At 43.8% G+C, this 288,358-nt stretch overlaps 2 protein-coding genes and 1 non-coding gene across 20 annotated transcripts in view; 1 reads left to right on the forward strand and 2 right to left on the reverse strand.

Annotated features, from left to right (window-relative positions):
• The first annotated feature begins 13,132 nt into the window (after positions 1–13,132).
• On the forward strand, positions 13,133–190,487 carry KANSL1 (KAT8 regulatory NSL complex subunit 1). 4 transcript variants are annotated; one of them, XM_032870930.1, is made up of 16 exons: positions 13,133–13,207; positions 14,798–14,935; positions 58,164–59,535; positions 134,403–134,544; positions 141,953–142,057; positions 157,081–157,193; positions 157,919–158,114; positions 175,695–175,866; positions 181,947–182,129; positions 182,616–182,804; positions 183,160–183,308; positions 187,054–187,175; positions 187,762–187,819; positions 188,071–188,183; positions 189,005–189,257; positions 189,569–190,487. In XM_032870930.1, the coding sequence occupies exons 3-16, from the start codon at positions 58,247–58,249 to the stop codon at positions 189,794–189,796; spliced, it is 3,312 nt and encodes a 1,103-aa protein (XP_032726821.1). In that variant the 5' UTR covers positions 13,133–13,207; positions 14,798–14,935; positions 58,164–58,246; the 3' UTR covers positions 189,797–190,487. The 4 variants fall into 4 exon arrangements, with proteins under 4 accessions (XP_032726821.1, XP_032726823.1, XP_032726822.1 ...); XM_032870932.1 differs by lacking the exon at positions 13,133–13,207 and adding an exon at positions 13,640–13,754; XM_032870931.1 differs by lacking the exon at positions 13,133–13,207 and adding an exon at positions 13,988–14,008.
• LOC116875520 lies at positions 64,757–64,863 on the reverse strand. The gene has a single exon (XR_004384204.1). It is a non-coding gene; the product is annotated as a U6 spliceosomal RNA (small nuclear RNA).
• Positions 190,488–196,231: 5,744 nt separating the features above from the next.
• MAPT (microtubule associated protein tau) overlaps positions 196,232–288,358 on the reverse strand; it is a 93,219-nt gene continuing 1,092 nt past the window's right edge. For 2 of the 15 annotated variants that reach the window (XM_032870937.1, XM_032870939.1), the window contains exons 2-13: positions 237,365–237,493; positions 233,232–233,318; positions 230,684–230,770; positions 226,855–226,920; positions 219,445–219,500; positions 216,628–216,825; positions 215,445–215,577; positions 212,239–212,504; positions 204,581–204,673; positions 201,176–201,257; positions 199,703–199,815; positions 196,232–196,705 (exon numbers count right to left, since the gene is read on the reverse strand). In XM_032870937.1, coding sequence (XP_032726828.1) covers positions 196,490–196,705; positions 199,703–199,815; positions 201,176–201,257; positions 204,581–204,673; positions 212,239–212,504; positions 215,445–215,577; positions 216,628–216,825; positions 219,445–219,500; positions 226,855–226,920; positions 230,684–230,770; positions 233,232–233,318; positions 237,365–237,476 — 1,509 coding nt within the window. In that variant the 5' untranslated portion in view covers positions 237,477–237,493 and the 3' untranslated portion in view covers positions 196,232–196,489. Of the gene's footprint in view, positions 196,706–199,702; positions 199,816–201,175; positions 201,258–204,580; positions 204,674–212,238; positions 212,511–215,444; positions 215,578–216,627; positions 216,826–219,444; positions 219,501–222,129; positions 223,363–226,854; positions 226,921–230,683; positions 230,771–233,231; positions 233,319–237,364; positions 237,494–256,800; positions 256,823–262,531; positions 262,821–288,358 lie in introns of those variants that run through there. The other 13 variants (XM_032870949.1, XM_032870938.1, XM_032870940.1 and 10 more) reach the window with 13 other exon arrangements.

Below are 288,358 nucleotides of genomic sequence, written 5' to 3' on the forward strand. Positions count from 1 at the left end.
CTAAAATACGTATATGTATATGCATATATACATCTTATGTATACACATGTATGTATCATATGTATATTTGTAGGTAAGTGTGTGTATTTGTGTATATACAAGCATATATTTTCAATTCTCTCCTCTGAAAGGCCAAAAAGCAAAGACATCCTAGTAGCAATGAGCACACTTAGTGTCCCTATCTTGGTCTCATAATTTTCCCCACTAAAAGAACCATGGCTCAGAGAAATGGCTGATTCTAGGGTTAGGACAGGGAAAGTACACATTTTGCTATACCAGAAAGTAAGAAAGAGCTAAAAAATAAAACAAAACCACCCTCCCCCCCAAAAAAGAGGAAGTTCTATCACAAGGATGCAGGAGCCAACCTGAAAGGTCTCCCACTGGCCAAACCTGAGACATTTGATCCCCAGGTAAGTATAATAATGAATTATAAGCCATTTGGAGAAAAATAAGGATTCATGAACTCATGCTAATAATTAAGAAAGAGGGAAGGAAGGAAGGATGGGTGCACACATGCACGACATCTCTCAAATAATTCTTTTTTTCTTTTTTTAAAAGATTGATTTATTTGAAAGAGAGAGAGAGTGTGTGTATGAACAGGGGAGGGAGAGAATCTCAAACAGACACCCCACTGAGCCCAGAGCCCAACTCAGGACTCAATCCCATGACCCTGACATCATGACTAGAGCTGAAATCAAGAATTGGACACTGAACCAATCAAGACACCCAGATGCCCAAATAAATAAATAAATACATCTTTAAAAGAAAGGAAGGAAGAAAAGAAGGAAGGGAGGGAGGGAGGGGGAGTGGGAGGGTGGGAGGACGGAAGGAAGAAAGAAAAAGTGAAGGAGAGAAGAAAAGGAGGGTGTTCAGACTACAATAATAGGAACACCATAGACCAGATGGCTCAGACAAAATTCTCACAGTTCTAGAGCTGTGAAGTTCAAGATCAAGGTGCCAGAAGATTCAGTGTCTGATGAGGCTCTGTTTTCTGGTTCATACATGGTGGTCATCTAGATATATCCTCACATGGCTGAAGGAGTGAGGGAGCTCACTGGGACCTCTTTTATAATGGCACTAATCCCATTCATGAGGGCGCCACCCTCCTGATCTAATTGCTTCTCAGGGCCCCAACTCCTAAAACCATCACATTGGAGATTAGGATTTCAACATACGAATTTGGGAAGGACATATTCATTCAATCTTTTGCATTCTTTCTCTGGCCCCCAAAATTTATGTCCTGTTGACATCCTTCCTAACAGCGCAAATGTCTTATTTTGTTCCCATATCAACTCAAAAGTCTAAAATTCCAAGTCTCCTCTAAATATCATCTAAGTCAGATATGGAGGGTACGATCTATCCTAAAGCAAATACCTCTCCCGTTGTAAACCTGTGAAACCACACAAGGGGTGTGCTTCCACCAAAATGCAGAGAGAAGACAGGCATAGACTAGACATACTCACTCTAAGAGGGAGAAATAGGAAGAAAAGCAAAGAATGAATGGTCCCAAGCAAGTCCAGAACCAAATGGGGCAAATTTCCTTAGACATTAGGTTTGAGGATAATCTATGCAGCTCAATGCTCTGCCTTCCTGACCCACTGGTGACAATGTCATCCCCACAGCCTGATAAACGTAGAGGGAGTGCTAGACTCACCCTGTAATAATGATATTAATGATTGAATGAGGCAAGAATCATCGACGGAAGATGAAGCTAGAGGGGAATTTTGAAGACAAGCACTGTATTTGCATGGTTTTAAATTGTCTCCTCCACATAGTTTATTAATTACAAAGGAGAAAGAAGAATCAACAGTGGAGAAATCAGATAGCTCCTCAACTGGAGAGTCAAAACCACATCCAGTGAAGGGTAGCTAGATAATGTGTGCCCCCAGGTAGAACATCCTGAAAGAGACACATTACCTATACAGTATTCTAACCGAGGATGCATAACCTTCATTTAAACAAAGGAAACGGGGTGCCTGGGTGGCTCAATGGGTTAAAGCCTCTGCCTTCGGCTCAGGTCATGATCCCAGGGTCCTGGGATCTAGCCCCATGTCGGGCTGTCTGCTCAGCAGGGAGCCTGCTTCCTTCCTCTCTCTCTCTCTCTGCGCCTGCCTCCCTTGCCTACTTGTGATCTCTGTCAAATAAATAAATAAATAAAATCTTAAAAAAAATAAATAAAGGAAACATTGGACAAATACAGAATAAAGAACATGCTATTTTAAAAAACAAAACCTTTTTTGAAAGAACCTCTATACTGTTTTCCAGACTGGCTACACTAGTTTGCCTTCCCACCAAAAGTGCAAAAGAATTCCCTTTCTCCACATCCTCCCCAACATCTGTTGTTTCTTGTATTGGTTAAAAAACAGAACAGAATAAAGCATCAGGGGTGGGGGAAGACATCCTTCAAGAATGCTAATGTCATAAAAGATGTCTGTGGAAGTGTTCCAAATTAAAAGTGATTAAAGACATGACAACAGCAGAAGTGGTCCATAAATACAGAGAAGAGATTGGGGGTTGCCAGAGGGGAGGGGAACTGGAGAATGGGCAAAATGGGTGAAGGGAAGTGGGAGGTACAGGCTTGTCGTAGGAGAATGGGTCACAAGAATAAGAGGTACAGGAAAGGGGATATAGTCGATAGTATTTTAAAAAACAACAACAACACGTATGACAACTAAATGCAATATCTGATCCTAGACTGGATCCTGTCCTGGAGGGAAAAAAATCTTCTAAAGGACATCATGAGGTCAAATGACAAATTTAGAATATCTACGGTAGGAGTGCCTGGCTGGCTCATTCAAAGAGTGTGCAACTCTTGATCTCAGAATCGCGAGTTTGAGCCCCATGTTGGGTATAGGGATAAGTTAAATAAGATTTTTTTAAAAAAGAATATGTATGGTACAATATGGTATTATAAACTGTTGTTATGTAAGAGAATATCCCTATTTTTAGGAAATAGACCCTGATGTATTGAGGCATTAAAGGGCCATGATATTTATAATTTATTTATAATTTACATATTTAAAATTTTAAATATTTATAATTTACCTGAAATTCTCAGAAAAAGAATATATACATATATATGTACACACATATATAAATATGTATATAGACAGATATAACTATTATACATATTAACAATGGTGAATCTGGGTAAAGAGTGTTTTTTGTAATATATATATATATATATATATTTTTTTTTTCCCTTAAGTAGGCTCCATACCCAATATGGGTCTTGAACTCACTACCCTGAGATAAAGAGTCACAGGCTTTGCTGACTAAGCCAGCCAGTCACCCGTGTACTATTTGTGTTTTTACAGCTCTTTTTTTTTTTTTTAAGATTTCATTTATTTATTTGAGAGAGAGAGAGTACAAGCAGGTGGAACGGGAGAAGAAGACTCCCTGCTGAGCAGGGAACTTGTCTGGGGCCAGTCCCAGGATCCCCGAGATCGTCACCCAAGCAGAGGCTCAACAGGAGCCCAAGAGCCCCAAGTTATGTTTCTTTTTAAAAAAATTTTTTACTTTATTTTTTTATTTACTTTATTCTTTTTTTTTAAGATTTTATTTATCTGAGAGAAAGAGTGAGTGAGAGAGAGAGAGAGTACACAAGCAGGGGGAGAAAGAGAGAGAGAAGCAGGCTCCCCACCAAGCAAGGAGCCTGACATGGGGCTCGATCCCATGACCCTGGGATCATGACCTGGTATAAGACAGATGCTTAACTGACTGAGCCACCCAGGCGCCCCTACTTTTTTATTCTTATCAAAGATATACATTTGTATAGTTTAAATAGTGAGAAAAATTCAAAATTGCCTGTTCCTCAGAAGGAATCACTTTCATCTCTTTTGCCGGTTTCTCTGATTATTTCTCTCAATTCTCCAATTACAGCAACTGACTTTTCAGTGTCAGGAGTTACCTATTGACTGCCTGTGAAGGAAAAGGCAGGTTTATGTTTCCTCCTTTGCTTCCCCCTGAGCACATAAACTTCCCACTCTCCCTTCAATATAGTCAAAATTGTGGTTGGAATACTATTCAAAGTTTAGAATTTCATAACTTTTTAAACCCTGTTCACAACTGAGGCTTAGACAACCCATAATTTCCTTCCCTGTACAATTTTGTTTTCCCTAGAATTGGTTGCCTCACTTCTCATTTTAATCTTTTAAATATGTATCATTAATTCAACTCCAAACTCTACCACTTGTCCAAATCTCCTCCCAAAATGGTTGACTATTTCAGTGATCCCATCAATTTCATCTTGAAGTATCTTCTGTGGCTTTCTGAGCTGTTTCGGTCTGGTCTGGTTGCACTCTGTTTGTCAATAGCTGTCCCCATAAGATCTCTCTTTACCTCCCAGAGATTCCCTTTACTCTTTTTTTATGATGGTTCTCTTGTTTCCCGAACCCAATACCTTCCACGTTCTTCATTTATACCCAGATTTTGTGAAGCTTTTTTATTAAGGAATGTTCTTGGGATCAACATCGATAGAAGAGAAGCAAAGGAAGCAGGATTGAACAGAGGGAGAGGTTGAGCTAACCGTGAAGTCTCAGTGAAGGTTTCAGCTAACTCTGGGCAGTTCCGAAGCTGGATATTTTAGGAGCATTAACTCAAGGTTAAACCCAAGACCCTTAGATTCAGGATGTCAAAGGGTAGGCAATAAGGGAAGTTACTGAAGACCTATGCTTGTTTAGTGCAGTATTTCCATATTCGCTCAACGAGTTAAACAGGGAGCAAGTTAATAGAGAGGCACGTGGCTGAAAGGGACACATAATCTTATCTGAAGAGCTAGCCCAGGGGGTGCCTGGGTGGCTCAGTTATTGAGCATCTGCTTTCAGCTCAGGCCATGATCCCAGTGTCCTGGGATCAAGCCCCACATTGGGCTCCCTGGTTGGTGGGAGGCCTGCTTCTCTCTCTTCCCCTCCTCCTGCTTGTGTTCCCTCTCTCGCTGTGTCTCTCTGTCAAATAAATAAATAAAATCTCTAACAAAAAATAAAGGTGGGAGAAGATGAAGAAGAGCCAGGCCTTCTCTACCTCAGCTGCTGAGGACTCCCAACCAATGTGGAAGTCTCTTGGAGCAGAATTTTCTTCCTCTAATCTGCACGAGAAGACGGAACCCACCTAACAATTTTATCTGGATGTTGCAGCCTACAGACACTCAATTCGACACTTGCCCTGAGAGATAATGGGAGACCTCTCGCCTCAATACAGACTCCGTGGAGGTCAGGTGTCTATACTAAACATTCACTGGGGGACCTGTGGGGCTTCAGCCGCCAGAGTCTTCACACAGATGCTTAAGAGTAATTCCGCAGGCTTTCTGACAAATACAAACATCTTGTTTACTCAATTTCCAAGTAAAAACACATTTTCCACCTTTTAGAAACTTTTCTCAAAAATATATTAAAAACAGGTTTTACAAAATTAGGCTTATGACATTTTTTAAGAAAACTGTGTTTTGGGGTGCCTGGGTGGCTCAGTGGGTTAAGCCTCTGCCTTCGGTTCAGGTCATGATCCCAGGGTCCTGGGATGGAGCCCCACATCAGGCTCTCTGCTCAGCAGGGAGCCTGCTTCCCCCCTCCTCCAATGCCTGCTCTCTGCCTACTTGTGATCTCTGTCAAATAAAAAAAAAAATAAAGAAAGAAAACCGTGTTTACACTTTGACAAAATGGGGTAGAAACAACTCAAAGCAAGTTCACTCTTAGGGGGAGGATAAGATATATTTTAAAAATATTTGTAACTGTCATACTAGGTAGCCCTTTAGAATCGTTCTGAGTTGGGGCAAGGGGACAAGCCTTCCTACCCCCCACCGCCCGCCATGTTGAGCAGCCCCTGGATGCAGGCTGTCCCAACAACAGAAAGTGACCTTCAATGAAGCAACTTTCAATAAGGGCTTTGAATCCCTTCTTCAAATAATATTTTAAATGCACAAAAGAAAAGCACATACACTCAACGAATTTGGACTAGAAGGAAATTTCCTCAATTCAGTAAAGGGTATCTATGAAAATCCCACAGCTGACAGCATACTCAATGGTGAAAGACTAAAACTTTTTCTCCTAAGACCAGGAACAGCACAAGCTGCCCACTCTCGCCACTACTGTTCAACACCGTACTGCAGTTTCTGGTCAGGGCAATCAGCAGGAGAAAGAAAGAAAAGGTATCCAAAGTGGGAAGAATGAAGCCAAATTATTTTCATTTGCAGGCAATGTGATCTTGTACATCAAAAAATCTCCAAACTGGGGTTCCTGAGTGGCTCAGTCAGTTAAGCGTATGGCTCTTGATTTTAGCTCAGGTCATGATCTCAGGGTTCTGGGATCGACCCTGAGTTGGGCTCTGTGCTCAGCAGGGAGCCTGCTTCTCCCTCTCCTTCTCAGTCGATTGAGTCTTGATTTCTGCTCAGGTCAGGATCTCCAGGTGATGGGATGGAGCCCTGGGGAGGCTCACTCTGTGCTTCCCTAAGATCTGCACCCATGGCCACTGGGACCTCCGTTCCCCTGATTCTCAACAGCGAGTAGTGTAATCACTTGGTAAGGATGGTATTTGGTGTTCCTGCTCCCTACACTCCCTCTGGCCCAGAACCTGGAAAGGTGAGGCACCAAACAATCCAGCACCAAACAAACCAATCTGGGACTAACACAAGCTCCTTAACCTCGCCTGCTCTGCCTGGTCACAAAGATTTTCTCTTAGTGGCTCTGTAAAGTACCATATAGGTTTCTTTGTATGGAAACTTAAAAAAAAAAAAAAAAAAAAAAGGACGGAAAGTCCAAGTTTACTTTAGATAGGGTTGTTTAGAATTTAAATTCCTGTTCTGGCTTTGGAATGTCACATTAGATACCTATGTGTATCCCTTTACAATTTTTAAGAAATATTTCGGCCAGCAATTATTTACTTAGTTGTGCTTCTGTGCCTGGCAGTGCACTGTACAAAATAAAATATAGAAGACAGTTAGAATGTTTAACTTGATTTTTTTTTAATAAGTGACACTTTGACATGTTCAAAAGCTTAAAGAGAGAAAAATTCTTCCCTTACCTCATCTTCCAGTGGCTTGTTTTCCTCTCCTTGGAAGCAACCAGTGTTCTTTGTGTACTTTTCCAGGAACCTGTTTTAAGAGTATACAAGTATATGTGTAGATACGTGTTTTTCCTCTCCTTCCTTCCACAAAAAGAATCATGTCATAAATGTTGTTTGATATGTTTTTTGTTTTCTCACTTAATATATTTCAGAAATAATTCTCTAGCAGGGCACATGGGTAGGACTCACCCCCGCTTTTTTTTTTTTGAATGGCTGGATACTATTCCGTTGTATATTTGCTAATAGAAATACAGCAATAATCATAACATTTAATACTTAGGTAGTAGCTAAACACTATTCTAATTGTCTTTAATTAGCATGTTTAATCCTCTCAAGAATACTGTAAGATAGATATGATTATTAAACCTTCCCATTTTGCAGAGAGGAAAACACAGTCACCCAGCATTTAAATAACTTGCCCAGGGGCACCTGGGTGGCTCAGTAGTTTAAGCATCTGCCTTCGGATCAGGTCACCATCCCAGTTTCTTGGGATGGAGACCCACATCAGACTCCCTGCTCTGTAGGGAGCCTGCTTCTCCCTCTCTCTGCAGCTCCCCCTGCTTGTGCTCTCTATCTTTGTCAAATAAATAAATAAACTCTTAAAAAAAAAAGTTAAGTAACTTGCCCAATGCCACAAAAAATCTATTTTTAAAGATTTTATTTATTTGACACACAAAGAGAGTGAGATAGCACAAGCATGGGGAGTGGCAGAGGGAGAGGGAGAGAAGCAGGCTCCCTGCTTAGTGGGGGGCTCCCTGATGTGGGGCTGGATCCCAGGACCCTTGAATTGTGACCTGAGCCACATTGGTACCCCCAATGTCACAAAATCAGTAAGCAATGACAGGAACAGCTACCTAATTTGAGGAACCCAATGCAAAATGAAAATGTGGACCCCTTTATTCAAAAAGCAGGAAAGAGATACCATTAAAGGTACTAAAATGTATAAAGTCTTGTTTTCTTTCATCGTCTCTGTCTTGACTGACGGTGTTTTTCATTTGAGATGTCATCTAAGTAAAGAACAATTAAGAATTTAAATCATTAGTATGAATTTTACCATCTGTCTTTATATTGTGCGATGCCATTTTTAAAGACATTTAATTCCTCTGTTGAACCACTGACATTATATAATTTGTATTCTGTAGTTTGTACTTGCACATGTATTTTGTTCTTACCAGGACTGTGGGGACTCTGGATAAAGTAACTCAAACATTTTGATTTCTCTTTTTGATACACGCATATCCTACCAACACTTCACTTTCCACTTACTGATGAGGAAGGAAGGACTGAAAGGGTAAGGCACTCTGGGTTGACTTGTCTGCCCTTTCCTTCTGTGTCATCATTTTTAACATGAGAATGGGCTCATAGGGAGAAGTAACATGAGTAAGAAAAGATAGGATACGGGTCCTTGGTTTTCCGTGTTTCTTAGACTATGTCTTCTTTCTGGGTTTGAAGCAAGTTCTAGTTTGAATGGAAAGCATGGCTTCTCAGGGCTTATTCAGTCATCCATGTAACAGGCGTATCTTGCACTCACTTGTGTCACGGGCCCTCCAGAATTCTGTGTTCATGGGGTATCACTGATGCTATTCGTGAATGGGGTGGCAAGGAACGGTGACACCTCGCTGTGCTCTTGTCCTCCGCTCATGCATTTGCTTCATGCTGCATCAGACTTCACATACAAAAACCAAGTCCAAAAGTAAAATTGTTAAGAGTTTCAAAATGGCAACAGTGGAGTGTGTGTGTGTGTGTGTGTTGGGGGGGTCGTTCTGAACGTGGGACCCTGTATGCTTGCACATGTAACATGCAAATGAAGCCTGCTCGCCGTGGTGACTGAGCAGGGTTCAAATCATAATTTATTTAACCAGTCCTATAATGATGGGCACTTAACTTTTATTTTCCTCGTCCTTGGTTATTAGAATAACCGATATAAACCGAAATAAACCGATAACTGTGTTTATATAGATTGTCTAAAAATTTGAAAGTAGGGAAAAAAATTGTTGTACTTTTTTCATTTTATTTAAGGTGCTCAGATCTAATCGGAAGTATGTTCTCTGGTTGAGAGTCAAGCCTTCTTCCTCATGAACCACTTCATGATGAGAATGAAATAAACAGCCCCATGTCTCCAGACTTTTCAGAGACTATGTCAGTAAATTAAGTTCTCGAGCATAAAACAGTGCCTGTTATATAGTAGGTACTCAATAACTATCTGGGGAATAAATGAATATGTGTCCAGAGATAGGATTGCCGAATTAAAGGGTATTTGCATTAATAATTTTGATGGCTATTGCCTAATTGCCCTCTGTAAATTTTGGAACAACTTTTATTTTCTCCAGTGATGTATGAAAATAGCTATTTTCTCCTCCACTGCCGACACAAATTATTAGCAAATGTTTATCTTCATGACCAGCTAGATGAACACAGTGGAGCCTTAAATGCATGTTTTTTAAAAAAATTGAACATCTTTAGTTTAAGAGCTTTTATTTACTATTTTCTGCTTTATGACATTTCTGTCAAATTCTTTGTCGATTTTTCTAAAGAGATGTTGTTCTAAAAAATATTATCATTGTGAAATGTAACATTCACACAGAAGAATATATAAAACTTTCTTGGTGCATTCTGACAAATAGTTATAGAGCAAATACTTGTGTACCCATTACCTGATCAAAAAGTAGAACATTGTCAGCCCCTGAGAACAACCCCCACTCCCAATTAAACAAAACTCCTTCTGCCCCCTACTGGCTCTCCTGACTTTTATTGTGCTCACTTCCTTTACGTTAGAATTTTACCACCTGCGTATGCATTCCTCAATAACACGGTTTAGTTTTGCCTGCTTCTGAACTTTATATAAATGGAATCAGACTATATATATATATATATTTGTATTTTTACGTGTATTCAATATTACCTTTGTAAGAATTTATTCGTGTTGTTGAATATAACCATTGCTTATCAGTTTTCATTGTACAAAAATAACCACATTTTAACAATTTTATGCTTGGTAGACATTTGGAATGTTTCTAGTCTGGGGCACTGAGGAGTAATGCTGCTATGAATAGCCTTGTACAGCAATTCTAACCCTTAAAATTCTGCATTTCCTTATAACATATATCTAGTAGAGGGATTGCTGGAATAGAGTATGCATATCTTAAATTTTCTTAGATTTTATCAGTCTTCCAAAGTGGCGTGCTAGTTTACATTCTCACTAGCAGTGTACCAGGATTGTTGGTCTTTACTGATTGGTAGAATTATGGAAATTAGCCCTTTTGTAATATGAGTAGCTAAAATATTTTTCTGAAGTTAAAATCTGCTTAAAGAGGCACTGATGTTTTTTCCCACTAGAGGAACAAAAATATAGCTGTTGGAAGTGGAGTCTTCTAATTTTGAGGCATTAAAGGAAAAACAAGTGTTCTGGGTTAACCCCTTTTGCTTTTCATTTGCTATTATATATGTCATTAATACAATAATCATACCACCAGTTTTCACGGAATAACCTGGATTACATGATGCCAAATATAATAATAATAATAACAATAATAATAATAATAGTAGTAGTAGTTAAAAATTGAGTGTTTAGGGGTGCCTGGGTCTCGGTGGGTTAAGCCTCTGCCTTCAGCTTAGGTCATGATCTCAGGGTCCTGGGATCGAGCCCCGCATCGGGCTCTCTGCTCAGCATGGAGCCTGCTTCCCCCCTCTCTCTCTGTCTGTCTCTCTGCCTACTTGTGATCTCTCTCTCTGTCAAATAAATAAATAAAATCTTTTTAAAAAATTGAGTGTTTAGCCAAGTCAGGTATTATTTTACATCCATTATATGTATTGACTAATTTAAATCCCTAGGAAATAAGTACTATTTTTCCCCCATTTTGCAGATACATGAAATAAGGAGCTGAATTGAAGATGTTTTCTAGGGCTGGTTTAAACAAAATCAATTCAGAGAAAACATTTTTTTCATAGCAGATACAGTTTTTTTTTCAGATTAAAAAAAAGATTTTATTTATTTATTTATTTATTTATTTATTTATTTTAGAGTGAGAGAGAAAGAGAGTGTGCGAGTGCATGAGAAGGGTCGGGGGTGGGAGTGGGGCATCAGGAAGGACCTCAAGCAGACACCTTGCTGAGCGTGGAACCTGATGTGGCTGGATCCTGAGTTCATGACCTCATATGAAGGGAAACGTTTCATCGACTGGGCCACCCAGGTGCCCTAGGGTATAGTTTTTTAAACCTGTGATCCACAGATTAGGAAATTCATGAACTTAGATCAGGAAAAGTAATGTGCCTTTATTTGTGCTAAGGTGTAATGAAAATTAGCATTATCATCAGTTCCAAGTGGAGAAATAAACCAAGTAGTATTAGCATTAACTGTGATCTTGTCACTAATAGAAATCACGGATATTTTCCCATTATATGAAAGTTGTTGCAAGTATCTTGAAATATTATTTATGCTCATCTACTGCCTCAAAATTATGGCGATTAGGCCTGCCTTTGGATCTTATTATTCAATACATTAATGTAAAACACATATATTACTATATCACACTTATAAAATATTTTGAAAATTGTGTTTTGATATAATTGGTTTCCTTTAATTTGTAGGTATGTTTCTTTTTTTTCCAACAATTTTTTTTTTTAGATTTTATTTGTTTATTTGACACAGAGAGATCACAAGTAGGCAGAGAGGCAGGCAGAGAGAGAGGAGGAAGCAGACTCCTTGCAGAGCAGAGAGCCCAATGTGGGGCTCCATCGTAGGACCCTGGAATTATGACCTGAGCGGAAGGCAGAGGCTTTAACCCACTGAGCCACCCAGGCGCCCCGTAGGTATGTTTCTTAATGCATTTAAAATATTCTGAGAAGGGGTCCATATGCTTCACCAGAATGCCAAGTGTCCATGGAAAACCTTAAGAACTCTGCCTTACCAGTATTTTCTTGGCTTGCTTTCTTCTTGAATGAGGCTAAAGAGGGTTCCTGGGGGGAACTTCAAGGACTGTGAGGCTCTCATGGTTTTATTAGTCTATTTTTTCCAGGTATCCTCCCTCCCTTAATTTTCATGCCTCTTCAATATGTATTGCTTTTCTTACACTACTTACCATGTTTCTATTTCTTTCATTGACTCTGACTGTGGTTGTGTTTGTACACTTCTATGGGGAGTTTATTCTTTAGCATGTCATAGACCACCATATTGCATAGAGAAGTGGAAATCTCCTCTAGTCCAGATTGCCCACTCTTTCCCCAATTCCATAACCTCGGCTGCCTCTGGGACACATCCACTTGCTTTTATCCCTGATATCTGCAAGGAACAAATTAAAAATTGAGATTCCTCCCCACATCTGCATTTTGTCCCAATTTGCCTGGATGATCTTCTTGTCTGTTTCCCTGGTTTTGTGGCCTTGTAATGATTTAAAAGTATAAATCAATTAATTTAAAAAAAACTGGAATCTTTGAGAATGGTACAAAATTCAAAAGATACAAAAGGATGTGCAGGGGAACGCAAGTATTCCTCCCCTCTGTTCTCCTAGGCACTCAGTTCCCCTCCCAGGAGGAAACCACTGTTACTAGCTCTTAGAGTAATTTTTGATTCTTTCTTATTTTTGGCTTTATCTCAAGTCCTTCCCTGTCGGTAAGATGAGTGCTCTTTCCTCTCCAGGCCCTCATGATCATGTATGTTTGACTTTATATATAAGTATGGGTATGTGTATATTTTATGTACATACATAAAATCTCCCCCAGTGGCCTTCCGGCCTAGAGTTTTCATCACGTCGCTTCCTGGATGAGGAACCTACAGGGGTGAGGGGCCGGGGTTGGGGGTGATGGAGAAGAGGATCTACAGGGCACTTAGGTAGGGGGCCTTTGAGTGGTAGATTGGTGGGAAGCTCTGACGGGGTTCCTCTTTCTATTCCTTCCGCCTGGGGCCCCCTTCCCTTCGTCTTGTCCAAATGCCTCTCGTTTCCAAGAGCCAGAGACAGAGACAGCGAGATACACAGAGACTGAGACGCCGAGGCACCAGCATCCTTCTGCCCCCCCCTCTGTCCCGCCCCAGAGCTCTGACGGACGTCCTCTGTTAACCAATGGCACTCAGGATATGCCCCGGAAGGACCAATGGGAGACAGAGGAGGGCGGAAGGTTCCCCGCCCCCACTTCTAGGCTTGGTTGAGCCGTGCAGGTAGGTCCGGGTCCGGGGGAGCCGCCGTTGGCACTGGTGCCCGGGGGGGGTGGGGGCAAGAGTCGGTAGGGATGATGGTGGGGAAGGGGAGGCGGCCCCGACTGCGGGAGCCTGAGGGGGTGGCCCGGCGGGTAGGCTGGGGGCCGAAGGGCCCGGGGAGCGGGCGCCGCCGAGGGCCCTGGAAGCGGCTGGGCTGGGGGAGCGGGGACGCGTGTGTGGGGCACCGGGACCCCCGCCCGGCGCCCACCAGAAGGCCTGGGCCCAGGGCTGCGGGCCGAGGGGCCGGGGGGCCTGGCTGCCCGGGGGCGGGCCGGGGCCGGGCCCGGGGCCGGGGGCGCCGAGCAGAGCCCGGGGCGCCAGGCCGAGCAGAGGTGGGACGGACCGACGCGGGGAGGAAGGGAAGCTGCATCCCGCGGGCCGCCCCTCCTGAAGCAAGCCGGGGCAACGGCCGCAGGCTCCCTGCCCTGAGCCCACTCCCCCACTCGCCCCCGTCCTAACAATGGGGATGGGGCAGAGGGAGTCGCCCCACAGCAGGAAGGAGCGGGGGGTAGGTTTGGGACTAGGGTCCAAGGCGGGGGGAGGGGTGGGAACTCGGGCTCTCCCCTTTCTCTTTTCTCCTTGGCTTTTGCGGTGGGCATCATGGAGGGGATATTAAACCTCCTGAGACTTAGGTCAAGAGTCAAACTCCTCCCCCCTTGAACCCCCAATCCCCCCAAAAATCCGATGAGCGGTAAGGAAAGTGATGCCAAGTCTTCGAAGCAGAAGTGACAAGCGCATAGCAAGAACAAATCCACTCCAGAGGTTTTTATTTTTTAATTTTTCTTAAAAACGAGGGCATTGTAGTCTTTGGTTTTTCAAATTTTATTTTACGGGGCGGGGGGGGTGGTGCTGTTATTTTTGTCTCTACTCGGGCAAGCCTCCATTTTAAGCGAAGCAGTAACTGGTTAAGCTGGAATTTTCATTCTGGCCTAGGACTTGAACAAGGATCCTACAGGAGGTCATTTAATCGATCCTCCTTCCTCCACGCAAACATACCTCCCTCCCAAACTCAAAATTAAGTTGTTTGGTCTGCTTTTAAATATCTTTGGGAAAGGTCGGTCTTTTATTTGCTTGTAGGGTATCAAACAAGAATAGATTCTCTTTTTCATGTAGAATGGATTCTGAAACTTAAATTTAATAAAATTTAGGACAATCAGAATGATCAGAGAGTTTTTTATTAAGTAAAATTAAATGTGGCAAGGGTCTTTTTAGATGGTCAATTAACAGATCAGTTTCAATAGTATTTTTGAAGTACCCTGAACAGTCATTTATTTTTTTTGTTTGGGATTTTGGTTTTCTGATGATTTGATAAGCAATTTTATATTATCTAAAACATGTGTTAGACATTTAATCCACATTTTATGTAAAGTATGTTTCTACATATATATGGAGATATGCATAGACACATTTGCCCTTTTCTAAGGGGACTGTGATCTGTACCTCTTTTTAGGATGGTGATGCAAATAGTACTTTGAATTTCTGTCCCAGTAGCTTAAACTATTTGGTTATCCTTGATTAGCTTTTAGTCTAATTGAAAGTCTTCTCTTTCAGATACCTTCTTGGGACCAGAAATTTTCCTACCTGCTCATACTTGGTGACTGAGGGATTACTAAGATTCCCTTATTGCTCATTTCTGAGTATTGTCTGAACTCTTCTGACACTATGAATGCTACTTGGATGCCTCTCAAGGTAGGATGTATTATTTTTAAAATTCAAGTTCTCATTTTATTTATTTATTTTTTCCTTTGGAATTGAGAATATTTGAGTCCTTGAATTTGCAGTTCTTCAACCCTCTTACCTGACACTCCTTTCCCCTCCAAAAGTACTATTCTGTTTGCTTCCAGGACTGATTGGTTACTCCTTACTTTGTATTGCTCCTGTTCTTGATTATTGGTGTTAACGTATTAGTGAAGTTCTTCAATTAACTTCCATTACAATGATGTGTTTACTTTTTAACTTTAAATGATGAGAACCCACATAGTTATAAAATTCTGTTTCAGTCTCAGTAGGATGGATTGGCAATCAGACATCCAGGTCCACTTTTTAAGCAGGTGCTTAAAGTCATAGGTACTAGGGTGTGCCCCACTCTTGCAAATCTGTAGCTGATTCATGTGTTACAAAAGATGTGTCATTAACCATTTGTTTACTTGAGACTTCCTATAGTAGATCAGAACATTCTAAAACCTGTTGGTTTCTGGGTACAACTCTGTCGGGAGAGTCCTCCTGCTGCCCCCTAGTCCTTTGCACTTGAATTTACACTGTTTTTCTCAACAGGTAGCATTTTGTGCCGCGTTTCATCTCACAGGATAAACTTTTTGGGCAGTGTGGACAGCTGATCTTTAGATGAAAAAGCTTCATTGATATGATGGTTCTCGTGTCTGTTGTTTCCTTCCAGTTTCTTGTACAGATGTGGCCAGAGGACTTTCCGTTAGGACTAAACAGATGGTAAAGCTTTACTGGGAGGGCACAGGTTGCCTTCCTTTGGAGCTAGAGACTAGTGTAGTTAAGACTGTTGTGAGGTAGTCTGTCCAGTGGAATTCCAAGTTAGCGCAATGAATAAATCCGAGAATAAACGCAGTCTGGGTAACTTAAATATAGGACTGTGGGAAATCTTCAGGTAAATGTAGACTGAATTCTCATCTTCATTTATGTTTCAGCTGCTGTTGTTGGATAAGGAGTGCTTATATCAGTATAAAGGAATCCAAAGTGACACAGTTTCTAGCCATTCTCCTTGTAGAGTTGGAGGGGTTGCATGGGGAATCCAGCCAGAAGTCCTGAACCCATAAGAATTGAAGGACCTTGTTTAAAAGTATCTGTCTTTGGTACCAGGTGTTTTTTTATTTTTTATTTTTCATTTTCATTTATTTATTTATTTATTTATTTTTAAAAGATTTTATTTATTTATTTGACAGAAAGATAGAGAGCACAAGTAGGCATAGCAGCAGGCAGAGGGAGAGGGAGAAGCAGGCTCTCTGCTGAGCAGGGAGCCCAATGTGGGACTCGATCACAGGACCCTGGGATTATGACCTGAGCTGAAGGCAGGCGCTTAACTGACTGAGCCACCCAGGCGCCCTGGTACCAGGTGCTTAATCCCAGGATCCGGTGGCCCCTCTTATCTTTAAGAAGTAGGCAAGGGGGTACGAATGGGTACGAGTTCTCTAGAAACCTGAGGAAATTGAGACCAATATATCAGATACTATTTTTTAGTCACCTTAGTTTTAACAAATGTATTAGGTACAAAGAGCCGTGCTATTTAACATGTATCTGATGTTTAAGATTTTAACTCTAGATCTCTGAATCTGGGATGTTACGATAGGGTTCCACAGTAACCCTGAAGTTGTATGAAAGGCCTCTGGCTTGGCAGGAAAGCAGAATGGAAGTCAGTGTTCCATACGATGCGTTACCTACTTAAGAATTTAGTTATGTGGCTGCCTTAATTTTGTGTTCCCTACCAATCCTTTGATCAGTGGGAGACCTCTTCTGAGTCTAAACAAATTTTTTATTTGCTGACATTTTCCTATTCCTTTTATTACCTTAAAAAAAACCAAAACAATAACCTTGAAACTTGTGTTGGAGACCTTTTGGGAGGAAAAGGGCACCTTTTGGGAGGAAGAGGATAGCATTGAATAAAAAGGATGGAAAATTAAAAGGGAGAGAGAACTTTATTCTCTTTTTTATTGTGAATATCCTTAAAATGTTTCTTAGATGTATTTTCAGATTACAGGTGCTTATTTTTAAATTTAAAAAAAGGTTAATTAAAATGTATATTTTGGAGCCAAAGTGCTCATTTTTTATAGCTCTTATTGTTTGTTTCTCATTTTCTTGTTCAGAATGAACTCTAGTTCTGTCAGGCTTTACTTACATGTTAGACCGGAGTATGTGCTTGTTTCTGTGTGTAAAGAAAATAGCGCCAGCATGCGCCCTTTTCGCAAACCAAAGTACCAAAGCAAAGATAATTAACTCCAAACAAATACTCCAAACAAAATAACTCCAAACAAATACTCCTCAATTTAAGACACTCTTATCAATTACGAATTCCCTTGGAGATTACTTACCCATCTTCTGTATGTCAGGGATCTACAGCTTTGTCATTGCTAGCCATGACTAAGCACTGTGGATAACGTTTGATGTCCCTAGGTTCAGTTGTCAGGGTTGAGGCATGGGTGAGATGGAAGAGGAACAGGGAGGAGGAGGAGAAATGGACATCCTGGAGACAAAAGTGAAGAGAAGTTGAGGTAGCAGAGAAGGGATACATGGGCTTTGGGACGTGCTATGGCACCACTGTCGCTTCTCTCAGGTAGCTTTACAAATTGCTGGTTGCCTTGTGTGTTGGACTGAACTATGATGGAAGGAGAGTAAAAAAGTATTCTTGACAAAAGGACAGAATTACAATATAATTCAATGTGATATGGAAAGTTCTCCAAGATACGTAGTTAGGTGATAAAATAAAAGGAAGATATAGAATAGTGTATGTGGTATGTTACCCTTTATGTTTTGGGGGGGTGGCGGAAAGGAATAAAGAAAATTCGTATTGGCTTGGTGAATATGCATTTTAAAAAACACTTGAGAAGAATAAACAAAATGATACATTATATGTTTATAAAAATTTTTTAAAAATTAAAAAATATATGTATTAAAACCAATGCATGATTGCCTTGAAAATGGAAATGTAAGTAGAAACAACCCTCATGTGCTCCACTTTCTCCCTTGCAATAAATATGTGACATCAGTTAATTTGATATAAACACATATATGGTAAAAAAAAATAAAATGGTGACATTGGTCACCTGTTAAGTCTAGGAACTAGATGGGTCGAGGATAGGGTGGGAAGGAGTCTTCTCTCTGTACTATATTATTTTATACTGTGTGACATTTGTATCAGAATTTAAAAATTTAACACAAAATTTTAAAAAACCCTTAAAAAACAGTATTTCGGTCCTTAACATCTCTTCTCCAGTGTCTGGAAGTCCGAGAAATAGCCAGGGCTGCCACTGAAGAGAGCAGAGAGCTCTTGAACAGTGGCTGAAGGGATACTGTCACCTAGGATACACGTTCTCCTGAGATCTTAAAGAATTTTGAACTTATAGATGTGGATTTCTAGGATTGAATTAGGAGGTCAGGCATTTAAAATTTTTACTTGCTCTTTAAGTTTTAGTAAAAAGATTTTCATTGTTTACTCTCTCATGTTGGCAGTTAGATACACTCATGTTCTTCATTGTGTGATCTTGGGCAATTTCTTAATCTCTCTGAGATTCAGAGTTCTCCTTTGTATTGGAAAGAATACTAACATTTACTTCACAGGATTGTTGCGTATATTATAGCTGTAAGGGACATCGTTTCTGGCTTAGTGAACTACTATAGTTATTACAGTCATTGCCATTAATAATAGTTCCTTATAGCCTGGTGGTTAAGAGTGAGGGCTCTGGCTGACCTTGGGCAAATTCCTTGACCTCTTAGAACTTTGGTGTCCTCATATATAAAAAGGGCATGATTCTAGTATCTAGATCCCTGGGTGGACTTCGGAAGAACTAAATGAGTTTGTTGCTGCAAAATGCTTCGACTGACACTTCATATGTGCTCAGTAAACACGGGTTGCTAATTCTCTTTGTGACATCTGTTTGCCAGGGCTTCCATAACAAAGTGCCACAGAGTGAGTGGCTTACACAACAGAAATGGTTGTGTCACAGTCCTGGAGGCTAGAAGTCTGAGGGCAGGGACATGCTTCCTCTGAAGGTGCTAGTAGGGCAGGAACTGCTTAGTCCTCTCTTCCAGCTTCTGGTAGTTCCTGTGGCCCATGGCCACATGACTTCAGTCTTTAATATAGAGTTCACCCTGTGTGCATGTCTTTGTGTTTAAAATTTCTCCTTTTTAAAAAGGACAACAGCCATACTGGATTAGGACCCACCCCAGTGACCTCATTTTAACTTGATTACTTCTGTAAAGACCGTTTTTTGCTCTACTGGGCATTAGGAGTCCAAATCTTTTGGGGGATACAGTTCAACCCATAACAACATCCAGTAGCCTTGTTGCTCAACATGGGGACCCTCAACACCTGTATGTAGGAAATGAAAATTTTGGTGCAAATTAGTAACATGATTTAAAGAAGTAGATTAGTTCTTTAGGCTTCTAATGGGTTTATCTTTTTTTTTTTAAGGTTTTATTTATTTATTTACTTGACACAGGGTGAGAGAGAGTGAGAGAGAGTGAGTGCGTACGCACAAGCAGGGGGAGCAGCAAGCAGAGGCAGGGGGAGAAGCAACCAAGCAGGGAACCCGATGCGGGGCTCAATCCCAGGACCCTGGGATCATGACCTGAGCCGAAGGCGGATGCTTCACTGACTGAGCTGCCCAGGGACCCCTGGATTTATCTTTATTATGGATAGATTTTTGTTGCCATTGAAATTTTAGATTTATATAAAATCAAAACTTTACAAGGTTAAATTCTTTTTTTTTTTTTTTTTAAGGTATTTGTAAAATTCCAAATTGAAAAATTAAGGTCAGGACTATAGTCTTGTTCTCTATGTCTCATCCTTTGTGGAAATTGGTAGAACTTCGGGATTTCTTTAATCTGTAAGAATAATGCTCAAGGTGTCTGTTTCTAGGGGTTTGGGAGCTAAGGCTACCCAATGAGGAATTAACACCCCCCTTCCCTGTGTGTTTTCTATGCAATCAGATGCCATATTTGAAGAAGCAGGCATGGTTATCCTCTAACAATTTGCTTTCAAATTGTCGTTTCCGGGGTAGACAGTATGGGTCACCCCCAGAAATAGGAAGACCTTGAGGAAGTTCCTCCTGTGGCCTAAGTTGGTCAGCTCTCTGCTTCCATTCCCTTCCTGTGTGCCATTAGGGTAAAGTTCAAACTTTTTTTAACATAGTGTATCTACTCCTGATGATCCAGCTGCTGCTGACCTTTCTGTTTTGTTTTTACGCCTTACCTTTCACCACTGGCCTACGTGTACCTTTGAGAGTTTCCTTGTCCTGAAACTTCTAGTGTTAAGACTTAAACAGTTAGTATTTAGGTGAAAGTTTTTATAAAGGTATTACATGCTTCTCTGCCCCCTTAAAGCATCCTGCACAAAATTCTTATCTTTTAATAAGAATCCAAAATTATTGAAGATCCTCACTATGCCCAGTAATTACTGTACTGGGCCGAACTATAATGTGCCTTTGGAGACCATAAAATATATTCTATGAACGGACTAGTATGTATGTGTTCTATACTCTTGGCTTATTCTTTTTTTTTTTTTTTTAAATTTTATTTATCTATTTTAAGTAATCTCTACACCCAATGTGGGGTTCAAACTTAGGACCCTGAGATCAGGAGCCACATGCTCGTCTGAGCCAGTGAGGTGCCCCACTCTTGGGTTATTCTTAATATTCTTTTGTCTGTTATCATCTACTTGCATGATCTCCTACCTTAGTGTCATGAAGTTTCTGTCTTCGTTCCAGGCTCCAGCAGCTCTCCCCTCTGTAATGCTTTCTTTCTGGAGTAGGCTAGGATACCAGCAAACTAAGCTTATATAAATTATTTGCCACGGAAAAGTAAATAGATCTTTAGTGATGACTCCTGGAGGGACTTTTCTATGGATAAAATACATGAAGGGTGACAATTTTCTAGCAGTCTGATACAAAATGATATGATTTTGTTTGTGTGCATTTTATGGAGAGGAAGGGTCCGTTGCTTTCATCAGATTTTTACCATGGTCTGGGACTGTTTTTAGATAAATACGTGTTATGAAATTGCTTTGTGAGTTGTCACCAGAGGTCTGTTCCTAAATTCCTTCTCCTAGCTCCCTACCCTGACATGCAGGAGTTCACAGTGTTGGGTCATTGTTTGGACTGTGGGAGGAAGGGCCATTCAGCTAGGCCAGAGAGTGCTGACCAGGCCAAGGCAGAGCACCAGAGGTAGGGGCTGGCTGGGGAGAGAAGTCAGGTAGAGGGTAGAAGAGCAGCACTGGGCTTTGTTGACTGGTTTGCTCCAGAGGATAAAGGGAGTGGCCATAGTAATTCTGGAAGCTCCAAAAATATATGCAGGTACTTGATTTGAAGAAATTGAGAAAAAAAAATTTTTTTTAAGATTGTATTTATTTATTTGACAGAGAGAGAGAGCACAAGTAGGCAGAGTAGCAGGTGGAGGGAGAGGGAGAAGCATGCTCTTTGCCGGGCAGGGAGGCTGATGCGGGGCTTGATCCCTGGACCCTGAGATCCTGACCCAAGCCCAAGGCAGCTGCTTAACCGACTGAGCCACCCAGATGCCCTGAGAAAAATATTTTTTTTTTTAATTTTTATTTATTTGTCAGAGAGAGAGAGAGAGAGAGCACAAGCAGGCAGAGGCAGAGAGAGAAGCAGGCTCCCTGTTGAGCAAGGAACCCGATGTGGGACCTTTACGTTGCTTCTTAGAAACGAAGTGAACTTTGGTGTCCTCATAGGACCCAGGACCCTGGGATCATGACCTGAGCTGAAGGCAGTGGCTTAACCAACTGAGGCACCCAGGCTTCCTGAGAAAAATATTTTTTAAAAAATTATCTTTTTATTCTGAACAGTCTAGTGATTTAAGTTTCTGCTAGATTTTTTTTTCTTTAAAAATCATCTTATAAAATGTTTGCAACCTGGATCATAAATTGTGAGACAGCCAGATGAGAGTGAAAACAGGGATAAAGGAATCAAATAAAAAATTTAATTAACATTATGATTCTAAAAGCATCTTACTGTGGGGACTGCTTCGGAAGTGAAACAGCTGCCTTGCTTATAAAGGTAATTGCCCTTCCCCCAGGGACTTTGCCTCTTGGGTCAGAGAGCACACAAAGCCTGTCAGGAAAGAAGACCTCTTGGGCACATCCCTATGTCTGTCTTGCCTCTTCCCATGTGAGGCAGCCCCCCCTGGCCTCTTGAGCTATTTTCTTCCTCCTTGTAGGGACCTCTGGCTGTCAGTTTTCTCTTTTCCCAACCAGTTTTCCACCTCCTGTTCCCTGTTGGCTCTTGTGCTTCAGCTTATAAATACACTGAAGTCTCTTTCACTTTTTAAGAACACAGAATCCCTACATTACAACCACCTGTTGGTCCTCTGGTAGCTTCTACCTATGTGTATCCTTACAGATTCATCCCTGTTGCCACATTCAGAAGATCCCTTTTTGCCCACATCTTCTGAGCCCTTCTCATAGTGTTTAGCACTGTGGACCGTTCCCCCGGGTGTGGTGGCTTTGGTCTCTCCTAGCCTCTTGTCTTCGTTTCTAAGAAGCAACGTAAAGGGTGCTAATAGAGCATAGACTCCAGATCCAGAATCCTAGATTGACATTTCAGCCCTGCCACCTACTGTGTGCTGTTGGGAAAATAATTTAACATCTCTATGGCTCAGTTACTGCCTCTAAAAAATGGGGAAAAGGACTCTTGTGAGGAGGAAATGAGCTAATATGTGAAAAGTTTATGGAAAAGTGTTTGGCACAGTCAGGTACAAACAATGGGAGTGCAGACTCTTTCTGTCAGCATTGTCCCATCTGGCTGCTCTTTGTGTTTTCTCTGCAGACTTTTTTCCGTTTTATATCACTGTTTGCTGTACCTTGGCCCTCTCACCTCTCAACCTCTGCATTTCCTGGAGCAGGGTGGGGGGCATCTTACAGAAGTTTGTGTCTCAGTCTCCATCCATATACTGATGATTTGCATCTATGTTTTTTCCAGCTCCCCGTCGTCTTAGCATCTCTGATCCCATGCATACTGTTGCCTCCTGGACATCTCCACTTGGTTGTCCCAAGCTCGTTTCAAAATGACGTAATCAGCTATTCCCCCAAGTCCAGCCTCTTCCCATCTTCCTGTCCCTGTGAGTGGTCCATTCACCCACCCAGTCACTCAAGTCAGGATTCCTTCTTCTGGCCCAGTGGTCACCATGTTCTTGAGATCCTAACTCGTAATGTTTCCTTAGTTAACCTCTACTTCTCTCTCCCGAGTTCAGACCTTTGCCACCTGTTGCCCACATGAGGTCCGTCACCTTCTGATCTTCTCCTTGTCTGCTTTCTGTCTTGCAAGTTGCTGCCATAGTGATCTTTGTAAAAATGTCGGGGTAGAATTCAAATGCTCTTGAATTCTTGAATGCAAAAGTATCCAGGCCTGGGTGATCTGGCTGGCCCCTGCCAGACCTTCTCTCTCCTTCCCGAGCACCCTGCCCTCGATGGCGCTGACCTGCTTGCAGTTGCTGCTGTGCGCCTGATTGCTTCTTGCTTCTTTGCCCCTGGGCCTTCACACGAGTGCTTGCTTCTGTTTAAAATGGCATCCGCCCCTAGATCTTTAATAACAGGGATGATAAGAGTAATAGCAGTAGTAGCTGACACCGAGAGCGTGCCGTGTACTCACTGTCTTTCGGTGTGTGTGCTCGCACCTGGCACTTCTGTATGGGGATTGCAGCTTTGCTTCTCCCCCAGCTAGTCTCCAAGTCCTTTGAGAGTGGCGGTCCGTGTCTTGTCTTTTTTATCATCACTTGCCATGTGATGGCACTGAGTGAATGTGCGTTGAATGAGTGTTTTTTTTTAAAAGATTTTATTTATTTATTTGACAGAGACAGAGATCACAAGTAGTCAGTGAGGCAGGCAGAGAGAGAGGAAGGGAAGGAAGCAGGCTCCCCGCTGAGCAGAGAGCCTAGTGCTCTGGACCTGGTCCAGGACCCAGGACCCTGGGATCATGACCTCAGCGTAAGGCAAAGGCTTCCACCCACTGAGCCACCAGGCGCCCCTGAACGAGTGGTCTAAGGACTACATTGCTCAGTCTGTGGAGTAGTCTTCAGGAGGGTGTGAGTGGAAAAGCTGAGTTAGTTATAACTACTCACCAGTCCTGGCCTTCCCCTTTGGAACTGTAGGATCCAACCTCTTCAGTGTGAGCAGCTGTGTAGCTTGGAATAAGGATTACAAGGAAGTTGTTGGTTTTTATAAATTCCCATTGAATGATGAAGGGCATGGGTGTTCTCGTTTTCTTAGTTTTGCTTTTGAAGAAGAAGCCAATTTGCTGACAACCCAGTATCACCTGGTAATTAGAATGTTTTCCCATTATTAGAATAAAGCATAGGGAAATGAATAGTATTTAGCTTATGATGTTCCAACCAGGTAGTAAACTGATTATAATTTTTGAATGCTTTACTGGTGATCAGATGTCCGTCCCTTCCTTTCTCATCACTGTTCTATTGGGTTTAGGCACATACTGTATTACCTTTTATCGTTGTATATACATTGTGTTTTTAGCAACAATCCCGAATATGGACAAGCTTATACAGTTGACTCTTGAACAATGCAGGGGTTAGGAGTGCCAACCCTGTGCACTTGAAAATCTATGTTTAACTTTTGACTCCCCACAACTTAGCTGCTGATAGCCTACTGTTAACCAGAAGCCTTACTGATAACATGAACAGTTGATTAACATGTATTTTCTATGTTACATGTATTTCAAAATGTATGCTTACAATAAGGTAAAATAGAGAAGAGAAAATGTTATTAAGAAAATCATAAAGGGGGGCACCTGGGTGGCTCAGGGGGTTAAAACCTCTGCCTTCGGCTCAGGTCATGATCCCAGGGTCCTAGGATTGAGTCCCATATTGGGCTCTTTGCTCAGCGGGGAGCCTGCTTCCCCGTCTCTCTCTGCCTGCCTCTCTGCCTACTCGTGATTGCTGTCTGTCAAATAAATAAATAAAATCTTTGAAAAAAAATAAATCTTTAAAAAAAATAAGGAAGATAAAATACATTTACAGGACTGTACTGTATAGATGCTGTCAGTTTATACTGTCTCTATAAAATGAATCATGTGTCTATCAATATCTACATCAGTATTGTCTTTTATGATACAGATTGCTGTAGATGTTATATATATTACTAACACTAGATATCAGAAGTGAAAAGATGGGCACCTGGATGGCTCAGTTGGTTAAGCAGTTGCCTTTGGGTCAGGTCATGATCCTGGAGTCCCAGGATTGAGTCCCACACGGGCTCCCTGCTCAGTGGGAAGCCTGCTTCTCCCTCTGACTGCACCCCTCTCATGCGCGCGCTCTCTCTCTCTCTCTCTCTCTCTCTCCCATTCTTGCTCTTTCTCTCAAATAAATAAATAAAATCTTAAAAAAAAATGTGAAAAGATAATGTATAGTCTGTGTTTGTATATATAAGTTTTAATAAATTTTAATATTTATAAATTTGTATATATTATGTGGTAGTGATAAAATAAACTAGTATCTATGTAACATTTTTTGCATCATGATTTCCCTAACATTTTCTTAATTTTTTGGATATTTATAGACTATATGGTTCATCTGCCAGTTTTTTCAATTGTTGCAAATCTTCAAAAGTTTTTCCAATATACTTATTGAAGAAAATCTTTGTGTAAGTGGCTTAGCGCACTTCAAACCCTTGTTCAAGAGGGTCAAATGTAATTGTAGAGTGTGGTTTATTTTTATCTAGGTCTTAATCAGATAGTAACTTTTGGCCAGCAGGGGGAGCTGAAGCCACTGATAAGTGATTACGTCTCAACAGGTTTTCGTATGACTCTACATCTAAAACTAATGATGTACTTACTAAATGTTGGCCAATTGAATTTGAATAAAAAAAAATTTAAAAGAAAGAAAAGTAAAGAAAAGCCTTACTGACAGAGAACTAATCAGAGTTTTCAAGGAAGAAATAAAATTGCCAAGAAGCATATGAGGAACATTTTTATTTTGCTAAGTAATCAGGAATGCAGATTAAAACAATATACTCTTTTATAAAATGTTCTAATTTTTTGAGTAAACTCTACCCCAATGTTGGGTTCGAACTCATGACCCCAAGACCAAGAGTCATAAGTACTACCAACTGATCCAGCCACGTGCCCCTAGATAGTATTTTTATTTTAACCTGTTAAATTGGCAGTTGAATTGTGCTGTCAAAGGTAGTAAGGGGGCAGTTTCCATAATTACTAGCTGAAGTGTACATTTGGCCCAGTTTTTCTGGATCGTGTTCTGGCAACTTACATTGAAAAACCTAAAGATGCCCTTTAACTTAGTTTTTTTCCACTTCTAGGAATATACCTAAGGGGAGAAAAATAGAGATCTATAGAAAGATTTGTGAACAAGGATATTTGTCATAGCATTATCTGTACTAGTGAGAATTCAGAATAAACTTAAATGAGCAGTGAGATTAATGGATACATTATGGGGTGCCTGGCTGGCTCGGTCAGTAGAGTATTAGATTCTTGATCTTGGGGTTGTAAGTTTGAGCCCTATGTTGGGTGTAGAGATCATATATCTTAAAAAAAATAGGAACATTATGGCATTATTTAAGGATGGATGATTATACAGCCATAAAATAGTATTTTTGAGGAACTTTTAATGTCTTAGAATGTTGACTCTTTGATAAATGAAAAATTCAGGATATAGAGCTATATAAGGATTCTAAATGTATAAAAGATAAAAAAATAAAAACACAAATACATAAATAAAAGAATGAAAGGAACTATAGCAACAAACCTCACTGAGCCTATTACACAAGGGTCATCAGCCAGTTCTGTCCCCAAGGGATGTTTTGATGTGAGCCTTTGTTACCTTATAAGCTGTTAACCCCAGAAATTTAGGGCCCCACCTAAGATATCATTTCTATCCTGTAGGACCCCAGAATGCACTTAATATACATAAATTTATGCACTCCTTCAGTATTCTTCACCCTAAACACCTTTTGGTGATAACACATTCCACACATTTCTTTTTTTTAATACTTAATAATTTATTTTTTATTATGTTCAGTTAGCCAGCATATAGTACATCATTAGTTTTTTATGTAGTGTTCAGTGATTCATTAGTTGCATTTAACCCCCAGTGCTCATCACCACACATGGCCTCCTTAATACCCATCACTCCCTGCTTTTTTTTTTTTTTTAAGATTTTTAATTTATTTGAGAGAGAGAGAAAGAGAGGAAGAGAGGGATCACGATTAGGGGGGAAGCGTAGAGGGAGAAGCAGACACCCCGCTGAGCAAGGAGCCCGATGTGGGATAGGGTTAGGGTTAGGGTTAGGGTCATGACCTGAGCTAAAGGCAGACTTTTAACCGACTGAGCCATCCGGGCACCCACCCTCCTCTCTTTTGTAACCCTCAGTTTGTTTCCCAGAGTCCAGAGTCTCTTGTGGTTTGTCTCCCTCTCTGATTTCTTCCCATTCAGTTTTTCCCTCCTTTTCCCTGTGGTCCTTCGTGCTATTCCTTATGTTCCACATAAGAGTGAAACCATTTGATAATTGTCTTTCTCTGCTTGACTTCCTTCACTTAGCATTATCCCCTCCATGTCGATCCAGTTCCATCCATCCAGTTCCATCCATGTCGATGCAAATGGTGGGTATCCATCCTTTCTGATGGCTGAGTAATATTCCATTATACATATGAACCACATCTTCTTTATCCATTCATCTGTTGAAGGACATCTCGGCTCCTTCCATCATTTGGCTATTGTGGACATTGCTGCTATGAACATTGGGGTGCCACACATTTCTTTTTTTCTGTTGTGGGAAAAAAGACTACCTTTTCAAGTTTAAAAGCTTGATATATTGTACCAAGCTGGGGTGAATAAATTAGCATTTTTGTCATATTGATATATTTTCTGATTTTGATCATAGTGCTCGTTAACTTTCTCAGTTGAAGATGATGATTTTAAATTGTAGTCTCCTGTGAACCTCCTTCAGCCTCTTAGTCATTCCATTTACATTTCTTTGGATCCTTGTCAGCATTTCTTTGCCTTTCTGGATTTATGGTAACCAGTCAGAACCACATTTCAGAATTAGCTAAATCGTGATTTGTTAGAAGGATAGGAAAATATGTTCTATTTATAGTCTTTTTTTCCTTGTTGTTGTCAATAGAATTTCCAACTACCCTCCATCCCCCGCCTTTGCACAGAACATCACAGTCTCTTTAGAGGAACATTCTATAATTACTCAAAAATTAATTTTTTTTTTTTTAAACTGGAAGCCATGAATTCTTTAGGTACAACTTGGGTTTTTTCCTGTAGGTGCTCTACTTTCCATTTGTCCGAGCTGTGATACCTGCCATTTTCCTGTCTGGGTATCTTGGCTTTCTCTGGCTCACTGGGCTCTTAGAGCTAATTCAGGGTAAGAATCACCTTCTTAGTTAGGTTTGATGGTTAGAAAGCTTGACCTTATGTTGAGTTGAAATATGCCTCCCTGTAGTTTCCACTGCTACACAGGAACTGCCTAGAGCAACTCTAGTTTCTCTTTTGTTGGACAGATCTTTTAGGTATTTAGACAACTTTCATGCGTGCCAAAGTATTCTTTAAGCTGAAAATGAATCCCTACTTTTTGCAAAGGCTTCTCATTTGATACACTTAAGAATCCTTTCCACCTCTCAGTTCTCTAATTTTTCCAGCTCTGTATTATTTCATTATCAGGAAGCTCATCCCTCCACCTGCAAAATGGGGAATTTTCTCTATGTCTTTTAATATAATTTATTCAAAATGTTAAGTGTAGCATTTCCAAAATGTTACCTAATATCCGTCTTGTGCTTATACTTCTTCATTTGGGGAAGTGTCTCAGCACCCATTATAATTTTCCATCTAACTTACAACCCATCTTTGGTAAATATTCTCAATTTTGTGGTCACTTAGGGTTTGTTTTTTTTTTTTTTTAAATAAACTTTTACTTAGAATCTTGTCAAGACTTTTATAAAAGCCCACGTAAATCATATTCACATACTTACTTACTTCTTAGAGAATTTGGGTAGACTGGTATGGTGTGATTTCCTCTTTTAGAAGCCATGATGTCTTTTCCTCAGAAGGTTATTCATGCTGATATGTCTTCTGATCCAATCTTCTATTAGAGATTTGCCAGTTTGGCTGATTTAAAGCTTATAGCCAGAGCCCTTCTCTTGAGTACATGGGAGTTATAATGACGGCATGTTTCTGTTCATTTTTGTTGAACAAATATTTATTGAGTGCCTAACTATGCCAGGCTTTGAGCAAGGGGCTGGATAAATGTTGATGACAGAAACAGATCCGGATTCCATCCTTCTGGGGCTTGATAGGAGGTCACCCCTCTCATATGACAGTGAGTTAAGTTCTGCCCTGCAGTTTTATAATTTTATACTCAACCTTGTTTTAAAATGCAGAGAATACTTTGGGATTCCGTGACTACCTAACATCTGATATATTAGTTAGGAAGCATCTGGTTTTTTTAAATGATGAATTTGACTGACTGTCAGTGATTTATATGCTTTGATTTAGAAATAGGTTTTTCTTCCTCATGTTTTCCTCAGTAAATATTGAAGCAAATTAAAGTTATCAGCTATTAGCTATCTTGCTTTTTTTTTTTTAAGATTTTATTTATTTATTTGACAGGCAGAGATCACAAGTAGGCAGAGAGGCAGGCAGAGAGAGAGGGGGAAGCAGGCTCCCTGCTGAGCAGAGAGCCTGATTCGGGGCTGGATCCCAGGTCCCTGAGATCATGACCTGAGCTGAAGGCAGAGGCTTAACCCACTGAGCCACCCAGGCACCCCAGCTATCTTGCTTTTATCACTGTTTATACCCTATTTATAAAGTGACCCATCTGGTATTTATTTGGCATATTTTTTAAATATATATTTAAACCACCTCTTTGTGGCTTTGCATTTTCTTGCAACGTTTTCTTGTTTGTTTTTGTTCTTTGTTTTTAAAGATTTATAGCATGGGGGGGTTGGCAGAGGGAGAGGGAGAGATGGTCCCAAGCAGACTCTGCATCAGCATGGAGTCTGAATTGGAACTTGATCTCATGACCCTGAGATCACCACACTACTGGAAACCAAGAATGGGCCCTCAACTGACTGCACCACTCTCAGGCGCCCCTCTTACAAGGCTTTATTTGTTGTTTTGCCTACGTATTTCTTAGTGCTCCTGATCAGCTACAATTTATGGTCTTTTACTGCTTTTCCTCATTTTTGTTTTTCTATTTTGAGTAAAGCTTTCCCCTTCTTCCACCTGCCCCTTCTCTCCCCTCTTCCATCCTCATGCTAGTTAGCAATTTAAAATGTAAACTTTTAAAAAAATTTGGGTTGAGCTCCTGATTTTTTTTTAATCTCTCACGCTCAGTACAATATTACAAAGTCCACCTCTATGTTTTGTATTACTCACTTGCTTTTTAAGCAATTTTAATTATATCTAACTAAAGTCTGTATTTTTTTTTCTAAAATTAGGTAACCATATAATACATTTTTTTTTTGATAAGCACATTTTTTATGAATGTGTTTAGAATAGAGGGGGCTGGGCAGAAAGGAGAGGAGTCAGGAAGGTGAAGGTATCCATATAAATATTTTTATTTTTCTCTTACTCTCACTTGGTTAAGTGTGTTTTGTATTTCTGTTACCTATGGATTATGTATGTCAGTTTCTGATTATGATTTAGAACCAAGTTCTGTAATATGTGTATGTTGTAGGTTTAATCTTTTTTAAAAATTTTATTAAGAGAGAGCAAGAGAGAAAGCACAAGTGAGGGGAGGGGCAGAGGAAGAAGCAGACTCCCCACTAAGTAGGGAGCCCAACAGGGGACTTGGGACTCCATCCCAGAACCCTGGGATCATGATGTGATCATGACCTGAGGTTAACGCAGATGCTTAACCGACTGAGCCACCCAGGTGCCCCCGTTCCAATAATTAGTGAGAAAGCATAATTGTAATTACTTAAAATTTATCATTTCCCTCCCAAAGAAGTTTTGTGTCAGTAAACACATAGATTGTTGAACCCCACATTACTGTTATTGTTGTAGTTTTTGGGTTTCTGAATCATTGAACATTAGAGTTGAAAAGAAATCTTGATTTAAACTAGTCAGGCTCGCTGGTTTTCTACATGAAGAAACAGAGTGGTGCGGCCAAAAAGTCACATTTGCCCAAAGTCACACAGCTACCAAGTACCGGAGTTAAAACTTCAGCATTAATTTTATCAGTCTGATGAGTAGTGGGGATAGACTTATACACACATTTATATGGAATCATATGGAAGCAAAAAAGAATTGTTGATTGATGGGGGAAAAACAAATGATTAATCTAGCTTGGAATTGAGTTGACTGATGAGCATACTTCTCTGTTCAGCCCATACTCTTCCTCTCAGATCCTGTAGCTGTGGATCAGGGTATCATCTTTACACTCTGAATAGTGCTGGGGAGGACAGAGCCACATTTTTTCTCTGAACTACCCATTTATAGAAGCCTTGTCAACCATCTGTTATAAAATTCTTATAAAAACTTTAGGGCAGAGTATAATATCGTTGCTTTTCTTTAAGCTTTTAAAATAGTAATACTTTCCAATCCTGTCTCATTCAAGATAACCTTTGCAGTAATAGGATTTTGTGTTCCTTAAACTCTTCCCTCACTGATGTTTTAATTTGTATCTACCTATAGATAACTGTTTGTATTGCTGACATGTTAGTTTTTCCTCATTTCATTCTCATATAGAGTTAATTAGAGTAAGGTGAGTTTGATGGGAACCTCATTTTTTGCTTATGTATATTGGTGGTAATGAGTTTTCAAGTGTTACATGAAGGCAAATTAGTGCTCTGAGGTTACCTCTGAGGGGAAATAAAAGAGTTATGGCTTGCCTTTTTTTGAGATTTTTGCAAGTGGCTGAACATTTTTTCTTTTCTTGAAATTGTTTAGAAATTAGGTATTATTTTGGCTCCATCCATTTTTTTTTTTTGCAGCTTTATTGAAATACATTTCACATATAAAATTTACCCATTTAAATGCACAGCTGTTTTCTTTTAATGTATTGACACGGTTGTGCATCTGTCACCAAAACCTAATTTTAGAACATTTTCAACACCCCAAAAAGAAACCCTGTATCTATTAGCAGTCACCCCTTATTCCCTTTTGTTCCCCAGTCCCTTTCAATCACTAATCTACTTTCTGTGTCTATAATTTGCCTATGCTGGACATTCACATAAATAAAATCATACAATATGTGCTCTTTTGTGACTGGCTTCTTTCATTTAGCATGTTTTCAGAATTCATCTATGTTGTAGCATAGATCAGTACTTTATTCCTTTTTAAGGTCAAATAATATTCCACTGTATGAATGTGCCCCATTTTGCTTATCTGTTAATCAATTGGTGGACCTTTGGGTTGTTACTATCTTTTGGCTATTATGCGTAATGCTGCTATAAACATTCTTGTGTAAGTTTTTGTTTGGACACCTCTTTTTAGTTCTTTTGAATATATACCTAGGGGTAGAATTACTAAGTTGTATGGTAAATCTATTTAACTTTTTGACAAACCACCAAACTGTTTTCCAAGGTAGGTACATTTTACATTCATACCCGCAACATATGAGAGTTCAGTCTCTCCACATCCTTGTCAATACTTCTAACCGTCCATCATTTTGATTATAACCATGAGGGTAGTTGTGAAGTGGTGTCTCACTCTGGCTTTGCTTTCATTTTCCTGATGACTAATGATGATGAGATGTTTTCATGTGCTCGTTAGCTATTTGTATATCTCTGGAGAAGATTCTTCTGTCAAAACTTCTGCCCATTTTTTAAACTGGATTGTCTTTTTATTGTCGAGTTATAAGAGTTCTTTATATATTCTGGAAAGAAGTCCTTTGTCACATAGGATTTTCAAATATTTTCTCCCACTCTGTAAGTTATGTTTTCACTTTCTTGATGGAGTCCTTTATTTATTTTTTACAAAGATTTATTTATTTATTTTTAGAGAGAGAGTGTGTAAGTGAGCATGAGCGGGTAGAGGGGCAGAGGGAAGGGGAAGAGAGAGAATCCTGAGTAGGCTCTGGGCTTAGCAGGAGTTTGATCTCACGGGGCTTGATCTCACAACCCTGAGATCATGACCTGAAATTAACAGTTGGACACTTAACTGACCGAGCCACCCAGGTGCCCCTTGATGGGGTACTTTAATGCACAAAATTTATAATTTTCATGAAGTCCAAGCTACATATTTTTTCTTGTCACTTGTACTTTGGTGCTATATCTAAAAACCATTGCCTAACCCAGTATAATGAAGGTTTTACTCTGTTTTCTTCTAAGAATTTTATGATTTTAGCTCTTACATTTTGGTCTATGATTCATTTTGGTTAATTTTTGTGTAAGGGGTGAGATAAGGGTCCAACTTCATTTTACTGCATGTGAACATTCAGTTGTCCTCATACTGTTTACTGAAAAGACTTATCCCCGTACCCCCTCTTGAAATATTCATTTGACTGTAGGGCTCCTAGTTGGCTCAGTTGGTTAAGCATCTGCCTTAGGTTCAGTTCATTCTGGCTTTCTGCTCAATATTTAGCTGGTTAAATATTAACTTGGGAGCATGTTTTTTATATATATATATTTGTTATATATTCTTATTATATCTATACTGGCAATGTGAGTTTTGCCCCCTCCCCTACACAGAAAGTTTTTTTTCTTTTTTATATCACAGAACATATGATTTCACTTAGTAGTTTAAAAAAATTTTTTTTTATTTCTGTTCTGCTAGTTCAAGTTCATTTGGGACAAGTTTTCCTAGATAAATTTGTCTAAATTTGATTGTGGAAATTAATTTGGAATATGGCTGAAAAATAATGAATATTATATTCTTTTTGTCTAATTCAGAAATGAGAAAAGGTTGTTGTTAAGGAAATTATATATAATTTCTTAGTAAATGAGTGACAGAGATAAGACAGGGACTTTAGCATTTCCTGAATTCTAGTCATGTTCAGTAGTTTTATGGTCTCATTTATAATATTGTATCCATGACAATTTTTACATGAGATTTTTGCAAGTTTCATTATTTGTATAGAGGGATTATGTTCAGGATTTTGGGGGATTGCATAATTATCTATAAATAATCTAAAGCAGTATTTTCCCAACTTTTCCTTTAAAATACGCTCAGTCTGGGGTTGTCCAGAGCAACTTGTTACAAAAAGGACATTTTTCTGAAGACTCCTCTATCTTGAAAAAAATGAGAATTTTGCATTTTTCTCTGTAATCTATTTGTGTTTATTTTTAACAAAGTGTAGGCGATTTTACTACAGTCTTTGATTGAATTGACACTCCAGAAAGGTGCCTCTTCTGATGATTTGTTGGCTTCAATTACTCCCTAGTTCATAGCTCTGTGCTCCAGAGTGTGCATGAAAACTCGGTGCAAGAATCCAGGAATTAGTGAATTACAAAGGAATGTTTCTTTCCGAGAATGGTGTGCTTCTACACTGGAGGGAAACAGGTGTGCTGTGTCCAAAATCCCTGGGTTTGCTTTGCCATCAGAGTGAGATTTTAGAAGTTGCACCTTAACTTTGGACTCAGCAACTGACTTCATTTTTTTTTTTTTTAATGACATTTGCATTGTCCACCTGTTGCCTCCTTTTCTCTTTGAACATTTTTTTTTATCTCTGACTCTCTTTATAGGGCCCTCTACAGGTTCTTTGCTCATGGCTGCCTTGAAGTTATTTTGCCTGTTTACCTTTATGTTTCATTTGGAAAAGAAGCCAGGTGGTTTCTTGGCAGATACTGGGCAAATTCTGACATTCAACTTAATTATCTGAAACAGTGTTTCGGTCCTAGACAGATTGCTTCATTTGACTTTGCCTCTTATGCAAAATCAGTATATTGGAGCACTGTCTCTGTTAATGTTTGGTCATTTAACTTTTTTGGTAAATTCTAATTATTTGACAATTCTTTAATGTTCTATACTAAAATTTAAAGCAGAATTAATTAAAATCCACCTTTATAATCAGTGTCTTTTTTTGTTTAACAACTTGAGAAACTTTATTAAAATAGTCCTATAAAGTCCTTGTTAAACTGCATGCATCAGAAGTCAGTGCTTGTACGCTTTTCCACAGTGCTTCTCCACAGAGGAGAAAACCATCGATCTTGGATGTTAGATCCTAATGTAGCTGATGGCCAGAAAGAACCTGACCTGTTTCTTTAAGTGGTATAGTTCTATTCAGTTGAATTTTAGTGCTGTCTTCTGAATTATCCCCAAATAGAGTACTTCTTGATTTAGGAGTGCTTTCAAAGTTAACCTGTAACTTTAGTTATTGTTCTTATTACTAACACAGTTAACTAGTCTTTCTTCTCAAAGAGTTACTGAATCACTTCTATGGTGAAATGGTAAGGTTAACGACTTTATGTAAATTTGGAAGCCTATCTCTAGTATGAAGAAAATTATCTTGTTTTTAGGTGGGATTGAAACTAAGGAATGCCATGCATTCTTATAATACTTTGCCATTTACAAAAGTTTTTTACATGCCTTAAGTTGTTCAATCTTACTGAAAGTTTGCTACTGGACTGAGTACATAAGAATATATATTTGGAATCAGTTGAGACCTCCATTTAATGAAAAAAAAATACTGATTTTTGAGCCTTTACAGTCATTGTAGTCACTGTGAGGATTTTCTTTTACTTACATTTGGCTAAGTCTTGATACTTGTGAAACTGTGAAATAGGTAGTATTGTTTGGGTTTAATACCTTTTATCACTCTTGTTAGTTCTTGTCAAGTGAGTAGCCTGTTATTGTTGAGGGGATGTAACTCTGGAAGGCAGGTGATGCAAGGGGGAAAGTGAGAATTGGAGACTGACCTCTGATCCCAGCGTGTCCTGCTGTAGGGTTTAGGGTAGAATCCTAACTGTTCTCTCTTGGCCTCCCCTCATTTTTGCACTAATAAAATTTGGAGGTTTAACTGGATGACCTTCCATGTTCCTTCTATGTCCAAAATTCTGTGATTTAAATTTCTTACCTTTGGCTCAGTTCATTCTGGCTTTCTACTTAATATTTAGCTGGTTAAATATTAACATGAAAGCATATACCAATTTCAGTTTTAAAGATGTTTCTTTCATGATATAATGTAATGTCTTAAATAGATTGATGCATTCATTTCTGTGATATCTGGAACAGGGTCTTGAGCTTAATAGGTACTCACTAAATTTTTGTTGAGTAAATGCATCTTTACTTTTTTATGTGACTTTGGATTTAAAATGTAAATAATCTTTTTCAGAATTAGAATATGTTTATAGGGAGCTCAAAGTATTTTTATGGGTAGTGTTATCTGAGTTTATGAATGAAAACATTGTTTGCTGGAGTGGATAGGGATTTGAATTTTGAATTAGGGAAGAGGTGCTCACCTTATCTCATATTTTAATTCTGAATTATGGAACTTTGGAAAATAGCTTTAATAGATTTATGAAGTAGGCACTACTATCTCCTTTTTACAGAGCAGAAACTGGGGCTTATAGGTTAAATACTTTGCCCAGAGTAACGCAGCTGGGCAAATTAAAGGAGGGCTGATAATTAAAGGAGGCAGATAATATCTAGGGCTACCCCTGCATCCTATACTCTTAGCTACCACACTATACCTTTTATTCATTTTTTTCAGCCAATTCTTACAAAGTATCACCTTTTGCAAGGCTCTGAACTAGGTCCCTGGGATGTAATGATGCAATGATAAATAACAGAAACTGGGACCTTGTTTGTTTGAAACTAAATGGTTTAGGATGTTCTCTCCTGAGATAGATAGATAGATAGGTAGATAGATATTTAAATTTTAGAGAGAGGGGGCTTGTGAGCACAAGTGGGAGGGGCAAAGGGAAATGGCAAGAGAATCTCAAGCAGACTCTGCCCTGAGCCAGAGGCAGGGTTTGATCCCACAACCTTGAGATCAGGATCTTAGCTGTAACCAAGAGTCAGACGCTTAACCAACTGTACTACCCAGGCACCCCCTGAGTTAATATATAGATATATATATTTTTTTCTTTTTAAAGATTTTTAATTTATTTATTTGACAGAGAGAGATCATAAGTAGACGGAGAGGCAGGCAGAGAGAGAGAGAAAGAGAGAGAGAGAGAAGCAGACTCCCCGCTGAGCAGAGAGCCCGATGCGGGACTCGATCCCAGGACCCTGAGATCATGACCTGAGCCGAAGGCAGCGGCTCAACCCACTGAGCCACCCAGGTGCCCCTAATATATAGATAATATTTTTAAGTGAAACAGAATAATCAAAACAAAATAATCCCTTGTCTTTTTGAGATTAGGTTGGACATACGAAGTACTGAATTTGTGATAGAACATTCTGCTTAAGAATATCTGGCTTGTTAAAAGATATATGGTGGGGAAAAAAAAGAGATATGGTGGGAAAGTTATTAGAGAATATCTTCTTGGAATATGTTTATTGTATCGGTGAGAGTTATAAATCTGAACCATAGTTCCTGCCTTTTAGCGCTTTTAGGCCAGCTTCAGAAGTAAGATTGATACATGAAAACAGTCTCAAAGGGATTACAGAAAGCACTTAATCAAGATCAGGGTAATATAGTGCCAGTTATCTATATTACTATTAAGTATGTAAATGATAATGGTGGTCTGGTGAAACATATCTTAAAGGAGAAATAAGTGGCAGTATATTGGGGAGAGGAATGAACAGGAATGATTGTGAGGAGGGATGGTTCTTTTTTTCTAGGCGGAAAGAACATATAGATTAAAGACGTGGATGGGTACAGAGTTTTATATAGAAGGGAAGGACTTTGCTGAAGAATAAGGTTTTATATAATATGAATAATCAAAGAAATACAGATATTCTAAAATATGAGAAATGAGAATTTTTTTTTTACTTTCAGATATAGAAAATCTAACTCAAATTGGCTGAAACATTAAAGAAATACTTGTTCTTACATTGTTCTTAGGTAGCTGGAAGTCCAAAAGTCTTGCAGATGTATTATTTGATGTAATGGTTTCATGTTGTCACCAAGGACACAGGTTCCTGCCAGCTCTCCATTCTGCCCCCTTTGATGATGTTGGGTTAGGCTTGCTGTAGCGGGACTGTAGCATTTTGAGGTGTCATGTTTAGCACTGTCTGAAGAAGAGGGAACTGTTTCTTCCTCACTTTGTCTTTAGGAATGAAGCTTTTCTCACAGTTCTCTCTTGCAGGCCTTCCAATGGGCTTCTGCTCATGTCTCATTGGCCAGGATTGGGTTTCATGCCCATTCCTGACCAATCATTGGCAGAGAGGATGGGGGTTAAATTGATCCATTAGGATAAAGTGGGTATTTGAGAGTGAACCACAATGACTACTCGAAGAGTGATTTGAACAGTAGGGTGTGTATGAGTGTGTGTGTGTGTATTTGTTCAGCCTTGACATCCACTGTGTTTCTGGGGTAAATTCTAAGAAAATGTATTTCTCAAGATTTTTGCATCTGTAGTGAGTGGCTCACCTTTGAATGTCCTTATTTGTAAAAATTGGTGCCTCAGCAAAAAGACATCTGGTTTGAGATAAGAATGTAAAACATGTTGACTGATTTAAATGCCATAAACACTGTGAACTCCCGAGTCTTGGGTTAAGCAATGAGAGAATGAGAAAGTTGGAATTTATTTACCTCCAGATGCACTTTTTTTTTTAAATTTTTAAAAAAGATTGTATTTATTAGAGAGAGAGGGTAAGCATGAGCTGGAAAGAAAGGGAGCTGAGCAGGGAGCCCAAAGCAGGGCTCATTCCAGGACCCTGGGATCATGACCCAAGCCAAAGGCAGATGCTTAACTGGCTGAGCCACCAGATGCCCCCAAAATGCATGTTTTAAAATGAGCATTTCTAACTTCTGATCCACTGAAAAAAAATGTATTTTATAATCTTGGTTATTTGGGGGCCTAATTTGGCAGTTGAGTTTTAAGAGTTGGCAGTCTACTTACTAATCAGTAGTAAAATTAATTATTTTGTGGGTGGGTGTCTTTGAACGTAATGTTTTTAGGTATACACTGCAAGGGGCTTTGCCTTATTTGGTGTTTTTCATTCTGCTCATTTAGATTTCAGAATCCTTAGATTAGGGCTCTAGTTCGCCATCTATTGGTCTGTGTTTAACACCCTTCTGCTATATTTTGTGGAATTACTATTTATGTGAAGGTACATATATACATTTTTTTAATCAACTAAATTTTCTTTCCCAGGATTATAAAAAGCCAAGTCTAGCATCTCTTTTGGATGTGTATACAACTATGTACACATATATTAGTTTATTCTTTATCTAACTTGTGACTTCATTCTTAGCTGCTTGCTTTTGATATTTGAGAACCATGACTGTGATTGATAGTGTGATTTTTAAGAGTACAAATGGAAGCTGATGGAAATATAGGTGTAGATGCTAGGTGCTGATGAGTTATTGTAACTTTGTGGAGGACTAAGACTGAGGGTGGGTTGTTTTTTTTTTTTTTTTGACTAGCGGAAGTGACGCATACCACCGGATATTGGTTCTGGTAAGCCACAGAACAGTATAGAGCATTTCTCATCTTCCTTTTTCGCAGTACAGCATGCCTTTCTATCTTGCTGCATTTGATGATTTAACTGTTGGAATCCTTTTGTTGTTGAGCCACTTAAATTCTGACGAATCCCAGAGTTCCTTTTTAAAATCTCAAAGCACTGAATTAATCTTTTGGCAACTTTTTCTTTGGTTTTAAAGGATAGTGGAATTATACTTTATGTTATTCTTCGCATTATATTGCATAATTTTTTTGATTTAGAAAAGGTTCCATTATTTTAAGGCCCTGTTTTGGGAGAGGAATAAAATACTGTGCTGACAAAGTGGTCATGAGAAATGATCAAGTGCCACTACTTTAAAACAACTCTGGTAGGAAAGTGGGAAGTTTTGTTGTGAGATTTGGATTTCTCTGTAGAGTTCTTTGTTAAACTTTTAGCATAGCAGTGAACTTCCTTTTGGTGGCGACAGGAAGCATAAATACTCATTGTGTAATGCCATTTGCCTGCTTTGACGGATCTGCCAAGCCATGACACCCAAAACAAGACGCGTGCTTCTTAACGAAAACTACAGTTCCCAGCGGGCCCGGCGCGGGTGGGCCATCACTTCCCCTCTCGCTCCCGGCTGTCCCTTCCCGGGCTGGCCCGGCGCGGGCCCTGGCCTGCGCCTGCGCAGTGACGACGTGCGCCTTTTTTTTTTTTTTCCTCCACCCTGGCGGCTGCGGAGCGCTGCACTGGGGCTAGTGCCCAGGCGTGCTGCAGTGTACGGAGGCAGTCGGCTAGGACAAAGGGCGGCAGAAAGCGCTTCACTGGTCAGGGAGCTTCCCACCCGACTCAGCGCGCATTTAGCCCTGGAATAGTGTGGCACCGACGGCATTAGCTTGTTAACTACACAGTGCAAACAGTTCCTCGCTCACGTCCTCTTGATCCGCCGCGCCTGCCCGCCTTGCCCCCTCATAGCCGGCGCGCGGCCCTGCCAGCCCCAGCGCGGAGGGAATGTGACGGCGTCAGTGCCTCAGGTTAGCCTCACCTCGGCCGGAGCGAGGGCTCGCTCCTGCCTGCCGCAGTGCCGCGTGGCGTCGCCGCACATCTGGGAGCAGCTGGGTCCCGGCTCCGCGGCCTCCGCAGATGGAGGTGCAAAAACAGCGGTCGCGGCGAGAAGCCATGACTGAGGCGGCGGCGGCGGCGGCCGCGCCTCCTGGCGGCCCGCGGGGGCGGCGCGGCGGGCGCCCCCTGGCGGCGCGCCGGGGCGGAGCGGCCCTTCGCCGCCGCAGCCGCAGCCGGCGGAGGCGCTGCTGTCCCTCCTCCCCGTGTCCCCGGCGCTCGCCCGCTCGCTCGCTCGCTCCATTCTCCCTCCGCTTCAGATTAAAGGGGGGGAGGGAAAAGGAGCTCGGCCGCCATTTTCCCAGTGCCGCCGCCACCGCCGCCACCGCTCGCCGAGCCGGCGGGAGAACCGAGCACCGTAGCGAAGCCGACTCGTCTCACCGCGGCGGCGCGGGGGGCGGCCGGAGCGCGCTCCCCGGCCGGGAAGAGGCGTGCGGGGGTGGCGGCCGGGGTGCGGGCTCGGGCTGCAGACGGCGGCGCTTGTTTGTGCGGGGCGGGGGGACGGCTTTACCCTCTGCCCCCGCCCGCCAGTCCTCCCGGCCGGGCTGCGGTCCCCGGCCGTGCCCAGGCCCCGCCGGAGCCGAGGAAGGCCGGAGAAGGGGCCCGAAAGAGAAGAAAAAGCGGCCGCCCCCCCCCGCCCCCGCCCCCCCCCCCCCCCCCGCTCCCCCCCCCCCCCCCCCGCCCGGAAAGTCAGGGCGGCTCCGGGCGCCGGGGGGGAGGAGAGCGGCGGGCCCGGGCCGGAGCCGCCGCCGCGCGCCCCCGCCTGCCGCCGCCGGCCCTCGGCGCCCAGGCCGGGGGCTGTTTGCAAACTGCGCCCATTTTGTGGGGCTGAATCCGCCCGGGCAACGCTCCTCCATCACGTGGTAGGTGCTGCTGCTGCTGCTCCTCTCCTCCTCCTCTCGCTGCCCTTTCTCCTTCTCCTCGCTCTCCCTGTGGCTCCCATTTCTCTCTCTCTTTGTTAGTTGTAACTAGAAAGGCAGGGCAGGGCAGGAAAAATCCCCGGAACTTTAAATGGCCTCTCCGGGCTTCCCCGCTGCGGGTCCGGGGCTGGGAGTCGCCCCAAGGGCGGGGGTGTGCGGGGGCCCTTCCCCACCAGCTGCCGCCTCGTTCGCCAGCTTTTCCTTTGGCGTTCTATTTAAAAATGCGGCCTTAAGAACACGGTTTATTCCCGTTAAAAAAAACCCCAAACAAACTCTAGCTGTCGCCTTGAACTTCTCTTGACTGCAGAAGGCCTTTCTCTGCTCGAAACACACATCTTGCGCGTTTCACGGTGTGTATCACAACTCTGATTGTTAAGTCAGATGGTTATTTGTTTCATGTGTTTATTATTTTTGTTGCCTGTATATTGAGGTCACCTACGTTTTCGGATCTAGTCTCCCTTAGGCGGACGTGTTTGTTTAAAAAAAAAAAAACTAAAGAGGAAGAGGCATTTATTTGCTTTTAAGTGAGTTTGGGGGGCCTGTTTTCCGGCTGACTGTCTTTTGATTCTTCAGCAAATAGTTTGATTGTTTTCCATACGATAAACAACCTTACCCTCATGTTTCACTTAAAAATCCTTTTGTTTTCCATGGTCGGGATCCCAGTGTGGTTTTTTTGGAGAGACACGTTACTTAACTATTGCTTATTGATTGCCTTAGGGGAGAAGGGGTGACATGATGGCGCCACTTTAAATTGCTCTCTTTCCTCTGATTTTTTCCTCCTTTTATTCTGGAGGTCACTGGAGCATTTTTCGTGATCTGTTAATAAAACTATATTTGAGAATGTTAACGATACAACTTGGAGGTATAGAGTTTGGTACCTTAAGGGTCGGGAGACCCGAATCCCGAGCTCCCCAAAGTTCCGAGAAATCTTCCTAGTCCTCCTGCCTCGCCTCCCTCCCCTCCATTCACAATCCTGGTGTTGCCATCTCCTTTGTCACGTGGCTAGCAATCATTGTGTTTTTTTGTTTGTTTTGGGGTGTGTGTTTGTATTTTTAAATTGTAGTCCAGAAGAACCTACCCCTTCCCCATTAAAGAGATCAAAACATTTTACTTGTTTTAGTTTGAGAGTAGGAGAATATTTATAATAAATGACAAAATTACATAATCTTTGCCTTGCATAATCATGATATAGTTATAGATTGTTACTGAACTTTGTCTCTGAAGCACTTTCAGGTGTGGAAGGTAGTACATTGGAGTATGTTTGGCATTTTTTAGAATAGTTTGTAGTTTTGATTTTTCCCAGCTTCTTGGGTCTTTTAAGTACCACTGTTTACAAAGGCTTAAGTGGGTGTGTTTTCCCCTCCCCCCCTTCCATACGATATACTTGGTTCCTTTTCTAATAAACTGCCTGACCAATTTAGAAATTTTCAGTTGTCTGCAGCCATTGTCAGTTAAAACTATTTTTTTTTCTTCCAGCAACAGGGAATACTTCTGAGTAATAATTGTTTTCCACCTAAAAGTATTTCGTTTTGTTTCTGTTGCATTTTTGATCCAGAGAATTTTTGCTTTTAATCCTTGAGGTTTAGAATAATGTTATTGTCTGTTTCTTCATATCAGTTTTCCCAATAATTAGGTAAATTCCTATATTATGAAATACCAAGTACCTTTTTCTCTTGTTTTACATAGGTTCCTTGCCACTTTTCCAGTTAAGTCTATAGTGAGTTAGTAAATATCTTTAAAAAAAAAAGTAAAATGTAATATAGTGATCCTTAAGTATGTATTGATTCGTTTCCTCTTGTATATCTTTAATGGTTTGGGCCATTTTCTTTGCTAACAGTTACATCATGTCATGTGATATATACAGTGTGATGTGTAGTTCTAAAAATAAGGCAAGGTAAAAATGCTCATCCCTTGGGAATTTAAAAAATTTATTATATGTGGGATAACTGTCCTCAGTCATGGAATTTTGATTTTAATTTCCACTTTGTTTCGCCAACAAAGTATGCAGTTTCTTTGACCTTTCCCGTACTTGATGTATTTGTTAGTGATCTCATGATTTGAGGTGGTTAACTTTTTATTTCTCAAGTATGCACTATTTGGAGGGAAACATTAGATGTGACAAAGATTCTTAACATCTGTGTTATGGTGAAGATGGTTTCTGAGGACTACTGCACTTACGTATATATAAAATAACTTTTTGATTTGTGTCTGTAGACAGATGAGAGAGTGATGAATTAATTATTGAAAGAGTTTGAGGTAAGGCAGGGTTTTTGGTCCTTCCACTTACATGAATCTGTTGAATGAAGAATTTAGAAGTGTCCTTGCTTCTTTCCTGAAAGCCTTATTAAGAACAATTAGTATTTGACTTTTGTGCTTTACCAAAGTGAGATGTTAAATTTTTGTCTGATTTTCTTTATTCCTGCCTATACACGTTATTTCTGTGGTTAAACCTGCAGAACATTCTTTGTTTGTTAGACTTATCATTATCCTGTTGGGGAAAATTCTGGAAGCTAGAAAATGAGTAAGCCTCGTTCACTTTTGAGCTTCTATCAAGGTGGGAAGAAAGGAAAATACTCCCATTTTTTTTCTTCATCAAACACTGCCAATGCTCTTTCTTCTTTAGTAATGCTACAGTGTAACCAGTGTGTCTACATCATCTCCATTTTATTGGGTTGAGCACAGATTTTAATTGTATTTTAAGGTGAATAACAAGTTTTAGATTTGTTCTGTTTGACATAACCTGAATTATGTAATCTGTAAACATAAGGCCATTATGGGTGGTGATGCTGGTTTGAGAAGGTATTTTGGCATTGAGTGGAGTAAAGCTTAGTTGCCTTGTTATACTGGAAACACAATTTTAAAATGTAAAAAACATGCTAGTCCGTATTGGATTTTCAAAGTTACTGAAAATCCTTTGTTTAAAGAGTAATGCTTATTCCTCTTATATTTAGTCAGCTTCCTTGGGAGGGTTGGTAGGGGTTATTTTTTCTTGGTGAAGCTGTTAAGATACAGAAACTAAGTGACTTCCTTCCTGGAGAGAGATTTTTAAAAATTAATTGATCTCCCCACCCCCAAAGGATTTCTCCCCTGAGTTTAGAAAGGAGGGAATAGTACACACTAAGTATATGGTCTTTGGTGGATTGTCCTAGAACAAATCTCATCATTGAGTGGTTTATTTAGAGTTTTCAAGCACCTTTTCACCACCCTCTATATTAGGTAAGTTTTTGCCTTGATTAAACTGTTGAATGTCTCAGGAAGCATATTTTACTTTCGTACCTTTTTACTTGATCACTTTATGAAGGAGTACATGCAGGTGTCTCTAATAAAATGGCTCAAACACCTGGCCTGCCTACTGTGTCAGTGCAATGAATACTTGGACCATGTCCTTTCCCTAAAATAGGACTTGAAATACTTTCTGGAAATCTAAATTCAGACTGGTTTTTTTGAGTCTTCATGTTGATTCTGAATGTATGTTTGAATTATAGTTTCTGTCCTAATAAATGCTTATTAGCCTCTGGGCATACTTAAAGTTGTGCAAAAATACTTCTGCCTGAGTGCAGTAATTTATAACACAAAATAAGACTTTTTCGTCAGTACTTCCTATTCCCTGAAATGTGAGATCAGAATTCAGTGAACCACAATAATGGTTAGAAAGGACTGTATGAATTAGAAAAGACAACTATCCCACTCTACCAGAGGTCACCAACTCAATTTTGAAGGTCACAAGAAGGGGTAGAAAGTAACTGGTATTCATGGGTGTCACTTGCAGATTGAGGGTCATAGGAAAAAGACATAATGTATGGAAGGGTCTCTGTTGGTTATTAGTTCAGTTATCATTTGTTCCTATATTATACCATGTGCTTGTCTTTTACAATGTAAGGTAAAATGTATAGAAGAAAATAAGCCAGTTGATGTGATTTTCTAAAAAGAACTGAAATAGGTACTTTTTATGTGTCTTACTTAACCTTTCTCATGTCTTTGATAGAATAAAGGTAAAGCTAAAAATGCAGAGTCTGAGGAGACTTTAGAGAGCACAACTCATATTCATGAATGAAAAACAAGCTTGGGTAGTCTGAAAGAAATTTTAAGAGCATATATGAAGATTTTAAACTTTTTTATGCCAAGAGGCCTTCAACGTGGAGATGTTTTAAATTCTTGGGGTTTTTGTTGTTGTTGTTGTTGTGTAGTGGTGTCTGGCAAATAGTAGCTGTTCAGTAAATGTTACCTTCTGCAAGCCTTGCTTTTCCAAGATTTCAGGCTAGCTCCATAAATTTTAACATTTGAATGCCCGATCCGCCTAGAGTTCTTTAGCTATACATTTTATTGTTGTTGGTTGTGAACGTGCCCTTTTTTCTCTAGTTCTAATTTTTTTAGAATCACAGTTGCCACCCCAAGCTTTTGAGAGTCAGGCAATGTAAGGTGGAGGTAAATTCAGTGCAGTTTTATCTAAATGTTATCAAAAACTCTGGTTCTTGTTACTTGAACAGGAGTCCCAAATGAGATCTCATTCTGAATTTTAAGTACGGCATATTCTTCCTTGTTTGGAAAAAGTTGCTTGAGTGGCATCAAACTTAATGGAGCCCCTCACCTTTTAATTTTTTAAAAGAGTAGTTTAAGGTCAGAGCTGGTTAAATTCAGTTGGAGGGCAAGTGTTGAGGAATAAAGATGAATAACAATTTTGTTGTTAGGATGTTAAACCAAAAATTGCTAAAAACTGATACGTAGGCTTTCTCTTGCTACTTGCTTTTTGGCCTTTGTGAGGGCTTATTAGCACCTCCCCCAGAGGGTGTGAAGGGATAGAGGTGAAAGCTAATTGGTTTAGTTTCTGATGTTTGCTAGTAGAGAGGCTTTGTGGAAATACTAGTTGATTAAATTGAACTGTCAGGGAAGTTTCATTAAACTGTTCATGTATTGCCATGGAGAACTGAGGATGTTTGAAGACCTCAAGCATATATCAAAAAAATTGGACTGCTGTTTTTCAGTTACTGATGAATGCTTACCTCTTATTTTTCCCTTTGGCCTCCCAAGGGAATGAAAGAAGGATGTTAGTATTAACTTTTAACATTTTCCTGGCATTGGAAAAGTTTTTTTTGTTTTTTTTTTTTTAATCATTAATTCAAAACTTTTAAGGGATAAGGTAGGTTTCAGTGAGATCCTTAAAATCTAGTCAGGGACTGTTCACTCCCCAAATCACCTGTTTGCTTTTGAATTGCTAGACCCTTCAAGCAGTGTCTGGTTTTAGGATTGTTCAGAAACACTTGTATTATTAGAGTTTGTTAGAAAGAAATGAGGTTAAAACACATTTTTCTTTCTTTTGTGAGCTAGATTGGTAGGAAATTTGAGTTCAGGTGATAGGGTAGAAATAGGATAAACTCCAGTAAATAGTTTCATAGTCATCTTTCAAAACAATTTTCTGTTTATATGTTTTTTAAACACAAATGGGATTATACTTGTTATGTGGCTTGGTTTTTTTTTTTCATGTAGCAATATAGAGGTTTTTCAAATTAAGTTATGCAGTTCTTTTTTTTTAAAAAAGAACTGCATAGTATTCTAATGTCTTTAAGTTTAGGGTTTTTTTTTTTCTTGTATTACAATTCTTCAGTGTAAGAATTATGCATGTTTCTTTATGAGAGTATTTTTTTTGGGTAGGTTCCTAGAAGTGCAGTTACTAGGTAAATGTTTGGGTAATTGCATTAAAATATTTGATAGGTAACTGCTTTCAAAAGGCTTATGTAACCAAATTTAATAATTAAAAAATTACATTTAAAAAGTTTGCCAGTCTGAGTGCAGGTGCTTGGCATCGTAAATGACTGGAACCTGAGGTAGATGAAGTCTGTCCTAGATTCAGTTGATGCCTGCTTCTCATTAGGTTGTTATCACTTTATGATCAGACATCCTGATTAACTTCATAATGGATCTCCATCTGATGCATTTAACATACAGTTCTCAGGTTACCTAAGGTGTATTGGTCTTCTTTCTGCCAGGCACTTTGCTACATGTAGAGGGGATAGAGATAAAACAAGCCATAATTCTCTCTCTCTCTCTCTCTCTCTCTCTCTCTTTTTAAGTGTATAATCTAGAGAAGGAGGGGGACAGACAAGATTGGGAGTTTATATTACATTATGAGCTGTTGCCCAGGGTGAAGTGTGAGCTCAGATAAACCCATAGAGAGGGAGGGACCCCAACTCAACCTGAAGTGAATGGGGAATACTTGATAGAGCATGTGATCTTGGAGGTAAACCTTGAAAAGGAAAGAGTAGTGTGGGCAAAGGTGCAAGGGCATGGAAAGAGCCTGAAACTATAAATAAGATTCAGGTGGCTGGAGTGGGGACAGGTTGGAGATGAGGCTGTGTGTAAAAAAGGGGCCAGATATATGCTGTGTGGGGAGTTTGGATTCATCCTCACCCTAGAGTCCCTGAAGGATTTTTAAGAGGAGCACAGCATGTCAGATTTATGTTCTCTTTCCCCTTCCTTTCTAATAATCATCTTGGTAGTGGACGCTAGGTTGAAGGCTTGCTGAGACAGGAAGAAAGAACAGTTGGGAGATTATTACTGCCTGAATTACTGTAGTACATAATGAGGCTCTGAACTAAGGCAGTGGCATTAAGGATAAAATGAATGTGCCTATCATTCTACCTATTGAACCCTCCCTCTTCAGCCTTCCAGATTTAGTCAGAAGGCTTTTCTGGAAGCCTTCCTTGACCCCTTCAGGCAAAGCACTGTGCTTTACCTTTGCACCTACTTTCTATCCTCTTATCTTTAGCTTTGATGAAAGTGTTCCTATAGTCTTTTTATTATTTGTATGTGGCATTAGTGTATGCTTAAATGAGATATCTATGACAGATGGTAAATCAGTAGTTGGGATCAGTGTTCACTCACATGGGGAATGTTGAGCAACAGGAATTGGTTTTCGATTTGGTGTTGGGGGCAGGGAATGGGTTTGGGTATGGGGTTCTTGAAGTAGCTGTATGAGGGATGCTGGACCCTACTTATTCTTTAGGTTTCAACTAAGAATTGGTTCCTGTGGGAAGCCTTTTATGGCTACTGACTCAGCTTGTGTGAGGGCCTGTTAATGTGGTTCCCTGGGATTTACTGATCACTTGCTAGTGTCTGTCTAGAGTGGTCCTTGTCATTCTTGTAGGCACTTAGTATGGTGATTTGACTATTGTAGGCATTTTCATAAAATGCTTATTGGAGATCATCAGTTGTTGTTCCATGGCTGACTTTTGTCTGAAGACTAATATTCGAAGTCTGGTGTCTAGCAATTAAGGCCCTTGCAGTTTAAACCTAGCCTTCAGCTACTTAAGATAGTAGTTGAAAGCTTTAGATCTAGAGATTTGAATTGGAATCTTTGGGAGCCCTTGTAGTTGTTTGATCTTAGGCACATTACTTAACTTTTGAGCATAACCTCATCTATAAAACGAGAATAAGAGTACTTTTTAATGTTGTGAGGATTACATGAGAGCATATGTATAAAACATAAAACAGTACAAGTAGTAAAAGGTCAGTTAATGTTAGTGAACAGCAGTTGTAATAATAACTTATCCTCCAGTCAGATGTGTGTTTCCCTTAGTAATTATAAACCCAAACCGTATTCAGTTAAGAGAAGCCTTGTTGGCATGGGAACATGTTAGGAACTAGGGTGGTGTGCAGCCCCCATTAGTTCATTTTATGATAAAAATTTTGCCTCGTATTCCACAACAAAACATTTGTTTCCATGTAAAAGAAGTACTTTCCGGTGTGTCCCATTATGTAGCTTTCAGTACTTTATCAGAGATCACTACAAAGCTGCATTCCTCCTCTCTCCCTCTTCTTGAGAAGCTGTACGTGTACCACTTGGTTCATACAAGGTGTTCTGTGGATCATCTCTCAAATCCTTTCCCATTATTTCGAGTGTGTTAGTTTCTTGGTTAGAATTTTCTCATCTTTCTCTCCTCATAGCAAAGTGTTGTCTTTTGACCACTCTAGCCCAGTCAGTAAGTACCCATAGTGCTTACTGTGATTCCAAGCTTTAGGTGATCTTAGTGAGCATGCAGAAGAAGGGTGCTAAGGAACTTTGTCATTGTGGAAATAGAATTCATAAATTGACAGTTGGGGAACATTCAGATAATTTGAATTGAGTGATGCTAACTTTAAGTGCATTGTACAATTTAAGCAGGAAGAGAGTGATGTGAATCTGAACAGTCTGGAAAAGTTCTTGTGGAAATGCCATGGTATTGAAGTATTAATTAAATATTGGCCTAAAGGTTAAGGGTCTTCCAGGTGGAAGCCGCAGCATAGGCAAAGTTTATGGAGCTGAGAATCTGGGCGAGTTCTAGGTCCACTAGACCAGATCTACTTGCTGTGATACTGTATTAAATTTCATCTTGCAAAATTTGGACGCCTGAGAAAGGCTTGAGGAGCTATTCCAGGGTAGAGAAGTGAGGTAATAAAAATGGAGGGACCAGATTGAAGGACCGAGGCTGTCAGGAGGTTGTTAGCCTAATTGAGGAGAGTGTTAATGAGGCCCCAGCCTGGGTTTGGGTTGATAAGGTTAGGAATGGAAAGGATATACCACCACAATAGCCTTATGGGAAATAAATGAAGGGATTTCATCATGAAGGAGATGAAGTTACGAAGGAAAAAGAGTCTTCTGTCTTTAAGAGCCTTCACATTTTGTTCGTGTCATTTATTTGGCCCTCCAGACTTTAGCCCCTTCCAACTTCTGTATTTCAGCTTGGAGGAAGCGTGGCTGATTGTGCTGTGGTGACCACCTTAGTTTCCCTCCTGGCTGCACCCTGTCTGGAATTGCAGCAGCTTCATCGGTGCTCTTCGCCTTTTTACTTCCTTATAATCCATCCTGCCCGCCTGGTCTCAAAAGCACAGTTCCTGTGTGTCACTCCCTATTTGAAAAACCTTTAATGACATTCTGCTGCCTTTAAATGTGAGTAAAGGCTGGCTATTCAAGGTTGTCCATTAATGACCTGGCTTCAGACTGCCTTTCCACTTTTTTCTGTACTGTTTCCTCCGTTAAAATATGCTTTATATTTCAAGCAAATTGATCCTTTCTTTTAGCTTCCAGGATGTCCTATGTTTTCCCACAGCCTTGCCTTTTCCCATGCCATTTCCTTTCACTGGAATGTCAAATTACCATTCTCTTGCCTTAGCCTTTTGCATGATGACATTTTAGCTAATTTTCAAGTTTCAGTTGAAATTGCGACAACCTCATGGATCCTTTCCTATCTTTCCTACTCCTGTTTATTTACTTTGTGCAGATTAATGTGGTAATGGTGGGGAAGAGGCTAATAGAAGCTGCATTATGGGCAAACTTTTCTTTCCCATCTGATTTGCGCTTCTGCTTCCAGTGAAAGTGTGGTTTGTTGGCCAGCCAAATCGCCAGACCCCTCCCCTTGGGTCTCTGCAGCTTATCAGCATTTTTGCAGAGTGGGTGCTGCTGGATTGTTCTTGTAAACCTGGCGTCCTGTCTTGGAAACTCTAAAGGAATAAGGCAAGGTTTTCATTTGTAGATGTGGAGTTAGTTCTGACTTGTGGTATTTGAGGCAACTGGATATGTTTTGCTTTCTAGAAAGAAAACATTTATGTGGACAATGGTTAAAAAAAAAAGTACATCTATATGTATGTATAAAGTCTGTGTCTAGGCAGTGGTTTTCTATTGGAACATGTGATTTTGCCCCCTAAGGGACATTTGACATGTCTGGAGGCAATTTTAGTTGTCATAACTGGTAGAAGGGTGCTGCTGGCATCTAGTGGGTGGAGCCAGGGATGCTGCTAACTGTCAGACATCACACAGGAGAAGCCCTTCCCCCACCACAAAAAATTATTTGGCACAAGATGGCAATAGTGCTGGGGTTGAGAAACTGCCCGAGGGGTGTATTTTTGCTTCCCAGCTGCTACTTGTGTTAGGTGGAAGTTTTTCCTTGAACCTGTATTTCAGTTTAGACCAACAGAATCATAAGCAGGAAGAGACCCTGAAGGTCACATAGTTGAACTTTATCCCAACTTGTATCCCTCAGGACACTGCAAGATAATAATAGGTGTAATGGGGGGAAAGTGTTCATTCGGTTTGATAAAGGCAAATATTTAAGTATTCAGTCTGACGAAGTGCGCTGTGAATCTCCGCCGGCACATTTTTTTCCCAAATGTGTTTTCCTGCTGGACCCATCGTACATCTTCCAGTCCCCAAAATACTTCCTTGGAACGGTGCGGGGGGAGCCATGAGTACCTAGCTCAGTCTTCTATCGCCCTTTTTTGGGGGGTCTCTTCACACTTACTGCAGGAGCTGAATTAATGTCAGTGACAGCAGGTACATTAGCTCATCGGTATTTATGTGTCAGGTTGTGGTGTATCATATGAACTAAACATTGGGATATTTTAGGTTTCCTTATTCTGAATGTACAGTACAGCTTTATTGTCTGTCCCCACTGGTACACTGGAAGTTATAATCCCATGCTGAAACCTATTGCCCAGGTTGTTATGAGGATTAATAAGTTAATTATAGTTTCTAATGCTTTGTATTCTTTGGAGAAAGGTTATCATAAGCTGTTTTTGTAAAACTGCTTAAGTTTGAGAGTCTTTTTCTGCTTTAGATTGTTGAAGAGTGAAGCTTTTGGGTTTCAGGTGGGATGGGAATCCTTGCTTTAATGAACGTTTTGCTCAGTATGTTAAATTTATGAAAGTTACTGTGGCATTTTGCCTTACTCACATTTTTTGGTTAAGAATGTGTATTATTTTCTTTTTGCTGCCTTTCCTTTTATTATGCAAGTAATACATGCTTAATGGTGGGGACATATATATACTAGAAAACAAAAGACAAAAGAATCTTACAATCTGTTTTCTTTAAACAAAAATGAGCCAGTAGTATGAATTTTGTTTTTTGTAACACCTTTTTATTTTTTCATTTAACAGTGGAGCAAGCACTTTTTCAAGTCGGTAAATATAGTTCTATATTGTTATTATTATGGCTGCATAGTATCCCATTGTATGGCTCTTACATAATTTAAGTAAATTGTTGGGCATTTGGTTTGCTTTCTTTTTATTGTAAGCAACATCATGAAGTATTAAAAGTAGCTCTAGGGGTGCCTGGGTGGCTCAGTTGGTTAGGCGTCCAACTCTTGATTTTGGCACAGGTCATGATCTCAGGGTTGTGAGATCAAACCCTGCCTGGGGCTCCACCCTGGGCATGCAGCCTGCTTAGGATTTTCTCTCTCCTGCTCCCTCAGCCTCTCCACCCCCTACTTGTGCTCTCCACCCACCTCCCCCAAAAGTAAATCTAAATATATAGCAAAAATCAAAGAAAAGTTCTAAGCTTTGGTACTTTATGGCAGTTGCAGCTAATGTCAAGTGCTGACTGAATTTGCCATGTCCATTTTTATTTTAAAACAGTGATGTTTTAGGGAACTATTTGCTTTATGTTTTTCTTGTGCATTAAAAAGTTTTACTGAAATTTATTCCTTTTAAATTTGCTTTTTGTTGGTAGGTTATAATAATAGTGCAAATAATGGGTGTTTGTGTCTGGCACTAGGCTAAGTAATCGAAAGTATTTTATTTAATCATCAAGCAGCCTTGTGTGGTAGGCTGTGTCATTTGCAGATGAGGAAATTGAGGAACACCATCAATAATTTAAATGAGGGTAGAGCCAGAATGTGAAGCTGCACCTTTTCCCCTTGCTTACAGAGTGAATGCCTTTGGGGGTAATATTGAACCTCAGCATAGTAGTTCAAGTCAGGAAAGGGGAAGGATGAAGATTTCAGTCTTTTTTTTTTTTTTTCTTTTTTTTAACACTATTGTTTTGATACAGAAAGATAAAGATTTAGGGGTTAGGAATGGGATTCCTTCTGAAGAGGTTGCTTTTCCCCTTCTTTCCTTTTCACCCTCCCTACTTACTTAGATTATTGTTTTAGTAACTACTCTTTCCAGTGTGTCCTGTGGGGATATGGAGACCAAAGAGAGCGTGTGTAAACAAAATAAACTCTGCCTTTGAGATGTACATGATTAATGTCAAGTTCTCAGGTACACTTTCAGAGGGTCAGAGAAATCTTGAAAGAGTTGGGATTTGAGCCAGCTGATTTTTAAGTTGTGAACTTTAAGGAATTGTATAATTCTAAAATAACTTTGGAAAGTTTACTGCTTAAGTACCTTCTTTGGTGTGATGTTAATTATGACCCTTTTTATGTGTGCTGGGTGAACCTGGGTTTTCCTGAGTAAGTTTTGTGTAAGCTATGTAACATCTGTGTCCTTGCCTGGGCCCCTGTGGGGAGATTGTTTTCCTGCCATGGCTGAGACTTACTGCAGAGCTCTGGGTTAGTAGAGTATAAGTACTCAAAAGTATTCCTCTCACAGGTTGTATTGATCATCTTATACTGATAACATGCCTTCCTTCTTGGCTATTATCAACTGTGTATTGATGTCCTTTCAAAAGAGGAGACATTCTTGATGGGAAAGACCTGATAGTGATTTTTGTTTATGGGAGAAAATCCTTTGCATGTTATAAACCTAACTCTGTATTTTTGAACAAATAACGTGAACATTGGTTCAATTGCTATTTGGTCTGTAGCACAACTGTTTATACTATATTAGAAATTATTACTAAATTTAAAAATCAAATAGGGAAAATGGACATCGAACAGTTTGTGACACATAGAATGCCATATGCCAGAAAAGTCCCTAAGGATAAAGCTCTTTTTAAGCCCCAGAAGATCTAGTTACTTCATAGGATGTTTATTAAAATACAATCTTAGAACAAGAAGCTTTTGGTAAATTACATAGAGAAATAGACATATTTGACTTTTAAGTGTACTGGTATTTGTATAGATGGTTTTCTCAGTCATTTGCTTAAATATTTCAATATTAGTAATTTGAATTGTCATACTTTAAAGAATCTTAGTGTATTCCTCTAGGGCCTGTTTTCTGGTGTTGGTATTGATCTAGAGATAAAAAATGTTTGACTAAATTGGAAGTTGCTCTTCTTTTTTTTGATTGGGGAGAAGGTTGGGTTAGTTCAGTGATAAGCAAATTTTTTGGTTTCAGGGCCCTTTTTTATGCTTACAAAATGTTGATAACCACAAAGAGCTTTCTTGGGTTATCAGTAATTGCTGTATTAGAAACTTCGAGAAATTTTAAAAATAATTATTCACTGATTTTAAAATGACAGACCCATTACATATTACGAAAAATAACTTTCTACCAGAGCAGAAAAATTTAGTGAATGGTATTTTATATTTTTGCAAAACTCTTTAATGTCTGGCTTCATAGAAAACAGGTTCTCTTATCTGGTTCAGCATACATTCTCTTGTGATAGGTTGAAGTATATAAAGAAAATCTGGCATCACACAGGTAGGTAGTTGAAAAATAGAGGAATATTTTAATAGCCTTTTTAGATAAATGTGGGTATTCTTTGACACTACACCCATACTTGACAATTAGTAATTTCATAAAGGTTAGTTGCACTGTGGAATCAAAAACTGCGTCAGTGAATTTTTTTGTGTTCTGTTACATTAAAACCCATTGGTTTGTTTTGCATTTGCTTTTACCTTTGCATGAGTTTCCAACATACAGTGGTCATTTGATCATTCACTTAAGTTATGCAGCTCTCCCAGATGTTGACACATATCATTACATGGTACCAAAAATTTCACATTCACTGATAATTAGAAGTAACCTGTTTAATTGGAAATAAGCTTTTTAAGTATTGGGAAAATGTTTGAGCTTGTGGTAGATAGATACAAGTTTCCAAAATACTTATTTTTGCTTGAAAACTCAGATTTTATCATAGGTAACAAACATCAGTGGTTTTCCTTGAAGCGGAAAACTTCACTTTGTTCATTTTTGAGAAAATATCTGCTAACTATTCAAGTCTGAATAACCATAGTTTGTCAGTTGTTCTGCCAAGTAAAAATAGTGTTCTCTGAAAAATGCTTCCAGTTCAGCTTGCAAATCAGTTGTATAATGCTTTCTCTCAGACTTCTTAAAGCGCAAAAGTTGCTTTACGTATACTTTTCTATTTAAAAATGTATACTCAAGAAAGTATGTACTCAAGATTGGAGATTTAAATAATACTCATAATTTCATCAAAGACATTGTTAGATGGAATGAGGTTTTGGGTTTTTTTTGTTTTTGTTTTTGTTTTTGTTTTTTTTACTGTAAATGAGTAGAGGATACAGTGACCAATGACTGTTAGTACATTTTGGTGCCTCTGCCTTGATTTATGTGAATGTACCCACAGTTTGGCTCAGCCTTGTTTTTACACCCTCATTGCAAACTTCTGTGCAGTAAGAGACAAATGATGTTTTACTGTTAGTATGAAAATAGCTTTGGTCTTGTGGACCCCTGAAATGCAAGCTCCTAAGAGGTTTGTAGACCATGCTTTAAGAATAACCGGCTTTTAACCTCTATGTTTATAGCAGCATTATTTGCAATAGCCAAGATACAAGCAGCCCAAGTGTTCATTGACTGATGAATGGGCCAAATCCATTCATATATGCGGCATATGTATACAATGGAATATTATTCAGCCACAAAAAGACTGAAATCTTGCCATTGCAACAACATGGATAAAAGCTAGGGAGTATAATGCAAGCAAAATAAGTCCATCAGAGAAAGACAAATACCATATGAATTCACTCATTTGTGGAATTTAGGAAACAAGACAAATTAAGCAAAGGGGAAAAAATAAGAGACAAATCAAGAATCACTTTTTTTTTTTTTTTTTAAGATTTTATTTATGGCAGATAGCAAGAGAGGGAACACAAGCATGGGGTGCTAGAAAGGGAGAATCAGTCTCCCCGCTAAGCAGGGAGCCCGGTGACTTGAGCTGAAGGTAGTCACTTAACGACTGAGCCATCGAGGTGCCCCAAGAAACACTCTTTTTTTTTTTTAAAGATTTTATTTATTTATTTGACAGAGAGAGAGAGAGAGATCACAAGTAGGCAGAGAGTGGGAAGCAGGCTCCCTGCTGAGCAGAGAGCCCGATGTGGGGCTTGATCCCAGGACCCTGAGATCATGACCCCAGCTGAAGGCAGAGGCCCAACCCACTGAGCCACCCAGGCACCACCAAGAAACACTCTTAATTATAAAGAACAAGTTGATGGTTATCAGATGGGAGGTGGATGGGGGGGATGGGGATGGGTAAATAGTTGGTAGGGATTAAGGAGGGCACCTGTTGTGATAGGCACTGAGTATGGAATTGTTGAATCACCATATTGTGTACCTAAAACTAATATAACATTGTGTTAACTACACTGGAATTAAAAACAACTTTAAAAGTAGTTGGCTTAGCTCTTTATATAAATTTCCTTTTCCTCTCAGACCAGATAAGTCCAAGGTGATACAGAAGAGGCAAATGACTGAGGTTTTTAGCTCGGGCTACTAAATGCAAGCAGTGCCATTACCTGAGATAATAAAACAGGGTGAAGAGTGTATTGGAAGAGGAGAGTGAATTTTGAGTTTCAGGGAGCTAGAGGATCATGGGGGTGGGAATGTCAGTTTGTGAAGCTCAGCAGTTTTTCTGAATGTTAGGAGGCCTTGTTGCTATATACCAGGTGGTTATGACCAGGGAAGTGAGTTGAGAGAGAAGAGGGCAGAAGGGACCTTGATGTCAAGGACATCAGGAAAGGAGGATTTCAAGAAGAATGAGGTGCTCAGCACTGCCTAATGCTTCAGAGAAGTCCCATAGAATGGGGATTGAGACTTGACCAGTTGGATTTGATAATGAGATTACTAGTGCCCTTTACCCGAGCAGTAGGGTTAGAAGCCGGCTGGGGAGTGAAGAGTGCAGAGGCAGCTGTTGATAGTATCCTTTCGAGAAGTTTTTGGGTAAAGGGGGAGCCTGGCTAGCTCAGAGGAGCATACGACTCGATCTGGGGTCATGAGTTTGAGCCTCACATTGGATGTAGAGATTAATTGAATAAACTTAAAAAGTTTTGGGGTAAAGGAAAAGAAATGTGTTGGGCAATTTCAGAGGTGGGCTGTACTGAGGACAATGAAAGGAGAGAAATTGGATGAAGCAAAAATACAGGTGTTACACATTTTGTCGGGTGAGCCGTCTTTCAGAGAAGTGAGAAGCTGATGATCACTGGATTCTCTGGCTAGAGAAATGCACAGACCTGTTTAGCGTACAAGCTTTTTGGTAGGAATAGGGAGTGCCTTACTAATTCTTTTCTGTTTAATTGCTAAGTGTTTGGTTTGATATATTTGCTTTGTTTTATTCTTAAAGATTGATTTATTTAGAGCGTGAGAGTGAGAGCCTGTGGACAGGGTTAGGGGCAGAGGGAGAGAAGAGAAGGATGCGGGGCTTGATCCCACGACTGTAAGATTGTGACCTGAGCTGAAATCAAGAGTCAGATACTCAACCGACTGAGGCACCCAGGCGTCCCAATACATTTGCTTTAAATCCACTAATTTCAAGAAGTTTTATAGTGAATTTTTTTTTTATGCAGGTGATTTAACTTTAACAGTCTGATTCCTTCAGAATGGAACTTCTGTTTTGGCTCTTATCAATCTTTGGTAACAAGTGATGAAGAAGAAGGGTGGAATTCTTTCTCTGTATAAGGATTGTCAACCCCTCCCCCCATATTTGAGTGTTCGGGTACCCAGAATAGTCATAGTGTTTTCCTTTCTGGAGGCAGAGTTTGGATTATAGCCTCAAGTTGTGTTTGTATTAAAAGATGTGAGTTGTTTTCTAATGTGCATGTATTTCTAACTTCCTTTTCTTTTTTTCTCTTTTAGTCTGTTCTCTGGGGAGGCAGTAAGGGGCCGAGGAGCTGGCCTCGGCACCGGGAGAGGCTGGACTTCCTGTCTCTCTGTGCTGAATGGCTGCGATGGCGCCCGCTCTCACTGACGCAGCAGCTGAAGCACACCATATCCGGTTCAAACTGGCTCCCCCATCCTCCACTTTGTCCCCTGGCAGTGCCGAAAATAACGGCAACGCCAACATCCTTATTGCTGCCAACGGAACCAAAAGAAAAGCCATTGCTGCCGAGGACCCCAGTCTAGACTTCCGAAATAATCCTACCAAGGAAGATTTGGGAAAGCTGCAACCACTGGTGGCATCTTACCTCTGCTCCGATGTAACATCTGTGCCCTCAAAGGAGTCGTTGAAATTGCAAGGTGTCTTCAGCAAGCAGACGGTCCTGAAATCTCATCCTCTCTTATCTCAGTCCTATGAACTCCGAGCTGAGCTGTTGGGGAGACAGCCAGTTTTGGAGTTTTCCTTAGAAAATCTTAGAACCATGAATACGAGTGGTCAGACAGCTCTGCCACAAGCACCTGTAAATGGGTTGGCTAAGAAATTGACTAAAAGTTCAACACATTCTGATCATGACAATTCCAATCCCCTCAATGGGGGAAAACGAGCTCTCACTTCATCTTCTCTTCAAGGGGGTGAAGTGGTGGCATCTGAATCTGGGGACTTGAAGGGGGGTATGACCAATTGCACTCTTCCACATAGAAGCCTTGATGTAGAACACACAACTATATTTAGCAATAATAGCACTGCAAACAAATCTTCTGTAAATTCCATGGAACAGCCGGCACTTCAAGGAAGCAGTAGATTATCACCTGGCACAGACTCCAGTTCTAACTTGGGGGGTGTCAAGTTAGAGGATAAAAAGTCTCCCCTGTCTTCCATTCTTTTCAGTGCTTTAGATTCTGACACAAGGATAACAGCTTTACTACGGAGGCAGGCTGATATCGAGAGCCGTGCCCGCAGGTTACAGAAGCGCTTACAGGTTGTGCAGGCCAAGCAGGTGGAGAGGCATATACAGCATCAGCTGGGTGGATTTTTAGAGAAAACTTGGAGCAAACTGCCAAACTTGGAGTCCTTGAGGCCCCGGAGCCAGTTGATGCTGACTCGAAAGGCTGAAGCTGCATTGAGAAAAGCTGCCAGTGAGGCCACCACTTCAGAGGGACTTAGCAATTTCCTGAAAAGCGATTCGATTTCCGAAGAATTGGAGAGATTTACAGCGAGTGGTATAGCCAACTTGAGGTGCAGTGAACGAGCGTTTGATTCAGACATCACTGACAGTAGTTCGGGAGGAGAGTCTGATATCGAAGAGGAAGAACTGACCAGAGCTGATCCCGAGCAGCGCCATGTACCCCTGTGAGTAAAACCCATGCATAATGTTGGTCTTGAGAAGTGTTAGGACAAGGGAGGAAGAATTAGCGAATTCCCATCATGGGGAGAATGGGGTTCTTTGTATATAGGTGCCTGTGTTCCATTTGTCTTTTTTCTAATTTTAGGTACGTGGTTGCATATACTTGCTAGTGAAGAAATGAAAGATATTTCTGGCATAGTATTGTGTTGCTGTAGATGTTGTTTATTAAGAAAAACCCAGAAGACATCCTATTTGTAAAACTGTGTACTTCTGTCAGAGTAAAGTTAGATTTCTTTTGAAACTGTATGTAGGGTATTTTTTGCAAGTCTCTGGCTTGACTTCAGATTCTCTTATTTCTAGTTAAGTGGGGACAGAAGTTTAGTTGACTTCGTTAACGTTTCCGGAATTTATAATTGCATTCATTCATTTATTTATTTTTAAACATAAACTCCACCCCCAACATGGGGCTTGACCTCACTCTCCAGGGTTCAGGAATTGTGTGCTCTACTGATTGAGCCAGCCAGGGGCCCCATAGTTGCTTTTAGTTAAACTTTCAGCAGAGAATGTACCCAATTTTCAGTTTTAATACTTGAGGTTTCCTTACACTTTAAGGACTGTAAGTCAGAAAATGCTTCAGAGTATTTTATAGGTGGCCTCCAAGTACAGTCACTTTAACAATTTGATTTACTACTTGATTTACTTCCTCAAAGAGCCCATCTTTATCAGATTTGAATTTTATTTTTTTTTTTAGTTAAATTTAATGTGCTGATGTATTTGGGATAAAATTTTTCTGGTTTTTCCAAATCTGTTGTTTTGAGGAAAATTCTGCACAAGCTTTGGCTGCCACTCCAAATTGGCCTGGTGAATCCAGGGGTACTTTACTCATGTCCTTTCCTCTTCTAGTGGCTCCTTACAGATAAACAGGAAGTATAGTATATCTCCTTAAAAATAAAGCAGTCTGCATTTGTCTACTTATGATAAGTGTTAGACATACGAGAGAGGGAAGCACGAGATGTTGGAGAAGAAGGTCAGGGGAGTTGACTAGTAGATCCTCTTTCATTTCCCTTTTTGGGCCAGGGATGTTACAAAGGTTAGATTGAAAGTAGGCTGAAATAGGTGGTTATGTTGGAATATTTAATTTTTCCTTGCCTGTAGTAAAAAAGTGACTGAGATTTTCACTGAAGACTCTGTTGAGACAGCCATGCTTTTAAGCATAAGTAAATCTCCTTTTTTCTCAGTGTTGTTTATATTATTTACATGGACAACTGTGCTTTATCTGAATATGAAGTTTCTATTTCATGGCTTATGTTTCTATTTCAAGGGAAAAGTCTGGATAATTTTGCTGAATTTCTTCCTTGTAGACCTAGTTCATTTTCTTTCATTAGCTTACTGACTTGAGAGTGCACATCTGTATTCACATCTAAAGCAGATTCATTTCAGAGGCTTGCGACTGATGTTAACATGGTTATCTTTCTTTAAGTGGATTAATGACTTAAACCAGCTTGCAAATATTTGTGGCATTATCCCACTGACTTGACTGCATTAGCCACTGCTTTAAAAAAAAAAAAATCTTGGTTAATGTTGAATATTTTGTGTCTTAAGAGAAATTTCATGAGACGTACTGTTGTTGATCCATTTTAAGTTTCATGTACTTCTTTTGTGTATTTGAGAAAAACTAGAATCTCTAAGCTTACTGTTTTCAAGATACTTTGTATTGAAAAACATTTCTAAGTTTTGGTAATGTGGGAAACTGTTCCAGTTCAGTGAAATCAAAATACCTACGTGAGCCCTTTTCTTGTTCTCTGGAATAGTCTAGTGATTTGAAAAGACTCCTTAGGCTTAGTCCGTTCACTCACTCCTTAGTTCTGAGCATTCCTATCGCGTAATGGTTTGTTGATTGGAAGGTTGTGAAGTATAAGGACAGCTAAGGGATCACGTTAGGAAACTTGTAATCATTTGAATCCTCTGACAATTAAATCAACTAAACAGCGCTTTAAAAATTTGAGTCTCTGAGTATCAGATCATATTAAAGTAAGGAAATTGGGGCATTAAAAGTACTGTGATGTATATATACTTTTTGCTCGTTATGGTATATAATTAAGTTTAAACTAAAACCACCAATAAAGCACAAGTATTTTAAAGTTTCTGTTGAGCAAGGTCACCAGACTGACTCCTGGGGCTGGTAGTTAGCCAGGTGTTCGTTGACCTTCTGAGTGTTTTATTAAAGGTTTTCAGCAGTTAGCCAGACAGTGAGAACGGAGGGATTACTTTGACTAAAATAGAAGAAAGGGGGCAGGTGGAGTGATTCTTTGGACACTGAGAAGCTTTTTCTTTGTGATTTAATAGTTCTTCCCAAATCTCCTAACCACATTTATAATTCTTGAGTCCTAGAATAAGAAGTTAGTTAACTGTTCAGGATCTTGACCCAGCTGGTGAATTTCAGCTTTTTTCTAAGGTAGCTTAATATTTCACTCCTTTGCTGAAGTACTCCTGCCAAAGATAAAATTGGCTAGATTTAGTTTAGGCAGCTGTGATGAAGATACTTAGCAGAGGAGACTGTTGAAATGAATTGTTTTTAAATGATGGTGCTTAAATTACAAGTGGATGGTTACGTGAAAATTACAAGCCTTCACCAAGAATTTGTGTTTTTTTCTTCTTTCCTTACTCCACGAGGAAAAACAGTAATCCATTGTAAGTCATAGGCACTTGCTAGCAGTAGTGGAATGATTGACTTTTATGTTGTTAAATTTTTGACAAATTGTGTATTATCGTATTATACTTTACAGTTAGTAAATTCTGTATTGCCAGATGAGGTATCTTAAGTTCATTCCCTTTTCCTGATTAATTTTTTTGGGTAACTGATTTTATTTAGTTTAAAACCATTGTTACACCTTTTTATTTTAAGCTCTTTTTGGAAAATCATCCTAAAACGCTTCATATATCTTCCTGTCTTGGTGCATTAATTACTTCTGAAATTCTGCACTGTACTGGGTGTGACCTGCATCGTTGTTTAGTAATATCACTGTGGAAGGAGGAGGAATTTAAATATTACCTCCTTGATGGAGGGACAAACAAGCAAGGAAGGTGTATGTTTCAGCAATCACCTTAATTTTTATTTAAAAAAAATTTTTTTTAATTCATTTGAGAGAGATACAGAGCACAAGCGGGGGGAGAGGCAGAGGGAGAGGGAGAAGCAGACTCCCCACTGGGCTGGGAGCCTCACAAGGGGCTGGATCCCAGGACCTGGAGGCCATTACCCGAACTGAAGGCAAATGCTCAACCATCTGAGCCATCCAGGCGTGCCTTAATTTTTAATTCTTAACCATAGAAATAGAAATAAAAGCATTCAGTTATCTCATGTGTATACAGTATAATTGTTGAGTATGTGCGTGCGTGTGTGTGCACGTGCATTCTCTCCTTTCCACTTTAATTTTCCTTTATATTCCTTCTTCTCTTTTCCCTTTAAGAGTTTTCTTCTGCTGTTTTGTTATGAATTCCTGGACCGATAATCTCATTTCGCTAAATTGGTTTTCATTTTCTTTGCCCTTGTACTTACAAACTTCTGTAGTAAGTACTTGCTGTTAAGAAAATAATTTTTTTCAGATACTCTCCCTCCCCCCCCAGATATTCTCTTAAATGTGTTCTTGGATAGCAGTGTTCTGGGTACCTGGATATTAATTATATAAAACTCTCTTTTCTAGAAAAAGAATATATATTTTTTTCGTTCAGAACTCTTACTGTAGGCTTATCTTGGTGGTCATTATAAAAAGAATCCCAAAGGGCAATGGGTGGCTCAGTTAGTTGGTTCAGTGTCTGCCTTCAGATCCAGTGTCCTAGGATGGAGTCCTGCATGGGGGCGGGGGGGGGGGGGGTCCTTGCTCAGCAGGGAGTCTGCTTTTCCCTCTCCCTCTGCCCCTCCCCCTGCTTGTGCTGTCGCTGTCTCAGTCTCTTAAGTAAATAAAATCTTAGGGGCGCCTGGGTGGCTCACTGGGGTAAAGCCTCTGCCTTCGGCTCAGGTCATGATCCCAGGGTCCTGGGATCAGGCCCCATATTGGGCTCTCTGCTCAGTAGGGAGCCTGCTTCTCCTCCTCCCTCTGCCTGCCTCTCTGCCTACTTGTGATCTCTGCCTGTCAAATAAATAAATAAATAAAATCTTAAAAAAAAAAAAGGTAAAATCTTAAAAGAATCTCATAAAATGTTTCATTAGGACTACTGAGATATATGTTGTTTTATATATATTACATACGTCTTTATATTACACATTGCCTTCTTTATAAGGATCTGAGGGAGAAAGATAAACAACCAAGACTAAGTGTTTTTTTTCCTTAAACTTCTAAGTCTGTGTCTGTTACGTGGATGCTATAATTTGTGTTGTTTACTAGGTTTCTATTTTCCTGTTGGCTTTTGGAAGTTTAGAGCCAAGTTTGTAGGTCCTGTACCTTTTTTAAAGCTTCATTCTTGGCTTCATTTTGTTCTCCTTGTTCTTGTTTTATTTTCATGCTTTTATTTCTGGCCTAATTTACACTAACCTATGTTTTATTTGATAGGCCCCTAAAGTCTGTTTCAGATCAAGGTTGGGTAAAAATAAACTAGACGTTCAGTTTAGTGACATTAAATAAATTATTGAATTTTGGATTATCTTGATTGCAGTGACTTTTCTTCTGGGGAATTTCATTCTCTTGGATTGTTAATAAAGATTTCAGTGTATAGTGAATTACTAGTGTGTTGGTAGGTTTTGCTTTTTAGGTTATCAGGGAGTGCTTTGTGTTGTAGCTTCCTGTTTAAGTATACACAAGTGATGTTGCCAGAGGAGGTAGTCAACTTGATTTGTCCTTATTTTCGTATTCCTTACCCTTTCACAGAATGATGGAACGAGAGGAGTAGTAGCCAGAACTAAGTCATATCTAACCCTTCTCTGCTATAGACTAGCTAGAGCGCTAATCATGTAACTACTTTTATAATAAAAATGAAGGAATTGCCTAGATAATTTCTGAGCCCAAAAGTCCTTTAAATTGTGACTACTCTGTCTTTAAATAACATGGATTGATGGAGCTGTTCTCAGCCCTGGTTTGTTGTTTTGTTTTTGCATTTGGGGAAACTGAAGCAAAAGTCCCTATAAGTTGCTGGTGTGACTTCAAACAAAATAGCCTTCTTGACTTTGACTTACAGCTTTGATTCTTTTTAATGGCTGTGTGTGTGTGTGTGTGTGTGTGTGTGTTTTGTTTTTTAAATAGGGAGCGCTTCATGAATTTGTGTGTCTTTCTCGCCCAGGGGCCCTGCTAATCTTCTCCAGATCGTTAGGGTTTTAGTATATGTGCTGCCGAAAAGAGCACTGTTTTGTGTTGTTTTGTTTTCTAATAGTCCACTAAAGTGACTATTGAATTTGTTACTGTAAAATACATACTTGGGAATAATTCCATTCTGTTTTTATGAAACTTACTTCAGAGTAAGTAAACTCATTGGTGGAACACCTTTGATTTAATGCCCCTTGTTTTTCTGCTAGCCTGCATATGACATCCAGTGGTAGAAATAGGGGCTTCTCTATTTTCTCCCTTTATTTCCGCCCCCCTCCTTTTTTCTAAGATACGTAGATAGAACTTATTCTTGGTGTTTCTTGTGTGATTCTGAAGGAAGGAAGTTAGGCAACAAGGAATTTGGGGGTTACCCATTTGCTGCAGAGCTAGTTGCTACAGATATTTTCTGTGGCCTTTTGACTGACTGGTGTTTTCATTCTCAAAAATTGAGTGAAAGGACTCTTATGGTATGCTGAAGTGGCCACAGAATAAGTAATTTACTAAATGAGCAAAGGTGTAAGAAGCAAGTGATGAGATAGGTGAATAAACAGATTATCTTTAAGAAGTTTATGCTTTAGATATGGAGAAATGGTAAGACAAAGATGAATATTTAGAACAGTGCCTGGCTCACAGTGATGTAAGGCAAATGTTAGATGACATAAATGAAACAGGAAGAGATCACAGCTGGTTGATGCAACTGGTAAGAAAGGATATTAGAGTGAGCTAGGATTTTGGTAGGAAGTTTCCTTTTGGTTGTGGCCTACTGAGGATAGGAATCCTAAGTAGTACTTACTTTATTTTACTTTTTAAAGATTTTATTTATTTGACAGAGAAGAAGAGAGGGAGAGCACGCACGCATACAAATGGGGAGGGGCAGAGGGAGAGGGAGAAGCAGATTCTGTGCTGAGCAGGGAGCCCAGGGTAGGGCTCTGTCCCAGGACCCTGGGATCATGACCTGAGCAGAAGGCAAATGCTTTACTGACTGAGCCACCCAGGCGTCCCAGAGTGAGTGGGACTTAACAGTGGATGTCGGGGGACAGTGAAGGAGGGACTATCATAGATGGAATTTCAAGCTGTGCATGACTTTAAGAATACATTTTGCAAAATAACCCTAATAACACATGTAGTAGGTCCAGGTTCTTTACTAGTGTCTTAAAATGAACATTTCTGTATTCCTTTACACATTCCAGCAAGTGTTAAAAATCAGGAAATGGGCTTCCAAGTAATCTTGTATAAACAAGAGACTGAAGAGTTAAACCTGTACCTCAAAGCCTTATACTGGGGACTTTGTGGAGTGGATGAATTAATTTATCGGGTATATTGAATGCCTGCTGAGGTGTGCTAGGTGGTAGGGGTGTATATCAGTAAGATACAATCCCTGCGTTGTCCTTGTGGACAGTATAGCTTAGAAAGAGATTAATTATTTAAGCACGTAATCACATAGTTTATTGATGTATTTACTGTGGTCTTGGGTGCTGCAGAATGAAGTTCAGAGGGTGCATATCAGGAAAGTCTAATTACAGTGAGTAGGGATATTATAGCAGGTATACTGAAGAAGTAATATGTAAGCTGAGACCTGAATGATGAGAAATCATTGGTGGTGAAGAAGGGGAGTATGTTACAGAGTGAAGCATATGCTAAAGGCCTTGGGAATGGGAGGTGCTTGACACTTTCAAAAACGGGGCACAGTTTAAAGAGAGTGATGAGAAATGAGTCAGAGAGGTAGTCAGAGGCCAAGTCATATGGGTGTTTTTGTTGGTTATCTCACATTTAAAATGTTAATTGTGGAGCCAGTGATGTTCAAACATTACTGGATTTTTTTTTTTTTTAAACCTCTTGTAATTGTGTGAAGAGTGAAATGGGTGTAGATTTTGGGAGACCAGTTAGGCTGTTGTGGTAAACCAGGTAAGAGAGAATGATGGACTCGGACTTTGGCAGGGAAGAGTGAGAGAATTGGATATTGGAAGTGGGGTGACTAGAACTTGTGATATTTTGGATGTCATGAGTGGATGTTGAGAGGGTAGGAAGAGGTGTTATGAGTGATTAACTAGCTTTTTGGCCGGAGTAACTAGATTGAATGGGTGTGTGGAGATGAAGGAGTCGTTGGAAGGAGGTTATTAATTGTGGTGGGCACTTGCTAATTTTCACTTAAACATTGTTGGCTATTGGGTATACCCAGAGTTTTCGGTATCATTTGCATAGTACCCTGCTAGATTCCGTGTGCATGATAAATTATTTTACTAGAAAAGAGAAATCATGGAACCACATTTTATTTCAAATGATTTTTTTTTTTTTTTAAGTAGACTCCAGGCTGAGCATGGGCCCCAATGTGGGTCTTGAACTCATGACTCCTAAGATCAAGACCTGAAATCACAGTCCGTTGCTTAACTGACTGAGCCACCCAGGCACCCCTCAGATGAATAGTAATCTGATTAGTTTCTCTACTCTGTCCCTAAACAAAGATCAAATAGACTAGGCAGGCTTGGCAGAAATTTGTACCTGGGGTCATGTCCTTTAATATCTACCAGTTCATTCATTTTTTATCCCCATTTCCCATTTTATACCTGGGGAGATGCTCTTACATTTCAATGTAGAGAGAGCATTGCGTCTCTAATAAAACTTTTAACTAAAGGGTGGAGTATATAACATATACATAAATAAATCTTACTAATTGGGATTCCCCTTAATGCTTTGTGACCACTGCAGCCTGTTTGGTTTTATATTGGTTTAGTTACAAAGAAGTGTTTTGCATTGAAATGGTGAACAAAATTGTTTTGAAATCAATTTCAGTCTGATTAAAGTGTCTAGAGAGAGTTTTCCTCAAGTAGAGTATCCTGAAAAGTTTTGGGTCAAGTACAAATGTTGTGGGTCACTCTGGTAACCTGTTAGTAGCGTTGTAGCAACTGTATAGATTATATTCAGAGCTCTCAGGTAAGAGGATTTGTGGAGAAAAGGTATGGGGGGGTGGTAGTGAGGATTTGAGGAATGACAACCAGGAAGGAGGGGTTATATTCAATTTTAAATCATTTTCAAGTTGTCTTACCTTTGCCCAGTAGAATAGAGGACATGAGCCATGGGATTAAATGAGAGCATATATGTATAGTGACTACTTTTTTGCTCATCATTTAATCTTTTTTTTTTTTTTAAGATTTTATTTATTTATTTGACAGACAGAGATCACAAGCAGGCAGAGAGAGAGGGAGAAGCAGGCTCCCTGGCAAGCAGAGAGCCCGATGCGGGGCTCGATCCCAGGACCCTGGGACCTTGACCTCAGCCGAAGGCAGAGGCTTTAATCCACTGAGCCACCCAGGTGCCCTGGGAACAACATTTATAACCTACTTTTCCTAATCAACAGAGTTGAAAGAGAAACGTGTTAGGAAAAAAATAATAGCTTACATTGGTTGAATAATTTGATGTGTAGGCAGTGTTGTAAGTGCTTTATACTTATTAACTTACTTAGTCCTCACTATACAATGAGATAGGTATTAACTTAGTTTTACAGACTGATAGTGATAAATGTCTCACAGCTAACAAGAAATCAAGGTATTATTCTAGGCTGTTTACCCACAGCCTGGGTATAAACACTAAGCTGTGTTAGTGGAAACAAGCAAATTGCCCTTTAGACTTGGTTGATGAAAAGAAATCTACCAAACGTAATGTAAAATGGTACAATTTAACTTTATATTCAAGAGACTTTCTAGTTATACTAAGTAATTTGGTAATAAATTTTTGAGGAAAGGTAAATGTTCTGTATCTTAACCAGATACACCCTTTGGCCTGCAATAACCTGTTACTCATTTCTTTTATGGAATAGAAGTTGGATGGATTGGGGAGGGACATTTTGCTAAGGCAGACCTAGCATCTGGGAAGTGGCTGGAGTGACTTTTCAAAAAAAAGAAAAGGAAACAAGAGAATGAGTATGTATTGATTACTCCTTCTGTATGTTAGGTGGGGTTTACATTTGGTACCTTTTTTGGTTAAGATTTTACTTATTTATTCGAGAGAGGGAGACGAGATAGCGACACAGATAGTGAGAGGGAGCACAAGCCGAGAGGGAGCACAAGCAGCAAGGAGAGGTAGAAGCAGTCTCCCCGCCAAGCAGGACATGAGGCTTAATCCCAGAGCCCTGAGATTACGACCTAACGGGAGGGCAGACGCTCTACTGACTGAGCCACCCAGGTGCCCCCTACATTTGGTATCTTACTTAATCTTGAAAACATTCATATGATGAAGGTATTATCTCCATTTTATAGTTGAGGCCCAAGACTATAAACTTGTTACATAAATTACTTCAGCAAAGATAAAAAGCTAGTTCTTTCTTGCCTCTCTTTCTATGACTGTTTTTCTCTTGAACTGATTGGGTGGGAGCAGAAAGAAGATTTCTGTTTCAGAAACTGAGCAACCTGAAGGTGCATAGATAGCTGTTTGGATGTGTCTCTGACTGTACAGTACACTGGTGGGCATGGCACTGATCATGAGGGATGATGGGAAGTTGTTTTTCCTCTACTATAATAAATAATCCAGAGAAGTGACCCAGTTCATAATTTTTTAAAACATTTTTGACATTCTAAAGGGATGATTTCTATTTTAACTGATGTGGAAAAATCCTTACTTCCCCAGTTGCTGGAAAAAGAAATCTTTTAAAATATGAAGGTGTTTTATGTTCTTTTTCCTTTACTCTTGCATTGTGCTTATGGCTGATTATATGAATTATAAGCATGTCCTTAGTGTTTATTGAAGTATTTTCCTCAAAAAATCTTTTTCTGTGGAGTCTGGATATTATAGGAAGTTGAAAGGCAGAAAATAGCAGTTAAAGAATATCCGGATTGGTTTTCCACGCACTTATCTGGGTTTGTGTTGTTTTCATGTCTGAGTATGAAGTTTATGATTAACAGTCAATATCTTATTTTTATTGATTTGATAATTACCAGAGAACTTGAAGGATGAACTGGAGGTTATTATTTTTCTTAGCATTTGTGGGATTAATACTAAAGAGGGAGCAATGTGGTAAAAAAAATTCTAGACTACTGTTGAGAATTGCTCATTTTAATTTTGTCTTTTAATCTGGGTTCCTCACTTACAAAGTCTAAATTATACCTTTTTGGAAAAATGTCACTTGTTGTTTTGTAATGATGAGACCCAGACTGGGATGAGAAAGACTTTTACACTGTTAGGTGCTCTGTCCGTCTTGTTGAGGTGTGTTGAGCAGCAGAGTGATCCCCCCATGGAGCCCATACTGCTTGTGTTTCCACAGGGAGTCTGCAGACTTGGTCCCAGCAGGGAGTTAGTGGCAGAGCTGCTGCAGTCTGCTCACTTGTTCTCTTCTCACTTGTTGGAAACCTGGTGCCAGTGTGTAAACCTGCAGTAACTTTTAAATTTTTTTTAGTAATACTTCCATGGTTTATTCTAAGTAGACAGTGTAATGGTATTACTAGATGAGACACATTGCCTTGTGTGTTTCACTTATGGCAGTGAAATCTGAAAGCAAAGTATGGACCCTCAGGATGGGGTGCAGTGAGAGAGTGAAGACAAAGGCTTTTATCTTATGGGTATCCTTTTTGCTGAATAAAGCTGTTGGAATGTTATACTTTGGAAATAAATATCCCTAATGAAAAACAGTCCTCTATATCTGGCCCCTCTCCCCCGTAAGCACAAGTGGGGCAACTGGGTGGTTCAGTGAGTTAAGCGTCTGCCTTGGGCTCAAATCTTGATCCCTCCGTCCTGGGATCCAGCCCCCTGCTCAGCCAGGAACCTCCTTCTCCTCCTCCCTCTGCTGGTCCCCCTGCTTGTGCATTCTCGCTCTCGCTGTCAAATAAATAAAATCTTTAAAAAACCCAGAGACCAAATAATCAAAACAGTGAACATTTTTTCACTTTTTTAAAAAAGAAAACAATAAGAAGTTCTTTTATTCCTGTTTCTTTCCCAGAAATAATTGATTAAAGACATTTAGGTAGAATGAGACCAGTTGCCCTTTGACAACTGTCAAAGGCAGAATTTTAGTTACTGCCTAGATGCATAAAGTTAACATGGATCACTCTTTCATTGATTCATTCAGTTGCCTTTCATAGAATTTCACTCTGAGAATGAAAAGATGAGAGTTTTTCCTTAAAAATTTTTCATAACATCTTAAGAGTTTTCAGCTGAGTTGCTGCAACCACTGTTTCTCTAGATTTCCAACTGGGTGAAAATGTTTTTCTTTTTAAATTGGCACCCCTCCAGCAGATTTTTCCACCAAGTATTCTTTGGGCACACCCTTTGCATAGTGAATTTTGCAAGATCTTTATTCACAAGGCTGGAAGACAGGCCAGTCTTCTCTTTGTAAGATGAAAACAAGAGTGAGGCTTGCTTAAGACTCCTTTTGCTTCTACCCAGCTGTATTTGAAATTGATCTCTTATGCAAATACATTCAAGCATTCACAGAAGAAATTTGACTTAGAAGTTTAAGTGGAAAGGCTAATTTTATATTTGCAGGAAGTTTGCTTGGTGCAGTGATTTTCTTCCCAATTGAGAATTCTCTTAATTTGTTCTTAATCATAACTTGATAGTAAGTAGGTCTCAGACTGGAGAGGTGACTTTGTATTTGCAAATGTACATTCAAGACATTGATGTGATAAGTATATAGAGTTGACCCTTGAACAACATGGGGGTTAAGGGTGTTGACCTCCCATGTGGTGGAAAATCCACATAGCTTTTGACTCCCCCAGCACTTAACTACTAATTGCCTGCTGTTGACTGGAAGCCTTACTGAGAACATAAGCAGTTAATTTAACACATATTTTGTATGTAGTATAAATTATAAACATAAGCTGATACAGCAAGTAATAATTAGCAATTTAAATAATAATTGATAGGCTAATAAAGTAAGCTAGAGAAAAGAAAATGTTACGGGAAACAATAAGAGAAAGTACATTTATAGTACTGTACTGTATTTGTTGGGGAAAAAAAAATCCATGTATAAGTGTACCTGCACAGTTCAAACCTGTATTGTTCAGGGGTCAGCTGTACTTGGTTTTCCATTTTATTAGGTACAGGGAGTTATTTCTATTAATGTCCAAAGCAGCGTTAGTTTGTTATACTTCATGGTTTATTCTAAGTAGACAGTGTAATGGTATTACTAGATGAAACACATTGCCTTGATTTCATCCATAAACATTAAGATTGACTGAAAAACTTGTGGAAGGGTGAGGTGCAGTATTGCTCTTAGGTGTTTCCCAGCAGGTCAGTCTTCAAAGAGCTATACCTTACATTATTCCCTTAACAGATAGAGAAGTTACTATAGTTGATAATCTGAGTAGAAACTAGTATGTGTCATTATTGAGGATAGTCAAAAATGTCCCTGTGGCAGTTCCAGAAAAGGAGAGTCAGAATTCTCTGAGCAAAGAATAATAAATATAAAAAATTTCAAGGTAACTCTTAATTATTTAGAGATTAGCTGTTCAAGATCCTCTGTCATGAAGATTGACCTTGCCCCTAAAGGACAAGGGAAAACTTCTCTGATAGTAAAATAAGAAATAATGAAAACACTTTAAGGAATAATGAAAACACTTAAGAATTGAGAAGTTGGTTCCTGTCTTCAAGGAGTAAGTTACGTGACTTGATTTTTCTTTTTCTCCCACATTGAATTAGAAAAGGAAGCGTTAGAATGGCAGTGAATGCCTTAATTGTTATTAGATCCCTGATACAGGCATAAAATGCTGAGATTTAGGAGGAAAGAGTGATTACTATGGGCTAAGGTGATCAGAAAACCTAAGAAGAGTGGAACTTTAGTTTGATCTGAGCTGCTGAGATGACACCTAGGTTTTCAAGAGGAAATAGGATGTTTCAGATCCAAGAATGAGGGACGTCGGGTGAGGATGTTTTCTTGGGTAACAGGGAAAAGAGCCATCTGCTAGACTTAAAAGTTTCGAGAAAGTGAAAGATGAAGTTGGAAGGTTAATTGTGGTCACCTTGTTGATGAATGCCAAGCTGGTACGTTTGAATTTTATCCTAAGAATAGTGCAGAATCACTAACATGGAATGGCATGATTGGAGTATTCCTAAAATGATCTTTGATAGTGATGTGGGGTGAATGGATTGGAAGTGTAGGGTGGTTTGGAAGCCAGGGTGAGACTTAAGGCAAGTAGCCCTGCTGTGAGTAAAAGTCTTGAGCTGGAGCAATGGGCATAGAATGGAAAGAAAGGTAGAAATGAAAGACTGTTGAAGTATAGAGCATTTTTTTTTAAGATTTTATTTATTTATTTGACAGGCAGAGATCACAAGTAGGTAGAGAAGCAGGCAGAGAGAGGGGGGAAGCAGGTACCCTGTTAAGCAGAGAGCCTGATGTGGGGCTCAATCCCAGGACCCTGGGATCATGACCTGAGCAGAAGGCAGAGGCTTAACCCACTGAGCCACCCAGGCACTCCGAAGTATAGAGCATTTTACAACTCACTTTGAGAATAGGCACAAGTTTGTTAAAATTTACAGATGAGAAACAGAACAGAGAGGTCAAATGACTGCCAAAGATTATTAGGTTAAGAGTCAAGGTTATACTAGAGTTCTTGACTCCAAATCTAATGTATTTCATTGATTACACACATAAGTAAACTTTTGACATGACTGGCATTCATGCTAGAAAATTGGAGAATATGGATGAAACTAGGAGAGGTAAGAAGGGTATGTTAGTGTGTGGGAAGGGGAAGAAACAGAAGGAAATTTTTTGGAGCATAAGGCCTTTTGTAGGAGAAACCTTTTCCTGAGAGGATTGACTATATGTAGCTTTTATGTTTAGTTCTTAAAATTGGTTTTCTTTTTAATTGAGATGTAATTGACATACAGGATGACGTTAGTTTCAGGATACAACATGATTCACTATTTGTATGTTTTATAGATGATCACAGTAAGTCTAACATCCATCACTATAAATTGTTACAGAATTTTTTTTTACTTGCCATGAGAACTTTTTAAAGAAGGATTTATTTGAAAGAGAGAGGGAGTACGATTGGGAGGGGAGAGGGAGAGAGAACCCCAAGCAGACTCTGCACTCAGTGCAAAGCCTGATTTGAGGCTCCATCCCACAACCACGAGACCACAATCTGAGCCGAAACCAAGAAGTTGGATGCCAAACCAACTGTGCCAACCAACTGTTTTAGTCTCTAGCAGCTATCAAATATTCAATACAGTATCTGTTAGCTGTACTTGCCATGCTGTATGTTGTATCCCCATGATCTGTATTTTTGTAACTGGAGGTTTTTACACTTTGATTCCTTTCACCCATTTGTCTACCCCTCTGGCAACAACCAGTCTGTTCTTTGCATCTATGTTTTTGTGTATATTTTGAAGTAACATTTTAACCCCCCCCCCCCCCCCCCCCCCCCCGTGGACAACCAGTTGTCCCTAAACAATACATTGAATAGAAACATTCTTTTTATATGATTAGAAATACCACTTTTATTGTAAACAAACTCCATATAGATGTATCTTGATCATGTTCTCTTGTTTGATGCAGTGTCAATTCCTGCATAGATATCAGACTGTTTGAATTACTAAAGCTGTAATGAATTGTAATATAATGAATTCTATAATAATGTAATATAATGAATTTGTAATATATAATGAATAAAGTAGTATAATGAATTACTAAAGCTTTAAATGATAAAATATATACTACTTACCATAGCTTGAGATAGCTGATAGAGTAACTGCACTCTCCTTTTTCTTAAGATTATATATTTTTGTGAAGGTACTATTGCTCATTATCTTCCACATCAATTTTAGAATCAGTTTATCAGCTTCCTTTAAATCATCTTGGGATTTGGATTGGGACTGTTTTATGACTGTGCATTTATTTGGAGATATGACATCTTGACAGCATTAGGTTTTCCAAAGTTGTGGTATTTTCCTCTAATTGAGGTCCTTTATGTCTAGAGTAAAATGTATACTTTTCTTTCTGTAGGCCTTGCACAGTTCCTGTTACATTTATCTGTAGATATTTTGCAGATTTTTAATACTATTAAGAATGAGAATTTCATGTTGATACATGGAAAAACTGTATTTTTATACATTGATTTTTTTGTTTGCCTTTTTGAATTTTCCTACTCTTAGCAATTGTTTGACTTATTTTTATTTGATATTACTAGATAGTCACCTGAGTAACAGTGACATTTCCTTTCCTTTTGTTTTAAGATTTTTTAGTTGTTTATTTGAGAGAGAGAGAGAGATTGAGTGAACTAGTGGAAGGAGGGGCAGAGAGAGAAGCACACCCCCTCCCAGGACCCTGGGATAATGACTTGAGCCTAAGGCAGACACTTAAGTCACCTAGGCGCCTTGTTTTCTCCTTTTCCATTGTTAGGACTTTGTGTTTCTTTTTCTTGTCTGGTTGCATAAACTGGAACCTTCTAGTACACAGTTGAATAGTATCAGAGTTAGGGGACTTTCTTATGAGGGTCCTGACTTTAATTAGAAAGGTTATGTTTTGCCATTGAGTATGATTTGTGCTGTCAGTTTGTGATAATTGTCTTCTGTTAGGGCAGTCACAGTTCTTTTAATTTCTAACTCAATAAGGAATTTTGTTACAACTGAATATTATAGATGCTTTTTCAGTATGTTTGGAGATAGTAATAGATACTTTTTTTTTTCCCTTTAGAGTCTTTAAATGATTTCCTGATGTTGACTGGCCCATGATTTTATTCAACAAATATGTATTTATTGAGTGGTTATTATTTATCAGGAGCTCTTCAAGGCAGTGGAGATAGAATGGTTAAGAAAATAGAAAAAAAAAAAATCTCTGTTCTCCCTGGAGTTTGCATTCCAGTGGGGAGTGCTTAGGCGAAACATTATCAGCTACTATCTGGTGATTTGGATTATTATTTTAATAAATGTCTAATGGGATTTAAGTATTTTTGTGGAGGGAGGACTATTTTTCCTCCCCCATATTCATAACTTGGAATGACCTATAAGATAGTTTTAGGCTGGCTGTGTGGTTGTCGCAGGCTTATATTATAGAGTAACTTGGTAAATTTTCTCATCTTTTCCTCTACTTGGAAATAATTGACAGGGATTAATCTGTTTGCTAACATTTTGCTAGAACTTGTTAAAATGTCTGAACAGCCCAGTTGCCATTTTACTATTAGGAATGGGTCTTTGCTGATATTGTAAACGGTGTCTTTAGTTATTGGTTTAGGTTTTTAACCTCTTTCTTCATGACCCAGTTTTGGCAACATTTTTTAAGAAAATCAGTCATTTTGCCTGAATTTTTAAGTTTATTGCCTGAAATTCTGCCTGGTAATCTCTTAGAATCTTCCCGTAGATCTGTGGCTTGTCTTGCTTTACTCTGTTGCTTTACTCTTTCACTTCTGTTCTCTTTTCTTGGATACAAAGTTACTGCTTTATAAATTATGTTCTTACAAAAACTTGTGCTTATATTGATTGAATTTTTCTTTCATTAACAGTATTTCATTGGTTTTGTTTTTGTCTTTATTCATTTCTTCTGCTTTCTTTAGATTTTAAGATGCTTTAGGTTATATATTTAGGTCATTTATTTTCAATCTGTCTTATTTTCTTAAACATTTAAGTTATGGCATTTCCTCTGACTTCTTTGGCCAAATTTAAGAGTTTTTTTCTGTCACATCTTCATTGTTGTTTCTTTCTTTTTGAAGAGCTTATTTATTTATTTGACAGAGAGAGCACAGCAGGGGGAGCAGCAGGCAAAGGGAGAGGGAGAAGCAGGCTAGCCCCTGAGCAGGGAGCCTTCGAGGAGCTCCATCACAGGACCTGGGATCATGACCTGAGCCAAAGGCAGACCCCCTAACAACTGACCCACCCAGGCACCCCCATTGTTGTTCATTTCTAAATAGAGCAATTTTGGTTTCTCCTCATCAGAATTACTTAGATGTGGTAAATTCTTGTTGTTGTTGTTTTTAAAATTCTTTTTTTGCTACCCTTTTTAAAAGTGTTGATTTCTAGGGCTTTTTGCATTGTGTTCAAAGAATGTGGCCTGTGTGCTTTCTGTCTGATTTTTGGAATTTGAGCTGTCTTTTATATGTCTTTTACATTACAACAAATGTCTGTTACATGGTCAGTTGTTAAACCCTTTATGGCTATTTGAAGAGTATTTGTTCTCTGTTTAGGTATAAAATTCTATCCGTGTCTAAGAGGTAGTCACGATTATTTTTACTAAATTCATAATACTCTGTCAAATTTTTACCTCAGTTACTCATGGCATGCAGTATAGCACTAAAGTGGATGAAAGTTTAGAGCCTGGTCCGCCTGCATTTAAATCTAGCTAGCTCTGTGATCCTTTGAAGCTTAGCTGCTTCTGTAATATGGGACTTTCCAAACTTACCTTATGGGTGTTTTGTTAGGATAAAGGAGATAATATATGCAAAATGCCTCTATTCTATTTTAGGGTCTGGCACATAAATAGTAGTAATGATATCCAGATTTTGAGTGTCTAGATTTTGAGTGTTGGACGTTGTCGTCGGTTTTCGTAATTATGCATTGAGTACTTTTGCACGTTGTGTTCTTTCTTTTAAATTGGGTTCTGGGGGCGCCTGGGTGGCTCAGTGGGTTAAAGCGTCTGCCTTTGGCCCAGGTCATGATCTCAGGGTCCTGGGATCGATCCCCGCATGGGGCTCTCTGCTCAGCAGGGAGCCTGCTTCCTCCTCTCTCTCTGCCTGCCTCTCTGCCTACTTGTGATCTCTGTCTGTCAAATAAATAAAATCTTAAAAAAAAAAATAAATTGGGTTCTGAGGTCAAAGGATATCATTTTTATGCCTATTTTTACTCCAGGATGCTTTCTGAGTTATATCACTTTATTCTGTTCTGAGTGATAGGAGCGTACCAGTTTAACTCCAAGCTTCAATGTTATTACTGTTATTTGGAAAAATGAATTTAATGGGTTATCATTGATACTCTACCTGCATTTTATTTTATTTTATTTTATTTTTAAAAGATTTTATTTATTTGTCAGAGAGAGAGGGAGAGAGCGAGCACAGGCAGACAGAATGGCAGGCAGAGGCAGAGGGAGAAGCAGGCTCCCCGCCGAGCAAGGAGCCCAATGTGGGACTCGATCCCAGGACGCTGGGATCATGACCTGAGCCGAAGGCAGCTGCTTAACCAACTGAGCCACCCAGGCGTCCCTCTACCTGCATTTTAAAATATTGTTTGAGAAGACAAACTATTTTTCTGACGGTTTACAAGCTTTTCTCCTGACATTTTCATTTGTCATTTGAGTAACAGCTGCCATAAGATAGTGCTGTCTTTAGACTGCCATTTATTTATTTATTTATAAATTAATAAACAAATAAATGATTTTACTTACTTGTCAGAGAGAGCAGGCTGCGCAAGCAAAGGGGAGTGGCAGGCTGAAGGAGAAGCAGACTCCCTGTTGAGCAAGGAGCCAGATGCAGGACTGGATCCCAGGACTTTGGGATCATGACCTGAGCTATGGCAGGCACTTAACTGACTGAGCCACCCAGGTGTCCCCAGACTGCCTTTTGAAATAGGTTTCTTATGGGGGTGCCTGGGTGGCTCATTGGGTTAAAGCCTCTGCCTTAGGCTCAGGTCATCAGCAGGGAGCCTGCTTCTTCGTCTCTCTCTACCTCTCCGCCTACTTGTGATCTCTGCCTGTCAAATAAATAAAGTCTTTTTTTAAAAAAAAATAGGTTTCTTATAGACCATAGGGAATATATAGACTCTTTTCCCTTTCTCTTTCATGTTTGTGTGGTTTTCCAGCAATGAGTTTATTTGGGTAGAGTCTCCCAGTGCAGGCACTGCAGACATTTTTGGTCAGATAGCTCTTTGCTATGGGGAGGTGTCCTGTGCATTGTAGGATGTTGAACGGTGTCTCTGGTTTCTACCCACTAAATACCAGCATCCTCCCTCCAGTCTGCTAGTTGTGACTATAAAATATGTCTCCAAACATTGCCACGTGCGTCTTGACAAAAGTGTTTGTCCTGGGGGAAAATCCTCAGTTGAGAACCACAGGATTTGTCTTTATTTCTTTGGAATGGAAAGGGCACTTTTTATATTGGGTGCCTGGAATGCTCTTTATGTGGTTATTTCATTTTTTATAATATTCCCTGGTTATGTAGCAGGCTTCATGTCTGTTTCATAGATGAAGAAACTAAAGCAGAGACTAAATCTTAAGAAGGCGACTTGTAAACTATATAATAGGACTACTTCTCTGGTTGTTTACTCCTTCCCCTCATTCCACCCTCACATTTATCACCAGCCCTAAGAAAATATACTACAACTGTGTTATGCTAGTGTTCAGAGGGTTTGAAGTGAAGATGGGCATTGATGAGTCAGACTGCACCTTTAAAGTAGAAATTCTTAAAGGGCCATTGTGAGGAGGAATAGCCTCCTAAGGGACAAATCAGAATCAATTAGAAATTTTCAGTTTCCCCCCATTTCTCATTACGTATGATTCAAACACATGAATATATGCCAGTCAGCCTTCCTTAGTCTAGGTAGAAAAGGTTGTAAGCCACTGCTTTGTTCTTTTCAATCTTTTTTCCCTTGTCTTTTCTACTCTTCTCTTCCTCATCACTGTTAAACATTTTTTTCTTCCTTCGCCCCAATTAGATACCCTTTTATCCTTTAGCCGCTATTTCAAAAGTTAGGAGTTAAGGGAAATGGGGCTGATTTCAAAAACACTGTCCCATTTAGAAGGGAATATATAGAGGGAGAATTAAGTGCAGTATTATTATCTGGCTGCAAGAACAGGGCATTGAGGCAGGAACTAGAAAGAGGGGAGTTTCTCTCTCTCTCTTTTTAAAGATTTTATTCATTCGTTTGAGAGAGATGGAGGTGGGAGAAGCAGAGTCCCTCCCCACTGAGCGGGAAGCCTCTGTGGCTGGCTTCATCCCAGGACTCTGGGAGTTCTCTCTTTAAAGCCCTTTGCATATTAAGGCATCTGAAGTTGTTCATGAAATAGGCTGTTTTACTGTTCAACTTTTTTTTTTCCTCTCTCTCTCTCTTACCTTCCCTGACTTAGGCATTTAACTCTTAGGCCTGGGTTTTTTCCTCCATCTTGTAGTCCTTTTGGATCAGATTTTCTTAACTACTACTTCTTCTTCCTACTGATAATTTCTTTTTTTGTTTATTCTTGTCTCACCAAATTAAAAGGAGTGAGTGGGTTGCAGACTTTCAGAGTTGGTAACATGCTACTGAATAAATGATCCTGGTGTCTTGGTGGTCATGAGGTCTTCGATGCCTGTACCTCCGGAGAGCCCTTTCATGTAGTTACCATCTCCTGCTTCTCTATACTGGCAGCTCTGTTCCTATTATATGAGGCTTCTGTACATAAACACATTTTGTAAGCAGCCAGTGGAGTTCATATCCTGTGCTGCTTTTTGTTTGTTTCCAACCCATATTTTGGGAATGTGTATCTGTGGCTTTATTATCCATTTACTAGTTTATCCCAGAACATTTATTTCCATAGGCTCTTGATAAAAGAGAAAGTTACTAATTAGAGGACATTATTTTTTGTAGAGTAAAATGACATGGCAAGCTAAAGCTACCCCGTGCCCAATGTTGTAGAAGGGAAATTTTCCCACTCTGATAGTTTTACATTTACTCATGTTTTCTTTGCATTTCAAGCTCAAGTTCTTGGGCTAAAATGGGTTGATGAGTTGTGTACATGCATGTGTCTCTCTCTGTTTGGACTTTCTCACTAAATTTACTTCACTTACTTGACAAGGGCTTTTCATATATAAGGCTTACGATAGACTATCATTGCACTCTGATTAAGTCAAGCCAGAGAGACGTCAGAGCTAGGAGTCTGGCTTTCTTCCCCAAAGCCTTTTCAATTTAAAAACTTTGCTTTAAGTTTGTGATGTTCTTTTTCAGGTGGGTTCATGATCTGCTGCTTCAGCAAATATCCCTATACAGTTCAGAGTCAAGACAGAAGAATAGGTGGAATGAGTGCTTTAGTGATTCTAAGTATCCCAGCATTTAAAATTATTTGCAACTGTGGACTTTAGCATTGCTGGCTTTATTTATTATTTTTCAAATATTTAGCATTTTGGCTTTTTTTTTTTCCTCTCTCATCCCATTAATCATTTTTTAAAAGGGGATGCTCGGGTGGGGATATTAAAACCAGTAACCTATGATACTCTGGATTGGTAATGATGAATTGGCTCATTACCTGGTGTTTGCTTGTTGGACTTAAAAAAAAACAAAACAGAAAACATGACACCACCTGTGTCATGTCTGACACCTGCTTTTTTCAAATCGTTGTTGGCATGATCTAAATAAATCTCTGAAATTGCCCATCTTCTTTTAATCCTTTTGTGTGTGTTGTCAATATTGGTTTCACCTAAAGCCACTGTGTGTCATCCTGTATAACAGTGGAGGCTTAAATGATACATACACATTGCTTCAGAGACATTTTTAGCAATAAAACTGCAAAGGGCTTCATAATTGTAATGTGCTCTTCCTTAGTCATCAAAAAGTATTTTGTAATTCTTTTGATATATTTAGGTTTCACCTAGTGTCTTATTAACAAGTGAACCTCTATTTGAAATAAGTGGGTTTTAAATGAAAAATGTGATTTATGTTCTGGGGGTAAGGTCTAAAATCTCAATGACAGATAGTATTTAAGTAGAGTTAGAGATATTAATCTTTAAAATGTTTTTGTAATAGAATATTGGTGTACTTGTATATGAATCTGTTTGCCAGAGATGCTGATTTTTTCAGGATTCTCAGTTTTAAAATTTTATTTGCTTCCATATTAAGTGGCTTTGAGAAATCTGATCCATTTAACATCTGTTGCTTCCAAGTTGCATTTTTCTCAGTTTCTGCTGTTTACTAGAATCACCTGGGTAACTTAAAAAACAAAAGCAACAGCAAAACCCCAAAAAACCAAAACCCTAGAAGTAATGCTGTACCCAGACCAGGTAAGATATCCTCTCTGGGGTGGAACCCAGGCATCTGTATTTTAAAAATTCTCCAAAGAGATTCCATACTGTAGCCAAGGTTGTAAATCATGGCTCCTAGGATGTTTTTGTGATTAGGGACCCTTTAAAGAAATCCTGTAGACTTTTCCCTTAAAAAAAAAAAAAAAAAAAAAAAAAGATTGGGTATAATGACTCCCTGCGGTCTCAAATTAAGAACTTCTGTCTTGGGAGTAGCCTTGACATGCTAGATTTAATTGGAAGCAGTTGACTATAAGAAGCTATTGTAATTTGTGATGATGAAGGAATATTCCTCAGCCCTCATAAACATGTATTCATTTAACAAATAACAGATGTGGATCTAGTATGCTGTATGTTCCGGACACTGTTTTAATTGGTAGGGATACAGCTGCCAATAAGAAATTGCTTTTTTCATGAGATTTTACCCTAATGTGAGAGACAGATGAATAAATGAACGAAGTCTAGTCTAACACTTGCTATCATGAGAAATAAAGACGTAAGGAGAAAAAAAGTGATGGTTACCTGGTGGGGTTATTATTTTCAATGAGGAGAGCAGGGAAAGTCTCTCTAAGGTGAGCTGTGTGCTGACATCAAAATGAAGGCAGAAGGAATGTCCTGTAAAGAAAGACCTTGAGAAAGAGCATTCCTGGTGAAGAGAACAAGTGCGTTGGCCCTAACATGGAACTGAACTTGGCTTGTTGGATTTTCCATAGGAAAGCCAGGGTGGCACAAACACACATCATAATCGGGTGTAGAATGATGAAATTAGCCTTGTAGGCCATTGTAAGAAACTTGACATTTAAAAAAATTTTTTTTTAAGATTTTATTTATTTATTTGAGAGAGAGAGCATGAGAAGGGAGAGGGTTAGAGGGAGAAGACTCCCTGTGGAGCAGGGAGCCCAGTGTGGGACCCTATCCTGGGACTCTCCGGGATCATGACCTGAGCTGAAGGCATTCGCTTAACCAACTGAAACATGCGGGCGTCCCTTGACATTTTAATTTAATAGGAACTTACTAACTTCTTATAACTCATTGTTGTTAAATATTTAGCTTTAGGCCTGAAATATATTTGAAATGATACTCATTGGAATTAGCTGGACTCAATGTATTGCTACTTATCTGAGAAAGATCATTGACTGAATTTCTCCATAACAAGGAACCATTACGTCTTTATTCTTCGTATTACTGAGTACAGAAGATGTTCAACAACAGAATAGGAACCTTGCAGTCACTTTAGATAAGCGTTTTTAAATTTGTATGAAAGTCATAATGCATAATAATTTTAATGTTTGCTGCTGTGTGCTAATAGTTATTCCTAGTCTCTTACCCTCTCTCCCCAGGTGGAGGTAGCATTAATATCTAACAGGGAGGAAACAGATACAACAATGGCATAACAAGGATTTGAATCCATTCCTTTTATGTTCTTCCCACGTCACCGTTTTGCTTTCTGAGTAATAAGATTGAGACTGATTTTTGAAGGCATAATTTGTTGAGCTAATGTCATTAGTTTTTCTGCAGTATGTTAATACAGAACAAGAAGGCCTCAGGCTTACTCCCTTAAAAGTGCTAGGTTATGTGAGGGCTTTTAACTGTAGGAATATTTTCTTTGGGAAAACAGTAATCCTTATTTTAAATATTTGGTGAGTGTAAAGTACTAGGGAAATACACAGATGAGTCCTGAATAGATACTGTCTACAGTGTAAAGAGATCTAAGATATTCACATAATTCACTGTGGTATAAGATATAAAACAGTCATTGTCACAAAGAATCAATAAAGCCTTGGAAGTTCCTCTAAGAAAGAGTTTCTTGGTAAGAGAAGGGGACTTTTTGGAGGATGGATAAGATTTAGTAGACCTGGATGGGGGGAGGGACAAAAGAGGTGTTAACTATTCCAGAGGGAGGGAAAGAAAGGTCATCATTCTGTATACAGACTGAGCAAAAGCTTGGAATTGGGCAAGTGTAAGGAATCACACCAGGGAAACCAATTTGTCTGTAATGAAGGGGGAGGGAAGGGGAAAAAAACCATTGATGATGAAGATTAGACCCACTTGGAGGATGCCTTTGTGTATCAGGTTAAGAAGTGTTGAGTTCTTTGTAAGAAAGGGGACTTTTGATCAGAAATAACATCAGCTCTGATGGAATTTAGCAGTTGTTGTTAGTTGGATTAGAAGGGGTCAGCAGATTGGCCTGTAAACTGAACTTGCCCTGACGTTAGTTTTTGCAAGTAAAGTTTTTTTAGGCATGCTCATTTACTTGCATAATGTCCTGTGGCTGTTGTAGTTCTACAGTGGCAGAGTTCAGTACTTGAGACAGACTTTATGACCGGAAAGCCTAAAATATTTTCCATCTAGCCCTATACAGAAGAAGTTTACTAACCCCTGGATTAAAGGAGTGGAGGTAGAAATCCTGTCTGGGCTAGGGTCTAACTAAACCTGTGCCTTCTCTGAAATGAAATGAAAGCCAGAATTGCAGTCGCCCTACTAGAAAATAAAAGGAGAGAATGGGTGGAGAGATAAGATTATTGAGTTTGGTAATTGATTGGATTATCAAGATTCTAGGGAGAGGTAGGTATCAGTTTTTTTTTAAAGTGTAAGTGATTGAGGATGGTGTTTGGGGATAGAATAAGATTTTATTTATTTGAGGTAGAGCACGCCTGTATGCAGGGGTTGAGGGGTGGAGGGGCTGGCCCGGAGGAGATGGCAGAGGGAGAGGGAGAAGCAGAAGCAGATTCGCTGATGAGCAGGGAGCCTGAGGTGGGGCTCACTCGCAGGACTCAAGAGATCATGACCTGAGCGGAAATGCTTAACTGACTGAGCCACCCAAGCACCCCTAGAATTGTAAGTCGTTCTCCATTATCCGTGTTATTCTCTTTTTAAAAACCTTCCATTAAATACTGGTTTAGAGTGCTCATCTTGGGAAGCATGAATTTTTCCTTCTTTTGATAACCAGTAAACATTTCCTTCCTGTTATGATTGGAAATGGGTTTTCTCATGGTCTAACCAGGTGATGATTATATATGTAAATATCTAACAAATTGTGTGTAATGTTTAAATTCTAGTCCTTAAAATGTGACTATACTTTCCAGTTGTCTTTAAAGGAAACAAGGTTGATTTGTGTACCACCCCCCTTCAAATCATGTGACTCTTATATTTAAAATGCTGCTTTCTTTTGGGAGTTGTAGGGGAAGGAGTGAAATGACACAACATATTAAGTTTGATACACCATTCATTAATGTTAAGTGTTAAATATTTATAAATACAGGAAATCTGCCACCATAGTTAGTGCTATTTATTACTTACTATGTGTCAAGAGTCTGTGCTAAGTACTTTCTATAATCCCATCTCCTCTAAAGCTTTAGAACTTTTCTGTGAAGTAGGACAGCTGTGTCCCCCCTACCACCCCTGCTTTACCGTTGCGAAACCCAGGGGCTGAGGCTAAGTAATTGCTCAAGTTCTACAGGTACCAAGGCCAAGGATATTTTTACCCTAAACTTGTCTGCAGTTTGACCCTGGTGGTTCTTAAATTTTATACTCATTAGAATCACCCCAACACTTAAATAATACAGATTTCTGTTTGGCCAGGGATTTTACCTCATGGGTAATTCTAGTATTTGTGATCCTTGAACCAAACTTGGAGAAAACACTGCCATGTAGTCTTCTGTTACTAGATATTGCCTCGTTTGGAAAACAACTAAAGTTTACCTACAACCTATTTCCATGCTGACTCAGGTTTTTGGTTTTTATAATAAAATATTTTGAAACGTTTGTTAAGTTGGTCAAGCAGAAGATAATGTGGTTATGTAGTATGTTATTAGTTGAGGTTTTTCACCCTCTCTCTTTAAAATATGTTTAGAATTTTAAACCAGTAATACAAAATACATAGTTTTTTTCTTTATTGCTTTTTGAAAAAATTCTTTTTTTAATTGGATCATATTTTTGCGTCCAGATACAGTGGCTTTTCTAGGCTGTTCTAATTTGAAGCAACAAATTTCTTAGTTGACTGGATCTTTTACCTTTTTATTTATTTATTTATTTGTTAAATTTGTACTTTTTAAAGATTTTATTTATTTATTTGACAGAGAGACCTCAAGAGAGGAACACAAGCAGGGGGAATGGGAAAGGGAGAAGCAGGCTTCCCGTGGAGCAGGGAGCCTCCCGGGCCCTGGAATCATAACCTGAGCTTAAGGTAGACGCTTAACGACTGAGCCACCCAGGCGGCCCTCTTTTACTTTTTTAAAAGAGGAAACCTTAATCTAGGTGTGAAGAATCTTAGGTTTGTCAAATTCCTGTGATACGTTTCAGTTTTACACCTATGATCAATATAGGAGGAAAATAGAAGAGACTTGGATTGTCAAAAGACCAGTTACCAATTGGGCTAGTTAGTTACTTTATGACCTCTCAGTTATGCCACAGAACCTTTACTAATCCATTTTCTTATCTGTAAATAGAGATTTAAAAAAAAAAGATTTTATTTATTTATTTATTTGACAGAGAGAGAGAGAGAACAAGCAGCAGGCAGAGGGAGGGGCAGAGGCAGGCTCGCTGCTGACCAGGAAGCCCCATGCAGGGCTTAATCCTAGGGCCCTGGGATCATGCCTTGAGAGAGGGAGGCAGCAGCTCTAACACACTGAGCCATCCATGGCTTGATGGCTTGCCCTCTTTCCTATTGTTTTGATCAAATGAGTGTGTGAACATTTCTGTGTAAACTAAAAGCCTTTTCCAGTATGAGGTTGGTAGTAGTTTCAGAAACTTGTGGGTGAATGATGCATTTATTTTAGTACTTTTCACAATGAGTGTCAAAATAATGATTGCTTACCGAGGGTTTGGTTCTATGGAGGTAACGCTAACCGTCTCTTTAGGAGATGTTTTTAGCTATCCCGGATGGAGAACAGAAGGGCTTTATGAAAGCTCAAGTGGATGTAGCATCTCCATATTCATCATTGCACTTAGAGCTATGATGTTATTTTAGACTAACTTTAGATAAGTTTTGTAGTTTGGTTTCTTAGTTCATAACAGACGGGGATTTTATAAGCTATACCAGCTAGGCAGTTTATGCTTTTTTTGATTAAAGAAATGTTACAAGCTATTAATTTTGTGAAAATTCAGACCTAAGTAGTTGGTTCTCCCTGAGAATAAGGTGTGTTTTGCATAGCACAACTCTGTTCTTCAGGAAGATAATTTTCCACATAGCTATCTTTTAAAAATTCCTGATGATGGAGGTCTGGGGAATTCAGAACTGTTTCCAAATATGACATTATCAAATTGGTTAAGTAGGAATAGAAAGTGTGTTGCATAAATCAGTAGAGTTGTCTTCCTAAGAATCTTCGACAGTAGGAAAGGCCAGATCGCGGTGTCTGTGTCTGAAGTCGGGATGGGCCCGTTGAGGGTGAATTGACGGGACCGTAAATGAATGTACCTCTTGACGGAGTTTGCCAGTGCTCACAAGTCTTAGGGAACGCCTTTCCTTTCAAATATAACCGTTCCCCTGGCTTTTCTTTGCGTAGAGTAGGTTTAAAGCAGAATATAAGAAGCAGATGTTTAGTTGGGAAGATAGAATTTGTGGAGTACTTGTCCTAAAGGACATGCGTGTATCCAGATTCTCTCTCTTCCCCACCTAATAGTGAGTTTGACCTTGTTCCCACTACGTTAAGAATTGGAAACTGAATTGGGAATATTCAACTCCTAGTGAACTTCCGAACAGTATTTATCTTGATACTTTATTCTGTACCTACTGCCTGCCATCCAGATAACTTTATAAATAACCTGGGGAGTTAGAAGCACCATCCATCCTGTGTGGAAAAAATATACATTAGCAGTAAATTTAGCCTCAGACGCCCAATACTCTGTTTTCACATAGAAAGTTCAGTGCAGTGTTATCATTCGTGTGTGAGGTAGGGTACTGCAAAAGTAAAATTATAACCAGCTGTTCTGAAGGGTCTTAATTTCTTTCTTGGGATGATTTTGTGCTGTGCAGTGTCCCCAGCTACATTTTTTGAGGGGGTAGGGGGCAGCCTCTTTGTAGATGGTGTCCTTCTTAAACTGTCATATACTAGTTATGTACCTGGCAACCTACACCTGTAATTTATGCCGATTTATTAAAGTTCAGCAGAACCTTCTCTTATGTAACATACTTTTATTTTCACAAATGACTAGAAAGAATGCTGAGTCTGAGTGTATATGTTGGTATTGTGTTCATTTAGAGCCACAGAAATTGGCAGAGTTGGTTCAGCTTGTCTTTGGTTTAAGTTTGAATATGCAATTAGTAGTAGTCTATGGGTGTTTCAGAAGTTTGTTGTTGGGGGTGGTTGTAGGTCTCTTGTACTTACAGGGAGATCTGGAATTTCTTGTTCTGTTTTAAATTAGTGTTTGTTCATTCATTCATTCAACAAACATTTTTTTATTATCTCCTGGAGTGTTGGCACACCATGGGAAATCTAGAATTGTGCAGTCTGTATCTACTATCCGGAATGATAGAGATTTTTGAAAGGACTTGGAAAGTAAATCTTTCAAACTGATTTTATCCTTCCTTGGGTTAATTAAAAAAAAAAAAACAACAACTAATGCCGTTTCCGCTCATGACAAAGTCACAAAAACAACCTGTGTTTTGAAGCAGAAGTGATGAAACCTATGATATATGAAACAAGTGTTTTACCTCTCATGTTGCTTGGTGTCTGCAGAAAACATCCCTTCATTCAGAGTAGTAGTGTGGAGAGCTTGTAATTTGGAATCACATAGCGTTCCAGTTCTGTCATTTGACTAGCTCTGTGGCCCTCAGCACATCGCTCAGCCACTCTGGACCTCAGGCATTCCTCTCTCTCCTGGGAAGATAGTAGCTCACAGTATTGCTGTGACAATTTTAATGTATGAAATATCATATTTGACTTTTAATTGGTATTCTTACCTTACTTTTTGCTTTGCCCTTCATTTCACCTCAAGGTCCCTTATTTTTAGTGTTTCTCATGGCCTTTGAGGACTTTTAGTTTGAGTATACTCATTTGCAGTGTACTTACAGAGTTGGAATTTATAAATTTGGGATACTCTGGTATCCACTGCATTGAACATGGCCATGAACAAGGAAGGCATAAAAGGTTTCCTTTACTACATACTTATGCTTTGTTACTATTCTTTTGATGAACTTTTCTAATATTTGTTGTTTGCACATAAAGTTCTTTTTGTATTTGTTTAGATTCTCAATCTACAAAGAGGGTTTGAATACTTCAGAAGACTGCATGTATATCTTCTTAGGTTGCTTTTCAAGTTGTAGTCATTCATTGTCTGTTGTATTCATTCATACCAGCGGCAATATTGGATTGCTTGTTTAACCACACTCTAGTTAGCGTGGAGGATGATCCTTTAATGTTTGCTGAAGTGATGGGTGAAAAATAACATCTTTACTTAAATTTGCATTTAAAATTATTAGTGATTTTGAACATTCTGATACGTTTTAATCAATGTTTTAAAAAGATTCTTGTCCAGGCTGCCTGGGTGGCTTAGGTGGTTAAGCGTCTGCCTTTAGCTCAGGTCATGATTTGGGGGTCCTGGGATCGAGTTCTGTGTTGGGCTCCCAGCTCAGTGACTCAGTGGGGAGCCTGCTTCTCCCTCCCTCTCTCTCATGAGTAAAAAATAAAATCTTTTTAAAGAAATAAAAGGAGTCTTGTTTATTTTTATGATTCCTTGATACATTATTAATTGATTAATCCCTTTATTGAAAATACTGGAAATCAAACTAGGATAAGATATGGATTATAAATATTTAAATTTTTTGTCTATTGATCTTTTTCTCTTGAGCTTGCTTTTTCAACCTAAAATAGTGGAAATCCTTCATCCCTTCCAGACGTCAGTAGGAGAATTTTTTCCTGTTTTCTTCTAGATGTTTTTAGTGGCTTTATTTTTAGAAATTAGCCCTTTAATTCATCAAAACATTTATCGTTGCATTCTTATGATCTAAATAAGTCCTCTTCACCTCATTTCCCAAATAGCTAACTAATGTCTCAGAACCATACATATTTATATTACTTCCCTTTGGGACTTTGGAAGTTGTATTTAGCCTACTTGTTAATTTGAAAAGTATATATTTCCATCCAGAATCTGGGTTGTCCAGTTTCCTTTATATTCATATAATCTATTTTTAAGGGTATTTTTGAGCATATTGTATTTTTTTAAATGCCTTTATAAATAGATTACTTTCATTTGAAGTTTTTATTATTGGCAAATAGCAAAAATGGTAAATACTAAAAAATAATTTTTGTCTTTTATTTGGTATCTTACCTACTTTAAAACAATCTAGAAATAAGTACAAGTAATAGGAAGTAACTCAGTTGATTAGCAGTTTATAATTGTATGCATGCAGGTGTCCTGTTCTCTCTAGTAGGTTGAAAGGATAATGACAGGATAAATGATATTTTAAATGAAAACTGTCTTGGTGATTTAAATTTTCATGCAGTCTGTGAAAGGCCTAAGTGATTTTGCACATCTTTAAAATGTTTAACAAGGTAGTGTAAGTGAAAATCCCTGCCTGCCATCCAGTAGATACTGTTGGTGCTCTGGTTACATTTTCCTTTTGCTAAAACTTGTGTGACCTGTTGCTTTTGGTAAAATTTTGGTAAAATTTTTCCAAATTTGCTTTTGAAGTGGTAGTTCTATGGCGTGAAAAGTAAATCTGGTTCAGTCCCTGTGCTCTAATGAAAATGGTTTCATTTTTTTCTTTTATGTAAGTAATGATCTTAGAGTCATGGATTTTCTAGAGGTTTTAAGAGGCCTTGGGTGGTACCTGGGCTACTCTCTTCATTGTACAGGTAGGGGAACTGAGTTCTAGATACATTTCTTGGTGTTAATGGCAGACTAGCAACTGAAATCGTGATTGTACGTAGCCCAGACTCACTCATACCCTTTTATAGTAACTCTCCTAAGAACGTTGTCCTCCATACTTGGTTGGAACGAAGACCACAACTTCCTTGGGAAGTTGGAATAAGGAAAGCCTTTATACATTTTGTGGGAAATTTTTTTTCTCCTGCAGCTTCAGTGTTGGTGCTTCTCCCCACTCCTAGAACATCTTCTCGTGATACCTGCCCTAGTATACGAAAGACATTTACCTATGGACACAGCTTACAGTATTTTATTAAACACTTTGAACCTGGATAATACATTTAATGAATCCATGTGCTTTTGTTTTCTGTCTAAATATAGCTGGTTTCTTCTAAGTATTTTAGATTTGGTGGACCATTCTTGTTACTTCTCTTTGTGTTTCTACCTGGATCTGTCTGTGAGACAGGGGTCTTGTGGCTTGCATGGTATTACAGAGTCTGGTGTAATCATCAGCCCCTGTTCTGATAACAGTACTTCTTTATTGCAGTTTCAGCTGCTTGGACAATCTTATCCCACCTGGTGTCAATTTAAACCTTTGTCTTTCTCACATATAGTCTTCCTTGTTTTGTCAGCGCAGCTGGCTTTTTGATACCAACTGCAGAAATATAGGTTATCCATAAAGTCTGAAGTAGAGAATGCTTTATTTAATATGATGTATTTGCAGTTGATTATCTTTAACTGGTTATTATCATTATCTTTCCAGAAGAGCTGGAATCATCTGCTTGGTGATTTAAAGAGCTTGCTTCTCTTCAAACTTTTAATTTTAGTAGGGAGAACATGGTCAACTGGTCAACGTCTGCGGGGAGGATTAGAAGGTGATGTTTGACAAGCTTACTCTTTTTGCCATTTTCATGTAGTTTAAAACAATAAAAAACAATGAAGAAAAACAATGTAATTATATTCCATTCTTTGGCATCTAAGGTGAAAATTGCCTCCTTTTTCTTATTTTTCACCCAGTGTTTTTATTGTAGCCCAGTGGAATGTTCTGAGCTTAGTGCGAGAGACCTTTTGTGAACTCAGGATACTGCATGGAAGTATTTTTCTACCTTAGACCCGTAAACAGCCCCTTTTTTCTCCCTTCAGTGAACTTGATTTAGATGTGCAGAGAGCTTTGAGGGAAGAGAAGGACACTGGCTGTTTTCTTGTCTCGAGGAGTAGCTAAATCTAGAATTCTGTGAAATGTGAAAGGATTCCTAGTGGTAGAACTTCAGTTTGGGCCTTGTTCTATGAGATAACCTCTGAGTTTAAATGTAGATGTTCCCTGTCTCAAGACCTTTTGTCTTGAAAGGTAGCTTTATAATATGGAAACTGAGCTGGCTTAGGTTCCCAGTGTGTGTGGAGGGGGGCATGGTGGGGGGGGGGATAGATTTTAGTTAAGTGTGGGTATCTAAACCATCTATTAGGAAGTTGAATGTGACCTGAAGCTGCAAGATTTCGATCTTGGACATCTAGTAATCTACCTGCTTGACCTAGCTCAGTTTTAGCCAGTAAATAAAGATACTGTTGTGGCATAGAACCGTATCTTCCTTTTTCCTAGTTCAGATATGTGCTATTAGAACAGAAAAAGGTAGAAGATACAGTTAAAAACCATTTTTCAAATATTTATTTCACTGTGGTAACACTCAGAATAGTAGGTAACTTTACCTCATGACCATGTAAAATTACCAGTGTCCCTTGATGTGTGTAGGCCTGTCTGCATTCCTCCTTAATTTTCTTTGAAATATTTTTCTCCTGAAAACTGTTTATATCAGTTGTTACTGTGTATAAGATCTTTTTAAAAGGATAAACACCAGTGAAAGCTATTTATTTTGTTTCATTTATAAATTTTGAAAGGCTAAGCTTCTTTCAACTATTTTGATCTGTGTGTGGTGTAACTCTAAACAATTTAAAAAAATACCAAAGAATATATAGGCAAAAATTTGTAATTTCAGCCTTTTACTTTCTACCCCAAATATACACTAAAGTGTCATAAAACCATACTGATATTATTAATTATATCCAGACCTTTAAATGTGCCTTTTAGACTTAACTTTAACAGTGGTTCTCAAAACGTGGTGCCCAGACCAGCAGAATGCACATGACCCAGGAACTTAAGTTCTGGTTAGGAATTTCTGACCTAGGTTACGAATGCAAGTTTGCAGAGCATACCCTAGGCCTACTTAACCAGAAACACTGGGGATGAGACTTCACAGTGTCTTTTGTTTTGTTTTTTTTTAGAAGGTTTTATTTATTTGAAAGAGAGACAGAGGGAGAGGGAGAAGCAGGCTCGCCACTGAGCGGAGAGCCTCTTGTGGGGCTTGATCCCAGGACCCTGAGATCACAGCTGGAGTCAGAGGCAGACAGCCAACCAACTGAGCCACCCAGGTGCCCTGAGACTTAGAGTGTTGTTGTTGTTTTTTTAAGATTTTATTTATTTATTTGTCAGAGAGTTCACAGGCAGGCAGAGGGAGAAGCAGGCTCCGCGATGAGCAGGAAGCCCGATGCGGGACTCGATCTCAGAACCCTGGATCATGACCTTAGCCAAAGGCAGACGCTTTACTGACTGAGCCACCCAGGTGATTTGGTGCAAGGCCAAATTTAGAGAACCACTGATTTGAGAAGCAAAGAGAGGATGGTATTTATTTCATCTGAATTATTTAAGAATCTGACATTCAGAAGGAAAAGGATGGGACAGAATATATAATTAATAGAAATTCATTACTTTTGTGGGTTAGTTTCATTGCTAGTGTGGAGGCTGTGATTGCTTTTCATTTCTTTTAAACTACAAAAATATTTCAACCATCAAGACAATTTGCTATTAATATTAATGGAGGAAGGTGAGTTTTGGGATGATTTTTGTTCACCTGAGTTGATTTTAATGGAATCTCTTGCTGGGTCACTTTGGTAAAGGTTTTCATTCCTAATCTAGTTCAGCATACTGCCTAGAAGCAGCATAAAATGATGGCAGATATTTCCAGTGTTTGAGCATTGGAAGTACTTCACACTGATTATTTGGGTGCTAGGTTATATTTCATCTTACTTAATATGAACAAAAAGCGTTTATGTTTTTTTTAAACAGTTTTATTGAGATAAGAATTCATATGTAATTCGTTCGTTTAAAGTATACTGTTCATTGGCTTTTAGTGTATTTACAGTTGTGCATATTTTGCATAATCTATTTTTTCCTAATAAATTGACTTACTCCAGGTAGTTATTGATCACATAAAAAGTAAGTCAGTGGAAGCAACTTGCGTGTCCTTCAACAGAATGTTATTTATCCTTAAAAAGGAAGGAAGTTCTGACATATGCTGTATAACATGGATGAACCTTGAGGATATAATGCTAAGGGAAATAAGCCTGTTACAAAAAGACAAATAGGTATGATTCCACTTTTGTAAGGTACCTAGAGCAGTCAAGCTCAGTGGATACAGAAAGAAGAATGGTATTTGTCAGGGTCCGGAGAGAAGAGGGAATCAGAAGTTGGATGTTTAATGAGTATAGAGTTTCAGTTTTGCAAGATGAAGACTTCTGATGGTTGCACAGAAACTGAAAAAAGAAAGAACAAAATCAAAACATGCTGTATTACCAATTATTTTAAATATCTTTGAAGAATCCTTTTTGTAAACTGGAAGATTTAGTTTTTAGATTATGACATACATAGAGTGTTAAGTTTTTTGTTTTTTTTTTAAGATATTATTTATTTATTTGACAGAGAGAGATCACAAGTAGGCAGAGGGGCAGGCAGAGAGAGAGAAGGGAAAGCAGGTTCCCTGTCAAGCAGAGAACCCAGTGCGGGACTCGACCCCAGGACTCTGAGATCATGACCTGAGCCGAAGGCAAAGGCTTAACCCACTGAGCCACCCAGGCGCCCCCCCCCCCCCGTGTTAAGTATTTCTTTTTTTTAAGATTTATTTATTTATTTATTTGACAGACAGAGATCACAAGTAGGCAGAGAGGCCGGCAGAGAGAGAGGAAGGGAAGCAGGCTCCCCGCTGAGCAGAAAGCCTGGGGGCTCCATCCCAGAACCCTGGGATCATGACCTGAGCCGAATGCAGAGGTTTTAACCCACTGAGCCACCCAGGCACCCCCCGTGTTAAGTATTTTTTAAGTTGCCAGGTATCTACTCATACTTGGTGTGACAGGATGCAGAGTCAATAAATTTTGAGAGGATTTTTTTTTTTTTACAGATTTTATTTATTTATTTGACAGACAGAGATCACAAGTAGGCAGAGAGGCAGGCAGACAGAGAGGGAGAAGCAGGCTCCCTGCTAAGCAGAGAGCCCGACTCGGGGCTCGATCCCAGGACCCTGAGATCATGACCCGAGCCGAAGGCAGAGGCTTTAACCCACCCAGGTGCCCCGAATTTTATTTTTTTTAAATTGAGGTATAATTGATTTATTATTATATTCATCTCTAAAAAAAGTGTACAGTTAAGTGTGTTTCAGTCTATTTACAGAGTTGTGCAGCTGTGATCACTAATTTTGGAATGTTCATCATCCCCAGAAGATACCCTCTACCCATTAGCTGTCACCACCACACTCTTCCCCTGTTATTTCCTACCCCCAGCCCCAACCACTAATCCTCTCTCTGGATTTGCCTTTGTAAGTGGAATCACATAATATGTGGCCTTTAGTTTTGTGCTTTTTTTTTTTTTCCATTTAGTGCATACTGAAAAAACATTTTTCACAGTTTATACATGATTCAGCATTTATCAATATTTCATTCCTTTTTGTGACCAAATGATATCCCAGTGTATGGCTTTACCACATTTTGTTTATTCTTTGATCCATTGCTGGGCTTTTGACCTTTTGGCTATTATGAGAAATGTTGCTGGGAACATTCATGTGCAAGATTTGGTAGACATGTTTTCAGTTCTTCGGTATGTATTTAGGAGTAGAATTGCTGGGTTGTATGGTAATTCCATGTTTAATTTTTGAGGAACTGACAAACTTCCAAAGAAGCTGCATAATTTTATGTTCCCACCAGCAATGGATGAGGGTTCCAGTTCCACATCTTTGCCAGTGTTTTTTATTGTCTGCTTTTTTAGCCATGTTGGTGGTGTGAGGTGGCATCGTAACTGTGGTTCGACATTTCTTGAATGACTAAGGATGTTGATTCATTTGTGTATCTCAGGTGCTTATCCATTTGTATATCATGGGAGAAATACCTGTTTATACCCTTTGCCCTTTTTTTTTTTTTAAGATTTTATTTATTTGACCTAGATCACAAATCAGCAGAGCAGCAGGCAGAGAAGGGGCGGGGGACACAGGCTCCCCGCCAAGCAGAGAGCCCGATGTGGGGTTCAATCCCAGGACCCTGAGATCATGACCTGAGCCGAAGGCAGAGGCTTAACCCACTGAGGCACCCAGGCCCCCCTGTCCATTTTTTAAAGTGGTTTGGTATTTGTTTTAATTATTGAATTGTGTTTTTTATGTATTCTGAATACAAGTTTCTTGTCAGATAAATGATTTGCAGATGTTTCCTTCTATTCTTTGGGCTATTTTCATTTTCCTGATTTGTTCATTACACAAAAGTTTTAAACTTTCATAGTCCATTTTACCTTTTTTTCTTTGTTTCTTTTGCTCTTTGTATCATAGCACGAGACATTATTGCCTAACCCAAGGACATGCAGCATTTACTCTTCTGCTTCCTTCTAGTCTTATAGTTTAGCTCTTATATTTAAACCTGTGATCCACTTTGTGTTAATTTTGCATGTGGTGTGAGATAGGGGTCCAAGTTCCCATTTTTTTTTGGCTTGTTCTCCCAGCCTCATTAATTGTAAAGACTGTTCTTTCCCCATCATGTTTTGTTTTTTTTTTTTTAAGATTTTATTTATTTATTTGACAGACAGAGATCACAAGTAGGCAGAGGCAGGCAGAGAGAGAGGAAGGGAAGCAGGCTCCCTGCTGAGCAGAGAGCCCGATGCGGGGCTCGATCCCAGGACCCTGGGACCATGACCTGAGCCGAAGGCAGAGGCTTTAACCCACTGAGCCACCCAGGCGCCCCCCCATCATGTGTTTTAAGATGGAAGTGCATATAATTTTAAAATGGAAACATACTTGTTTTTTAAATTTCAGTGGTCTGTAGGTGATATATTCTTTGCTATTTTTTATTTTCCAAATATCTGTAAAGAACCATGGTGACAAAAATACGCACACACTGGAGTATTAACAGTGATTATTTCTGAAGGATGGGATGGGAATAGAGAAAGAGGAAATGCTGACTTTCATTTATTTAATACTTTAAAAATTTATAATGTAAAAAAGTAGAAAAGAATTCTTACCTCTCTTGATTATACTGATTTACTTAAATAATTATGTCAGAGTTTGTTTGTTTATTAAAGGGGGGTTATCATTTGTTTGAGAGGGTGCGAGTGCAAGAGAGCACACCAGCAGGGCAGGGGTGGCGGAGGGCAGAGGGAAAGGGAGAAGCAGCCTCTTTGCTGAGCAGGGAGCCCTATCCCAATCTTGACCTGAGCTGAAGGCAGATTCTTAACCAGCTGGGCCACCAGGAACCCCATTTTATGGGAGCTTTATAGACCAGGGCCCAAACCCCCTTAATATTGTGTGTGTGTGTGTGTGTGTGTGTGTGTGTTTTAAGGACAGTGCTTTCTAAGAATGCTTTCTGTTGTTGGGAATGCTAGTTTCCAAAGTCACTGGGTGCTGTTATGGGATAAGGAAGTGGGAGGGGAAACTAACACTTGGTGCCTGTTACTGACATGTGCTTTTATGTATGTTAATATATATCAATCTTTCACATTTTAACAGATAAGAAAAAAGTACTAGGCATCATGGATGACTTAACCATTGTCTGATAGTTTAGTTGTTGGTTAAAAGCAAGAGCTAAAATCACTAGTATCACCCCAAAGCTTAGGTTTTCTCTGTGCTGACTAGTACATAGCAAGCAATTCATTGAATGCTTCGAAAAGCATGTACCCATATAGATGGATGAATAATATAATGGGTCGAGGAATCTAATGGAGAAATAGATGTTAAAGAGAAAGGATTAATAATGGAAATCCTAAAGTGTCTTGAGGAAGCTAGGACATTTTGAATTTGATGAGAGTGAGTATTTAATTGTATTTGTCACAATATCCAGTGCGTGTTAGGGACTTACACATTTCTTTGCCTTTGAAAGATTCTAAACTCAGTTCCAAATATTTGACACTTGCCATAAAAGGACAGAATATATGGCAGTACTGTGAGTTCACTTTAATAAAGATGAAAAGGTTTTTCCTTCACTTAGTAAATAGACGTGACGTTCCTGTGTTGTCCCATGTATTGCTCTAGGTTTAGGGGTGAGCAACAAATAAAGCCTTTTAGTTTTCCTTTTACATGCTTTCCCTTTTAGTGAACTGACACTAGTTTCTTCTCAAAAACTTAAGACTTCATAGGCTTTTAATGGTAATACTTCGGTGCTTTTAGGATTGATTCTTAAGCCACTGTGGGCAGTTGAGTGTGAATAGGCTTAATGAATTCTGGGACAGGATTCCTGGGTAGAAGTAAAGTTTCTGTGCACCCTTTATTTCTCTTACTCATGAATTTTCCTTCCCTTGTTAAGTATGTTGGTGAATTAGTGTGATGATCCCTAGACTCCAGTTCTTGCTCTCAGGGGAGAGGCCTTTGCCTTAGGTGAAAAGTACTTACATCATTTTTGCATTGGACTTAGTATCTTTAAAGATCTTTGAACCTCTAGATGACTGTATATCCAAATAACCAGGCTTGTTATTAATTTAGGGAACTGAAGGCTAGTGTTTATTTTGTATGTGAAGGAGCAGTGTTCTCCTGAAGTCAAGTCAGGAGTCAGGAAATCTGAATTCTGTTTCTGGATAGCTTACTGAACCTGGGGCAGTCACTTAACTAGTCTCAGCTGCAGTGAGCAACTGTTCACTTCTTAGGGCAGCTAGAGAGGCTGGGGAGCTGGTTTAACACACTTCTACCATCTTTTCACCTGGATTTTTCCACCGAAGGATGAATCATTCTTGTGAAATCAGTTTTCAAAACAGGAGGATGAAAGGCACATTGTTATTGTTTGAGTGTACACTGAAAACTTTTATGACAGTTGTTTGCATTTAGAGGGGGTGAATTCCACCTTTTTCTCCAATAAATACTGTATTTGCTACAAAATTACAAAGATTTTTGGCTGGGATCTGAAGATAATTTGCTATAGTCAAATTTTGAGAATGCAAAATCAGATATGTGAGTGCTATGTGATAAATACAGGGGAGAAAGAGTAATGCACTCTAAAAAATGTAATAAACATAAGGTTTAGAGAAAGGGGGAGATGAAATCTGTTTTGAATATCTGGAAATACTTCAGAAAATGCTTCAGCATGAAATACTATTTTGACTATTAGGTATTAGAAAGGATGGGGTTGAGTATTAAATAAGTAGAGTGAAAAAGGAATAAAGAAGCCCAGGGAACAGAAGTAAGCCAAGGGAACAAGCGTGAACAGAAGCCCAGAAGAAGAGATAAGCATAATGTTTTGGGAGAAGGGTTTGACACACTTACTGTGGAGCATCTGCTTTCTATTTCTGTGTTACACTGTACTGCGGCTCTGCTGTAACCCCAAATAACAAGTATTCAGGAGAGGTATTTTAATCTGGAAATAATTGAAGAATGTGATTTTTCAGTATTTATATTTGGTTTGTGGTACTCAACTCCCAGCCCAGAAAATAAAAGTAACCATGACAAACTAAGTGCTTTGCTTTTTAATTTACAGATTCTAGAAGTACTGTGTGTTGGCTGACATAATTTGGTCCGCATTGGCGTTTAATTGCTCTTGTGTTTTGCCTTTGAATTCATTAGCATTTTGACCTTCTGATTTTCTTCTCTTGGTTTTATTTAATTTTGAGCCTTGGAAGGAAAGATAGATACTGTGTAAATATAATAAAAGATTCTCCTTCCCTTTTTGGTTCTTTCTGAATCTTCATGAAGTTAATTTGGGAATGGAGAGCCTGAGTAGGGTGGGCCAAAGAAAGGCCTACAAATTTGGTTGATAAATGTCAGGAGGAAATGAGGTGGAATTGAGCTTTGGGCAGCCTGTCTACTTAATGCTTTCATGTCATGCGCTCTGTCATTTGAGGATTTCAGTTTAAATGTGAGTCCTGATATTGCCACATTCCGTACTTTTTGTGGATTATTTTAGGTCATTTCTAGGAAATTATTTTAGCAAACGAGAGTATGAATTTGGTTCATCTCTCTTTACTCCTAAGAGGGATGATTAAGGGTATGTGAGTGTGTGTGTACATGTAAAATAAAATTTAATCTAAACTTTGTGATGAATTCAAAATAACTCAGGTTCCAGAAAAGAGGTTTTTTGGTTTTTTTTTTAAATATTTTATTTATTTATTTGACAGAGACACAGAGAGAGAGGGAACACAAGCAAGGGGAGTGGGAGATGGAGAAGCATGTCTCCACCTGACAGCACCATTTGGGGCTCGATCACAGGACCCTGGGATCATGACCTGAGCTGAAGATAGACACTTAACCGACTGAGCCACCCAGGCGCCCCAGAAAAGAGTTTTGAACAAGGAAAAGGACATTAGCTTATTTAGCATTCATGGCATTCAGAAGGAAGTAGAGTGTAGATTAGGAATTTTTATCTTGGGGTCTTCTCTGTGAAGATTACTAGGGAGTATTATTTTCTTAAGTACAGTATTACTATTGGTTAGTGTGTAGGTTTATGACTCAGAGAGAACATGCAGCACCTAGTTCCTTACAGTTAACAACTACTGAGCCTAGTGCATCTCATAGAATGTATGTTGAGTGATTTTTTTTTTTTTTTAAGTGATGTAGGAACATTTGATGCCTGCTCTGTTCTGGGAATGTTTCGTAGTTTCCCAAGGGTAAGAGATTCTCAGAATGATGAAATTTTAATAAACTCAAGTAGTTGTCTTAACTGCAAGTGTTGAGTAGAGCTTAGTTTGCCATAGCCCTTTGGAGAATTTTTGAGTCACCATTTTGGTAGATTTGTGCCTGACTTAAGCACCTATGATACATTTTCAGATGACGGTATATAGTTTAGAAAGAAATCTTTCACCCTTAAAGTTCATTGCTGTTATGCCTTTAATCTTTGAGAATGTCTGGGTCTACCCTGTGGATCTTTGATTGCACCTCTCATTACCTGGATAAAATCAAGAGGTTTCTCTTAGGCTGGTGTTTGCCACCTCCTACCCCCTTAATGTTTTATTATAGAAAATTTAAGCTTACATAGAAATGGAAAGGACAGTGTTGTAAACCCCACTGTGTGTGTCACCAGCTTCAACAGGCATCAACTCGTAGCTATTCTAGTTTTACCCAGACCACCCCACCACACCCACATATACACACTCTGGTTATTCCGAAGCCAATTGTCAATAACATACTATTTCATCTGTAATTATTTCAGAATCTGTCTCTAAAAGGTAATTGCTCTTTTGTTGCCCCTCCCCATCTTTTTCTTTTTTAAAAGTATTCCTGTGTTTGCTGAAAAAAATAGAAAAAATAGGAAAAAAAAATAGAAGGAATGATGTACAGCATGGATGAGACAAGAGTAGAAACTAGAAATAACAGGTCCAGCTGTTATTTGACTTTGAGAAAAGGAATGGGGAGACCCAGAACCATAAAGGGGATATCAGCTAGAATCCATTTAATTATCACAAGATGGTACATTCCTCCCTCCCCCCTTCCCTTCCTCTATCCAGATTTGTGGCCCCTTTTTCTCTACTGTTTGAATGTTAAAGTGCGTAAGGGTTTAGTTTTCAGTCCTGGCTATATATCGTTTCTGAAGTTCAGATTTATATCCAAGGTCTGTCTACTTGTAAAAACCTCAAATTTAATATGTTTAAAATGGAGCTCTTCTCCTTGCTGAAACCCAGCTTACGCTCGTCATTAGTACCCTTCTAACCCATCCCCAGCTCCACTTCCCTTCCCCATCACCATTTCTTAGCATGCTGCCTTAGTCTCTTCTTCAGGAAACCACTTAAAATACAGCAGTGATACCTTTCTTAACCACGTTTTTCAAGATGGCTTTTCCCAATTATTTTGTCCCATCACACGGATTACATCATAGAACTAAGTAAGTTCAAATTATGTTGTTACTGTATTTGGTTTGTTTTGTCTCTATTCCACTACAAAGTAAGCTCCGTTATGGTACTTCTCTGTAGCTCTGTGCCTAACACAACGTTGGCAAACAGTACATATTGTATGAATGAAGATTAAAATAGAGAAGGTAGAAATTACGGAGGAATTTTCTTTTTCTGCTTTTTTCTGGTATCTTTTAACCAATGAACCTGGAGGATGCAGAAGAAAGGATACTGTTTAACTTGGTTAAATTAATTTAGAATTTAAGTTGTCAGTTATGGTTGCTTAAAATTTTTAGAATTTTAAAAAAATTCCAATAGTTAATAGAATAGAAACACCTTGTTATTTCATTGAGCTTTTATAAATCTGTAGCCACCCTCGTGAGCTGATACCTCACTATATAAAACCTCTGGGCTCTTGGGAATAGGGAGGTTAGGAAGATTGAATAGCAGATTGTTTTTTATACTTAGGCGCCTGCAAAAGTATCTATCCCATTTCTATTTCTCCATGCTCTGATTTCTTCTTCTTTCTCTTCTCTTAGTATCTATTTTTACAATATGTTGTGTTCTTCTCTTTCTAGAGTGCAGAACAGTTTAGCACCTCTCTTTTGAGAGTTGCTTTTCAAAGTTGTGGTAATTTCTGGTCTTGTTTCATAGTAAAATTACTGCAGTTGAAGTGGTATGAAAAGACCAGTGTCCTTGAGTGAAGGAGTCTTAGCGTTCTTCCAGTACTGCTCCCTCGTGTCAGGTGGTAGTAATAGGTCTAGTAAGGATTTGGGGATCACATATTTGGGTTTAAATTAAATGTTGGTTTTACCAATATTTTAATAATTAAATAATTATTAATAATTGAGTACCCTTTAACAAGTTGATCCTCTTCTGTTAAATGGAGGCCTTGGCTGGGTGGTTATGAGGAAAACCTCATAAAGTGGCCAGCGAGTATCTGACACAGAATGGGCTCTAAACAGATACTCTCTATTATTGTTATTTTGGGCAAAGGAATCTCTGGGTTTCCATTTCTTTCTTTTCTTTCTTTCTTTCTTTCTTTCTTTCTTTATTTCTTTCTTTCTTTCTTTGACAGAGATCACAAGTAGGCAGAGAGGCAGGCAGAGACAGAGAGAGGGAAGCAGGCTCCCTGCTGAGCAGAGAGCCTGATGCGAGACTCATCCTAGGACCCTGAGATCATGACCTGAGCCGAAGGCAGCGGCTTAACCCACTGAGCCACCCAGGCGCCCTCTGGGTTTCCGTTTCTTTATGTGTAGTTAGGAGATTTGACTAGAGCAGTGGTCCCCCAACTTCAGTGTCTGTCACCATCACCTGGAGGCTATTAAAACATAGATTGCTGGGCCCAAAATTCAGAGTTTATGATTTGATGGCTCTGAGGTGGAGCCCCGCACTGTGGGTTTCTAAAAAGTTCCCAGGGGATGCTGTTGCTTGTCTGGGATCCAAGCGGTGAAAACCACTGGACTTGATAATCAAATAATCCTGCCAGCCCTTGGATTGCACTGTTATCTTGACAGTGGTGGTGGTAGCAGCCAGAGTTTGAGACTGTGTGCCACATGTGGTGCAGAATGCTTTCTGCATTTACCTTGGTTCTCATGGTGATTGGTGGTAGTATCCTCTTTTAAAGGGTTAGATTGTTGAAGTTCACGCAGCTAGCTAGTAAATGGCAAAGTTGACACTGCTCTGGTGTGCTTGCTTAGACACAGAGTACCTTTCTCTTGACCCAGAGGAATGGTTTCTAACCTCGACTTCCAACATACAGTTTTTCTTGTTAATTATTTGGCTTACCAGCAGTTTTTTTGTTGCTAATTTCTGAGGCTCCAAGGCTGGATCTGCTATTAAGAACTTAATTTGTACTTGGTGATTTAAGCTTTAATATGTGTTTTATTGCTGTTTTGCTTATCTCCTCAAATTTATAAGCTTTTTCAGAATATGGACCCTGTCTTTTGATCATTATAGAGTGCTCAGCAGAATGCTGTTCCACATTGTAATGGTCCAGATAATGAAGATGATGGACATTGTAATCATTTTGGCAAGTACCAGTTAGGCACTCAAGTTTAATGCATAGGGTGTACTTTGAATACTCATTGCATTCAAGTTTCTTAACCACTTCATTGCTTTTAAGCAGTTAAAATAAGACAGTGCTAATCAAGTAATTGTATTGAATTGATTAGCTGAACTTTAAATATAGACATGAAATGAAAGGTCCTGTGTTCAGATTTCAGTTGTCCAGAAACTGGATGAATAAAGGCAGTGGTTGTAGCTCCTTTTAGCCTAATACTGTGACTAAAAATGCTTCCCACATTTTGTTTGTATTCCTATTCAGCTATCATTTTGACTATTAATTCCATGTAGGAGGATCTAAATCAATATGAAAACCAGACTCAATTTTTCTTCTCTTTTATTCCTTTCTTTTTTATCAATGATCATAGATTGGAAATTTGTCACTTCTCTGATAGTTAAAAAGAAAACTGATGTCATTTTGAGTATCTAAAATGATGTAAGAATCTAAGAGTTTTATAGTATGATTGAAAAGGAACTATGGCAGTCTTCTTCAGGTGTTCCTTTAGGAGGATGGAAAGGAGGTACGACAATTAACCAAGGTTTTTTTTTTACTCTCTTGTGCTATGTAGAATTTCTTAAATAAATTTGTTTTGATGGTTGGAGATGTATTTAGCTGTGCAGAAGTAATCGCTGTCCTATAGAGATGTAAGGCAGCTTTTCAGGAAGAAGACCTTTGATTTGACTCTCCACTGTTGTTGCTGTAGTAATGCGAGATGGAGGAAAGAATGTGGGTGGGTTAACCAGGGTTTTTATTTGTTTAAAATTATGTTCTCTCCTTACCTGAGCTGTTTATATATGAAACAACCATTCACCGTTTCAAGTCAAGTCCTTTTATCTGCTTTCCAAAATGCCCACTATGAGCCACATGTTAATATGAGGGCTCAATTTTATTGACTCAGATGATGTTGACTTTCTTTAAGAGTTTTTTATTTAAATCACTCTACTTTAATCTTTATTGCTATAGGTTGGTGGTTCACAATTTGAGCTGCTTAATAGAATCACCTGGGAAGCATTTAAGGAAAAAGTCCAGGCCTTATCCCCAATTAAATTTTGATTTAATTTATCTGGGGTGGGTCTCCAGTATTCATGTTTTTAATACCTCCCCAGATAATTCTAATGTATGGCCAGCATTGAGAAATACTGCCTAAAGACTGCAGTAAATTTCCTGGAGGAAAATAGTTCCCCACTATCCCCGTCGTAAGTAGTTCCTGCAGAGGAGGTTAAGAATGTCAAATATGAATTGTATTTAAAAGCATAGAAATTTAGTCCTGTAATTTGCAAATACATGAGTAGGCTTTGAGTTATTTTAAAAATAATTTCCATTCTCCCCTTTAACAGACTTTGTTTGCTAAACTTATTTTGTCTTTTAAAAAAAAATTCAACATGCTTTGATTAATGGCTCATTTACCCAGAATCCTGATATCAAGGACCCCAAGGACCTCTAGCTCTTCTTGATGAAGCAAGTCTGTCAATTTAAGTAATCATGTCAGATGGTGTAGCCAATCTTCTAATGCACAAAAAAGCAATGCTGTTCAGATACTGGGATTCATTTCCCTAAATGAACCATTTTCATACATATTCCACTTTCAGACAGGTGGTACTTTGAGGTGAGTTTGCAAGTTCAGTGAAACATGGATCTCTGATTTATTTCAGAATCTTTTAACTTCCCTTTCTTCTCCTAAGGTACTTAATTTCCATATCTGACACCCTGCCTGTATTTGCCAGCAAATGTAAATGCTTGTATTTTTATTCTTTTGAGAAATGTAATAAGCCACTCCTTAGTTCATTCAACTAGAACATACTGCTCTGTTCCTGTGTTCAAGGACCTAATTATAAGTCGAACACAGTCCCTGCTTTTATAGTGGTGAAATCCATTCTCATGGTGTGACACAGATACCACATTTTTCTCTTTCATCTCCATGTTCTGCTCCATTGGTAAATATTGTTCGCTCCACCTTTAAATTACATTTTGAATATAATTTCCATTTTTCCATTTCCAGTGCTTCTTACCAGTCCAAGCTATTATTTTTCGACGGGACAACCTCAGCAGCCTCCTAATTTGTCTTCCTGTTTCTTTGATCATCTACAATGTGTACACACAACAGTCAGTGAGCTTAAAAATGTAAATGATAGGGGCACCTGGGTGCTCAGTTGATTAAGTGTCTGACTCTTTTTTGCCTAGGGTCTGGATCTCAGCTATGAGTTCAGGCCCAGCTTGGAGCCTACTTAAAAAACAAAACAATACAAACAAAATGTAAATGATAGCACATTGTGTCCTTGCTCAATTTTCTCCAGAGTCTTCATGTCACACTTAAACTGAAAGTCAAACTCCTTATCATAAGCTACAAAGACCCTACAGGATCTAGGTTATGTCTGCTTTGGTTCACTCTTTTTTTTCATCTGACTGCTTTTCCCTTAGCTCACAGTGTTCCAGCCACACTGATCTTACTCTAGTGCATTCCTCTCTGGACTCAGGTACTATTCCCTTGGTCTGTAAAGCTTTTGTGCAGGTCTCTTGTCACTTTGGTTCTTCATACCGTTTAGTTCCCTTTTTAAAGAGCTGTTCTTGACCACCAGTTATAAACGACAGCTTCATATCATAATGATTTTTTAAAAAGATTTATTTCAGAGAAAGAACGTGCACCTGCACACGTGAGTGGGGGAGGACCAGGGGAAGAGGAGCCAGACTCCCTGCTGAGCACAGGACTCCCATCTCACGACCTGGAGATCATAACCTGAGCTGAAACTAAGAGTCACATGCTCAACCATCTGAGCCAGGCATCCGCACAATGATATTTTTATATTCGCACGCATGCACATGCTTTTGCTTACTAGCTTACTGTCTTTCTCCACCTCTGGAATGTAAATTTCCTCCTGATAGGGACTTAGTCCTGTTTACCACAATAAGGAAAGTATCTTGAAACAGACATTTAAAAAAAAAAAAAAAAAGCTTGAACTAAATGATTAAAATTATGATTATGATGAGTATAGCAAAAGACCAGGGGTTCTATGAAAAGGGGCTACCAGGGAATTCTCCTTTGGTCTCTCTCAGTTTGACCAGAGCATAAACGGGCAAGGAGAGGCATCCAGAGTAGTTGCTAAAGATGCTGATGTTATGAGCAGGAGCCAGATCAAGCAGGACCTTTGGTCCTAGTTGAGAGTTAGGAAAGGACTTGCCTTTTTCTTTCTTTACTTTTTTAAGTCTTTTATGTAGGTATTGTACTGTTCTAAGCTCATAGTTAGACAAGGGGTGAAGTATGAAGTTACCTTGCAACTCTTACCCACGTGGTACTTTCAACTAGTAACTGGCTTGGGGAATAGAGAGGTAATTTTTTGATGCTGCTTTGAAGAAGATGAACAGAGATTTATCGCTCATTTTGTATTTTCTTTTTTCTCTCAATTTGATTCAAACATGAAATTTTTTCTCTATTACTGGGAAAGGCAGGTTCTGAAGAGAACACAGTTGAATTTTTTTTTTTTCCTCCAGAAAATCTGGTTACTCTGAGCTGTTACTGGCCTTTTATCCTTCGATTGAAGGGGTGAAAATAATTTTTGAACTCTCTTGTGGGGAAAGTGATGGTGTTATGTAAAAGACATTTTATTAACTATGATTGTTGCCAGCTTCCATAATCCCACCATGTCATTTGACCTGTGACTAGACCCAGTGTGTGACTCTAAGGAGAGCCAGTTATAAATTACCTGTTAAATTTCCTGTGGCTTCCCTTTCTTCTCTTTTATTAGCATGATAACCCAGTCAGATATATTACTTGGAGGTTGGGTAATGACCGTGACTAGTGTTTGAAGGAAAGAGTCCATATTGGTGGGTATTTTTTGTTTTTGAATATTGCCAGAAACATTTTCACATTACTTTTTTTTTTTTTTTCCACTTAAAAGTGGAGATAAATAACCAGGTTATTTATATATTTGTTTTTAGGGTACTCAGATATCTTGGAGGAAAGGACTGTGGAAAACTGAGCCCAAAATTCATTTAATTTAAAGTTGGGGGAAGGTATTGCCCTCTTAGGTTAATATTTTCAGATTTTTAAGCCCTCTTTCCTTTAATTTACTTTGCTAAAATATTCTGACTGATAACTCCTTGATATTGTCCAGAACCATATAAAGATAGGCTTTATGTATCTGTTGCAAGGATTTCATTTTGACTGAGAAAAGCAAGGTTATTATTTACGTATTTATTCATTTATTTGAGAGGAGAGAGAGCGCTCATGCACGAGTGCGGGGGCGGGGGCCAGAGGGAGAGGGACAAGCAGACTCTCCACTAAGAGGGGATCCCTGCAAGGCTTGATCCCTGAGATCATAACGTTTAACTACTGAGTGACTTGGGTGCCCCTACTGAGGTTTGTTTTAGAATGCAGAATTTTGAGTCACACCTGAATTTGAAGTCCTACTGTTATTGATTGTGTGACTTTGTCCAAATTGCTCGAATAGCTTTTGAATACAGTATATACTTTGTTAGTTGTTACTAAGATTAAAAGAAAGTATGTGTCAAGTACTAGGCTCTTCAGGTTTCAATAAGTGGCAGCAGTTTTTAATATTACTAACGCTAACGGAGTGTACTCATCACTTTCTTTGGGGATTTTAAAGTCTGGAAACTGAAATGAAGTGGACAGTAGTGATGGTAAAATCTCATATTTCTGAACACAGTCACAGACTGATCTGAAAGGCTGAAATTGTTGGTTTGACTACATTGTCCTTTAAGTCATCTTTCCCTAGGCAGGGCATTATTTTTTTAAGTTTTCACATATTTCTTTGAGAGAGAGAGACCACAAGCCAGGGGAGCAGCAGGCAGAGGAAGAGGGAGAAAGCAGGCTCCTTGCTGAGCAAAGAGCCAGATGAGGGACTCCATCCCAGGACCCTGGGATCATGACCTGAGCTGAAGGTGGCAGATGCTTAATCAGCAGAGCCACCCAGGCATCCCTTTAACTCACTTTTTAGCTGTGTTTTCCTCCAAGGTGGAAAGCCAGTGTCACCTTTGAGCAGAGGAGTGACATGATCTGACCTAGTTTGAAAGAAATGCTGATGACTGCTGAGGACAAAAGTAGGGAAATGAGTTAAACTGGGGACTATGGTAGCATTCTAGTGAGAGAGAGGGATGATGGTTTGGGTGAGGGTGTTCAGGGTGGTAGAGTTTTGTCAGAAGTAATGTTCACTTCTGGATGTGTTTTGGAAGCAGAGCAGGTAGAATTTGCTGATTGGCTAGATGTGTGGGTTATGAAAGAAGTTTCTTGGTCTCAGCCAAATAGAAGCAAAGTGTACTGAGATGGAGACAGGTGAGGGAGGGCAGGGGTTATCAGTTTAGTTTATGTTACTGTGATAAAGATACTGAGATGCCAGAATGTTACTTTTTGAATCTGGTGTCCTATATTAAAAATATAATGGTGGATACATGTCATTATACAGTTGTCGAACACCAAAATAACCCTAATGTCAAGCGTGGATTTTAATACCTAATCATTTGGCTCATTAGTAATAACAGATGTCTTACATAAAGGAAACTGTAGAGGGGATGGGCAGTCTGTACTTTTTGCTTAATTTTTCTGTAAACCTAAAACTACTCTTAAAAAAAATTCTCTTAATTTAAATAAACCAGCCATGCTGATATATGCTATCATGCTTTTTCCGATCTTGGTCTTTGGTTTATTGCCAAGACCTGTCTTTTTTCCTCTTTTGCAGTAGCACATCAGATTGCCTTTCCCCCCTAATTCAGATGAGTTTCTTAGGTAATTTCATACCAGTTAGACACCCAGGGTAGATCTCTTTTCCATTCTGTTAAATTCAGTTATTTCTGAATTCTTTCTTCAAGTCAAGTAAAGATTGTCTCTCTCCATAGCATTTTTGCCATAGTTTTTTGGTCTTGGATATCACCAGTATCTTGCAGCTCAGTAAGTGGTTTTGAATAGTAAGACATGTTTGAGAAATAAGAGAATCATATGTGGCAACAGGCTTAAAAACATGATTTCAATGATGTTATTGTTCTTTTGTTCAGTCTGTTATCTGCGCCTTCCCTTGCTTTGCAGGGTAGACCATTCTTGATGGTCCCCTCAAAGGATCACGACTAGCACATTCTTGACTTTCCATCTTTATGCCTGTCTATGTGGAGGCAGATTTTAGGGTGAATTGGATATTGCTTTGTTTTGAATGCTGTATCTTAAGGTAGGGACTGATGGGTTTTTGTGTATATCACCCAAAGTCACACATGTTTTTAATGTTCTAGTGGAATTGTCTGCTTCTTTAATTGAGAAATAGCAAGAATTTCAAGATTTTTAATATAAAACCTATTGCTTTTTAGCTAAGTGATTTTCAGTTCTAGGGACATTGTGTAGTGGGTAGAAACAATGGCAATACTGAGAATATATAGCTTGTCTCTAATTGAAAGTTGCTTTTTGTGATAAGAGATTTAACTTGGTGTTGAGAGTTTATTATGCATTCGCATTTTGTGGAGCCTGGGAAAAAATGTTAAGAAATAAAACTAAATCATTTGGGTTTGTCTTTTCATTGGGTTTGTCTTCTGATGCAATTTTTTTTTTAAAAATTTTATTTATAGAATACTTCATTATAAAAGCAATTTATGGGGCGCCTGGGTGGCTCAGTGGGTTAAGCCTCTGCCTTTGGCTCAGGTCATGATCTCAGGGTCCTGGGATCTAACCCCACATCAGGCTGTCTGCTCAGCAGGGAGCCTGCTTCCTCCTCCCTGCCTGCTTCTCTGCCTACTTGTGATCTCTGTCAAATAAATAAAATCCTTAAAAAAAATTTAAAAAAGCAATTTATTAAAATATTTAAAAACATAGGAAACTAAACTGTAAATTACTGGTAACTTTATACCCAGTTTAACACTAACACATTAGATGATAGGATAAAGAAGAGAGGAGGGTATTAATGTTCTTCTAGTGCTACCTGTACTCTTGTGCTAGGGGCATTGAACACATAATTTAATTAAGTCATCACAACTCTGAAGTTAGGTAGTTTCTCAGAAAAGAAACTGAGTCTCAGAGTAAGGCGGGGCGGAAGCTTGCCCGGAGTCCCACGTAAGCACTGTAAGCACCAGAGTAAATAAAGATTGGAATCTAGTTGTCTAGTTTTATCTCTGCTCTTTCTTCTTTGAAGTGCTGCCTTTCTTACATTTTATCTGTTTAGGATATATACCTATTACGTTACCTTTAAAGATAGCTGCTATTATCTGACTCATCAGATATGACTCTTCAGAATCATGGTGGTAGACTGTTATATTGTGTGAAACCGCATGGCTTATGTAAATATCCTTTAGGAAATTGTGTTGCTTTCATTCGACCTTAAAAACAAGGATTCTCCTGTCACAAACGACTTAGAGTTCTTCTGTGTCTCTTTGTACAGAGCTGTTGCCCACTCCTGACCAAGAATGAAGCTCACTTTGGCATTCAGATTTTATGTTGGAATGTCTCAACAGTTACAAGTATTCTCTTTCCCTACCCCTCCCCAGCTCTTTTGAAATATAATGGACATATAACATTGTGTAAAGTTCTAGATAAACTTAAGGATTTTTTTTTTAAGATTTTATTTATTTATTTGACAGAGATGCAGAGGGAGAAGGAGAAGCAGGCTTCCTGCCAAGCAGGGAACCCAGTGCGGGGCTTTGGGATCATGACCTAAGCCACCCAGGATTCTTTTTTTAACTGTTAATGTTTTTAAGGATTCTTTTTTAAACTGTTGACGGCTCCATGAGAGAGGGGTTTGATGTTTCAGTGTTCTGGTTTCAAAGCTTGTAGCTTTACACTTAGAAATGATACTTCTTTTTTTAGGTTGAACGTTGCCTCCTTCCCTCACTCTCCTCCCTCAGAAATAAGGAAAGTTCTGCATTTTGTTGGTCTGTTTTAAGTAGAGTTCTTGTCTATATGTGGAAATAGAGAAATGGGTCCAAGAGGTAAGAAAGACCTTGAATTGAATTCCCTGTTAACTGAGTTGGCCTTTGACCCAAAGGATGAGAAGCATTGTGGCTTTGCTTGGGGGAGGACTAGAGTCCGGAAGAGTTACTTTAGAGACTAATTACTTTAGAGGCCATGTGAAGGAATGATGGAAGGACTTCCAGATTAAGTGTGAAATGCAGTAGGGCTTAATTATTGCAAGAACTTTATGATTTCAGTCCTGAGGACCTGAGTAGGAAATGGAGGATATTGACAGATAATAGGCAAGTTTAAAGGAAGAGTTGGTTTTGGATGAAAGTTGGAGGTTGGCTATGTTGAATTTCACGTGGTGAAGGCAGCGTAGTACAGTAGTTATAATTGAGGGCTTTGGTGCCAGATTGGGTTCAAGTGTAGGTCTTTCTTGTACTTCTTTGGGCAAATGACTTAATCTCTTGCTGCCTCAGATTCTCCATCTGCAATATGGGAATAGTAGGCATTATCTACTAGGGGGTGTTAAAATGATTAAATGATGAAATTTGTGTAAAGTGTGTAGCAGTGCCCAGAACAAAAGGAAGCATTCAACAGATGATAGCTACTGTATATAGTGAACCAGCTGGAGAAAATCGAATTCAGTAGAAAATATTAGGGCTAGTAATACACATTTTTGTTGGTTATAAAATATTGGGGCTATATTTGAAACCCCTTTTGTTTTTTTACATGAAGTGTAGAAGAGGTAGTTAAAACTGGGAGCTAGATAAGACCCATGAGGAAGAATGTAGATTTGAAAAATGAGGACGAAAAATTTAATCCAGGATTATTACTCAATTTGGTGTGGGGCAGCAGTTTTCCACCTCTGATAATCAGGAAGAGCAATGGTGTTACGATGTCCTGCAGTGATGGTGCAGTGACCAGAAGTAGTGGTTGTTGGATTATCCATCAGCTTTTCTACGCTGCTGCCTCCCCTCCCTCTTAAGGAATCCCCAATATTGTTCACGTATCCTGTAATTGTGTAATTCACAGGAGGCTGGGCCCCTTCTCTTAACTCCAGTGAGGAAGCTTCGTTAAGTTAAGAGCACTGTCTCTGGGCTGGATAGTATTATCATTACTTAGGAGCTTGTTAGGATGTAAATTCTCTGACCCCGGATCAGACCTATTAAATCAGAAACTCTGGGGGTGGGGCGGAGCTATATGTGTTTAGAAAACCCTATAGGCTCAGAGTTTGACTTCTAGGTATAGGATTTCCAACTCTGGTAACTTAGGATAGCAGGCATGTAATATAAATTAATCAGGTTCTTAGGATGGGGATAATTAACTGTGAGTCATGGGCCACGTCTGAAGAGACAGCTACTGTTTAGCTAGTAGTAGTCATTGAGAGACTTACAGACCCACGATTGGCAGGTCATCTTGTCTTTGTATGTATTTTAAAGTGCTGGCAACAAACTGAAAAAAATATGATACCCTTATGGAGGCAAAAGAAAATTCAGCTACAAGCAAATAAAACTAACTTAAGCGTTCTGACCAAAGTTGTGACCTTTTATGTGGGAGTTTAAAAAACGTTGTTGTAAGTAAAGCTTGCTTCATAGCACAAATTATTATCTTAGGTTAAATGTCTAGATGAGAAAATTTGTTTTGGTTATGGGATAATGATAGTTTTAAAGTTGTTTGTTTGTTTTTTTTTTAAGATTTAATTTATTTTTAGAAAACAGGAGTGTGTGCATGCCTGGGCAGGGGTGGGTGGAGTAGAGGGAGAGCATCTCTAGACTCCCCACTGAGCATGGAGCCCCAAGTGGTGCTTGATCTCGTGACCCTGAGATCATGACCTGAGCCAAAATCAAGAGTCCCAGCTCTTAACCAACTGAGTCACTCAGGCGCCCCAGTTCTAAGGTTTTTGATAAGTTACGTTGTTATCCAAAATTGAACTGTTTCATCAATAATGCAATAATGTTTCCCTGAAACCTAGCAGATATTACATACGATTTTTTTTTTTTTTTTTTTAAAGAGAGAGAGCACCCCGGGCGGGGTTGGAGGAGAGGAGTGGGTGGGCAGTGGGAGGGATAGAGGGAGAGCGAGAATTCCAAGCAGACTCTGCCTGGTCAGCTCCACGAGTAGCTCAACATAGGCTCTATCTCACCACTCTGAAATCAGGGCCTGAGCTGAAATTGAGAGTGAGCCACTTAACTGATAGCCACCCAGGTGCCCCTTAGGTACAATTTTTAAAGACTTTGAATTTGATAGGGGAAAAAAATGTATTCTTTAAATTTTTTATTGCTTTGATTTACTAATGTAGTTTAACCCTTGCTTTGTATTTATTGGCCAGTTATATTTTTCATATAAACAAATCTTCTGAAATCATTTGCTTATGTCTTTTTGAATTGACTTGTAAGTGCAGATTGTTTTTCCTAGCTTTTTATTTGTCTTTCAAATTGTAGGTTCTTTGAATTATAGGAGTTTTAAATTTGTCTAGTCAAATCCATCCATCTTTGTCAAATTCCCTCAAAAAATCTCACTGGGGTTTTAATTGAAATTAGATCGAATCTGTAGTAACCCTCAGTAAAGATTTTTGGCTGACTTCCCAGGGATGTTCATGGTTGCATGCACATGAACCACTGTATATAGGATACTCCCTTTTCTCACCTCCACCATCACCAGCATTCATTCATTCATTCATTCATTTAACTTTATTGGATGGTCACTGCGTATGAGGAGACTGTTAAGTTTGTGGGGATACATTATTAATAAAACATGTAAGAATGCCTGCCCTCTTGGAACTTAATTGGTAGAGGAACAGAGGCAATAAACGTGTATAATATGTCAAGTGGTGAGTGTTGTGGAAAACAAAACAGGATTGGGGGAGGGTAGTGATAGCAGTAGCAGCTTTACTAATATGTGTCAGTCAAAGAAGGCTTCTTTGATAAGGTGACCTAGAGGAAATAAGGGACTGTTTATTGCCCAAGGATATCAGAAGAAAAAGGTGTTCCAACGGTCAACTCAGTTTAAATCAGAAAATAAAAGGAGATGGGAATTAACCAGGGACTTTATAGGAACTGTGGCTTTTACTGTGGGTTACCTGGGAATGTGCTGAAGCAGAGGAGTCCCAGGTAGATCTAAGAGAAGGTCTGCTGGGGCTGGGGTGGGGGTCGGGGGTGGGGGGAAGGACTACTCAGGAGGTTGATGCCATATCCAGGTGAGAGATGGTGATTCCTTGGTTGAAGTGATCAGGAGTGGTCTGAGATTAAATATACACTTGACCCTTGACAACCATTCATAGCCAGATTTTTTTCAGTAGATACAGTATGATACTATAAATGTATTTCCTTACTATTTTCTTAATAACGTTTTCTTTTTTCTAGCTTACTCTTAAAAGGATACAGTATATAGTACATAAGTCATACAAAATGTGTGTTAGTTGACTGTTTATATTAACAGCAAGGTTTCTGGTCAGCTGTAGGCTATTAGTAGTAAAGTTTTGTTAAACATGGATCTACCACTCAGGGGCCCAGTGCCCCTTACCTCCATGTTCAAATATCAACTGTATTTTGAAGGTCAATCCAGAAAGTTTCTGGTAGATTAACTATGGTTGTGAGGGAAAGAGAGGAGTTGGGAATAACAAGCTTTTAAGGAACTGGAGGAAGAATAGTTTGTCGTGTTTTTGGTTTTTGGTTTTTGTGTGTGTGTGTTTTTACAGAGGAGAAGACGACCATCAGAAACAGTTTTGGAAGGATGTAAGAATTTTAGTTTGGGGACATTTATTTTGTTTATCTTTTGTAACCTCTGCTGTGAACTCTACTTCTGATAGTTTCCCTGTTTCTTTCTCTGGAGATTTTAAGATAGTATATTGCCTAGGAGGAAAGGCCTTTGCAAAGGTCTTGGTGTTTGCAAGTGAGCAGTTTGATGGATTCCTCAGTGTCCATCTGGTTGCTTCAGATTCCTATTTTCATCGTCCTCTAAGTGTTACTGAGTACAGCCTCTGGTCAGCTTGCTGATATTGAGTGTGTTAAGATGTGCTGGCCTGAGAACGGATCTTAGGTCTGATGATGTCATGTTGCCTTCCCGTTATGAGTAGAGTTGCTTCTTGGATAACCCAGTGCGGTCTGTCGCCTCTTCCTTGCTAGAAACAGTCAATTGAAGATTCTAGGTATGATACAGGTAGGAAATGGGAATCTGTCTTTCCTTATGTGTCCCTACTTTTTTTCCTGCCTTCTGAGTTTGGTTATTGGAAATTTTCTCTGGATACTCAGAGAAAACCAGTATTCTTAGTTTTGAGCTCTGTGAAACAATAAAATTCTTCTTTTCATGAGTATTTAAAGGGAAATTGGTGGAGTGCATATTGGATTTCAATATTTGCTATCTTAAAGTAGAAACAGTATTTTTCTTAACCTAATGGTAATGTGATTACTCTTGTCTCTAACCCCCATTCTCTCATAACATGTACTCCTGTATATATGTATTTCTTTTTAGTTGGACTTCTGGGCTTATGACAGTATTACTGGTCCATGTGTGTCTTTATTTTAAAAATAATACTCACATTTGACACTACCGCCCAACTCAATGACTGTTACTACCAAGAGTTTATAAGATCCACCCCCATTTTTCATCTTAAATTACCATTTTCTTTTTTAGTTGCATCATTTATCTGTGTTTGCCTAAAAAATAACAGGGAAGCCAGCAGAAAGCAATTCTGTCCCTCCAACAAAGATTCTAAGGCAGTGGTAAAACATGAACTCACAGCTTTTCAAGTTTCTTCAGGGATCTCTAATTTACTGTTGTTTAGTCTTAAACTTTACAAAAGAGAGTATAAGTTGTCTTATGGGACTTGGATTTTCAGCATTATGTCACAAAAATTCATCCATGCTATTTCATGTAACCCTAGTCCATTTTCATTGCTCCATTGATGAAATATACTATAATTTATCTGTTCTCCTCTTGGTGTGTGTTTGGGTTTTCTCTTGGGTTGGTTTTTTATAAATAATGTTCAGTGCTCTTATTTTGAACATGCCTCCTGGTATATGCATGCTAAAGGTTTTGTTTTGGTATATACCAATGAATAAATTATTAGATGGTAAATAAATTATGCAAATGTTCAACTTGATTGGGTGATGGCTATTTCTGTTATTTTTGCTACTTAATAAACCACCTCAAACTGAATGGCATAAAACAAGAATTATTTTATTGTCACAAATTCTGTGGGTCAGAATTCAGGATACAGTTGGAATGGCTTGTTTCTGTTTTAGAAGGTTGGTCTCCACCAGAGAAAATTCAAAGGCTGGGGGCCAACTAGAGGGTCATTTCCAAGATGGCATCTTCATTCATATGTGTGGCACCTGGTTAGGGATGCCTAGAGTACTTTGCTCAGCTGGGACCTGCTGGCCAGATGCACCTGCAAAACAGTGTCAGGGCTGTCATACTTCTTACATGGTACCTCTGTGTTTTAGCAAACAAGGGTAGAATCTTCCTGTTCATTTATAATCTGGCCTGGGAAGTCCCCTAAGATCATGTTTCACCATGTTTTATTTACAAGTGGTCACAGGCTGTCTCACATTCAAGGGGAGAGACAGAGAACCCTACTTCTCAATGGAAGAAGTGTCAAAGAATTTTTAGCCATCTTTTAAAGCTGTTATAATTTTTTTCAAATTTGGACACATCAGTTTATACTTTTAAAAAATGTAATTTAAAATATTATGACAGCATTACTGTTGATTATTGAGATAATTATGCCATTTAAAAAGTAATTTCAGGTCTCTTTCAGAAGCTATAGTTTTTTGTTCTATGTATAAAATAATTCCTGGGTCCCAAGCCTTGAAAGAAAAATGATGGAGCTTTTACTTGTTGGAAAAGTTTTTGAACTCTTCTGGAAAACAGAAGTTGGGGACTATTAATGAAGACTTTTTCATGATAAAATTAAATTGCATTTTACTTAAAGGTCAGAGGATCCACTGGTAGAGGCTGAACAGAGAAGTTACAGGATGAAAGTGAGTTGAGTTCTGTTTCTTCCTGATGTGCTTTTAATGTTTTGTGCCTTGATAGGAAAGATTCTAATAGTTTAATAGGTTATTTCCTTTGAGAGGAATACCAAAGTCCCCCCTTACCCTCAATTTTACATCCCAAGGTGTGGAAGCAGATGATCCTCCTGACATACCACCCAAAGGTCAATAGTAACGTAATGCTACGTTATTAACCTCACTTCATCTAATCATACAGGTATTTTATCATCTCACATCATCACAGGAGGGGTGAGTTGAGTGCAGTAAGTATTTTGAGAGAGAGAGAGGGATTACATCCATATAACTTATTATAGCATAGTCTTATAATTGTTCTGCTTTATTATTGTTGTTAATCTCTTACTGTGCCCAGTATACAAAATAAACTTTTATCTTAGGTATGTATGTATGGGGAAAACATAGTGTATCTCTGAGTGCAGTACATCTGAGGTTTCAGGCATCTGCAGGGGGTCTTGGAAGATATACCCCACAAATAATGGGAGACTACCAAATACGTAACCGGGCTGTTGCTAAGAAAATTTATATTACTAAATGTGTAATATTTGTGTGGTACATCATCTCAGTTGGAAGTTGGGTCTAGTTCTCTCTACTATGTCTTGGCAGATGAGTTGCCTTTTCTGTAAAAGACTTGGTTCCTTGGGTTCTTTCTTTTATTCTGTGATTCTGAAATTAGTAATGTGAATTCTAGAACTAATCAGAAAATGTGAAGCGAACCAGACTGTTTCTATTGTATTTTTCAGCCCCAGAGGCTCTTTTCCCTGCTTCATCACACTGGCAACTACTAGCCTGATGAATAACCCACGTTTCTGCACTTCTGTGCCATTTGCCTGGTGTCTATGAACAACTTAAGCATTTTATGGCCATCCTCTATTGATGACCCTAGTGATCTCTAGGGAAACAATAAAAGCTGTGTTTGCATGTTTTGCAATTGCCTTAGCATTTCTGCTCCTCTACAAGTATTTTATCTGTCGGTTCCCCTAGAGATGTTTGGATTGCTTGAACACACTTTTTAGTGGGAGTGTCCTACAGATAAACTTGTTTCTCAATCATAATGTCATAGTGAAGTATTTGTAATTTAGCTTGAAATTGCATATAGCTGTCTGAAAAGTTATACATGCTTATACCATCATGTAATACACCTCTAAAATTACCTTCATCTCTAGAATGTGTATTTTTCCTAGGACTTCTGCTTCGCTTTCATGAGCTGTATAATTGGTGGGAGGTGGGGAGGGGCTGATACAGGACTGCTGGCTGCTCGGTACAGCTTTATCCTCTTTCCTCTTCTGCAGTAGGGAAGAAAGAACAACTGTTGTAAACTTTTTATTCTTTGAAATAATTCTGCTTACCTTATAAAAACAAGTGTTGTAAAAAAAAAAAAAAATGGAGGAGCAAGTTTGTGGTCTTTAGTAAAAAAAAAAAAGTTCTGAGATGGAACTTTCCCTGGACAGACCTTTATTTTATTTAGAGAGAGAATCCCAAGCAGCCTCCGTGCGCTGTGTGGAGGCCATTGTGGGGCTTGATCTCGCAGTCCTGAGATCACAACCTGAGCGGAAATGGAGTCTTCCAGCTCTTAACTGAGCCACCTGGACACCCCTGGACAGACCTTTAGAGAGTGTCTTAAATTAAAAGGAGAGACAGTAAAAGAAAAATTGCTCTCAAGCTTTATCCAGATGGAAGCTTGTATGTGATGAAATTTATAACCTCCTTCTGGGAAGAAATTAACATTTCTATTAAAATGCTAAAGGAGTTGTCAGAAGAGTTTTTTAATGGGATTAAGATTTGTTTTTCCAACCTAGTTATCTACTCAGGAAGTTGACTGTCAGCTGTCAGTCAAGAGTCTGATAACTTAGACGGGCATTGTTTTCATTTTGTTGTCTAATTTAAAGTGGTTTAAAAATGGTTTGCCATTCTCTTTTCCTTTTAAACATTCATATCAAGAATTATCATTGAATTGGCATATTGGAGATATTTTCTCTTGTTTACGAGGTTATAAAAAAAGGTTAACATGTGGTTATAACTAAACTATCTGGGGAAACATTATTATAAACTATCAAAAATGTAGTACTCCTATGGGGAGCTTGATGGTTCTGTGCTTAAGAGCATCAGATAAATTTTCTTCCAGTCTTAGTTTTGCAAGTTAAGATATCTGTATCTTTCTTCCTTCTTTAGAATTCATATTTAAGAATAAGATTTTTTCGATACTAAAACCAGTCCAGTTCAGGTAGCTGTTCTAGTTTTAGGTGTTGGGTTGCGTAGAGTCTGTTTAGGCTAATTCTAGGCCCAGGGTGCTTAACAGTAAACAAATTGACAGGTTTATGGTTCATAGTTTAGGAACTCCTTGGCATAAAGATAAGTTACTTCATAAAAGCTAATAACTAGAGAGACAAAGTTATTTCTACACACCAGTTATTTTAGTTTGTTTTTCATTAGTAGGTACCTTCTTTGCAGGACATACAAACATACCTTAAACTGGGAGCAAAATGTTGTGCTTCCTGTTCATAATGTGACACTTAATGAGCAAAGGTGGGTAGAATTTTAGACCTAGAAGGACCCTAGAAATCAATTTTTCAAGTGAGAGAACTTGAGGGCCATGCAAGTATAGAATAGATTGGAAGCTTGACTTCCTTTAGTGGTGGAATTCTTTATTAGTTCAGTATAGATGTTGCCATTTGGACAGTGTGTCTTTTTCTCTTACATGGCTCCTTATTTCTCAGAATAGATCATTGGTCTTAATTTTATATATTTTTATTAGGAGGAAAATGTCAAAGATGGTCATACTGACAAGTAGTCTTATTTCTGAGTCTGTAAAACAGTTAGTGAATTTTAAAAAGAGGACTTGCGAGTCGTAGTTACCTGTACAAATTAGTTAAGCCAAAATAATCTAAAAAATCAGAATGTAACTTTTAGTTCGCGTTGGAGTGCTAGGCTCTTCTGAGCATCTTTTTTGAGACTTTGTTTAAGAGGTTGACGGACTGTGGGTACCTGGGTAGCTCAGTTGGTTAAGTGACTGCCTTGAGCTCAGGTCATGGTCCGTCCCCCCTTTCATTGGGGAGTCTGCTTCTCCCTCTGATCCTCCCCCTTCTCGTGTGCACCCCCACACACATTCTCTCTCTCTCTCTCTCTTTCTTTCTCACTTTCTAGATTAATACATAAAATCTTAAAGAGGTTCACTGACTGGATTGACTTTTGATGCTAGCAAAGTCATTTACTCTGTTGGGCCTCATTTTGACCATTTAAAAAAGTTGACATGCTTAGAGATAACCTCCGAGGTTTCTTTCAGTTTTACAGTATTTGGCACATTTAGAGAGAGCAATTTAGATTTAGACTTGGCATCATCAAAAGCTGATCAAGAGACTTGGGAAATCTGTATGAGTTTTATAACTAAGGGAAAGGTATAAATTGAGCCTTTCCTTAGTGAATTAAGTATGATTTCTGAAAAAGTTAATATGGCAATGGATACTCAAATTTATACTATCCCAACAGTTACGAACAAGAACTCTGGGCCAGAACTCTGTGCTCTTTAACAGCAGCAGTGTGAACTTGGACAAAATTTCTCAACCTTTATTAATTTCCTTAAATTCATTGTTGTATAATGGGGTGATAATGATAATAATACCTATTTGAGTGTCTTTAAGTTACATGAATTAATATATGTGATGTGCAGTGTTCTGTTATATGGTAAGCACTGCATTTATCATTTTTATAATTTGTGTTACTTAAAAGGAAACATGAGTAAAATGAAGTACAACTTAAGAGCTCCTTATTATATGATCACTGCTTTTTCTCAGTAGACCTGTTGAAAATCATAGACTCTTAACATAGTCATATTGCCATTATTTTAGGAGCACATAAAAAATTCTTCCCGTGTGCTTGGAGTCTTTTTGTGTTGCAAGATGAGGTTCTTGCTGAGTTAAGATGAGCAATTATTGTAGTTACTTGTCAGTGACCCTGAGTTTGTGGGTGAGTTTATCATCGCTTTTTTTCCAGTGAGGAACCACTACAGAATCTGCCTGCGAAGCCATTTCCTTCGTCACCTTGACTCCCGCCAATGCAAAAGATAGTTGGTATCAAGTTCCTGTTTTCAAGTGTTTAAGGAATACACATTTACCAAAACAAATGTTTGTCATTAGATAGAAGGGCACAGAGCATCTTGTGGTAGCTTAGTTCAGTCAGGTGTGGTAGTCAGAAATACTAAAGGCAGCAGCATCTACCATGTATTGAGCACTTAACAATATGCTAGGTATTGTGCTTAGTGCTGTAATGGAGCTCTCCTTACTGGTATCTCACAATTATTAGGACATGGAAAATGTCTTTCTTTGTGCATCCAGTCATTTTTTTACTGCAAGCTGATTTGACCTCTGAGGGCTGACTAGGTCATTAAAAATTGATTCTTAATGGGTGGAGTGGGTAGAGAGTGGATTTATATACCATATGGTAAAGAAGAACCTAGCAGAATAGTTTTTAAGTTCGTGTGGAGGAATGTTCAAAAGTTGCCAAGGAAACTTTGAAATAGAATAGCATATATATGTCATACAATTTAAGATTCTAACTATCTAGGAAATGGTTTGAAAGAGTGTGGGAATTGAGATGTGAGAAGTTTGTTGTATTTGTAAAAGCATGTGGAACATTTATAGTATCCTCAGTAAGCATTCAAGTTGTATATCGTTGGCGTTAAGAATATGGATCATATAAATACCTTACTGGCCATTTTCATTTTGTAATATTTTCCTTGGTCTGTGTAGACTTGGACTAAGAGTGTGGACTACAGTTTTGTCTTCTAGTTTGGTCAAGAGAGGCCAGAATGGCTTGTGGGGATCTGTTGGTACCATATGAGAAAGAGGTTTGCTTCACTAAAGGATTACTTTGGTTTTATGTATTACAAGGAAAAGTTGGGATCATAGTTTTAACCTCTATCCTTCCTTCTTCCCCTTCCTGTTTTCCTCCCTCCCTCTTAGCCAATGTTTGGCTGCCTACTAGTGCATGCCAGGCATTGTTCATCACACCTGGGATGTGGTAGTAAACAAAAGTCCCTACTCTTTTAGTTTGTGTGTGTGTGGTGGGGACAGACAATAAGTAAGATAGATAATTAAACTATTTTACAGGAGGAGGGAAGGAAAGAGAGAGAGAGAGAGAATGTATTTTTTCGGGGAAGAGAGAAGGCTTCATTGAAGTGACTTACGAGGAAAAGAGCCAAAGAAAGTTAGGACGTCTACCTTGGGGATACCAAATAAAAGGCTCTCTGGTTGATAGCATAACTGGCATGTTTAGTGTACAGTAATAAAAGCAATGACTGAGGGGTGCCTGGGTGGCTCTGTTGGTTAAGCGACTGCCTTCAGCTCAGGTCATGAACCCCGAGTCCCAGGATTCGAGTCCCACCTCGGGCTCTCAGCTCCATGGGGAGTCTGCTTCTCCCTCTGACCTTCTTCCCTCTCATTCTCTCTCTCTCTCACTCGCTCTCTCAAATAAATATTTAAAAAAATAATAAATAGGAGCGCCTGGGTAGCTCGGTGGGTTATGGCCTCTGCCTTCAGCTCAGGTCATGATCCCAGGGTCCTGGGATCAAGCCCCGCATCAGGCTCTCTGCCTACTTGTGATCTCTGTCTGTGAAATAAATGAATAAAATCTTTAAAAAAAATAGTAATAATAAATAAAAAATAAAAGCAGTGACCGAGAGGCCAGAGAGCAAGCTGGGATAGAGTGGGTAGTAAGTGATACGTGACCATTTGGGGCCATAGAGGTTATTGCAAGGAACTTGGAGGGTTTGGTTTTGTTTTATCTTGAGAGATAGGAAGCAACCAGAATTGATACTGGGGAGAGGGGTGATTTAACGTGTTCTTCTGTGCGTCAGTCTGGCTGCCGTATTGATGCTGAATAGCCTGAATTAATTCGGTGGAGGGTGAGAGCCAGGCCGTCGTTTAAGAGGCTCTTGGCGGGAGTCTGGGCAGGATGGACCAGAGAAGTAACGAGGAGAACGGCAAGAAGTGTTTGTGAGTGCTGCACGTAGTTTGAAAATCGTTCCAGTGAGCTTTGCTGAGGGACCGAGTTGGTGTCTGAGGGGGTTGGGCAAGGGGTCTGAAGTCAAGGATAACAGAGGGTTTTGTTTTGTCTTAAGCCTCTAAGCAGATCAGTTCAGTTGAAGCAGGTTTGGAATGGTATAAATAATGGGGAAGAGGGACTGTCCGTTTTGCATAGTAAATTTGAGATGCTTTTTTGACCTTCAGATGCTGTTCAGTAGGCAGGTGTATCTGGAATTCAGTTTTGGCTAGAGATCTAAGAATTTGAGAGTCCGAAACATAGCCAGTACTTAAACTATGGTATTTGGTAAGATCCCCTAGGAAGTGAGTGTAGGAAAGAAGACTGAGAGGTGTGGGCAGTTGGAGTCTTACAAAAAGGCAAGAGAAAAATCAGGCTACTATGATGTTTTTTGAAAGACAAACGAAAATACTAAGAAGGGGAGAGCTATCACCTGTGTTGGATGCTGCTGCTATGTCAAGAGTAATAAGGACTGAGAAGTGGATTGAGCTCAGTGGAGGTCATTGGTGACCTTGACTGGCCATTCCAGTGCAGTAGTAGGGGTGAGAACTTGGATCTAAGAGTTAATGGGGGAGAGAGATTAGATAGAATGAATCTCTGTTGTAAAAGGGAAAGAGAGAAATGTGGTAATAATATTTTCTCTGGCCTCTTATTGTTAGCTGACCTCCTCCTGCTCCTTCTCTTTTTCTGTTGCTGCAGAGCTTACCTGGTATTGTGGGTGGTGGTATTGTTCCTTCAGGGGAGTCATGAGCCTGTCCGGGCCACTTTTGTTGCTAGGTTGGAAGTTAGGACATGCTAGGCTTGGGTTACCTTCTACTGAATGGGATGTTTTAGATGCCGTGTTACAATGTCGTTTTTCAAGTCCTGAGATGCCTAACCAGTTCACCTTCCTCTTTCCACATTTCAGAGTGTAATTTCTAGGGTTTATAGTTGTGTCTACGCTGTATTGCCTGGACCAGAAGTTCTTCTGTTTATCTTAAGACCTGATAAATTAACTAACAAATTGATTTTTCATTCAGCTTCATTTTCTTCAAGATGTGTCCTTTAGTGCTTAAACCCCAGTAGCTCTGAGTACTGTTTCTCAAAGTATGGTCTTGCACATTTCTTGCATAAGAACTATCCAGGAGGCTTCTTTTCATGCAAGTCCCTGGGGCTCATTTCAACTTTCACATACTTCTTAACACACAGTAAAGTAGGAACACCACTCCTGAAGTTGAGCTTTTATAAGAATGTTGGTTCTTGCATCTTTCATTTAGCGGACTCTGGTTATAGCTAGCTAAATAAATGGCAGGGCAAGGATTTGGAATTTAGTGTTTACTCACTCTCTGTACCATATTCTTTCTAACAAGCTGTATTTCTGTTTTTAAAGTGAGTAGAAAATGTTTCTCTGTAGAAATCCTGTTAGTTAATCTGAGGGACCGAATTCTTAGATTCCTTTGACTATTCTAGAGATAGCCAGAAACAAGTTCTTTCCCATGGAATAAGTGGTGATGTCCTTCCTCCTTTTTGTCAATATTTTGCGCTTTTCTGCTCCTCTACTCTACTTTCAGGCCCAGGGCTGGGAACCTGGGAAATGCTGAAGATAAGAGATTGGTTTTCTTTCAGTTTTAGTTGCAGTGTGGTGATAATTATGAAAGTGTCTAAGCCCCCTGCTGCTTACATTAAGAACTTTAAGTTGTAAGATAGCTCCTTGTCAGGCTCTTGCTTAGGTGAGTGAGCTAGATCAAATAATAGCTACTCTTAAACTTTAATTTACGGCTCTTGAACAGTTGGGATTATTTAACTATTCAGGATTTTTAAAGGAGGAATTAATACCATCTATAGAATTTGAATCTTCTAACCTCAGTTTGAATTTTGAAAGGTTCTAAAGTGAAATCCACTCTAAAAAGATGACTCTGTAGGCAAAAAAGTGGACAGAAAATTGATTGGTTCACTGTGAAGGAGCCACTCCTGAGACAGTGGTTCTTGGAATAACGGAGTCTTTCAGTATTAACTTTGTCATTTTGCTTTATTCTTGAAACATAACCGAGTCCTATTCGGTAGTAACTAGGCCAGTGTTTTGTTCTGAATCTCATGCTCAGATTCTGTGTCTGGTCCTGCAGCCACAGCCAAGAAGAACTGCCGCTTCCAACTTTCTTTGTCATGCTGTGTTTTTCTCCATTGGAACACTTCAGTGTGTGTGTCAAAGGCTTTCTGGATCTTTTAAGCTTCAGTTAGGTGGGTGTTTTTGCTTCTGCTTATTTTTGTTTGAACAGTTTGAAAATTAAGCAGTACAAGCCATTGCTAAATCAGTCTCATATTTTTAAAATTTCTTGGGAATTCCTTATTCGTAAGCTACATATATGCAGATATCACTGAAAATTGATCTGCAGTTAAAACATGTGGTAGGAAAGAGGCATGGATAACCTAGTTGAAGACCAGTCAAAGTCTCCATGACATGACTTTGGAAATAGAGAACACATAAATAACAAATAAAATCACAGTAAACTTGAAGAATACGCAGTAATGAATTCTGAGATATAGTTCCCCAGGGAAAGCTTTACCCAGAGGGAGGTGGGTGCTCCTGGATATTTTCAGGCTGGAAACCTGAGTTGGTTATAACAAACAGATTGACCTGAGTACTGCTACTCAGGGGCTGTTTTGGAGAATTAGTACATTTTTTGTTTTATTGTGCTTGGCAGAGTACATATTACATAAATGTTACCAATTAATAAAATGTCTGACAAATGGGCATTGAGAGGAGTTTGAAGTAGCTTAAATCTTTAAAGGTTGGGTGTGTCTTAGTACATATCTCGGTCTTTTTTCTCAGTCTTTTTTTTTTTCTCTCTCTTTTTTTTAAGATTTTATTTATTTGTCAAAGAGAGAGCCCGAGCTGGGGGAGCAGCAGTCAGAGAGAGAAGCAGGCTCCCACTGAGCAGGGAGCCTGATGTTGCCACTGGATCCCAGGACCCAGGGGTCATGACCTGAGCTAAAGGCAGACGCTTAACCGGCTGAGCCACCCAGGCTTCCCTCAGTCTTAAACATGTAAAAATTAAATGTACAAAAGTACAAATAATTTATTTGTTGATCCGTACTAAACACTAAATAACAAACTAAAAGTACTTTAGAGGTAGAGTTTATAAAGTTCAAAAGTGTGGACTTTGGGACAAGGATAAAAATAAATGTGGGATATTCTAAAGGACAGATAGTTCTATTTCTTCTACAAATAAATTGCAAGGAGAAAAAGGGGAAATCTTTTACAGATTTGAGATTTATTACCAAATGCAGTGTGTGGATCTTCACTTTGGAGAAACCAGTTGACAGTTCAGAATACCAACAACTGGATATTTGACATTAAGGAATTACTGTTTTTTAAATTATGGAAGTATATAGTGTAGTGTATGTGTGTAAATATAGCACAGTATATAGTATATTATATTTTAAGTGAATTTACCTTTTAGAGATACACATGGAAATAAATACAGATGTACTGATCTGATGGCTGGGATTGGCTTCAAAATTAATCCATAATTTGTTATATATATATATATATATATGTATATCTATTTGTTATAGATGAGATAGGACTGGCCAAGAGTTAATAATAATTTAGTTAGTTGATGGTTATGTAGGAGTTCATTATCTGTTAGCTTGTATTTGAGATTTTTCATTTAAAAAGAGTCCAAGGTAAATGCAAGAACATAGGCCAAGACCAGGACTGTGTAATACTGTTTCATAAAACTAACATGGATTACAGAGTTCTGTATGATCTGACCCTACTACCTTCCTATATCCAGTGTCAACTCCAGTGCATTCTTCCCCTTGTTTACTGGTTGAGCTCCAGCTACAGAACCTGTACATATCATTTCTTCTTCAGACACACTACAGTCCCCAGTATCTTTTGTGCATCTCCATATCTCCCCCCTCCCCGCCCGGACCTCTCATCCCCAGCAAGTTTGCATGTCCACATCCTGATTTATTCTTTGGAGTTTATTAGGTTAAATGGTTATACTACAGAGAAGTCTTCTACATCCCTCAATCTAGATCCGATGTCATAGTTATAATCTCTTCTCTCACATTTTGCATGACTGTTTATTAACATTTGTATTGCCCATTAAACTCTAAGCTTAATGAGCCACAGTTCTTGTTTATTATTACTGTATTCTCAGCACCTGGTATAATCTCTGATAATAAATAACAGGTACTTATATATTTATTAAATGGCACTGGCACTGGGGTAGGGGTGGCAGACGAGAGGAAGAGTTGATGGTGGCTGAAAGTTTGGCTTAAATAATTTGCCAAAACACATAAATCTCTTTTCAGTTTTGGAGTTAATCTTATTTAAGCATTAGGACAAAAGGGTTAACTATTCAAAACCACCACCTCCACCCTAACCCACCACCCTGGAGTCTTTATGAGGCTGAATTAATTGGAAGTTTAGAATTGGCTCTGGTAGATTAGTTTCCTGTTACTCTAGACCTCTCTAGAAAGCTGATAATAGTTAGAATGACAGATACAAAATGCTTCTTAAACTCATTCTCATCGAAGTTTTTATTTTACAGGCAAAACATGAAGGATATTTGATGGTAGACTTTTTTGCGTGCCCCCCCCCATTTTATTTCCTCCATCCTCTGTAACTTTGGGCAGAGGGTAATGTCGTTGAAGTTGTTGCTGAATACATTATCTATTCTAATGAACTACAGTTGAGCCTTGAACATAACATGTTTGAACTGGGAGGGTACATTGTATGTGGTATTTTTTGGATACAGTACTATAAATGTATTTTCTCAATATGTTCTCTAGCTTTATTGGAAGGATGTAATACATAACACATAAAACATATACAATATGTGTTAATTGACTGTTTCTGTTATTTGGTAAGGCTTCCAGTCACCAGCAGGCAGTTAGTAATTAAGTTTTGGCATCCCAAACCCCCGTGTTACTCAAGGGTCAGCTGTACTTCAGTTTTGCTGTTTAGCGTGGACCTTCTTTGGATGAGTCTGAAGCCCAGCACTCAAACTTAAGTCTGTTGCTAACTGAAAACATCTATTTCCTGTATTTTTCTGCTTCTTGGAGGTTTATTTCTCCTCTTTTCCCTTCTTTTATATCTTTTACAGTATAGAATTGGACTCCAAGGTTATGTTTATTTAATCTTTTCTAACACACAGATTGTATTTTGCAGTTAGGATTGTGTCATTTATGAATGCCACATTCCTATGAGGCGGATGTTGCTATTATTTCCAGAGGTCAGTTTTCATGTCTGTAATCACATAAAGTATAAATAAAAGTGAGAACTTGGCTTGAACCTGTAGTCCTGCTTCTTCACCTGTTCATTCCATTCTGCTTTTAAGCTAGGTGGTAAACACTTGTATATACTTTTTTTTTTTTTTTTTTTTAAAGTGGCTCTCAGTAATGTCAGGATTTTCTATTCTTGTGACCCTGACTCTTAACCTGGATACTTTGAATCTAGCAACTTAACTTATATGCTCTGGTTGCTCAGCGATGTACTCAACTTTAATTACTTTATTCTGTTGGTTTTATAAGTCATGTAAGTAACCTGGAGATTTCAGAACCTAGGTATCTTGGACTTTCTTGCACACTTGGAAGTAGCACAGAACTCTAAAATAATTTGTGTGCCAGTTTTTCAACATAGTGTTTTTCAACATAGTGCTAGGTAATTTGGCTGTAGACAGTCATTTTACTTTTAATTTTTTTAATAGAAATTTTTCTACATAAAGTGAAAGAACTGGAAATAGAAATGAAATCAGAATTGAAGAGGAATTACCACCATCCAGGTCTTTCTAACTTATTCATTGTTGTTTAATTAGATTCTTTTAAAAATTTCTAGATTTAAAAAAAAAATTCTAGATCACAAGGTTGTGAGATCAGGCCCTGCTTTGGGCTCCGTGTTGGGACCATGGACCTGCTTCAGATTCTCTCTGCCCCGCCCCTCCTGCTCCCTCCTATGTATGTATGTATATATATATATATATATATATATATATATATATATATACACACACACACACACGCACCTTAAGTCATGTGTTCTTTTTGAAGTCTATGACTAATACTAAATCAGTAGCTTTTTGCTCTGTAAATTATCAGAATAATAAATTTACATTTTGAACATTGGGGGGAATCCACCTCTCCCTCAAGTAAACTGAATTTCTGTGGCATGTTGTATTTGTTATAGGGGGAAAACAGGTGAGATGTGAAGATCTTATTCTTAAAATAATATTTTGTGGTGTTCTGTCACTGGGGTCTGGTATCGTCTTCATAGCTACCTCAGACTTGTTAACTATATATCTTTGCTAATAGTTTGGCTTTCTACCCATATTGCTGGTATTTCAAACACAAGATACTGGGGTGCCTGGGTGGCTCAGTTGGTTAAGCATCTGCCTTTGGCTCAGGTCATGATCCCAGGCTCCTGGGATTGAGCCCCATCAGTCTCCCTCCTCAGCAGGGAATCTGCTTTTCTCTCTGCCCCTTTAACCCCACGTGTGTGTGTGTGTGTGTGTGTGTGTGTGTGTGTGTGCGCGCGCGCGCGGTGCGGGTATGCTCTTTCTTTCTCAGACTCTTAAAACCACACAAGATACTTTTTGGACACTTGGGGGCGGGGGTGGGGGTTTTATTTTTCATTGATTACATTACAACATTGTGGCAAACTTTCCACTGAAAATCACTTCCAATTCTAAACTGTTAAATGACAACTGTATTTGTAGAATGAAACTGTTCATAATTTGGTGCTGCCTGTCCTTAATGAGTTTATTAGCCAACTTCCAAAAAATATTACTAGGAAGTTCAGTTTGTTATTGATATTTAGGAGAATACCTGTAGAGTAGGCTTGTTAGTTTTTACCTTAGGAAAATTTAAAAGGGCTGTTCTTTAATATCAAAAATAGTACTTGTCAAAGTTCTTGTGAATGGAAATGTTTTAAGTAATTTTCTTCTCTGTTCTAGTCTCAGAGTTTCAAACAGATTTTAAAGTGTTTGGGTTTATTTCTTTTTTTTCCAACCCCTTGATATTAGACAAGAAGGGGAAAAGAGAATTCTTTTGGTTAGGATGTATCTAAATTCAGAGATAACAAATAGATTTCATCTTTCTTGCCAATTAAGAGTGCTTGGTATCCTAGAACACTGTCATGAGAAAGCTTATGGATCAAGTTCAGGATCACTGGGAGAGACTGCTAGGATTCTTTGTCCATCAAGGGTGACTAAGGAGGAAGCATTGCAAATTTGCCACTAAATTTTCTTTCCTTTACCTTAGTTTTCAACATTAGGGTTTTGTTTTGGCTAGCCACTGTCCATTGTTAAAACAATTTGTGAATAAACTGTCATTAAATGAACACTGTTAATTGTACTAATCAGTTTTTGTCTCTGAATTGCTTTTACAGTATTTGACTTCCATTATACATTGTTTGCTTGAAGACTTAGGATTTGAAAAGAAGCCATGGGAGGTGTATGGTTCCTTACATATAAGAGTGACAGGAAGTAATGAGGTTTGAGGCGAGTTTAGTTAGGAAAAGTAGTGCATAACTTACGTTACGAGTAGTAATAGCTAAGGTTTATTGGAGTAGCCCAGTCATGATATGGTAAATGGGCATTTGGTGCTGTGGTAGCTTTGGGAATGAATGAAATGAACTTAAAAAAACCAAGAGATTTAGCAGGATAGGAAGGTGAACCTCATGGAGGAATGAAAGTTGGGAATTTGATATGCAGGTTAACTAACTTTACCTCTTATTAAAAAGGTGGAGGGGCATTTTTATAGTTCAGGAATGATTCAGAGATTGTATTTAACCTCTCGAGGTTCTTTCCTGATTTGGGCTAGAACTAGAACTGCAGCCAACATTAAACCAGATAATTAGACTTTTCTTATTGAGAGAAAGAGAGAGAGGTGGGGGGGGCGGGGAGGGAGAGAGAAAATCTTAAGCAGGCTCCATGCCCAGCAGGGAGCCCACCCAGAGCCAGACCTGGGGCTCAGTTTCACAACCTTGGAAATCATGACCTGAGGTGAAATCAAGAGTCAAATGCTTGAGCCACTGAGCCACCCAGGCACCCAGATAATTAGACTTTTTTTAAAAAGTCTCTTTACATCTTGTACTGATTTTATCAAGGTTAGGGAACTGTAAAATCCCTTCTTTGTAAAAGAGAAATAATTGGATAATACTTTGTCACAGTGGTTGGCTTGAATGGCTTATTTTTAGACCATATAAAATAAAAGTAAAATATCATTGCTAACCTTGGTCTTAATTATAATGGTATAATTAAGTATTAACTCCTTTCTAACCCTGCTGTGGTTAGATGTGTTCTGTCATTATTGACATTTCTTTTCTTTTTTTTTTTTTTTTTTAAGATTTATTTAATTTAGAGAGAGCAGGAGGAAGGACAGAGGCAGAGGAAGAGGGAGAGTGTCTCAAGCAGATGCAGACGTTGAGCTTGGAGCCTGAGGAGAGGCTCCATCTCACAGCCCTGTCTGTGATCAGGGCCTGAGCTGAACAAGCTTAACCAACGGTGCCACCCAGGCACCCTGACATGTTTTTTTGTTTTTTTTAATCTCATCAGTAGACTCTGTTAGAGTTCACTTACAGCCATTTAAAGTTTTTAGTAGTGAGTATGTATATCCTGATTGGAGGTGGGGCTACAGTCAGTGTGACTGCTTCTGCTTTCTTAGAAAAGAATTTTATGGAAGATTATGAAATACTTTGATTATAGAATATACCAGGTGCCATATACCCCTCTAATATTTAAGGAATGTTAAAATGTCGTCATATATTTCAATGAAATTTTTTTTAATTTATTGTATTTTTTAAGGGTTTTGTTTGTTTTTTTAAGTAATTTCTGTGCCCAACATGGGGCTCGAACTCATCACCCCAAGATCGAGTTGCACGCTCTACCATATGAGCTATCCAGGAGCCCCAGACTTTTGTTTTTAAAGAGGAATCACACATTACATTATAAGTAGAGCTAAAATCCAACTTCTTCATTCCCATTCCCAGAGGTGATAAGAAACCTGATCCTAACTTTGTTGAGTATCAGTTCTGCGCATATTTTTATACTTTACTATTACTATTTATGTATTGGCAACAGTCCTTATTGTATGTTTATGCTTTTTTAGTTTTCTTACAACTTTTCCATTCCGTGTTGTTGAGATTTAGTCATGTTGATACATATAATACTTATTAATAAGCAGTATTCCTTTAAATTCTTTTACTACTTGTGTGTATCTCAAACAACTTATTTCTTAGTTTATTTTCCTACGTTAGCAAATTAGATTGTAACTTTTAGCTCTTACAAACTATTGCAATGAATCTCTTTCTTCATGGAGATGTGCAAGTGTTCTCAGAAATAGAATTTCGTTATGGTTGGGTATTCACATTTTTCTGTCTAGCCAAGTATTTCCAAATTAGCCTTCAGAAGCAGGTGTGCCAGGTTTTATTACTGGCAGTGTATGAATTGCTATTCTCCACATCTTAAAAAACTTGGTTTTTCCAGTCTGGGTTTCAAATAGCTTCCTAATATTTGACCTAATACTAATATTTTAACCAAAATCTGACAAGGTATGGTGTATTTTTGTACATTCATTGGCCATTTGGATTTCTCACATGAATTTTCTATTGTTTTATTAGATTGCCTGTTCTTTTAATCTCTTTGTTGGAGTTCTGTTTTATATTCTGATACTTAATCTTCAGTTATGTTTGTTGCAGATAATCTACGAAATAGCGGCTTATCTTTAGCTTTATTAAATCTTTTGTTGTATGTTGAAATTGAGCTAAAAATGTTTTTTGCGTCTTAAGGAATCCTTCCAAAGATATTTTTCTTTCAGTTTGGCTTTTCAGATTTAGGAATTCCAAAATTATGGAATTATATGATGATGAGGGGAACTAGTTTTATTTTCTTCTGTGTAAAGAGCTGGCCATTCAACTATCCATTGAATAGTTCAGTCTTTCCCCACTGATAACGGATGTCATCCCTTTTATATATCCAGTTCTGAGTTTTGGGGCCTTGTATTTTGTCTCACTGGTCTTTTTGTCTTTCTGGATACTGCTTTAATTGTTATGGCTTTACAGTAAGTCTGTAGTTGCCAGTTTCCATCATATTTTCTTTAGAATTTTGCTACTGCTGGTCTTTGTTTTCTTGTGAATTTTTGGATCTTTTTATCTGTTTCCATTAAAAACCCTGTAGGGAATCTGGTTGGGACTTATTTGAATTTATACACATGTGAAAATTGTCATCTTAAAGAACATTGTGTCTCATTTTTATAAGTCTTTATGTTTTCAGGTTTTATTATTTCTCTAAAGATCTTGTATGTATCAAGTTAGCATAAGTTGGTGCTGTGAAATGAATATTTTCCACTTTTTGGCACATACCAACACTTTGACTTTGACAGTCTTGACAGTTTTGTTGAATTCTTTGCTTTAATAATTTGTGGTGTCTTTGGGATTTTCTGTGTTGATAATCTTCATTATTTATATATGTTTTATGTTGAAGTAGAAAATATTCTCTATCTCCTGAGAAATTTCTGTCTCCTGAGAATATTTCTATGTCTCCTCTGAATTTGCCACAAGATTGGAATACTAGAAGGCAGTTTCAGCTAGTTAATTTGGGAAATACCTATATGTGAAGTTTTGTCCCTGTGTGTCCTGTGATTGACATACATATATATATACATTCGTTAAGTCTTGGGTTTTTCTTGGCAGTAGACTAGGCGACATAAGGGCCTTTAGATGTTAAAACCCTTCCATTTCCATTGGGTATAAATGTTGCTGCTACTCTCGAATTTCACTCAGTTTATTTCCTTTTAGGAGACGCAGGTCAGAATGGAGATGGGCTGCAGACCGAGCAGCTATTGTCAGCCGCTGGAACTGGCTTCAGGCTCATGTTTCTGACTTGGAATATCGAATTCGGCAGCAAACAGATATTTACAAACAGATACGTGCTAATAAGGTAAGAGATAAATGTCTGGTCTTTTTCAGCTCAACTAAAAATTACCATTATCCTTTTTTCCCCATCCCTCAAGAACTTGTAACTGGGTCAAAGAGAAGAGTTTAATATGATCTGATATAGTGTTTAGTTTGTTTAAGGGCCTCATGTTTAAAATAGTGCAGACCACACTATTAAAATGTAATGTTAAATTGAACATGTGTTTAGAACGAAACAGTTCTGTATTTGGGCTAATAGGAAACATAAAAAAGAGACTATATAAATGTAAGCCATTGATGTAACTCATTATTTGTTATATTTATGGAAAAGCAGTGATGGCTAAGGATATCCTCTTGCTTTTCTATTTAGATGCATTTCTATTTTACCACTAAGCGCCCCTTGCTTTCTTAAGGAAAATTAGGATTTTCCCTGAAAGACTGTTCCAGTGAAATTACACATTGGTGTTTGGGATTTTGTGTCCTCCAGTTCTGCAGAGTCCTGATTCTTACCAAAGAACTTTTATCTTGATGGTGACACTGTGGTAGTTTTTCTTCTTAAAAATCACCTTAGAAAAGAGTCCCTTACTCAGTTTGGGTTTGACTGAGAAGTAAATGTGCATGGAAAAGACACACATTTAGCAAATAGGTTAGTGCCTACCGTGTACCAGGCACTGTTCTCTTTAGAGGGGTGTGTGGTAAAATAAAAATCCTGCTTTTGTGGAGCTTACATTATTTCAAGGTTGTTTTTTTTTCGTATGAGCTAGATGAAGAGTCTGTTGCTCTTAAAAATACATGTCACAACACTTTTTTGTCCTGCCTTAGTGCTGGTCAAAGCCTTCAGAAAATTGCTGTACTGTGTGTACTGTATGCATTAAATTAATTAGTAAGCCAAAAGTTTAAAAGGATGACTAACTGACAAGATAAAATGAGAGTTTGAAGTTCTGCAACCCCCCCCCCCCCGTATATATCATCTAAGCTTTTATTCCAGAAATTCCACTGGAGTGCTCTTGTAGTTGTTTTTTTGGGAAAACTTTTTTTTTTTAATAAGATTTTTATTTATTTGACAGACAGAGATCACAAGTATGCGGGTGGGAGGGGAGCAGGCTCCCCGTGGAGCAGAGAGCCTGGTGCCTGGTGCCTGGTGCTCGAACCCGGGATCCTGGGGCCATGATCTGAGCCGAAGGCAGAGGCTTTAACCCACTGAGACACCCAGGCGCCCCGGGAAAACATTTTAGTTGGGGACATTATATTACCTTTCTTGGTGACTGTTTTAATTCTGCCATTTATTAAAATCATAAAGCATACCATAATAAACATCTTTAGCTAAGTCATATGGATACTTTTATGTTCTTGATACCTCCTTCAGAGAAGTATTTCGGCAGCAGGCTCGGTTTACAGTCTCACTAGTTGTGTGTGGGATTTCTTTCCCCGTAAGATTTTATTTTTTAAGTCATCTTTGCACCCAGTGTGGGGCTTGAACTCACAACCCAGAGTTCAGGAGTCACATACTCCACTGACTGAGCTAGCCAGGCACCGGAGAAGATAGTCTTTTTTTTTTTTTTTTTTTTTTTTTTTAAAGATTTTATTTATTCATTTGACAGAGAGGGAACACAGGCTTGGGGAGTAGGAGAGGGAGAAGCAGATTCACCGTGGAGCAGCGCTTGATCCCAGGACCCTGGGATCATGACCTGAGCTGAAGGCAGATGCCTAATGACCGAGCCACCCGGGTGCCCCCAGAGAAGATAGTCTTAATTCACTTTTGGTTCCGTTTTATTCTTTGGCTCGTAACTCAGCAGTACTGACAGCAGTTTGGGGAAACTTGAAAAAGTCTTAGGTATTTCTAAATATCTGGAAAGTGCTTGTCTGGGAGTTTTGTGCATATATTGACTCTTCAAGAGTTTTATTATTCAAAACATAATGTATTAAAGAAATGTCAGGCTTGGGATTAATAATCTTTTGTCAGGCTTGGGATTAATAATCTTTTGTTCCAGTCCTGTCTTTGCTACCATAGAGCTATATAAGCTTGGGAAGAAAAGTCACTGAATCTTCCGGAGCCTCCGTTTTTTTTTCATGGTCTATAAAATAAGGCATTCAAGATGGTAATATATTTTCTTGATCTACAGTCTGGATACACAATATCTGTTACAGAATTCTGATTGGCAGAGTAAAAGTTGAATGATAATCCTAATAAGTAGTATGTTGAAAACTGTGACAACTTTATTTAATATTTGTATTTATATTGTCTGTTTAAAATAAACGCATTAGTTTCTTGGGGCACTTTCTTGGGTAACAGCACAAATTGAGTGATAAAACAACAGAAATTTGTTTTCTTATAGTTTTGAAGGCTAGAATTCTAAAATCAGGATAGAGGGAAGGCCACACCCCTTTTGAAGATTCTAGGGAAGAATCTTTACTTGCTTGCTTCTAAGTTTCTGGTGGTTGCTGGTAGTCCTTGCTTGGTGTTCCTCCTTAAAAAGCATCATTCCTGTTTCTGCTTCTGTCCTCACTTGGGCATCTTGTCTCTGTGTGTCTGTGCCCATATTTCCCTCTTAAACGAACGTTAGTCATATTGGGATTTAGGGCCCACACTAGGGCTCATTTTAACCCAGTGATGTCTGCAAAGACCCTAATTCCAAGTAAGGATCCATTTATAGGTTTTAGGTTGCATAAATTTTGGAGGGATCCTGTTCAAGCCTGTATAACACGTAAGCAATAAAATATATCCCAAAGGTAAATTAATGTGCATTTGGTCTCCTCTATCACTAGAATAACAGAAGTCTTTGAGCATTTACTGCGTGCCAGGCACTGTGCTAAGCGTTTTACTATTACTTACAAAACTAAAGGTTAACCATTGGAGCATCAAAGAAGAAAGCAGTTTGTTCGTGGTCAAGTAAACATGTGAGCACAGAGTTGAGGTACAGGCATTTGACTGTTGCTCAAGTTAGTTGCTTCCAAGAGCTTGCCTACTTTTTGAGTTACTAAAATTTTTAACTGCCTATGTTTTGGTAAAGTGGATTGATATTCCCATTTCCTATCCTCCAAGGTTTGTTAGGATTGCCTGGGTAGTACAGGCCTTTTCATGAGATTAATCTAGACTTGGTGGTAAACTGTAGAGCTATAACATGTCTTGGGTTGGGGAAAAAGAGGCTTCATGAAGCTTTCTTTTTAAGGATTTACTCTCTAGCATGTTCACTTTAATTTTCTGAAAGTGACATATTCCAAAAAAAAATAATAAAGTATTTTGAGAACTACCACTAGTTGATTACCAGTTAGTTTCTTTCCTGTCAGAAATTAAGTATTAACTTTCAGGTTGAGAGAATCTTGAGAGTTTTCTTTTGGGAGTAATGATTCCTGTTGCTTTTTGGAGAAAAAGAATACAGTGTTTAGGAGTTCCTCTGCACACTGCTCCTTTACTATTTTAATTTTCATGATCATTGAGCTTATTTTTTTTAAGATGCTCCCTTATAGAATGAGAAAGGAGAACAATATATGTACCTAGAGTGCGTACATAAACAAGTATGTTCATGTATTCTTGTTCAGTGCACAGAGCAAATCTTACAGCTTACATGTTTGCAAGAGGCAGAGCTAAATTTGAACCCACAGCTATTTATCTGACTCCAGAGCATTTTCTAACACTCTGCTGTTCTGTTCTTTCGTCTTCATTATATGTCTCGACCATGTTTATTGATATTTCATACTTGCTAAATAAAACTGAGGGGGAAAGCACAGGAACCACATGAGTTTTGTTGTTAAAGGAGACTTCTTAACACAGCCTTCAACATCCATGTCTAATACAAAACATACCATTTTTCTTTTATTTCTTCTGACTGATCTGTGAAATTACATAGCAGTTACTGACTGAGGATGGACATATTATTGGGAATGAGAAGTGGAAGAGCATTGAAGTTTCTGGATAGGAAGGGAGCTGAAGGGAATAGTAGAAGCCTAGAAAGACACCTTTATCTTCAAAAGTGATGTAAAGCAGTTGACATTCCCATCTTAGAGGGTTTATAAGGCATTGTGGACAGCTATGTCTTGTCTAGGTAGCCCAGCATGGTTCCTGTGGAACTGATCTGCAGGGAGACCACTGATTTATCTTAAGATGGGTAAGGAAGATTGACCTACTCAGAATGAAAAGGGGAGGGAGTGTGTGAATTTGCATCTTAATTTTGTGTTATAAATTAAGAGGTGATTTTTTTATCTTGTACTTTGGTTCCATATATTACATGAAATTGTTGAAATAGCAGCAATTAAGTCTAAGCTTAAGTTTTTTCTGTTCTTTTTTGCTTTCTTTTTTTTGCCCCGTTTTATAATCAGGCTTAGCATAATTCCTTCTACCAATTCTTCCTTTTTTAGTTTTGGTTCATACTACTTTTTTCTTCCTTTTTTTGACTTCTGCAGGACAGCTTTATGTTTCCACAGAGGAATAATGTATAAGGATATATTATGACTGCATGCAGCTATGATCCATCCCAATTCCTTGGATCCTTTTATAGAATTTTTCTAGGCCTAGGGGCCTGGGCATGATCCTGGTTTTGACTTGAGCAGTGGTGAAGACTGGGGATACTCTCCCAGTCTTTGTATCTTGGCCTCTGCTAGTTTGCGGTCTGTTTTAGAGTGCAGTAATAGCCCTGAGATGCCCACTCCCATTTAATCCTCACATTGTCCTTTCTTCTTTAGCATTTTACACCTTCTCATGTACTACATAAAATTTATTTCCTCAAATTGTTTATTATCTGTCTTCTCCAGGATTGGAATGTAAGCACTTAGAGGGATGGGTTCGGATGAGGATTACCAGGGTAGAAGGATATGTCTCTCCTTCTTTCCTGTATTCCCAGCCCCTAAAACAAGGTCAATAAGTGGATAATTGATGGCTTGGTCTGAGTGAATGAAAGAACATGAGGAGTTTGACCCAGTGTTTAGCCCTAGTTCTGCCATGGATTGGCCTGTTGACATGACCTTCAACCTCCATCCTCTCTGGGTCTATAAAATGATTTGGAATAAGTGGTCCCTACCAGGTCTTTTTAACTCTCAGGAGAGTGCCCTTGTTGTCTTTCAGAGAGGTGTTTATTTTAAGAGATTATTCAAGATTTCTCTCTGGAAAATAGTGACTGTTATATCCTGACTTATCTTCTAACCTAAAAAAATTGAGGGAGTAACTTTATACCTGGTAATTGGCTTATTTAGGCTTCTGGCTGTAATTAATATGAACTTAATATTCCCGTTCAAGGAAAAAATATTTTTAACCTAAAACTCAAAAAGCAATTGCTACACATTTCCTTTCTTGGTGTATGATTCTGCTAGGGAATATGGGGGATTCAAATATATTTGTATTTTGTCTAAGTCTTTAGAGGGCTTAACATAAGTTAATAAACAAATGGAGGCGATAATAAATAAATTTGTCCCAAGGTTCTGCTCTGGAAATGAGATTCAAATATACAGAATGCAGGACAATAATCCCAGTGCTTCAGAAACTCTGGTAATGTAGATAAAACAAGTAGGGCCCAGTTAACCGGGGGCATTTTCTTGAAAGGAGATGGGACTTGGATTTGACAAGCTCTTTGAAAGGATGAGTGACATTTTGGATAAAAATATTTTTAAAGGGCAGAATCAGTATGAACAAAGGAAGTGAGAATATTGTAACCTTTAATTGCATTTATTTATCTAGTAACTATCTTGTAATTACCTCCCTCTCAGTGGTAACAAACTCATACACATGCAGACATTTTCTAGGAGATAATGAGACCGGTGTAACTGTAACCAGGGCTCTTAAGCAGGGAAGATGTTGAATGTACTATTTTAAGAACGGAATAGTGTGCAGGATAACTGGTTTTTGCGAATAGTTTTTACTTTGACATGATACAGTTTATGAAGTCTGTTTTATTCTGTTACTGAGAGAAGAAAATATTGTTCAGCAGTTTTTTTTAGCCAGAGAAACTTCATTTGAGGCTAGGGCAAACCTTTCTAAATGGTCTTTCCCCCCTTTCTGAGGAGTTTCCAGTTCATTTTCCACATAGGCCAGTCATAGTCTTATTCCAGGATAGGTAAGTGTTGTTTCTCTTGCTTGGGGTGTAACTCTTTTTTTTTTTTTTCTTCATGTTTAGGAGGACACAGGTCGAATTCCATTGTTCTTTCTTAAGATCAGCCCCCCTCCCCCATTTCCTCTCTTGCAGTCCCTATTTCATTAGAGAGTTTTGAGTTAGAAAGGACCATAGGAATGGATCATCTGGTTCGCTGGCTGTTACAAGAGTCTGTGTCATCATGATGGCTATGGAGCTCAAATTGATACAGTCAAAATTTTTAAGTCCTGACATTTATATTTTAGGATGGTCACTGGGGGGATTCTGATGCTGAGTCAAGATTGACGAAGTCTAATATGTTTCAATTTAGAGCTTGCCTTAGGACTTACCAGTGGAGCTTTATTAAAAATGTTGCATACCCAGCCATAACCCCAGGGACTTGGAGTAAATCTGATGTTGAAGCTGGGCAGGTATAGCTTGAGAAGTTTTCCTAGGTGATTCTAATACAAAATTACCTTTAAGAGACTTACTAGTCAGATCTTCTTATTTTCTAAATCAGAAAAGGAAAACTAAAGACACAAAGTCCTGGTTACTTTCATCCCAGTCTTTTCTGTTATACAGTGTCAAAAGTTGGTTTTGGTTACCGCTGTTTGAGTTCATTGTGAGATTCATGTGTGTGGCTTTTTGTTTGTTTTATACTGTGAGCTCACTTGTGTCTTTACCAGGCTGCACCCTTGCTGACTGGATAGGATTTGTAAAGTCGTTTTAAGTTTCTTTTTACATTTTTTAATTCCTGGGATAACTGTAAGATCCAGCTTTGAAATTGTGAAGCAGGAACCTAATCTGGAGTGTTATTTATGCTTATGAGAAACAGGTGCCTTTGGAACAGCTTTGTTTTCAGTTCTTGGTTTGTAATATAGTGTAGGGAGTGCACTGTTCCACCTTTGTAACAGGTAAAATTTTGGTTGCTTAAATACAGATGGCTTATCACTTATATTTGTAGCACTTAACATTTATATTCGTAGCACTTAAGGTAATCTTTAAGCCACATCTGTGATCAAGTTACCTAGAAAAATTGCATTGCTGTTGTTATCACAGTATAGTCTAGTTAGTAATACAGTATAAAGTACCAGACTCTACTAAAGATTCCAGACTAAAAGATGCTAAAGGGAACAAGCTTATGTAGGTCATAGCATTTGAGTGGGAAAAGGGGGAAATTATGGTATTCTCTATGTTGAAATAACTCTTGGGAAAGCAAAACTGCTGGTAGTGTTGTTTTTGTTTGAGAACCATAGGAAAAGGGAAGGGGGCTTTGGTAAACCAGTCCCCTGCCCCTAACTCTTGTGATACTAACTTGTAAATTAAATTTGTGCTTTATGGTACCACTCATTGATGCTGCTCTTGTGTCTGCAGGGGTTGATAGTTCTTGGAGAGGCACCTCCCCCGGAACATGCAACAACAGACTTATTTCTTCCACTTAGTTCTGAAGTGAAGACAGATCATGGGAATGATAAATTGGTAAGTATAAAAGACAGAAAAGGGGGAATGAGTGAAAATTCTCGCATTTGCTTCAGTACACAGTTATTCTCTGTAACAGGGATCCTGGCATTTTTTTTTTTTTTTAAGATTTTATTTATTTATTTGGCAGACAGAGAGAGAGGAGGAATCAGGCTCTCCGAGGAGCAGAGAGCCCGATACGGGGCTCAATCCCAGGACCCTGAGATCATGACCTGAGCCAAAGGCAGAGGCTTAACCCACTGAACCACCCAGGCGCTCAAGGATCCTGGCATTTTTTGAAGGAAAGGGACTGTATCCCCTTTTATCACTTTTGGTATTTCAAGGCCTGAACTCCTGAGTAGAGTGGCACAGGGCCCCTCCTGCAGCTGGGTAGTTGAGCTTGACTTTAAAAGCAGCTCCTAACTCAAGACAACAGCCAGAGCAAGTGTGACATTGTGGGGTATTACTGAGAATCAGGAGACCATGTCGCTCTGACACCTTCACAAGTAAAACAGCCTTTCTGGGCCACTACAAGATGAAAAGGTTGGACTAGAGGTTTAACTCACAAAGATGTTGAAAGCTCTCTCTGAGTTACCCCTTTATTTCTGTCATGAGGGTAAAGCTGTCATTTTCTGTAAGTTTCTGTATCCTTAGAGCCTAGCCCATATCTTCCATGTTTCCTTCTCTTTTTCTATTTCCTCAGAACCCAAATTAATTTTTTAGCTTCTGAGCCCCAAGAGTGCTTTTTTGTTTCAGGTTTCCCCACCAAGAAGCTCATTGGCTTTTATGAATATTCACATTTCTTGGTTTAAGTTATTCGTTAGAAATTCCAGAGTCCCATGACAGCGGTTTGTTTGGGAGGCTAGAGTGCTAGGTCTTTGTTTGCATCTGCAAACAAAGCTTGTTATCCTTTATTATCATTTTAAGCAAGAATTCATGTGATATGGTGGAAACTAACTTTCCTAATGACAGAACTTAAAGCCAGGAATAAATGTGAGGACATTAAGAAGTTAATGGTTCTTAACTAGAAAATGGTTTTAAAGAAATTAAAGAGTAGAATGCCAGATTTTGCTAGTATTCAAGTCCACAGTGTGAGTTCATTATAAACTATCTATAGAATTTTTTTTTACAAATGATTTGTGAAACTGTTCTAGTGATTGCTCTAGCCACGAAAAAAGTTGTTACAAGTGAGAGAACATGGGTAAGGTCACCTGGTGCTTGGTGATGTGAGGTACAGGAAACATGAGATCTGAGGCATATGTGATTGGGAGTGAGTTTTGTAAAGATATTTATATATTTGTATATTTAGGAATTCCAAAAAATTTTTGGACAGTCTCTTGTCAGGTTTTTCTCACCTTAGTGCTTGTGAAGGATAGGACGTGACAGTCTCTCACTGTGTTTCTGATGCTCATTGTATTTACACATGTTCACATATGTGCATGTGCATGCAACCCTTAGGGATTTGTCCCTTTTCCTACCCACTATTCACTTGCATGAGTATGCTTAGTATTAGATTGTATGATTCTTGAAGGTCAAGATCATCTTCCTTGTACCTGATATGTCAACTGCCAAGCAAGCAAGAGTTTTTCACTGTAGGAGGGCCTTTTAAAGTTCCTGGTTTGTAATATATTGTAGGGACTGGAATGTTCACCTTTGTTCATGTAGTAGTTTTGGTTGCTCAGATACAGTTGGCTTACTTAGAATTATATTTGTAGCACTTAAGGTAATCCTTAAACTACATCTTTAATTTTGCCTTTTTGTTATCCAGCTTTTCTGAAAAGTGATTTATACCTCTTCTTCTGTTTTGCTTTAAAAAATCTTAAGTCACACTTGACACAGGGGCAGCTATAAATTTTCATACTCATATTTAACCAGCTTATTTTCCATTTCTATTTTGCTTATTAATTTTTTTTCTAAAATGGAAGTATTTATTGCCTCCCCTTTTTTACTTCTCCCTTTCAGAAAACATTTGAAGACTGTGGCTTAAGAATAATTATGTCAAAGATGTTTGTTTTGTTGTGCCATGTTGTTCATTTTTGTATCTTCACTTCTGAAACTCACCAAAAAAGCCAAAGGGGATTTTTTTTTAACCTATCAAGATACAGTTTCAAGAAGTTTAAGACAATTTTCAAATATATACATTGTGACTTACTGATAAAGGTGAGAATGATGAGTGCTGAAATGAGATTACTCAGTAGCCTCCAAAACTTATAATATCCTATAAGAATAATAAAGCCATTACCTTCGGAGTTACATTTTCAACTAGACACATAGCAGTTTGAACTCCTCGGTGTTCTAAAAATAAACATCCAACTTGAGGCATCTGAGCCCTGATCAGGTATAAATAGAAGTAAAACAAAGTTAAGTAATTTATTGAGAGTTATATGATCCTAGGAAGGCTTGTTTAGATGAAGTTCAAGTGTTAACACAAAGGACACATAATCCTCTTTTTGCCTTATTTACAAACTTAATGAGTGTTTCTTGACTGCACCTATATATATCTGCTTTGATTATGAGCACAGTACAGATATGGCAGAAACTGAATTATTTTAGAGACTGGATACATGGGTGAGCCTTTTTAGAGCTATGGAGACAGCAGGAAATGTTCCCTGAGATGGAGTGGGTTTTGTTTTTGTTTTGTTTTGTTTTGTTTTGTTTGTTTTAAAGATTTTATTTATTTATTTGACAGACAGAGATCACAAGTAGGCAGAGAGGCAGGCAGAGAAAGAGAGGAGGAAGCAGGCTCTCAGAGGAGCAGAGAGTCTGATGTGGGGCTCTATCCCAAGACCCTGGGATCATGACCTGAGCTGAAGGGCAGAGGCTTTAACCCACTGAGCCACCCAGGCGCCCCGAGTGGGTTTTGTTTGTAAACCACAGAGTAGTGGGGGAGAAGAAGGGAGAAACTCCTAGAAAAATGCCCCTTTGAAAAAACAGACTTCAGTCTGACTTATAACTCAAAGGCAGTTTGAAAGGTAAAAGTAGGTGGAGAGAAACTAAGGGCTTTGCAGGTGCTGATAAAGCCAACTGTAGCACTAATAAATTCAGATATGAAATAAAAAACCTTCTGAACAAAAAGGGTGTGTTCCTGAAAAGAGGAAGTATATAAAGCTGTTGAGAGCTGTTCTCCCATGTTCTAAAACATGTCCTTTCCCTCTTTCTTCTCCCAGTCCATTCTCCTCAATAAATAGTAGTCCCCTTTTCTCCATTTAAGAATTAATGAGTGAAAAGTACTGACTTGGAACCTATGCCTTTTACAAGGTGAGAAGAATGCGTTTAAAAATTACCAAAGAAATTCAACAAAATTTCAGACAGAAAACACACTCAGAGATGAGGGCCTCCTTAGTCCATTTGGTATGGGGTTTTTAGAACTCAGCTAGAGAGCCACAGTCTCCTCGGCTTTCATATTAGAGGTTGGAGGTCACTGCTGCCAAGAAGCTAGAAATTGAGGGAGGGAATAGTGACAAAGAGGGAGTCATGGGGGTGGAGGTCTTAGTCCCACACTCTGTGTAAATCCCTCTCAGATCTTTGAACCCCTTGGTTGGGGTTCAAAATGGAAAATAGGCTGGTTAAATATGAGCATGAAAATTACAACATTAGAACCCCAGCTCTTTGAACCCCTTGAACTTCACAAAGTTCAATTTGGTGAGTTTTGATAGAGCCTAGTAGAAAACAATAGTTGGTAGGCTGAAAGGAGCTGAGCCCAGAATGTATTCACTGCCCACTGCAGTGAAGACAGAATTTTGGAGTTTGAATTCTGTCGTGACTTGGTAAATACCTAGGGCCTGGGCCTTACGCTGAAACCAAGGGCTCATGCTTTGGGATTTAAAGACTTTCCTGGGACTAAGGGACTCACCACAGGAGTAAGTTTTCAAAAAATCCAAAATAGGCTCTAATATGTTTCTGTGAAAACATGAAAGTAGTTATACAAAATCAAGGTTCATTTGGTTTCTAACTAAATAGAAATTTGCCTCGTAGAGCAAAAATCAATGTGCTTCTGGGAAAATTAATTGAATCTAGAGTTTATACCATATACAGTATATTACACAATAACAATTTATTAGACCTATCAGTAAATAGAAAAATGTCTTCTTTAGTCATGAGAAAAATGTCAGTAGAAACTGATCCTGAAGTGGCTCAGATTGGAATTAGGAAATAAAGAATAAAAAGCATCTAATAAAAATATGTTTGAAGATTTATTACCACCACACTAACCAACTGAGCTAACCAGCCACTTGTGTTTGAAGATTTAAAGTAAAAGATAGTAAATCTGGGGGAATCTAAGCAGAGAGGTGAAAACTAAAGAAGAATCACGTGGAACTTAGGGAACACAAATTGGAGAATTGAAAAGTACAGTATCTGAGTAAAAAGGATACTGTTACACTAAACAGCAGCTTGAAAACTTACAGAAGAGAAGGGATCGTGGGGCAGCTGGGTGGCTTACTCGGTTAAGCATCTGACTCTTGATTTTGCCTCAGGTCATGATCTCAAGGTCATGAGATTGAGTCCCACACGCGTTCCACACTCAGCACACAGTCTGCTTGTCCCTCTCCTTGTGCTCCTTCCCTTGTATGTGTGTTCTCTCACTCTCTCTTTCTCTCTCTCTCTCTCTCTCTCTCAAATAAATACAATCTTTAAAAAGGGTCAGTGCACATAAGTATCCAACCAAAAAATAGACTGAACATAGAACTGCTCAGAAATGACCATAGTCCTGGGGAGACAGTAAATATGTATCCTTAGAGTTCCAGAAGGAGGAGAGATTGAGTGGTACTGGTGGGGAGGGATGGGAGTTATGGAAATAATGGCTAGATATTTGAATGAAAAAGATAATTTTAGAGATTGAAGAAACTCAGAAAATAGTAAGCAGGAGAAATATAACATGGTGATAATGAAAGATGAAGAAAACCTCACAAGTAGCCAGAGGGGAAAAAAAAAGATGCATTCCATATAAGTGAATATTGATAAGGATAGGTGACTTCTTTTCAGAAACAATGGAGGACCGACAACGATGGGGTGAGGTCATTAAAATGGGGGTGGGATTTGCCCCTTGACATTCTATACAGGGCTAAAAAAATTTCTTCAAAAATAAAGGTGAAATAAAGACCTTTTTAGATAAAAGAAAGTTAGGAGTCTGTTGGCAGAATATCTGCACTGAAAAATGTTAAAGAACTTTCTTTCGGTTGAAGGTGAATAATAACAGGTGGAAGCTCAGATCTATAGGGAATAAAAGGAGAGGTGGAAGTATACTTAAGTATACTTAATGAACAGTAAGCATAAGAAAGCTGCTGTGGGTATATTAATAATAGCTAAATAGTTTTTAAGACCGCAAATACCAGAGATAAAGGAGGACATTTTACATTGATAATGTAATCATTATCATTGATAATGTAGTCCTTTCATCAAGGAGGCAGAAGAGTCATGAAGGTGGATGCTTCAAATACATGAAGCATAAGTACACGCATACTAAAGGGATAGGTAAATCCATAATCATATTTGGAAATTTTCACGCTCCTAACTCCGTAATTGATAGAATTACTTTAAAAATGAGGAAGTAAAAGATCCAAACAACACTGCCGGACACCTTGACCTGTTGGACGCGTGTAGAACACTACTTTTCCCCCACACTTCCCATACTTTCTTGTGTGAAGTGGGAGTAATAATGTAGGTCCTTAGTCTGTTATCTCAATTTCCAAACTCCAAAGAGCTCTGAGAACCAAAAGTGGTTTTCCTAAGTCCTGCATCAAGGTCATTTGGCAGCAAAATTTGACCTGAAGTGGTATTTGTTAAGACTGTTTATATTTTTAATTATCTATACCTTTTGAAGCAGAAATATTAACGTATTTGATTTTTTAAAAAATTAAGACTATTTTGGGATGAGCAGTTTAAGGTTGATGGCAAAATTGAGCAGAAGTCAGAGATTTCTCATCTACCCCCTGCCTGGCATGGCACTCCTGCCTTGGGTAGTCTTCTCCATGGTTAATATCTCTCACTAAGGTGGTACATTTGTTACAAGTGATGAGCCTACACTGACATACCACAGCCACCCAAGGTCCATAGTTTATATCACAGTTCATTCTTGGTGTTCACATTCTTTGGGTTTGGATTTGTTTTTGATTTTGAAGCACTTAACCCAGTACATATAGTATATGACTTTGTAAAAGTCTGTATGAATTTCCATTCATATCAGCCTTCAGGGGTCTTAGGTAAGAGTGGCTCTGTTTCTGTACCTCATTAGAATGGTTGATAATTAGCTGCTGAAGAAGTATACTATGCTTTTAACAGCATTTGGTCCATAATAAATGTTTGGTTAAAGCTTATTTTTCCAGACCCTACTGTGTGTCTAGGGAACACCTATTAGCAGAACCAGGTATCTTCCTTTGAGAGCTTTCATAGTCTTACAACAGGCATATAACGGGGGAATAGAGTGGAAAAATTCTTACTTCTAAGGGAGGTCAGGAGAGATAGCATAATAGAGAAGGATGTATTAGTGCTGAGTCCTTGTCCCTTCCAACAGGGAGGATACTGCATGTATAATATGAAAGGCTTGAGAGAGTCTGGCATTGTAGAGGAACTAGAAATACTTTTCCTTGATGGAGTGTTGGATGATTGGGCCAATTCATAATGGGTTTTGTATTTATCTTAATGAGCTTATATATTTATCCTGTAAGGGGACAGGAAGCTGTAGACTGATCCTAGATTTTTGTATGATGAAATTTGCTTTACTCAGTAATGCTGGGTAAACTTTTCTCCTTTAAAAAATACTTTTTAAAAAGGTTTTTAAACTGGGGCGCCTGGGTGGCTCACTGGGTTAAAGCCTCTGCCTTCTACTCAGGTCATGATCCCAGGGTCCTGTGATCGAGCCCTGCATCCGGCTCTCTGCTCAGCAGGGAGCCCGCTTTCTCCTCTCTCTCTGCCTGCTTCTCTGCCTACCTGCGATCTCTGTCAAATAAATAAATAAAATCTTTTAAAAAAATGATTTTAAATTTAAAAGTTACAAAAGTAGCACATGGGGTCCCTACGTACCCTTCACACAGCTTCTTATAGTGTGGTTAACTTGCATAATCATTGTACAATGATCAGAACCAGGAATTAACATGATGTAATACTATTCAGATTTTATTCAGATTTCACTCATTTTCTCACTGATTTTGGGGGGGGGGGGTCCAAAATCTGTATTTTGTTGTCCTTTCTCTTTAAATCTCTTCCAAACTGTGATGGTTCTCCCTCTTTGTTGTCTTTCATGGCCTTAGTACAAAAATACAGGTCTGATACTTTGTATGTTCCTCCCAATTGGAGTCACTTGACGTTTTATCATTCCTAGAGGTTATACATGTATCACAGTAATACCACAGATGTGATACTGTGCCCTTTCAGTGCTCTCTACTGGGGATGTGTGATGGTGGTGGTGATAGCTTCTTTCACTTGGTTAAGGCAGTGCCTGCCAGCCTTCCCGACTATAAATTTAGGTTTTTTCCCTTTGTAATGAATGTCTGTCTCATGAGAAGTACTATGTAGTATTCTGTTCTCATTATACTTTTTTTTTTTTTTAAGATTTTATTTATTTGACAGAGATCACAAGTAGGCAGAGAGGCAGGCAGAGAGAGAGGGGGGGAAGCAGGCTCCCCACAAACAAAGAGCCCGATGCGGGGCTCGATCCCAGGACCCTGGGATCACGACCTGAGCCGAAGGCAGAGGCTTAACCTACTGAGCCACCCAGGTGCCCCTGTTCCTCATTATACTTTAATCATAGTTTTATCATCTACCTAGTGGTTTTGGCCTGCAACAGTTTTTATGTGGTGTTTACTGAATAATTTTCTCTATTAGTTGGAATTCTGTTAGGAAGAGCTGTCTTTTCTCATTTATTTATGTATTTATTCAGATGTTTATATCAGAATGGTTTCATGGATATTAATTTTGTTTTATGGATATAATCTGTTACTATTATTATTCAGTTGCTCTACTTGTTGAGACAACTTTTTCGTATTGGGTCTCTTTCATCTTGGTTCCTGTGTCTTCTCAACATGTTCCCCTCAGTGAGTGAGTATTCACTTTTAGGCATCAAAAGATGTTCGAAGCTCGTCTTGTATTTTACCTGCTCCAGCCCTGCTTCCTTTTATTGGGCAACAGAGTTCAGAAACCAAGATCTGGGTACTAGTTACGCTCATTGCTGCTTGGTGTCATTGCTTCTAGGACTTCTCAACAGACAAAGCTGGGAAACATATGTATGCTCAGGCTTATATATACATACATGTGTATGCAGATGGGTGGTATATATTAAAAACTATAAGTCCAGGGACGCCGGTGGCTCAGTTGGTTAAGCCACTGCCTTCTGCTCAAATCATGATCCCAGAGTCCTGGGATCAAGTCCGGCGTCGGGCTCCTTGCTTGGCAGGGAGCCTGCTTCTCTCTCTGCCTCTGCCTGCTAGTGCATGTGCTCGCTCTCTCTCTCTCTCTCTGATAAATAGATAAATAAAATCTTAAAAAAAAACAAACAGACTATAAGTCCGTATTTATAACAGTCCAACACCACAGCCTTCCCTCCTTCCTTATTGATACTCATTTTTACTACACAAAGTAATTTCATAATTGCCAACTCCTATCGCTGTGAGAATGTATTTACTAACCAGAGGACAATATCATGTACAATATCTTTGCCCTCTAACATGCAGTCAAAATTCTGTTTTCTGAAGTTGTACTTCGGCTAAGTTTTTTGCCCTCATCCTTTCAGTGTGCTATGTAATTGTTCTATAATACAGTTAGGTTCTGGGCGCCTGGGTGGCTCAGTGGGTTAAGCCGCTGCCTTCGGCTCAGGTCATGATCCCAGTGTCCTGGGATTGAGTCCCACGTCGGGCTCCTTGCTCAACGGGGAGCCTGCTTCTCTCTCTGCCTCTCCCTGCCACTTCGCCTGCTTGTGCGCTCTCTCTCTCTCTCTCTCTCTCTGACAAATAAATAAATAAAATCTTAAAAAAAAAATACAGTTAGGTTCTTTTGTTACTGTGATATTCCACTTTTTCCTCTCCCACACACAGTGGTTGATGATTATGATGATTATTTCAGATTTTATTTATTTGAGAGAGAGGAAGAGAGACCACAAGCTGGTAGGGGAGAGGGAGAGAGAGAAGCAGACTCCCTGCTAAGCAGGGAGCCCAACATGGGGCTGGATCCCACAACCCAGGGTTCATGACCTTAGCCAAAGGCAGATGCTTAACCCACTGAGCCACCCAGATGCCCCTTTATTAGTATTTTTTGAGTATGGGAAGCATTACTACATTTCTCAGAGTAAGAGCTGTACAAAAGACAGTTTTCCCCTTCGTTCCATACTGTTCCCACCTTCTGTAGGTGGCCATTTTCATTAGTTTTTGGATTAGCTTTCCTTTATTTCTTTTTTATAAATGAGTAAGTGACATGAATATTTTCTTATATTCCCTTTTTTCTTCCAGGAAAGGTAATTACTGGGTAAATATTTCATAAAGGACTAGATTTGAAATTGAGATTTGTTTAACAAAATACTGCTTCTGTGGCTTTTGACAGATGACTTCATTTTTTGTGTTTATTTCTATTTGTAAAATAAGCCTCGTTTCTTTTACCCTTCCTTACTTTGTGGAGTGTTGGTGATAATAAGTCAGAAGATAAATGCTTTCTCAGAAGAAAGGCATGCTAAAAATGTAAGCTCTTTTTCTTTTTAAACAGTCCAGGCTATAATCTCCTACCATTGGTTAAAGCCAAAACAGCTTTTTTTTTTTGTCGGGGTGGGGGGGTCGTGGGGGGGGTGGTTGAAGTTTTGCAATCACCAGGGACGGTGAATAGTGCATTGGCCCAACAAGGACTTTGGGATAGAGAGTAGAGTGATAGGGGCTGAGGAGTATTTGATTTACCATATTTAAAAAAAAAAAAAAAAAAAAAGACTGATTAGGACTATTAAAATAGGGATGTGGATAAATAAGTTGAACAAAAATTTAGGACTGTTTTTAGTAGTCGCTGTACTTCTCTAGTTTCTTGATGCGTATTTTCAGTGTGTGCCTTGATCAGTCTCTGATGCAGTAGCCTTTGGACTTGTGTGTGACAACCTCGTGCTGATGGAAATTTTTCACCGTAAATGATTCAGGGGTGCTTAGCTGGCTCCAGTCAGAGGAACATGGGACTCCTGACCTCAGGGTCATGAGTTCAAGCCCCATGTTGAGTGTAGAGATCACATACATACATACATATTTTAAAAATTCAAAATTACCTTTGCATAATTGTATAGATTTTTTTTTTTTTTTAAGATTTGTCTTTTTGAGAGAGCACGCGCATTCACAGGAGCGGGTGGGACAGAGGGAGAGGAAGAGGGAGAGAAGCAGACTCCCTGCTTGTCCCTCCCTGCTGAGCGTGGAGCCCAATATGGGCCTTGAACCCACAAACCTGAGATCATGACCTGAGCTGAGACCAAGAGTCTGTTGCTTAACTGACTGAGCCACCCAGGCACCCCTGTAGAGATTTTCTTTTAACCTCAATATAGAGACATAGGAAAGTGAGGCATATATGGTCCCAGTATACAGAAGTGGAAACTTAAGTAACTTACTTGATGGAATTAGAATTTTCAGAAGGTTCCACTCTGAATTTAGCACAATTTCCTGACCATGGTACTAGTTCATGAAAGTGACTGGTGGTACACTGTTGAGGGCTAGTAATATTTTGGTGATTTTAAACAAGACTACATTAAGTATCTTTGAGATGAGCTTGAAACATGAAATAATTGATATAAAGCCAAAAGTTTAATTTATTTTCAACCAAGAATAAAAGTTGAATTTGTTAGCTTTTTCTTTCTTTTTTGATAATGTTGGTCAGAAAATGGAACCAAAATGGAACTGTCAAGTTTTCTAAACAAACGTGTTATACTTAAAAAATTGGCATTTCAAGCAGTTATGACCTGACATTCATTGAATAACTAAAGATACACATAAATTGTGCAGATTATGTGTTGTTAAGTGTGTGCCTTTGATATTTACCCTTTGCTTTCTCTACTTCCTGGCAGAGTAAGTTGAGTGGGTACGGATTCTTAGACCCCAAGAACATCTACCCCCATAAGGCCATAATTTAACCTAACTTTTCTCTAAAGGCTCTTTGTCATACTTAATTGGTCTGGCCAAAAGAGTGGAATGATGAATCAGACAGCTGCCTGCTTAAAATGAATAACAAATTTGAATCTCATTGCTGTGTTACTTTATTCCTTCAGTCAGAAAAGAAATCATTTCAGTAACCCTCCTTGTACTTTAAGATCACCCTTAAAAGGTAATCCCCCTGAGTCTGTGCTTTTGGGAAACGTGGAATTAAAGAGATATTCTTCACCTCTTCAGTTATTTTACTCTTCTCTTTCTGGCTGTGGGATGCATGTACCCTTAGAGTGTATCTGAATACCACATACAGTTCAGAGAAGCTCAATAGTAAGTCCTGCTTTCTGGACAGGAGAGCCTGAGAGTCTTTTATCTTTTTTACAGTTTCCCATTGGAAGACTGTATCTGAGTCATGCGCTAGTTTCCTAAAAACACTAATGATGTAAACCACTGCAGTGGTGATGATCAAGCTTAAGTTAGTGTGTGGGTTTAACATTGGGGAAGTGTTCATTACTGTATCTTCTACCCTCTCTGCACCCTCTGGGCTGCAGGATAGAGAGTGTTTGCTTTTTCTTAATTGTGAATGCATTTAAGTAGCTTTAGGTAAAATTATGCGTGTTGTGAGTTGTGTTTTTCTTTTTCCAGATGGAACACTGTTGGAGGATTGGGGTTAATATTTTAAGCTCTTTACATTTGAGAATGGATGATGAACCTAATTGCCCCAATGCCCTGCTTTTGGATCTCTGTGATTAGAGGCTATGTCATGGTCCTCTGATTATGGAGTGTGTCCTTGTATGACTAGAAGCTAGGCACCTTCCCTCTGACGTTCATGCTCTTGATTGCTTGTTATGTGCTGTTTTATCATTGACAAACATTTCTGTGCTAAATACTGTTTTGCCTGTTGCCTTCGGTTTTAATTTGGGGGCTGAACTGTCCCCAGGAAAGTTTTAAGTTCCTCTAAGAAAATCAGTAAAATTCACACTGAATATTAATGGCATCTAAATATATGTACATCTGTAGGCAGGATGGACGAGATGTTAGCAGGTACCTGTAGGTCATGAGATTACTGATGTTTTGTGCTTTTTCTTCAGACTTTTTGTACATTTCTGAAATAAGATCTTATTAAAGAATGGCAACATTTTTGTCTTGAACAGGTGTCCTTCCAGTTAATTCTCCCATAATCTCTACAAAATAAACTTTAATTAAATGAGGATTCAACCTGCTACATGGGGACACCTTATAAAACATGTAGATATATAGATCATCTCTCTGCCATAATTTAATGTTAAATGCTTTTAAGTGAATGTAAAATTGAAGTTTTTAAGATCAGTATACCAGGGGCACCTGGCTCAGTAGGTTAAAGCCTCTGCCTTCGGCTCAGGTCTTGATCCCAGTGTCCTGGGATCAAGCCCAGGCATCAGGCTCTCTGATCAGCAGGGAACCTGCTTCCCCGCCCTTTCTCTCTGCCTGCCTCTCTGCCTACTTGTGATCTGTCAAATAAATAAATAAAATCTTAAAAAAAAAAAAAAAAGATCAGTATACCAGTAAAAAGTTCGTAGTCACAGAAATTTCATGTTGAAAGGAAACTTCTTTATGTAAACCAGAACTTACATAACCTTAGGAAAGCTGTTACATCCCTGGAGTCACACATCTGCTAGTCAATGTCAGCCTGAATATTAACTCCTTAATGTTCGTTTGGGTTTTTTGAGGTTCCCCCTGAATAGTAAATCTTTATGAGAATTCAGAAGGCTATTTGAGATTTTCTTTTCTTATTTATTTTTTATTTATTTATTTGACAGAGAGAGAGAGAGAGACACGGCGAGAGAGGGAACACAAGCAGGGGGAGAGGCAGAGGGAGAAGCAGGCTCCTTGTGTAGCAGGGAACCCTATGTGGGGCCTGATCCCAGGACCCTGTGGTCATGACCCGAGCCAAAGGGAGACACTTAATGACAGACACCTGGGCGCCCCCTAGCTTTTCTATTTTTTTATTTATTTTTATTTTTATTTTTTAAAGACTTTATTCATCTATTTGACAGATCACAAGTAGGCAGAGAGGCAGTCAGGGGGTAAGGGGAAGCAGGCTCCCCGCCAAGCAGAGAGTCCGACATGGGGCTCCATCCCAGAACCCTAGGATCATGACCTGAGCGGAAGGCAGAGGCTTTAACCCACTGAGCCACCCAGGCACCCCCACTATTTTTTGTCCTGTCATTGTTTGTGTATGTGCATTTATAGTCATCACAGTTATATTAAAAATATTTTGAATTTAATCTTTTTTCTAAAATCATTTCTACATAAAAGACTTTTTTTTAACTTTTAGATATTCTTTTGGTATAAAGGAAGAAGAAATGTCTTTTGTGATTATTTTTAGTACTCTGATTTGCTGTAGTGTAATTTACAACTGCCTCAGATGTTGAGCATTTTGATTATTGATATATACCATTGCAGTGATCATCTTTGTGTATGAGATTTTGGGAAATGTGTTTATTGGGTTATTTCTTTAAGATAAGTGTTTAGGCTTGAGTGATATGAACATCTTTACAAATACTGCTACCAAACACCACTTTCCAAGAGGAAAGCATTTAAGGCAATGAGTATGTGTGCCAAATTTGCCATGATACTGGTATTATTGATTGTTGAGGATTTTTATGGTACTTCAGTACATGTGTAGGCTATCTCTAAGAACATTTCCCAGTGTTCACTCATTGTAGTTTGCTTATGTCTTTTCTGCTTACATATTTTGATCTAACTTTTTGGTTAATTCATATGGAAACATTTTAATCAGTTTACCAGTCTATTTTCCTTTCTTTTTTAAAGATTTTATTTATTCATTTGACAGAAGAGGAGAGAAAGAGAAGAGAGCACAAGTGGGGGGGAGTAGGAGAGGGAGAGGCAGGCTTTCCCTTGAACAGAGACCCCAACATGGGGCTCGATCCCAGGACCCCGGGATCATAACCCAAGCCAAAGACAGACGCTCAGTCTACTGAGCACCCAGGCTCCCTGCTTTCGTCCTTTCTTGATAGTTACCTACAACTGCTCTGTTCTGCAGATCCTTAGTGTTTTCTCCCTGGGGTTAAAAAGATCAAAATGAAATTGAACAATACTGAAAAACAGAATTTCAGCCTTAAAATACTGGCTTTGATATGGACTGGTAACATTTACAGGGAGGAGAACGTAAGCACACCCTAAAGTCATTTTGAGTTTAAGGAAACAAAGACCACCACTTCTCTGTGGTATTCCAGTAACACAAGTGGAGGGATAAGTGTATCTATGGCTTTATTGACTGTAATTCACATACTCAGTATGACTGACATCTCATGTCTGTACCTACCCCTTTTGAGCCTAATGAATACATGATTTGTTTTGAAATAGTCAAATTCAAACTGCTCCAGATTCTTTCCCACCTCCCTTTTTTTTTTTTTTCCAGCTTATGTCCTAAGCATATATTTGATTTGTGTAGTCCAGAGACAGTGGTTACTAACTGATAGCATTAGGTAGTTACTCACAGAGCTTTTATTAATTTTTTTCTATTTTAGCATAAGCACATATATTTACACAAAATATGGGTTTTTAGAAGGAGGTTTCCAGCATACACTGAAGTTAAGCAGGTATTAACTCATTTTCATGGTCTTAGTTGCCTTGATACTGAACCTGTGTATCCTTCTTGACCCTTATTTGAATATTCTTGTTACCATGTTATTATTTTGCTAAGTTTCTGTTTCATTGAATCATTAAAGCATTTCCCCATCAGTTAGCATTTAATATTAGTCTGTTGAATATTTTGGTCACTTACCCTTCTTCATGCCGAAACAAAAGCCACTTTTCTTACTTTTTTCCCTCAGTCATACATGTTTGGTTTTGCAGGTTGGTTGTCAGAAATTTGGCGTGTTTCATTTAAATGAAGTGTGGATGTTTGTTGGTTAAATGTTATCATGTATTTTTATCTTTCTTCTTTAGATCGAGTCTGTTTCTCAGCCACTGGAAAACCATGGTGCCTCTGGTCATCCTTCAGAGTCATTATCTACCAAATCATGTGGAGCATTGAGACCTGTCAATGGAGTTATTAACACGTAAGTTTTAGGTCTTCTACTTCCTATGTATAGTAGCCTTGTAAAAGATGAACTGGGGCTCTTAGTTATCCCTAGCTTGGACTAACCCTGGTTTAAAGACAAAAACCTTACTGCTTAATAGTATTGTGCATGCTTCTTACTGTATCAGGTCTATTTTAATTAGCATGCTTAATGTATTTCCCTTTTACTTACTGTAACCTAAAATTAACTAACCATGGGGAAAAATACAAGGTCCTACTTTTGTGAGTCATGGTTGGTCTTAGTCTTGGTAGACTTCTTGAGAAGTGTTTACATAAACTCTTTTATGTAAGCTAGGTTTGTAAATCTGGATTGTATGAAAGGTGAAGGATATGTACCCATCCCTAAAAGTTGAATTTTACAGAACTGATTCTGAGGCAGCTCATTAACATTTGCAAGATTAATAATTTTCTTACCAGTTGCAATTTTCTCGAATTTCTTTATTTGCGTTTCTTTTGTAGAAGAGAGCTTAAACACTTGGAACCTGAGATGGTCACTTACTGACTTGCACTTTTCAGACATGATGTTATTGTCCACCAGGAATCTTAAAACTAAGCATAGATGCTGCACACACACATTAAGTGACATGCATCTGCTTTAGATACTTGTGTCTGTGAACATGTGTAAGCAGAGGGGGTTGAACCAGTATTAGAGGCTTTGTTTCCTTGTTTTCTGAGAAGTGAATATTCTTCCTTCCCCTTGTATAGTCTTCAGCCTATCTTGGCAGACCACATTCCAGGTGACATCTCTGATGCTGAAGAACAGTTACAAAAAAAGCAACGACTCAATCTAGTTTCTTCATCAACCGATGGCACCTGTGTGGCAGCCCGAACACGTCCTGTGCTGAGCTGTAAGAAACGAAGGCTTGTCCGACCCAACAGCATCGTTCCTCTTTCCAGGAAGGTCAGTACCAGTGAGACTTGGTCATTGTTAAATGGTGAGCCACAGGCTCAGATAGAATTATTAGTCTCCTGCCAACTTCGGTTCATTTAACTAGTGTTTTCCAAACTTGGCGAACCACCCAAGTTTCCTGGGGAGCTTGAGAAAATACTGAGTTCCTGACACCTGTTTCCTAGAGATTCTGATTTGGTTGTTCTGAAGTTGGGCCTGGGACTCTTGTTTTCAGAAAACCAAAAAACTCCCAGGTGGCTCTTTAGTCAGTTTTGGAAATCACTGACGTGAGACTTTTAATAGAAATGGGAGAAAAGAAGTTTAAGTGCTGCCATCAGCACTTTGAAGGAAGGTGATGTGCTTCCCACTTGTTCTGTTACCACTGAAAATGGTGATGTGGCATGCTTTCCTTACGAATAAGAATCTCAATTAAAATGTTTAAATTGATGTAACTAAATAATGTTTGTCTTCACAGAGAAAATGGAGATAAATTCACGAGTGCAGGAAAGTTTTGATTGCTCCCTCTTCAAGTAACAGAGTTGGATTTATTCCAAAACTAATGAAAATAATACTTCAGTAAAATTAATACCATGCAGTAATTAAAAGCATTAACTTTGAAGAGGATAAACCTGGGTTTGAATCATGGCACTGCCACATGGTAGTTTCGTGATTCAGAGCATGTTAACAGCCCCCAGCTCCCCTCCCAAACCCTTTCTTCCCTGCAAGCCTCAGAAACCTCATAGGGTTGTTTGAAATTTAATGAAGTGCGTGTGACTTGCTTATGTGGGGGGTGTGGCTGATAAGTTACTGGTACAAAGCGGCTGTTACTGTTAGGACTTTTGTTATTGTTCACTCGTTCACTCATTCAACAAATACTTATTGAGCTCCTACAGTGAGCTAGGTCTGTTCTGTGCCATGGGAATACAACACTAAACAAAAACAGTTAGAAATGTTTGTGCTCCTGAAATACTCTAGTGGGTAGAGACAGAAAATAAAACAATAAATTAAGTATAATGGTATGTCCTATAGTGTTAAGTACTGTGGAGAAAAATGCAGCAGATGAAGGGAATAGGGACTGCTGGGGAGCTCAGATGGAATTAAGCCTTGAGGCAGTCTAAGGATGAGGGAGAGACTGGGAAGGAGTGAAGAGTGAAGTAGAAGGAAAACGAAGAAAGTGAGACACATACTTGGAAGGTAAATGAGTAACATGTCAGAGAGGAAGTGGAGGGTAACGTGTGAGATGCTGCAGCCAGGTCCAGGTCCATGAAGACTGTGAACTGGCTCTTGGGTGTGATGGGGTTGAGGCTGTTGGAGATCTGTGTGAGCAGTTTTGCTAATGGGAGAAGAGCGAAATTCTGCTTGGATTGGGTTCAGGAGAGGATGGGAGTTAAGGAATTGAGGGAATTGTTTAGGGTAACACTTTGTAAGAATGCTTCTGTAAAGGAGAGCAGAGAAATAGCTCATTTGAAGGGAAATCTTTCTTATGATAGAGCTTTTACATTATATTTGCTGATAAGAAAACTGCTGACAAGAGGGGAGAGAATTATTGGAACCGTTAATATTTGGACAGTGGATTTTCAGTGTTTGGCAGATGTTATAGTATGTAGTTGGACTGCAGAACTTTGCCATGATTTTTTTGTTATTGTTTTGTTTGTTTTTGAGGAAAGCAATGTAAGTTAAAAATAACTATCAGGTTGTGCCATTTTTCTCTTGTCTATTCCTCAGAATTTCTGAATTACAAAGTACCAGAAAAGAAGAAAAAGGGTATTTGGCAGGTTTCTCATATTGACATTTTGAGTCTCAATTTTTTTATTAATAGTCCTATAGATACAAATTATTTTCTTAAAGGTTGAAGTACTGATTTTGGGAAAGCAAGAAAACAATATATTACTGTCAAATGAAAGAAAGTTTTTGATCATGACTCTGCTCTTAACAAAAACAAAAAACCTCCTGGGGAAATAGTGTCCTTCCTCTGTTTTGGCCGTTTGCTAGTCTCACTGTGTCATGACATCTAGGGGTTTTATCAAAATTTTCTGTGGTGTAGAGTGGCCTGGATTCTTTCCAACCTGTGAACTAGTACACATTCCTTGTTGCTCTTCACAGTAGATTCTTCTGGTCTGTGCCTAAAATCTAATGTACTTTTGAAGGCACTTATATAACATACCGAAGACCCCGATTCCACTGCGGTTTCTGAAACACAGTCACCCTGACATGGAAAGTAAGCTACATGGAAGATAAGACAAAAGAAATGTTGAGTTTGGGGAAATAATCCATTTGCTGGTTGTAGCAGAAATCCTGGAGTTCTGACAGTGTTGGAGGCAAAGACCATTTTGTCTCTCTTGGTTGCTCTCTGTTTATTCTTGCTCAGAGCTACTTGCCTTTTATCATCTTGTGGTGCTGGACTTGCCCCGCAGATTGACTCAGTACTTTGCCAGGTGCCCACTGTGTTCCAGGTATTCTCCAGGCTTCATTGGCGAACCCAGGCCTTGCCTTCGTGGAGCTCACTTTCCAAAGACAGAGCCTGCGTAGCAAAGAAGTTCTCAGATAAACTATTTTCTGATGTTGGTAAATGGCATTGAGTTCACACTCAATAATAGGATTTGCTTCTAAGTTTTTTTTTTGTTTTTTTTTTTTTTAAAGAGTCTTAATAATAGGAACTACATGTTTCTGGATTGACTCAAATTACCTTTGTTATTACCCCTCCTACCACATAACCAAGAAAGGTGGTTACTGGTTTATCTACAAGTATGGAATATGAAAAACAAATGTTTAATGTCATTGTTACTGGCTTACCTACACATTTTGCAGTAGCTCTGCTTTACTGTAGATCTAGATATAAAACTCACTTTAGGGAACTTGCTCAGTTTTATAGGACAGTTATCTTAGCGGAATGACAGCTGGAATTTTATTCCATCAAGTTTTACCAGCACTTCTGAAATTATAATGTATCTTACAGTTGAGATGTACTGGGGTGTCTAGGTGTCTCAGTTGGTTAAGCATTTGCCTTTGGCTCAGGTTTATGATCTCAGGGCCCTGGGACTGAGCCCCAACATCAGGCTCCCTGCTTCGTGGGGAGCTCGCTTTTCCCCCTCCACCCCACCCCACTTGTGCTCTCTCTCTGTCTCTCTCCCTCTCAAATAAATAAAAATCTTTTTAAAAATGAAGCGATCGAGAGGTACTTTTAGTGTAGTAGCACATTTCTTCTGGTCCTAAAAGGTTGTTTTTATGTCATTAGTATCTTAAATTGAGTGACTACAACGAAGGGGGTTCAGTAGGTTAAACTTGTTGGAAATAAATAGGAATGGGGCCTATCAGTAAATAATAAAAGGCTTTGAATGCCCAAACTGTTGAATTGGGTTTTATCATCTAGATTTTAGAGAATTTTAGTTTTATAAGCTATTTTCATTTTATTTTTTTAAAGATTTATTTATTTATTTATTTGACAGAGATCACAAGTAGGCAGAGAGGCAGGCAGAGAAGGGTGGGGGGAAGCAGGCTCCCTGCTGAGCAGAGAGCCCAGTTCGGGGCTCGATTCCAGGACCCTGAGATCATGACCTGAGCCTAAGGCAGAGGCTTAACCCAGTAAGCCACCCAGGCGCCCCTATAAGCTATTTTTAAAAGATAAAGTGTGCAGGTAGTTTATATTTGGAATAGATTGGGCATAAAAGATGCTGGAGTCAGAAAGACAGACCAGTAACAATAGTAATCCTAGAGGAAAAAATGGTCTGAAGGCTCCAGAGCTCTTGGGATGCAATAGATTTAAAAACTCTAGTCCTAAGGAAGAATTGCCAGGGTGTCATGAATGTCAGAGTGGGGAGGACTGAGAGCTTTGAGATTGGGAGAGTGGGGTTATCTTCCATGGAAATCAGTAAGGCCTGGGAGACCTGTATCACCATTTTATTGTAATAGTGCAGATTCAGAACAAGTTGCCTGTACTGTCAGGTATTGCGTATTTCATCATTGTTAGGGGCCTGGTTTAGTAGATGCCAGTGGTTAGCTAAGCTGGTGAAGAAACAACTCAAGTGGGAAATTTTTATAACATGTATCATTAATGTTTATTTCCTGCCCTGCTATTCTGTGAGGTAGATATTTACAGATCAATCTAAAACAATAGTTTCTAGAAAACAAAATTTCAAATCAATAAAAGTTTTAAAATAAATGTGGGTCCAATATAGAGTTGCTTTTTAATTTTGTTAGAAAAAGTTATTTCATAAAATATCATCGTACAGATATTTTTAAAAGAAAAAATAACATGCCATGAGATTTTCAGATCGGGCTTAATAGCATTTCTTTTTAATTTCTAAGATCATATAGTTCGTTTTAGTTTCTATTTTCTTATAGAATTTTTCAGAATATAGTTACCATACAGTGGTATACCATACAGTATATAGTTACACAGTTACACAGTATAGTAATACATCACTCAGTGCTCATCACAAGTGCACACTCCTTGATCCCCACCACCTGTTCCACCCAGCCCCCTCCCCTTCCCACTCCCCGGGTAACCATTAGTTTCTTCTCTATAGCTAAGAATGTTTCCTGGTTTGTTTCTCATGCTTTTTTTCCTTCCTTGTTTCTTAAATTCCACATGAGTGAAATCATATGGTATTTGTCTTCTCTGACTTTACTTTATAATCTCTAGCTCCATCCATATCATTGCAGATGGCAAGATTTCTTTTTTATGGCTATTATTCCATGGTGTGTGTATGTGTATCTGTGTGTACACACACACACATACACATCACCTCTTATTTATCCATTCATCTATTAATGGACATTTGAGCTGCTTCTGTAATTTGGCTATTATAAATAATTCTGCTATATAAACATAAGGGGGTAGCATTTCTTATCAGATGATTTGGCAGTGCTCTGGTGTGATTTTGGAATTTTATAGTCTGTGTTGGAAGATAATTACATAGGAGGATTGCCCTGGGTTAATTTTAAAGTCATATTCTGGAGAATTTCCAGTGGTGGTTCACTTCTTCCTCTTGTATCACATTTGAGGATATATAGGACATTACATATAGTACTAGGACATTCTCTTAAGGCACAGTGTCATGTGATATTTGTGGTTGAAAACTAGAGAACTAAATGATTGTGAGTTTGTATTACAAGTGAGGAATTTGGGGCACTTGAGTCGCTCAGTTGGTTAAGCAGGTGACTTTTGGTTTGGCTACTGTCATGATCTCAGGGTCCTGGGACTGAGCCCCACGTTGGGCTCTGCACTCAGTGGGGAATCTGCTTGAGGGTTCTCTATCTCCCTTTCCCTTTGCCCCTCCCCCCTCGCACACGTGTGCTCTCGCTCTCAAATAAATTAAATCCTTAAAATAGTAAAAGTGAATAACTTGATATCAAATAAGATACATTCTTTATTGACAGGGGCTTCTTATGATAGATATTGGAGGCCTAACTTTTAAGTACTAGTCAAACTTTTGGGAAGGAGCAGGAGTGCCCTGTGGACATTTGCAGTTGTTATAAAACACAGACAAAATAAATTTTGAAAAGCTGAAGATAAAATAGAGGTGGAAGCTCTGATATTTTATTTATAAACTGTCCTCAAGCCAAAAGAATTTTCTTAATGCTTTGAACTAATATTCTGTGATTAATAGAAAATGATGAATACAGCTTTATTTTGATAGTGGAATTCATCCATGTGCATTGTATTGGGTTTTTAATGGAAATTCCTTCAGAGAGAATTGATAAAATTTATAGTATTAAAAGGATGTAATTTCTCCATGTATCCAAGTATTTTATTTCTTCATTCAGGTTTTTTTGTTGTTGTCGTGTCGTTTTTGTTTCTATGATTTTATTTATTTATTTGACAGAGACACAGCCAGAGAAGGAACACAAGCAGTGGGAGGAGGAGAGGGAGAAACAGGCTTCCTGCCAAGCAAGGAGCCTGATGTAGGGCTCGATCCCAGGACCCTGGGATCATGACCTAAGCCGGAGGCAGCCGCTTAGTGACTGAGCCACACAGGCGCCCCACTTCATTCAGTTTTTTATATTTCCTACATTCTTGATATTTTTGTGATGCAAATGAGATCTTTTCTGTTAGTGTTATTTTATGAGTGTTGTTGATTCCTGTAACTGAACACTTTCTTTGTTTTGGTTGATTATTTTAAATTTTCTAGACAGGCTACAAATAATGTGATACCTCTTTATACACTTCTTACTCCTTTTCCTTGACTAGATGTGATGCACTTACAGAGCAGTATTAGGAAATAGTTGATCACAATGAGGCATCTCATTCCTGGTTTTAATGGCAATACTGCCTTTTCTTCTTCTTTTTTTCTTTTTCTTTTTTTTTTTTGTTTGTTTGTTTGTTTGTTTGTTTGTTAGAGAAAAGGATGGGGGAGGGGCAAAAAGAGTGGGGAGGAGAATCTTAAGCACACTCTAGCCCAGTGCTGAGCCCAACACAGGACTTGATCTCATGACCCTGAGATCGGGACCTGAGCCAGAAGTGTCACCCAAGCACCCCTCACGGTGATACTTTTAGAAGTTCAGTATTAATTTTGATGTAGGATGACACTTCTTAGAATGAATTAGAACACTTTACCATTTGCTGTGCTCTGGAAAACTAAAGATTTTTCAGTAAGTATCTATTTCTTTAAAATTTGTTGGAATTTAAAGACCATCTGAGACCAGCATCTATTTTATAGAAAATTATCCATCTATCAGATTTTTCAAATTAACTGATACAGAATTTTAGAGAAAACATTCTTCATTTTTTAAGTCCTTATTATGTGTAGTTATGTCCATTTCTCAGTCTTAATTACATTTGTCTCTTCTTACTTGATTAATCTTGTCAGCAGTTTTCCTATTTTATCGGTCATTTCAAAGATTGGTTAGTTGCTGGTAAGTCCTTCTTCCTTCCTGTGGTCTTGGGTCTTGGTTTGTTGGGTTTGGTGTTTTATTGTTTGTTTGTTTTGTTTTTCTCTCCTCTCTGCCTTTTACTCAAATGCTTAGTTAATTTATTTTCTGTTCTTTCTTATGTAATAATAAAAGTGTTTAACTTTTTGTATTTTCTTCGTGTAGTTTTGGATGGCATTCCACACAGCCTTTGATGTTTGAAGTATTCTTTTTGCAATTTGTAAATTGCCTTTGAGTTTTTCAGTTCTTTTCCCAAGAGTTACAAATTGAGTTTCCAAATTCTAAATGGTTAGTTTTGCCTTTTAAACTTTTCGTTATTTAATTACTAATTTTTATAGCATTTGGGTTAAAGTGGTGTTTCTCTAGTTTCTGCTTATATTTGTAGTCCATTATGTTGATTTTTCTAAACAATGTCATTGGTGTCTAGTCTGGAGTTCTATGTAATTATATCCTCTTGGTGACTTATGGCTTCTCCAGTAATTTTTACCTCACATTCTCCTTTCCTTGATACAGTGTTGGAGTATGTGATTTTTTACCCATGCTTTTAGCATTTTGTTCTCTGTATGTTTTTTGAAACATCATGTTTTTTAAATCTCCATAAAATCTTTGATTTTAATGGAGATTTTATTAAATAGAAGTTTCTCATTTTATATTCAGTTTTTAAAGTGGACTTAAAGGCTTATTTAGATTTATTTTTACTCTAACATTTCATTGTTAATTGATAGTCCTTTTTATAACTTAATAAATATGCCCATTTATTGAATTGGGTTTTTTTTTTTTTTTTTTAAGATTGATTTAGTTATTTGACACAGAGAGAGAGAGAGATCACAAATAGGCAGAGCAGCAGGCAGAGAGACGAGGGGAAGCAGGCTCCCCACCAGCAGAGAGCCCGATGCAGGGCTCAGTCCCAGGACCCTGAGATCATGACCTGAGCCAAAGGCAGAGGCTCAACCCACTGAGTCACCCAGGCGCCCCTCATTTGTAGAGTTCTTAATTTTAGTTTTTAGTTTTTCAGGATTAGAAGAACAGTTTGACCATGTTTCAGGTTCTTAGCTCATAACCTTTGTTCCTTAAAACTGTTTCACTGTCTTTTGCAGTAGTGGAGGGTGATTATTTGTTGTTTTGTTTTGGCATAGAATTAAAATGATCTTATTTTCAATCCTTCGATATTGCTAACCAGTTCTGCTCTACACTGTCCAGTATGGTAGCTACTGTAGCCATGTGTAGCTATTTAAAATTAAGATAAAAAATTTGTACCTCAAAAAAACCCATTTTAAGTGTTCAGTAGTTAGTCGCATGTGAGTCGTGGCTATCATATTTAAGTCAGACAAATACTGAACGCTTCCATCATTGCAGAACTGCAGTGGACAGTGCTGCAGGATTAATACGGTCCTGTCAAGTCTTCTATACTAGCTTTGGTTCTTGATTCCCCAGTCTGTAATTGGAAGTGGGAGTATTCCAGTTACCTGTTACTGTTTTCTCTCCTGTTTGTTTAGTTCTTACTACCTGCTGCTCCTCAGTGTCCTCATTCAGTTAAACGTGGAAGTGATTGGCATAGTTTGGATGCACATGGTAAATACTCACATGGTTGCTGTTAACATTTCTGTCATTGTTCTCATCTCTTTGGTTCTCTTGTAGTATAAAGGAAGAAAGACAAGTTTATTGCTCACATCCTGTTTTAATTCTCCGTATCATTAGTTCTGACCATAGTTCCTCTTAGGTAGGTTTTATTTCTGCTACCGTGGGTAGTTACGATTTTTTCTTTCATTCTTTTCAAATTTTATATTTCCTTTTTTATGTCATCTTAATGCCCTTTCATCTTCCCTGTTTCCATGTAATAAAAGTTGTGTTATCTTTTACTCTTCTGGAGATGTGAGAAGTTTCATTAATTAATTGTTTTACCAAACTTGTTTAATAGTTTTCTGGATTTCTGAATTTCTCAGATTTGCTTCCTTTTCCCTTAATCTGCAGTATTCTCACAGTCCCCATGCTGAGGGGTTTTTTTCTCTTTCATTATTCTTAAAAAATAAGTTGATCTATCCAGACTTTGTGATTTCACTACGGAAAGTTAATAGCTGGGTGTATTTGTTTCCTGACACGGTTCTGGAGGCTAGAAGTTTGAAATCAGGGTGACAGCCCTTGCTGCCTCTGAAGGCTCTCAAAAGAAGAATCCTTTCTTGCCACTTCCTACTTTCTTCGCTCATGGTTGCTAGCAAACTGTAGCATTCCTTGGCTTGTAGCAGCATATCTCCTGTCTCTGCCTCTGTTTTTACACGATCATCTGCCTCTGTTTTTACACGATCATCTTCCATGTGTGTCTGTGTCTTTGTATTTTCACATGGTCTTATTATGGATGCCATTTATTGAGTTTAAGGCCACCCCAATTCAGTATATCACTTCGTGTTAAACTAATCACATTAGCAAAATTCTGTTTACCAATAAGGTCACATTCTGTAGTTCTGGTTGAGCATGAATATTGCGGTGGGGTCCGGGGATGGTCGTGGGGGGCACTATTCTACTCAGTATACTGGCCATTTGTCCTAGTCTGCTACTCATATGTTGGTTGAATCTTTTTCTTAATTCTAAATCTGGAAAGGTATTATTCCTAATTCAGTTCCTGGGTTTCAGCAACTTTGCTACTTAACATACCTTTGCTCTACTTGGCGAAATAGTTGGACTTCATTTTACTCCAACTGCCAGTTTTCTGGAGCTCTTCTGCACCACTGACTTTACTGTGTGAAGAACTTAAATTCCCTGTTTTTGGAAAAACTTACCAGGTTTACCTGCCTCCTTCCCTAATTTTTTTTTTAAATCCTGTAAAGTATAAAGAATGATAATAACAAACATTACGTACATACCATCTCAAATGTTAGTATTTTAACCTTTTTTTAATATTTAAAAGAAAATTACAGATGAAGAAAGTTTGTTTTATTCTCTGTTATCTCCTCTGCCTGCTTCCTTCTGCAGAGGTAACCACTATCATGAATTTGGCGTCATGGACCCAGTTCAGGTTCTCTTAGATTTTTACTACACATAGATGTATCCATGAGGAACATGCAGTATGTATTGTTTAGTTTAATGTTCATATAAAAATTTATGTAAATGCCGTCATGGTGTACATATTCAGCAAGTTGGTTGGTTGGTGTGTGTGTTTTTTTAAACTCATTGTTGCCATTTCAAGATCTCCATGTTGATAGACATAATTTTAGTTCATCTTTTGTAAATAGTCCACATTTCCTTAAAAAAATAGTGTTTTTGTGGGTATGAGTATATCCATATCCCATTTGTTGACTTCAGTGTTCTAAATCTAACTTCTATTTTACGCTTAATAATTGTGTTCATATCTTCTGTGTCCTTTGGCCTCCTTTCTGTTTCTCTCTGAAACGTATTTGGTATGTAACATTGCGTATGGTTAAAGTATACAGCATGTTGATTTGATCATTGGTAGTGCAGCATGCCTGCCAGTTGTAGCCTTAGCTAATACTTCTATCATGTCACAGATTTATTATTTCTTTTTTGTGGGAGAAATAATTAAGATCTAGTCTCTTCGCATATTTATAATATAATACTGTTGTCTCTGTAGTCACTATACTGTGTATTAGATCCCCAGGACTGACTTATCTACTAACTGCAAGTTTATACTTTTAAACAACCTCTCTTATTTCCTGTCTCCCATTTCTGTTTGTTTTTTTAACGCATATGTATTCATATAGTTCCAGGATGACTGGTTACATACAGACAAATTCATGGTTATTTCTTCTTTTCCATCTTAACCTTTCATCATTTTGTTGTTCCCCTTTTGGTCTCTAGTAATGATTTTACTTTAAATGGATGTCTTGATAAATACTTGCTAGGTATATCTTTTTTCATCTCTTTGTTTTCACTTTTTCTGTGACCGTTTGTTTTAGTGGAGATGCATTTACATTTACTCTGATTACTATTAGATTTGGAATCATTGCTTCCATAATTTTTTTTTAAAGTCTTATCTCTTGGCCTGTTTTTGTTTTGTTGTTCTTTCCTCTTCTGCTTTTGGGTTTCATTTCTTACTATTTTGGGAGTAATAGGACTTTGGAATGCTTCTTTTTAAAACATCTTTTTTTCATTATCTATAATTTATCTTTAATATTTTGGTTACCTTGTTTTTATTTTTTTATTTTTTAAATTTAAGTAGGTTCCACACCCAACATGGGACTTGAACTCATGACTCTGAGATTAAGAGTTAGATGCTCTACTAGCTTAGGCAGCCAGACACCCCAGTTACCTTGTTTTTTTAAATTCTTCCCAAATTAGTCTGTAAAGTCATACTTCTTTACATTGACCAACACATTTACCATTCTTGCTCGTAGTTACTTTTTGAGTCCCACTCTCCTCCTCCTTGCTAAACACTTCTTTGGTAGCCTTCCAACAGTGGTCTAGCAATTTACAACTCAGTATTTACGTAGTGTGTTTTGTTTGAATATATAGTTATAAATTGCCTTTATTCTTGAATGATGGGGTGACAGCATGTAAAATTTTATATTCAGCAGTGTGAAGATACTGCATTGCATTCCAGTATTTATTGTTGATGAAAATTCTGATGTCATTTTGTCATTCTTCTCTAGGGTAATTTAAATTCCCCAACCCCCTACCTTCGGTACTATTTTTATGTTTTGCAAGAACAAGGGACGTATTTAGATGCATGAATTAATTTTTAGCCATTTAGGGTTTGGTTTTCATCCTCATTCTGAGAGGTCTTGTCTGTCTGGAGTTTTGAAAATTTGGAAATTATTTCTTTAAACTTTTCCTCTTTTCTCCTCTTTAATATGGAATGTCTGTTTATATGTAGATTGTTGTAGATCTTGTTATTCTCCTTCCATATCTGTCTTTTCTATACTTCCCATTTCCATCTCTCTGTCTTACTCTGTTTTATTCTCAGTAGACTTCTGTGCCTGTTCTTCTGTTCCTCGGGTTTCTCTCCAGCTGTGTTTAGTTTACTATTAAACCTGTTGGGACACCTGGGTGGCTCAGTTGGTTAAGCGTTTGCCTCAGCTCAGGTCATGATCCCAGGATCCTGAGATCGAGTCCTCCATGGGGCTCCTTGCTTAGTGGGGAGCCTGCTTCTCCCTCTGCCTGCTCTGCCTGCCACTTCCCCTGCTTGTGCTCTCTCTCTCTCTCTCTGACAAATAAATAAAATTAAATGAAAATAACACCTCTATTTCATTAAAAACAAAACAAAAACAAAAAAACCTGTCAGTTGTTTGGGGTTTTTTGTTTTTTTAAAGATTTTATTTTTTTGAGAGAGCTAGCAGAAGCAGTGGGGAGGGTTGTAGAGGGAGAAGCAGATTTCCCGCTGAGCCGGGAGCCCAATGTGGGACTTTATCCCAGGACCCCGGGATCATGACCTTGGTCAGAGTAGTCAGATGCTTAACTAACTGAGTCACCCAGGTGCCCCACCGTGTTTTTCATTCTGAATTTATTTGTGGTTACTTTTAGAAACATCTTTTTTTTTTTCATCCTTTCCTATTCTTTTATGATGTTCATTCCTTTCTTTATCTGTTTGAACAACTATAATATACCTTATTACTATTTTTTTAAGAGAACCATGTAGGTTTGTATATGTTTGCCAGGGGTAGAGAACATGAGGTTTCTGCATCTTCGGCCAATATACTTACTTTAAAATTGCTTTCAGATTACTCCATTTCCAGAAGAGCCTGGCTGTCTCAGTGGGTAGAGCATGGGACTCTTGATCTTGGGGTCCTGAGTTTGAGCTCCACGTTGGGCTTAGAAATCACTTTTAAAAAATTATTCTATTTCTAGTTTCTTGAGGATGAGTTCTCCACATTTTTCCATCTGCTGACTGCTGCCTATCAGTCTGTTCTTTTCTGCTTTGTAATCTTTTACAGTGAGCTCACCTGGGCTGGGGTGAGGAAGGCATGTTTTCTATGGGAGTCTTATGTGATCCCTAGACTATGGAAATGTCCTGAAAGCACAGTTTTCCATTGAACATCTTTTCCCTTTTTTAAGAACATTTTTTTTTTTTTTAAGATTTTATTTATTTGATGGAGAAGAGAGAGCGTGAGCACCAGGGGAGTGGCAGGCAGAAAGAGAAGCAGGCTCCTCGAAGAGCAGGGAGCCAAATGTAGGGCTTGATCCCTGGGGTCATGACCTGAGCTGAAGGCTGATGTTAATGACTCAGCTACCCAGGTGCCCCTAAACTAATTCATTTAGAAATATCATCTTTGCTACATATTAAAGTGTCATGTATACTTTGGTCTAGTTCTCTTTCTGTTTAATTGTTCTGTAGCAGACTATTTTAAATATTATAATCTTAAAATACTTTGATATGTAGTAGGGCAAATTACTCCCTTTCTATCTTTGCTTATCAGAGATTTTATGGGGACTTCTCCCTCTAAAACCATATTCTTTCAGTTGCAGTTTTATGATTATTTATTTAAATCTTATGTGCCTCTTCCTTCCCCAACAAAACCTTAGTAAGATTGTAGATTAATTTGTAGATTATTAATAGTTTTTAAAAGGTTTGTGTTTACAAATTTTAGTTAAACTTACTCTTGTTTTTTGTTGTTACAGTCAAGATTTCTTTTTCACTTAAATGTTTCTAAATAACAGTTAAGTTTTTTTAAGAAGGTGACATTTTAGAAAAAGACCTGAAATGAGAGTAACTGTGGGAAGGCCCATGGTCTGGAATTTTGCCTGCCATATTGAGGAAATAGCAGTGGTAGAGTGAGCAAGGAGAGAAGCAGGGAGTAAAAGGAAATGAGGTCAGAGAAGGGATAGAGGTGACAGGTGCTATAAAGCTTTGTGCGCACCATTTGCAAGAACTTTGGCTCTTGTTCCTTATGAGAGGAGGAGCCACTGAGGACTGGTAAGCCAAGGTCACACCTACTACGTATTTATTTGATTAGTTGGAAGGAGGAGCAAACAGGAAGACAAGTTAGGAGTCGTTTAAAAAATTCATATGAGGGGGCGCCTGGGTGGGTCAGTCATTAAGTGTCTGCCTTGGGCTCAGGTCGTGATTCCAGGGTCCTGGGAATCAGCCCTGCATCAGGCTCCCTGCTCAGTGGGAAGCCTGCTTCTCCCTCTCCCACTCCCCCTGCTTCTGTTCCCTCTCTCACTGTGTCTGTCTCTGTCAAGAAAATAAATAAAATATTTAAAAAAAAATTCATATGAGAGGGGTGCCTGCATGGCTCAGTCAGTTAAGCCCCTGACTCCTGACTTCAGCTCGGTCGTGAGATCAAGCCGCACATCAGACTCTGCTGGGTGTGGAGCCTGCTTAAGATTCTCCCTCACCCCCTATCCTCCGCCACCCCTCTCTTAAAAAAAATAAGAGAAAAGATACTGACTCAGACCAGAGTGACTGTAGTTGGGGTGGTTATAAAGTGGTCAGATTCTGGATACATTAAGAAGGTAGAGACCACAGAATTTCATGATTGGATATGGGGTATGGTAAGAGAAGGGAGTTTAGTATGAGTTCAGAGATTTAAAACTGAGCAGCTAGAAAATGGGAAGAGCTCAGTTTTGAACCGAGGTGCCTTCCGTTAAGACATCTAAGTGAAGTTGAGTGAGCAGTTAATCTACAAATGAAATCTGCACTTGCTCAGGTTTGGTGGTTTATATCTGTTGTGATTTTTAAAATTTCTTAATATAAAATATATATTGTGATAAAAAAAAAAAAGAAAGGTTCTGGGGCGCCTGGGTGGCTTAGTCAGTTAAGGATCTGCTTTCAGTTCAGGCATGATCCCGGGGTCCTGGGATAAAGCCCTGTGTTAGGCTCCCTTCTCAGCGGGGAGTCTGCTTCTCTCTCTGCCCCTCCCCCAACTTGTTCTCTCTCTTTCAAGTAAAGAAAGAAAATTTTTTAAAGAGAATCTTATTTTTCTGAAAGGACAGTAGAATTCTCATTTCTTTATGTTAGCATCAGCCATCTTAATTGAATAGAAAATGATCTGTTCTTAAATGCTTTTATTTATTTATTTATTTATTTATTTATTTATTTATTTTTAAAGATTTTATTTGTCAGAGAGCACAAACAGAGGAAGTGTCAGGCAAAGGGAAAAGCAGGCTTCCTGCTGAGCAAAGAGCCTGATGTGGGACTTGATTTCAGGACTCTGGGCTCATGACTTGAGCTGGAGGGCAGATACTTAACTGGCTGAGCCATCCAGGTGTCCCTCCTTAATGTTTTTAAAGTTTTGACCAGGGAAATAGACTGAGCCTCTCCTTTTTTTTAGGCATATATATGCTATTCCCTTATTAGATGGAATACAAAAATATGTTAACATTTAAACATCACAGATATGCATAATTTGTACACACATATATTACGTATGTATACACAGTTTCCAGCTTTTAACTTAACTAGTGCTTTTTTGAGGAGTTCTTTATCTTAATCCCTTCCTTTAGTTTTTATTTTGTTATTTTTGCCATATTCTTTTCCCCCTACACCCAGTCTGTTGGCTGTTGACTTAAGGGTATGCTAGAGCCACAAAATGGAATGTTCATTTTTCAGCTAATTGATGCCAGGGGTTAGTTTATGAGGAAAACATATCTCCATTTTAAGATTATTTTGATAACTTTTTCTAATTTATTTTTAATGTTTTAAGTTTTGGTGCAATTTCTAGATCTACCTAATTACCTAAATCCTCCCATTCATCTACTGTATGGTCTGTGGTTTTCATCTCCTGACGGCATATTCTCTTTCAGTTCTATCTGAAAATGTTAACTTTTTCAGAAAGCTAGTGCTGATTAAATAGAGAGCAAGGGATATTTTTTCCCAAAACAGTACTGGCTAATGTCTACACAGTAGTGTCATGTTTAGTTGGTATAATTCCCTTTCAGTGACATCTACAATTGCAGCTTATTAGAATTCTAGTGCGAGTTGCTCAGTCTGACCTTCACAGGACCTGCTTTGCATGCCACCCATCTGTGTGGTCGCATGAAGGAGGCAGTTGGGGAATGTCGATAAAGACCATGTTGTTCTCATATTTATCTTTCTCCTGTACATGTCTGTAAAGGCAAATAGTTTTCAAGAGAGGTTTGTGCTGACACTGAATGCAGCTCTTGCAGTCATCGTAGGCTTTTTGCTAGCAGTTTCCAGGCTACCCTTTTGTTGTTGTTACGATACTACCCTTGCTCAGAGCATCCCTTCTCATGGTACTGTTCCACAGGCAAGTCGTTTTCTTCTAGGACTGTATGCTGCCCAGATGACTTTATGGGTCATGATTTGGCACATGGCAGATTTGTCCATCCTAACACTAGAGCCTAGGAATCCTACATTCAGCATGACCTGAAGTTTTCGCCTCAAAGCATTAAAATTGTTCACAAAACAAAAAACCTTTTTTTAAGCTTTGCCCCCCCCCCCCATTAAGAAGTCTTTTAAAGAGTTAGATTCCATAGCAGGAGAGGTTCATTCTTAACCTGCCTGCATGTATACTAAGAAAGTTTAATGGGAATAATTGAATTTAATCTAACATAAAGACTTTGGTGTGAACACTCACCATACCAAATTTCTTTTCTTTTCTTTTCTTTTTTAAGATTTTATTTATTTGTTTGACAGAGATCACAAGTAGGCAGAGAGGCAGGCAGAGAGAGAGAGGAGGAAGCAGGCTCCCTGCCAAGCAGAGGGCCCGATGCGGGGCTCGATCCCAGGACCCTGAGATCATGGCCTGAGCCAAAGGCAGAGGCTTACCCCACTGAGCCACCCAGGTGCCCCTCTTTTCTTTTTTTTAAAGTTTTTATTTATTTATTAGAGAGCATGAGCAGGGGAGAGGGTCACAAGTGGGGAGAGGGGCAGACTTCCCACGGAGCAGGGATCCTGACGAGGGACTCCATCCTAGGACCCTGAGATCACGGCCTGAGCCTAAGGCAGACACACTTACCCCACTGGGCCACCCAGGCATCTCCAAATTTATTTTCATTGCTTAGGCATGATCTTTATAACTATGGATCTTGGGCTCGTCAAAATGTAGCTAGTGAGTTCTGTGCAGTCCAGGGAAAGTCGCCACTTTGTTTGAGACCATCTGAAAGTCTTCAGAAGGGGTCGTGAGAAGAAGGGAGAGCTGTGGCTGCTTATTTAGGCTCTTCAGTGGATGACGCTGCTGCAGAGAGCGAGTCCTGTCCTGTGGGAATCAGGCGCCAGTTCATCTCCGGGACCGTTGAAACCCATCAAGATGGTGGAAACATTCAGGTTTTGTAAGGTTCTCAGCACAGTTTCAGTAGCTTTAAACTCCCAAGTTTGGTACCTAGGTAAGTGCTTAGGTCTCTGGCGGCAAGTGACTGAATTTTGTCATTGAAGAAGAAGCAAGTTTACTTAATTGCTTTGAAGGTTATTATGTGGGAGAAAAGGGACTCTCTTTTTTTAAGTTGGGTTGTTTTGGTTTTTGGGTTTTGTTTTGTTTTTGTTTTTTGTTTTTTTTTGTTTTTTTTTGAGAGAGAGACCGACATTGAGTGGGAGGGAGTGGGAGAGGGAGAAGCAGACTCCCTGCTGAGCAGGGAGCCTGACTCGGGGCTCGATCCCAGGACCCTGAGATCATGACGTGAACTGAAGGCAGACACTCAACCATGTGAGCCACCCAGGCGCCCCAAAAGGGACTCTTTTTAACAAAATAATTGAACTTTCGGTTAGTAGTGGTATATAGTGATCTAGAAAGAGTCTTTTGAATCTTTGGGATAATGAGAGAGAGCTGGGTTTTATCAGACACTGAATTGTCCGTTTTGTTTGGCTTTTCACAGGTTCACCGGAACAGCACAATGCGCTCTGGCTGTGATGTGAACCCCTCCTGCGCACTGTGTGGCTCGGGCAGCACCGTCACCGTGCCTCCAGAAATTCACTATGAAGCCCCTCTGTTGGAACGCCTTTCCCAGTTGGACTCTTGTGTTCACCCAGTCCTAGCATTTCCAGATGGTAAGAAAGGCCACAGAATATAAAGTTTAAATGAGACTTAAAGGCTTCAAAGTGAAAGAAAGTCAGCCAGGATCCTGGTACAATCCAGGGTGCTATCAGGGTATCAATTTCAGTTAACATCGTCTCTTAGAATTTCGCAAATAGGGTGCAGCAGATCTGCCAGACCAGAATGTGCCACTAAAAGATTGCAACTTGCCCGGAGAGAGATTTCCCCCCAGCCTTTCAAGTGGCTCCTGACCCTGAAATAAAACCCTGCCTAGCTTTGCTAGCCATATGGCCCAAGTTTTCTACTAATATTTCCACTTTTATTAGAAGTCACCTGACAGCAGGAATAATTCGATCAAGCTCTTTCTTAATCAAGGGAGTTCCGATAACAAGTCCTGGAGCAGCTATAGGATTTAGGTAGGAAAAAAAAGAATTCAGTAATTTGAAAAACAGATAAAGGAGAGGGGATTATCGTAATGCAGTGTTTGATCAACTGTCAAACAGAAGAGTGCGTCCTCTAGGGTAGGTGTCCGTAATTACTGTTTTTTATAAAGTTTCATTGGAACACAGCCAGCCCATTTGTGTATACATTGTCATTGGCTGCTTTTCTGCTAGAGTGGCAGTAATATTACATAGTTGCCACCAGACTGAACATAGTTTGGCCTGCGGTGCCCAAATTATTTATCATCTGTCCCTTTTAAGAAAAAGTTTATAAACTTTTGGACCATATGGATAGCAAGCTAGGCAGGGTTTTTATTTTAGGTTGGGAGTGGTGGAGCAGTAAATAAACTTTAGAACGTAATGAGTGGGAAACCCTAACACATCTTCTGTGCTCTTCAGATTCCAAGGTTCATTGGCTTTTACCTTCTCTTACCATTTGGATTATAGCTCATATAACTTAAGATTTTATTTGTATAACATTTTATGGTTTACAAAGCACCTTTCTTCTACTTGTTTTATTTGTTTCTGTCAGGAATCTTGGAAGGTGTTAACTTCAGTTTGTGGTAGATCAAGAAAAGGCTTAGAAAAGTTGTGCTTTATCTTAGGCTGAATGGTAATGAGTTTTAAATGGTTCTAGAATTCAAACCCACGTCATCTGATGCCTGTCCTTCATTTCACTATATAATATGCTTCCTCCCTGCCAGGTTATTCAGGGAAGTCAGTTTTCTACCCATTTCTAGACTCTGACTGCAAGTGGAGCCACCTGGAAAACTGAGGACCATTTCTTGGGTTGCTCTCTCAGGATCACACTTGCATTTCTCAGGATCTCGTATTTGAATAAAGAAGCCTGAAGCCTGTAGTTACATTCTGATTCTGATAAGGCCTCTTCCATACTTACTGAATATCAGCTCATAAACATGGTGATCATTTCTTTGTCAACAGCATTACCATATACAGTTGTGAATTGTCTTCCCCATCCCCCAGTCACATATGCTCAAACTCTCTGTCTCAGACTGGTGCCTTTACACTTCCTTACTCCATCCAGTTTCAAGCTATTGTAGGTAGCATTGAGGGAGAAAGGAAGGAAAGATGTGGAGACTCTTCTCTCTGGTCTTTAGCATCTTCACTTTCCTGCCTGCCTTGAAATACTTTTCCTCTCTCATTATCTCCCAGTCTCACACAGCTCCTAACCATGATACTGGGGTTTCGACAGGAGAGTTGGTCATTAAATTTCCTTATGAGACTGTAAAGGAAAAAATATATATTTTATTATTTCAAGTAGGATGTATGAACATATTTGCCTTAGACTTTCTGTGGTTTGACTTGGGTGAGACAGTTACCATAGTTAATATTGTTCCTTTTGGATAATTTTGTTTTGATCCAAACAAATTACCACATTCAGAATGTTTGGTAAGTTGTAAGGTTTTCACAAAGCTGTCAACTCCAAAGGGCACCATTCTTCTGTGTGAATAGCATTTCCTGAGTATTGAGATTCCCCGTGGATCCCTGTGTAGAATAGTAAGTAACAGTGAAGACTAGCGGCCAGCGTAATACGTTGTGGGTCAGACATTACATACCCCACGCCTGACCTTTGGGTCACCCTTTTACAGCCAGTTCTCTTGATACTTAGAGATGGCAGGATTTTCAGGTAGTTCTACTAATGTTTCCTAACCTTGTTTGTAGGTGAGATGGGAACCAACTGCAGCTCTTAATCCTAGAGTTCTTTCTCCCTTGTTGACCACACCTCAGCCATTTAGATTAAGTGTGGCTAGAGATGGTAGAATTGGAGGAGCTGGGTGCCTGGCCGCAAGGTGAAGGAATTGGAGTGTGATAACTCTTCAGTACTCCTAGGAGGAGGAGCTTGTTTCCTTAACAAGCCAGTTAATCCTTAGCATGGAAATGTAGAGGATGTCTAAAACCTTGGTAGACTGTTAACTTGAGTTTGAGCTTCATAAGAGCACCACCTGCTGGCCTTGAGGATCTGTGCTATTTCGAGAGCGCTTACCCAGACTGGTGTATGTGAGGCTACCGCGGTTTACCGGCAGGAGGAGGAAGTGAGTATTATGAAACAAACCTAGAAAATTCGCTTGAGAAAATGGTGGAAAGTAATGAGCAAAACAGTCAAGTGAATCGTGAAATGTCAGACCCCCCCCCCCCTCCCAGTGAGCATGAAGTCAGTCTTTTCATTTTGTCTGAGGAAATAGTAACTTTAAAATGATGTTAGTTTCCTTCTGTTTCCTATTTCCTGTTTTAACACTTATGTTTTCCTGTTACTGACCTGATCAAGCATCTGCACCCTCTTCTCTCTCTGATGATGGCACTTGAACAGCATGGCCTGTGCGGGGATGGAATGTGTGAAGTCTTCTGGCTGAATGGGTCCCTATTGTGTTCTCTTCTGTTTCATACCCTTTCATTGCTTACCTTCAGGTCCTGCATATCTAATCCATTTCAGAGCTTTATCGCTACATGGATCTCAGGTGTTATTACTTACTTAGAGCATGAACTCAGACTAGCAATTCCTAAGAGATCATTTTTGTTCATTGACTGGAGGATTTAATGGACTTCCTGTTCATTCTTAGAGGAGTTAAACACACAGCAAGTTTCTAGCAAAGTAAAACAGCCTAAGTGCTTTGACCAGTTTGTTATTATCCCTAACTGCCTGTTCAGTGGGTTTATAGGGGAAATTGCTCTTGATTCTGCTTAATACCTCAACTCTAGGGCACACAGTGGTATTCTTCAATTATAACAGCTTCTACTTCAGAGCATTAGATGAGGGTGGGGGATTAGGTATGGGTCTGGAGTCTGATGTAATGTGTTGAGAGTGGAGAGAGTCAGGGACGCCTGGGTGGCCCAGTTGGTTAGGCAACTGCCTTCATCTCGGGTCATGATCCCAGGATTGTATTAGGCTCCCTGCTCCGCCGGGCCAGGGAGGTGGTGGCAGTGTGGGGGGCCTGCTTCTCCCTCTCCTGCTTCCACTGCCAGCGCTCTCCTCTCTCGTTCTGTCGAATAAAACCTTTAAAAAAAGGAGAAGAAGAAGTGGAGAGACTCCGTCAGTCTAGGCTAACAGTAACAAATACTGTCCTCTCTTGTGCTTACTCTGATTGATTGGTGGTGGCTTTCTGGACCTAACTCTGTAATTTTTTAAAGATGAATCTAAGGTCTCGGGGTACAGTAGGGGAAAGAGTGTTTTGATTTTTTTGTTTTTGTCTGCAACAGAGGAAAGGAGAGCTCTAGAGCATGTGTGCTGGGATGTTACCTTCCCAGATCTAGGCCTGCCACCTCATTTTACCGATAAAGCTAAAAAGCCCAGCTAAGTGGTTTGTTCTTGTTTTTGCCTTCTACTCAGTGGTGGAATTAGGACCTGAATCCAGGCCTTCTCATTTCTAGTCAAGGTACTGTTTCCATTATAAATCAGGTCTCTTAAATTCCTCCCTACCTCCTTTTTTCCTGGCTTAATTTTCAGGTTTGGTAGAGCAGTGACTGGATAAAGTAAAAGGAAAATGTGAAATCACTAGGCTTCTGTTGTCCCATTATATAGACTTGGCCAATTCTTCTGTTGACAAGGGGTGTCCTGGGATATGGAGGAAGTGTTTTCCCCTTTGTGGGGCCTCTAGACATTCCAGCTTAGCCCAGTTTTCAGAGTGCCTCCAGACAATGCTTTATTTCCTACACACCCTTTTCCCTAACCATTTTGAATTACAGCAAAAAATATTTACCGTTAATAACCTCAAGTCAATTCTTGATTGTTTATTAATGGGAAATCCTTTTTTTAAAAAAACATTAGACCTTCTTTAGGAGGGTGGGGGGAATCAAACCATTTTATTGAGGGACTCGGGGAGGAGTGGAAGGGCTGGGAACATAACGAGATCCAACAGCCTCGGTCTGGCTGGTATCTCCCCAACTTTGAGGTTGCTGAAAGCTGATGTTTAGGTGAATTTGTTTTTAAGTGTGGAAAAGAAGGAATGAGTATGCAAAAAAAAAAAATTTTTTTTTTTTTTTTTTCAGAAGACAGCACTGTCCTTACATACTGTATCTCACTACTTAGACATACAGCAAATATTTATTACCTTTAAAACTTCAGTAGTTTTCCTAATTTGTTGGACTGCCATAGTAAATGGCGTAACAGTGGTCTTTTCACAGAACTGGAAAATAATGTCTGGCGCTGAGGCTGCTTTCCCACTGAGGAAAGGCATCCCTGAGAACAGAATTATTTTATTCACTCAGGGATATATGTTCATTCCAGTCCTGAGAAGCCCAGTGTTCAAATTTGTTCTTAAAGTGTCATGAGGTCCATGGTATATACTATAGAAAAGAGTGTTTAAATGTTTTTACACTATAGAACTGCCTTGAAAAATACCCTATACATTCCACTTCTTGCCAGTAATTTGGGAAATCTTACATTCCACCTCTCCATTCTCTGGACCAAATAATCTCATGGTGTAGTAGCTTAGAGTGTGGGCTCGAGGGTTCTACATACCTAAGTTTGAGTGTTGGTTGACTTACTAAACTCTGTATCCTTAAACAGTTAATTCACCTCTATGAAACTGTTTGGTCTTTTTTAAAAAAAGACCATAATGATGCTTACATCAAAATGAAATACAGATTTAAAATTAATTATCAAGTGTAAGACCTGTAAAAAGAAAACTGCCAAACAATGCTGAGAGAAAATTAAAGAAAACCTAAATAAATAGATGTACCACATTCATGGATTGAGAGACTTGGTGTTGATGGCAGAAAAGAAAGCAGTTCTCCCCAGATTGACCTTAGAGTCCGTGTAATACACAACGAGCTTTTTTGTGTTTGAGTTTTTGCAGAAGCCTGAAGAAGAAACAAACCACCTAGGATTAAGGAAGAATCCGCTTCCATTTTATCTGCAGCACTGAATGTTAGAATAAAGTAGAGTAGTAGTGACAGTTTTTGAGGTCTGAGAGAAAAATGGTTTCAGTCTAGAAATACTTTTTTCTAAAGAAATTACTTAATGGCACGTTCTTAGGTAAATAAAAAACAGAACTAAGAAAGTGAAAAGGTACAATAATGGTAAACCAAAGTGGTAAAAATTATAGTTTAAAAGATTAATTTTTGATGGTTGAATATTAACTAATCGGCAAAAAAGAACCGATTAGAGGCCCGTGGGGGCCTCTAGGGCCTGGGTGATAGGGAGGTGAGGAGCTAGGAAGGAAGGCGGGGTAGTACTCAGTAGATGGTAAGTATTTGTTGAATGACTGTATCCTGATTAACTGTGTTGATAGTATTGGGTTTAAATGTTTTAGTCTCTAGGAGAATTGAAGCAGGGTGTTTATCAATCTTTTGAACCAGTAAAGTTTAACAGACTTGGTAGAATTCCTGAACAAAGAAAACTCCATTGATGTATCAGAAGGTGTTTTTAGATGGGGTGTGTGTGTGTTTAATTTGAAAATGAAAGGCAAAGGTGACTTGCTTGTGAATAAAAGAATGACCTTCAGTAAGGTTCAGGTAACCAGCTGCTCCACAGGACAGTGCTTGCCCTGCCAGGCCGTCCTGCCCACTGGGCACAGAAGAAAGGGTGTGATGTGGATTCTCACCGGGTGGAGAGCGTAGACGCATCTCCCTTCTTGAGAGAGGAGTCCAGAGGCCAGGTGTCTGGACTAACCCGCAGTGTCTGGTGTTTCCCACAGATGTTCCCACGAGCCTGCACTTCCAGAGCATGCTGAAATCTCAGTGGCAGAACAAGCCTTTTGACAAAATCAAACCTCCCAAAAAGTTTTCACTAAAGCACAGAGCACCCATGCCGGGCAGCCTGCCAGATCCAGCTCGTAAAGACAGGCACAAGTTGGTCACCTCCTTCCTCACAACAGCCAGTAAGTTCCGGGGGACCCGGGTTTCGTCCTCCGGTTATTCTCTTTTCCTTTTGTATTCTCAAGTTGCTGTTTTGCTGTGGCAGTATCTCGGGGTTGAGAGAAACAATGGGCTGATAGAAATTCAGCTCACAGTCTGCTTCTGCTGGTCTCGGGTGTTCTTACATGGACTTCGAAGGCTCTTCCAGACACCAGGCGTCTCGGGGCAGGGCCCAGAGTGCGGGCTGAACAGCTGGCAGTGACGGGGCACGGGCTCCAGCTGTGGGCAGGCTGTCTCCTGTAGCCTGGTTGCCGATCTCTCTGCTTGAGGGCCCGGTGGGCTGCCCGGCCTGCCCTGGCCCTCATGCTGTCTGCGAGGAGTGGCAGTCCCAGAGGACTCTCCTGCTGCCCTGGGTGTCTGTCACTGGCCTAGAGCGATCTCAAGAGCTTGGAACTCAAATAAAAGATGGAGAGAAGATTTCACAGCTCCTTTTCTGTTCCCCTCTTCAGAGCTGTCCCATCACCAAACTCGGCCTGACAGGACCCACAGGCAGCACTTAGACGATGTGGGGGCCGTGCCTATGGTGGAACGAGTGACAGCGCCAAAAGCAGAGCGCTTGCTCAACCCACCGCCACCTGTGCACGACCCAAACCCCAGCAAAATGAGATTGCGAGACCATTCATCTGAGAGAAGTGAAGGTAGGGCCAGGCCCGGCACCTCTGCCTGCATCTGCATCTGCTCAGGGCTTTCTGGGGCAGCCTGGGCTTCTCTCAATCGCCCCCAGCTTTGTCCTTCACTTTCTAGGAAGGCAGAGTAGAGGGACCCCTACTGCTTCTAAATGCAGGTTACTTCTAACTGCTACAGCGACCTCTGCCCAGCCCCCTATCTCCCGCAACCAGTTTGCTTCACCTTTTTATCCTCTAGGCTTAGAAAGCGTTTTTGCTTTTACCGTGTTTTTACCGTGCTTTTACCGTTGCTGGCATTTGTGGCTTGTGCTGGAAGGAGAGCCGGTTGAGGTGGCCACGTATTCCTCTTTTCTGTTGACTTCTGCAGTGTTGAAGCATCACACGGACATGAACAGTTCGAGCTACCTGGCGGCCGCCCAGCATCCCCCACACAGCCCCCTGGTGCGACAGCTCTCCACCTCCTCAGACACGTCGGCACCCACCAGCTCTAGCCCACAGGTCACGGCCAGCGCGTCTGTAAGTACCTGTGCGGAGCTGGCTGGAAGCCCTTCTGCAGTCCCAGCTCCTCAGGGGGCTCTGGAGGACAGTGTGGGGAGTGGGCTGTGAGGCCCAGGGCATTTGGGGGTGCTCAGCTCACCACGATGTGTCATTTTTTAGTCCAAGGGATGGTATTTGACCTTGTGTTCTCCATGGTGGAAAGTTGGATGCTGAGACACACCCTGAAAGTGGTCTGTGGGGTTAGGCCTCACCTAGCACTCAGCAGTAGCATGGTTTTGATCCCGTTGGTTCCAGAAGCTCCCCCGCAAGGAGCGGTAGCGGACGGGTACTTAAGAACACTAGAGGCGGGGCGCCTGGGTGGCTCAGTCGGTTAAGCGGCTGCCTTCAGCTCAGGTCATGATCCCAGCGTCCTGGGATCGAGTCCCACATCGGGCTTCTTGTTCTGCAGGGAGCCTGCTTCTCCCTCTGCCTCTGCCTGCCTGTACTCTCTCTATCTCTCTGAGAAGTAAATAAATAAAATCTTTAAAAAAAAAAAAAAAAAAATTTAAAAAAAAAAAAAAAAAAAAAAAGAACACTAGAGGCGTTCCATTTCCTTAGTTTCACTCTCCTGGTGAGTGGAGGGGGGGAAGGCAGGGCCTCACGCCATCCCTGAAAGCTGTCAGCATAGCCATTCCAGACACACATTCCCGCTGGTTTCTTTCTCATATTTAATTCCTCAGTGTTTGCCTCGTTGAAACATATACCTAGAGCTTCTTGGTGCCCACTGACTGGTCCTTTCTGTGGTATTTATGATAATAATGGTGATAGTGCTAATAAAATGGGGTTGGTTGTGTCCGTTCTGCATGCTTTTCTGTGTTAACTCATTCAATCCCAATACTGCCCTTTGAGATGTGATATTAAGGATTCTTACTCTGTCGGCAGGGAAACTGAGGCTTTGTAAGGTTAAGTAAACTGTGCAGAGGGAGGCAGCTTGTGAGGGTCATGACTGCCACTCAGCCCCAAGCCGTGTGACCACAGAGCCAGCGCTTTACCATGACATGCATGTGTGAGCTCGGTGTCACTGAGGTCACTTGTGGGCGTGTGCATGCGCTACGAGCCCCCTTCAGAGCGCGCTTCAGGAGACGTATAAGCTCACAAATGGGCTCACTTTGTTCTCTGTCTTTGCTCTTTAAAATCAGACACTCTTTTCCAAATGACCTCTTTATTCCTCCCTTTTACCTCTGTCACCCACAAATTTTTGTCTAAATAGGTGTGTAGTGTCTATCACAAACTCCCATTTCCCATCAGAGGGTCTCAGACAACCAGAGGATTCCAGTCTGAACTCTGAGATCTGACAGTCGGAGAGACTCCAGTGCTCTTTCCCTTCCTAGCCCTCCTTGTCTGGAGGATGTTCCCTTAGGCCTGAATTGTTTGAAATTTTTTCTTATTTATTATTGAGTACAGGTTTTGTATCTGCACTGACCCTTATGGCTCTCACTGCCTGATGTTTTCTAAAAGTGTGGATTTATTTAATAGTAACAAGAAGGATAGACCAGATACTGAAAATGAGGGGGAGAAACTGGGGTGGGGGGGGATGTGTGGGGTAGCGCTGCCTGAAAGCTGTTGGGCATCTCAGAAACCTCCTGTGGCTTTAAAAAAAGAAAGAAATCCCTGAGGATTCTGATTTGATAGAGAAGGCATCCCAGAACCTTTGCTTGCTTCTGTGCTTTCTTCCTTTCCTCCCCTTTCCTTCTTGGCAAGGCACTCTTCATCTTGCTTCTGAGAAACCACTTTCCATTCCCATCACCTGTTTTGCCCCTCTGGCTCTAAATAGGAGAGAGTAGTTGAATTAGACCAAATGAGTGCCTAGTGGGAGGCAGGGCTCAAGCCTGCTGACCCATTTATTTTTTTATTTTTTTATTTTTTTTCATAGTAGAAAGCTTGATGTTGAGACAAACCTCCACGGGTGTTGTCCTCCGCCCACTCCCATCTCTTGCCCTTGAAGGTACTAACAGCAGCTCCAGAAGATTTGGGGAAAAACACACCTGTTTCTTCCAGCTCCACATTCATTCTTGACCAGGCTGCAGGGAGAGCGCTCTCTTGAGCTCCCCTGAGGTACACTTCCGGTCGTGGGATGTGTCCTTTCAGCAGAGGTGGGCCATGGTAGAGGCTTCAGGGTGTGAGGTCACTGAGCCTTAGCTAGATTTGCAGAATTCTCTTCGACCATTTTGGTTAACCAGTTTTACCTTAAATTTGTGAGGTAGAGGCCATCTGTCCTCATTTGAAAGAGAAGGAAATGGAGGTGAAAAAGACGTGGTGGGCTGACATGAGAGGCGACAGCAGCTAGAGGCCTGGCCCAGGAAGCACTGCCTGTTGGCATTCTCAGAATGCCTGAAGGGATGGGTTGAATCAATCCTGTATCACCCTTCAGGAACAGAGAGTGGGGGTGGTTAGTTGTAGGGAACAGTGTCTTCCTCATCGTGCTTCATGAGCTGACTGCACTTGGGGCTTGGCTTTGAAATGCAGCCCCTTGGGTGTCTCCAGCTGTGCTGTTGCCATGGCAGCACGTGTGTCATCCCACTGTTGCCCTCTGGCCCCTCTCACTCAGCCACCAGTGTCTGTTTCAGGGTGGGCTGTTCGCTGTCTGGGCCCAAGCAGCTGGTGGACTTTGCCCGCGTCCGAGAAACCAACCAAGGCCTTCAGCTCCCTCCTGTATTCCTTCTTTGGCCTCCGAGCCTGCTGTGGATGCTCGCCGCCTCCTCTGATACTGGGCCCTTGTTAGTCTTCTTCCCTAAGAATTTGAACTTCTCAACCTGCAGAAGCAAATCTCTCTTCTCCAGGAGTGAGCTGTGTGGCCAGGTCCAGGTCCTCTTCCTCTGTTTCCCTCCACTCAGCTCCACTGATAGAGCTAGAAAGCTCTCCACTCTTCCCCAGTAGTCAAAAAGACGGGATATCCCATAGGGCTGAGCAGATGGTGGGTGCAGACTTAGCTGAAGAGTTCAAATCTGCAAGAAGGAGGTGCTTTCATGACGTCCAAGGTTAGATGATCCGTTGAGCTGGGCCTGTGCCCTGAGGTCTTTCCAGGATAAGGAAGCTCCCCCTTCTTAACCTTAAGGGTGCACTAGGTTTAGGGAAGTGTCGGCTGTGGGGGCCTCTAGGGCGGCCTGGGTGATAGAGATAGCAAGGGGAAGCAGAAAGGATGACCCTAACGGAGGGGGGTAGTTAAGGTGTATGTGGGGGAGTCAGAAGCACAGCCTGACTTGAGGACTCAGGGTGAGCACCCCTGCAAAATTCAGTAGAAGTCTTCTTCCACATGAGCCCATGAAGGAGGAGACTCGGGAGCCACGTGGCGGCTCTCCTGAGGATGTCATAGGGGGAGACCTCATCCTCAGTGCAGGTGGCCGGCCCCCGCCCGAGACTCAGGTGCCCGGGTGCTGGCCATCCTATTTTATGTCCCAGGTGTAGGATTTGACTTTTGCAGAATTGCGCCTCCCTTGTAAATACCCTTTTTTTTTTTTTAAGTGGTACATATGACTTTGGGGCTTAGACTTTTTTTTTTTTTCCTTTTTTAAGATTTTACTTACTTCTTTGACAGAGACACAGCAAGAGAGGGAAGCCAGGCAGGAGGAGTGGGAGTGGGAGAGGGGGAAGCAAGCTTCCCACGGAGCAGGGAGCCTGATGTGGGGCTCAGTTGCAGGACCCTGCGATCATGCCCTGAGCCAAAGGCAGATGCCCAACAACTGAGCCACCCAGGCGCCCCCTTAAACTCACCTTTGTCTTACAGCAGCCAGTGAGGAGGAGAAGGGGAGAGAGCTCATTCGACATTAACAACATTGTCATCCCAATGTCTGTTGCTGCAACAACTCGTGTAGAGAAACTACAGTACAAGGAAATCCTTACTCCCAGGTAGAGGCCCTTGTTCATTGGCTTCTTGCCCTTTTCTTCCATTACTGCCTCTTTCCCTTCTTGTCCCTGAGCTTTGGGTCCTAGCCTTAGGTTTTGTCATCTCTTTAAGAGAAATTCTTCCCTGATAACAGTGAAATTGTTTCTGTATATCATTCTCGTTCTCTTAATAAAGAGTACCAACCAGACCTCAGGCCACATGCTGGCTGTAGCCGTGTTTGTCTGACAGCACAGTGTGTTTCCCAGTAGTGAGTTTGTTGTCCGCAACAAAGCAAGATTTCACCTAGGAATCAAACCCACTTTTGTTGACAATTTCAGAAATTGGGCGGCCCCGTGTATGTGCTCTCACGGGCTAGCAGTCTGCTGGGGCTGGCAGTGGTCCCTTGTGGACAGTTCCTTTGCCTGCTGTTTGTCACAGCTCCCAGCCGGCTTCCCATACCTGTCCTCTGTGAGGCCCCTCTCTGAGGCCTTGGGAATACCAAGGCAGAGGGCGGTATCGTCCACAGGCGCCCAGCTTGCTCTCGCACAGACACACTCAACCTGCCCGGCTGCCCTGCTCTCTCACACTTGTCCTGTCTTGATTTTGCAGCTGGCGCGAGGTCGATCTTCGGTCTCTGAAGGGGAGTCCTGACGAGGAAAATGAGGAGGTAACAGCATGGTTGTTCTCTCTTGGAAGGATGCACACACATGCCTATACACACGCGCGTGCACACGGTTGGGCACACACACCCTAGGGGCTTGAAGACCCGTGAGTGTCAAGTACAAGCTCACTGTATTCCTGTCCTGACAGAGACAGCCCCCGCAGTAAGGGCTGGGGCTGGTTCTAGAATTGCTCTAGCTTTACTTAGGCTTGGCTTCCTGGAGGAGAGAGGGAACCAGTGAAGCTGTTCTCTTGCAGGTCGAAGATCTATCTGACGCAGCCTTCGCCGCCCTTCATGCCAAATGTGAGGAGATGGAGAGGGCTCGGTGGCTGTGGACCACGAGCGTGCCACCCCAGCGGCGGGGCAGCAGGTGACGGGGCAGGCACAGGTCCCCCGGCCTGTGAAGGGAGGGTGGGCACGGAGTTGGGTGCTAGGTCCGTGGGGTTGCCACCGCCCCTGGCTTGCTCTGTGTATCTGTCCACTGGCCAGGGCTGAGAACGCAGAAGTTCCCGGCTGTTCGTCGGGCCTAATGAGGGGATGAGGGTCACGTGGCTGGGGCCTTGCTGGGCGGTAGGGTCGCTGTCCGGTTGTGGCAAACTTGGTGATCTCCCGGCTCTGCCCGGCGGCTGGCTGGGCCATTCGGGGGCCAGTTGAAGGTTGTGTTGATTTAACCAGAGGCACTTCGGAGGCCTCACCACAGTTTAACCCTCCTTGGGACAGTTGAATTGGGGGGTTGTGGTCCTGCTCAAAAGAACTGGCCTGCCCTGCCTCCGTTTTGCTAACAGGCACAGAAACCCTCAGGACTCTCAGATAGAAAGATTTAGGGCCCTTGTTTTCGCTCTTTTTCCCTTGACAACAGTTTTCAAAGTCTAGATGATTTTCCCTTCCCTGTGAATTCGGTGGGCACTGTGCCAGAGATGAGCCCCTGGCATCATTCCGCCCTGGCTTTTCTCTTGGGACGATAGGTGCGCCCGTTTCTTAAGATTTGTGTATCGGGGGCATCCTCCCGTACACAGCGGTGGGAGGAAATGAGGGATTTATGGTTCCTGGGAATGAACTGTGTGTGTCCGTCTACCTCAGCTCCTCTAGTTGGGATATTCTTTTCTTGCCTCCTCCCCAAACCCCCGAAAATCAACCTACAAGTAATCCCCTGTTGCCCAGGCACTCAGATTTGCACTCCTTGGTGTCCAGGTCTTACAGGTCATCAGATGGCCGGACAACTCCCCAGCTGGGCAGTGCCAACCCCTCCACCCCCCAGCCCGCCTCCCCTGACGTCAGCAGTAGCCACTCTCTGTCGGAGTTTTCCCACGGTCAGTCCCCGAGGAGCCCTATCAGCCCAGAACTGCACTCGGCGCCCCTCACCCCTGTGGCTCGGGATGCGCTGCGACACCTAGCCAGCGAGGACACCCGTTGTTCCACGCCAGAGCTGGGGCTGGATGAGCAGGTGAGGAACACTGCCTTTGCGTGGGGGTCGGCCGGGTAGGGGACAGAATGGGGAAGGGACAGCACCCCCTGAAGATGGGTCTGCCTCTCATGCCCCTCCCCTTCTGCATCTTAAAGGGGCTGCACTTAAAATTGACCTTCTGAAGGGACCATGGGACGGTTGCCCACTCCGAGGGGTCTTCCTGGACCACTCCAGGAACTCTCGAAGGACTAGTCTTGGACTTCAGTCCACACGTTTTGGGAGAGGGCCTTGGGGCAGGATGTAGGCTGGGCCTCGCTCCTCACCGTGGCAGTCTGTCTGTCTCCCCACAGTCCGTCCAGCCGTGGGAACGGCGGACCTTCCCGTTGGCCTACAGCCCCCAGGCGGAATGCGAGGACCAGCTGGACGCGCAGGAACGGGCAGCCCGCTGCACTCGGCGCACCTCGGGCAGCAAGACTGGCCGAGAGGCAGAGGTGGCCCCCACCTCACCTCCTGCTGTCCCCATCAAGAGTCGGCATTTGGCAACAACGGTCACAGCTCAGCGTCCAACTCACAGATGAGCGGGAGATGAGAATCTAAACAGACTCACTAACTATTGGCATTAAAGCTTCAGAAATCTCTGCGTTTGATATTCAAACATCATATGCCGGAAATTTTCACAGTTTTTAGTGAATTTAAGGAATTTAGATTCTACTTTGGTATTTTTTGTTTTGATTTTTGTTTTGTTTTGGTTTTGGTTTCCATGTTTTGTTGTCACACACCTGAGCACTTCCTCCAATTGGCAAACAGAAGTTCAGGATAAGACCCCACTGGCCTGGTCCTGGCACGTCCTCTGCACTGTTGAATCACTGGACTTAGCGATGCTAGATGATCACCCTCTCCTCGCGCCTGTGGGCAGGGTGCACCTGCCAGGTGGGCAGAGGGGGTTGGGGAGGGGAGAACAGCTTGCTCTGGGCCCCGCCCTCTTCCCTCCCCTGCCATCGGTGGTGGCCTGGCCCTGCGCTGGCCCTCCTGGCTGGGTCCCCCTTGGCCATCTGTGCTAGAGCACCGCCACCAGAGCCTCTTGGCCATAATTGCCACCTGTTCTCACCAAGCTCTCAGTCGACAGAATGGCTTCCCCTTGTCATCCAGATCTTGGAGACCTAGTTAGGGTTTCCTCTGCATTTGGTCATCTCTGTTCTGACTCCTTAACTGCAGTGACCTAGCTGCGGCTGCTCAGGTCCCCGTCCTGCCCCTTCGTGCCCTGTCGTCGACACCATCCACACACCCGTACGCACCAGTCTTTCCACTCGGGATGTTTTTACCACCTGTCCTTGTCTGTGAAGGTAGGGTTAGGGCTGCTTAACTTCATTCCCACTCCTCTGCAAACTGGGGGGTCAGGGACACGAGCAGCCATCTCCCCTGTATGATTCTGTTGTCACACATGCATTTAGTTCCATTTCCTTCACATCCGGTTCCCTGTCGGTGTCAGTTAGACCTTTTCCTCTTCCACACTCTCCCCTTGCCTGTGGAACGTTGTCTGGTCCTCGCTGTGGTTCCCATCACTCCCTCACCACCCCCCTTGGTTAACCTCGTGCCTGTCTCATGTATGACCACATCACCAAAAGGGGGGGGGGGCAATAAGGACTTCTTTATTTTTATTTTTATTTTTTTTTGTTGTTGCCATTTTGTAATCGTATAAAAATAGTAGACAAACTGCTTAATGGTTGGGGTTTTTTCACAATTTTCAACATTAGTGATTTTTTTTTTTTTTTGGATTCTGTTTGCAAGTTAAAGGGTTTGTCATTGTTTCTTTAAAAAAACAATAATGCACCATATCCCTATGCATAAAGTGCTTCTTCTATTTATAAGGTTGAAAATTCTGAATAACCCTTTTAGCATTGTTAAAAAAAAAAAACAAAAACAAAAATGGAAAAAAAAACCTTGTATTTTGTAAATATTTTCTTTTCCTGCTTTGAGCTGTGTATTGGCAGCGAAACATGTAGCTGTCTTTGTTCTATAGAAATGCTTTTCTTCAGAGAAGCTGATCTTTGTTAATGTCTTGATTCTGTTCGCAAAGCACAGACTAGTGCTTAAAAAAAAAAAAGAAGGAAAAATTGAGAAAAAAATAATAAAAAAAAAAGTTACAGAATGTTGTGTTGCCAGGCCTTTCTTGACATTGGACCGGCTCTGCATGGTCATGGTGGCAGCCTGGGCTCCTGCTCTGCTGAGCAGTTCTTTGGGAGTCTCCATTCTGTCTCTGGGCACCTCGTAGGGTCACCTGATGGTCACTAGGAAAAGGATGTTGGTGGGGGGGGTGAGGGGGCCCAGAGGACAGGGACAGGGGATCTCCATAGATAGTCTTTTTGTTGGATGTAAGTGATTGATCGTTTGATCATTGCCTTTCTCTAGTGAGACCAGCCATATGACATTTCATACCTATTCTAAATTGTTAAACTCTTAAGGGAGATACCACCTCTCGCTTTGGTTTTTTTGTTGGTTTCCCCCACCCCAGGGTTGGGGTCAGTGAGAATGTATATATACTTTGTAACATTTTTCTGAGGCGTCTCAGTGCTGGATTCTCTGTGTAAGACAGATAAGTAGGCAGGCCTGATCCCTGTTTACTCTCTTTGCTTCCTTCTGATGGCAGTCCAGTCGATGCCACCGGGCAAGCCCCCTGTCCTGGCAGAGAAGCCCCTGAGTCTGGAGGTGGCATTTCTCTCTAGCTGCCCTGTCGCTTCTGTGGGAGCTTCTGCCCACAGGGGCTCAAACAAGGATGTGGCGGGGCGGGGGGAGTCTTTTGCAACTTTGTATGAAGATCTAAGGGTTCCTTGTTAGCACCTTCACCTGATTACTAAATAATTCAGTGGGTTATGGTTTTCTGTTTTTGTTTCCTTTGTTGGCTACGTGGTGTTCCTGTCCTGACGTAGGAGACATCTTCCCCCATCTAAGTAAGGATCCAAAGGAAAGAGGAAGGCAGATTCAGTTGGACGACTGGCAGGCCTAGGGACCAAAACCGATCTCCCCCACTACCCCCGCCTCGTCTGGTGGCAGTATGCTGGCATGGGTCTGGTCGACTCCAAGCGCAGCCTCTTGAGCTCGGCCCCAGGGGCGGTGCTGCCCTTGTGAGTTGGACCGGGGTGGTTTGCAAGCAGCAGTCAGAGTCAGCACAGAATGAACAAGTCTGAGAACTCTTCTTGCAGCTCCTGGGCCCGGGCTAGAGAGCTGTTAAATTCTGATGTCCAGGTTTTAGCAACCTTGACATTCCCTGTTCAGAGCCATGTTCTCGGGTTGGGAAAAGACTTGCAAATCCTACATCCTCAATTATTTTCTTATTTGAATCCACACACGGAGACCTTATTTAATCAGTAATAACTTTATTTCCAAATTCACTTTTACAGCAACAGTGTAAATCATTTGTTAAAACACACAGTACACCATAGGGACATTCACAGACAGGAAGCTAAGCTAAGATGGTTTCATGTCCCTCCCCCCACCCTCAAAATTACCGAAGAAATTGTGGGACTTGCAAGTGCCAGAAATTGTCCTGCCCAACACTGCAAATTCACAGGGCAAAGTCCATTAGGAGGGGTGACTCTGGGCCAGTGCCCAGGGTAACCCTTTTCGAAGCTGAAGAGAAACCAGAAGTCTCAAAGCCACAAGCCGGTAGATGGGATAAGCTGACCACCTCCACCTCCGCCCTCGTCCCCACCTTGTTGGGTCTACTTGGGGACAAGATAGAAGAGGGTGAAGGAGGAACACTTGCAGCTGCCCGGAGGACAGGCTGCGCGGCCAGAGCTGGCGGGAAAGGTGGCACGGAGGTGCCAGTGGCTTAGATGGAAGGATGCCAGGGTCTGGGAGGCAGGGCTGGGGGCCTAGGGGGCCTAGGGGCCCCGTGAGAGGGCAGTTGTATATCCAGGCTCCTCCATGAGCCTTGCTGCCTGCACTGGGCTGGGCGGGAGACGGCGCGAGCCGGCCGCCTGCTGCACTCGGGGAAACCTGGCAGGGGAGAGGTGAAACCCCAGGGACCTCTAGCAAACCGTGGGTGATCTGAAGAAAAGGGTTACAAGGCGGTTGAACTGCTACCCTCCAAGACTTCCCTCTGCCCTTGGTAACTATCTTACAGGTTCCTCCCCCCTCCCCCCAGAAGCACGACAAGCAAACAGGATACAGTCTCCGCATTGAAGTCAATTTAAGTGGAACTACTGATAAGTGAGTGGAGGGCTCGAAGGGACCAGGCATACAGCACAGCCTGTCTGGCCCACCCAAGGGACACTGACCGTGGAGGTGGGGGCAATGAGGGTGGCAGAGTGCCCAGCCCTGGGGCAGGGGTGGGCTGGGGTGGGGTGGATTGTCCTCATTCAAGATCACAAGCCAGCATCCCTTCGCAGTCTCCCGGCCAGCACTGACCCGATCACCCTAAACCGTGCTGTCTAGGCCGTCCCCAGTAGTCCATCCCACCAGGGAGACTGCAAGGCCCTAGGAATAAGGTATCAGAGCAGGCTCAGCAACTGCAGAACGGGCGGCCAGAGGCCGTGGCCACAAGGAGGAGCCGTGTGTCTAAGAGCTACCAACTCTGAACCACATTTCCCTTCTCTTCCTCAGGACCCTTCTAAGGACAGCTGGGACTCAAAGCGATGGAGAGCTTCACAGTGGTCAGTTCCGGGCCCAGATGATTCCTTGCACGGAAACCTGGTTGCAAACGAAGCCCGGGGCCCTGGAGAGGCGGCCCTTCACTCCCCTGGCCCCCAGGGCTGCCGAGACTGGGCCCAAGGTTGCTGAATTTCTCTAAAGCGATTTTCTACAAAGGCAGTTCCCTTTCCCTGTGCCGGGCGAGCGGGGCTCCGACCGAGGCTTTGGGTCAGGTCCCCCCTCTGCAGTCGGGCGACTCGGGCTCCCAGGGCTGTTCCAGGGTGGGCGCAATCCCTGCCGTGGCTGTGGGGATGCAGTGGGGAGACCCAGGCTGCCTGCCCCAGGACTCCGGGCTGAGGAGGGGCTGCGGGCCTCTCTCCGGCTGGTACTGGATCCCAAGATCCCCTCAGGGTTGCTGGGGGCTTCCATCTTCCTGCTGCAAACCAGGCCAGCCTGGAGATCCGCCACTCTCCGCCCTGACAGAGGGAAACCCCGGCAGGGGCCGCGAGGGGGCGCCGTAGCTGTGCTCCAGGCCTTCCTCGAAGCTGAGGGTCCTCCGATGTCACAATCTGGTCTTGTGTGGGTCCCAGAGGCTGTGAAAGCCTTTCCAATCGGGAGGCCCCAGCAGGGTAGAAACACACTGGTCCCCTGGAGCCGGGCCCCAGTGTATGTGTAGGAGGGGAGACATCTAGGACCCCCACGGGGTGGGGTAGAAACCTCTTCACAAGCATTTCAAGATACATGCGTCCTTTTTTTTTTTTTCCTTTTCATGATCATAGTCACTCTGTGAATCCAAGCATAAACAGATTCGACTACAAGGCGACAGGATGCAGACGGGGAGGGAAAGGCGACGTCTATGTATATGTTCAGCTGCTCCGGCAGGACAGACGGTCGGCACTGCTTCCAGCTGGGCTGGCGGGGACAGACCGTTTCCGAGGGGGCATGCTCCCCTTCCGGGGGTCCGCACAGGGGTCGGGTGGTGGCGGGGCTCTCTCAGAGGCTGGCAGTCGCGAGCTTGTGTGGAAGTGGGGGTGTGTGTGTGTGTGGTGTGGTCCTGCCCAGGCGGCCTCATCTGCCTGTCCTGGTGCCACCTCTGGAACCAGGACAGCCAACTTGCTGCCAGCTCAGCTCAGGAGGGGGGCCAGACCCTCATGGAGGAAAAGGCTCTCCAAGTAAACAAGGCAAAAACATCCTGGGTCCTCCCTGAGCCCACCTGGGCTCACGTCTGTGAGGAGAGGTGGGGATAAGGAACTGAGGAAGGTCATCGGGTTCGTGGGGACACACCAGTTGGTGAGCAGAGCTTAAACCAAGAGACCGAGGTCTCACCGTGTGCCCGGGCTTTGCCTTCACTCACACACCCCTCAGATGAGAGCAGGTGCCTCCCGCATCTAAACAACGTCCATTGCTGAGAAGGGGCGTGGTGAGGCTGGGGACTCGGGACATTGTGACACGATGAGGGGGACAGGCAGTGACTGGGCTCCGTACAGCAGACACACGGGCATGGCGGGCAGTGGGGGGTGGGGGAAACAGGTGGCTGCAGTGGCCGTGGGAGGGACAGGAGGCTCAGGACCCACCCGCCGGAGCCCGGCACACCCAGAGATGCCAGAGGCCCAGGCTGGGGAGCAGGCGGATGCCCCCAGGAGGCACAAGTCCTTACAAAGAGAACCGGTTAGCCCTAAAGTCCCAGATCGGTGAGGTGGCCAAAATCGTGGCTGCAGTTCCAACCTTCAGAACTCAATAAAACAGGGTTTCCGTGGGGCCAAGGGGAGCCCCTCAGCTCAGGACCCCCACCCTGCAGGGAGGGAGAAAGAGGCCAGCACTGGGGACATCAAGGTCAGTCTTCGAGGAAGTGATCCGCGAGTTGCCACCCTCCCGCCAAACGGCCACCTCCTCCCACCACCGTCCCTTTGCAGTATAGGGGAAGGACCGGAGCCTTTCTCCAGAGGGTGGCACATTGACCCGCAGCAGACCCGGAGCCACCAAGCACAGGAGGCCACTTGGTCCAAGTTTGCAGTTTGCCCTTCCTGCTGCCCTTCCTGGCCGAGGGCAGCAGTTCCTCCCCACCAAGCCCCTGTCACCCCCTCCCATGCTCTCCCTTCTGCCCTCTCCCTCCCCCCACCCAGGCTCTCCCAGGGCTCCCCTTCCCTCCCCTCCCCCCCCTACAAGGTTGACATCGTCCACAGCTCCAACACGGAACCCAGTTTCAAATCCTTTGTTGCTGCCGCTGCCTCTGTGACACCCCCAGGATGGGGCAGAGAGGGGCGCCCCAGTCCTTTGAGATGCCCCAGAAGCAGCTTTCAGAGCCTCTCCACCCTCTTCTACTCAGAGGGGGAAAAAAAAAGAATCAAAAGGAATTGCCCAAGGAAATGTTGGGTGTGGCCATCTTTTTAAATGTTTTTAAAAATATTTTATTATTATGAGCCCACCCATCAATTTGGAAAGATGAAATTTGCTCTTTTTCCCGTCACTGATTTTGAAGTCCCGAGCCAGAGCCGAGTGACAAAAGCAGGTTAAGTGCTTAACCGATTAACCGGTCTGTGAGGAGCAGCTGGGGGAGGGCAGAGGGCGAAGGGCCAGATCATTATTCTTTTTTTTTCCACACTCTCTTCTCTCCACGATTATTGACCGCCCCGGGGGCCTGATCACAAACCCTGCTTGGCCAGGGAGGCGGACACTTCGTCGGCTAGCGTGGCGAGCTGGGGCGAGTCTACCATGTCGATGCTGCCCGTGGAGGACACGTTGCTCAGGTGCCGCGGAGATGTGTCCCCAGACACCACGGGCGACTTGTACACGATCTCCGCCCCGTGGTCGGTCTTGGCTTTGGCATTCTCGCGGAAGGTCAGCTTGTGGGTTTCGATCTGCAAGAGAGGAGGTGAGGGAGGGTGAGCGAAGCCCCGGAAAGCGGGGCAAGCCCGGGCCTGCCTACGGGCTGAGGAGGGGGAAGGGAGCCGTGGTGGCAGCGGGGGCTGTGTGATCTCCTTTCCAGAGGGGGACATCTGCACACGGCTCCCGCGTCACCTGCCTGCCGGCCACCCGCTTCCCTTCTCTAGACGCAATGACCGTCGTTCGTGTCTTGTGTGTCCTTCCAGAAATTCCCACACATGCACAAACGTGATATAGAGATGTGTGTCTGTGTATTTAATACACACAGTGACGATATCACATGCTTTACGCTTCAGTCTCTTGGCCTAAGGACTTCCATTATCGGCCCCTGGCTTCCCCGATGCTTGTCCCGTGGATTGTTCTACCGCCCTCTACGAAAATGCACCTGCTCCCCTGAGCGCGGGTTTTCGCACTGTTCCCGCGTCCTTGCTCATCACAACGTTTGTTTGAGTACCGGCCTGTGCACGGCGTTTCACCACAAGGGGAGATGCCTCCTAGGAGCAGAATGGCTGGAAGGCATTTGATTTTAATAGATACTAACAAGCTGCAAATGAGAGCATGAAGGAGGGGGGCGCCTGGGTGGCTCAGTCGGTTGAGAGTCTGCCTGCTTTGGGCTCAGGTCATGAACCCAGAGTCCTGGGATTGAGCCCCACATTGGGCTCCCTCCTCAGCAGGGGGGGTCTGCTTCTCCCTCTCCCCCTACCCCCTGCTTGTGCTCTCTCTCTCTCAAATAAATAAATACAACCTTAAAAAAGAAAAGAAAAACACATGAAGAAGCCAGAGATGAGTAAGGGACACCACCAGAGTCACTGCTGGCCAGCCATGAGCCACACACATTCCTCCCCATCGCCGGTGATGGGGGTGCGGTGGGGGTGCTGGAGGTGGCAGCAGCTGTGGGCAGCACTGGCAGGTGGGCTAGAAATCCTGGCGTGATGAAGTTCTTTGTCAAGTACAGAAACAGGAACATAGCCAGAGGCCCAGAGGTCTTTGCTCCGCAGGAGACCCGGGACGCTCAAAGCATCTGCTAGAGACATGAGCAGTTCATAATCATTCCTGATGAGTCCTGACGTGGTGGACACAGGAATTCCCTGCTCTTCTGGGCCCTGGGACCGTTGTCCATCTGGTGAAGCCAGGAAAATGTATACGCGGGCAGGCATGTGCTCGCCCGCCCACAATTCCTCCGCACGATTTCAGGAGTCCGCGGCCCCGGGGGTGAAGAGCCCCCGTTGTAGGGGGCGTGAATGTGGGTTTAACAAAAAGCCAGGCTCCCATTTAAGCTCTACGGGTATCTTGTCCATTTTGGTGCAGTGCTTTGCAAAAACAGCCCTTCCCTATCACGGTATTTGAAAGGCTGTTGGGACATAACCATTAATGGTAGAGTCTTGAAGAAAAAAGCGATAGGGTCCTGGGAATGTCCCCAAATCTCCCAAACTGGAAGGGGCTCAGGCGTCAGGGGACCTGTGTTCCACTGCTTGTTAGCAGTTTTGCTCATCACATCAGGAAGTCGGGGACTGAGTACGAGGGGACGCTCTGGGATCAGGACAGTGTCTTCTGGGTAGTGGGCCAGGCCCACCCTTCTGAGCCTGCACAAAGGTGAGTTAAAACAGAAGTTCACACTCAGGCCTGACTCAGACTCACATTCTTAGATGGCTACAAGTACCAGGAACCTTCCAGAACATGGTCTCATCTGGGTCTCCCCATCACCCTGGGATGTGGCTATTTCTGTCCATTTTGCTGATGGAGAAATGCGTGCAGAGCCCTCGCCCATCCTGCCCAGGGTCACACCTCCAAGCAGAGTCAAGCCCAGAGCTTTGCTCAGGACACAGAAGCTTCCAGGGGTGGGCGGAGACCTTCCCTCAGCCAGGGAGTCACCAAGGCCTTAACCCAGGGAGGGGCAGGCCTGAGTTTGCAGCCTCTGCTTTAAGACCATCCCAGGAGGTTCTTCTACAAAACTGTACCATAGGGCCTTCCCCTCAAACACAACATGGGGTGTGTCTATCGAGAAGGCCCGGTGCTGAACCAGGAGGCACGGGGGATGAGGGGCGGGAGTGGGGGGCGATTGGCCCAGCCGACTCCCGGCTGCCACCCAGCTCAGCGTGCTGTGCCTGCTGCCATGTCCAACCAGCCGGGCCACCTTGGGCAGCACACTTTCTCAATGCTGGGCTAGGTCTCAGAGTCTGTGCCCATTCTGGAACCCCCCCCCCCCCAGTCTCCTTCCCCCACAGCTCTGTCAGTGCTGGGAGGCGCTATAAACTGGTAGAAGAGCCGTTTCCAGAACTTCAAGGCAGGCATGCGTGGGAACCCCCCAGAGGGCGTTTTGGCTGCATTTCTGCAAAAGAGGAAAAGGGCAGCCACGAGCCCACATCCTGTGACACCCCCAGCAGAAGCCTGCTCAGAGCCACACGCATCCTCGTGTCCCCCTCCCCCACACTCACACAGTGAGTCCCGGAGACTCGAGAAACTGCGGGGATCGCCGAGATCTCGGGCCAGCAGCCTCCCCACGGACGTTTCTGTGCCAGACAGGCAGGTGCTCTGCAGGAACCTGGATTTCAGCAGCATTGTTTTGCTCTAACTGCCTAGTGACCCACTTAGAAAATTAGGTTATGTTCCCATGACTTGTTCGTGGTGCGCTGGGGCGGGCTCTGGGGCCGCTGCCTCCTTGCGCGGATGCTTGCCAGCCACCGGCCGACTGCTGTCACCAAGCACAGCGGCTCTCACCTTCAAGGGCACTGACAAATCCCCTGGGAGCTTTCGAAACTCCAGGTGCCCAGGTGGCCCCTGAGACCCATGAGTCTGGGTGGAGGGCGGGGGGACATCAAATCTGGCAATCACGGTCCTGCTGAGAATCCCCATCAAGCCGACCAAGACAGGCCCCTCGGCTTTCCTCCTCTGGAGAACAGGACCAGGCTGCGAAAGCATTCACGGCCATATCCAAGTGCAGCCTCCTCCCCGCCCTGCCCTGCCCTGCTTACCTTTTTATTCCCTCCGCCAGGGACATGGGTAATGTTGTCCAGGGACCCAATCTTCGACTGGACTCTGTCCTTGAAGTCCAGCTTCTCTGACTTGACTTCCACCTGGCCGCCTCCTGAAACAAGGCACATGGGGCACGGCGCCTTGAAGGAGGGCAGAGCTCGTGATGCTGGGAAGACGCCCGCCTCTCCTCTCCGAGGGGGTAGGACTACCCTTCATTTAGAAGGTGCTTGGGGCCCAGGTAAGCCCTTCCAAAGGGCCTGATGACAGCTTGCTGCATTTCTCTCATCACAGTGGGCATCCAATACTCGCTCAACGCTTCCCCCTTTGTTACCGCACAGGTCACAGACAATTCAGTCCGGGAGGAACGGTTCCGGACTCTAAGCTTGCAGAGAGTGAAGTCTTTCTATGCCAACGTCCCGAAAGGCACAAGCTCTGAATGAAACTAAATGGCGAAATGCATTCTAACCGAGCCAGGGCCCGGACCCTTCTCTTTCCTCGGATGCTCAGGGCCGAGCCCAAGCATGGGGGACACGGCCTGGGGAAGTGGCCAATGCCATTCCTTTCTGGAGAAAGGATAAAGCCACCTGAGAAAGCTGCTCCCAGCATAGGAGGATGGTGGCCCCAGGCGAGGAATGGGTTTCACCGGGAGAGACGAAACCCCCACAGCATGTCCCAGGGAAGCCAGAAACCGATGCGACATAGTCCAGACCACGTGTCTGCCGGCCTTCCCTCCCCACGGGAACGCTTCAAGCAACGATGCCCCTCTGAATCGGGCTTAAGGCAGAAGCCCTCACTCTGGACTCCCAGGCAGGAGTTAGAGTCTACATCAGCGCTGGGCAAGATGGTAGCCATCGGCCACGTGTAGCTACTTACATTTTAATTTTAAAAAGTTGTTCATTTCGTCAAATGCACTAGCCACGTTTCCAGGGCTCAACAGCCACACGTGGGTGGTGGCTACCATACGGGACAGAGCAGGTCTAGAACAGTCCCACCATCGCAGAGAGATCTACGGCTGCTAACTCTGGCTTCTACATGGTGTGGGACGGGGAGGAGAAAGGCAAGCATGGCAGAGCCCCAACAGTGCTTTCTGTTGAAACAAAGTCACAGCGGGAGCATGGCAATGGCTGGTGAAGTGGCCCCCCCACGTGGGCTGGGGACCAAACAAGCCAGCCTCCGGGAGCCAGATCAGGCCCTCCCCCAGCTCCAGAGGCCCTATGTGCACCTGTTCAGAGAACCACGAGCTGGGGTTCAGGACCAGCCTCTGCCCTCCCTCCTCGCGTTGCCTTGGCCAGCACAGCACCCCGTGCAGGAGCGAGACAGGGCAGCCGCCCCTCCCGGGGCCCAGCAAGTTCCACTTCCAATGCCCCCCTGGCCAGCCCATCCCTTCCATCCCTCCCAGCCACTTCAGGAGAAGGCACCCCCCAGCCGGTCCTGCCCCCATCCCCGACCTTCCCGCCTTCTGCAGGGGCTACCTGGCTTATGATGGATGTTGCCTAGCGAGCCGCACTTGGAGGTCACCTTGCTCAGGTCCACTGGCTTGTACACTATCTGCACCTGGAGTGAGAGACGATGAGCGAGAGACAAAGAATAAAACGGGATGATTTCACTGTGGGCAGCACACCCTGAGAAGCAGCTGAGTTCGGCAGATCGGGCCCTGCTGGGACCATGCTTCCCGGCGCCCCGAGGAACACACCCCTCATCATGGTGGGAAGCTGCATCTTCGGACTTCTGCCAGCCCCGCCCCACGCGGGGGGAGCCGTGTCTTCACAAAATAACAGTGGGACCGGAGTGCCCTCGTCCCTCAGGGGGACACAGGGAGCCTCTGTCATGGGGCAGAGCCCACACCGCTGGTTTCAAAGAGTCACTCTTCCCTGACGTGACACAGACACCACAGTAAGTGGGGACAAAGCAGAAGGGATCTGCACGATCCGTGTGTGCGACATTTAGAAAATCTTGTTGCAAAAGCAAGGAAGCTGGGTCTGCTGGTGGCTGGGCCTCAGAGAGGAGCGGCAGAGCAGGCTTGGTGGGGGGCTTGCTCCCAAGACAGCCTCCCACAAATCCCAGCACCAAAGCGGGAGCGTTGACCGTCAGCAAGCAGGACCCAGAGCCGGCCGGCACCTGGGCACACAGTGTCCTGGACATTTGGGTTCTGTAGCCCAGGGAGCAAAGTGATAGGAGATGGCCAGGCGGCACAGAATAACCCGCTGGGACACACACAGGTAGGGGAGGCCTCAGGGCTCCTCAGAACCAGCTGACGGCCCAGCATGTGGCTTGCCCTCCAGAGAGGGTGACAGCCCCTGAGTGAGCCACCAGTCCCAGCCCAAGGCACAGTTCCCTGGAGGGGACATGCCCACAGCACCCCCCATAGCCATGGCGGGGGAGGGGGCATCCCTGGATGGTCACTGATGGACACTTCCTAAAGCTGTCAGCAGCCACCAGTGTGAGGTCACCTGTGGGTACAAAAGGCCAGTCACCATGGAGTGGGGAGTTGCCTCCCACTCCTTGCCCCTGGGGTGACCCAGGTGAGAGATGGCCTGGAGCCAGAGAACCAGAAAAAAAAAAAAAGGAGATCTACTTCTGTCTAAATCACCTGGAATGATTCCAAATTATTTTCGTGAATGAAAATCGTGTTGGCATTTGCCATTTATTGATGGCGAGTTGAGCGGGGCTGACAGGTGCCCCTGGCCTGTGTGGGGTGTGCGGAGTGAGGCTGGGGGGGGCTGGCACAGGGTGGCAGCCACACCTGGGAGGGTGAGTCCGGGGGGGAAGGAACGATTCTGAGGGAGTCAGGTCTGGGAGACGGCGCGTGCTGCACGGGGCGTCGAGAGGCTGGGAAGGAGCTCCTCCCGGCCTGGACCAGGGAACAGGGGGGCAGGGAGGCGGAGGAACCTGGACAGGCAGAGGGAAAGGACTGCTTGAGGGCAGGAGGCCAGGCCAGGCAGACTGGAGGCCAAGAGAGGGAGGAGGCCAGGCCTGGGAGAGGAGTCCAGAGCCAGCCAGGAGGTGGGGAGGGTCCCGACATGGACAAGGAGCGGGGTCTGCCTGCCGGTAAGTCACCACCAGCCTCGGGAAGGGAGGGCAGCCGGCCAGAGGTGGTGGCCCAGGCCAGCCGTCTAGCGCCCCCAGAACACAGGAAGCTGCTTGGAGCCCCCCAGCCACCGTCCACCAGGAGAGGAGATTTCTGTGAAGCCCTTACCGCAAACCAGCGCTCAGGGCCAGCCTGAGAAGTCCTGGGCTCTCTGCCAGCTCCTACAGGTGAGCCGCAGGCGGGCAGAGAGCGCAGGTCAGACCGGGGGTGCCCCCCCAGCAAGGCCCCTGAGGTCCTGGGGACGGCCAGCAGCTGTGGGAAGCTACAGTCTCCCCAGAACTCACGCCCGGAGGAGCGGTCTGCTGTCTGCGGCCCCCTGGGCCTCACAGCCTTGGCTCTCCCCGCACACCTGCCACCAGCTGACCAGACTGGTGTCACACCAGAGAGCCTTCCTCCCCGGGCCAGAGCCCACGTCTGCAGCAACCCCAGCAATCCAGGAGTCAAATCTGCCACCTGGAGCCCAGGGGCGTGGGCAGTCCCCACACCATCCTTTGACTTCTGGGAGCAATGGGACCGGAGCGCAAGGACCAGGGACACAGAGGGGACACGGAGCAGACACCGGTGAGGAAGCGTTACCGAAGCGTCATGCAGCAGCGGTGGGAAGCACACGCTAGTCCCGGGACCAGCGGCGGGGTCCGGGTGCTCAGGGTGGAGACAGCGGCACATTGCAAGAATAAACCTCGGGGTGGGGGGTGCGGTTTGCTGGACACAGGGGTGCGGCCCGGGCTGGGTATGTTCTGGAGAGAGAGCTGGCCAGGGGCTATACCACCATCCCCCAGGCTCCACCAGCCCGGAGTGAGATCCCTGCTCTCGGAACTGTCCCCCCACCCGGGGAGGGGGGACCTCAAAGGGGCTTGGGCCTCCCGCTGAGATGGGTTTAAAGGTTGGCTGCCAGCCAACCCAGAGGCAGGGGAGGGGGCCGGGGAGAAGGGGTGCCCTTCCTCCGAACGCCCCTACTGTGTGTGGCCACCGAGAGGCTGGAGGGTGTCGGCAGAGTTGACAGAGTGGGTGGGTGAGCAGTGAGGATGCCAGCCCCAGATCTCAGGCCCTCACCCACTGGGGACTCCGGTGCCCCGAGGACATTTGGAGGAAGCCGAACTTAAAAGGGTGCAAATCGGTGTTTTTCTGGCAACGCCTGCCCGCCTCAGGCAGGGTCCCCTGGGGCACGTTTTTCTGCTCTTTTACAAACCTGATGCTCAGCCAGGGGTGGGGCTGTTTGTAGCCCGGACCCAGGCTTGGGGACCTGCTCACCCCTTGCAAATGCGGGGTGCAAACATTAACAGAGACTGGACGCACGTCTTGTGGCCCGAGGCAGGACAGGTAGACGCTGCATCTGCTTGTCAGCCCAGGCAGGTCAGCTGTCCCCGGGGCTGTCAAGGTGAACCTGCCACCGTCACAGGGGAGGAGGGGACCGAGCCCAGACTTGGGTGCCACCACCTTCGGCCCAACCTCCCGCGGGCTGTGGGGCTTCCAGGGGGCTGTGCTGGATGGTGGGTGGCATCCCCCCCCCTGGGGTGTTACAGGGTAAGGACCCGGTCTCTGGTCTGGGACAGAGAGGGGCTGGGTCATCTGCCCTTTACCGCCCCGGCAGCCTGCTCCGGTGCTGGGGCAGCCCAGGCCCCCCAGAACAGTGGGCACAGTGTGGGGAGCCCGGGCCACGGGTACCGGGAACACAGGTTGACCCTGAACCAGGGGATGGTTTATTCTCTGCAATGTCTCGCGAGCGTCTACACCCACGCTGCCTCTTACAAACGGCAGTGGGGTGCGGGGAAAGTGTGAAAGTACTCACACTGCCGCCTCCTGGCACGTGTTTGATATTATCCTTTGAGCCACACTTGGACTGGACGTTGCTAAGATCCAGCTTCTTATTAATTATCTGCACCTTTGATAGCCAGAGAAAAGGATGAGTGACACACCACGCCCAGCACCCCCCCGCCGGTGCTACCGTCCTCCCCCCGCCGGCTCCGTGGCCGTGGCTGGGAGAGGCGGTGCCAGGCTGAGGGCAGGAGGCCTGAGTCAGGCCTTCCCAGGGGAGCTGCCCCGGGAAGGCTTTCCAGAACTGCGAGTGCCGGGCTCCACCTGGCAACGCTGGGCCTAGAAAGCACGTCCACCCAGATGTGATTCGCATCCGCCCCCCAGCACGTCAGAGACCTATAAACCCCAGCCCAGTGTCCTCCAGGCCGGGATGGAGTGAGATGTGCTCAATTATGTGACTGAATGAATAAATAAAAGAGAAACAAAGTCCCATCCATGTCCTCATTCACACACCCACCAGGCCTGCCCGAACATTCTCGAGAACTCTCTGTGCCTGTCCTCAAGGCTGGGAGGCACTGGAATCACCTGCAGACTTTTTTTTTACCCCACCCGGACCTAGAATTAGCATCTTGGTCTCTGTGCTTCTGGAAAGCTCGCCCGGGGCTTCGTTGGGACGTTTAGCTAGGTGTGAGAATCGCAGGGAGGACACAGAGGGCTCTGCGGAGAGAGACAAATCCCGGCCTCCCTTTGTACGAGACACCACCATTTCAGTGGTGACTGATTTTTACTCAGTTTGTCTAAAAACTAAAATACACCGACAACCGTGACAGAGAGGAGAGTCTGGTGGGCCAGAGCGGTGATAACATCTTCATCCCTGGCTCACTCCCTGCTGGGAAACCGTGTGCTTCTCTTCTGGTTCCCTTCGCTTCTGTTCTGCACAGAGAACAGCCACCAGCTGGCGAGCGGGAGCTCCCCAGTAAGAACCAGTTGCTCTCTGGAATTCATGAAATGGCACCAACCTCTTCAATGTGGCCTTTGGGAACGTCAGCCAGGCTGGGGCTGCTGCTCCGGGGACTTGGGACCCGCGAGGGTGGCTGTGGCCGGCGGGTGGGGTGTTGCAGAGTCCCGGCCTGGCTTTTGGGGGGAGAAGGGTCCCAAACCCTGACCCCAGAGCCAGAGCCAGCCCTCAAGGTCCTCCTCAAAACAAGGAAACCAGGACACAATGGCAAAATCTGCCCATCCTATTTTTTGGTGTTCAAATGGCCTTTCCTTTATTAAATTATTAGTTATTAAATTACATTGGTAGCAGATCATGTTTATCATTTTTAGATGTCCTTAGCCTGACAAAATAAAAACAGAGTAAGCTTCTCTTGGACCCCATCCCGTTTTTTACCCTAACCTTACTGGTCCAGCTCGAAACACCCGGTAAGCACGCACCTGCCCACCATTTTCATTCTCTTCTATGTTCCTTTAAAATAAAAAGCTATGTTTTTTTTTTTTTATTAGAAAAGTAACAAAACATTATGATTTTGAAAAACAGGTTAAAAAAAGCAAAAAAAAAAAACAGTTTTCTCATTACCCTAACCCAATAACAATCAACTTTTCATTCTGTTCCCTTGAAGTCACAGATCTATAAATAAAACTACATTTAAAGGGTCTTATTTACATAAGTAGCATCACCTTCTAAGCATTTGTTTTATCTACAGTCATGAAAAGCATTATTTTAAATATGTCATATTCCATTTTATGACATCTGTGTGACCAGATATTTATTTTAAATGACAAAAACAGTTTCACCACGAACATCTTTCTGCAAGGAGTTCTTTCCATAGGATGGATTATTTTCATAGCAGAGTCCCAGAAGAAGAATTTCTGGGTCAAAGTTATAAATATTCTAAAAATTCTCAGAATAACTCTCCAAGAGGCTTTCTAAAAGTGTCAGATTAATTTACCCCATGAGCACCATGGAAAAAGTCAGTTTTGCCACACGACTGCCAGTGTCGGACACTTAAAGACTTGGTTTGCTTTCTTTGACTAAATGGGACTGCATTTTTGGTTTATTCTGCATTTAAAAAAAATTATTATTATGAAGTTGTCCCTTTACCCCCTTTTTGCTGGTAGGTGTATTATTTTTCTACAAATGTTTATAAATTTAGGCTTTGTCATTTCTTCTGTTTTTTATTTTTTTAAGGATTTTATTTATTTTTTTGATAGAGATCACAAGCAGGCAGAGAGGCAGAGAGGAAGGGGAAGCAGGCTCCCTGCTGAGCAGAGAGCCTGATGTGGGGCTCGATCCCAGGACCCTGAGATCATGACCTGAGCTGAAGGCAGAGATCAACCCGCTGAGCCACCCAGGTCCCCCTACTTACTTATTTTTTAAGAGAAGGGGAGAGAGAATCGGAAGTAGGCTCCCTGTCCAACCTGGAGCCCAACACAGGGCTCGCTCTCATGACCCTCAGACCATGACCTAAGGCAACATCAAAAGTCAGATGCTTAACGGACTGAGCCACCCAGGTGCCCCTCTTCTCTGGTTTTTAAATGTAAAAACCACTCCTCATTTAGCGGTTGGGTAAACATCTAATTCCACATCATCTTCCTCACCTGCCATGCCCCTAACTTGGTGATGAGGAGACCATCTGAGGCCCCGAGGGGTTCAGCGACCTTCTCACATCAAGACCTCACTACAGGCTACCTACGTGACAACAACACTTCACCCCAGCTGTCCTGGAGCTGGGTGTCTCAAACACCAAGTACCAACGACCCTCTCTCCTGCCGGGGAGGAGATGTAGGGCTCAGCCCGGGCAGGAGCGGGAGCAGCAAGCGGAACAGGGTTTCTCACACAGCTTCTCAAGGACTCGCTGCCGCCCCTCGGCACAGCGTCTCTGAATTAGCTCATGCCACCCTCAGATTTTAAGATTTAAGGAGTGGGACCCGAACGCCTTCTGTCCCCACAGAAGGGTTTACATCATGGTTTGCTCATCCCTTTCCACTGGTTAAGTCCCAGAAGCAGACTTGCTTGCTTTCACAAAAGGCACTGGGGCTGTCTAGTATTAGAAAACACACACACAAACACACACAAAGTACTAATACAACAAAATTAAAAGGGTAATAGTCAAAGGAGAGGTCCTCAAGACTGACGATGAGACGGATCACTAACTACCTTGAACTCTGAGTCAAGGCAAAACAGGGACCATGAGGAGCTCCATAACCCTCCTTATCTGACAAAGAAAACTTAGCAGTTTTGCAACAAAGATTACCTTGTTTTCTGAACTAATCCATTTAAGAAATTCACCAAATGAAGTTAGCGATATTAAGCAACAAGATCTGCAATGTACATAGACTTTTTTTTTAATGTGGCTTCTTCTCGTTCCAATCCCACAAAAAGGGCAACAATTTTTTTTTGTGGGATTTGGCAGTAGACATAAGGATATTTACAAAGAAGACCTGAATTACTGTTAGTCGTCAAATTAAGACAACACCCATTACGAAGTGTTAGATTTTCAGAAGGGAGCTAAAAGGGTTGGCTTTATGAAACTGAAATCCAGAAACTTAATTTCTCGGCTACAGCAACATGTAGGATGTTAAGCCTCGGCTCTGGGCAGACACTGAGAATCCTCATCAAAGGAAAGAACGATGTTTTCAAGTCTCCAAACTTTGATTCAGGGGACTCACAGTCAAGGGAGAAATTCCTGCAGTCAGGGTTGATCCGGGAGGAGAGGCTGAGTCAGGAAGAGAAGCTCCCTTTGGTTTTGTCCATTTCCTTGAGGACCTGGAGCTGTGCCAAATGCTCCCCAGGCCTTGATCTGACTCAGTGCGGGCTCAGAGCTTTCAAGATGCTCCAGATGGCCCAGTCCTCCCCTCAGGAGCTCCCAGTCTGGCCCAGTGTCCACCAGTTGTCCCTGGCAAAGCCTGTCTCCAACATGGCCTGGTGCTGGCTGGGCCCAGCCTGGCACCCCTAGAGTCGATGTACGGGGTGCATCTTTATTATGATGGGATTTACACAAGGTTGTTGAGAGATACAGATGCTGTGCACAGGGAGAGGTGCCCGGAGGGCCTGGGAGTTACAGGGCTGTCCCAGGGAAGGATCCTAGCCTGGTTTCTGCAGGGCCAGGCCCCTCAGCTCAGGTTCAGCTGAATCCCTGGCCCTGATCCAGGAGAGGCAGGCTATCCCAGGTACAGACGGACTTAACTGACTTCACGTAAATGTTCTGTGTGCTTTTTACGAGAGAACTGGGACCCTGTTGCTAAATATAACGAATTTTAAAAATACAGTCTTCAGCGCTCCAGCGCTCCCGCGTGGAGACACACACAGCGTTCTGCTGCCATCCTGTGGCCACCTGGAATATTGCAGCCCAAAGCTCCGGAGGACGGAGGGGGAACCCTTTGGCTCTCTCGGTTGGTTTCTGTCCTGCCTGGGGCCCTAGCATTGCAGGACTGCTCTGGACATCCTCAGAGCCATAGGCTCCGCCCCAGTTCTGACCAGGAGGCCTTGGCCCCAAGTGAGCTCCATCTCTCTCCCACTCTGGATGGTCCCTGGAACCCCTGTGGTTCCCTCTGTGCTCAGTCCTCAGATCTGAGAAGCACAGGAGACCCTAGGAGGGGTCGAGGTCAGAACCAGTGAGAATCCGGGTCTCAGCAGGGACTGCACATTGAGAACACCTGGGAGGCTCCCTGGGAGAGTCTAATGGGCCTGGGGAAGGCTGTGGCACTAGGATTTTTACAAGAATCTCCTATCTCCCTCCACCAAGCCCCCACCCGATTCTCAGGGGAAGGAGAGCCACTGCCCCGGGGAGCAGGTGCACGGGTCTGCGGTGCTGGCCTGCCTTGCCTTCTCCCCCAGCCTTTGGTGGATTCAGCTGATTCTGTTCAAGTGGCCAAGTGACTATCTTTATTTTCCTTTAAAAATAATTCTGTTCTGGAATCTTCAAGCAACACCTGCTCATAGTAGCAAATCATGAAAACAGAGCAAAGTATAAAGCAGAGCACAGATGTTTTACATTTTTTTCCCCCAGTCACTGATCTATGTCGATCCTGGGTATTTTCAGTCTCTGCAGGTTTTTCAAACTGGACCCTCTTGCTTCTCCTCCTTTAGGGGACCACCTATGCAGGGGGTCACAGTACTCATCAGACTCACAGTGCCGGCCCTTTTGCGGTTGAAATAAGCTCCCACTGAGCCCTTACTGTCTGGCAGGCCCCACAGGAGGCCCCAGGGCCCCAACAATCTCAAGGAAAGCTCCGGAAACCTTTAGTCCAGGCGTTTGGAAAGCCATCCCCACAGATCCCATGTGCCTTCTTTCCTGTTTCCTGGCTCCTCGTTTCCCCTGGAGATTAGTGTTCCTCTTCGTTATGGCTGAGGTTTTCTTTGTTTCCAACAATTTTCTAGGTTCTCCATGGGATTTAAGGGAAGCTGTTCCTCCTCCCTAGGCCACTTCCCTGAGTCCTACCCCACGGAGCCCCAGATAAAGTGTTCCTCTCCCTTTGAACCCCTCCAGTATTGTGAGGCCATAGGTCTGCGCCCAGCACAGTGAGGTCTTAAGGAGGGGGGACTGGGCCACCCAGAGCCTCAGGTCGCTGCCCCCATCCGGACTCCTCCCCCCACAGGTGGGCAGCTCTGGGTGTGAGGGGCAGATTCTGGCCCCGGAAGGGTCCTCAGTGGGAAATGCTCCACCCTGGCACTGGGGTCTGTGCCAAACTGTTGGAACAGGGCCAGGGACGCCCACGCTTTCCGTGCCAACCTCAGAGGAACTCAGGGCTTGGGGGGTTGCAGCCTGGGCTGATGGGGGTGTGGCTGGGGCTGGCAGGAAGAGGTGGGTGTTTGCTGGTGTGTGACAGGCCGCAGGCGGCCGGCGGGGGGGGCGGTTTGCTGATGGAGAGTTTCTCTCTTGCAGTCATTGTTGTCCTGAGACACTGGTCGCAGCCCCACAATCTTCTCATAGGTGCAGAGCTGGCTGTGGGGCGGGGGTTGTTTTCCCTTTTCCACCACGAGGGGCCAGCGGTCCCTCTATGCTATGGAAACAGGGCACACGCGGGACACTCATGGCACTGAGGGAGATGTGCAGACACCCGTGGGAACAACCCATCCCCTCGTCAACCCTCTGTCTATAAAGCTTCAGAGAGGGGTCAACTTCAAGCAAACACCCCAGCTGCCCCAGAGCCCCTTCTGGAAGGTTGCAGGCATCTTTACAAGGAACAGCCAAGGCAAACACCACAGAAAAATTAACACGGGTCTAGTGCCAACACCAGGGACCACAGACCAGTGGCCATGAGCCCTGGGGCTCTACCCGGAGACGCACCCAGACCTCCCAGCTGGGCAGGACTCTTTGGGACCCCAAGGATGGGGGAGGCTGGGGGGAGGCCCTGAGGCTCCGTAGGGAGCAAAGCTCAGGGTTTCAGTTAAGGCACCAACATAGAAAGCCCTGAGACTCCCTCCCTTCATGGTGACCCAGGTCCCAGCCAAGAGGGACATCAATAGTGCCAACGGCCCACGCTGTGGGGGGAGACCAGTGGCTCTGACTGAAAAGGAAAATGCTGGCTCTGGGTTCTGTAACGTCCCCCCAACACAGCAGGAGGATCACGGGTGCCCAGGAGGCCCAACACATCAGTGCTCCCAACAGCTGAGTCCTGGTCCCCCGTACACGAGCCACCTCTTCTCCCTTCCCCACCCCCGCCACCAGTACGGGGTGGGGGGCAGGCTGTTTAGGGTTGCACTGTGTCCCCCCAAATTCATATGCTGATGTCTTAACTCCCAGTGCCTCAGAATGGGACCGCATTTGGAGATAGGGCCTTTCATGAGCTGGGCCTCCATCTAGTATGACAGGGTCCTTCTAGGAAGGGGAGACTAGGACAGAGAGGCACCCAGAGAAAAGCCCACGTGAGACACAAGAAGGCTGCCATCTACACGCCAAGCAGAGGGACCTCAAAAAAAAAAAAAAAAACACCCAAAAACAACAACAACAAAAAAACAAAACAAAAAAAAACCCAGCCCTGCCAATACCCTGATCTTGGCCTTCTGGCCTCCAGAACAGTGAGGAAATACACTTCTGTTATATGAGCTGCCCCGTCTGTGGTCTTCTCTATGTCAGCCTTGGGAAGCTTCTACAAAGCTTCTACAAAGCTTCTACAACGGGGGGCAGGGGACAAGAGGAGGAGGAGCTGGGGGTCCAGGTCAGTCCCCACCTCCCACCACCTTAGGCCTTTGGAAGTTCACGTTTCTCCACCATTAGGGAACCCAAAGATTTCATGAGTGCCCACGTGCCCCAAAGAACCAGTTGTTCAAAAGGGCACCCCAGATTCCCCCAGAATTGAGGATTAGAGAGAATGTTAACTTAGAGAAATGTCCAACGAACGCCAGAGAGACTCACATACAGATTGGTCGTGTCATGTTCTAAACACGAGACAGGATGGGGAACCTCTGTGGGTGCCCCCAGGTCACAGAGACACAACCAACCTCATGATCAGAGGGACTGTCCGGTCAGCAGGGGCTCACACAGGGAAGGAAAGAACCAGTGCTTTCTGTCCTCTGAGCAGGGCACTCACAGTGTGGTGGTGACCCCAACACAGAACTGAGCCAGAGCTGCCTTTCCTTGAAGAGATCCGGGAGGGACCGGGGTGTGAGGGGACGGGTGTGGGCAGGTGCACTGCCCGCCTCTGCCGCCGGCGTCCTGGGGCCAGCCCCTGCCCGCGCGCCCTTACCTTCCCGCCTCCTGGCTGGTGTTTCAGATTTTCCGTGGAGCCAATCTTGGATCTGACATTCTTCAGGTCTGGCATGGGGACGGGGGCGGTCTGCAGGCGGCTCTTGGCCGAAGACGGTGACTTGGGTGGAGTGCGGACCACAGCCACCTTCTTGGGCTCCCGGGTGGGCGGTGTTGGCAGGGACGGGGTGCGGGAGCGGCTGCCAGGAGTGCCTGGGGAGCCGGGGCTGCTGTAGCCGCTACGATCCCCGGATTTCCCCGATTCACCTGGAGAGACAGGAGGCGGTGAGGCCATCGCTTGGGGTGGGGTGGGGGGAGGCAGAAAAGACCCTGGGGGCTGCCTGTCCTGAGGGCCCACTCTCAGACCCAGGGCTGATTAGGCAGGTGGGAACGAGGTGGGAGGTTGCACTGAGCCAGCAGGAGGCTGCCCTTGACCTCATTTCTAGAGCTTTCTCTCTTCTTCCAGGCCTTGTCTTGTAGGGACAGAGACTCCCTGTCTCCCAGGGGGGAAACCGCGCCGTCACCAAGGACCGGCGGGTACCCTTTCCAGAAGGGACCAGCTCTGCGCCATGGCCCTGGCGTCAAGAGACTAGGTCCAGCTAGCTGTGTGGTCTCAGACAAGTCACCTTCCCTCTCCGAGCTTCCGCGCCCCAGCTGGAACGTGGGAATAACAACCATGCCCGTGGGGAGGGAGGCCTGGCACGGATGCATGCAGATGTGCTCTGAAAAACTCTAGTGCCATCCTCTGTGGCTTTTCCTTGAATAGGGGTGACATGGTGACAGGACCAGGGGCCACCCTTGTCTGGCTCTATTAGACCCTTTCAGCAAGTTCCAGGCCCCTTTCGCAGCAGGCCCTGTGCAGCCTCCCCAACCCCTCTGGGGTACGTGGGCTCCAGAACAGGACGCCTGCCCTGTGTGCCCCTGTCCCCAGCTCTCCCGGCAAGCCATGCCACCTTGTGCTGCCTGCCCTGCCCTGCCCTCTCTAAGAACTCCCTGCCCCCTACGCCGATGCACGTGATCCATGCACCTTTCCCCACTGCGAGGAAGCTGCTGGGGCTGCTCTTTCCCCAAGACTCAGCCCCTGCCCTGGGAACCATGTGTCCCAAACCAGGACCTGCAGACCCCACCCTGGAGAAGGGCAGCTCTTGGCTGGAAGTGAGGGGCAGCAGCGAAAAGGCAATTTCTCTCATCAGGAGGAAGGGGAAGTCCTGCCATTTTTAGTTTGAGTTTCCTCGTCTGTGGGACGTCCCTAAGGTCATCAAGCTCTGTGGCAACAGGACAAACCAAGCTTTTCCTCCTTTTCCACATCGGAGAAATGACAGACAGGGCCTCCGCGCCAGGCTCAGCCCCCCGCCCCAGGCTCAGCCCCCCCGCAACTCTGCTCCTGCCTCCAGGCACAAAGGCTGTCCACTGCGACTTGGGGGGTGGCTGCAAATCCCTTCTGTGCCACTTAATGGCAGACTGACCCTGGATGAGCCCCTCAGCCTCCTAAGGCTGCATCCTCATCTGGACCATGGGGAGAGTGGCCACCGCTCACAGGGCTGACCTGAGGGCAAGCATCCAGTGCGGAGGGCAGCCCTCACAGCCCTCATTAATAAATGTCAGTGGGAACTTCACATGTCCGTGCTTCCTGCACCCCCAGAGCCTCAGCCCAGGCTCCTGAGAACACATGCAAACAGAAAGGTCCGTCAGACCAATGCATCTGCTTAAGCCACAAAATGCGGAACAGGAATTCGGAGGGTTCCACGTTCAGGTTCAAGAAGCAGGTCGTCTCCTCTCAAAACCTAGGCCAACGGACAGCCACGCACGAACAGCGAGCGCCCACGGAGAGAAGCAGCCCCCGAATTACCTCGCTCGGATTTGGCCCCCGCAGGGGGTGGTTTTCTCTGCACTTGCTTGGTAGCTTAAAAAGAAAAATCCACAGGGAGCCTCATTATAACCAAGCTTGAACGGGGCCTCCGTGAAATCGTCAATCATGCTGCGGGCACCAGCCAGGCTGTGGAGCAGAGGCGAGCGAGGCAAGGAGTGTGTTTGGGGAGCAGGGGTCCCGACCCCTCCTGGTGGCAGGACACAGGTCGAGGTGGCCCACAGAGGTCAGTCCCACCCACAAGCTGCCACCCAAACGCAGGTAAGACGCAAAGAGAAAGGCACATTCTTGTTCCCAGGGCTGTGAGTTGTGTGAGTCAACGGGCTTGATGCCAAGGGAAGAAAAGCAGGATGAGAGTCGTGTATAAAATCCAACCCCAATTCTGTGAATTAGCCTTATGCTGTATGAATTATTGACAGGAACAAGCCACCCAGGGGGTGTTGGTGAGCTGAGCACCCCTGCAGGAAGCACCCCAGGGCAAAGGAGGCAAACATCACCGCATGCAGATAAGATAGAGGGCTCTGAGCTGTCCCCCTGGGGCCCCCCGCCCAGCAGAGAGACCCCAGAATCAGTGCCGGCTTCTCTAGGCCTGTGAAAGTCCTCAGAGCCCTGGGCACCTCCCCAAAGCCAAGGCAGGCCAGATGCCCTGAGTTCCTGTCCCCCAGGACAGGGCCCCCGGGGAGGTAGAGGGAGAGGAGCTCAGCCGGGCTGTCTCCCAAACCCAAAGAGGGCAACTATTCTTTCTAGTGCCACCGGGAGCAGATTTGCTCCACGGAAGCCTGCTCAGGACTCAGAACTAACTAAGCTTGACTCTCAGGAGCACTGGGGGATAGGGCAGAACACAGGTGCCCAGCCGAGGGCTCGGGGCTGCCAAAGGGCCCAGTCCAGCAAGTCCAGCTGAGCGGGGGCCACAGCTGGTGTGAGGTCACCCATGGGGACCCAACTGGGCTGCTGCTCTGTTTCCAGAGACACAGAGCTGCCACGCGGGACGCCCCCGACCCGGGCTTGGGGTCAGAGAAACTCAGAGCACCCCCTCTCCTGCCGCTTAGTTAGTCCCACGCCTGCATTCTCCTCATGCTTGAAGTGAGTCGTTTAGACTTATACGTGCACATTTTTAAGGCCTTGATCTCGTCATCGCTCAAAAGTGGGGATTCAATATCGACCTTGGAAAACTGTCCAAAGGCTTAGAAAGAAAATGAGCGCTCAGGTGCTCAGTGAGCTGCAGATGTCTGTGTGCCATCCGTGACCGGCAGTGACCCACCGCCAGGGGCCTTCCAAGATGAGGACGGCACCCACCGACAGCTGCCCCTGACTTAGTGTCCAGAGAACATTTGTCTTACCGGTGCCAGGCGGGGTCTTTGGGGAAGGCGTGGTTTTCGCTGGGATCCTGGTGGCATTGGCCTGGCCCTTCTGGCCTGGAGGGGCCGCTCCCCGCGGGGTGGCGATCTTCGTTCCAGTCTTACCGTCTGCCCCCTGTCAACCGAAGCACGGTATCGTGGTGTTCACGTCTGGAAAAGGTGACTCACCTGCAGTCCATGTGAGCCCCACTCAACCTCCTTGACTCAAAATGAGGCTAAGACTGGGGTGACCCTTTCCCTGCTAGATGTCACAAATGTCTTCCTTGATGTCAGGGGTTTGCGGGCACATGAACCCCCAGCTCCACCCAGGCGCCCAGCACCCTCACCTCCGAGTGCTCCTGGAAGAAGAGCGCAGGTGAGCTTTCCTCAGGAGGGGTGTTGTGTTTTATAAAAAGGTCACAGAGCTTAGAAGGACAAACAAGCTCATCACCGGCCCGGGGCTCATGGGCAGGCAGGACATTCCCGTGTGGACAGCCATTCTCCGACCCTCCACAGGGATTCACCGGATTCATCGTGGTTGGTTTCACCAGAGGCCCCTGGGGACACTGATGAACCTGACCTTGGGTACCAACAGAGCTAGGTCATTCTTCTGTTTTGTCCCAAACAACCCTTAGGCTTCCATGACTCCTGAGCACGCTAAGAGCCCTTGGCGGGGTGAACGCTGGTGCCAATTAGCAAACTGCCCAACGGTCAAGAGCCGATGTGCAAGCCGTCTACTGACTGGGAACAGTCACTGGGTTTGACCTTGACACATAGCACAAACTCAAAAAAGAAACTGACATTCACCAAAGATCACAGGATGGTTCAAGGTGGGGCCAGGAGAGCCCTTGCAGGACAGGCTCTGCGTGGTGGCCCTGTACCCAACCCACAAGGGGGCGCTCTAGAAGCACTCCCAGTTAGGGTGGTGATTTTTTTTTTTTTTTCCTTTTTCCCAAGACTAGGCCCTGTTGGGTGTTCAGGGGGCTAAGGTCAGCGGGGGGAAAAAAAAAAAAAAAAAAAAATAGTGCCACAACCCCCCTTGTCCCGGTATACCAGAAAGCTCACAGTTCTACGTGGTACTTCTAGATAAGAGTTTCTCTGAAGGAAGGTCTTTGTGGCTAAAAACAGCATCCATTTGAAAACCATACTTGAACAGCCTGATTCTTTTCAAAGGTGGTTTCCTTACCTTGACTTTCATCTCCTTTGCTCCAGAACTGCCAGTTCGGGGTGTGACAGAAGAGACGTGTTTAGGAGAGGAAGATGACTCTGGGCACACAGCAGGGCTGGAGGGTTTGATCAAAGGGTCTGAGCTACCAGGAGTGGGGCGTTTGGGGCTAAGGCAAGGCCTAGGTTTCAGGGTTTTAGCAGAGGAAGGTGTGGATGTCTTAAACACAAACATAAATAAAATCAAAATAAAAGTCAGCACATGGGGGAGGGGAACAAACTGAAAAAGGACAGCAACTAAAAATAAACAAGGCAGGCAATGGTTTAAAGCAGTGATCTCCAAACTGTCTGGATTGTGCACCCTCATCCGTCCTTCTGATCCCTAAGGACCGAAAGTGGCTATACGCTCTTAACGTCCTGGTAGTAATTTATCAGTTAAATACATATGCTACAATGCCAACACACCATGTACCTCATAAAACTTATGTATGGCAGATCTTTTAAAAGAGAGGTGGGGAAAAAAATCAATAGAAGTTCTAGAATGTTCTTTGGCCCTTTAGATCTTCTTGTGCTGCACCCCTGCCACTTTGGAGACTACTGGTTTAAAGGTTTTTCACGCCCAAAGAGCTCATGGAGATCGCCAAAGCATAGGATTCTTAGGATGTTTTTCAAGAAAACATCCTCAGGGTGTCATGGGTCAGCAGGGCCCCACTTTCTGTTAAATTGCAGCTGAGGAACTCATGCTGGCCTGCTAACCCTTGGCCTTCTTCTGCCACATCGAGAGTCTCACACTTGCTAACATCAGGATTGCGCCTATCCCATATCTTAATGATTCTGCCTTATACCTCAGGTTACATGTGCACAAGCACACACACACCACACGCACACACACACACACACTTTCTGATTAAAGTCTCAAACAAAACTAACCTTTCACACTACCTGTTAAATCCTAATCTGGCCGATGTTCAGTGTTGAACACATTCTACCTAACGAAAGAGCCTGGGTGAGGTAGCCCAACAAGAGGGCGTGGGGCTGGATGGCCTCAGAGACGGAGCTGCCCCTTTGAGGAGGGGGAAAGTGATGGACAATGGTTGGGACTCATGGTCTGTCCTAACTGGCCCTGGTGGAGGGGGTGTGTTGGGAGGAGGAGAAAGGGGGTCACACCTTCAGGCCTAAGACTGAGAGGCCTAGTCCAGAGGTGTTTCCAAGAGGGAGTCAGAGCTACCAAGCGAGGACCTTGGGTTTGTTTTTTCGTTGTCCTCAGATATCCCACCAAAATGGTGGGGCACTCTGTGTGGTCAGCCTCGGCAAGGAGGAAGGCCCAGGGGGTGGGGAAAGGTGTGAGGGGATGGACCCAGGCTAAGGTCTTGGAACTGGTGATGATAAAAGTTGGGGGTGGGTACTCCTCCTCTCCCAGGTGCACAGGCCCCCTTCTGGGGCGGCACTCCCTACCTGGCCCAGGGTCGTGCAAGACCAGATCATTCGCTGTCCGGGACAGGGATGTTGTTCCCATGTGTGCATGTGAATGAATGAATGGAATACATGCATGCCTGAGGTTGGGACTCCCCTGATGTGGGGCACGACTGGCCAGCAGCTCTTGCCATGGCTTTGTGTCCCTAGGGCCCAGCTGCCCAGGTCCACGCAGGACCCTCGGGCTGCCTCACCAGGTCTTATGATGGCAAACCCTGACCTCCTAGAGGGGAGGCACCACACATGCTCCCCAACTCCTAGAGCTACCCTCTGCCTCTGAGGACCCCACCAGGGCTCTGGGATGGATTCAGACCCAGATGTTCTGGGCAGGATTTATATTGGAAATTTTAGATGCCTTTGCAGAAAATAGGTCTTCATCTAGAGCCACAGAGGGATTTTCCTGGGGAAACTCTACTGCGCAGTTACAGGAGAATTTTCGAGGAGCAGTCATTATGGGAGGAAACTACAGCTGACAGGAAGCACTGAGAAAGCCCGCACCGTTCTGGAGGCGCTTTTGGTGAGAGCAGGGGCTCCATTCACCATACCTCAGGTTGGTTTTTGACGTCTGACTAAAGCTTGTGTCAAACTGGCGCCTTGGTAAGATTTCAAGATGGCGTCTACTGCACTGCTGCCCACTTGTCCACTGAGCATTTGAGGCGTGTATCCGCTTTCCCTCCCCCACTCTCCTTCCCACCGTACACCAGCACACCGGCACCACTTGGAGCTCCACAGCAACCAACCCACCTGCCTAGAATTCTCAGAACATGTATCATTTCTTCACGTGTCTGGGCTTTGCTGTGCTGTTCCTGCTCCTCGGAATGCTATTCCCAGTGCTGCCTCAGCAACTCTCCTTCACATTTCCTTCCCCATCTGCCTCGTAGGTCCCCTCTTTTAGGACTTTCCCAGAACCCTCCACCTTAGGTTAAAAGTCGCTTCCTTGATCAATGTTCCCTCAGCCACCTGAATAAATGGTATTTTCTCTACTCCTTAAGTATGCATGTGTACGTACATGCTCACTGAGCCTGGATCTGCAGTGGCAAGTTTAAGAAGTGCAAAATTCAAACTTTATTGCAGAAAATTCAAGTGTATCTTTGTTTACGATGAACGTTTTGTTTCAACTACGCTAACGGAATTGCAATTAGGAGCATGAATTCATTCACCTGCTGACCGCCCTTCCCTGGCATAAGCATCAAAGTAGATAAACGCTGGAATTTTAACAGTTTGCATGAAAACACAAAGCATTTTTTAAATGACAGTCATCCTTCGGTGACAGAGGCTCCCCACGTGTTACATATAAAAATTCAGATAAGCACGGCTTCTTAATAAACTTGACGCTGGCAGAGGTTTGTGGTTTTTGTCAGCTTACCTTGGCTTTTTTGTCCTCGGGTCCAGTCCCATCTTTGCCTTTACTGACCATGCGAGCTGATAAGACATAAAATGAGATTGTATGTTACACCTGTTTGCAGAGCTCCTGGAAAGAGCTGGATGCGGTTGCACTGATTTCCCCGGATAGGTACAGTGTGTTCTGCTCGGCTGGGCTGGGTGGAAACCCGGTGGATTTTTTTCCCCCCTTGAATCTGTCTCTCCTTGTTAGTGTCCACACAGCACACTGGGGTCATTGCTTGGCGCACCCTGACGAGAGGGGGCAGCAGGCTGGCCAAGGGTGGGGACATGCAGAGGGGACGCAGTGAAAACTCTTCCAGGCACACGCGGGTGACGGGGCGATCAGGGAAGGCAGACAGTGCAGACCTCATCTCTCATAGGCTCCTTCCTTGTCTCTTCCAGGGTCTGCCTCTCCCAGGGGGCACCAACCTCACTCCAAGGAGGGGCATTTGGAGAACCTTGGGCACACCCAGAGCAGCTCAGCTACGCTCCGACCCCCTGCAGGATCCCTTACTCGTGCTGTCCCCCAGTTGTCTTCCTGGAGTTTGTCCCTCACTAATGGCTGGGGGGAGGGCGGCTATGGTGTCCAGCCCCAGCAGCCCTGCCCTTGACAAGCCTGGTCCACCCATGACCAGCCAGGAAGGGTCTTCTCGCCATCTACGGGCCTTCCCACGGGGACTAATCCTTGTCGATTCCCCAAATTAGCTACAGACTAGTTATCGTCAAACATTCTACAGGTCATCTCTGGAATTTAGGATCAAACGGCTGGTGACTTTCGTGTCTAGAAAGGCGCTCATCCTTCCCTTCTGGTGACATTCTTTGCTGATTATAGACTGATTATAGACTTTCATCCTTGGTTTCAGTACCATACCCCCCCCTGCTGAAAGGTCAATGGGGTCTCCTGGAGCTTCCTGCTGGCTGCCGGAGACTGGATTTCTGGAGTGACCTGGATTGATGGTCTAGCCCAGACACTGTCACACAGTCCCACACAGCAGAACCACTAGGACGAGTTGAGAAAACACAGATCCCTGGGTCCACCTGAGACTCTGTAAGCTCAAGGTGGGGCCTCCGAATATGCATTTTAATAAGAGCCCCAGGTGGACCCGATTCACGTCTTTTGCTCAAATCAACCATCACCCTCCGTGTCACAACAGAAGCATCTGCTAGATACGCATTTCCCAGATTGGGTACTCCTGAACAAGTCCTCTTCCGGGAGATGTTAGCAGGTCAGGTCAAGTAAATCTGGGAAATCTGTACTCTGTGTCTTTCTCAGAGAGTCATAGTGTGCATTAGAATATTAAAGGCTCTGACAAGTCCTGCTGCAGCAAACCTTGCATAACTTCGCTTTGCCTGTTTTTTTCCAAACTTATTGGACCACAGAACTCCTTTTCCCCTGGACACATCTATCAATAGCCAGTATTCAATAAAACACCACTTCAAGAAACACTATTATAATTTGCCAAGTCACAGTTATTTGTCTCCTACTATTTTGGAATTTAGGATATTTTAAAATAGGAGAGTACAGGAATTTTTCAGGGCCTTAATTTTATACATAAAGTTCCTTTACATACATTTCAAAGTTCTCTTGAAAGTAAAATCTCACAACACTGTAACAGATGTTTGCAATTGGCCACTCAAGTGAGGGATTTCTGAGCCCTGCGAATAATTCCAACACACTAGATGTCCTAAATGTATGAATGCACCCGAGGCCTCCGCTGGCCTCCTTGTCTTCCTGACAGAGATGCCAACACGGGGGAACCTCCCCTACCACCTCCCCAGCTCCCGAAGGGCTGCTGTGCTCCTGAGGCCCCTGCCATCCCAGCACAGGGGTTCCCAGGCTCCCCCAAGGGAGGAAGAGAAGATTCAGACAGGAACGTTTTGTTTTTGCTCGTCGTCTCCCCTGCTGCAAGAGAGGGCAGACGGGGTGGGGCCTGTTGGGCCAAAGGCTCAGCTTGGGCTCTGGGCTATCCCCAAATGCTCGTGTCTGTGTCATCTGCCGCATGTGATGTGTTGTCCACGGACAAGAGCAGCAGAAGGCAGGCTCATGCCCTTTGCGTCTCTGGGCGTGGAGGGCACCCTTCAGAACCTTCCGGAAGGCACTATGCTGAACAGGGAAGAGTGTGACTTTCAGAGAAGACCCACCCGGATTCTGAATGGGGCTCTGTCACTTACTACCTGGTGACCTCAGCCAGTGACTTTATCTCTCTGAGCCTGCTTCCTCGTGTGCAAAGTGGGGCTAATTATGCCCTCTTGGAAGGGTCGGGAGGGTTCTGGACAATGACTGTAGGGCCCATAATCAGCCCTCAAAAGCAGACCAGCTGTTATCCGCTCTGCGGAGAGCAGCACACCAGCCACCTGTGGGCTGATGGACCATCGTGGGTCCTTCGGGGGGCCAGAGAAATGGACAGGGTGGACAGCGCTGGGTGGGGTGTTGGTGACATGCAGCATGGCGGGCAAGCATGAAAGGAGCACGTGCTACCGGAGCCTGAGGGCAGGAGGCGGCTGCGGGAGGGTGAGCGGCAGTGTCCGGCGGGGCGGCTTCAGTGACTCCCGAGGAACCTCGGAAGCAGCGGGAGTCAAGGAGGGGCCGGAAGCTCAGTGGCAGTGCCCGCAGCCCAGGTGCCACACGAGGTCGCCAGGGAGGAGCGAAGGAGCTCAAGACACAGACCTTTGAGTTGAGGGACCCGGCTGACGGGCTTCCCTGGCAGAACAGTGGCAGGCTGCTTTCCAGAGGGTTCTGGAAGGTCAGTCTTTTTTGTGTCCTCTCCCCCAGAAGGGCCCTGGGGTTCTTGCTCCTCTCCGGGGGGCCCTGGGAGGGCAGTCCCTTCCAAATCCAGCTCTGACTGTCCCTGCTCCTTCTGCACATTGGCTTTGATTTCCACGTGGAAGGTGAACTCAGGGGGCGTGTCCTGCCCTTCCACTGTGGGCCCTGCGCTGGGCCCGTGGGGCTCTGAGGCCTTGATCTCTGTGGAGACGTCGGAGAGGAAATCGATAGGGAGGTGGATGGCACCCTCAGCTGGGAAACTGGGGAAGCCAGTGGCTCCTCTGGAAACTGCGGGGTGGGGGGGTGGCCCACCTCGGGTGGGGGAGCTCTGAAGACCTGGGGAGACCTGGGAGGGAGGGGAGTCCTGGGGCGAGGACTCGTCCACGTCGCGGTCTTCGTCGACATCTTTGCCCCTCTGCCTCTCTTTGCCATGGTCCCCCTTCAGAGGGGGCCCCTCCTTGCGCAGGTCTCCCACAAGCTGGTGCTCCAGCGGCCCCAAGCCATGGCGACTTGCCTCTGCGTCCTCAGGTTCTGTCTCCAAAGGCTGGCATGTGATCTTCCTGGGGCCGTCAGGCTCAATGGCAGCCCCAGGTGTGTAGGACACACGTTGGCCTGTCAGACCCAGGGTGCCTGGGTCGGCGGCCTCACCTCCACGGTGCCCTGGCTCCCCGGGGAGGCTCTCCTGGACAGCCTTGACAACCCCAGACTCCATCTGGAGACATCCAGGGGAGGTGGGCTTTGGAAAGGCCAGACCCCCCTTGACCCCAGCCCCTGGTTTGGGTCCCCACTCCTGGTGGAGCTCCTGAGGGCCTCCTGTTGGAGAAGATGGTTCGCAGATGCGGCGATGCTGGGAATGGCAGGGGACCACCAGGGCAGGGGCCTCTGGCTGTTTCTCCCCCAGAGGCAGCACAGAGACCCCAGAAGCTTCTCTGCCGTGTTCAGGCTGATCCTGAGAGCTAAGCCCGTTGGCTGGGGGCCTCTCAGGTACCTCTCTTGGCTGGCCTGGAACTCTCAGCTCCTCTGGGTTTGAAGAGGCGGCGGTGGCAAAAGGTTGGCAAGGATGCATTAATTGTTTAAGAGAGAGAACGCACTCTTGAAATAAGAAAAGGACATTTAAACAACATCACAAGCCCAGCCAGAAAAGAAAGAGGAGCGCGCACCCTGGGCTCATCCTTGTTGCTTTCCATTGCTCAGAATGAGAGCTCTGTTGGTCTACCTAACATGGACTCCCCGGGCGACACTGGGTGGGCAAGGCATCTCCCCTCTGTGGGCCTCCGTTTCCTCATCTGTAAAACAGGTGCTCAGACTTGGGTGACCTCCAAGGCCCCATCTAGCACCAGCATCAGTCCTCTGCCTCTCGCGGGCTCTGGGTGGGCTCAGAGCATGTCAGCACTTCCACGGCTGCCAGCCCCGCTGTAGGGCTGCCTCGTGCTGAAACTCCTAGGCTACAGAAGCGTCTCCCTCTCTCTAGGGACCCTGAGCTTCCTGAAGATTCTGGCCTCTAGCTAGGCCCTGGCTTGGGGGCAGTGAGGATACCCTTTTCTCTCCCTCTCTCTGCTTCCCCTTTCTGCCAAATGAAACCAACAGTTGCCCATACACCAAGTCTGCCTTTCGATTTGGAAAATGCCCAAATTCATCACCACCAGGGCTCGAGTCTTTGCTAACAGACCGGCCACAAGGTTCCTATAAATAGATTATCCAGGTTGTGGATCACGGAGGGGACTTTTGCATCTATAAGGCGAGGCTGGCCGCTGTGGTGGGAAAGGGTTCTGCGTGGCAAAGCTGCTGCTGTTGTTACTGTTGTCAATGAGACCAGTTTTCAGCCCGTCCCACGATTAGCACTTGGTGAAGGGCACACTTCACTCTTTCGCCCGTGCAGGCGGCATTCCTGTGAGCCCTGAGCGTATTAAGGACAGGAGTCACACTCTCTGGTACTCCTAACCCACATCTTCTATTGTTTTTTGTTTGTTTGTTTGTTTTAATTCCCAACCTCTGCACCTCGCGTCTAGTCTCCACAGAAGAACCCATACAACTCCAGCACTGGACCCCAAAGATTCAGGGTACTGGAGGAGCTCAGGGTAGGGAGGCAAGGGAATGCCCATGACACGAGCAAACTGGTGTCAGGAAGACAATCTCATTTCTGCTTTCCACGGGGTCTACGGGCACCTTACTGGGGCCGTCCGTCGGTCCCCGGGAAAAAAACAGTGGGAAGGACAGATAATCGGAGCACGTGTCTCAAGGCCACGACGCCTCGTCAACCAACCAGCTTGACAGGCCGGAGACTGCGTGCACAGTAGGTGCTTGTCTACACCTCCATGGTGGGCCAGGTCTCCCTGCCTTCTGGAAAGAGCTTTCCTCCCAGAGCTTTCTAGAAATTGCTCGTGGTCAGGATGTGACTGTACTGATATACCAGAAGACTGTGAACGACCCTCATGACGAAAGAGACAAAGGCCCCAAACGTAAACAGTAAACACACCTTGAAAAGTCATCAGTATTTGATGGTACAGTGTGTGTGTGTGTGAGTTTGACTGAACCTAACTTCATGTATAGACTTCCAGAGGCCGGAGCCAGCCTAGGAGAACAGTCCGTGTGGCTCCTAGGTGCTATGAGGTGCTCCTAAGTAGTAAACACCACAGTCATCTGGGGGTGAGGGGCGGGGGGCGTGGTCCGAGGTAAACAGTATCTGGCCCACCAAGGGGAAGGCCTCCGGACTCCGGATAAACAGTCCCCTCACCTCGCCCTCAGGAGGCCCCGGTCCTCGTGACACAGACAAAAGGTGTACCCTGCTGTGAGCAGGACACGGGTAAGGCCTTCCTACACCTGACACTCAGCTCCCTGGGTGCCATCCTGAAGCAACCTCGTCTATCTTAGGTTCTTCAAGAACACGGGCTGCCTTCCGCCGCAGAAACTTCAAGATCGAGTAACAGGGCTGTCATTATGTGGCTCTTCCTAAATCTGAAAACAGATAACAGGTCTTTGGGAAATAAGATGTGTTTGTGGATCATGTGTCCAAACTTCACACGGGTTCACCGGAGGGCAGAGGCCTTGTCAGTATGGACCAGCAGTTTGCATCAAGGCAAGAGGTGCTGGTCTTGGGAGCAGAGGTAGAAACCTCCATGTTTCACGGATTTGGTGCCCACTTCCCACAGCCAGTGTCTATCTGGTGTTTATCTTTGTATCTTCGCGATTCTAGGACACTGACGGAAAAATGGAAGAAGTCAGTGAGCACAAAAATAAAGACATTGGCCTGATCTTTTCATTGCATGGAATATGTCATAGGGGCAGAAACACATAGCCTGTAGTAAAAATGTGTAGGAAGGGGCGCCTGGGTGGCTCAGTTGTTAAGCATCTGCCTTCGGCTCAGGTCATGAGCCTGGGGTCCTGGGATCAAGTCCCGCATCAGGTTCCCTGCTTGGCAGGAAGCCTGCTTCTCCCTCTCCCTCTGCCTGCCGCTCCCCCTGCTTATGCTCTCTCTCTCTGTCAAATAAATAAATAAAATCTTTTTAAAAAATTCGTAGGGTAAAAACTCAAATCCACTTCTTTCTATGGAAATAAATGATCATCTCCAGAGGTTAGAAAAGCCTTTCATTTTACCTAAGTTGAAAACCATGACCTAAAAGAAAGAGGAGGCAGGGTCTGTTCGTAACGCACAGGCTAGGGTTCCCCCTTACATTCATTATCCCTTCTAATATTTTTTGAAGCTCTTTGTAAGCCTAAAAATGAAAACACGCCTCTCTGTGCCACGTGAGTTGAGCATGTCAGCCCGCTCTGGGGCACAGACCCCTCTCTTGTGGAGTTAAGCTTCAAAACACCTGCAGCGAGACCCTTCTTTGGGACCAGGGTCCTCCTAATGCCAGCGGGTCCCAGCAGCGGCACCAAATGTTGGACAAATCCCACATCACTTTCTGGAGAGAAGAACAGGGTCTTCCTAGCTCTTTGGCAATCTAGAAACTTCCCCATGTTGGACAAATCCCACATCACTTTCTGGAGAGAAGAACAGGGTCTTCCTAGCTCTTTGGCAATCTAGAAACTTCCCCATGATACAGTTCACTGTTGAGTTCATTGATGTGGCGAGTGATAGAAAACAAACCTAAAGGTCTCCCTTTCTATCAGAGGTCTCCATTTCCTGAGATTAAGGAATCTTTAGGATTTATAAAATTAAGTTCTTAAAACACGTGTGCTAAATGCTCACAGAAAGTTGGCTTCCTGGAACACGGTAGTTTGGGTCTCTGAGAAGAGAGCATCACAATAAGGTCTGAAGGTTGCCCAGGAGAAAGTTGAAAAGAATTTGCTGGGTGGGGATACGGCTGAGGCCCTCCTCCTGGGACAGGATAGAGGGCAGCCTGCAGAGGAAATCACCCATCCTGCATCTCTGGGTTTCTGTTGGGACATTATTGACTTCCCACTAAACAGCTTAGGAATCAGAAATTGTGTTAAGGGGGTAAAAAAGGGACTAGAGCTCTTTCTTTATCTAATTAGCCCAACCTTGATGAGCGCCTACTCCTAGAAGTCTGGCCTCGTGAAGTCGGGCCTGGGTCCAGACTGTCTTTACAGGGTGGAACCCCTCAGAGTGCTTCTGTCTCCCCCCTCCCAACCCCCACGCCTGGTCGGCGATTCTAGCCCACTGACCTTGAGTCACGTGTCCAGCAGCTTGGTCCTCCAGGTTGGGCATGTCTCCAATGCCTGCTTCCTCAGCTGTTTTATGGTCAGCAAATGAAGAAGATAGAAGCAAAGATAGTTACTGTTTGCTGGAAACAAAGCTCTTTGCATTTTCCGGGATTTTTCCAAGAACATTCAGGAAAGGCACATCTTATGAGGTACCAAGGGGCGGCCCCTCCGGCTCTTCACAAATATTATTGCTGGGGATGTGGATGTGGCTGAAAGCACTTAGTGAACCCCACCGCACCCACACCCCTTCCACATGACCATGATCCTGCAGGAAAGACCTTCTCCACAGGGTGCAGGGGCCCGAGTGCCCCACTCACACAGGAGGGGTGAGGTCAGAGAGCCAGTTTGCGCTCAGCCTTTGACCGGAACCAGGTCTGAGCGGCAGGTGCGCTCCCAGCCCCAGCCAGGGCTCCAGAGGCACTGAGGGTACAAGGAAGCACTAATTATCTAGGGCTGTGGAGTCAGGCTGGGGTTCACAACCAGGCACCACCATTTACTTAACCTCTCTGAGCCCATGTGCTCATCTAGACCCCCAGGTGATGATACCGGCTTGTCTCGTACGACGGGAATGATGGTTAATACGAGAATTTGAGTGAATGTGTTTGGCTGAGTGCCGGGCATATGGGAGGCGCCCCAAAGCTGTTTGGTTTCTTGTCTCCAAATGACGGGGCAAACACCTCTAACCACATGCTAGGAGTAGGGGCCCCTGCTTAGAAGGGGGTCAGTGGTGCCAGAGAGCAGCTTTGAGGATGTCCTGGGCTCCTGCTCAGGGAGACAACATCTCCGACAGCCCCCAAATCAGTATGCTTTACAGCCATGCCAATTTCTGTACCATGAAGAACCAGGACTTTGCTCTGGACAACGGATACCAGTGTCCAGAAGAAAGGGTCTATAAAGCAACTTTGCTACACATTGACGCACGCTTGCCTCATGGCCCCAGAAGAATGCCCGTGTCCCGACGGACATGGACAGAGAAGCCACCACCCCGAAGAGATGTCTACAAGTGGCTGGCTGGGCGGCGACCAGTCTTTTCTCCCAGCCCTGCGATGTTTAAGATTTTACACCTATGACAGAAATGCCAAGTGACCAGCCTGGGCCCACCCTAGAAAGCATGGATGAGGGAAAAGGATGATTCTCAGGGTCACTGGACAGCTGCACAGTGACCTTACAAATAGCTAGCCCACAGGCCGTCCCAGAACAGCTGCAGGGAGGATAGAAGGCGGCTGGCAGTGGGCTCCCCATCTGCCAGGCCATGAATGTGACCACCCTCTGGGCCCCCACCAGCCGACACTGTGCCACCCCCAATGTCAAATGGTGACACCTCCATGTCATTCAACAACAGCCAACCGTCCAGGAGAGGCAGCTCCAAGCACAGATGTGGTCTGAGTTTCTGACAAGGCCATGATAGAAAGCCTTGGACTGACAGCAAGTCCAGCTGAATGGCATGGAGTCCTGGAGACTGAGAATATGAGGGGGACACGTTGGCATGGACTGCTGGGGCGCTGGGAAGTCGCTGCACTCACAGGCCAGTGCAGGGTTGACTATTTTGGCCTGAGCGCATGTCAGAAATTAAAAGCTGCTGGTAACTCTGATATTCCCCCCTCCCAGTTCCCAGCAAGGGAGTCCCCAGAGAAACCAAAGGGGGCAGGTCGGATGCGTGATGGTGGCTGGGCCGTCACTCTTTCTCTGAAGCCCCCAGAGAAAGGGGCTCCCACCCCAACAAGGCAGGGGTTCCTGCAGTGGGGTGGCCACACCACACCCCCAAAAGGACCTCCAAGGAGAAGTTTCATCGGTGCGCCAAGATACAGCAACTGTGACACGCCCAAGCAAGGACTAAACTAGGGTACAGGGCATCCAACACGATAGCTGGAAACAAGTTCCCCAACTCTGAAATCTCTCTACCTCATTGAGGATGCAAAAGGTGGAAAGCGGGGCTTGGGAGTGTGCAGGACAGCTACGGGGCCACCTCCCATCACAGTCCCATTGAAACAGTTTCAAGGCACCACTCAGATACTTGGTGTGTGTCCCCTGGGGTTAGAGACATGGCGGACTGCTGTCAGAATCCCACCTGGGAAAACCAGGAGAGATGGGCTGGCCCTGATTTGGGGGTAGAGTGAAGGGGCGTGGCTTCAGCCCATGAGGTTAGTCAACACACCCCAGGTTTGCTTGGGCAAAGAGTGTGTGTCTCCCACAGACCTGATACAGGCCAGGGCAGCAGTCGCTGGAGGTGCCTTGGACCGGGGCCGGTAGGCCACCAATGGAAGCCAGCCTTGGCACAGTAAGGCTGGGTGTATCTTCAGATTCCAAGGGGCTGAGGAGAGAGAAGTGTCTGCTGGAAGCCAGTACAGGGGGAGGGACCTGCGGGGGGATAACAGGGATGCAGGGGCTGGAAGTGCTCCAGACAGGCGCCCACGAGAGAGATCAACCTTAAACACAGCAGAGCCTGTGAAGTTGACTCCCAGTAGTGCCAATCCGGGACGAATTTTCCTGCCTTCCGCCTCCCCCGCTTCCCCAGGCCCAGAAGGGAGGGCTGCAACCCCGAATCAGCTTGGGCTACCGCATCGGACTGGACACGCTGCGCAGCGCTCGCAGACTGCATTTTGCCACTGAGGAGACGAGAGTACTTTCGGTTACTGAGGAGAGATGACGAAGTCAAGAGCAGGCTACAGTTTTCACACTGGGAGGAGAAGGGCTCCCCCACCGAGTCAGCTGCATTGGGACGGGGAAGACAAAAATCGGGTTATCCAACATCTCAGTCCGTGAGTCATTCCCCGGCCTTCAAGCCACCTTCACCGCTGGGATGAGGCCCCGCCTCTCTCCATTTCAAAAGACCAACTCACAAAGCAGAAACTACTTTGATGAGCTGGGGTGGCGGGTGCTGCTGGACCTCTGCCTGGTGGGGGGTGGTGCTCTCCACAAATGGAGCCCCAAGAAAAGGCTGCAGTTTCCCAAGTGGCTGCCATGAGCACTGTCTTCAGGAAGGAAAGGAGACTCCCATCTGGGGACGTTTCCCCCACTCTCCACCGCTGGTGAAATCCCGTCCAGCACTCTCCCGCCTGTCCTGTTGAGCCACCCCCAAATCGCCACGCCAACCGCTGAGTCTTTACGGAAACCCAAAGAGGAGGGCGAGAAGGGGATGACAGCAAGCACTCTGGGCCGAGCGCGCCACTTCCTAAGGGCACGGGCAGCTCTGAGGGCCCCTGGCGGCCCTGGGGTCATCTCGCTAGCTCTGGTCGGCGCCGTGACTGAGCTACTCCCATCATCTGCGGAGACAGGACAGTCCGGTCACGCCTGTTCTGTGCAAACACGTTTGAAGCAACAGTCCTAGAAATGGGTGCTAGATCCCATTGCTGAACTCCTTAGGGTCTGTCCCATTAAGACCCTGCCACGTGCTGGGGGGGGGGGGCCCTGGCAGTAAACTGCCCACTAGGAGAGGACTCTGTCACTGGGCAGAGTCCCAGCAGGAGGCGGGGCTGAGCTTGGGGATTGAAGAAGGCAGAATCTGTCCCCGCCTGCCTCGGAGGACCTGGCCGAGAGTTCTGAGCTGGTGTGTGGGCTGAGACGGGAGAAGGGAAGCTGGAAAGACTCCAGAAGGGCCTCCGTCCGTTGAGAGGCTGGCAGGCAGCCACGGAAGCAACAGGGCATCAAGGCACCAAACTCGCAACGACCCAAGAACCCCAGACCCTGGCATCCACCCACGTGGCTGCCTCACTTGGGGAGAGCATCACCACTGTTCGCACCCCTCCTCCATGCAGGGCAGCCGGGCGCCCGCCATGGGAGTCACCCTCACCTGTGGCTCCTTCTGGGATCTCCGTGTGGGGCTGAGCGGCCGCCTGCTCGCTGGGGGCTCCCTCATCCACTAAGGGCGCTGTCACGTCTGCAAACCGAGAGTCTCCTTAAGGGGGGGCTGGGAGGAGCCAGGCCCACCCCTCACCTTACTTCTAGTGTGGGAGCGGGCAGGGACGGGGAGGCAGAAGGGGACTCAGCGGCATGCAAAACAGCAACACCACAAAGCAGGCCCAGAGCCTGATGTCTTCGAAGGAAGCACATTCGTACCCTGCTTGGTGGCCCTGGCTCGTGAGATACCCAGGCCGTCTGCTGGGGACAGCCCCCATGTCAACACTGCAGTGAGAGAGACTGCTGGGGGTGGGCCCAGGAGATTTGAAAGAAGGCATGTTGAAGAGTAGATGATCGCTGTGAGGCTTGGAGCAAGACCTTTGCCCTCTGGGTCTCAGTTTCCTCATCTGGGAAATAGGAGTGTCATTGCCAGGTGACCAGCAAGTTTGCTCCCAGCTCCAAGCCCCCTGTCCCCTGAGCCCATGACTGATGGTTGGAAACACAGACTCCCTTGGGCAGGTGGGGGCAATGGACAGTCCTTGACAACAAATGGTCAACCTTCAGAGCAGAGGCCAGAGGTAAAAACCCACCACCAGGAACGGCTATCTGCCTCTCGTCAGGGTGAACACTACCAAATCCGCAGTCCTCCCTGAGCACCGCCCTAGCACACCCAAAGGCTGTTCCAGGCAGACAGAAGGAGTTGTCAGTTTTGAAAGCTTTCCAAGAGTCTGAGTCAGTTAGTCAAATGGAACCCATTTTAATTATGGTCGTCTCGGGAGAAGACAGAGCAGCCTGGCAAAACCCACCGCCCGCAGGGTCCCCTTCCCCGCGGGGTGGGAACGGAAGCTCTTGGGGCCCACACATGTACAGCATCCAGAGTGCAGCGAGACTTGGCTGGAAGATTCTTCCAGAATAATGTTGACGGGAGCACTGAAAACCATGATTTGGGAGGCTGCCATGAAGTCTGGCGTTAGGCTTTGAGGGCCTTCACAGGGCGGTAGCAACTTGCAAAACTGTCCTAACAAGATCAGCGGGAAATGTCTTGCATCACTGGCCCTAAGAAGAAGAGCAACGAGCACTAGGCATGGGTATTTTCCTCACTAGGCTGAACACCACGGGGGAAGGGCCTTGCCCACTTTCTCCCCCACAGACGCACCCTTATGCCAAGCAGTCTGTAGGCACTTGGCAGTCGCTTTCAGAATTCATTCAAAAGTGGACACTTGGACACTTGGGAGATGCTGGGCCAGGCTTTCATCCTGTGACAGCCTCTAAAGCCATGGGCAGGGCCAGGAGAAGTGCTGAGAGGCCTCCTGGGGGATGTATGGAGAGATGCAAGAGCAGATGCCATCGACTGGTTACTCAAAAGCCATTCTCAATGCCCCTCTCCCTTGATTTCTGCAACTAGTGAGTCAGAAAACAAAATGCTCCGTGTTCCAGCCTCCTGCGTATAGCCAGAGGCATCCATGAGCCTCAGCTCTGGCCAATGAGACATAAGTGGGGGTCAGCCAGCTGGGACTTGTCACAGAACTCTTGCTTTCCTAATAAAAAGGAAAAACATTTGGTTTCAGGGCCCTTTTGGCCACTTTGCTTGGCTACTTTCATCTTGCTGTGAAAGCAGATGTGATGCTTGGAGGTGCAGCAGCCATCTTGTCACCATGGAGCAACAATCCAACTGTTCAGGATGGCAGCAGATAAAGACAGAAGAGCACTGATGACCCAGGGGACCTGCTGCCCTCTAGACATCTTATTACGTGAGACACAGAAGACCCTTCAGATCCATGCTGCAGCTAGTTGCGTTTTCCATGATCTGAAATCAAATGCAGTCTTGATGGACATAGATGGGAAGCAAGAGCAGGTGGTCAAAATTGGGACCAAGGAGCTCTTCAGGAAATACATGAGGAGCTTTATAATAACCTGGACACCAAAGGTCTAGAGAGGATAAGGTAGGAGATGTGCTGGAACGAACACCCTGGCCAAGGTCTAGAGGCCCGGACCAAGCCCAGAGCCGAAGAAATGAAGGAAACTAAACCATACCAGGCCCAACGTGTGAGCTTGGAGATGTGCACTGAGCTGGCCCCTTCTTTAGCCCAAAGGCTGCTCTGGGACCTGGTGGCTCCTGAAAGAAGATAAAGTAGGTGGGGGCTTCTGAAGGAGTGCGGGAGGATATCCACATGGAACAGGGGCTTTGTGAAGCCTTGCTCAGGCCCTGCTTTGCTGCAGATCCTAGCCTCTGCAAATGCGGCCACCTCAAAGCGCACACACGACGAAGTTGCCCAAACCTCGCCCTGGTCAGCAAGACATCAAAGCAGGGCTTGGCTCCTGTCACATTCTGGGGCCCGAGCCCATCCTGCAAAGCACGGAACAAGCATGACTCTCAGCCAGAGGGACAGGAGGCAGAAGACGCAGCCGGGAAGGGCAGCACGCGGGGCTGAAAGCATGGCTAAGCGCAGGCTGGAGGCAGGGGGCGGCTGTCTGAATGCAGCAGGGAGAGGAGGGCCCACCTTCGGCCGTCGGTGTGCTCTTAGCATCCGAGGTTTCAGAGCCCGGTTCCTCAGATCCATCATCAGCGGGGGTCTGCAGGGGAGACTCTGGAACATACACAATGAGCCGCTCAGGACGGCGGCCTCTCCCCACCCCTCCTTTCGGCTTCAGGAGGAAATGGGGAGCGGGGTCTTTCAGACCTGAAAATCCCCTAGTGTGGAACCCAGATGGATGGGAGGTGGCCACATGATAAAGTCACCGATCCCACCCCAGCCCCAACACAACTGTGTCCCCATACCAGGGTTATCAGGCAAAGATGCTCGTTCCTGGGCGAGAAGAGAAACTGCCTTTTAATCAGCTGGCAGTTTCAAAGGAGGCAAGGGCTCTTCTATTAACAAAAGGGCGGCCGATACTACCAAGCCAAGCCGCAAATAAACCACTGCTGTGTCTTTCCTGACAGAGAGGTGTCTGGGAGATCACTACCACTCGTCGATGACAAGTAGATGCCTGGAAAAACATTCAGATCCAACTCCTTCCTCTGAAAAGGAATGAGCTCAGGGCAGACACTGCGCCTTCTAACTGGCCGTGTGTCTGGACTTGACTCAGCTCCTTCCATAGAAAGATCTCCAAGGACAAACCGACAGGACCGGAGTCACACCTGAAATGTCAGCCATGGTTACCTATGAGACAACTGTCCTTGCAGAATCCGGAGCCAAGGAGGCTCTGGTGGGCTCCAGGAAAGCCACTCCACCTGTGGTGGGGGCAGCCTTGGAGACAGTTTTAGGCCAGGGTCGGGGGCATTGGTTTGGGCACGAAGAAGTAACCCCAATGAGAAAAGGCAAGTCATGTTCAACCCCAGTGTGAGACCAGATGCCCTTTGCTAAAATGCTGACACTGGGTACCCAGCCCTGGGGGCGACCATCCGGCCAAAAGAAGGGCTCATCCTAAACAAATTTCCAGTACAGACTGAGCAGCCTGGCCCCAGGGCTGGCAAAAACTTGCCAACTACCTTAAGAAGGCTTTGGACAAACGGTGAGGGAGCATCTGCAGACTGTCTGCTGGGTCTGGTCATTACTAACCGGCCTTGACTGTGCGAGCTCAGGAGCATAAGGCGCGAGAGCGCCCCAAGCATGCTGGTCCCCGGAACAGCCCCTCCCCTGCTGGGTCCCGAGCCTGCCAGCCTCACCATTTGCCTGAGTCTTGTTAAATTTCTTGGAGCGAGGGAAAAAAGGAGGAAGAAGCCTCCTTCGAATGTCTTATCTGGAAGGTCTAAGAAGTTAACCCATGAACACCTTTTAATTCCTTAGAGTGCCTGATTCTATCAGTTAAACCCCGTCCCCTCCCCAACCCAGCAGCTCTTGGCCTTATGGAGTCCTTGTCCAACTGGGAGCCTCCACGTAAATACTCTTGGTTCTAGTATTTTATACGTGGTTTCTTGTCATTATTCAAAATAGTTTGTCACTTATCTAAGACGTTGCTAGTCAAGTGACATCTTCTGCCAAGTCATGCCGCTCACTCCCCATATAAAAATAACTCATTCTAAATTCCTAGGAGCAAGAATAAATTTGATAAGAACTATGGAAATCTCTTAAGTATCACTTGCTTTCTTGGGAAGTATACTCTTTTGGTAAGCAAACCATCTACAAATGTTTTCCTTTCACATCAGTGACAAAAAGGTTAGCAACTTAAATTTTGCATATATATATATATGAGATATATATCATATATATATATCTCATATATATATATGATATGTTTTAGCATAGATCTTCTGATCATGTTTTATGTTAAAGAATTGAATGTTTTTAGGAAGCATACTTTAGACAACTCTGAGACACAAAAGAACTTGGTAAACTTGTTCTAACTTTACAAATTGAATTTCATTTCCCCTCCAAAAAAGCAGGAATGGTAAAAATCACTTTTTATCCCAGATTTTTTTTTAAATGAAATTTCTACTTGAGAACAGTTGTAGATTTACAGAAACATAGCAAACTCCAGAGAATATACCCCACACCCAGCTTCCCCAATTATTAACATCCTACATTATTATGGTACATTCTTTGCAACATTGTATATATTTTAAATTTAATATTTAAACCAGCCTACTCTAAATAGAGGGTCACTGGGGTAATTTATATGGGACAGAATTCAGTACCTGGTGATTCTAAGTTGGATTCTACCCATGAGGGATTCCCAGGGGACCCCGCTGAGTGACAAGGGGCAGAAGGGATGACATGGAGCTGAGCAGCCTGTGACTTGGGGAGGGAGCTCTGCCTGTCATCTGTCAACCAGGGGAAGTAACACCTGCCCTCAGCACTTACTGTGAGCATTGCCCGAGACATTGGTGATGAAGGCCTTTTCAATCCTAGAGTTCTACAAAAATGCCCGAATTACTATTTCGAGGAAGTTCCCTTATAAGCAGGGGGTTCACAGACTTTGTCACCCAAACCGGGACACTCTGAGTGTGGAGGCAGGGATGGTCATCATGACACAGCACAGACTTGTGTGGGGATGTGTGGGCTCAGGTCCTCAGATGGAAGGAGCCCTTAGGGCCCCAGGCAGGAGGTCAGGGGGTCAGGGAACAAGGCAAACTCTGGCTCCCCCCGAAAGCTGCCACAGCCACGAAGGGCTGTGGGGTGAAAGTGAGGCTGCCTTTGGGATGGAGGTCCTGGGGGTCACCACCCCTCTCATTCCACACGCCTGGGGTGAGGGTGGGGAGAGAAAAGGGGAAGCGGCTATAGAGGGAGGGGCATGGGTGAGACAGCAGGAGAAGAAAAAACAAGGTGGGAAGCGAAAGAGGGGAGGAGGAAAAGGAGAACATGGGAGGAGGAGGAGATAGTGGGGGACAAAGGGAGGAAGGGAGAGAGCAGGACTGAAAGAAGAAAGCAGATTTTGTCATTGCCCCCAGTGGGAGCCGCACCTTAGCAGCTCCGGCCAGAGCTGGGCTATGGACTGGGAGAGGTCAAATCACACATTTTTTTTGGCCACCATTTGGAGCCTGACATCTGGAGGGCAGATGTGGCCGCCTGGGACACTTGGCTGGCATGGATATTTCCCCCCACCCCCTCCCCCCAGCACCTGGGCTCGGGAGGCCCCAAGAAGGCCAGGGGGTAGCCTCTGAGCTCCCCAGGACAGCGTACCCACTCTTCCTTCACCTCCTCCCGCCGGGAGCCCACCTGTCTGATCCCTGGGTTCCTCTGACTCTTAACATTCTCTGCTTAAACAGAGAGACGGACGTCGTCTTTGGAACCAGGCCCACAGGAAGTCCTGCAAGTAGTAGTTATGGCTCCTCAGGCTTCCCAACCCAGGGGACATCCTGGTGACCCCATGTCCTGCAAGGAACCTTCCTGGACAGAGGTACCCAGAAGGGACCCCTTCCACCTCGGAGCTCCGCCTCTTACGGCTGCTACTCCATACACTGGGCTGCAAAGTGTTTTTATCCTTCTTAGCATTAACAGAGAACAAACAGCAGGCTGTTTGCTATTTTGTCTCCTTAGAAATGGGTCTGGAGGACAGGGACGGAATCCTTACATGGGGGCCGCTTGGAGCTGCTGGCGGGGACGCAGAGCACAGCATCTGAAGCCGGAGAGAGGGTACAGGGTTCTCCAACGGGCCCCCCCCCAACTCCGTGGTCAGTGCAGTGAAACACATGTGTTTGGCAGGGGAGAGGAGGAGGCCAAGATAATGTGGCCCAAAGACCGTACTGTAGAGTATTTGGAGGTTTCGAGGATGTAGTCTGTTAGGGTAGGTATGGCGGGAATCCCAGAGCCGACTGGCTCTTGCTGAAATAGGGCCCAGACAGGCTCGTAAGGAGGACACACAAATAATGTCCCAAGCCGAGGGCTCTGCTCGCTAATGTGTGTGGCCGGTTTAAAGGTGAATCGATGTGGCTAAAGGCTCCAGCCTCAGACTGACAAACACCCACCCCACACCCCGGAATCTGGGTCACGATGTGGTCCGCCCACGTGTCAAACTCTCCTTTGGAAAGGTGCATTCTCCAAGAGCCTCACATTTTGAGTCCTCTTGGCCCTTTAAGAGGCTTCACTCCGCTGACAAGCCAACAGAAGTACTTCAAATTCCTTTTAAAATCTCAATGGCCAGCCCTTCCCAGAGATGTGCCTGGTTCCCGGGATGTGCACGGCTGTGTACTCACCTTTCAGGCCGTGGTCCACGTCCCCCTCATGGTCTTGCAGGAGGGTGTAGCCCCCCTGGGAGGGGAGATCAGAATCTTCCATCACAGTGAACTCCTGGCGGGGCTCAGCCATCCTGGGTCAAGGCCCACCTGGGGAAGGGAGATGGCAGGTGAGCAGGGTATGCTGAGTTGAGGGCCCTAAGTGGGGGGGTGGCGGGGAGAGAAGTGCCTCCTCCCGGGGGGGGGGGGGGGGGGGGGTCGGGTCGTAGCAGACAGCTCTCCGCCTCCCCAGCCCCTTCCCATGGGATGCCCAGCCTCATCTGATGTGCCCTTGACCTTGATGGGCATTCTGAATTCACCTGTATCCCATCCATTCCTAATCAAAGTCACCTGGTGGGCAGGTCCCGTGGGCCTCACTTGTTAAGCCCAGCACTCTCTCTACTTCATTCAAATATAAATGCTGCTAACTAGTAGCTTGAATTTTTAAATTTTTTAATGGAAAGGGTAAGACCAAACAGGAGAGGGGACACATCAGCAGGTAAGGAAAATGAAGCACAGAGAGGCAAACGTGATCTTTCCATCACAGGACAATGGTGAAGCAAAACTTTCTTTTTTTTTTTAAATGAATTTATTTATTTATTTGACAGAATGAGGGACAGCGAGAGAGGGAGCACAAGCAGGGGGTGTGGGGGAGGGAGAAGCAGGCTTCCCGCTCAGCAGGGAGCCTGATGTGAGACTTGATCCCAGGACGCTGGGATCATGACCTGAGCCCAGGGAAGACACTTCACAGCTGAGCCACCCAGGTGCCCTGGACACCTTCCTTTTAAATTACTTATATTATTTATTTTCTACTTTATTTTTATTCTTATCTCTGAAACACTCCTGTCCTGGTTGCTTCTACTTCCGTTCTTTACCTTTCTGTAGTCTTTGGTCTTGGTTTTTATTTCTTACTCTTTAAAAATCTCAGCTCTGTCTTGATTTATTTTACATGCATTCATGTGATTCATTACATATAGCTACAGAAGTATACAGAAGTATACATAACACTACACCCACGGAAACATAAGTATATGTAAATAAATCTTTGTAGTAAACACATATATGTGTTGACTTATTTTACATGTATTTATTTACATCTTTATAGTTTTTTGTTATTTTTATTTTTAATTTTTGCCCCAGATTCACGTCAGCTTTTCATTTAATTATTATTTTACTTGAGATAATTTTAGACTTACAGAAGAGTCATAAAAGTAGCCCAGAGGATCATTTTGTTATTTCTAATTTTTTGAAATCCCTTTCAAATATATTTGCCTATGTTATCCTTCTATTTTTTTCTGTTTACATTGTGCTTGTTTTCTTCTTATAATTGTAACTTTTATAATTTTTCTGCGAGGGTGCCTGGCTGGCTAAGTCGGTGGTGTGTGTGACCCTTGATTTCGAGGTTGTGAGTTTGAGCCCCACGTTGGGTGTAAATACTACTTAAAAATAAAATCTTAAAAAAAAAAAAGTGAGCTCAGTGGAACCTCTGCTGGGTGGGTGGCCTGACCCCACTTAGGTATTTACCGCCTATAGAGAAGGGGACTCTTCTCATTCTGACTGAGGACGCTGTCACTCAGGGAGCTCTTGGCAAAGGCATCCAAGACTGAGGTTCTCCAAACCTTTGACATCTCCCCAGCCACAAGCAGGACTTTATTTTGGGGAGATCAGAGTCCCCATTCACCCTTCAGGGCTTAGGATTTGGTGGCGATATTCTCTACCCTTAGATATGCTAATGGTCTGTTGCCTTTAGAAAGCCCCCAAATGTCAGAACCCCTCTTCTAAAAGGGAACAGTTCCATTATCTGAGAGAACTATTGCTCCCTACCCAGCATCTTCCTCGCTGATGGAGTCTCTTAGGGCGTCCATAGTCACCACCCAACGGCTCGTCCCCGAGACTGGTCCATGAGTCACTATCATCTGGCTGAGTCACCAGATGCCTCACCCAGGATGAGGGGGGGATCGCCCCAGAAGTTGAAGTCCTCCCAAATCGGCTGGAGACACTACACCTGGCCCAGGTGAGCCAGGCTAGCCAACTCAGGCCATCCCGCCCAGCCACAGCTCAAGATTCGATAAATCTCGAGGTGCCTGGGTGGCTCAGTTGTTAAGCTTCTGCCTCCGGCTCAGGTCATGATCCCAGGGTCCTGGGATCGAGCCCTGCAACGGGCTCCCTGCTCTGCGGGAAGCCTGTTTCTCCCTCTTCCACATCTCTCTGCTTGTGTTCCCTCTCTCGTTGTGCCTCTCTCTGTCAAATAGATAAATAAAATGTTTAAAAAAAAAGATTCAGTGGATCTCAGTTAATGCTCAGAAGTGTGATGAGCTCAGGGGTTTTGGTCTTCAGAATGGATCAATTCCTTCCAATGAATTACCAAGTTTCCCCACCTGGAACATGGTGAAAGGAGGCATAGAAGTAAAAATCTCATGGTTTCCTCTTTTATAAAACGCCCGTTTATAGCCTTTGCCCCTCTGTTAAGATCTCAGTCCTCATCGTAATGACCTGAGTGAGCTCTTCATGCATGAAAAACATCAACCCTTTGTCATATGTGTGGCAGAAAGGTTCTCCAATCAGTTACCTTTATTTTGGTTCCCGATGGCTACCGAACTGCAAAGTTTTTGTTTTTCCTTTTTAATTTATTTGTGGGGGTAGGGGGATTTATTTAGATGTATGACATGAGGTGAGAATCAAAACATTTCCTCCCAAATAAGAATAGTGAAACCAAAGGCCCAGCCCTATTCATAGAATCTATCCTCTCACCCAAGCAAACAAACCAGCTGTTCTGCCCCATTTATCTGTCCGTTCCGGTGCCAGAGCCGCCCCCCCCCCCCCCCCCGAGTGAAGCTTTGGATCTCAAGTTTTATTCTCTAGGTGGCCATGGACACTCTGATTTTCTTTTTCAAAAACCGTTTGACCTTCTTGCATGTTTTCTTTTGCAGACGTCCTTTAGAATATTTTCTCTCAAATTCTCAAAAGTCCATTGGGATTTTGGCTGGAACTGTGTTATGTGCCAAGATGATAAAAATTGCTCCCTTCGGAATATTTGGTGTTCCTATTGCAAGACCATAGCGTTACTTCCCATTCATTCTGGTTTCTAAACCTTTCTGTCCCATACTTTCCTGCTGGGGATGTCACTCTTGATGTCTTGCCATCGTCTATGCTGCTTTTGTGAGCGGGACCCTTGCCTTCATGATGCTGATGATTTACGAAGAGCTCTGGGTTTCTGCAGCAGAGGTGATTGGGCTGCAGCGCCAATGCTGGGACTGGCCCAGAAGCGACGGGTTCCCCTCAAGGTCTCCGGGGAGTAACATGGGAAGCATTTTCCAGGTCTCTCTCTATCAGACGGTTGGGATCCCTTAGCAGAAAATCTCTCACTCAATGAGCTTGTGAAAAGGAGCTGGTAGAATTCAGGAGGTTTTGCAGAAGAATGCAGGCATGGGAGGGGACATTCTCCTCTTTTCTCTAACTCTTGAGGCCAGCTTGCCCCCAACCCAGTGGTTGCTCATATTTTAAAATCACAGGTTTTCAGTTCTTCCAAAGGAGCCTGGGAGGTGTGAGACGCCAGGAACTCCCACACACTATATGGCTTGCCACATTCGGCTCATGGTTCAGTCCCAAAGTCCCAAAGCCCATCCTCCACTTATGCCCTGGATATGTAACCTCGCCAATTAAAGTTCCCTTCCTCTGACAAACGACACAGCCACACATCCCAGCCCTAAGACTTTCAGCCAAAGACAGCAGCCTAGAAAACACAAAATAAGCACAGTCCCGAGGGGGGTACACAACCAGACAAGACTCAGCCACCTCCCCACCGATCCCTGTAATCTAAAAGGGACGCACAGACCGGAAAATAAACACACATGGAGTTGTTTTCTTAAGGCTGCCCTCTGCTTGCTTATTCTTCTAAATCAACCAATTTCTCCTCTTTCTGTCTCTCTCATTTCCTACCTCCTCTTCTCCCAGGCAGTGACTTAAAGGCAGTGGAGGGTAGGACGTAAGCAAGAAATTCTAGGAGAGGCACAAAAGTTGAGTTAAATCTGTAAGCTAAAAAGGGCCATTTTGGGGGCGCCTGGGTGGCTCAGTGGCTTAAGCCTCTGCCGTCAGCTCAGGTCATGATCCCAGGGTCCTGGGATCGAGCCCCGCATCGGGCTCTCTGCTCAGCGGGGAGCCTGCTTCCCTTCCTCTCTCTCTGCCTGCCTCTCTGCCTACTTGTGATCTCTGTCAAGTAAATAAATTAATTTAAAAAAAAGGGCCATTTTTAGGCACCCTTGGGAAAAATACCTAACTAGAGAAAGACGAGAACCAGAGGGTCCTGGGGTCTGTCCCTGTCGTCCTGTAGCTTAGCCAGCTTTGGCCCACGAGGGAAGGCGCCCTGTCCTACAGGGTCATACTTCCAGCCTCATGCCACCTTGCTGATGGACAGAGTTGGAGTGGGCCAGGGAAGGAGTCAAGTGTCCACAGGGTGAGAGGGACAGACAGACAAAGACACGCAGGTGAAGACAGGATAAGGGAAGGCCAGGGGGTGAAACCACAGGGAAGGATCAAATCATGACTGCTGCTACCCAGTCTTTATTATTATTATTATTATTATTATTATTGAGGGAAAAGTCACACAACGGAAGTTTAACCATTTTAAGGTGAACAATTCACTTTATGCAACTGCCACCTCTAACCAGCTCCAAAACATTTTCATCCCTCCAAAAAGAAACCCTGTGCCCATGAAACAATTTCTTCTCATCCCCCTGACCCCTAACTCCCTGCCCACTGCCCACCCATCTACTTTCTGTCTCCTTGGATTATGCACTTCAGAGAACTGAAATCATTGCATATGCGGCCTTTTGGTCCCAGGTTTCTCTCACTTAGCATAATGTTTTCAGGACTCAGGGCTTCATTTCTTAATAAGATTCCACCGTATGGACATACCGCATTTTATTTCTCCATTTATCCTTTGATGGATACTAATGGTCTTTTAATAAATGACGAGTTCAGAAACAAGGTAAAGTGGAATTTTTTATTGTGACTTATCGGATAACGTGAAACCGGGGTGGAGGGGAAGGGGAAGATGGCGGAAGAAGGAGACCAGCAGGGTTCCTCAGACAACCTTCAACTTCTTCCTCGTTTGGGAAAGTCTGGGCCTCCCTGGGGCATAAGGATGAGGGTGTAGGTAAGACCCGGGCTTCCTTCCGCTCCCAAAGAATGGGGCCTCCCCAGGCTGCCAGAAGGAGCCAACTGTCTGCTTGGCTGAGATCCCGTCTTCTGCGGAGCATATCTGAAGAGGCACCTCTGTTTTCTGATCACCCCGAGCTGCCCTGGGAGGTGTCCAGAGGTGAACGAGGGAACCCCAGGCACCTAGTCCCGCCGAGAAGTGACTTCTGGAATGTCACCAGGGGACCCTGCTCACTCCTTGGCGCATATCTGCCGTTTTCCTGGACACTTCCCCATGACAGAACATCTACGCCCGGTTCAAACCCGTGAGGTTGGCAGGACACAAATCCCTGACAGGCAAAGGACCCTGGAGGCTAAATGACTTGCCCAAGGCCACTCAGGCAGCCTGGGACCTGACTCAGATTCGGATAGGGCTCCCTTGGGCCGCTGTCCTCTGGGACACGGATTCCTGGCAGTTCCGATGCCTTCCTGTGCTCTCCACCAGGCCTTTCCTCCTGCACGGTTCTCCAGGGGGTCTGTAGGTATCTTCTGACCTAGGGCAGTCCTTACCTGGTGTAGATGAAGACCAAATGGCCTTCCGGCTCCTGCTGCCTCTTTCCTGTTCTACTGGGAGAGGGAGAAGCAGGCTCTCTGCTGAGCAAGGAGCCCGGTGGGGGACTCAATCCCAGAATCCTGTGATCATGACCTTAGCCGGAGGCAGATGCTTAACGACCGAGCCACCCAGGCGCCCCTGAACTTGGATCTTTTGATGCTCAAGCCTATCTCCAGGCTTCTACATCCTCCCTGTGCCTTTCCAACACTGTTTAAAAAGAACAGCCCTTTGCCCCTCGTTCAGGACTGGGCGACAGGACGGACTGTCCGGGCGGCAGGGACAGCCGACGGCAGCCGGCACCCTGGGCGCACGGAGCTGCGCTAGTCTGACCCGCACGTCCCTACGCGAACCCACCTCGGGGGCGGGGCTGTCCCGGGCCGAGGGGCAGCCTCGCTAGGGGGCAGCAGACGCGCGGCCGGCGGCGGCGGGCGGAGCAGCGACCGCAGGTCCCGGGACACCGGCCGTGACTCAGCGCAAAGCGGGATGGCCCTGTACGGTGGCGGGGTCCAAGGAGAGGAGGATCGCCCCCAGACCCCCTCCGCTGAGCAATCCCGCACTGCAAATAGCAGTGCCGATGCCCCCCTTTGCCAATCTGCCGAAAACACAGACTTGCCCCCTTTCAAGGGTGAATTTCAAGGTACAGGACGTCAAGGGTGAATTTCACGGTACAGGACGTATCTCAATAAAGCTATTATTGAAGAAACAAACACCCTAAATGGACCTCTCTCAGAAAGCTGAAGATCCAATAGAGATAAATCTAGAATCCAAAATAACCTTACAATGAACTTTGTTCCCCGAAGTTATTTTTGGCTCCTGCATCCCATTTTTCCTTTGCTCTGGTCCCTTTTTGGCACCATCAGGAACGTGCCAGAGCACTCCGGTGGAAAACAGGATTCCTCCTAACGACAGGAGCCACCTTTCAAGTGTCTCCAGGTATCAACTCCTTTAATCCATACACCTGCCTCCATTATGACGCCTCCTTCTACAGAGGGGGAAACTGAGGCACGGGAAGGTTGAGTAGGTTGCCTCGGGTCTGGCAGTAGGCATGTCAGGCAGTCAGCATTCAAAGCCCAGCCAGCCTGGCACCAGAATCTGACCCTGTTAAGCGGGCTGTTCATTGTGACAGAATCAAGCGGTGATAGAAGTGCCCTTTAGGAACACCGGGACCCTTGATCCACTGAACTAAAAGCCTTTTACCTCGAAAATGACCTCATCTTATTTGCACTCTATTCTGTAAGACTGACGGTCCTCCTGTTTTACTTTAAGATACAGAGATTAAAGGAAAGGCACGCAGGCTCCTCTCCTGGGCTGAAGCGGAGTTGGGCCCCAGGTCATTAGGAAATCCCCCTGCTCAGGAAGCTGGGAGCCAGCTGTATCAGAGGAAGAGAAAAACCCTCAAGGGTTTAAATCAACAGCCCCTTGAGGTTGACTCCCGGCAACCTCATACCTCAGACACCCTTCACTAACAGCTGGTCCCATCTGTGAGTGTCTGGGGAGCGGCCTCTCCGCTGGTGCTGTCCCTCTTCTCTCCTGCCCCCCACGGGTGGTAGGCAGCACGGAGCTAGGCACAGGGACATCCCCAGGAAGACTCGTGGCATGGCAAACCTCCAAAGAGCTCTAACATGTGAGCTTGTGGTCACATCACATGTGTACCACAGAATGTTCTAGAACCAAATCTGGACAATAATAAAAAAACACCCAGATTTTAAGCATAACTGCCAAATTAAGAGGAGAGAAGATAAAGGAGCCCACAGAGAGGGAAGACTTATGTTGGTGAGAAGAAAATGGAATAATCCTGGGCCTCCATCCAGAGAGAACAATCAACAGTTGTATGAAAGCATGAATGAAGGCCGCTTTTTGGAGGGAGGTGGCGCTGCTGTACACAGACAGTGTGTCATGGCTGATGTCAGCCGGCTGATGTCCACCAGTGTAAGAAAATTCAGATTGTGTCTGAGAGGTCAATTCTAGTTTTAAGCCTCAGATCTCTATTTTAATTTTTTTTTTTTAATAAAGGCTTCTCTCCTTGTTTGTAGTCGCTGGCATAGCGAAATAGTGCTGTGACATCTGGCAGGGTGACAGATGAGGCTTGGGTGGCCTTTCTGTTCAGAACCGTGGTCGCTTTCCTTCCAAACCCCTTTCTGAGAGATTTTTCCATCAGTCCCCTTTCAATGAGGACAGCGCTGCTGTGTGACATCTTGACAGGTGGTAGAGACAGGCTGCTGAGCCTCTGTCCTGTTCGGGAACCACCCATGTCCCTGGACACCACTTTAATTCTACCTGCGATGAATCCCCTAAACTCGGAGCACCAAATGGATAAAGAGGAGTCTCTTCTGATATCAAAACCAAGAAAACCAGAACAAAAAATTGCCTTCCTTGGGCAAACCACTCTTAATTCTTAGGGAGAGAGAGAAAAAAAAAATGCGTTGTTTATAAAAGCGATTCCTAAGGGGCACCTGAGTGGCTCAGGCAGTTGAGCACCTGATTCTTGATTTCAGCTCAGGTCATGATCTCAGGGTCCTGGGATCGAGCCCTGAGATGGGCTCTGTACTTATCGAGGAGTCTGCTTGAAGATTCTCTCCCTCTCCCTGTGCCCCTCCCCGCCCAACACATGCATGCACTCTCTTTCTCTCTTTCTCCAAAATAAATAAATCTTTTGAAAAAAAGTGACTCAGGGGGCGCCTGGGTGGCTTAGTGGGTTAAAGCCTCTGCCTTCGGCTCAGATCATGATCTCAGGGTCCTGGGATGGAGCCCTGGGTCGGGCTCTCTGCTCATCAGGGAGCCTGCTTCCCTTCCTCTCTCTGCCTGCCTCTCTGTGTGATCTCTCTCTGTCAAATGAATAAATAAAAATCTTAAAAAAAAAAGAAAGAAAGAGAAAAAGAAAAAAGTGACTCAGTCAATATTAAAAAGTCAAGTACAAAAATGTGAAAGAGCAAAGCAAAATAATCACTTTTAACACGTTGGGGAACTTCCATGCAGATACCTCTCCTGGGCACACATTAAAAATTTTCCCTAAATAAGACCATATTCTGTAGCCTGTTTTATTCACTGAATAATATGCTGTATTAATAAGCTTTACCTTATTTCTGGTTGGTCTTTACTGGATATAATTTGTAGCATTGCTGCTTTGTCTCTGTCCTCCAGCTCTAACAGGCAGCAAATGGTCCATAAACCAACATCAGATTACACTTGAGGTGATGGTGGGGCAGTTTTCGGGCCACCCCTCCAACTCCTTTAGCCTTCTGGAGTCTTCTCTTTATAAGAAAAGATATTTCTAGAACCAGGCACCATTACACATTTTATCTCATTTAATCCTCATAACAACCTATGTGAAGTAGGAAATATTATTATCTATCTACATTTTTAAAAAGATTTGTTTATTTGAGAGCAAGGAGGAGTGAGTAAACATGGGGAGGGAGGGGCAGAGGGAGAATCTGAAGTGGGGAGCCCAACATGGGGCTCGATCCCAGGACCCTGAGATCATGACCAGAGGTGAAGTCAAGAGTTGGACACTTGGGGTGCCTGGCTGGCTCAGTCATTAAGCATATGCCTTTGGCTCAGATCATGATCCTAGAGTCCTGGGATAGAGCCCTACATCGGGCTCCCTGCTCAGTGGGAAGCCTGCTTCTCCCTCTCCCTGCTTGTGTTCCCTCTCTCACTCTGTCCTCTCTCAAATAAATAAAATCTTAAAAAAAAAAAAAAAGAGTAGGCTGCTTAACCTACTGAGCCACCCAGACACCCCTCTTACCTCCATTTCGGCAGTGAGGCTCAGTTGCCCAGGCCGGAGCAGGGGCTGCGTGTGGCTGTGAGTCTGCAATCCTAGCCCTCGCTGGGTGGGTTTGGCACTGGGTGGGGACCTCCATCAAGGAATCATGACGCTCTACTCCGGAGCCCTAATCCAGGAGGAGCCACCGCAAGTACCCATTTGTGAGGTTCACGGGTTATCTCAGCTCCATTTTGCAGTTGGGGAAATTGAGACACAGGGGCTGAGGGACCTCCAGGGGACCTAGAAATAGTAGCAGAACTGGGGACAGAGTCTGGCATGTGATGATTTGCTGGAAAGCTCAGCTTAGGAATGGGAAGTCGGCCGGGAGTAAGCACAGGAACTGACTGTGGGCGGGGCAGAGTGGGGTCTCAGACAGGACGGCACCCGCCATCTGATGGGTGGGCCTCCTCCAACAGACTCTTGCCTCAGCAATGCCTGGGAGCTGGGAAGCCTCTCAGAAGCACCCTGGGGCCACTTGCCAAAGAGCATGATGGGTTCTGGGAAGCACCTGCTCCTCCATTAGCCATTTCTGCAACTGATGGAAGGTACCCAGGCTACCCCTTTCTCAAGGCACTTTGAGAACACTGCCAGGCCTCACCCTCACAGCAGGGTCTGGGGAGGCACCCTCCATCCTAGGCCCAAAGGGGAGCCTGGAGGATCCCTTGCTGCTCTTTCCTCCCCCCTCCGTTTCCGGGGTGCTCCGTGAAGTGGGGTCTCCAGATCTGGAGACACCCTCTTCATGTCTACCCTCACAGGTGCACCCGGAGGTTGCTCAACCCCAACTCCCTTTTTTTTTTTTATTTACACATTTGAGAGAGCGAGCGCATGAGCACATGAGTCGGGAGACAGGGCAGGGGGAGAAGGAGACGCCCCGAGAGGCAGGGAGCCTGACATGGGTCTCGATCCCAGCACCCCGGGATCATGACCTGAACTGAAGGCAGACACTTAACCGACCGAGCCACCCAGGTGTGCCCACCCCAACTTCTTTGTGACACGCGTCAAGCCCAGCATTGTCAGTCGGATGAATGGCTGACCTCTTGGCCCCTAAGGGTCAGCATCAGCTCCACACCTTCCTGAGGGACCCTTGTTCTCGGCTCAGATCCCTCCACGGATTTGGGTGGAAAAGATACCTGGTGTGGAGTCAAAAGCCCTGGGTTCAAGGCTTAGTGGGGATTAGTGGGGACCACTAGCTGCTCTGTCCTGGGCCAGTCACTTGCCCTCTCTGTACCGTGGATTCTTTATTTGTAACAGGGGCATGAGGACACGTGTCTCACAGGGTGGCTGTGAGGGTCACTGAAAACATGCATGGGAGAGACAGCACTTTAGGGAACTGCCATGTTCTAGACTTTTGTAAGGGACAAGGGGATGGGGATGTCAGGGGAGGTATGAGCAAGGAGAAGGTGTCTGAAGATGGAGAAGAGGAGGCTTACCCCGAAGGGATAAGATAAGGGGCCAATCTGAGGGCCTTGGTCTGTGTCTCTGCAGACCAAGGGGAGGGGGAGTGATGGTATAAAGCAGTGAGAGGCAGCATTGAATTAACCCGGGGGAGAAGAGGAGAAATGAGGGGGTCCTTCTGGAGAAGTCTCAGAAGGTGGAGAGAAGGTAAACGCCAAAAGCAGAACTAAGGAGTCTGAGCTTCCCCTTCCTCCCAGTGCAGCCACGGAGAGGATGTGGCAGGTGACTGGGGAGGGATGAACCATGGCCCCAAAGTCTCAGTTTGCTGGGAGCAGGCCCAGGAGCCACGACGAGCGGGGCTGGAGTTGGCGAAGCCGCAAGAATGATGAGAAATGGGCTCCTTTTGCCATGACATTTCATTAGGGAACAACGGGGAAGACACAGAGGGAAGAGGAGAATGAAGAAGGAAAGCGGTCATTTTTAAGATGTTTTCATTGCTATTTTTTGAGTCTGGGACATCTCGGAAGGACGCGGGGGAGAGGAGGGTGGCGGAAGGCTGTCGCTGATTAGCAGCTCTCCCTTGGTAATGAGAGGCCTGAACTCAGCATTGTCTCAGAAGGACGGAGAATAAACAGGGTCCTTCTAACACACGGGAGAAATGCCACAGAAGCCCGGGCACATCGTCCCCGAATTCCTCCTTTGACAAAGGTGTCCCCACACGGCATCGGGGCCGAAGTCCACGACGGAACAGTACTGAGGGCGTCAAGCACACACTCAGGCCAGGCTGCCACTTACTAGCTGGGTGACCTTGGGCAAGTCATGCAACCTCTCGGAGCCTCCAGTGCTTTGTCCATAAAATACAGAGCTTAAATGAGTTCATAGACCTCGGGGGCTTAGAACCATCCCTGGCTCCCGAAAACGCTCTGTAAGTGCCCTCTGTGGTTATTACCGTGACAACCTTATCACGTATTCATTTAGCCAAATCTCCCTGCATCCTGTTTGTATCTGCAGACCAAACAGCTTCTCGGGGCACAGAGCCCCACCCCACTTTGGATCTACTGACACGTGGTGCCCCCTTGGCCCTTCCAGGGCAGCCTCCAGCCAGGCCGGGCAGATGGTGTACCCAGTGAGATCATCCCCTCGTCCCGTGACGCCTGGAGACGGGGCCAAAATCATGTCCTGGGGCACCCTGCATGAAGTGGACTCCTTTGTAAGAGGGACGGGGGAGAAAGGGACGCACTGGCGTGGCGAGAGGCCCACCCTGCATCACCAAGTGAGAAAAGCAGCTTTAGAAATGTGCTTGTACAGAATTTTTCTAAATAAAAAAATAACATGTATATGCATGGGTGCAGACAATAAGTCCTGAAGGCTGAACAGAGGTTTTCTCTGGGAAGGGAAATGGAATTAGGGGGACTTTCTCTTTTTGGTGTCTCCATCTTTGTCTTATATTGTTTTATAAATATATATTATGTTTATAATCTGATAAAAAGCAAAAAATACAGTTTTGGCATTGCCAAACACCCTTGTAAGAGTCAAGAGTCAATGTCCTTTTCCCCTGATCCACGTGGTATAAATCGCTCTCAGCCACTGGCAAGGCCGAGAGGCAGGTCACCAAGACACTTAACATGGATTCCAGGCATCCATTTCCCTCTGTGATCAACCACGGAAACAGAGGCCAATTAGGGTGACAATGTGTAGGTGGGGTTCTTACCTGAGGCTGTGGCAGTGCCACCAGAAGTACCAGGCAGGGGTACGGGCCTATGGAGCCAGCGGGGCCCCCTGGATGGGAAGGTTAACATTCATTCTGGGAGGAAGGTAATGAGACTGGGGCTTGGGTTTGCTCACAGCTGGTGTGTAGCCTTTCAAGTACTCATTTTTTTTTTTTAAATTTTTAATTTTTTTTTTTTTTTTTTTTTTAGTGAATGCACTTACTCATGTACACATTTAACAAGAGAGCCATGAATACCCAGGCGTGGGACTTGGATGTCACAAACCCTTACCTATCACAAGGGTGATTCTCTATACCTTTTCTTTTTTTAAAAGACTTTATTTATTTATTTGACAGACAGAGATCACAAGTAGGCAGAGAAGCAGGAAGCAGGGGTGGGGAAGCAGGATCCCTGCTGAGCAGAGAGCCCCATTCGGGGCTCCATCCCAGGACCCTGAGATCATGACCTGAGCTGAAGGCAGAGGCTTTAATCCACTGAGCTACCCAGGTGCCCCACAAGTGTGATTCTCTAAAATCCAGGGAGGGGTAAGGGCTGGTGCATCTGCACACTAGAGAGCTACCCTGTTCATGCATTTACATCCGCCTTGTTCCAAAAGGAATTTAGAGAAGCAGGGATGTGAGGAGCCCCACAGAGCTGAAGCTACAGCCTCATGAGCCCTAAAAAATGTAACTTGCGAAATGAAGTGTGTCCTGTAAGATCCCAAGACCACGTGAGAATAGAAAAATAAAGGCTCTTTAGATAAAGGAGAAACCAGATAGTTTTGCTGCATATCCAGAGGCTGGCAAAATAGTTTCAATATTTATCAATAAGATGTTTCATTTCAATTAGAATAAGGAAATGCAAATATTACCCAATGTGGGACCCTGGGTCATGCCCCATTGATTTGGATAAAACCATTATGCTCGACAATGTGCAATATCCAGCTGGAGCCAGAGAAAACGTTAAATTGTACGGAATGAAGAAATTATCTTGAAAGTAAGAATTTAGACACAACTTTGGAACTAGATCCAATCCAGGTTATGAATACACGGATCAATTAAAACGGACCCATCAGAAATTTGGATCAGGGAGAGGCAGGAAATCGAAGCTGGGGCATGCATTTAGGTTCTAGGCTCCAAGAACATATTTCAGAAAAAGCCCAGACACAAAATGTCCATTATCCAGCAGAAAGGTCTGGACAACATTTATGTTCAGGAACAGAAATGACAGTCCAGGAAGGAAGAGGAGAGAATGACTTGATTTCCATGTGAAAGAGAAAAAGCTGGCAAGGAGGAAGTACAAAACACTTGGAAACATAATAGGAAATTAAATTCTACTTGGAGAATGAGAAAGCCCGCTAGCCTGGGGGTGGAAGCCAAGGGGAGACTCTGCATGCCCATTGGTCAACAAGCTGGAGAGTGGAAGAGAAGTGGGACCCGGGGCCACTCATCCCTGTCTGTGATCTGAGCTGCTTCTGGGTCCTCCCCATGTCTCAGGAATCACCATCAGAATCAAAATAATAAAGGAATACTGTAAACCATTGGACTGCAGAAAGGTGAACTTTGAAATAGGTGGTTTTACGGCAAGTGATGTATCTTAATACTGACATTTTCAAAACATCACGAAAGAGGCTCAAAACTAAATTTCTTTTTTTAAAAGATTTATTTATTTATTTTTGCAAGAGAGGAGAACGCGTGCACAAGGGTGCAAGAGCGGAGAGCAGAGAGCCTGATGTGAGAGGTTGGATCCCAGGACTCCAAGATCATGACCTGAGCCCAAGGCAGCTGCCTAACCAACTGAGCCACCCAGGCATGCCCACATTTGTTTTTTTATTTTATTTTATTTTTTTTAAAGATTTTTTTTTTTTTTTATTTGACAGAGAGATCACAAGTAGGCAGAGGGGCAGGCAGAGACAGAGGGGAGAAGCAGGCTCCCTGCTGAGCAGAGAGCCCGATGCGGGGTTCGATCCCAGGACCCTGAGATCATGACCTGAACCAAAGGCAGAGGCTTTAACCCACTGAGCCACCCAGGCACCCCTGCATTGCATACCGGAAATAACTCAATTCTTAGTGTGTTGCTTGGTATGGGGTAGGTGCTCAATATACCTTCACAACTGGATGAATGAAAAAACATGAACCGAGAGCCACTCACCGCACTTGGTCAGAGGGTGGGTGCTGCCCGACCTGCTACACCCTTCCTCACATCCGGGTCTCCCTGCCCGGAAAGCCCTCTCCCCCACTTTCCCGCCCCTCTGTCTGGCTAACTTCTCCTCAAGCTCCAGGCTTTATCAAAGTACTCCTAGAACCACTTTTAAGCAGCCGTCCCTGACTCTGCCAAAGCCTTACATGTGCCCTAATGAACACTTGTTGCACGGTGCTATGATTCTCTGGTTACTTGGCTCTGGGGCTGGAATGTTAATGCCCTGAGGACGGGAGGGCCATATTGCCTTCGTCACCATTGCGGCTTCAGCAGCTGGCCCATCCCTGGCACGAGGAAGCACCCAGGAAACTGCTGAACGAATGAATGTGTGGGGCAGGGAGATGGGTTTTGGTGGGATGAAGGGGGACATGGGTCAACATTAATCACTTCCCAAGCTCGCAGCTCATGGTCTGTTTCAAATCTGACAGCCAGTGTGTTCTCTCATGTGGGCCACCCCAGCTCCCTGGGTGACAGACGTACCTCAGACACCCCAGTGGAGAGAATATTCCCCTGGGATCAGAGAAGGAACTCAAGTTCTCCCACCCCTTTGTAAACCTCAAGTAACCAAAATAAGGGAGATGTGTAACTCCTATGTTGTCTGGGTGTTGGACTAACCAGGAATGACCTTGAGTTTGTCATCTTTGGCATCAAGGTCTCTCCTGCTTTTGTTCCTACTTCCCCTCCCCTCAAAACAGACTTGTTCTTCAGGCATTTTTCTGGGAGCCCCTGCTTGGCCAGGACAGATTCATCTAATCCTGGGTTCTCAAGCTTGGAAGGGACCTTAGAGAAAGAGCTTCTCTATGGCACAGAGAGGTGAAGTAACTTGCTGAAAGTCACACAGCCGGTTGGTGCTGAAGCCAGAATACAAGCCTAAGTCAGGGAGGGGGACATTGCACTGAAGATACCCCAACTAAGGCAGAAAACCATTGTTTTCCATAGCATCAAACCCATGCATTTGACATTGCAGGTCAAATGCAGTTCTGTTTACCTAGAAAATACTGCAATGTCTTTGCCATAAATATAGAAACTTGTAGTATACAGGCTGTCTTTGCCCATTTCATAGATTTTATAACTCACCGTTCTCTCTGAGTCCCCATCACAATACTCAATCTGTGCTTCCTATCAGGGAGCAGAGGAATCATCTGATTCCTTCAGGCTACATCAACGACAGACAAAAACACGAGAAAGTGAGTTCACTGAGAGGACAGATCACTTTTTACTGGAGATAGATAAGGACATGAGAATCTGAAACATGCTCAGAGGGAACACGTCAAGACAAACCGTCCCCGCTGCAGGCCATGCATGAAATCCAAGGCTCTTCTCGCATGTGGCCCCAGGGACGTTTTGGGAGTAGCTGTGCGTGCTCTGTCACTGGGTCCCTGGGGGCTCAGGATGAAGGCACATCACATGATTATCTATTTAGAAGCTGTCACCCTTCAATTCCTCAGTTCAAGAGAAAGAGCAGAGTAATTAGAAACCAAGAAGAAGACCATTTACAATTACAGTGCTCTGTACCTTCCTTTTCGTTCCTGTGGCTTACTGTTCGGACGGCATTTTCCAGAGAGCCATGACATGTTGACTTATAAGCAATATCCAAGGGACCGAGAGTGTCTAAACACCTCGAGCCAGTGATTCAAGGCTTATTTTTTAAAAGATTTTATTTATTTATTTGACAGACAGAGATCACAAGGCAGAGAGGCAGGCAGAGAGAGAGAGAGGAGGAAGCAGGCTCCCCTCTGAGCAGAGAGCCTGATGTGGGGCTTGATCCCAGGGCCCTGAGATCATGACCTGAGCTGAAGGCAGAGGCTTTAACCCACTGAGCCACCCAGGCGCTCCTCAAGGCTTATTTTAAGTGAGAAAAATACAAAATGAGATAAGATGCCCTAACAGGATGCAACTTTATTTAGGAAAACCTGGTTAAAAAAAAAAAAGTGCAATGTAACCAAAGGTATTATCAAATATGATTCAGATTATTTGTTTCCTAATTTAGGTACTTATCTCACTCGTTCCAGGTCTGGTTTGAAAAGTTTAATTATTCAATCTTCTCTTAAGTAAAACTATGTATTTGCATTTAGTTAATGTGGGAGACAGAATAATGGCCTCTCAGAGATGTTCAGTATCCTAATCCCCAGAACCTACGAATCTGTCACTTCACATGGCAAAAGGGAAGTAGGATTGCAGATGGAATTCAGGTTGTGGACCAGCTGAATTTAAAATAGAGTGCTGATCCTGGATTATCTGGGCGGGCCCAACATAATTACAAGGGTCCTTCCACATGGAAGATGGAGGTAGGGGGGGTGGTATCAGAGTGGTGGGACATGAGAAAGACGCAACTGGTCAGCAATGGCTTTGAAGATCAATGGGGCCATGAGCCAAAAGATGCAGACAGCTCCTGGAAAAGGCAGGAAAGCAGATTCTCCCCCAGACCCTCCAGAAAGGAGGGCCGCCCTTGCCGACACCTTGATGGTAACCCCGGGGACACCTGTGTCAGACTTTTGACACCCCCCAGAATCTCCTTAAGCCAACATTAGTGTTGGCTCAAGGCACTAAATTACAGAAGCAATAGGGGTGGGCACTTGCGGAAGGGGGAGGCTCTTTTTGCACCTCGAAGGGCGACGTGGATGGAAGAGCCCTCCCCTCCCTGGTGGGAAGAAGGGAATGGGAGTCACTGCTCTGCACGGCTCACTCTGTACCCAACCCCAGGCCCGCATGTGCCCAGATGGCAGAGGTGGCTCTCGAAGCCTCCTGGGTGTTCAAGGAACACACCTGGGCTTAGCTCAGAGCAGCAGCCTGCCTTGGGAGCTGTCCGGAAGCGGGTCGCTAATGATGGGATGGGGGAGGGCCTTTTCCTAGTCGAAGGATAGGATCCCGTTAATTAAGAAGCAATGCTTTGTGCTTAAAAGGCACACATTCAGACGCACCGTTTAATCTCTTCCGTTAGGATCACTTTTAAATCAGAGCAGCCGAGCTGAGGTTAGAGGAAACATCTATTATTAACAGAGAGAGAGGAGTGGGCTCCGAAGGGAGAGGCTGGTCAATCACCACACCAGGGAGGCAGGCTTGGGGGCTGATTCGGGCACGTGAACTGTGTGCTGTGCACGGGTGCATTAGTGATGCTGTGCTTAGGGGCTGTGTGTGTGTGTGTGTGTATGTGTGTGTGTGTGTGTGTGTGCGTGCATGTAGGCCCTCCATTCCCGCGGGTAGTCGCACGATACCTACGGGCGGCAGAGCAGGCCAGGCCGGGAGAGGATGGTATAAACAGGACAGAGCAAACCCACCGGCTGACACTGGGGGGACCTCAGGGATGAGGGCGGCGAGCAGACTATGAGGCAGGAATGTACCAGCCCCCACCAGAGACCCAGAAAAAGGAGCAGATGTGGTCCTTGCCCTTCAATGTTTTCAGCCTGGCCGGGGAGGAACATATACAAGTACTGAATGACACAGGGATAGTTTTGGAGCCAAGGGACCCCAAGGAGTCAACTCCACTCTCAACATGCTGCCTACCACGAGCAGGGGCTCCAGGTTGGACCAAGGGAAGGACGACGTGCTCCCTGCTCTCTCAGATCTGGGAGGGAAGACAAAGAGATAAATACAGTCTAAGACCACAGGTCAGAAGAGAGAAGGCAGACTGTGCCCCAAGAGTCTGTGATTCTGTGAGCTAAGCATGGAACAGGTGCAAGAGACAGAGGCTGTGGCGGCAGAAAGGAAATGCGGGTAGAGAAGGCTGGAGAAGGCTCTGGGGAGCTGACCTGGGGCTAAGACTCGAAGGGAGGGCAGGCTTGGAGCAACAAAGTCCTTCGTCTTGGCTGGAGAGGGTGATGACAGGGTCATTATCAGGCAGAGGGGCACCACTGGTCAAGAGGGTGATGGTTGAGAGACAAGACGTTTTGGAGAAGCCAGATTGGAGAGACTTAAGGCCAGGCACCTGCTAGAAAGGCCCTGAGCCAAGGTTAGGAGAAAAATCCCCCAAGGAGCCAGAGCAGCCCCCAAGCTCTGGGACAGTCCTGTTTGCTGGAAATGAGCAAAGAACGAAGAGCCTGCGTCCTGCAGGTTTTGCTCGGGGGCTGGTGATGGAGCCGCTAATTCTCACAGAGTCTGAATTCCTGCACCGCCTTTGAGTTCCGTGGGGGGTAAGTGAACAGGCTCTGGCTGTGTGCCCACCTCTGACCGCCTCTGCAGGGTGATCCTTGGACCAGAAGCAGTGGTAGGTTACATAATGCAGGCGGGAAGAAGCCCTGGCCAGGACATGCTCATCTGAAAAGGTAGCAGCAGCGTAAAGCCTTGGGAGAGGGAGGAAGGCTGTGGAAGGGAGGAAAGGGGAACAGATGGGGTGGGGGGCTGAAGGCAGGGGATGCCCAGCGTTCTGAGGCAATGGAAAGGCCTCTTTGGAGGGACAATTCTCAGCACATGCCGCCGCAGGCAATGGTCAAATGCCAGTGTTGGGCTCCTGAACACAGCAACCTTGCCCAGAGAGGTCTGTAACTTGGCAGTTCCTTCCCTAGTCACGCTTCCAGCCAGAGGACAAAAACATGCATACTTATCTAAACAGAAGTGTTCCCTTTCCTTTTCCCAATTATTAACCCGGGGTTGTTAAATAGCTTACAGGATCAGAGGTCCTTCTAAGAGGAGAAAAATGCAAAAAGGTCTTGGGCTCAGGGTCCACTTTCTGTCCGGTAAGAAGGCAACCGAGCAAAGGCAACTGACAAGCTAAGCAAGTTGCCCAAAGACACAGGCTGGTCAACAGCAAAGGAAGACAAGGAATTAGCTTCCCGGAGCAGGGAGCTCCGTTCGCTGCACACAGTCTCAGAAGGCAGGCTTCCATTTTCCGGAGAACTGATGACTTTCCATCAGCCCGCCCACGTGCTCACCAGTCTCCAGCCGGTGGCTGTCAGCAAGCAGAAATTTGCGGACTGAGGCACCAGCAGGAGGCACAGCCTCAGCTGAACGGCTGATGGGATCACTTGGGCAACTGTCCAAGAAAAGTGTTTTTTTTTTTTTTTCTTTTTAAGTTAAATTAAAACCCACAGTATCAACTACTCTCTGAAAAGAAGAATTCATGCATCATTTAGATCAGACACACCCCTTTTCAATGTTCTAGGGATCACTCATGATCATTGAAAGAAACAAATCAATAATGCAAAGTATTAACAACAAATGGAAGCCTCTTGCTGAATTTAGAGTCATTTGTGGGCAAATGGCTGGAGAGATCATTCCTCCTAAGAAAAACCTGCAAGAATTTATTTCAAACCAACTGCTCACTACAACCTTCTCAAACCTAACATGTTCTTGCTTGTCTACTGCTTTTCTTTTTAAGGCAGTAAATATAACAGAGCAAGAGTTCCATCAGAAAACATTTTGAGGGGCACCTGGGTGGCACGGTCATTTGACTGACTGACTCTTGGTTTCGGCTCAGGTCATGATCTCCAGGTTGTGAGATCGAGCCTCATGTCAGGCTCCGCACTCGGTGGGGAGTCTGCTTGGGATTCTCTCTTCCTCTACCCCTTCTGCTTGCGCTCACTCTCTCTCTCTAAAATAAATAAATAAATCTCTAAAAAAAAAAAAAAAAAAACCAAAAACCCAAACCCACACATTTTAAGATATGGATACACTGGGAGTGCTGGGAGATGATCCTCAAACCCAGAGTGGTTCCTTCCTGTTCAGGAGGAAGGTCAAGGATCCAGCAAGTGGCCTCATCTTCCCTAAACGGATGAGGCATTGGCTTAGGAGGACTGCTAGCAACGTTCTACCAGCTCCCTTCAGCTCCACCAGGACAAGGGGCTGGAGTATGATGTGGGGTGGCGAAAGCGGCTGCCACATGGCAGGACAATAAAGGGGCGGACTGTAGAGTGTCTGAAATTAATAATAAAATTGACGAAAAGCCAGCCTGGTTTTACAGGCATCACGTGCCAGCAACCCTAAACAACATCAGTGATAAAACACTTGTCCTTGAAAACGCTTCTGTGGTCTATGTTAGAAACAATCGGCATCACTGCCACTGAACACGGATAACACATATGTAAGGTTCTCATTAGCCCTTGAGAAAACATATCCTTTCAGAAACCTGGTTTTCTCCATCAAAGTCACTTGGAGAACTCCCAGTGCATAGCCAGCCCCCAGGGGTGTGGAGTTGGCTACACACTGTCGTGGTGGTTTCAAGAGAACATTCTCAGCAGTTCCGAATTGTGCACTGGCTTTGGATACTGTTACAGCTCCTGCCTCCCTGAGACCACATGTTTCCACATTCAGGAATTAGGTTGTAAGTGTGAACATTGGTAGTACGGGGGCACCAGGAAGCTGAGTTACTTCGGTCATTCCGTGTGGCCACTTGGGAGTTTTTATTTGTGTTTAAAATTTAGAACAGTGACACAGAGTGTGAACTGCCAGGGGTACTATTTTTGCTTGGTAAGTATAATTTTTACTCACATGTGATATAGTGAGTTATATATAAGTTTGAATAATAAACTTAAATATAAGTTTGAATAATATTTTTCAACCAGAAACTTATTTTTTATTTTTATTTAAAATTTATTTATTAGAGAGGGGGCGGGGGAGGGGCAGAAGGAGAGAGAGAATCTCGAGCAGACTCCCCAATGGGCACAGAGCCCGATGCAGAGCTCGATCCCAGGACCCTGGGATCATGACCTAAGCCAAAGGCAGAGGCTTTAACCCACTGAGCCACCCAGGCGCCCCTGGAAACATCTTTTTAAATGGTTGAGGGATAGTGTTTAAAATTTTTAAAAAATTAAGCAAAAAATAGTAGATCCCTGGTACGGCTTAGTGGTTGTTAGATTATAGGCAACTCCCGAAGATGTTTCACTTTTATTAAAGTAAGTGAGCAGTGATTTATATAAATTACATTAGGTTTCAACCAATGATCAAAATTCACTGGATATAAAAACTAGTAAGAGGGCCCCTGGGTGGCTCAGTGATAAAGCATCTGCCTTTGGCTCAGGTAATGAGCCTGGGGTCCTGGGATGGAGCCCTATGTCAAGCTTCCTGCTCAGTGGGAAGCCTGCTTCTCCCTCTGCCTGATGCCCCCCCTGCTTGTGTACTTTCTCTCTCTCTCTCTCTCTGTTAAATAAATAAAATCTTTAAGGAAAAAAAATAAGTTGAGCTTTTTTCCTGTTTTGTACTTTAAATTTACTTTTTTTTTTTTTACATTGTGGCATAATTCTGTGTGTAGCATTCAATAAGAGAAACATTTTGTTACTTCTGTCTCCTTTCTGGCTATCATTATGATCATTTCATGATCATTTCTGAAGGGAATTCTGTCATGGAAAGGAGGGGACAGTCAAGTGACAGGTACCTCTGGCTTGTACCCTTTCCGTAAAGGGGCTCGTGATGAGAGAGAAAAGCCCTTCAACAACCTGCCAGGCGCGTGCACCACACATCTGCACGAGAATGCAGATCAGCTTCTCCCCAGACCACCGGTTTCTCTGCTAATACTCGATGTTCCTTTCTTTAAACATCGACTCACTGTGGCAGCAGCCACAGTGATGGTGAGTTCTAGAATGCAGAACTCAGTGATGTGAAGGTTCATGATAACTTGGCAGGGCCGGGGATGGGAAACCCGAGCAGGGCCCGCAGAGGGTGGTGCTGCACTGGGGTCTGGCCCTTGCCCAGGCCTGAAACCAGAGGCTGGCTCTCAGCAGCCAGAGCGTGTGGTCCCTGCTGAGCCAGGACCTACTTCCCGGTCTTCCGGCAGGGGAAGCGGGCAGGCGTGACAAAGCAAAATTAAGTGAATTTGGAGTGAGCCCACATCGGAGGAGCTTCTGAATGGTGCTCACCTTTTACCAGGGACAGGAGGCAGACACCATGAATAGCGGAAGTGTCTAATCTTGGAAATTAAAAGATTGACGAGGTGCAGGATAGTGAAAAGAACACAGGCTTTGAAGATGAAAGGTCTGGGTTCGAATTCTGATTCTACAATTTATGGGCTGTGTGATCTTGGGCAAGTGACTTAACCATTCTGAGCTTCAGTTTACTTGTTTGTAATGTGGGGATATAACCCCACCTCTAAAGGCTGTCCCGAGATAAAACAAAATCGTGTCTCTCCTCTGAATACCTAAGAGCATCTTACTTCTCCTTTAGGTTTCAACAATGGCAAAATTTTCTACAGGGACAGAGCCAAAGCCTTGTGTGGCTTATGCAACAACCCCACCCCCGCCCTGCCCCCGGGGTGCCTTGGTGGTCAGGTCAGGCCCAGAGACTTCTCTAAGAATGCAGAGTACAGCCTGGATTCAGCTGAGGAGGGCAGGCACGCTCGGAGAACACGGAGGTGGCAAGAGTGTCAGGGATGCTTTAAGAAACAATCTGGCTGGAAGAGAAGAAGCGAGCTAGAATGGTTGACCGAAGGGGGCATTTGTTTTGTTTTAAAGACAGGAATCATTTAAACCTCCTACATGCTGACACTGAGGAAGGGGCCAGGAGAGGAGGAGAGGAGAGAAATAGGAGAAGGGGAAAAATAAAAGTTAAGGAAGCCTCCCAAATGGTGGGAGAGGTGGCAGAATGGAATTCCAGGCATGGAGTTGGAGGGGGCTTGGCCCCGCGAGAGCTCTGGCTGGAGCAGAACGGAGCTGAATGAGCACTTGGTGTTCGGGTCAGCCTAGCATAGCACCTTGACCGTCCCCAGCCCACCCAGGGGATAGACATTTGCTTCCTTCCTCCTTCCTAAAACTACCAAATCCCAATACCACTGCCCACCCCCCTGCAACATTTAAAGACCATATTTTTCCACAACAAATCCCACTGGTTATATTTTGAGCATTCCAAATGAGAGCTCAGGGGTGGACTGATACTCCCGCCTTCCCCCCATTTTTTTACTTTGAAAAATTTTAACTCACAGGCAGGTTGTACAAATAATACAATCAGCTCCTAGATACCCTCCTGAACTCACCAGTTGTAAATATTGTCATCATTTGCTTTCTCCCTGTCATTCTCTGTATATTCACGTATAATTATACATAGATACAATTTAGTTTCAAACAATATTTTTCTGACTATAAAAGCAGTATCTGCTTATGTAATCAAGTACAGCAAAACATACAGGAGTACTTACCTATAATCCTACCACCTGAGATATTGCTATTAATATTTTCATATATGTCCTTTTGTTGTTGTTGTTTTCAGTTTTTTTAAGTCGACTCCACACTCGATGTGGGGCTCGAACTCATGACCCTGAGATCAGAAGTTGCATGCTCTACAGACAGAGCCAGTCAGGCAGTGCCCTCCCATCCCCCCATCCCCCTCCGCTGCCAACATGTCCTTTTTGGATCTTCATATGCATTTTTAGACATAGTCAAGATTATACTAAACACAGAATTTGTACCATGTTCTTCTATTATGTCCAAAGTGTTTTCTCAAGTCATGTAAATTTCCATAGACAATTTCCAATGGCTACCTACCGTTCTACTTAACCATTTCCCTGAGGTCAGACACATGGCTTGCTTCCGAGATTTCCTACACTAACAACACTTGGGTGAACTTACTAAATACATCCTATTCATATTCCTAATTATCTCCAGATTCCAAAAGTGAAACTCTGAGGTCAAAGGATGGCAATATATACTTTTTTCTTTCTTTCTTTTCTTTTCTTTTTCTTTTTCTTTTTTTTTTTTTTTGAATAGGCTCCATGTCCAACATGAGGCTTGAACTCATGACCCTAAGATTAAGGAGCCCATGCGCCACCGCCTGAGCCAGTCAGGCACCCTTGGAGAGTAATATTTTAAAGCTTCTCTCTACATCCTGCCAAACTGCTACCTGGAAATTTTTCCAAACATTTCCTGCCATTGGGTTGTACGGGAGCAGACCTAACATCACTGAACGGGGTGGGTGCGGGGGGCACAGGCAGGGGGAGGTCTGGCCCCGTCCCAAATCACCTGTGACGGTGGAAACCAAATGAAGGGGTAGAGAAACCCCGCCTCTCAGGGTTTCTCATTCTGGCCCACTGCAGGCACTTGAGAAAAGGTCACTGCATGAGCAAACAAATCCACAAACATGTATTTCTGCATTCCTATCACATGTCCAACACAAGCGACAAGGAGAGAGAAGGGAAAGAAAAAGCAAGGGATCGTGGGATGAAAGGCGCTAACTGTGCGTGCAGGAGTCAAAACTAAATTCGCCCACATACAATATGGCAAGTTTTCTCAGGACAACCTGCCCACGGCTTGTGCTGATGTCTGCAGATCTCCCTTTGCGGCAGGTAAGCCTCGATCTGATTCAGCTCCAAATTCCAAGCATTTAGGAAGACGGAAGATGCGGGGGGTTGGGGGAGAGTCAGGTGTGGCATCCACCGCCAGCCCCCAGCCTTGCCCAGAGAGGGGCAGCAACATTACCTAGGGAAACAGGGAGGCCTCTCGCAGCTGATTCCTGCCGGGAGCTGGTTGTCAAAGAACCGGCCTTGGCCACCGAGATGATGGCAGTTCCCCACCTCAGCGCTTTGCAGGGGATGTGCTGTCACTTCATTGGGATGATTTTCCATAAGTGACTCCTGGTTGTCATCCCGATTCCAAATGGGCAGGAGCAGCCCCTACTGGCAGAGATGGGCTGGATGGGGGCTGCAGGGAGGTGGTGGGGACACACCTGCCTAAGAGTGGGATGGCCCTAGGGAGGGCAGGAATGACATCACAGTCACCCTAGGAGAAGAGCCAGGTCTGTGAAGTCATGGAGTTCTGGGGCCTTTCTCCCCCTGCTCTGGGCACTGGGTTATTGGTCTTTTTTGCTTTCGAAAGGGAAGTGATGGATGAACAGGCAAAGAGGAGAGGGGAGGAGGCTGGGATGGCAGCCCATCACTGTCCGATACTGGGGAGTTCCACTCCCCATGAGCCCTGCTAAGGAAGGATGAACTGAACAAGGGAGCCTTTGGAGTCACGTGTGACTTAAACCCTACACTCATATCTGAATGGGCTTTGGAGGTTCCAGACTTTGAGCGCCTGATGGGGCACAGAGCAGGAGGCTCTGTGCCAGTGTCCCCACGGTGGGCTGGGGGCTGCCCTCTGTCCTCTTCCTGCAGATGGGCTCTGGTTGGATTTCGAGGGAGAGAGGGCTTAGTTGTCAAATGTAAAAAGAGGGCTTGTGAAATCCAGAATGTACTTAAGGATCATGTCTTTTCAACGCAAACACTCAGCTACCACTTGGGGCCGGCAAGCCTCTTTTCTTTTTTTAATTTAATTTAATTTTTATTTATTTGACAGAGAGAGAAAGAGAGATCACAAGTAGGCAGAGAGGCAGGCAGAGAGAAAGGGGGAAGCAGGCTCCCTGCTGAGCAGAGCTCCATCCCAGGACCCTGAGATCATGACCTTGAGCCAGAGGCAGAGGCTCAACCTACTGAGACACCCAGGTGCCTGGCAAGCCTCTTTTCTAAGCACATGACAAGACTGAGTTCATTTCATTCTCTTCCCAACCCCAGGAGGTGGGTAGTATGATTTTTACACCAATTCTACAAATGCGAAACTCAGGCACAGACAGGCTGAGCAGCCTGCCCACATTCACACAGCTAGGACATGGCAGGGCTGGGATTTGAACCAAGGCACTTGGTTCTAGAGTGTGGGCGTGAAACCTCACTTCCATGTTGGAGAAACTGTGGGAGTTGTTTCCCAGAAGCGATGGCTGAGTTCTCCTTCCCCATGGGTTCATACTGTTCAAGAAGGGGGCCGTTCCTAAAGACAGCAGGGGGTAGGTCAAGGTCGCACACAGTGGCAATAGTGGCTGAGTCTATGAACCTTGCAGTGTTCTTATGAGCTGCAGAGGTGAGAGAGACTTTAATGAGAGACTCAGATTCCCTTTTATGGGAGGAAACTGGAGCCATGGAGAAGCCCTGGGGGCGGGCTGGTCGGGACACTCCCTCAGCACCCACAAGCAAACCTGGGATGGTTGGACCACATCCAGGCCGCCTCCTCCCTGAGTCTCAAGAGTGAACGCTATGGGGCTTCTGGGCTAAACCAGCAGTGGAGGGGCCACCGTTTCCTGATGATTCTGGGGACCTGTCCTAGCCTAGCGTGACATTCCTGGTGGGGATCCATTCCCAACCTCAGCCTCATCTCTGGGCCACGTTCCCATCCTGTTCTCAGTGAAAATCCCTGAGTCATGACAGAGGACACAACTAATGCTGGAGAGAGGCCTTTAGGTAACACCTGTTCTGGGCATCCTCTCTCGTCTCTCTTTTTAAAAAGATTTATTTAGTTAGTTAGTTAGTTGAGAGAGAGGGTGAGAGAGAGAGAGAGCATGAGAGGGGAAAAGGTCAGAGGGAGAAGCAGACTCCCCATGGAACTGGGAGCCTGATGAGGGACTCCATCCCAGGGACCCGGGATCATGACCGGAGCCGAAGGCACTTGCCCAACCAACTGAGCCATCCAGGTGCCCCTAGGCATCCTCTCTTTAAAGAGAAGGTCAAGTTTCTTGATTGCAGCTCAGGCCATGATCTCAGGGTCGTGAGATCTAGCCCTCCGTCGGGCTCTGCTCTCCATAGGGAGTCTGCGGGAGGATTCTCTTCCTCTCCCTCTGCGCCTCCCCACACACTCACACACACACTCTCTCTAAAATAAATAAATATTTTTTAAAGTGTCAAGATGCCTCAACATAACATAACACCTTCACTGCACCTATAAAACGGACTTGTAAAACCACTGCATGTGTGTTTCTTCTCTAGCTAGACTCAGCGTCCTAAGGACCAGGACTAAGGGTTTCCAAAGCACGTGGGAGACATTCAGTTGGATATGCTGAACCTTTTCACACCTTAAGGTATAACTTATTTAGATATCATGGCTGGAAATTTTGATAAAATACCCCTAGTTGGATGATGGCAACCAAGAGGCATCAGATGAATGGAAGCCTGAAAGAGCCACATATAAGGCCTTCAGGAAGAGGGGCCCAGAGCTATCCAGAGCCAGCCATGACATAGGCCACAGAGAGGACTCAGAGTATACGTCAGTCAAAAATCATTGGCCGAGGGTCATGGGCTTAGATGCTTTGAACCTCCCTAAGGGGACTGTCAATCCCTGCTTCTCACTTCTGGAAGGATGGCACCAAAAAAGCCCAAAGCTGACACCGAGCGGGTCTCAGCCCCAGCTCTTTGAGTAAATGTACTGTCACTCCACTGGGATGATTTTCCATAAGGGACTCCTGGTTGTCACCCCGACTGTAGACCAGCAGTGTCAGGACCAGAACCATATGTCCTTCCACCAAGGTCTCAAAATCCCCACCTCAGGAAGTTCTTCCTGCTGTCTAGCTTGAATTCTTCCAGACACAGTTTAAACCAAACAGCTTGTGAGTTATATGGCAGAGTTTTAAAGCTTCTAAATTAGTAACCTATACTTGAAAATTTAATCTAAGTACAATTTATTTTAAGTTGCTAAGAGAATGGATCTTTTTTTTAAGATTTTATTTTATTATTAGTATTTTTTTTAAAGATTTTATTTATTTATTTGACAGAGAGAGATCACAAGTAGGCAGAGAGGCAGGCAGAGAAAGAGGGGGAAGCAGGCTCCCTGCCATGCAGAGAGCCCTATGAGGGGCTCCATCCCAGGACCCTGAGATCATGACCTGAGCTGAAGGCAGAGGCTTAACCCACTAAGCCACCCAGGTGCCCCTTAAAGATTTTATTTTAAAGTAATCTCCATACCCATTGTGGAGCTCGAACTCCGAACCCTGCCCCACGCTCTACAGACTGAGCCAGCCAGGAGCCTCTGAAGTACAATTTCTGATTTATCTTGAGAAGTTGGAATGATCTGGCCAGGCTGGGCCCACACTTGCACGAGACACCATCATTGGCTGGGGTCTCCCCAGTGCCAGTCCCGTGGGGGCATTAGGTGACATGCTTCTTGTTTGGGCTCTTTGCACCTTGTCCCTGAGGGTCCTAAGCCATCTGTTGTCACCCAGTTACCTAAGCCATCACGAACCCCTGTAGATTTCCCTCCAAGCCCCGTGACCCCAGCCCAGGCACTGGGCTTCCTCCAAGGAAGGCTGCCCAGAGTGGGTCGTCTAAGGGAAGGCGGGACTGCAGTGTCCCGCATGTCCAGTGGCTGCAGAGCATCAAGAAGCAAGCAGTCTCCATGCTCTGACCCAGCTTGTCTCGTAGGACATGTTCCCGAAATGGCTGCCAGGGCTTTGCCTCCGGGTCTGGAGAAGACAACTTTCTTGTAAGGGATCCTGACGGCCTGTGTCGGAGGAGAAAACTTCCCACAGCCTGTTCTGAGCCGGCTCTCACGGACATAAACACATGTCAATTGCGTGCCCAAGTCTACATGGAGGAGCACAGAGAGGTTCTTGTTCTAGTTCTTTTCATTATAAATCCTGCTACAAGGACAACGGAAGGGAAATGGTCCCACGTTTTCATTGAAAAGTCTGGGGAGGGGAGGAAAGAGTAAACGTCTTTGCGATCAGATTTTCCCACATTCACAGTTGTCCCTTATTCACCATTCCCGGCTTGTACATGATGCTGTAGAAGAATTGTGCAAAGATGCATGCATTTACCACAGGTGGGCCTTTTTGACATTCATTATGAATTTAATTATTATTAAATACCCACAGTGTGCCAGGCGCCGGACAGCAAATGAGGGGCAGACAGGAGGAAGGCTCCATGTCGCTGGTCAGCTGTCCCTGTAACTGCTCAGCCCCGCTGCTACGTTCCCAGGCCCTGCAGCTGGAGCCTGCCCAGTCCCCCTGCTCTCTCGGGACTTCAGACGGATCCCTGAGGGTCAGTGGGTGACGGGGGAGGGGCAGGTGTGTCTGTGGATTCCCGGGCACTAGGAGGCGACTGCAGGGGGCAGGGCTGGGCAGCCAGGCCGTACCTTACTAGAGCACTCCAGTCTAGTGTACCTAAAGGACAGGGGGCAGAGCTGAGCCCCTGAAATCAGGCACAGTGTTGAAGAGCCAGGCAGGAGGCCCACAGCTCAGGGAAAGGAGGCCCCTCGAGGCAGTGATGCTCTGGCTGGAGTGTCCTCCAGGCCGTGGATGAAGAAGGGGCTGCTGCACTGCTGAGTGTAAGGGATTGTGGGAAGGCTACCTAGTCACCCTGAGCCTCAGGTCCCGCAGGTGAAACAATGGCTAGAATTGCAAATTCAATGGGGGGATAGATGATGAAATGAGATGAACCAGGCTAACACATGTTAGCCCTCACCTGTTGTAACTGTCAACTCCAGCCAGGCAGCTGGTCACCAGGAGAGAGGAAAGCAGAGGGCTTGGGGGAAAGCCCAATCCATCTCCCGAAACAAACAAAAACAGACACACAAAAGCGACCTGAGCCCTGGAATCTGTACAAAGCATGTGCATGGCCCAGTGAATTGCAGGTGCACACGGAGCCCAGGAAAAACCCTTCCCGAACCTGCATTCTCCACCTACAGCTCAGCTGGAAGCTTCCCTTGTCTACCGCAGCCAGGTGCCCAGGCTAGCCCACAAAGGCCTAGCAACGGCGCTCATGTCTCCAATAGACCTTAGCAGCTTTGAGGGGCCAGGCCCATCTTGAGTCCCCGTGAGCCCTTCTGAGCTGTGAGCCCACCGACCTCCACTAGAGCCCAACAGCAGAGAGAGGAAGGAAAGAAATGTCAGGGAGGTGGAGTAAGTAGCCAGCTCTGGTCAGGAGCCCACAGGTTCCCACAAGCTCCTGTGTGGGTGTGGCCACAGGAACTAACCTGAGCGGGGCTCTCTGCATGGGGTCTGGGTCTGCGGAAGCCTCCAGGGTCCTCTGCAGGGTAGGGGCAGGGCTAGGATGAGGGCTCCTGCCTCAGCAGGGGTGAAGGTGCATTGGGCGGAGGGAAGGGGGGCAGCCCCTTCCTCCAGTTCCTGGCGAGTCCGAGTCCTGGCCTGCTGGATGGGAGCGGAAACAATCCCACAGCTTGCCCCGGGGGAATGGGGGAGGCGTGGCCAGGGCGAGGGTGGCCAGATAGCCACAGGCAGGGCTGGAGTGGTCAGTGTCACTGGCAGGTGGAGGGCCCACAAAGACTCAAAAAACACCGGAAGGATGGAAAATGGGAGTAATTCAGATAAATTTTTTCAAGGCGGAATCTGTATTTTTTTCTGATTATAAAAGTAACTCACGCTGCTATTAGAATTTTTGATAATGAGAATCTACTCATGTGTTACTAATAATAAGCTTTTGGCCACACACACACACACACACACACACACACACACAGATTGGATTTGGGAAAAAATGCAAGTGCAGACAGTAGAAAGCGAGAGTCCCTCTATAACCCACCTTCAGTTCCACAATCTGGCCTCTAAAAGTTTAATAACACAGGGGCACGTTTGCAGGATGTCACGGGGGCTGTTCAAGAGTGTGACTAAGGGCTAGTCACTCGCTGTGCTCTGTCCTTTATAGGAATCATTGCCACCCCTTAACCACAGCCCTGAAAGGGAGGTGCTATTATTCCCATTTTTCAGATGTGGAACCAGGCTCAGAGAGGTCAAACGGCTTACCCAAGGTCCCACAGCTAGGAGAGGGCAGCCAGGAGTCAACCCTGGTCTGCTCTCCTCCCAGGAGGCGGCTCTCACTGCCACATCTCATCCAATAATCCGGGAGAGCAGGAAGGAGGTGGGTGAACAGTATCTCATATCTGTTTCTTTAGTGAGACATGGTAACCATATGATTCAAACAATACTTGGGGAAAACTGTTTGAGCCGCTAAGAATAAGCCAGGCAGGTGCAAGAAGAGATGTCCCCCAGCAGCTTTCGCGCTAACACGGGGTGGTGGGGGCAGACTTTGGAAATGAAAGGGAAGTGGCTCCAGGAGCCAGCAATGGAAGAAATGGCCAAAAGTGGACAGAAAAATGAATGAGCCCCTCCAGGCTCTCCTGGGGCTCGCTGCAGGGGTGGGCGGAACGGGTTGGTGGTTGTGTAGCTCTTGCTCATACCGTAACGTGTCCACGGCTGGGAAGTGCTTCATCTCCGTGGGCAAGAAAAACCTCATTAACCTAATGGATATTTTCCAGTAACAAATGTTGCTTCTGTGTTTAAGCACACCCGAGGGGAAAGCTGTTCCACTAGGGACACCCAGGCATCCTCCAGGAATTGTGGACATGCTCTAGGAAAATTAGCGGGCGTTTTCAAGCAGCGCTTATGCTTCTCCTTTCAAAAGGAGGGAAGTCAATTCAGCCTGGCTGGTTTAATAAAAGTCCCTCGACTGGCCAGGTGGGTCTAAGAGTCCCCCTCTGGTACCCCAACCATTGCAGGGAGGTAATGCGGGGCCGAGAAAGGGATGTGCAAGAGGAGGAAGGAGACCTGTGCTAGCTGAGTTTGCTATGAACTTGCTGTGTCACCCTAGGGAGGTCACTTTACCTCTCTGGGCTGTTACCTCATTTCTCAAGTGGCTCTGGCATCTGTTCAAATGCCAGACTCATGGGCCTTAACACCTTGCACTGGCCCCTCTGTGGATTTTTCTCAGTATAACCTCAAAGAGCAGGGGAGGTATGAGAGAAAGGAAGGTCCCTTGAGGAGGAAAAAAAGAAATGAAGGGAAAGTGGTGATTCATTTTAAGGATGTCATACATTTGGGGCAGCTCCCAACACTTCCATCTTTCTCTGCTGGCCCCTTCTTTCTCCTCCCTCCCAGCCCTCCCGTCACATGGTTGACAGAGGCCATGAGCCACCATCATGGGAACCCTGGTGACTCGGTCAGGAAGGCAGCAGAGGAGGTCTGGGCAGTGGCTAGTTGGTGAGACCAGGTGGCCTCTGGAGTTCAGGGTCCTACATGGTTCTGGGAGTTCAGAGTCCCACAGGCCAAGCAGAGGGAGGCTTAACCAACAAACAGTGGGAGATGCTCCAGCTTGATGGGGAGGAAAGCTACATTCTAGCTGGGGCTATGCCTGTCAGCTTCTCTGCAGAGCGCCAATAGGACAACACGGTAATTAAAACTGAAATGAGGTCTTTGGAGGATTGGCTAGAACGTCTCTGAGGACTGCTGTGTTGTATCTGGAAGCAGAGACTAGAAGTGCCTTTTGCTTCTCAGGGTGTGGGAAGTGTCCCGAAAGAGCAGGGTCTTGGGGCCGTGTTCTATGTGCTTCAAGGAACATGGGGCATTCTGAAGGACCTCAGACAGGCCCTGGAGCTGGGAGTGCAGTCGGCTCACGGAACTTACTCCAGAAGAGACAGACCTCAGTGCCAGGCCCGGACACAGGCCCCTGCCTCGAGGCAGGGCTGTGGCCAGAAAAGGTACCAGCGCTTGGCCCCCACCGCGGAGGTTCTAGAATGGCAGCTTCCATTTTCTCCCCTTCCAAACAGGAAGTGCCACCTAGCCTACAGTGGGAGGATGAAATGAGGTCATTTGTGTGAAAACACTGAGAGAAAATAGCACTGGAGTTGTTTCTGATATAAAAGGATTGGGCATGAAGAGAGTCAAGTGGCATATCATTAATCCCCCGCCCTGGAGGGGGGTGTCTCCCTCGGAATGCAGGCTACCAACCACTCTGGGGACTCTGGTGGTGGCTCATGGGGCTAGTCTGGGTTGTCACGAACAACGACAAGGCTTGGGCACTTAAACAACACAGTAGCCAACCTCCCTTTGTCCTCCTGCCCCCTTCCCTCCCCTACGTCCGAGGGAAGACTCCAGAAGGTGCCCTGTGTATTCAGTTACGCTGTATATACGCTTCACACACACTCTGTGTACTTGAGCTCCTGCTAAGTTGTAGTCCTACAACTAGTTTGGAAAGTCTTCCTGTCTAAGGCAGTGCAGTGCCCAGGCTAGCCCACAAAGACCTGGTTATAGAGCTTCTGTCTTTCTGAAATTAAAGAGTGAAGGCAGATCAGAACTTACCCACCAGGGGGGTCATGTCTGTCAGCTTCACCTGGGGGGCCTTTGAAAGAACCCTTCTTCCAGATATTTTCATCCTTCTGAAGAGAGTTGGGGCCCAAGCATATATATGAATTTGGCTTTAAAAAAATATACACAGGGGTGCTTGGGTAGCTCAATGGGTTAAGCCTCTGCCTTCCTCTCAGGTCATGATCTCAGGGTCCTGGGATCAAGCCCCACATCGGGCTCTCTGCTCAGCAGGGAGCCTGCTTCCCCCTCTCTCTCTCTGCCTGCCTCTCTGTGATCTCTCTCTCTGTGTGAAATAAATAAAAAAATCTTAAAAAAAAATAGAGTACAGAGTGATACTGACATGTCCTGCCCGCATCCATGATTTCTCTCACCCAGAGGCTACCATTAAAACCTGATTTTCATCTTTCCTTCCGGTCAGGCTCCATAAACAGGGCCTCATTCACAGGCATGCTCCCTCTTTCTGTACAAGTGGGAACACATGGTGGCCGCCTTGTTCCTCGATTAGCCCATCTGAGGGAGTGTCCACAGCAGTGCATTCTGCGGGGCAGGGGTGGGGGCCAGTTTAGTCAACCAGTTTCCCATCAATCATTTCCAGACTTTTGTGTAACAGATGCCTCCCCAGTGAATCCCCACATAGATTGTCCTTGCTCACACAGAAAGGATCTCTGCCACCTGGACCACCAACAGAGGCATCCCACTGTGCTTTTTATCAGCAATCTTTTAGAATCAGCAAGGTTTAGCATCTTTTCAGTACCCATTGAAAACTTTTGCTTTTTTTATCTTTTTTTTTTAGATTTTATTTATTTATTTGACAGACAGAGATCACAAGTAGGCAGAGAGGCAGGCAGAGAGAGAAGGCGGCGGGGGCGTGGGGCCTGAGAAGCAGGTTCCCTGCTGAGCAGAGAGCCCGATGTGGGGCTCTATCCCAGGACCCCAGGATCATGACCTGAACCAAAGACAGAGGCTTTAACCCACTGAGCCACTTTTTGCCTGTAAACAACCTGCTTTTCTCTTTCCCCAGGCATGGGTAATCTCATAAAACCTCTGGGGCAATCCTGGAGTGTCCCCAGACTCCCTGTGTGTTCTGGATGGCCCAAGGCCCCTGAACCGCTAACGCTGTGAGCACCCTTAAAATCCTGAGAATCCAGGGGTGCCTGGGTGTCTCAGTCATTGGGCTTTTGCCTTCAGCTCAGGTCATGACCCCAGGGTCCTGGGCTCGAGCCCCACATCAAGCTTTCTGCTCAGCCGGAAGCCTGCTTCTCCATCTCGCCCTGCTTGTGTCCCCTCTCTCATTGTGTCTCTCTCTGTCAAATAAAAAAATTAAGATCTTTAAAAAATAAAATCCCGAGAGTCCAGGGACTGCCCAGCCTCTGTGCGGGCCCCAGCACCCCTCAATGGCTGGGCCCAAAATTCCCCCGGAGGCAGCTGTGGTATCAGAAATGTGGAATCACCTGAAGCTGGTGATTGGTAATATTTCATGTGGCTTATCTCGCAGGGTTTGTCATGGATGGGATCCATTCATGCTCACCTTCTCCACCCTTACACAGAGCTTCTGTTTTATAGGAAGTGCTCAAGTGACCGTTGAAAGAAGAAATCATTAGCACCTGTCTAATTGCCCCCCTCTTTTGTCCAGAGGGTAGCTAGTGCGGTTCAAATGGGTTCAGTGGAACTGTGCTTACAAAGAATCCTAGTGTAAGGAAGTCCACTTCCTGACAGCCTCAATCAGCTTTCTTGCAAATTTCTAAAGCCCCTTTCTTTGGCCCTGGCAATCAGGGTTGCCAGATAAAATACAAGGCACCCAGTTAAATCTGAGTTTCAGTAAACAACAACTGTTTTAGTGTAAGTATGTCCCGAAGACTGCATGGGACATACTTAGTGTGATAGTTTCTGGGTGGCCACGGTACCAAATTGCAAAGTGAGTGGCTTAACACAACAGATATTTCTTCTGTCACAGTTCTTGAGGCCAGAAGTCCAAAATCAGATCACTGGGCCAAAATCACGGTGTTGGCAAAGTCTCGCTCCCTCCCACAGGAAGTTCTAGGAGCCAATCCTTTCTCTCTTCCAACTTCCGGTGGCTGCTGGAATCCACATCATTCCACGTCACTCCAACCTGGTGGATCACAGGGTCTTCTAATCTCTCTCTGCCGCCTTCTTGTAAGGACACAAGTGACTGCATTTATCATCCACCCAGATAATACAGGATAATTTCATCTCAAAATGCTCCAGAGAATGACATCTGCAAAGATCCTTTTTCCAAATAAGGTCATATTCACAGGTTCTAGGGATTAGGATCTGATATCTTTGGGCGGCATTTTGTAGCCTATCACAATTATACTAAAAAAAAAAATGTTGTTTATCTGAAATTGAAATTTCACCAGGCATCCAGGGTTTTAATTTGCTAATTCTGACAGCCCTCCCTGGACCTGATTCCTCCTGAGGTGGCAGGAACTTAAGCCATTTGTCTTCACCTGCTCATCACTCGTCCTGGAATGAGCTTGGGGACCATGCCTCAGACCCAAGCCTGTTCACCAAAATCTTTTGTCTTTGAAGTAGGGCTTATGGCTTATGATGGCTTTCCAGTTTTCAGGAGAATCTAAAGGCGTAAACTAATACAAAGTCTTAGCTTTTTAAAAGATTCTGGCAAATGCATGCATTTCCACTTTTAACACTCAAAACTTCATTTTTTAATTTATTTTGTTTAAGATTATTTATTTATTTACTTGACATACAGATCACAAGTAGGCAGAAGAGGCAGGTGGGGGAGGTGGGCGGGAAGCAGGCTCCCTGCCGAGCAGAGAGCCCTATGCAGGGCTCGATCCCAGGACCCTGGGATCATGACCTGAGCGGAAGGCAGAGGCTTAACCCACTGAGCCACCCAGGCGCCCCAGCACTCAAAACTTCAAGTGCTGACTGGCCCCCCTCACCACTTCAGGTCTTTGTGTGAAAGCGTTAAAAGGAAATACAGCATTGGATTTGTTTTCTTTCTTGTTGTTTTAAAAACCTTATTTATTTATTTGAGAGATAGAGAGAGAGAGAGAGAGAGGAGGAGGGGCAGAGGGAGAGGAAGAGAGAGAATTTCTTTTTTTTTTTTTTTTTTAAGAGAGAGAATTTCAAGCAGACTCCGGCTGAGCACAGAGCCTGATGCAGGGCTTGACCCCATGACTCCTGGGGTCACGACCTGAGCTGAAACCAAGAGTCATTGCTCAACCGACTGGGCCACCCAGGTGCCCCCGTTGTTATTGTTTTTAAAGATTTTATTTTTAAGTAATCTCTACACCTAACTTGGATCTCGAGCTCAAAATTTCAGGTCAAGAGCTGCACACTCTTGGGTTAAATGGAGGATGAGTATTAAGGAGGGCACTTGTGATGAGCACCGCGTGTTGTGTGAATCACTAAATTCTACACCTGAAACTAATGTTATACTATGTTAACTAACTGGAATTTATTATTATTATTATTATTATTATTATTATTATTTTAGATTTACTAATTTATTTTGGAGACAGCATGAGCAGGAGGGGCAGAGGGAGAGAACCTGAAGCAGGCTCCTTGCTGAGCATGGAGCCCAAGATGGGGCTCGATCTCAGGGCCCTGAGATCATAACCTGAGCAGAAACCAAGAGTCTGATGCTCAACTGACTGTGCCCCAGGCACCCCAACTAACTGGAATTTAAATAAAAACTTGAAACTACAAAAAAAAAAGGTTGCATGCTCCACCAACTGTGTCAGCCAAGTGCCCCAGGACTGTATTTGATAGAAAAGGATTAGGTATTAAAATCATAAAGTGGGGGGCGCCTGGGTGGCTCAGTGGGTTAAAGCCTCTGCCTTCGGCTCAGGTCATGATCCCAGGGTCCTGGGATGAAGCTCCGCATGGAGCTGTCTGCTCAGCGGGGAGCCTGTTTCCCTCTCTCTGTCTCTGCCTGCCTCTCTGCCTACTTGTGATCTCTGTCTGTCAAATAAATAAATAAAATCTTTAAAAAAAAATCATAAAGTGCCTGGGTGGCTCAGTCAGTTAAGCATCTGATTCTTGATCTCGGCTCCAGTCATGATCTCAGGGTGGTGAGATCAAGCCCCGAGCTGGGATCTATAGTCTGCTTGGGATTCTGCCTCTCCCTCTGCCCCATGACCACTCACTTGCATGTGCTCGAGCTCTCTCTCTCTCTCTCTCTCAAAACAAATTAATAAGTAAAATCATAAAGTGGCCCATCACCCACAATTATACAAGTTATACACCTGTTTCCCTTTCCATTCTCAAGTCTCTTGAAGAAAGCCTTAGGTTTTAATCAGTATTGGATTCATGCAATCACCTGTCCATTCATTCTTTAAACAGTCACGGAGCATCTATTCTGTGCCATGGGCTGTGCCAGGCACTGAGGCTACAGAGACGAGCAGAACATCGCCCAACAGATGGATGTGGTCAGGCACTGGCTCCCCGGAGAAGTCAGCAGTGGTCTCGGAAGAAGTCATGGAAACTGAACACAACATAATGGGCCCTCGTGATGTGGAAGCAGAAAGCGTTAATCGATTTGCTTGAAACTAGTCGTAGAGAGAAAACCCCAATTAATTTACTAATTATCTTTAAATTCTAGCAACCATTTTTAGCTGTTAGTTAAGGAAAAAATAACTTGTATTACAAGATGTGATGCTTAGCCTGGTCTACGGTAACACTATAGAGCTGTCTTCCTCTCTCCGTGGCTCCCGGATCCCTGGAAATGTGGGTGACGGTGGCAAAGGTGAGCCCAGCGGTTCAGCCCAGAGGGGGGCTGCTTGGACTGGGTGATTTCTTCCTCACCTGTGGATGCAGGGAGCATTTCAGGGGGGCACAAATGATGCCCACACCCCAAAGACATCTTAGGCTGAATAGACTTTTAAGAAGAAGAAGCAATCTCTTCATTTAATAATCATAAAGCTAAAATTCCAGGTCACTGTTTTATTTATATATATATATATATATATACACACACATATATATATATTTTTTTTTAATCAAAAAGCACTGGCCGTAGGATCCCTCAGGCTAAAGCAATGGAGGGAGAGCCAAGGATGGAAAAGCCAGGGTGAGGCCTGCTCTTGAGAAGCAGAAGTTCTGGGTTCAATTCCCTGTCAGTCTAACACTAGCCATGTGATTCTGAGGTGCCTCTTAACCTCGCTGAACCTCAGTTTCATCATCTGTAAAAGGGAAAAGAATTTTTACAGGCTCACATCAAGAACTAAATGAGAACATATAAACTCCAAAGTACTGTCTGCTTGTTAGCAATTTGGGGAAGGGGAGTCCCCCTAGCACCTAGGGACACCTCCTAGCACCCTGACATCACACGATGTAGGCCACCCAAATGTGAGCTGTGCCCCACGCCCTGTTGTTATGTGTGACCAAAGGCTGAGAAAGGTGGCCAGGAGGGGCCTAGATGTGTAAACTCAGGGGAGATGACATTCAGGTTCCGAGGTGGTGTCTACAGGGAGAAATTTAATTCAAAGTGGGAGTTTTCCCATTTTCCCTGAGCCAGGCAGACTGTCTGCTGTTAGGAGAAAGGGTCACAGTGGAAAGGAGGGGCTGGGTGGCATTAGTCAGCCTCAACACAACAAAAATGTTCCTATACAACTTCCCTCTCCCAAATACCTAGATAAGAGTGTTTAAAAGTAAGTCAGCTTTTTAAATGAGACTGATCATTCCCTAATTAGTCCAAATTAGAACATTATTAGTGTATCCAGAAAGCCAGGTCGTTCCAAGCATTCTCTGCAAACTTGGGCCCACGGGGGACAGGGTCTGTTCTCCCAGAAGAGAGCAATCCCAGGAACCTCAGTCATTAAGTCCCAGAGACATAGGGTCTGGTGCCTATAATGTGGCCATAACCTTTGATGATGAATGAGCTCCCTGCCCCGAGAGGCCCAGATGTGGCCAGCATGCCCTGGCCTGTCCAACAAGCGAGACAGCAGCCCTCTGCCCAGCGTTCCCATGCTCCTAACTTTGCATCCAGTGCTTTGGGCAAAGGGGCCCACGCCCAGATCCAGAGCTAAGCAGGCCGGTGCTTAGTGCCGGGACCGACAGTGTTCCTTCAAGTGGCCCCATCTTTTAGTTTGGGGTGCTTTTAAGAATTTTCTTGAACTACTCAGACTACTCACACCCTGAATACAATTTATAGTCTGAAATGATCATGGCTGTCTCTCCCCCCACCCAGGAAAACCCAACAAAAGAAACCAGGGTGAGATCTCATACATGGTATATAGTCTACTTTAGAGCTAATGGATTAAAAAAAAAAAAAAAAAAAAGCCGGGGAGGAGGGAGGCAAGAACAGAACTGAGAAATGGTTCTTGTTTTCATTAGATGCAAGGGTGGCTGTGGGAATTTCAGTGCCATAAACATGCCTGGTGAGGCTGCGGATTCTAATTTTCCACTATGTGTGGCCCCCAACCCTGTCCATGTGAGCCCCCCTTCTCTGCTCCCCATTACGCCCTTTTTTCCTGGTCCTAGAGGTGAACAGCAGTGGTATAGACACGGGGGAAATAAAGTGGATTGTTGAGGGAAGAGGATCAGACAGTACACCAGGAGGCTGACTAATGCCACCCAGCCCCTCCTTTCCACTGTGACCCTTTCTCCTAACAGCAGACAGTCTGCCTGGCTCAGGGAAAATGGGAAAACTCCCACTTTGAATTAAATTTCTCCCTGTAGACACCACCTCGGAACCTGAATGTCATCTCCCCTGAGTTTACACATCCAGTCCCCTCCAGGCCACCTTTCCCAGCCTTCGGTCACACATAACCCCTCCAAAGAAGTGTGGCAGGTGTGGACATTTCTCATGTTTTCTGCGAACTGGAAGAAAAATGAGCTTCTCTGTTGGATAAGTGTCGACCTGCCCACGACACTAAATTTGGTTCTGCCGTCACCAGCGACATGAAACGGCAGCCCAGTTTAGAGGCTAGCTTTCGGTTTAAAATACTTTCTCCAGGCTCAGGTTGCATATGACCCATTCAGGGAGGCTGCAGGGCACAGCTTCTCTGGGCCTTAGCACTAAAGACTCATCTGTTGGTGTGGAGAGTGGCCCGAGAGGGGAGGCATGAAGGCAGCGAGGCACGGGAGTTGGGGAGAAGCATGACCTGGCTTCCTCTCCAGCTGGGAAGTCTCTGGGCTTCAGTCTGCTCCCCAGCAAAATAAGAATGATAATCCCTGCCTCGAGGGGGACGGAGGGTTAAATGAGGCCATGTTTTTAGTAAAATAAAGGCAACCAGCTAATACCATTATTACCAGCATCGTCATACAACAGAACTAGTTTAGACCAATAGGGACTGTGTTCAGGCAGCCAGACTGCTCGCAGGCTGGAGTGACACGCGTGCCCTGACCTACTACCCACCATCCACATGCATGAGAAGCCCCCCACTCCCAGGGCAAAGACAGACGATAACCCAGCTCCAGCTCCGTTCAAATTCCAAGTTCAGGCACTTCATTAATGACACTTGGCTGAGCCTCTAGCCGCCCCACAGCCCCCAGAATATCATACCACCAAAGTCAATGTCTGCCTTTAATTTAATCACTCTTGCCTGAATTGGTTCCCACCCCGGGCCAAACACGGAGTAGCCAGAAGAGGCTGCCCTTGGGCATAAATGAATAGGAGATTCTGTACAAAGTCCTGGTCTGATTAGGAAGAAACTGAAAACCCCTGCAAAAATGGAAAGGCCACCGGAGGGTCAGGATAGGGGTCAGGGAGGCCCCCTGCCCCTCTCCGGGTATCACTTCAGGTTACGCTACAAGCGTGACAACCCTCTGTCCTGTCCTGCACCCCGGCTTTAGACCTCCTCTGCAAAGAAGGGAATAGACGAGACCTGTACATGCTGGATCGCAACTGCCTGTCCAACAAGCATGGGCACAGGCCCTGCTGATGGCTGCTCACCCCTGGGAAGGAGCCTGCACCGTCCTGCCGGCAAGAGGGGAGCAGGGTGGCGGCAGCTGAATGACCTTAGGCATTGGGCTCCATTAGCCCCGTGGAGACTTCAGATCAGCGCCTGACTCTGGTTACCTGCAGCACTGGTCTTCTGAGCGGCTCAAAGGAATTCTCATAGAAGGTTTTATTTCAGCTCTGCAACTATCCCGCGAGAAGGGAGCCTGCGTTATCAACCATTTTGGGGTGAGGGCATTGCAGGATCCCCATTTTGCAGATGGAAAAATGGAGGTACAGGAAATCTTCCACTTCACCCCAAGTCTCTTCAGATGGTGAACAAGAAAGGCTGCAATTAAATTCAGGGTTCGGCAAGCAAGCCCATGCAGCGGGGGAATAACAGGCCCACAAAATGAGGCAGGCAATGGCTAGCTTCTGGAATTCAGTCTTGCCAGCAATAAACGATAAGGAGACCTTTTTAAAAAATTAATGTATAATGTATTATTTGCCCCAGGGGTACAGGTCTGTGAGTCATCAGGCTTACACATTTCACAGCACTCACCATAGCACATACCCTCCCCAATGTCCACAGATCTTTTCTTTTTTTTTTAAGTTCTTTATCACTTGGCCCAGATTATCAATTTATAACAAGAATCCTGCCAGTTAAAAAAAAGTTTTCCCATCAGACATCAAGCATCAGTTCATAATTATTTATAGCACTTTAGTGACACTGAAAGGGATTTATTTCAATGTATTCAGTCTTTAACCCTCTGCAGGGAACAGAGTGTAGTCATTGCTCCCTGCAGGGTTAAAAAGGGAGAGACTCCAGATACAGGAGGCCTGCAGAACTAAATCCAGTGGAGGTGCCCAGCAGGCCCATCCTGCAGGATTAACCCCGGGGAAAGATTAAATAGGGTTAAAGCAGGTTCAGGTGAGTCTGTGATTGATCATTCCATTATTCAAGTGGATTTAGAGATGTTCTGCAAAATCCTTCCTTTCTAAACTGGGCCTATGGTGAGGCACAGGCATGTGTCCTGGGGCCAGTGTGGAATTTCCCTGTTCCTAAGGAAAAGACGAGACAGAAGGTGGATGGCAGAAGATCTGGGGACTCTTCCAAACAGCTATTCCTGGTGATTCTTGGCAATGGGAGCTTTGAAAGGGACAGGTTCACACGAATTTATACTGCAATTATTACCGTACCCCAACACAGGAGATTATATACAAGTATTTTACTCACATATACAACCTTTGCTTGGCTTATTAACATACCTCAATTTAAATTCTGATGCATTACCAATACTAAAGTTGAAAGCCGTCAGGTGTTCAGCAAACCTAATATAAAAAGTCTAGGCATACATCAAATAAGGGAGTGAATATTTACATTTAAATACATAATTATAATTATGGGGCGCTTGGGTGGCTCAGTTGGTTGGGTGTCCAACTCTTGGTTTCGGCTCAGGTCATGATCTCAGGGTCCTGGGATTGAGCCCCATATTGGGCTCTGCGCTCAGCAGGGAGTCTGACTGCAATTCTCTCCCTCTCTCTCTCTCTCTCTCCCTCTGCCCCCCTTCCCACACAATGTGCTTGTGCCCTCTCTCTCCAATAAAACAAATACCAAAGAGAGTCTTTAAATTGTAACTTTCCCTTGGGCATTAAAGCATTTGATTTGAGATTATTAATTAATCAATAAGCCTCTTTTAGAGGGGTAGGCTGTGGGAGGGGGCATGAGTTAGGACGATAGTTTGGTGCCAATGTCCAACTGAGAACAAATGGAAATAAGCACCTCTGAAATGACCTACCCATCAGTGGCCTAACTGGGTTTGGTCAGGAATGATTCTGTTGACACATGAACTAGACCACTGGTTCCTATTCAGGTCTTTTACCCTGGAGGAGGGACACAGTCCCAGAGTTCTGTGAAATGGTCTTTCCCTGCACTTCCCTTTTGGCATAACGTGTTGGCTGGAGATCACATGACAGCAATTATGCACCCCAGGGGTCTTCTAATATCCTTGATGTCCTGGGGAGGAGGCCTCGAAGACGAAAGGGCAACCCTGGGCTTTTTATGCTACAACTGCAGACAAGTCCATAGACAACATCATCCAGACTTCCTGGGAAAACAGAAAACTGGGCTCCAGGTAGGTGGGCAAACTAGCAGCTGGGACCAGAGATAATTACGTCCCTCTTCTCTTAGATGCCAGCTTGAGCAGGAGAGGGGCAAGACCAAAGGAAGGACCATGAATGCAGCACCATTTCCAATGGCTTCAGATATAATTCTACCTTGCTGATTCAAAGTGGTTTTTAATAGTTGGATCTTCATCTAAAATTCCTTCACTAAGGGGAGTTCATATAGTAGATAGGATTTATATTTATTTTGGGCTTTATGGGGAGAATTTTGCAACACCCGCTTAACCTGGGATTTTGTGTGAATGAATTCAAAGTGCTGAGCTTGTCCTAGAAGGCAGGCAAGAGATGGGGCAGGCAGGGAAGCTGACTGCCCACCATTCACTTAATACCAGTCTCCACAGGGCGCTCAGTCCCAGCTGACACTGTGTAAGAAGGAGAAAGGAAAGACTGTAAATATTCAAGGGTAGGTCCACAGGGCCTGATGTCCACGGCCAAGGCCTCCTCCTACCACAGCCAAACTTCTAGGTCCATCACCCTTGTTACCATAATCATATAATTTAAATAAGACACAAGCGGATGAGATTCAAGTGCAAAATAAAAGGCAAACTCTTAACATCCTCCATTGGTTTTAGGAAAATCCAGCTGAATGCTTTGGAAAGACTTCATAAAACTGAGTAATTTTTTTACTACCAAAGGAGATATTAAAGACTGAACGGAACAGTAAAACTGGAGAGAGATACTGCATTCAGATTACTCGGTAGTGTAATCCCTTTCCAAGGAGCTGAAATCTGAAGTCTTAACGAGGTATTGGGAGTGTGGCTTAGGTAAGAAAGACAAGAAATTCCAACCAGCTGATCCAAACACATAGACTATCATTTCATAATGATTTTTTCTGCTTTAATGACTTTTTAAAAAACTAACGTAGTATGACCCTCAGTCTTCACCGCAAAGATAAGAAGGCTTCTTAAACCAAATTTAGTAATTCGGATATGAGCATGCTCCTGGGATGCTTGGAGTTCCCAGGACTCAGAACATGTCCAGTTTGTTTTCTTGAACATTTTTCGGCTTGACTCTTCTCTTGACCATGAAGCCCGCTTGCTGGTTTACCGACTTCAACACCCTGCTTAATCATTTCATTTGTAAATCCTCTCCTCCATTGCCTTCCATTACTTTCCCGATCCCATCTGCGCTCGCTCTCAATTCGGTGAGTAGGCTAGTAGGATCTCCAAACCCGACACGCTTGCTAAGCGGGGTCGATGTTCCCAGGATGGTGGGAGGGCGCGGTTCTGCTCTGGCTGGCATGCAGTGCCTACAGTCTATTCCTGGCGTGGGGCGGATTTCAGGAAGGAAGAGGACAGAGGCGGGGACTGCAGATGATAAGTCACTCTGCTTGCCTGTAGCAAGAATTCTGTCTGTACAATTAGACATGGGTGTGTGGGATTTTCGGGGGACCCGTTTCCACCCAAACAGCTGCGCCTGGCTCCAGGCAAGTTGGGCAGCTGCCCACTCCTATCTTGATCCTTAGTCAGTGCAACAATTTATCTGTTACAAGTGTATCCATCACCAGGGTCAGGAGATGTCTTTGCACATTCATCCAATCACAAGCCTTGATCCAGAGGCGGCTGCCCTTGGGACCATTCCCTAAACAATTTATTATGTGCCAGGCCCTGGGCTAAGCCCTGCATCCTCCCCTTACCCCGTTTAAGCCCCACAGCAACCAGGGAGATAGGTACTGCCATGCCCCCAAAAGTGGGGGAGGCAGGACTTGCACCTAGGACTCTGCTAGAGTCCACGTCCTTAACCACTGGCCAAACCTAATACCTCTCTCTGCAAGACAGGGCCCTGCCCTGAGGGCTTGTCAGGAAGAAATAGCGTCTGCCTTTAAGGTGCTCACCAGCCTTCCCTGAATAGCCGAGGCACAAAATACATTTCGGGGGGATTCATTCTCTAGTGCCCCTGATTGGAGCAGCACAGAGCCCACCGAAATGTCAACACAGCAAAAACACTCAGATAAACCACCTGCAAGTCATTCAAGTTTGTATTTCAGGGAAGCCAGTTTTAGCTGCACATCTGCAGAATGTCTCCTAATCAGAGAACCCAGAAAGTTCAGAAACCATCCCAAGATGGCCTCTCCCTACTTGCCCACACTCAGGTGGAGGCCATCTGGGCAGGAAAGGAACTTGGCCCAGGTGGCAGGAGCATGGCTTCTGGAGACAGGAAACGCGTGCTTGGACAGTAACCCCGCTGGCAAGGTAACAGGAGTGAGACGGGCATGTATGCTGTATGTCTGGTCGCCCACACAGGGCTGGCTGCAGAATTACAGTGGCCTCCGTTCTTCCCCCAGGTGGATGCCAGTGAGTTCTGGCAACGAAGGATTCCAGGCAGTCCCTCTGTGCCACAGCATAAAGGAATATTTACTGTACAGACTATGCCCCAGGAAGCGAGAAAAGCCTCCAGGCCCACCTTTGCCAAGGGAACCCTGAGATTCTTGCATGAGGCCCTTTCCCATGTCCACCCAACTCAACTCAGCCACAGACTCAGAGCCGGTCCCACTGGCTGGTGCCAAAGCTTTGATCCCTCTGAGGGCACCTAAGATGAGGATCTGCTGTCCCTAAAACTTCACTGATTTGGCCCTGACCATAGCTGAGTCTATGTCATGATCCCCCAGTCTTGATTTCCAGCCTTCTCTGAGCTGATCAGAACCAGCCGCTCCTTTGTACGACAGAGCCATCTTGAAAACCTGGATCTGGGGGAAGAGGTTTAAGGTCCCTGGGATATTTTTCTCTTTGTTTTATAAACAGAGGTACAGAGGTTGAGTGAAACCCCTTGCTCCCTGTGCCAAGGCTAGATCAGAAATTACAAGCTTCACGTTGTGCTCCAATGACGGACTCTTTCAGAAGTCCATTTTGTGAGTCAGTGGCTTTGGAATTTGAATCTTCCAATGGGTCAATGTTACAGATATCATGCTCAGGTTCCCAGGCTTGCCCACAAAGGCCTATTAAAGCCATGTGTAGTTGAGAAGGGGAGGAGGCTAGGGTTGGACTTCCCAGCTCTACCACTCCCTGGCTGTGTGACCTTTAATGAGTTACTAAACCTCTCTGTACTTCAGTTTCTCCATACATAACAGAGATAATAACAGCACCTGTTACGAAATGGGGGTTTGGAGAGGATGAAATGAGATAATCTCTGGGGAGCACTTACAACAGTGCCTCCTAAAAGACACTCCCTGAACATAAGTGCCATTATGATAAGAATGCCAGAGTAACAATGTTTCTGTAGCAGGACTTCTGACCCTGGCACAAATGACATTTGGGGCCAGATACTCTTTGATGTGGGGGACTGTCCTGTGCATAGCAGGAGGTCTGGCAGCGTCCTTGGCTCCTACCCACTAGAATGCCAGTGGTACCTTCCCCAGTTGTGAAAATTAAAGACGTCTCTAAATCTCTCAATGGCCCTGGGGACTGAATACCACTGTTTTACAGGAAGACACCCAAGAGTCCCAGCTGGAATATTGGGGTCCTCTCCTGGAAGCAGCCCAGCTGGTGAGGCAGCAACCCTCTCTTCCCCTCACCTGCTCAGGTATGCCCCTCCATGCCGGGACTCCTGCAAACCACCAGCAGAAGCAGCGAGGCTGGCAAGTTAGAGAAACAATTAACTAGGTGGATATTTCTGGGGATATGGAGGAATGGAGGGGCACTTTTTAAAGTGGGATAATGAAAAAGGCAGGATGGGAGGAAGGGGAAGGGGCAGAGACAAATGGGGTTTCCCACATCCATCCTTCTGACTTCCAGTGCCAGAAGGGCCGACAGTCCCAGAGATGGCAGAGATCAGTTCTGATCTGTTTCCCCCCAGGGCTATGGTGTGCTTTCTTCCCATCCTCTCTCCTGAACTCTTCTGGCCAGCCAGGGTGGGGTGAGCAGCGGGGGCCGGGCTCTGGGGTCAGGGAGCGCTGTACTGGGAAGGGAGAAGGCTCAAAAGCAGAGTAGGAAGGGTGTGGAGGTGCACCAAGGAGCACAGACTGCTTTCTGGGTGCCACTTGGATACTGAGCAGGGGACAAACTGGACTAGATTTGCCCCCAAACCTTATTGATGCCATGACCTTGAATATAGCGCCCCTCTTCTAGTTTTCTCTTTACCACCTTTTTGACCTGCATTTTCCCATTTTACCCAATTACTTGTTAAATGGGTATGGACCAAACACCTATTCTAGGTCTAGCACTGTATTAAGCCCCTGACGGTGTTTTGACTTGTTTTTGAGTGATTCTTTTTCAAGGTGGGCATAGGGAGAATACTGTCTAGTTGGAAAACTGTCAGGTGTTTAACTAGAAAACTAATATATGTTCACACACAGCTGTGGAGCCACTCAAACCATATTCATATACATAAATGCTGAGGGAAGTTGTAATAAAACACAACTTTTTAAATTTTTCGACAAATGGGTTCATGAACTGATGTTAAAAGGGCAGAAAGAAAATTCAGCCTAAACAAAGGGCACCATGATCTCACTGCATCTCCAGGCTGGCGCTGCCCTCCAAGGGCAGGTGGGTCAAAGCACCCGTCCAATAGAAGGGGCTCTTTCCTCAGTCGGAATAAATCTGACCCTTTCTCAATCAAACTGTTTCTAAGTTTTCTTCTAGCAATTTGTGGGAATAATCCATTCCTTTTGTTCCTGTCAGGGATGCTGAGCCTGATACCTGAAACCAGTTCCAAGCCACGCCCTTCCACCATAGACAGGTGGCGGAGGAGGTCTGGAGGAGGCCTGGAGGAGGCCCGTGTGGGGCGGGCACATACAGACAAGGGCTGTCACTTCTCCAAAAACCAGCAGAGCCAACAAAACTCTCCCACAACTATCCAAAGGCAACCCCAAGAGCTAAGCCAGATTACTGCAGTAAACACAAGCTGTTTCAGAAGCAGCTGTAGGTCAAAGAATTGATGAGCTTCAGGAGTCACTTGGGACCAGCCACTGGGATGGGGCAGGGCAGGGTGGTAATTTATTTATTGTTTAGAGGCAGGGTCTGGAGATGGAGGAATGCATAAGCAATTCTCATCTAGCAAACCTAAGCAGCACCATAAATTGCAAAATAATACCTTCATTTATTTAGGTAGGAAAGTCATTTCTCTTTGGGCTGTAGGACAGGTCAATGGGAGGGGTAGCGATCAAAAACCCATCCTGCGGAACCTGAGCACACACACGAGGTGGCCTGGAGAGCCAGGCTCCACAGTTGCTGTCCCAGGTTCCAGCATCCATCCCAACTCAGCCCAGCTGGAGACCGCGCCTGGAGGTTCCTGGGTGCCAGAGGCCAAATGGGGTGTTCCGGGACTTATATGAGCTCCCGCCTGATGGGGGGTTCGGGGACAGGAATCGATAGCCCTCGGATCTGTGCCCGGACCTTTCCCTTAGGAGCATGGGCTCAAATGCTGTATCCCTCGAGATCCCAGGACGGGGAGGGGGGAAGCCGGTTACTTCAAGCACGAGGAGAGCCAGGGATGGTGTTTCCGGATCCAAGTACGAAGATCCATTCCCTGGCGCCCGGGATTCCTCCTTAAACAGCTTCCAGGCCTTGCGGAAGAGAGCCCCACCAAAGCGCCTACGCATTTCAAAATGGAGCAAAATCACGGACGTCTGGACTGCGCTTTGTTCCCGGCATTGAGCTAAATGTGCTCGCTCCCTCCATGCTCCCTTTCCTCCAACCGACAGGAGGTGACCTATCCGCCCGCGGCCCCCCCCGGAGAGCTGTGGCCGCGGGCTACCCGTTCTCAAGGCCGCTCTGAGACCCTTGCTCTGTCTGGAACCAGAATTCCGCGCCCAGTTCTAGGGTGGAGGAGGTGGAGGGGGGCGAGAGGAGAAGATGCTCGAAGCGATCCTTGAGCCTCTCCTGCACCCCACCCTTGACGGACTCAACTCTGCAGGAAGGCCCCACACTTCCCGGCTTCGACCTCCGACGCCGCAGTCAGGAAGGTTTGGCCGGGCCTCTGGCGGGCTCTCGACCCCAGCCGGACCAATCCCTGGACATTCAGATCAATCTGGGCGGCTCGCGTGAATGATTGGGCTCTAGGGATGCTCATCCCTCTCGGAACTGCGCCCCCGCATCAGTTTGCAGCGATAGAATTAACCAGAAAACCGCGCGGACCCGGCTCATGGCAGGAGAGCGAAGCTCGGACTCCCTTGCCAGGGGATCCATAACCCCCTTTCCCGCTCCCTCCCCATTTCGAGGGTGGCAGTGTACTCGGGCTTTTAAGTTAAAATCTTGTACGTTTCCAAAATAATATTCAGCCACAATAATAAAAATACATGAGGGACGCTAATCTGGGTGGCTGAGGCCGCCGGAGGCCAATTAGGAAGAATCACCAGCTCAGGGTTGGGGGCGGTCTACCCCCAGAAGCCTCGGAAAGACTGAAGGGCCGCGGCCTTGCCTGCCCCTTGGGTTCAAAATCTTGGCTGGGAAGGGGCGGGGCAACGCCCCGAGGTCCGTTCTCGGGACGCGTGTGGTTTCCATAGCAACCACCCCTCCGTGCCCCCCCCAGGTCATCTCAGGAAAAATGGGTGTGGCCCGAAGCAGAGGAGGAACCCTCTTGCCCCCTCCTTACTTTCTCCCGTCTGGCGAAGCAACAGGGCAAGAAGCGGAGAGGGGCTCAGCCTGCGCGCTGTCCCCGCCACCTCCCGGGGGTCGCCGGTGACCCTTAGTGGGCAGCCCGTGGGAGGTGGCCCCCAGGCCTCTCAGGATGGAAGAAGGGGCTTCCTCCTCTCCGGCCACCCACACAGCGCGCAGAGACCTCGAATCCCAGCCCTTCGGCCCCGCGAACTCTTCCTGGCGCTCCGCCCGGCTCCGGGGAAGGGGCCGAGCGGGGTCACGGCCGTTCCATCCATGCCTTCAGGGCTGTGACTGGGGTTCCTTGACCCGAGCCAGCCCGAGATCTAACAAAAGGCTCGAAAATGAGGGGCGGAAAATAGGGGGAGGGGCGGGGGCCTTGGTTAAACACTCTCATAGATAAGAGCCAAAAAACCAGGGCTGGCAACGCAGATCACGTAAGCTCTACAAACAAAGCATCTACCCCCCGAGAAAGATTAGGGGTGAACGCCCCCAGGGCTCAAGCCCACAGCAGCAAAATACCAAGACTTCAGCGTTGATTATCGTGCCCCCCCCCCCCTTAATTACAGTCCCCGCCCTGTCCTCCAAAGCCTAGCCACCCGGCTTGGCAGGGTACAGTAAAGACGTGACATGCCGCAAAAAGATGGCACCTCGCGTTTGGAGGGGGAAAAAAAGCAGGGGTGGGAGTGGGAGGAGACAAGCCTACTCTCCCCCTCCTTGCCCACCCCGATCCACACCCACTGCCGCAGTGAGGGGCGAGCCCTGAGCGCCAGCCCCGCGCCTCCGGCAGGGAGCGCACACGCCGGACGCCAGGCGCAGAGCGCAGAGAA

The sequence above is a fragment of the Lontra canadensis genome, unplaced genomic scaffold, assembly GCF_010015895.1.
Source record: "Lontra canadensis isolate GAN:19392208 unplaced genomic scaffold, GSC_riverotter_1.0 scaffold41, whole genome shotgun sequence".
NCBI lineage: Eukaryota > Metazoa > Chordata > Mammalia > Carnivora > Mustelidae > Lontra > Lontra canadensis.

Bases quoted from the DNA above. Each gene is read 5' to 3' on its own strand.
- KANSL1 (XM_032870930.1), top strand. From the start codon at position 58,247: ATGGCTGCGATGGCGCCCGCTCTCACTGACGCAGCAGCTGAAGCACAC. The intron at 142,058-157,080 runs GTAAGTATAAAA...TTTCTTCTTTAG, and splicing joins ATCATGGGAATGATAAATTG to ATCGAGTCTGTTTCTCAGCC. The intron at 187,176-187,761 runs GTAGAGGCCCTT...TTGATTTTGCAG, and splicing joins AAGGAAATCCTTACTCCCAG to CTGGCGCGAGGTCGATCTTC.